The following is a 288,358-nucleotide window of genomic DNA, read 5'->3' as shown; positions in this document are numbered from 1 at the left end:
AGGAACCTCGGCTCTGGCACCTGGAGCACCTCCTCCTCCTCCTTCTGCACCGACCTTGGTGTCGCCGTGTTGTTTTCCCTCATGTGTTCTCACCTCCTCCTCTTCTCTGATGAGAAGCAAAACTGTGTGTACTTTGTTTCGATTTTCTTCTTAAATATGTAATCACAGAGGTACTACCAACCTCTCTCACTGGCCCAGTTTTGGCCAGCAGCATGTCCATCTTTCAGAGCCATCAGAGACCGGCTCTGCTGGACATGGTGGAAGCTTCAGGAGGTTCTCACAGGAGCCACCTCTGTGGCCTCTCCCGCTACCAGAAACCAGGCTGTGCCAAACCAATACACACACAAATATACACAAACTGATAAATTTATTTCTCTCTTTGAGGGACTTACTGCCAGCTTTCCCTCTGGCTTTCATCTTTTCCCCCATACTGCTGATTTCTGTCATCCTTCCCACTTCTTCCCTGCCCTCTGTTCATGTCAGCAAGGCTGATGCCAAAACTTCTCTCAGACAGACACCGGATGAGGGAGTCTCACCCAAGAGGGTAAATGTTCCCATCATGCTCCCAAGAGCAGTGGGAAATTAAATGTTCCACCAAACCTGGTGGAACAGCACAAGTTGTCTCATTAAGACTCAAGTGTTAACTCTGACCCTTAAATATTGGCGATCTGACTGCTACCATTTATCAGTGTCTTATTTAGTTGATATATACTGTACTGAGCTAGGTGAGCTGTTCTGAGCTCCAGAAGGTGATCGCAGCTGTGAAGTTCCCACCTTCTTGTGGCTTTACTCACCCACACATGTCCTGTTGACAGGCCAGGAAACCAGAGGTGTACCCCATTCCTTAGGCTTCAGAACCTCAAAAGAATGAATAATGTCCTGAAAGCATGAGTGCAATGGCTTTAAAGAAAATCACACCAAAACCCCTCCTCTGATTTATACCAAGGATGCATTATATATACCAAGAGCATTATTATTTTAGAGCAATGGTTGAAATTCAGCACTACTTAAATAAAGTATCCACTTCAGTGTGCATGGCTTTCCACGTATTTCTGAGCCTAGCAGAAAAATTCATGCTTTTTCTCTGTGGAGGTATCCTCTCTCAGGACCAAAGGCCTCCACCTGGATGGACATTTTATAATCCTTAGGCTATTTTATATTCCTGGAGGGCCTCTTTATCTCCTCCAGGAGAGCTGTTTTATCTGTCCACAGAGTTTATTTTTCTTCCCATAGAATGCTGTCCTCCTCCAGAAGGGCCCTGTCTTTCTCCCAGAGGAGCAGATCTTCTTTCCAGAAATCCTTGTCCTGGGATTTCTCTAAGTCATTTCCCACCATGCTTCCAGGTGCTGCTGGTTTGGAGAGGGGTGAGGAGCTGTGCCAGGACCAGCCTTTTGCGTTGCAGTGCTCCCCGCATCCCAGATGAGCAGGTTCCCAACTGAGGGACAGACACCTCTGCCCTTTTCCCTCTGGTGCTGGAGGTACTCTCGTCTCTCTGACCCTTGGCAGTCTCCTGCCCCTTCACAGACCCCAAAATATTTACAGCCTCCAAAATCACATGGAACTTGAACAATGAAGAGAAAAAAAAAAATCTAATTTTCCATTCACTATTCTACCTCATAATTCTACAGCTAGGATTCAAGGGGCTTACTTATTTATCCTGTTTCATAAGATTTATTATGACTTTTTGCACAGTGCCTCCAGCTCCACAGATGGAGTAGGTTGTGTTATAAATAAAAATCTACCCTTTGCAGCAATTTCAGCCTGGTTTCTTTGCAAAAAAAGACTTGCTCATGAACACATGGCAGAGGAGCAGCAACCCAAGGCCAAGAGAGTAATTTCTTCTTCCTTCCTGCCCTTTCAGGGTTCAGCTGGAAAATTTCTTAGGAAAACAAATTTGACTCTGACATGGAGGAAGAGACCCAGGTGCCTAAACAGAAGCATCCAGTGCCATTTTTAACACTGAACCCCTCTGCAGGTGGTCTGTTAAAAGATAACACATAGAGACCTATGTCCTTTGGGAGCTGCAGGTGAAAGCTGAGGGAGATATCCCAACACATACTGGGCATGGGACACCCAGGTGTATGAGTGAGTCCCACCTCAGAGTCTGCCTCTAATTCATGTGGCTGAAGTTTCCTTTGGATCAGAGAAAATCAGGAAATAATTTTGCTTTTATGAGGCTTCCATCTCTTGAACATGCATGAAATGATACAAATAAGACTTAGAGAGCCTTTTCTCATGTGGTACACTAAAAATATTGCCATTTGTTCTTTTACTGTGCTCCTGAGGCAGGCTTATAAAGATGTAATTATATCAGACTACATTTTTCAATTAAAATGTCATTATTATCTTACAGAAAATGAGTAAATGATATCATTTTGTTCCACAAGTCTGCCAACACTCTTTTGGTTGCTATCAAAATAATTTTCTGCAGACAAATTTAAGAGTGCAGAACTAATGGCTAACAAGTCTGATGCTAGCTTAGGTCTGTTCTCTGACTAGAGAGAGGCCTTATGTGAACTGATGTAAAATGAATTTGAAGAAAATTATGTCTTTACTTGTTAAGACTCTTGTTATTCTTCTCTGCTACCATCTCTTACCATCAAAAGAAATAAAGCCCCAAAGAACTGTATCATGCTGCTGGAAAACGTAGCATTTTGAAAAGTCTAGAACAGAGACACGCAACACTTAGAGAAGTGCAGTCCTAAAGGCAGCTGGGTCTCTGGTACCCACTGGTGACTGTGATCCATTGTTCACCTACAGTGACAGAATTTCACCAAGTTTGGAACCATTGGTTTAAAGTCTAGGGATGGTGGGTGGAGCTGGAAGGAGTCACTAGGCTCCTGGCAGGCTACGAGCCAAAATGAGTACTTTGCTCCATATTCATGCTGGTTGCTTGTGAAGCATCACTAGCTCCCCTACCTAGGAAAACTGTCTGGAAGACACAAACATACACTAAATGTTAGACACATTCTCAGATTGTGTCATTATGGTTGTATGACTAAATCTGGCAGCCAAGGGAAGTGCTACTGTATATTGTGTTACTTGAACTAAAACAAGTGATGGAGCTAAAGTTGAGCGCGGATACACCAAGACCAGATGGTTTTCAAAAGAAAACCTGTGATCCTAAATCTACCTGAAAGCATGCTCTAGGAGAGTAGCCTGACTTTTAAATGGGTTGATTCCACTAAAGTCATTGGGAAGAAGTGGTGGATGAGTGGATTAGAAAAATCAGGTCTGTCTTTAAGGTAGGTATTTTAACCTGGGTTTATGTTTCTAGTTTTTGAAATTTTGGTCATTTGAACACCTTCTCTGTGGAAATGTACAATATTTTAATTACTAATTATGTACATTTTAAATGCATTTAGTGCAGTTCAGCCCCTGATCCTGCAGGATCCTGCATTTTACTGACAGAAGTTGTCTCTATTTTTCTACTGAAATTGTCTTAAAATTTAGACAAGAGTATTCAGTTTCTATTTGGCTGTAGAATGTTTCACTGAGTCACAGTGACCTCTTTGTGAGACCTTGAGCCAAATTCACTTCACTAACCCAGATTCTTTGATGATAAAATCAACCATCCAGTGAGTAACTGCGGACAGGCAGGAAGAATGAGATGTTTCAAGAGGACTGTAGGAGAAACCAAGATGAAGAACCATCATGACTGCTAGGAGATAACCCCTGGAAATCTGTTCCAGCTTTTTCTGTTTCAAGGTGTTTTCAAATGTCCCAGTACTTCAGTGAAAAGCAGCTTCTAGTAAAATACTTCCTTGTCTGAACTTCCAAAAACACTTTTTTTACATGGGAATAGACACAATTCTGTCCATTAAGAAAGTCTTGCTCTCTGGGACAGCCTCTCAGTCTTCTTTCCAGGTGAGATATTTTCTTCTTTCTAAATGGTAGTAGAAAAGTTTTTCCTTCTTCTCTCAGTTTGCTTCATCCATTCCTCCAGGAGCTGTTTGATGGAAAGAATACTCTTTAGTCAAATACTTTCTGAATTTTTAGCAAAACATTGTTTTTCTAGACAAGTGGTTCTGGTGATGCAGAAAACAAGACACTAAACACTGTGTGCAGTGGTGACGTGGTGAATGAAACCTTTGGGTATAAATTTTTGACATTTGAGCACCTGCCATGAATATGTGAAGTTGCAGCAGCAGGATATAATATTTCTTTCTCTTCTGATTTTCTTCCATCCTCCTCACAAAGTAAATTCTGTTACCAAAGAGGACAAATACCCAAAGTATTTCAGCTTTCAACTCCTCAACCTTTGCCATTTCAACACAAATTTCCTGGTAATATATGGAGATGAATTTCACTCCAAAGTGCTTTCAACATCACTGCTACCAGTAACATCCTTCCTGGGAAGGACTAGATGGATAAAACTTTGCTCTATGGCACATCAGTAAAAAACTCCATGCTTTTCTTTTCAAAGATGAGGAGTGGGAAGCAGCTCAAGGATGAGGAGTGGGAAGCTTTCTTGTGAGGGAAACATAACTGGAACTTGGATATTTGGATGGATTCTGTGTATGGAGCATGTCTAGGACCCTTTTCACCTCTTGAATCCCACCACAGACCCCACTGGCTGTGTACAGAGCAGGTCTCCACTGTCCTTAATGTCAGCTGGGACATCCCAACAGCAACATTTCAGTGTCTGAAATTTGGATCTGATTCCCAGAGAGGATCCCAGTAGCAGTGGACACGAGTGCATGTCATACCTAGATTATTAGATACCACCCATTAGACGGCAACAGTTAAATTTGTCTTCATTTGCTGCTGTCCCAGAGAGAGCTCTGTGCAGGGAGGAGCTCTTTGGTGACACTGCCACTTCCAGCACGTACCAGTGAGCAGGGACCTCAAAGTGGGTGGGTGACTGCTCTGTCTCAGTGGTCCTTCATCCATCACTAAAACGGCAGCAGTCACTTTCTGACCAACATATGGAGCTGTCTGGAAAAACTTCCTCACCTGTCCCAAGGCTTTGATTTCTACCCATGTGGAGGTAAATTGTTCAAGGGAGCGTCTGTGTTCCTGGAAAAGTTACTGTGCACAGGAGGGACCACCTGTTGTTGTTGCAAGTGCTCAGGTATCTTTGGATTTGGGAAGTAGGTATTTTTAGAGAGAAAATGAGATGGCAGGAGTTACAGAATCCCAAAGTATCTTCACTGACTTTAGGCAAAATTCTGTATATGCCATATGTTTTGTGGAAGGAACTTCAGGCAGCTTCCGGTGGTGAATCAAGCCAAGTTTTGGTTACAAATCCATTTTTTAAGACTCAGGTTTAGCAAAAAGACCTCTTGAGTTCTCAGGTTCAGTGTCCTTCTTTCACAGTTGCTCCATCACTTCATCACCTTACAAAAGCAGTAATATGATGCAGAGAGGCCTTTCCATGGCAGTTTTCTGACCCCTGCACACAACCTCTACACACACAGAGCTCCAGAAATAATGAGAAATCATCTAAACAAACCTACCCCAAACACATCAATGCCAGAAAAAAAACTCCCAACAACCAAACAACAAAAACAAACCAAAAGACAAGCCCCAAAGTAAGATCTTCAGTTGGTTAATTTAATGAATTTAAAGTTAAAGCAACTGTAGATGATCTGAAGTTTCAGAGCACTTTGTTTGAGATCAAATAAAGAGCTTTTGCATCTGGTAGCCCTCTCAGCCTAGTAAAAGACATTTTCTATAGGTAATGGGAAGCTTTTTCGTACCCTTGCTTCTCTGATGGTTTAGAAATCAGATTCTATTTAATGGCAAATTTACACTCACTTGATCTAAATTTTTAAAATTATTATTTTGCATAAGCAATTCTTTATCCTTGGTATATTTACATTGATTAAGTCTATGCCCTTAGCCTTTGTTTTAGTACCCTAAGTTAGCTGAACACTGTAGATTGAGCTGAAAAAACAGATTCACCATACCACTCTTTTTAAAATAATCTTTCTTTCTTTCTTTCTTTCTTTCTTTCTTTCTTTCTTTCTTTCTTTCTTTCTTTCTTTCTTTCTTTCTTTCTTTCTTTCTTTCTTTCTTTCTTTCTTTCTTTCTTTCTTTCTTTTTCTTTCTTTCTTTCCTTCTTCCTTCCTTCCTTCCTTCCTTCTTTCCTTCCTTCCTTCCTTCCCTACTGCTGCTATAATTTTTAGCAAAATATGCTAACATTTTTAGCAAATATAAATATTGGCATTTTCCTAATGCTAATCATATTAAAGACATCAGTGTCAATTAAAATGACTCACCATATGTTTTCATTAATATTATTATTCATGAAATTAATCCACAGTGGTTCCACCAGCCTTGGCGCTCAGGCTTCATGTTGCTTGTACAAAACAAGACAGTTATCATGCTGGAGAATTTAGCCAAAACAGAAGTTCAATAGAGGGAAAAAGCACATCATCACCTCTATTTCACAGTTCAAAACCAAAGATCAGATAAGAAGTGCCTTCACAACTACCAAATTACCAATATGTGCTCATGCAAGGCTGAGCAGCAAAGCCTCAGGTGCATTAAGGAAAAGCTGAATATATATTATAATTCATGTGTATCTGATGTTCTTGAATAGTAGATTTGCCAGGTCAGGTAAAGCATGGGCAAGATTTCCTGGAAATTAAGTATTAAATCTTAGGCTGTAAGTAACCTGAACTAATCAGTGAACTGAGAGAAGAGATCACTAAAATTACCTGACCAGAGGGGACTGTCTTTGTGGAAGTCTTCCAAAGCAGTGGTTTGGCTCTTAACCCCTCACAGGGGAACACACAGAATGGCAAGATTAAAAAAATTAAACACCAAAAAACTAACATAATTTTTTTTCTGTGCGGTCATACATACCTGTTACACAGAGGCAGGATTTGAGCCAAGCAGACTCTGAAAAGAACACAGAGCAGCCCGTGGGACACAGCTGTGAGGAGAGCTCTGTGGCAGGCTCTGCTCTGGCAGCACTAATCCTTTGCTCCTCATGCTACCTCTGTGAGTCTTACAGCTCGTTTCAGTCGAAGAGGACTTAGGGAAGTGCTGCCCCAGGGAGATGTTATGAAAACAAAAGCCACCTTGTGAACGGTGTTGCTGTCTGGTGTGCTCAATGCACGGGACACGGTGCTTCCCTGCTTCCCCCAAGGGCTGTGCTGGAGGCACTCGGAGCCCACCAACGTGCAAGGGAACATGACTTAGTTTCAACATTGTCCCCACTTTTAAGTGGAGTTGGGGAATGCTAAGGTTGTGGACCGGGAGCTGCAGCCCCCCAGTCAGGTCTGGGAACTTGCTTGTGTATCTACACGCCACATGAACACCTCCACACCTCCTGCTTGGACACTTGGCCTCCCGGTTCTGTCCTGAGCCTGTGAGCACAGTGCCATCTGGTGAGACATGTCTGTAGCCCAGCCAGCCTCGCCTCTCATTCACAAATCCCTTTGGATGGGGAAACCTAAAACTGAGCTTAAATGCCGGCACACCTCTGAGACATAATTTCATCAGGAGAAGCAACGATATGCCTGAATTTCACCAAAAATGGCTCATTTGCACGAGTCTGCTTGCTCAGGTATCAGCCTGGATTTACTATAGGCCCAAGCTGAGTTGGCTCCTAATCCTGCCTTCATCCACTGCAACTAGGTTTAAAATGGAATCCTTTGGGACCTGAAGCCCAGAGTATGAAGAGCCCTTGAACACACCCAAAGGGACCCCAAAACATTGGATGTGATATGCCGTTGTATTTGTTTTATTGTATCAGCTGCCTGGAGAACTGCTCCCACAAAGCTCTCCTTGGCAGAGGAAGAGCAAAGGGAATCCCCTTTGGCTCTTGCTCAAGTAGAAACTGGCCTGGAGGGAAATGCTGCTGTTGAATAAGGTGACTTCTTCACAAAATGCTTAGAGCCTGCTCCAGATGCCCTCTTGTCCAGCCATGAGATGTTCTGTACATGGCAACACATGGCTGTGAGAAGTCATGGACTTGGCTGCCACCAAAAGATCCTTCTCACAAGCATCCCGTGAGCACAAACTCCCACCTTGGACCTCTCAGCTGCAGCCTGAGACCAGGCCTTGTGGGCAGGCAATGATGATCAGGAATCAATGGGGTAATTTCTAGTTTATGGAACTTGGAGGGGCTGCATAAAGCAATATTTTATCTTTCAAAGCAGAGATTTTAATGCATTACCTAAATATACACACATATAGAGGGGAGGGTTGATTCTCCCTTGTCTTAGGGACAGCACACCCCACCTCCCACCCCCATCACAGCCCTACAGAAGAAAGAAACGCAAACTTAACCAACTCTTGTCATTCCTGTCTACACAGATCACAGGGATGACTTTAGGATCCATACTGCAGATAACTAAATGAGGCTGTCAGCAATATGGGCATTTACACGCACTGCAGGTGTCCAGCCCCATATCACAGTGCAGATGGAGCCAGTGCAGGAACAGATAAATAAAGACTTCCAGGACTGTTTGAGGTGCCCTCAATTACCCACCTATCCAGGGCGAGCAGATATGAGACAAGACCTACATCCTTCTGCATAGGCCAGGTGGGATGCACTTAGGGAACTAGATTGGACCATCCCTCTCTGCAGACCTTAATGGGAACTCCTGGGTACACACCTCTATTTGACTCTCAGCTGATCCATTAGTGAGAGTGAACAAAATCCTGCTTCTCAGTTCAGCTGCACAGCAAGCAGTTTTTGTTTCTCTTCCAGAAATCACATATTCAGATAACTGCAGTGAAGACTCCTCTCTCCTCACATGTCCATACTGCACTGAGCTCCATCCTACCTCATTTGTGGTCACTTGACTGTTCTGTGGCATTCCCATTTTTTCTCGTTACCATTCACCATAATCACTCTACAACAAACACACAGTTCTGTTTCCCATGAGTTAAGGCTACAAGTAGGGGTTGTGCTCCTCCCTTTTGGAAGGATGTTTCAGTTCTGTTGAGCAGATACTGTGTTAGATATGGTTTACTATCCTCCAGCTGAGGAGGACAAATGCACTGAAAGGTGGCAAAAGGCGTATTTCACGAGTGAGAAATGAAATTAAAAAAATGAAAATGCACAATGTTATCTTCTGTTGTCAACGGAACAGCATTTTTTATTATGTCTGTATGCAATGGGAATATTAACTCTGATATGCAGAAGTGCAAATTAAACTGCTGATTTAGATTATCGTATTTCAGGAATAGTAACCTTACAGGGGTTTTTTTTGTTTGTTTGTTTTTCATTCCATGTAAAACCTCTGTGAGTTATAAGCCTTTTTTAACTATATCTTATAAGTGAGAGGTTTATGTTCCTGCTGTTATATTAAAGGAGGCATTTTGCTGCTAGGAGAGTTCAGCATTTTATTCAGCTGTGGTAACTTTCCCTTATACTCTAGCACGAAGCGCAATTAAGACAGAAATGTTCAGTAGCTTTATTATGCCCTTGTGTGAGGAGCTAATCTTCTTTTCCCCCACTTCATTTTTCAGGGATTCCCAAAGGGTTTTGCAAACTCTACACATATGTCTAGCACACTCTGTAGTAGCATAACCAAAGAATACATGGACCTCAATAGGGGCTTTGGCTTTTATATTTATAGTAATTCCACTTTGTCTTATTGCACGTTTCAAGAGTACTGGAATTTCCCAGTTAATACTCTGGGCTTGTGGGTAAATTTTGCTCACATTAATTTGGGCAATTCGTTACTTTGGTGGATAAGCAAGGGAACAGAGGACTGTAACTTTTAAAGAAACACATTTATTATTTAAAGAAAAATTTTCTTTACGCAGAACAACACACAGGTTCACATCCTGAACTACCAGTGGGAGACAGTCTCTGATGAATGCCATCCAATAAAAATGAAATAAAGCTTTTTTTTCTTTTTTTTTTTTTTTCTTTTTTTTTTTTTCTTTTAAAATTTTCCTTGTAGGAAACCAGCAAACATTCCTAAGGAAGTAATTTCATTACTAACTTTTCAAGCACTGGAGTTTTGGTTTAGCCTGGCTTTCTATGGAAACACACCATGTGCATTCGTTGCCGTGTGTTCTGCTGTCTGGTTGTTCCCTCTAAAAACTTGCAAATCTATTTGCCAGTTTTGATTGAATTTTATAGAGTAAGTGATGACTCAGTGATAAGTGATACAAGCAAATGAGGTGAGGACAGCTGGCCAATTACCCTGCCTTGGATGGACAATGGCTATGGAGCCAGGGAACATCTCTTGTTATTTTCCCAGAATTATCCCCCAGCATCTAGGGCTGGAGGTTCACAGGTATCCCAAGCCACAACTGCTACTTGTGTGTCTTGTAATCTTTCCTCCAAACACAAGGCAAATCTCATCCTATTCTGCTTGTGTGATGCGTACTTAAAGTAGAAAAAGAGACCCTCTGAATAACCTGACTGAGTGAAAGCTGCGACACGAGCAGTTACCCCTTACTAGACTTTATATTAAAGTTACATTCCCTGGAGGTTATCCAGCACACTTTGTCTTTTGCCTCTCTGTTCCTTAGCCCTCAATTACATTGTGATAAATGATCCTGAGTAAGGGAAAGTATGAAGTAGACAGTCTGATATTTTCTCATTTTCTGCCTTACCTCCTGGGCATTGCCAAGTAAACTGCCATGGAGACCGGCACATAAACATCCCTTCCCCAAGACAGTCTTGTGGGAAGAAGCCAAAGAACTGAAACACCCACAGCAGCAGGCTTCACCTGGTGCTGTAATTTATAGTGACAGCCACACAAAACATTTTCTCAGTGATGCACGTGAGAGGAAAGTGCCTGGTCTGATCTTGTGTGTGTCAGCAGGCTGAAGCATTTCACAGCTTCTGCTCTGCACTGAGCTCTGCAGCTTCCAGATCATCCCAGGGGATGGAGATGGTCACCTCCTGGCTCTCAGAGCCCAGGGGACTTTGGGCTGGGCACACAGTGACTCACTACATTGATAGCACTTCTAGTCTCAGTATCTTCCTAAGGCTGCCTTAAAATTTTCCTTCAAAAACACTGGAATCAAGCAATTTAATCGTATTACTCAGTGTCACTGTCAACACTGGCTGCACTTGCCATAGGAACTCTTGGTCCCTATTATTTTTTTCTATGATCTTCTTGTGATGATTGAATGTTACAATTCCCACGATTCCCACAGGTGATCATTAAAATGCTGGTAAGTTGGTATTGATGATTGGTTTCCACTGCAAAAGCAGAGTATTTCTCAGCAGATAAGTACACAATTTTTTGCCTTGAACAGTGAAAGAAATGTACACTGAATTTCTTTCCCACTGGCTGTTTATATTTCAATACACAAGGATCATTTATACAAGAAAATATAGCATTTTTGATTGCATCCAGCATTTACGAAAACAGTCAGACTCTTCCGATTTGAAAAGAAAAAAATATGTAGGAGATGGAGGACTATTTCCCTGTTGATTTTGAGTTCTGATTCATCAAGTTAGGAGAAGGCCCTGTGGCAAAAGTGCTCACCCTATATGTAGGGTGAAAATAAACTGAACATGGATACAAGCTGGAAAGGAGAGAGCATCTCTACATGGCCCTTTCCCTCTCCATGTTAACCATTAAGTACCCAGGAAAATTCATGGTGAGGTGCAACCACTTCCAAAAAGGCACCTGGTGAAAAAACCAAAATGTGTATTATGTGGGCATGTAAAAGTCCCTCCTGGTCTGAGAGGGGGCTGTGTTTGAGGAGAGCAGGCTCTCTTGTGCCTTCAGTGGCAGCATTACAGTCCCTTTGTTCAGCTCAGCCCAGGACCTCAGCAGTCACAAGGAGAGCAGCACACAAGCTGGAGAGCCCTGGGTTAGGATGTGTGACCGTGTGGCATCACCTCAGCAGGCACAGGCAACCCACACTTGTCTTCATGGAGCGTGAGAAAAAGCACGCCAAAAGTGGGCAGTGATGTTGGACATGATTGAAATCCTTGCTGATATCTCATGCCAGGTGCTGTCCTAGGAATAATCTCTGGAAGAGCAGCTTTCTCTGCCGGAATAAGAAGCTTTATTTCATTGAAGGAAAGAAGAACCAGGAGCACAGAAAGCCAGGCTGTCCAGTTTGGCCACTTGGACAGTGTGTCTCAGTCTCTTCCTGCTGTGCCTCTTCCAGCACAGGTGGAGAGAACCTCAGTCTTCCAGAATTGTCTCCCTGCTCCCTTCCCTGTCTATACAGAGTGCATGGCTGCCTTGTCTAAGTGCTCCAATAAACCCCTGCTCAGTGCTAAGGATAAAGGCCACAGCCTCACTTTCTGCTTCACTGCCAAACTTCCCCGACCAAAATTTTCACCCTGCAAGGCTATGGCAGTCAGGCAGTCACACCCCCATGAAGTCAGGGCTTTTTCCAGCATATTGGACCTTGCTGCAGGGAAAAGCACAAAGAGTATAAGAACCAGCCTGTGGCTGTGTTTGTGCACGTGCTGACCCAGCAGCATGCAAAGTTACCCATCAAACACCATCATTTTCCTTACCTTAGCTGACCCAGTGTGGACATTTTCTTAATGCAAAACATGTAGCAGTGGGAGTTGTGTTGGTGATGAACTGTGCAAGCCTGGCAGCTGAAGGCAGGATTGTTCCTTCTGAGCTGGAGCAGGCACTTTGGCAGCTCCCTGCTGATGACTAATGCAGCAGGTAACCTTTTCTTTCTTGTGGGGCCTTTCTGAACGGACTCCAAGTACAAATCAATCTTTATTAATGCTGTCAGTCCTCCTGCAGAGGTGCTCTCCCTCAAACCCACTTTTTCTTGTACAGGAACAAGGGCTTTCCAGAAGATTATCCATACCTATAATTACACCTGAGATGCCAGATTGTCACCTGCTGATGGGAAGGTGACCTAGCAAGTAACCACCTAACAAATAGACCTCTGCCAGGGTGACACAAGACATATAAACGAGCCAACAGCTAAGGTGATATATGTGGCACTTTGCAAAGAGCTCTATCAGCTGCATTGATGGGAGGGGGGGAATTTCATGAAGAATGAACCAAGTACTTACCACTCTCTACTGCTTTCTCAATAAATATTTTTTTTCTCTAAAATAAAAGACTTAGCGAAATAAATTTGTCGTTTTTGTTTTTTTTTCTCCCCTCCTGTACAGTCACAGTTGTGTGGGGTCCTTTGCTTCCCCCTGCTGTCACCCTGAAACGGCACAGGGTGGGCTGTGGCTCCAGCTAGCCGTGGGAGTGGGGGAACTAATGAGGATGGGCTCCGCCGGCAAGCGCTCCGGCATCCCACAGCTCCCACGGTGCTGCCGTCGAGAGCTGTGAGAGCGGGAGGCCAGGAGGAGTAAAAGCCACCAAGCTCCCCCCGCTCCGTGCCTCACCGCCCACGGGCAGCGTCCCAGGGAGCCGAGCAGAGCTCTGGGGTCCCAGCGGAGAGAGCTCTCCCAGCTGGCTTCCACTGAAGGCTGGATTTTGCCATTCCTCTGCCCCATCTCCCACACGTGCAGGTGAAAGGATTTGGCACGCACAGCACTCTCAGGTAAGAGGGGTTCGCTGGGAAGTGGACAATGTGCTGGCATAAAAGCCGGTGTGGGGCTTTGTGGCTTGTTAGGAGCCGGATGTGGAAGAGGACTTTGCTCTGAATATTTCAGAAAAAGAAAAAGAAACCATTCCCTCTAGCAGTCCTTAGCGAAGAGCCCTTGCTCCAGAGGGGTTTGCTGGCCCATGTACACGTCCCATGTCCCAGCAGGGACCCCCTGGCAGTCAGAAGCCATCGAGTGGGAACTGAGGTCTTAGGAAGCCCCAGCAATTCTGCCTGCTATGTCCACCAGCGCAGAGTGGGGCACCTGCATCTGGAAGAGAGAAGGGCTCTGTTTAAAAAGTCTGAGCACCATAGCACAAGTGTGGACATGGCTCTCGTTTGGACTGATACATGGTGGGGCCAGCCTGACCTGTCTTTTGGCTTTGCTGCAGGTCAGGCAAGCACTAGTCAGTCAGTGCTCACCTTCTCTTGACTCCTATTAACCTAAACATTTAGGATGAGAATTAATGACCAGAAAAATAGTTTAAAGCTAAAACTAGCTGAAATAACCAGGGAAACAGGGTGGAGGGTCTGTGCTATAGAGACTTATCACTGCTGCTTGTAAGGGACAAGGAACTGAGTTACAACAGGAGGCAGCAATGTGGGACACAGCTGTGTTCCGGGTGGGCAAACCTGGCTGCCAACCACCAGCAGTGAGGGCACTCACTGAGGAGTATTGGACAGCCTGGAAGAGGCACAGGGGTGCTGTGGCTCTACTGTGGCTCAGTTGCAACCTGCCACCCTGAAAAGCAGCTGTATGGAGAGGCTCCAGCTGCCTGCAAGGGGCTCAGAGGCTTGTCCTCACTGCTTGCTGGCCCTCCTAACCCAAGGGCAGGTCCCTTTACACTGGGGAAACAAACTCAGGGAAGGACTGATGGGAGGAGGTCCAGAAGTTGGCTTTGGTCTTTACCTTTTTTTCCTAGTTGTGGCTGAGTTTTATGTTTTGCATATGACTTTCCCAACTCACTATCAAACTGGGAGCCGGCACAGTGGGGCAGGACACCTTCCTGCCCTTGCATGCCACCAGTCTTCATGCTGCACCAATTTCAGCTTCCAGTGAGTTTCAGCGACAATTTCCCCGTTTCAGCTGGGAAACAAAACTGTTCTGCAGCTGCCTGGCTGCTGAATTGCACTTTAGCACCCTCATGCATTGGCGCAAAAGAAAATAATTCATCCTTAACACCCACAGCGGCTTCTGCAGAATCACCAAAGGTCTGGGGGAAGGGGGGCAACACTTCTTTATCTGGGAAATATAATGACTTGTCTGAGGGATTTGTCAGTCCTGAAGAAGTCCAAGCCAACGTCTGAGGAAGGACTGAAACCATTACCTGGTAGTTATGTGTGTTGTGTTCTTGTGTGAACACGCTTTGTGCGCAGCCATCATGAAATTGCTTTCTTATCTCACCTGTTCGAACTGCACACACAGAGCTCTGATTCACGGTCACTTCTGGGCTCCGTCACTAGGTGGTGACACGCTTCCAGATACCGAGTCCTCCTTCAGTTTGTCTCTTTCAGCGTAAAAGAGCAGTAAATAAAGACAAAACGTCTGTTTTCCCCTCTGCTTATGCAAATACAGCATTCCCAGCCACAATAAATTCTGCTTAAGATAATTTTACATTCAAGTGATTTTTAATATGGCATTGGATTGATTAATGTTGTTTCTGTAAGAATTACTGCTATAAAAGTAATTTTAGTCATAAACATTCACATAAAAACTAACATTCCTGATCTCTGCATAATTTAGAACATCTTTGCCAGCAGCCATTGCCATATTCAAAATGAATGCCTGTTTTTTGCACTTTCTAGGAATAAACTGGCACTGAAAGTTTTAAAGTTAATGTATCATTTGGTTGTGAAAATGACCACTTTCCTTTCCTCCTTTCTGTTTTCCCTGAACATACAACAGTGCTTATTTTTTGCCTTAAAATTCTCATCAATAGCTGTAGCCCAAAAGTACAATATTTATTCTGCTGAAGAAGGTTTGGTGGCTGGTACGAGACACATGCACTCACCAGAGGTCTGACACTTATATGTAATTTCCATTCCAGTCCATCGTTCAGTACTGATGGAGATGTCCTCTGGGATATGAAGATGAGGGCTGGAAAAGGAGAGTTAATTTCATGAGATGTCTGATGTGTGAGGCACACTAGAAACTTGGATGTATATGTTGGTGGCTGGCTGCTACCTGCAAGGGTTACTGACCTGGTGGGATGTCTGTGAATGCCTCAGTCCCTGACCCTTTCTTGGTCACTCACCCACAGGTAAAATCACACCTGCCTCTCTTACTGCCAGGAGATAGAATCTGCAATGCCATTGTGCAAGGAGAAAACCCCCTCCCTTTCCCCATGGCAGCAGAGGGTCCTGTCTGGGCTTGGAGACAGCCACCTCTGCTCAGCCATGACTAGTAGGGCTTGGACAGGCTTTGGAGGGAGTTATGGCCATGTACCAGCTGGTTGAACAAGTCTGTCTTTATCTTCAACACATGCCTGGGACCCTTTTGTCCCTAGAAGGCTCTGGGCCAAGCTGGACACATCATTGCACAAGAAAGCCCTAGGGTGGATTCCATGTCAACTCAGAACATGATGAGGCTAAGCTTAAAATACTGCTCTTTAACCATTAGGAAATCTAGAGGCTATTTTGAGGTACATGCAGGAATGCAGCTTCCCTTATCCTGGCCTTTTCCACACACACCTTCTTCTGTCACACAGCTGCTGGTGGTGGCACACTTGTAGTGACCCTGGCCAGAAGCTGAGGCTTGGAGCATGTGTGTGTGCATGTGTGTGAGAGCTTTCCACACTCCCATTGATGCTGGATGCTACTTAACTGTCTGGTGCTGTCTGAGGCCCGACCTTGGATGCCTGGCTGCTTGCTCATCACTCACCCCACCTCATAAAAATTCTTCTTTGCAAGGAGCTACTTTCTAATCCAGCTGCTTTGCTGTCAAAGGCATGTGTTTCTGGGCTCCCTGTGGTTTGCAGTTTTTAATCTATATCCTTCTTCAGAATCCTTCTTGATCTTAAAACTATTTTCACCCTCTCTCCTCCTTTTCTTCTTTAATTCATTTTTGCTCACTAGTTAATTCTTGCTGAGATTTGTGTAGCGAACCCCACCTGTTTCACTGGGTTTTCTCATAACAGTTAAATACACTTTGTTCTGCCCCAACCCCAATCAAAGTCAAGATAGAACCTTTCATAGTTTTTTCAGGAAGATGGCGTTAATACTTCTCCCCCAGCCTCCCTGTGACCCAAGAGCTCGAGCATCATCACCAGCAGGCAAGCCTGGAGCTGCTGGAAGGCATACCTTCCTCTGGGTATGCCACGCTGCTAGCTGCTGGCTGCGTTTGTGCATGCTTGGAGTTTTTGAGGGTAGTGAAAGGCTGCCAGCGTGTGTGAGTACTCTGAGTCAAGATACTTAGTAAGGTAAAGACACTTCTCATAGCCATATGAATTTCTCTGTCTCCACAGACACCCCCCAAAGGCTCATCACAATGGCTGCCGGCCTGGAGAAAGCCTGCCACCGGTGCATATCTAAAATTGCCAGCAATGGTAAGGCAGTTCTGGTAGCAATCACCTTATGTATTTAAGCAGCCCTGTTGCTAAGCCAGGTATATAAAGGAGTCACAATGGTGCCAAGTCCCACCTGAATCTTCCAGTGAAGTTTCCTTTCCTAGACAATTTACAGTGCTGATGGAGTGTGCAATAGTAACTCTACCCGAACAGCAGCTGCCTGCTGCAGTATTTGATGTTTAGCAACCAGTACAAAACTTCAAACAAATACAAACACCACCATGTACCTAAATATGGGCTGCAAGACATAGCCTAAGCAAAATAATGTGTTTGCCTCCTCTTTGAAGTGTTACCTTACACATAGTGCAGCAGAAGCATCCACAGGGAAAATCACCTGGTAAAGAGCAGCACAGCCAACCTGGGAACAAACTCTCCTAGGAGCAATTCCTGCCAAGAAAAACTGCTGCCAGCCTGTGTGGTGGCACAGGAACACAAGTCTGGGGATGGAATATGGTCAGGAATATCACCCCTTTCACCCAGTGAGATTTGGGACAGGGTATTCTTCCCTCTGCTTCCCTGCTGCCTGGAACAAGGGCCACTGCAGGCAGGGGTATCCCCCATTAAAAGCCCCTTGCTGTGGGTTGGAAGCACCAGTTCTCTGTACAGAGGTTCTTTTGCATGACAGCCTGGGCTAGCTCAGGTTTTAAAGCAACTGGTTCTTCCCACCCAGGGTGGAGGACACAGAGGGCTGTAAAGAGCTGACAGCTGGTTGAACAGGCTGGTTCTTGCTCTCTGAGGAGCAACGCAGCAGAAAGTTGACCTGGGCTGAGGCTGTGCAAGCTCCACAGAGGCACAGGAGAAATCCACTTCAGAGGTGGGGTTTTGTAAGATCAGGGAAGTAGTGTCCTCGGCAGGAGGTTAAAATCCATGGATTCTAAAGCAGCTTACTCCCACTGACTGCATCTCCTTTTCCCTCTGAGTTGCAAGTGCATTTTGCTTTCACTTCTAGGCAGTTGCAATTGCTAATTCCACTCAAACACAAGAAATGGCAAACCCCTTGACCACTCATCATAATTGATACTTTACCCACACTAATTCCTGCACTTGCCAGTCTAGGGTGTTGCCTTGGGGTCTTCTACATCCCTGATCTTTGCTTTGCTTGAAAGGCTCTCAAAGTTCAGAATGAACTTTTATTTATGATTAAACCTCTCAAGTCCTTGCTCCCTTATAACCTAGCAGAGAAAATCAGGCCAAAGAGACAGGAAGCTCTGTCCAGGCCTCCCTGCAGAAACCTGGCACAGGTAAGGAAGGAGAGGACATTTTCTGTCCCACTTTTTCATGCTCATCATTGCTCCAGGAGAAAGGAGGGCTGGAGTGATGGAAAACAAAGGGTGAAGAGCATGTGGCACCCTCATTACACCCTGACAAGTGTCTGGGAGTGGAATTGGGACCCAGCTGGTCCCTGTGGGATCCCTCACATCCTGCAGAAAGGACATGCAGGGGGGATCTAGACTCATTAGTGAATATTGCAATTTAAAAAGTGGTGTTTTCTCTGATTTTTGTTCCTAGTCGTTACAAGCAAATGTCACTGTATATATTTTTCAAAGAGCTTTTCAGCACAAACCCACACTTGTACCTATGGTCTTCTGGTATTTAAATAACTCCCAAGAGCCAACCCACCTGTGGAGCATGCTTTCATTCTTGGTGTAGCAATTTAAGTTCAGTCTTCAATTAACTGACCAAAATAAAAAAGGCTAATCCCTGGGTCTACTGCAAAGCAAACTGAATGGCTCTATATGTAATGCCTAAATATTGTTTTTTAAGTACATCTGGAAATTATTCACAAGGGGCCAAATCCTGAATCTAGACCATGGCATAATTGTAGTTTAGTATCCAGAGGCATAATATAAAATTCAGAAAAGACCCTCTGCAATATTGCTCAACCTCCAAAGCACCTACATCTAGGACTTAAATTTTAGGTGATGTGATGCTGATATCTGGGTACCAAACTTCTATTTCACAGTAATTCAACCTTGCCTAAGCAAAGAGTGATGGAACACAGCAAACAGCTAGTGGCCCTGAGCTTGGATTTGGTCAGTTTTCTCACATTTCCCCTGCCTCGTATGGTGGCTTTGCACTGGAACTAGAGACCTCCATGGGAATGGCAGTTCCTTACCCTGAATCCTGCATCTTCTGAGTATCCACTTTGGTCAAGGGATTAAATCACCCCAGGGATGGGATTCCTGCCAATTACTCCCAGAGTATATTCCATCAATATATTTCCTTGCTATGGCATTTAGCCTCATAAACAGACCAGTTTTTGGTTTTGCTCAAGTTCATCTCATGTCTGTACTCTTTGGATGACTCACAGGTCTGTTTTTGAGTGCTCAAACCTTGCTGTTATTTTCTCTCATTTTGTGATGGCTGGCCAAGCTAAACGGATTTAATTCATTTCCATCATGTTATTTCCTTCAAGTCTTTTCTGCATATCCCACCAGAGTCAGTGACATTTTCCTGTGACTCGAAAGCACAGGACAACCAGTATCCACAGCTGCCAAAACCATGGGCAGACTCATCCCTGGTCTGTAAAACACATGATCTTACTGGTTGCTCAGAAAGATCCATCGAGACTTTCTTTGCCACCATGACACCCCCACAGGCTGCATTCTTTCTTTTCTCCAAGTGCCTATCAGTACTGCAGGGGATGCCTGCAGATACCATGAAGGAATAAAACATGGGTGAAAATACCTGCTCCCCATCTGCACTCCAGCCTGTTACACCACCCAGGCTGCAATGCAGCACACAGTGACACTGCTTGCTAAGCTACTGCTCTACCATCTGCATCTGCCTCAGGGCATCAGCAGGCCAGAGGCCCTGCCAACTGAATTTGACCCAAATTTCCTAACACCCAGACTGCTGGGAGTTAGTCCTCTTTAGAGCAGCATTCCCACAGGGTGTCCAAAGGGCATACTGTGAGTTTACACCAGAGTTTTGCTCCTCAGCTTGTTCATGCAGATAAATCCTGGGGTAAGTGCAGAATTTGTTTGGAAGTTGGTAGCATCTCATTTAAAAGAAAAAAAATTCCTTTTTTATCCAGAACCTGACAAGCTACAGAACAAATAGCACTTGGGAGTGATAGTAATGTAACCAACACTTATTTTATTACTCTATTTATTATCAGAGAGCTTGTCACTCTACTAAGAAGCTTGCACTGTAGCTGTATTAGCACACTACTAAGACAAGTAGGTAGGTTGAGAGTTATATTCATAAATCACTTCTGAAAATTCTGTGAAGACTCTTACCTGAAAAGAAAGACACTTTTCTCTCTCTTCAAAGTAAATAGGGACAGCCTGAGCTGATCTGAAACTTCCAAGTGCTTGGAAAACTCGTGGCAGCAAAATAAAGTCTTTGAGGAGCCCACAGGTGAATTGGTGTCCCTCCAATACTGCCTCCAGATCCCAAGGAAATGCCAGAGGACATCAGGCTGTGTGCCCTGAGGCCAGGCACGTTAGTGGGGACAGTCAACAAGGGAGTGGCAGAGGACTGGGAGGAGAGCTGCAGTGCAGGGGCTGGCTGTGGAGGATGCAAAGGCTCAGGCATCAGACAGAAGAGAGACCATGACATACAGCCAAAATGTCAACAGTGATTTCAAGTGCATTTACTTCTGTGGGGAGACCCTGGCAAGAGGAACTCAGCTAACCAGCAGATTTATATCAGCTGACTGTACTGCTGGGCAGGAGACAAAAAACCTGCACCCATTGATCTGATTTTTGTGACCACAGATTTCAAGGAATGTGCAAGATATTCAGCCACTTGTTCTCTTCTTCCTCTGTTGTGATCCCAGACATGAGCTCTTCCCTTCATCCATTTCCCGGCACATTAGGATTCCCACAGCAGGACTCCACCAGTGCCGCAGCAGGCGCTGCCCTGCTGATACAGAGCAGTGACTTCTCCTGCCTGATGCCCTGGCACCAGCTTGACGGAGCAGATATTCTTTCGAGCCGTGTCTGGAAACACTTCCCTCACTGTGTTGTGTTTTTAGAGACTACCGGCCCTTTTTTGCTACTTGTTCCAGGAATGGAGCCAGGGGCTTCTCTGACCAGCCTGTGAGGCGATATCGCTGACATAAAAATACCACAGGCCCCACATGTGGACCTGCCTACACAGCAGCGTCCTCTCTGCCGAGCTGTGCTACCCTGCGGCAAATACCATTTTCTGGAGCAATTTGTCTTCGGACCAGAACGGGGCAGCACAGCCCAGACAAACCCAGGCAGAGAATGCGTGTATCCCAGATGAGCAGCATTTCTGTGAAACCCCCACACATTTAGGGAAAATCAGTCTTTAGTGCTGCTAGCGACACTGAGAGTGGCTGCAGAGCCCTGCCAGTTGTGTAGGCAATTGTTGAAGAGTCTCACTTTGTTAAACATGGATCTGGAAGCCTTCCCAGACTACGCATCTGCCCCTCCAATTCGAGACCTAAGAGTCTGTAGCTGAATGGGGAGATAATGAGTAAATACATTCCCAGCGACTGCCTTGGGAGCAGAATTAATGAACCATTATCTTTTTCTCTTGAGCTCTGAGTGGTCTCTACCTCCCATTTCTCCCCTCCAAAATCGGGCCATTGGGTAGATGTCAGACACAAACAAATACGGACACCTGTGTGCCAGATGTGCAGCCTCACAGGCACACGAGCCCCCTGAGCCTTTTCTAGAGCTTACTGCAGCATCCCTCCCCGGGGTCAGGCAGAACACGCGCTGCACAATTAACAAATGACATGATGCCTCCTCCTGCTGGGCTCCTGAGCACTTCCCGTGCAGCAAGGGCAGGGACAGGAGACAGCTACGAACCACAGGCAGAGGGGTGACGTCGCTCCGAGGGCTGCGCTGCAATGACAGGACTCGTGGCAACACCAGGCAATGCCTGCAGGCCTGAACTGCACCCCTTTGGGCACCAGATAAATGAGTTACCCAGTCTGTGGGCACTGTTTGCCCACAAATGATGTTGGAAGCCCAACTCAGCTACAGTACCATCGCTTCTTAATGTGAAAGAATAGCCTAGATAACATAACAGCAACAGGAGCTAGCACAAAATGTGACGTGTGGTGAAAAGGGAGGCTCTAGGGTGAGTTGCTCTAATGAGAGGCTGTCAGTGGTTGAAAGAGCTTAGTCAAGTGTAGGACACTATTCAAACAGAGGAAGAATTTCTGTACTGTGCAGCATTCAAGAGACAGGAGTCTGAGCAAAAACGACAGAGAGAGAGAGAGGGGGAAAGAGAGAGAGAGGGGGAAAGAGAGAGAGAGAGAGGGGGAAAGAGAGAGAGAGAGAGGGGGAAAGAGAGAGAGAGAGAGGGGGAAAGAGAGAGAGAGAGAGAGGGGGAAAGAGAGAGAGAGAGAGAGGGGGAAAGAGAGAGAGAGAGAGAGGGGGAAAGAGAGAGAGAGAGAGGGGGAAAGAGAGAGAGAGAGAGGGGGAAAGAGAGAGAGAGAGAGAGGGGGAAAGAGAGAGAGAGAGAGAGGGGGAAAGAGAGAGAGAGAGGGGGAAAGAGAGAGAGAGAGAGAGAGGGGGAAAGAGAGAGAGAGAGAGGGGGGGAAAGAGAGAGAGAGAGGGGGGGAAAGAGAGAGAGAGAGAGGGGGGGAAAGAGAGAGAGAGAGAGGGGGGGAAAGAGAGAGAGAGAGAGAGGGGGGGAAAGAGAGAGAGAGAGGGGGGGGAAAGAGAGAGAGAGAGAGAGGGGGAAAGAGAGAGAGAGAGAGAGGGGGAAAGAGAGAGAGAGAGAGAGGGGGAAAGAGAGAGAGAGAGAGAGGGGGAAAGAGAGAGAGAGAGAGAGGGGGAAAGAGAGAGAGAGAGAGAGGGGGAAAGAGAGAGAGAGAGGGGGGGAAAGAGAGAGAGAGAGAGAGGGGGAAAGAGAGAGAGAGAGAGAGGGGGAAAGAGAGAGAGAGAGAGAGGGGGAAAGAGAGAGAGAGAGAGAGGGGGAAAGAGAGAGAGAGAGAGAGGGGGAAAGAGAGAGAGAGAGAGAGGGGGGGAAAGAGAGAGAGAGAGAGAGGGGGAAAGAGAGAGAGAGGGGGAAAGAGAGAGAGAGGGGGAAAGAGAGAGAGAGAGAGGGGGAAAGAGAGAGAGAGAGGGGGGGGGAAAGAGAGAGAGAGAGAGAGGGGGAAAGAGAGAGAGAGAGGGGGGGGGAAAGAGAGAGAGAGAGGGGGGGAAAGAGAGAGAGAGAGAGGGGGGGAAAGAGAGAGAGAGAGAGGGGGAAAGAGAGAGAGAGAGAGGGGGAAAGAGAGAGAGAGAGAGAAAGAGAGACTGGCCGACAGGGAAAGGAGGAGGGGGCTACACAAAGGAACACAAGTGCTTTCTTCAGCTCAAAATAGCCTCAATCTCTCCCAATTCATAGAGATAACAAACATGGTACTTCTGAGAAAGATGTCTCTCAAGTGCTGAAGTGTAAGATCCTGGTCCTTTGCGGAGAAAACACGAGCAGCCTGTGGGGGATGGTGTGTTCCCATGAAAAGTGTCTGCGAGTCAGAAAGCCTGGTGGATCTGCTCTGAATTTTGATGCTGCTGCTATGTCCTCTCTCTGTTTCTCCTTCTGTAAAGTGGAGGCAATGATGCTGCTCTTTTTCTCTCAGGCAGCCCGAGGGTGATATTTTGGCAGTGCTGCAGAGTTTCCCAGAGTGGCACTGTCCGCAGGGTGCTGGCAGTGTCCCTGCTCCTGCATGGCCAGGAGGACACCATGCGCCTTGCAGAGGTTGCAGTTCTCTGGCATGGGGAACTGTGTGACACAGTTTGCCCAGCGAAAGGGCAGCTCCCAAACCAATTCCAAATACTTGCTCCAAGATGTTTTTCACAAGCCTCCACGGAGACATCCTACTGCCTTTCATATCCATGCTCTTCTCAGCCCCTCTGCAATCTATGCCCAGCTGCCCTTTGGCATCTTTAGGCACCCACTTGCAGCCTGAGACATTTCTGGAGGGGCTCTGCAGGGATACTTGCCACAGAATGTCCTCATTATATTTTACTCTCATTTGGCAATGCAGCATTTCACTTTAATGTTGCCAAGCGTTCATGATCAGGCACACAAGTGACAGCTCTTGTAAGACAGGCTGCCCACACTGTTCTTGACACTGGTGTCCCTCACCTTCCGTGAAGGTAAGCATTCATCCTCTGCAGCACCAGGCTGTGCTGGGAAAATATCTGGGCTCAGATACACCAGCAGCTCTCTAAGGGAGTAAGCAAGCACCTCAGGTTCACTCACCTGCAGGGACAGTCTATGTGCATCCCTAAGAACATCCTTCCATGCAGCTTAAGCTGATTTATCCCAAAGACAAATCCCATTTCTTGCAGCCAGGCTGCCACCTCTGTGCTCATGAGCTAAGTCGGGTCAGGGAGTTAGACGAGCCAGAAGCCATTCATATCTGTAATAAAGACAGTGAATTTAGCTATCAGTGAAAACTAAGTGGAATGGCATTAAAACAGCTATTTGCTTAGCAAACAGATATAGCTCATCAGTTGCCATGGATTAACTGATGCAAAATTACTTGTTACTGCACAGACGCCTGGCAGTGCCTCTGAAGAGGATGCAGGATAAGGCAGCAGTGACTGACTCCTTCCTCTTGCAATAGGACAAGCTGCAAGTAGTAGCTGCAAAAGCAGTTTGTGTCTCTGTACTAGTTTGAAAATAAACCAGTGAGAGGCACCAAGTCAGAATAACAATTTAATGGAAATTAAAGAAAAGGAAAAGAAAGTAAAAGAAAACACTGACAGAGTCAAGATACAACCTGAGTCCCTATTAGGCAGGGTAGTGGTAGCAGTCTGGTGGAATGGTGGCTGCAATCCTCTGAAGTGGTGATCCTGTAGTAGAAGGGGTCTGCTCTTCCTCAGAAAATCCAGCGGTGGCTGTGTAGCTCCTGTCCTCTGGAAATCCAGAGGAGCCAGTGTCTTTGGTGCTCAGAGTCCCAGATTATATCCACGATGGGATGCTTGGTTCCTCCCTCTGGGTGGAGCATCTCACAATGGGGTAATGAGTCATGAGGCCAAGTGTTGATTAGGCTCATTAACAGAAGATAGTCCGGAGGGAGTTATCTCTGAGTCATGCAGCAGGACAATGATGGGCCATTAACAGAAAGATAGTCTGGGGGGAGGAGGCAAGGAAACACTGCCCCACCTGATTTCAACAGCTCATGAGGATGGTAATAGAATACACCTCAACCCAGGACAGTCTCTCACTGCATCCTGGAAGTGATAAAACATGCTTGTCCCATCACCACAAATGCTGCTGATGGGGTGATATTCCCACCCCATCAAATGCACTGCATTTCTTCCTACACAATTGTTTGAAAACAGAGCATCTGTAAAGAACTGGATGAAAATGCTGGTCTCTAAATTTAAACTAGCCCAAATAACTCTGCCTTTCTTTTCTCCTTCACAGCATGCTTTATATTTGGGCTTCTTACTTTCCTTGCCTTACCACTGTCCATGACTTTTATAGGTAAGTTGACAACTAAAGCAATTTGAAAACAGGAACTTCCTGGCACTGTGTGGCAGGCTAACACATCTGGTGGAAGAAAGGAGCTGTAAAATTCAGAGTTTCCAGCTGTTAAACCTCTGTCTTCGTACAGAATCCCGGCCCGCACTCTATATGAGGGAGGAAGGAGTACTTGAATTCTGACCCTGTTTATCTTAAGAGCCCCTCCAATGTGTTTTACCTCAAAACTCAGCTTAGTCTGGAGGAGGAAGTTCAGAATCTGACACGTGAGAAGATTTCATTAATCAGGATCCCTCTGTATTAACTACACTGCAAAAATTTGTAGAAGCATAGTGCTGGAAAGGAAAAAGAGATGCTGTAGGCTGCTATTTCTCCATCTTTTTGAAAGTCAGACCTGGTTTTTGGCTGATCCGTCTCTGTATAACCCCTTGAAAGCTGGATTTGTGAGTAGCATTTCAAGATCAAATATTTAAGAAAGGAAAATCCTTTGAGCTGCAGAATTTTATACATTTTTAAACTGCATAAGGCCCCTCTTTTCTTAAGCATCACTTTTCCATTAACATAGATTTTTATTTTTTCTTTAACATTTCATTGCTCCCTTTGGGCCTTTCAAATCCTCCATATGGGTTGTGAACCCCACTTGAGAAACATCAGTAGAGACACCAGTCCACCTCTGCTTTCAGACAGGCTTGCATGCTCACAGCATCCCTGACAGATGTCTGACTTGCCCTTGCTCAAGGAAATTCCATGGCTTCCCAAGGAGGCTATTTCAACATTTTATTGCTCTCAAAGTATTTTTCCCCATATCCAACCTAAATCTTCCCTATGGCAAATTAAACAGATTACAGCCTGTCCTGCCCACTGTGGTCACAAAACAGATTGGTCACTGTCCTACTCAAGAGATCCTTTGAACTGTTTGAAGGCTGCTATTATAACCCTGCTTCATCTTCTCTTTTTTTTCCTCAGAGGTCTTAAAAACCTAATTCTTTCATCCTGACCTCACAGGTCACTGTTTCTGTAGCTTTTTTTTTTTTTTTTTTCCCCCCACCTTTGGCCTCTGGCCAATCTAAGTATTTTTCCTTATAAAAAAAAAAGAAAGATGTAACACAGGCCTCCAGCTGAGACCTGAGGAATGAGCAGCACAGAGTAATTAGCTCCTCTGTTTAACATGCAGGATTTCTGCAAACACACCTCAAAATGAAACATGGTCTCCCTGCACCAACCCATTTTGTCCAATTTAGTTTGTGGTGCAGTGTAAGCCCAGATGGTTTTTGGTAGTGCTGCTCCCTATCAGACATATCTCGTTTTTTATTTACATTGAAGTTTCCTCCCCTACATGCAGTGTTCAGCTCTATGAGTTTTCATCTGTAGGGTTGGAATGCCTTTTTCCAGTGTATCCAGATCACTTTGAATTCAAAGTCCTCAACAGCCCTTGTCTTTGAGAAGCTGCTTATCTTGTGCCTCATTATTCATGAAAGATGATCCAAATGAACTCTACATGCAGATGCTGTGGGCAAGATGCATCCCACTTAGACTTGGACTGTGTGCATCCGCAGCCAGGCTGAGCACTGTGTGTTGTCCTTGCAGGCTGTTAAGGGAAATGGTGTTCCTGACAGTGAAAGTCCCACATCCTCTCTTAGGTGTCTGCCTTGAGATTAGGTGACTTTTAAGGCAGCTGGGACACCTGGCCCATTGGCATGGATGGTTATCCCAACCCACATAAGTGTTCAGCTAAAGGTTGGTGCTATTCCCTTTATCTGGGGCCTTCAAAGCACCACTGATGACTATCGTGGGATTCTGATTAGGATGTCCTAATTAGGAATTAGGGGGTTCTAATAAGGGATTAAGGAACACTTAGGAAGTAGGGAAATGGACCAAACTGTTACATCTCAACACTTCAGCTCTTATGCTTATCCATGACTTAAGATTGCTATTATCCCTTAAGAAGATTCTAGCTTTAGCTTTTCCCCAGGCTGAAGATGCCTGAACTGTGAAATAGGGATGGGAAGGTATAATTCAAAATGTGGCTTCCATGCATATTGACATCCTGCCTCCTGGAAATGAATCCAGGGCTGGAATCTGACCACTTATAAATATAATTTCCCAGGAATATACCATAATACCTTTAAGATCAGTAGACAGTGGAAAGTATAGGGTAAGATATTAGCCTGGAGCTCTGGATATCTCCTCCATCAGATACAGAGCTCTTTTTTTCCCCACAACTTACTGAAATTAAGAGATAATGTCACTGTAATATAGTGTTGTCAGAGGATATTGGTTTCCTGCAGCTCCATATCAGCAAAGGCATTTTTAGGAAAATGAAATGTCAAGGAAAATGCTGATATTTATTATCCAAGAAAAACCCCGTGATTTTCTGATAATATTCTGTTACCATGATCTCAGAAAAAAACTTGCTGATGTGCCTCCAGTCATTTTGGCTCTTGCTTCCTGCAGAGGAAAACTGTGAGATATAATACTTGTTAAAACTCAGAGATGAGTAACAGGCAGCCCTGGTAATAATTACACGCTAACATTATACACTTTTAAAATTTGATAATGCTGTAAATCACAGTATAATTCAAGATACATGAAAAGGACTCAGCATATTTTCCAAGCTGCAGACTTGTGACATCATTTAAGCCATAGATTGTTTAGCAGCTTTTTCACTTTTACTGGCAGAGATGATCTCTTTTTTTCACTTAACACTCCAAAGACATAGAGATTTATTTTAATTTTTTTTAGTTTCCGGGACAGTGAAGGATTACTCTCAATAATGCATTCTTGTATGTTGTCCAGAGTACCTTTATATACAGAATTCCCCAAGGGTAGCTAAATCACATTTGAAAGCTGATGACATGGTTTTCTCAATAAGCAGTCTAAATTGCCCCCTGTTCAAATTTAACCCAGTACTACTTCTCACACTCATAACTACACCAAATATTTCCTCAAATCTCAAATGCTCCCGAGCGTTGTCTGAAGCCTATTCTCATACTCCGTGCCTTTATGTAGGAACCAGTCTTGTTCTTTAGCACTTGTTTAACACAATCTTTCCTTGTATTTCAGTCCTTCAGCCAGTCCTCTGATTTGCTGATAAGCTTTCTGATAAAATGGTGCCCAAAAGCAATTACTTTGAGATAAATTCTCTGCAGCACCTAGATCCAAGTGTAAGGCCCACAGTCAGGGCTTGACTGAGGTCTGTGCTAAGTGATGATAGCTGCAGCCATCCACAAGGAACACCTGAAAATGGCCTGGCATGTTGTGTTCTCCACCGCCCATTAGAATAAAAGTCATGGAGAGGGCACCAAACACCAGATCAGCCTTGCTGTACAGCAGCCCTCCTTTCCTATGGGGTGCACTTCAGCTGTTTTCAGCTGAGAAGAATAAAGCAGATAAAAAGAGGCCAATGCTGTACCAATTTTCTTTTGTCCTGGCCTCTCATCTCATGGATAATCATGTCACAAGGACACTTGGTTGGTAGCAATCCATTGTGGGCCATGCCAGAGCACTGCCCCAAATGGTGCCTGTAGAGATGCTCATGTCCTGTTTGCTCACAAGTGCTCTCTCCACTTGCTGGACTCTGTGTCCTGGATCACGCTGGAGTGTTGTTCTGTGGTAGCCAAGAGGTAAAATGTGCAAGTACCTCTGCTTTCCCAAGCCTCCCACCTCCTTTTTTCCCTTTGGACACTGTGCAGGCTATGTGTGATCTTGCAAAGATCTTTGGTCCATTCATTTGGACTCCTGTGCTGGTCTGTGCTGTGGTCAGGTTCAATTGCTTTTCACTCTGAACCACAGATGGCTCTGGCTTGCAGGCAGCACTACAGTAGAAGCAGAGCTTTGATCTCTCATGGTCCATATATCTCACCTCTAGCAGCAGAAGGAGAACATATCTGTTGCTTATGGGAAAGAAGAGCTAGCACTGATGCTTTCCTACTAGTTTTGGTGTTCCCAGATAAATCAAACACACGCTGTGTGAGAACTGATTGGCACATTCACTGATTTCACTGTAACAAATACCAGTGCCCATCTGTCAACTGTGGGTCCATATTTCCTATTCACACCTGGGGGTGTATTTTTAAAGTTACTACTGTATCCCCCGCTTTGACCTACTCTTTTGCTGTTGTATCTGTCTGCAGTGTTCTTCCAAAACCTACAGAGTGCCACTGTCTGTCATTCAAATCCTTCCCAAGACAGACTGATGTCGTGTCATATATATGAAAGGACTCCATAATAGATTTGTCTGGGAAAGAGAATCATAGCTCCATGAGAAAAAAAGAAAGGCATTTTTTCCTTGATTTTTTTTTATTCCCTCAAATAGAAATCTCAGTAACACATTGGAAATAGAAATTGCCTAGGTTCCTAAACTGAAATATATTCCCAGTGATCCCTGGCCAGCTGCTTTTGTGGCAGGCTATTAGATGGCCAAGGACTCTGGAAGCCCAGGCAGCAGTTTTCTGATGATGATGTAATTTGTGACAATTTCCCTGCTGCCCACCCCTGTAAAGCTGGGAGTCTGAGCAGGTCTCAGCATTATATAGTGGCAAAATGGACAACAACTTACAGCTTTGTAATAGGAACGAAAGAGGAGAGAGTCAAAATCCGTTTAAGTGCAGCCTTTTTCATTTCTATAGAGGTTGGTAATATACAGTTAATATAGAAGAGGGCGCTGAACTCCACAGACCTGACACACAGGGGATTACAAAACTGCAGATCACAAAACCCTGCCCCGTGTCCTATGACTAAAGTCAGACCTGTAGCAAGCAACCACAATCCAGAACACCTGTACTATGCTAGGCAGGACAGGTTCAGGCCATCAGCAAAGTTCTGGACCAGCAATAGCAGTGGACTCGGTGGGCAAATTGATGAGCTGAAGAGGATTACAGCTATAGAAAAGGAAAAACAAAACACCACCCAAAAAACCCCAAAGCAACAAAAAACCACCAAACCAAAACCCACTGGTACTTCTTTCCTAATTCCTCCTATTCGGTGTAGTTTTGAAAATGGAGGCACGACATTCCACCTGAGATGTTTAGCACTAAGACCAGCACATTCCTTTCAGTATCCTGCAACTAGGTAACCCAAATTTTTCAGAGAAAAGTCAGAATATCTCCTTGAAAACTATTTATACAGCAAGAAGAAAACAGAAAATCCTTTCTACCCTCTGCAACTGATCAGCCAAAGCTCTGAAATATGGGATCAATACCAATAAAATTACAGTGTAATGAGCTGTTTAAAATTTCTGAAGATGCCATTGGGTAAGAGCCTTGGGCGGGGGATTCATCCCAGCCAACTTATAGGTATCTACAGCTGGCTCTCTAGATTCCTTGTGTGGCCATGGAGAGACAGAAGCACTTTCAGGGACCACCTCACCCCACCAATTTCAAGTGCCTATCTTGGGATAAATGAATTTTACAAGTGCCTATTTCTCCCTATTGACAGAGTCAATACAGAGTCTAGAAAACTAGTTCACATATGGATGCCTGCATTGCAGACATCTATATTTGGACAGATGAGTTTCACTGCCACAGACCTGTATCACAAGCTTCAGTCTCTATTGCCAGCAACATCCTCACACAGCCTCTTCCTTAAAACTTATCCAGCTTTCCCTTCCTTGCAGTAGATTTGAGGGTTGCCAGGATCCCCAGCTCCATAACAACCAATGCTTTTATCCTCCAGCAACCCAAACAGCTTGGAAACTTGAGTTTTGACAGTTCCCTACCAGCTGCCTGGAAAGCTAAAATGGTTCCAGGTGCTCCCACGGGTATTGGCTCCCAAGCTTCCAGGCATCTGACTCAGGAACATGCCACATTCATAGGAACTAATGAGCAGGAAAATCCTGGGGAAGCTTACCAGAATTCCTTCTTTTCATAGTTTTGATTTTCAGTGAATTTTCTACCACTGATGAAAATTTCCTGTCCAGCTCAGTCAATGGTTCATTTAACAAAGAGCTGTGGCTGAAGCTAATGACCTCTATATGTGGCTCCAAACAGTAATGCCAGAAAACAGTAATGTTGTTTTTGACTTTGCTCTCTCTCTTCCTTCTCCTGCCTTTTGCTTGTTCATGGCCCTCACTCCTGTAGTGGAAGGTGCAAACCCCTTTTAATTCAGCCCCCATTTCAACAGACACTGGATACAAGTCTTGGGTGTAAGCACTACACTTCACTTACAGCATCTATAGTTTTCACTGTACAGCTTGTTGCAAAATCTGATCACTTGAGATAACATTCATTTTTGCCATTCAGGAATGAAGTTTTTGGAAGATTGCCCAGTTCAGCCACTGATTCCCTTATATCTGTTGGTGGGTGGCGTGATTGGCAGCTTAAAGGTAATGTGCCTTCTGTGTGTGAAAAATATTTTGTGTGACTTGACTTTGACTTGCTAGTTAAGACATAGTGACAGCTCCAGACAGCCACATGCACCCAGTACTGGAGAGCTAGCAGGATTGGACTGTGCTTGTTCCAGCACCAAAAGCACCCATCAGTCAAGTGAGATGCTAATGAGCTCAGCATTGTCCCACACACTGTGGTGTGACTTTCTCCTGCATCACAGCATCTGTGCTACCATCCCTACCAAGCAAAATGACTACTTAACATGAATGCCTGTGGTAAATGGGGTCCTTTTTTCCACAAGAAATCCTCCCAGCATGTAAAATCTTCCTCCATTATTTTCATACAGACAGGACAAAAAGTTAAGTTATTCTCCATGCTTTGAGAATACTACAAAACTACTTGTGTTTGTACATAGTCCTTCACAAGTTCAATTTACTCCCACTCTGACCTGGCCAGACGTAAATGACTGCAGCAGAATCACTTCCTTCCAGAGTAAATATATCCCTGCAACACAGAAGCGCTTATTAATCTAGATGCAGTATTTTCTAACCACAACTACCTGTCTTCTAGTGGACTGTGCTCACTTATATCTTTGCTGAGGCAGAGTCTGGCAGCTTGACAAGTAGACACACCCTCATACCTGTTATAAACCCTGGTCACTATCAAGATATAACTCTACATAACTCTAAAGGATCACCCTGTTCTGACAGTCCCTTTGCAGATGGTGTTAACTGGCTGCTAGGGAGCATGCAGAGCCTTGCCACAACATTTCTAGCCTCTTTTCTTTGCCAGGACCGAAAGAAAGGGGAAAAAATACTCCTCTGAAGGTCTCTGCATCCACTGCATTCTTTCACAGTGGTAACCCAAGCAAACCACAGTACATCACTGGCATATGAATCATGCCCTCCGAGGACCTTTGGTCAGTAAATAAGAAAATGGGAAAAAAAAGAAAGTGCTTAATCTTGTTACAAGGAATTTGCTATGTTGTGAGTTCTACTGGCAAGTGCTTAGTCATTCGATCACACCAGTGGACTTATCTGTATAATCAAAGGTTCATTTAATAATAGTTTAGAAAAGATTATAACATAACTGAAAGGAAATTTTGAGGCTAGTGGATTGAAGCTTTCATTAAAAATGTTGACTGGTTCTTAGCTATTTCTGGTTTAAAGTCAGTTTTTCTCACTATAAATAAAATGGCAAATGGATCAGTTAATATTCATGCTGACATCAAATAATGGTTTGAATTTTACTTCAGTTGACAGCAGGACTGCTTATTTTGCAATTTGGCAATGCATTTGGTTAGAACTTGATTAGCTTCACTCACGGGTCATCTCAGCCCTTGGTCTCTAGCCATTTTCAAGTCTCTTGCCCATGTGAACTCTGCCCTCTGTTATGTTCACTGGGCTGCACTGACTTCATCAAGCAGTGCACTCACTTGAGCTCTGAAAGTTAAAAGGTCAGAGAATGGGTTCAGGATGAAGTCTGAATGGATGCTGTCCTGTGATGGACATCATCTAACGGCAAGTCATTCTAGCCCAGATCTGTGCAGTCTGTAGTCTCCTCATCTATTTCTTTACCACCTCCAATCTTTTAAAAAGCAATGGTGACTGTTCACCGAGGCAACTGAACCATTCTAGAGCACCCAGAGAGGCCTGTTGAATTCATGCCATGCTGCTCCATAAATGTCTATTCAGCAGCTCATAACAATGTGAGTGACTGCCAGCAATTTCTTCAATCACAGCTTGGCAAGGCAATATCCATAAGAATTAAATGCACTTTCCGTGAACTACTTAGATGCAGTTGAGATTCATAAATCTCCCTGGGAGGTTTCTCTGACTGCCTCAAACCCAATACTCATCTGCCATTTAACCCCATTCCCATTGCTGAGCTTGATGGAACGTGAGTGAGTACAGGCAGCTGCCTGTGTGCTGAGCTGAAAGCTAAATGGGCTGCAGCAGGCTTCAGGTCCAGCAACAGGTACCCCCATGCAGAAACCTCAGACCCACTGACCAGGTAGGTTTATCCTTCCTGTGTCTCATGAGTTCTCATTTGAGAAGGTGGTTTGAGCAAGCCTGTCAGTTTGAGTGCTCAGCTGCATGTGAGACATCAGTGGAAACACCATTTTTTTGCCTATGTTGGTGCTGGGACTTTAAACTGTGTTTCTCAAAAACTGGTAACAGCATCTGGGCTAAAAAACCAGTTGGTTTTGTGAATAAATATTTAATCATTTATATATAATCAAACAGTTTTAGAGGGAAGAGTAAGAGAAAACTCTGGATTCTCTTGCTGAGCTTTTCCTATTGAAAATGGGGCACATGGACTAAAATCTGAACCAGGCAAAACATGTACCCAAGCAGGTTTTCCTTGGCCAATGTTCTGGAGAAAGAAGAGTGTAGAATGAGGGGTGCTCTCCTCTTTCACTTCAAGCAGAAAAATGAGCCCAGAATATATAACTCTGTGAAAGAGAACATGACTGAGAAGCCCAGTCAATCTACCTGTGTTCTTTGTATTGCCAAGACTAAATGAGAAATCCAAGCACCACTGATGACTCTTTCTGCATTTGCTTGTATACCAGACCTTCCTAACCACCTGGCATCATGGTATTCCACCTATTTCTCTGCTAGTTTTGACTGAAGGCAGGAATGGAACTATCTGAGAAAATGACACTTAATTGAAGAAAATTTGACAACAGTACACTGCAAGCATCTAAAGCAATTTCTTTGAGGTGTAAGTCATAGTCTATATGCTTCATAATTTGATATAAGCTGATTCAACTTTATAACCATGGAAAAATAGAGTTAGAAGAGACAAATCTACCCACTACAAGGCAGGAACTACACTACTTAAGTCATTTAGCAGTTACTCTAATCTGTTCTTAAAAGTCTCCAGTGTGGGAGCTGCTGCCTCTCCCTACACAATCTGTTCTCATGCCTTTCCATCAGCAATTTTTTTCCAGAGTATGGCCTCACTGGTGAATAAACAATAAGGAAAAAATGCATTATTGTCCAGCAGTACCTGCCTCATTTGTGCTCCTTAGCTTTCTCTTACACCATTTTCCCACACCAAATTTTATTTGGCCCAAAGACTGGCCGTGGCCAGAAGGTGCTCAGACTCTCTGCAGCTGCTTTACTTACTCCCTTTTCTCCCCCAATGCCTCCAGGTGACTCTCCTGCTGTACGACTCAACCAAGATGAGGCAGCTGCTTTCCAAGTCTGTTGTGATTGATGATGATGATGACGACGAGTATCCCTGGAGGCAGAATGCTCACAAGTACTACATCCATCTAACCCTCAGCCTTTTCCTCTTTCTCTGGTTCATTCTTGGGAACTACTGGGTTTTTTCTGTGTATCTGCCAAATTTCATCCCCCCTTTTCATCAGCCTCAGGATTACTGTGACAAAACCCTGTATATTTTTGCTGTTGGTGTTCTCATTATTAGCCACACTGTTCTGTTTCTCCTTATCTTCTGTAGCTGCTGCATATACTGTTTTTCCAGGCAAAGATTCTCTTCTGAGGAAGACTAAATGCTACATAAAGAAATCCCCAGATGTTTGGGAAAGTGTGTACAACAAAGAACAGGCAATAATTCACCCTTGTGTACATCTTTGTTGTATGATATACATATGTGTGATAGCAGTCAACTTGAAGAGGGAATTATAAAATACAGTGCCGTCTGGAAATAGCTCTGCTGGAATACAGCATAGTCTACATAAAAATGCTGCTGCAGGTGCCAGGGTGTACTCCTGCTAACTTTTACATCCCTTTTTCAACTCTGGATGTTTTATCAGGAGCGAGCTCTCGCAGATGGCAAACTCCTCTAAAACCAGCTCCCCCTTAAGTTGTATATAGCACAGTATATCTTTGCCTACAAAAGTAGCCATGCTGTCCTCTCCACTGGGATCTGACCATCTCCCCATAGTCTTGCTGAGGTTTGTTATTGTCCCTGCATTATAGATGAGGGAGCTGAGACAAAGGGTTTTATTCAGACCACTTTGCATAGTGCATGGACTCTGACAGTAACTGAGATGCTCACCAGAGAGCTATTCAGGCCACTGTCAGACTGGCCAGTAAGTAGCTATGATAGCAATACAAGCATGTATAAAAGGCAGCCTGAATATGGCCCTTGGGTCTCTTCTGAACTTGGACTAGGAAGCATCTGTATCTAACTTTGTGGCTTAACCAGACAGTATGAATACATCCATATATGTCTAATACATCCAAACTGAGCCAAGGCTGCTTTGCAAGTCTTTGGCAGAACAAGGAACTGAGCTACTGAGTGTCAGATCGGTGCTTCAGCCAGGGCTCAGCATTCCCCAGTCAGGGGACACACTTTTTCTATAGCAGTAATTTGTCAGTACCACACTAACACAAAGATGACTGTCAAACCATTGTGATCAACTTCATAGAAAAACTGATGATGGTACTTTGTTATTTTAAATATAAAACACAACTATAAGACATGGGAAGGGATGTGAGGATTTCAGGTGAACGTGTTCATTACAGCAGTTCTCTCATTATGGTGTGAGTGTACATTTGATTTGTTCACTTTGGTGCTGTACCTGTGGAAATCTGTACTTAATGAACAGGTGTCATGCAAACAGCTTTTCAGTCAGCAGCAGCAGCAGCTTTAAAAGCAGCAGCATGCACAGAGACAATTCTTTTGGTGACATGTAATGGAACAAGCCCAGAAGTGGTACTGGTAGATTGTTTTTTCATGTGTTGATGAATGCAGTGTAAAAGTGCTCTTTCTGCTTTTGCATTATTATTTTGCATTTCTGTTAATGTGGTCAAAATGGAGGGGCTCCCCTCTAGATGAGCATGAGGGTGGCCCAAGGCACAGGAAAAAGATGTGTGTTTTGTGTATTTTGTCTGTTAAAACCCATGCAGATAAATTCTGTGTTTTAGAGAAACCCAAAAGGGTTATAAAATGCCTGTGAAAGGGTGAGATATGTAAAAGAGCTCAACAATATGCCACAGCTGAACAGGGTCTGCTCAACCATCCTTCCTGGGACTGAGGCTGAAAGCAGTGTAACATCTGTGGGAACCACCTGTCTTCAAACATGAACATTTATCTCACCAGCTATTGTATAGACAACTAAGCCTGCATTTGGTGCACGAGGATTTTAATTCAGCCCCCAGATTTAAGAACTATTTATTTCCAGAAAACTAATCTTAGAAAGAAGGATAGGATAAAGGTAGGACAGGATAGGATAGGGGAAATGTAGGATAAAGGTGAAACAATCTGACATGATGGCAGCATCAGTGTAGCATTCCCCTGCTCTGCAACATCCATTCAGGAGAGGTCACAGCTAGGCTGCTCCTGTTCAGAAATCCCTGGAACAGGTATTACTAACACTGCTGGCTGACTTAGGCCATGCACAGTTGTATGTAGGGAAATGTGACCAGTGGAAATCCTTCCTTTTATTTGTGGGCCTCAGACTGGATCTGGGAGAAATCACTGGCTCTGTTTCCCAAAGGGCTGCTCCACCACATGCTCTCCACTGCCTCTCTAATGATACCTCACTTTTCTGAAACATAACTGCTGCCAATGGTGAAATACTAGAATTCCTCTTTCCCACCCCAAACACTTCGGTAGCTCAGCACTTGGGCTCCTGGATTTCAGGGTTCAGTTCTGAATGGATCTATAGGATTTTACATTCACTGGAGAGCATCTTTCATTTGTTAAGAATCCAAAGTGTTTAAGAAATTGCCTTTCAGAAGGCATAATTCCATCCATCACTCAAATACAACAAAGCAGCTGTTTGTCATTACACAGGAACTTGACCCAGAAGCTTGGAACAGGCATAAACCCAGAAAATTATACTCAGTTGATAATGCAAAAGAAATTTAACAAGAAAGTAGCTCCACCCACAAGACTCCAGTACAAACTTCCCTGTTCTTGCAAAATGCTGCTAGAATAATTCTTAATCACCAAGAATTAAGGGCTAATACTCCTGATTTAAGTCTGAATTGATTCCAGTGACCTCACAGCAAGTGATGATGTGCTCCTATCGGAGCAAATAGGAGGTGATTTTAGCTCAGAACAGAGGAGAAGAGACATATCTAAGTGATGTTGCCTTGTGTTTGCTATGTGCTTTCAAGAGCATGGTTACAGCAGCTCAGCAGATGTGCAATGATTTGCCAAACTTCAGCCACACAACAGTAAACCTGAAGCCTATGCCTCATTCACAGGAGGCTAGGACGGACTGATTCTCTAGTCTGACATGGAGGATTAATTCTTCAGATTTGATAACCCATTGACATTTTGGGAAAGTGCTGCCCAGTCACTGTGCTGGTATTCAGTACCTGGTTGGTACAAACACAAAATTATAGAGGAGGTATTAACAAGGCAAAAGACATTTGTGAAATATTTTGAAGTTATACAAAGTAAACAAAATACTTTGCTATCACCAAGAACGAAAAATTCTGCATTGATAGTATTAACCTTTACCTTGTGTACATCAATATGCTATGGCACATGCAAGTGAGAATATCAACACCTCAAAAACTGTTGGAGCCATCAATTCTGTGCCCAGAGGGATCTAAGCATGCCTTCTTTCACTGCTAATGCCTGCTCCAGCAGACGGGACTCTTGCAGGGGTGGAGCAGGGACACCAGGTTTGGGGCATGTGATTAGATACACCAAAGTCACAGTGGCTCTTCTGACCCACCAGCAGCTGCATAGTTCCTCTCAATTTGCCCCAGTGGCTAAATGAAGCACTCAAACCTAAATTAAAGCAGTTTAATTGAAGGCACTTTATGTCACTTAGGGGTAAGCTAGGAACATGTGCACAGACCACAGCACCTTAACTTGCCAGCAGCAACTGTTTGAACTGCCACAAACTGATGGTGTCCCGAACATATGCTCAGTCTCTGCACAAGTAGGTGTGCCTCCTCAGCAAACAGCTGTGGGGGAATTAAGTCATTACAGCCCAAAGGTCAAGAAGCTGAAAATACAGTCTACACCTTAAAATGTTTAATTTGAATTTTCCCACCAGGCAAAAATTACAAATTGAAAATATTCATTTTTTTTTCCCACAGTAATATAAATGTCTTCTGAAAAATTGAACAAAATACACCCTTAAGCTAAGTATTATGAACTCAGAATGTTGACCACAATGCAGGAAACCAGCTCAGTTTCAGTTAAATCATCTCCCCTTCTTGAGAAGGCAAGGTCTATTTCCAGTATTTAAAGGAAAAAATACACATTATTTCAAAGGATTAGATAGCCTCCTCACTGCTAGTTGTGAGTACTGCAGAAATCTAATAATATGAAGAGCCAAAGACAATTCTGTACGCACACACTGACTTACACACACATACATATAAGTGCACTGACAGTAGCCATGAAATAAGTTACACTTATTACAGCTTATTGCCCACGGTGTATTTGTCCTCCCACTACTCCACCTTCTTCAGCAATGGGCATAAGATTCCAAAGCTCTAGAGAGTAGCTTTCCACAGCTATTTTAGAAGCAGCAGACAGACAAGCAATGTTTTGTTCCTTCACTCTGAATGTTGAACACAGACAGCTCCTACCTGCTGGCTCAAAGAAGAGAGAAAAAAAAGAGCATCAGACATATCACAGACCTCATCTTCTCAGGACTGGAAACCGGAACGCTGTGCTGTCAGAGAAGATGATCTCTCTCACAGAGCACTTGCTCTGAGCTTTATGAGGTCCCAAGACGTCAGACTTTAAAACTATAAGGTAACTGTGCAGAAAAAAATGACCTAGAATAGCTTCTGCTTCTTTATGCCAAGAGCTGTTTCAAATGTCCCAGATCCTGAAATAGGAACAGTTGGTGTAAAAGATCCTAAATGCTTTGACTTTACAGGCAAAGGGCTACAAAGATTAAACCAGTGATAACTCATATATTTTACAACATTCTAAAGTAGACCAGTTTCTGTAAGTTATCTTGAATTTAATCTCAGATAATTAATCTTCCCCAAATTCTAGTTGATAGGACTTTGCATCACAATAAGGACCCTTGCATGTTCTACATATAATACAGAAAGGATTGTTACATCAGGACTGCAATTTGAAACTGTTACTTCTTGGCATAGGTTTCTTCAGGTTCCTGTTCACTACTGGATAGATGAAGTCCCACAGGTATTAGTCACAGGAGGAAACAGAAAATATTTTTAGAAAGTATAGTATTGAGGGAAAATAAAAAAGGCTGGCAAGTGCCATCTGATGTTGCACAGTACCAGGAAACTGCTGAAAAGAACAATGTCATATTGCAAGGTTTCTGAACAAATTGTATGAAATTCTGAGAAATCATGTATGTGTTTGTAACACTGAATTTCTACCAAATGTCTCATTTGAATAAAAATGAGTGTAAGTGCACAAGCCTATGTGACTGCAGTCTAAAATTGAGGTACTTTACATTTACCAGTCACGCTAATTATAATCAACCCTGCTGCAGTTTCACTGAGATGAATAGTTATATCAGAATCTGATTTCGCCCACAGATTTGAATCTCAGCCATACTGACTCTTCTGTATGATTAGTAATACTCAAGCAAAGGAAGAACCCATGATTCCCTTCCCCATGCTACAGTACAGCCGCTCAAATGTGAGACATGCAAACTGTGGGCCTGTAAATCAACACACAAGAAAGCTTTCCTTTTACAAGGTCCTCTTGATGCCCAGGTGAGTTAGGTACCTGCATGTGGAAGGGAGCCTACAAAAAAGATGGAGAGGGACTTTTTACAAGAACATGTAGTAACAGGACAACGAGGAATGGCTTCAAACTGAAAGAGAGTAGGTTTAGGTTGGAGATTATGAGAAAATTCCTTACTGTAAGGGTAGTGAGGCACTGGAACAGGTTGCCCAGAGAAGCTGTGGGTGCCCCACCCCTGGAAGTGTTAAGGGCAAGTTGCAAAGAATATTGAACAACCTGGTCTAATGAAATGTGTCCCTGCCCACACCCCAGGGGTGCTTGAAGTATGTGATCTTTAAGGTCCCTTGCAATCATATCTTACGGATTTGATTCTCAGTCCTTTGGAAAAAAAATTTAGCCTTTCAGTGCCAATATGAAATAAGTACACAGGATGCAAACAGCAGAGGAAAAAAATCCACTATGCACTCTTATTCACAAGCTGCTGTAGACAACACCTTTTTATTATCACTGTTTACTTTTGCTCTTTTTATTGCTAATGCAGCTTTGCATTAGCCAACATGTGAAATAAGACTTTAAGTAAACAGGTCTGATGCTTATTTGCACGGGAAGGTTTGGCTCCATAGCTTTGCATGGATAAGTTTCACGTATCTGTGTAGGTTCTGTTACACAGCACAGAGACTGCTTGAAGACACAAAACTTCAGACTATTCCTTTGGCATTTGAACAAAACAGACAGCAACCATGTAGGCAGGTGTGTTTGTTTCTCTGTTTGTAGACAGCTCTTGGAGGATACATTCTATTACATAACATCAGCAATTTGGTAACAACTGGGCTGGAATAAAACGCTAATAAGCAGTAAGATTTGCAGAAGAATAAAAAAAGTCAGACAAAAGAATGGAGTGTAGCAGGACTCACCTGAGTCAATAAGCCTGTGAGCACTCCTGCCCAACAGCTGGTAGGAAGAACAGTAAGATCTGGTAGGAAGAACAGTATGATCCAGTAGAAGAGCAGTAAGAAGAAAAATAAGTAGCTGAAGAAAATGTTAGTATCGATAACTCTGTTACTGCCACAGCCTAGCAACAAACATGTATGCATTCAATTACGTCTTTAGGCATCATAAAGACATAAAGAATTTTTCAGTCATGGGAATCACAGAATTATCTTTTACTGACTAAAAAATTTATTCTCTAGGATGCATATCAACTAAAATGTTTTGGTTTTATTATTTTTAAAATATCCTAAGCCATGCTATTATTTTAAAAATAATCATATACACTTAAGATTGCATAAGATATTTGATATATATGAGATTAACTAGGTTAGCAGCAGGTTTGGCTGCTGCTCCCAGCCAATTTTTTTCACTTTGGGAGGACACTCAGCAGCCCCTCTCCTTGCCAGGACATGCGCGACCCTGGGAAGCCCTGGAGGCTACCAGAGCCCAGGGCCCTCAGCTGTTGATAAAGCAAACCTATACTTCTGATAAGGCACAGCACGAGATTCCTTTTACTGGCCCCTGAGCAATGAGTGATAGAGCTGATGACATATCGCCACACTTGTTCCTCAATAATATAAGGCTATTTGGTCTGGGGAAAGCCTGACTCTTCACTGGAAACAACACCGCTGATGACAGCAGTTGACCAACTTGGTGATGACTTGGGTACACAACAAAGAAAGCACCCTACTGTTCACCAAAACACAACACAGGCCAGAACTTCAACCCCTCCCTGCATTCAGGATGAGCAGCTTTTGCTTCTCTCACCCTGCTACTACCACGAGCACTTCAGACATGTCCCTGAGACCTCAGAGACTTGATGTTCCCCTTCAACCACTCACCAAATCCTCTGCTTTGTCCACACAAGAGGACAAGTATCAACCGCCTCTCCCCAAGCTGCTGACAGCTCTTGATTGCTGTTACACTGACTGGGGCAGTGCGAGTTTCTAAAGCAGAGTTTTCAAGTGTTCTGCATCCAGAGCTGAGGCCAGCATGGTAAAAACAGGGTTAGGAGCAGCTCCCACAGTAGTGGCTTGCACACAGTTGCCACTTCCTTTGGAAACCTGGCCCCAATTATAGATGCTGAGCTTTCCTGCAAACCTGGCCCTAAAGCCTGTGCCTGTTCCCACTGCAATCAGTGGCGACTGAATCAGTTCTGATTGATTTAAGTCTCTGAGCAGGCATAGAGACTTAATTAGAAAATTAGTAACTGAAAGGAAAGGAGAGAATGCACAACAGCCTGCCAGATCTCTGGAAGGAAGCAAGCAAAGGAGCCACTTGTCCTTAAGACTGAGATTTTAGCCTCTCATAAAAAAAAAAAAAAAAGATAATAAAAGAGATTGGCAAAATGGCCTTGAAGCTGTTTTAACATCTTGTATAATATACAATTGCTTTTCAGCTCTTGAGTACTCTACTTTTAGATCTGTCCCCTGGGAAGAAAATATGAAACATGCTGAAACACACAGCCCTTAACAGCAATCAGCATTTTCAACTTTTCTTTGTGCTGGAAGTAATTAAAACTTTGCCTAAAACTCCTTGCTATTTGACAGGTACAAAGTTAGATCAAGTCTAAGGTGTGTTTTTCATGTTAGTCCAGCTGAGTGCCAGAGAGTTATTTTTCACTAGCTCTTGTGTTTTAAGAAAATTGAGATTCTCAACTCATTACTTCATGAAAAATCCTAATGTCTGGAGGCTCACAGCCACAACATTCCAGAATTTTTATGTGCTTGGAGGACTACCTGCAGTCGTGGAGGGCCTGCATAACAGGCTTGGAGGCTATTTGTACTCTGGTAAATGCACGCACCAGGATGCAGGACCACCAGTGCCAAGCCAAGCTGTGAAGTGTTAACCCTGGTGCAGCCTCATCTGCTGTGTTTGGGAATAAATTACCCTTTGAGCAAACTATTCCCCTAATGATATTTGAGCTTGTTTTGGACAGAAGTATCTGCATAATACCTACTGGGAGCCTGGGCATCAACAATTATTTGCCTAGTATGGGCATTAAGAGGATCAGGGCCTGGGAATATGCAATGGAGTATTTGATAGCATAGACATAGGGTAGGAATTAACTTGGGTATGTTTTAACAGGGAGATGTGTTTATTAGCCTGGGTGAAGCCATCTTGTTCTGTGCTCAGATGAGGGAAATACTAGGAGCTCAAGAGGCTCTGGCTCTCCCACTTTCAGCTATATATGACACAAATATACCAGTTGCTGGCTGTGATAGGGGTCTGAGATGTAGGATGCCAATCCATGAGAAGAATTCTTTGTCTAAAAAAATCTCTTATGTTCAGAGCAGTGTCCTGTTGGAGTTAATTGCTAAGATACTAGCAGTCAAGAAAGAAACCAGAAGCCATAACTTTCTGAATTTTCAAAGCTCCAGAATGGGTTCTAATTCAGCTAACAAGATGTATCAACCTAGAATTCAGAACAAAAGGCAAGATATGCAGTCAGATCTTTTGAAGTGGGCAGAAATTTTGTGTGTGAGAATACTGAGATGCAGGCCCTCCATCAGCACCACCCAGCTCTTGGCAAAAGTACATCTTGCCCTTCTCTTGCACACAACCCTTCATCACTATGATGGCTGAGTTACCAGAGAGCACTTACACAATCTCTACAGCCTCCTGCCTCTGGAACAACAGCACAAAAGCAAAACACCACAGGGGATGAAACGAGGCAACACAAACATCCAGGTGGTGCTAGGACAGTGTGCAACAGCTTGCTTTTGCTGTGACAGTTGGACTTAGTGATCTTGGCGGTCTTTCCCAACCTTAATGATTGATTCTATGAAGCTGCTCAGACAGAATGCTGTGACACTTCCTTTCTGAATGCAAGCTTAACCCCTCAGTACAGAAAAAAGCAAGTGTTTCTAAGCAGAAATCTCTCAACTGAATGTGCTCAGGGACTGGTGCACTCTGGCAAGGGCATAATTTCTGGGCATTTACAAAATCTCCTTAAAATGCCATTTGTTAGAAGAGTACAGCTAATATCACAGTAGGGGTGTTGCAGTATTTGCATAATATTCTCTGAGAAAATTGTGTATGTACCAGGATGATACTGGTAGGCAACACTAAATTCAGACATCTTCTGTAATATGAGTAATATGCTGTAATTGCCCATTACTGCTTAACCCCCAAAATATTATGAGCTGGTCCCATTCTCTGCCTGCCAAAATCTATTTTTGTGTTTGACTCACAGACAGCTTCTGCCAGGCATACTCACAGTGGTTAGCACCTCAGGGCTGCACCATGCAGCATCATGCTGATCACAGTCCAAATGGTTTAGCCTGTGAGGAATTCTGTGTCTCTGCATGCACCCCATTTATTTTCAGAGGTTGACAGACTGCAGGGACAAACTTCCCAATTTATGAGAACACAGGCTGAAACTACAAACAAAACACATCAGACCCATCATCCCATTTTGCCTGTACTAAGCCATAATCTCAGTTCCTAAGAAATAAATAGGGTAAACACAGAAATGACCAGGCAATAAAGCACGATCTGGATTACTGCATTTACATTTTTTAATAGTCTTTCAATTGTTTTAAGAACAAGCATTTTTAAATTTCATGCAAAGGTATAACATGTAGTTGGATGGCCTCTGCATGGAAGAAAATATCACAGTGAAAATGTGTCTCTTTGCCCTCTGAATACTCTTACTTCACACGTAATATACAGTACAAGCAGACAGGGCCGAATTCAGAAGTTGTAACTTCATGGTAGGCAGTGCCTTTTGTATGAGCCTAATACTCACACATCGTGCTGAGAAAGTGGAAGACTTTAGTACAAGGCCTTTGCCAGGGAGAAGAGATTTAGAGATTTAGAAAAGGAAGTATCAGGCTATAATACAGCATCCAAAAAAGAGAGAGTATTCCCATTTCTCCCCTATCTGTGTTTTTGAAATCAGGTAACTTAAGCTCTTGAAAACTTACATAGGGTTTGCAAAGGAGCTTCTCTGCATGTGGCCTTGCATACCCCATAAAATGCATGAATTTATCCAACTTGCACACTGAACTCTCTAAGCGCATAGTCCTTTTGTGTACTTAAAGGTATAATTATGCCTATGATGACAACTTCCTTATGGCTAACATGGGCTGTCCAGATGTGCAAGTCCAAGTGCTTCTGTTGGGCTTTATAGGTCCAAAGAACATACCAGAGGAACTGAAAACATTTTGAATTTCACTCCTCTTACTGCAACAGCCACTCATGTACCATTTTCCTTACTGGAATACTTCATCAGTAGGAGCTGGGTATTTAATGGATTTGCTATGCAAAATGATACTTCATGTGGCACATCGTTGTTTATGTTTCTGTGGGAGCATCCTTTTGACAGCTTTCCAGGGCACAGGATGCAGCCCCAGGTCATGTAGCACTGTTCCCTGTTCCCAAAACACAACACCCCATTTGCAGCCCCAGCTTAGCTGGCAACCACATCTGTCCCGAGCTGGTGTTCTGGGAAATTCTCCATCCTTCCTCTGCCACCACCGTCGCCAGGCCCAGCCGTCTGCAGCGAGGTAGGGGCTCGTTGCAGCCGTCCTTCATGGCTAATGAAGAAGGGGAGAAAACAGAAGGGATGAAGAAGAACCAGCCCACGAACTGCTGCTAGGGAGGAAGTCGGCACCACTGCCCCCGCTCTGTCACACTCGCCGCGCTGCCTCGCACCCTCCCTTAGCGCGGCCGGCCCACGGCGGTCACCGCGGCCCTCTCAGCCCTTACCTAACGCGGGCACGGCCGCCTTATGTAAGGGCAGAGGCGGGGCCGGCACCGCTGCGGGGCGGCGGCGGCGGCGGCAGCGCCATGTCCTGGTACCGTAACACCGTGTGGTTCGTGAAGGGGCTGCGGGAGTACACGAGGTACGGGCGGCGGCCGCCCGGGGCCCGGGAGGCGGCGTGGGGCGGGCGCAGCGCCCGAGCTGAGGCGCTCCTGTCTGTCGGCGGCCCTTTACCCGCGGCGAGGCCGTGTCCATCTGGTGTTTTATGGACGGCTGCCCGCCCCCGCCAGGGCGGGCAGATTCCCACCCCGCTCGGTGAGGGCTGCCCGGCCCGCCCGGGGGCTCTGGCCGGGCCGGTCCCCGAGGGTCGAGGTGAGGGCTGGGTGGCTTGGGGCGGCCAAACGCCACCGCGAGTTGTGGCTTTCATTGCAAAACGTGGGGACAGCCTGCCCAGGGAGGTGATGCAGACACCATCCCTGGAAGTGTTCAAAAAACCATCTGGATACGACACTTGAGGACATGGGTGTACGTGGTGGTGGTGCTGAGTTGATGGTTGGACTTGATCTTAAAAGCCTTTTGCCAACCTTAATGATTCTATGATACATTGCTGACTGCAGTGTCACTGGTGTTCATGGCCTGTCCCATGAGTACAGAGAGTAAACAGGGCAATTACTGTATGCTGAGCTGTGAGAGGAAAGTGCTTTTCAACCCACACATGTGTTTATTTTGGAAGGTTTCTCTTCTAGTTTCTCACAGGTGTCTCTTGCTTTTTTCAGAGCTGGCTACGAGTCTGCTTCCAGGCACTTCAACTCAGCTGATGTGGAGGTGGATGTGGCTGGAAGATCCTTCCTGGTCACTGGTGCAAACAGTGGCATTGGCAAGGCCACAGCCAAGGAGATAGCGAGGAGAGGTGAGCTGGGCTGCCATGGAGCTCCCAGGAGGCTTACAGAGAAGATGGAAGGAAGCGGGTTTGGCCTTCCAGCACACACACACCCCCTGGGATGTGGGGTCATTTTACAGGGCTCTGAGTATGGGTCAGAGGTTTAAACACAATCAGTGCGGTGAAAAGTGGAATAAGGAAACCAAATTAGCAGAGAGGATCTGCAAATTGTTTTTCAAGTGCATGTTTACCAAAACTGTCTGTGTTATAGTGGCATCTAAGGATGTTGGTGATGGATCAGTGTCTGTTTAAGGCTAATTCAGTACCAGTAGCAGCTGGGCTGAATTTGAACTGAGGAATTTGCAAATGTATCATATGATGAAAGAAAACAATTGTCTTTGCAAAAATGAGATGGGAGAGCATAAAAAAAAGCAATGTAGGTGTTCTTGATCTTAATGATAACACCCTGGAGTTTGTGCCCTTTGACTGATTACGTGTAGTTGTTTTTTTTATGTTGTTGTCTGTACGCAAGGACATGGTATGAACTGGACCTAGCTGCTGCTGAAGGATAAACTTAATCCCTTACAGAGTTGACAAAATAATTCCTGTTGTGCAAGAGTGACAGGAGTTTTGGCACGTAGAGAAAGGGAGGAGCTTGTGGCTCTATGCTCTCTTTGTGTGCTTAGGTTTCGTAACTATGTTATGAAGGAAAGTGGCGACTCAGTTAAATTAAACTAATTCAAAACTGTTAGCATCAAAGACTCTTTGGGTTAAAGATCTACATCAGTGCCAGCACGTGATTGATTTCAGGTTCCCGCTACTGCTAATGTATATAATCACTTTATGTAAGTAGTGCTTTGTCAGATGACTGGTTTGCTCACAAATGGATATCTCTACCAGGTTTTGCAAACTGGACAGCTGGCTGGATCTGTATGGGATTTGGTCACTATGTTTAGCAGAACAACCTTGAGCTCAGACTGCATGTCTGATATGTTGTATGGGCATTGCTGTTCATATGAAGTTAAATGACTTCCTGGTCCCATCCTTGAACATCTCACTTTGAAACTCCGTGTCAGCTGTTGGCGCTCAGGCTTCTAGTTGAATCTCTTCAAGTACACCACAACAAGGAAATAAGGAATTCATACTCAGCAGAAGAATAATCAAGCTATGTTGGCTTTACCTCCAAGCACTTGGATCTTTCTAACTAATGATGATCTTTCTGACAATTTCTGTGTTCTGAGTTCAGCTTTTCTCTGAATTGGTGTTTTATGGGTATGCAGATTTGGGATTTCCTCTGTGTCTTGTGAACTGTACTTCCAACTTGATAGAGTCTTCTCCCAACTACTCTGACTACTCCCATGTGTTAAGTTCAAATAGTTTCAATCCTTACCATGTAAAATACATTTAAATTCCTTTCCTAGTGTATCTGTCACACCAAAACTTCCCCCCTGTCCTGGTGCTCAGTGGAAAAGCCTCTCTTGTAGACAAAAGATTTCATTATCAGACCCCAGACTGGGCTGTGCAGTGTGGGACTGTATCACCTCAAGGTAGACTTGGTGTTTTGCATTTGGGTTCTGGGCACTAGAAGTGTGACCCAGCACAACTGGTTATTCTATCAGTGATTAATTATGTTTCTATTAGGGGTTAATTCCTTGAGCTTGCTAGTGGTGAACTGCTAGCAATCCCTAGAACACCTTTAAAAACAGGCAAAGGTAAAGAGTATAGGTATTCCTATGTTCCTATGACTGAAATTAACACATGACTTGTAACAATCAGAGAATATGAAGCAAAAAAAAAAGTTTGCCTAGCTCTACTGTAGTCTTGTTTTTGAAGGCTTTCTTTAATATGGCTAAGTGATGAGATTGTGTTACGTATCCAGGTCTCTGAGAAGAGCCTTGCCTTGTGTATTCCTTTCATGGAAAAGTTGGTTGACTCTAGAGGTCACCTTGTCCAGCATCTCATTTGGAGCAGGACTGTTGGCAACAGTAGATCAAACCAGTCACTGCTGAGTCTTGCTGCTTGATACCCACAAGGATGCAAATTATGCATCCTCTTGGGACAGCCTGGTCTATTCAGAAGAAAACTACTGAAAATTATTTTTCTTAATAGATGACCTTAGCCTCCCAAGCTGCAATTCGAGGCTATAGTCCTTGTCATATCTCCACTGCTGAGAATTCTGGTATCTGGCACTTTTATTTCCTTTTCACAGAGTGATTCTAGTCACTTGTGTTGTTCAAGCCCTTTACTGAACTTCCTAAGACATTTATCAAAAAACTGTCTATGATACAGATGCCTTAGGTTCAATTTCCAGTGTAGCTCTGGTATGTCACCCACTAAACATGATGTACAGACTTGACAGAAATGGTTTGAGCACAGTACTTAAGAGTGCAGTGGCCTTTTCCATACGTGCAGCCTTGCATGATGACCCTGCCTGCCTTCACAGGAACCAGAGCCAAGCAAAAATATTCCATCTTTTTTCTGATATCTAGTATCTCACCTAGTTAAAATGCTGATGTCTCCCCCAAATGCGGGCAGTAATTAAGTATCAAATGCTTTTCTTGTCTCAATCCACCAGGTGGCACGGTTCATCTGGTTTGCCGAAATAAGGAACGGGCTGAAGTTGCCAAAGAGGAAATAGTGACAGAAACGGGCAATCAGGTGAGCTGTTTTTCAGTCTTTTGTTTACTCTTAGAAAGGCTGTTAATATTAAAGCCCCCAGGGGCCTTGAGATACTCTTCCAACATCTTGCTGTTGTGTTTTTAATAATATTTTCATACAGACATGGAAACATCTAGTAGTTTATAATTCAAATGGTTTGAAGTGATTTAACTTCATTAGGTGATGTATTCTGTGATTAATAACATCATCAGCAGCATGCTGTTTTATTTAACGTTTGTTGTTGATTTGCTTTCTGATGTCCTACTTACTTACTATTCCTAACTACATGGCTGAGGCTTTTAAAAGTTAATGCATTGCAACACTTGCAACAACATTTATGAGTCTACAGCATTGGAGCTGAAGGTTTTATGTGTCGGAATAACATGCTCTTGATTTGCTAAGGTTGGCTGCTCTGTGAAGTGCTGTGTGTGGTCCTAATTCTGTGCTCTACATGCCTTTTCATCTCCTTTTCTTATAATATCTGTTCCTTCCCTCCTTTCCTCTGTTACACAGTCTTTTCGTTTCTGTATGTATCACTCTACAGTACCCCTCTGTATCTGTCACTGTTGCTTTTCCTAATTGTTCAGGAGGGTGTGCTTACGGAGAAATTCACTAGTCATTATCTTTCTATCTTGGTGCCCTGGTTTTGGCTGGGATAGAGTTAATTTTCTTCATAGCAGTTCCTCTGGTGCTATGCTTTGGATTTGTGACCAAACCAGTGTTGACAACTCACGTTTTAGTTATTGCTGAATAGTGCTCACACAGCATCAAAGCCTTTTCTCATTCTCACACTGCTCCACCAGTGAGCAGGCTGGGGTGCACAAGAAGATGGGAGGGGTCACACTGGGACAGCTGACCAAAGGGACACCCCAGACCATATGACATTGTGCTCAGCAGTAAAGGCTGTGAGGAAGAAGGAGTAAAGAGGGACATTCACAGTTATGGTGTTTGGCTTTCCAAATTACTGTTGCATGGGATGAAATCCTGCTTTCCTGGGGATTGCTAGATGCCTGCCTGACAATGGGAAGTAGTGAATTAATTCTTTGTTTTACTTTGTTTGCACACACAGTTGTGCTTCACTTATTAATGGCTTTATCTCATCCCATAAGTTGCGCTGGTTTTGTCCTTGTGATTTTCTCCCCATTCCCACTGGAAGTGGAGTGAGTAAATAGGGTTGTATGGGGCTGAACTACCTACCATGGTTAACCCACAGCACTTGGATGGAGACCTATCTTCATTTTACATAATGACTTGACTCTTGTACACAGTATTTTGACTCCAGTAATGCTTTTTAATGTGGATCAAAAATTTTGAAGACTTTTTTATGGTTAGAGATGTCATATTGACTAAATTTCTGCTCTTTGATTTCAGCTCCCTAGTGTGGCACAACCAGCATTACTCTTCAGTTCTTTAATGAAGGTGAATTAGAGCAGTCCTTATGTAGAAATAAATACTTTCCAGCTGTCTATAGCTGTGTAATCCCATGGCTATAGTAAGACTGGTGATTATCTGTGTTACCTCCTTCTCTAACTGCAGTCAGACAGCCTGGGAAGAGAGGTGAGTTTGACCTCTGAAGCTTCCTTCATGTTCTGTTTTCTGTCACCTGGTGAAAAAAACTTGAGGCAAATAATATTCTTCCTCTAAAGGCAGCATAATTACTGCGTTCCCACTTTTTGGCAGGCTGCAAACCCATCGTTTCTGTAGCCATGAGAGAGTGCGAGGGCACTGCAGAACTTGTTTGTGGCCCTGGGGACAGGGCACTCATGCAGAGAGCAGCTCTCAGGGAAGTGTTAGATGAGCTGTACAAGAGGCCCTGTGGGACACGTGACTGCACTGGGAAGAGCATTTTAATAAGGAGTCCATAAGAACATCCTTCTTTATAAGTGCTCATTCAGAAGCAATCCAGAGGGATAATAAAATGCTTTATCTGCAACTTGACAAGCTGTATCCAGACTGAACTTGCTCTTCCTGATAATTTGGATGGAGATCCTGTTATAGTATACACCAAAGATTTTTTCCATCTTCCACAGTACATGCTGGAGTTCAGTGCTGAAATGGAATTATTTGGCAGTCACCTGCCCCTAGATCTGGGAACTGGAAAGTTCTCCTAATCTGTTAAAATAGATCCAGTCACGGAGATTAGGTTTCACTTTGAAAATGGCTTTGCTACCTTCGAGGACCTTTATAGGTAACAGGCCTGAATATTCTTTTCCGGAGTCAGTGTGACAGTCTTCAGCAGATAAGCGTTGATTTGGATCTTTTTCAGTCTCTGAAATCCCGTGTAACATTGAACATCTGCCCAAAAAACTTTACCTCTTCTGTACCAGTAGATAATGGTATTAGCTTTAGAAGTAGAAAGTTTTAAAGAGGTATCCAGCTTGAACCAGTAGAGCAGTGTTAAGTTTTTTGGTCAGAAATAATTCACAGAGTGGGTATGGTTGGAAGGGACCACGGTGGGTGGGTCATCTGGGCCAATCTCCTTGATCAGGCAGAGTTATCCTAGAGCACGTTATTACAGTGAGAAAATTCTGACCCAAAGTCAACTAAGGAGCTGAAATCAAATGGCTAGAGAGAAAGTCATGTGCTTTTTATCTTCAGGGAAGCAGAATTACAGGCAGGCAATAATGCCATATCATTTCTTCAGCTTCTTCACTTATCTCATTTGCTTGTATAATGAGTATTTAAAGAAACAACTTGGAAAGAGAGGAGGCCCTTTAATGATTGTTTGTTGTTTTGCAAGAGAACACATCCTCTGCATAATTATTTTAAAACTGTCTTTTCCTGGCATACGTCATAAGACAATCTGTGGAGTGTCTTTGAGACTAAGTGCTATCTAGGAGAAGAGTAGGAGTTGATGTGCCTTTGTATGCTGATAAATGCCACTGTGCTTGTACTATGTAGAACACAAATCGGCAGAAAGCAGAAGAATTGTCTGTAACAAACAGCAAAAGGTTTTTGATGTTTTGGAGGGAGGAATTATTTCTAGCTTTAGTGGTTTAGAAAATTATAACTTTGTTCAATGTTAAGCCTTTTTTTTAAATTCTATTGCATCCACATTGCTGGCCATAGTATTGCAAAACATTGCAAGAGTGTTGTGACATGGAGTGACTGACAAGGATGTAGGAGTTAATGCAGCAGTTAGCATGGAAGGGGATGCAAAAGGCACCCAGCACTCTGAGACAGCTGGAGTGGGTGCAGTGATGCTCCTGAAAGCATGCTCTCCCACCCTGGCTGGAGCCACATGGGAGTGGCACATGGGGGACTAGTCCAGACAGAGCTCCAGAGGGATAATGTGGCAGATGTTGGGTTGCAGGGAGTGACTGGTACTTTTCCCTGAGTCTGGGGCAGCGGATGATGGTGGCTTCATCTGTTGGGTTCTGCTGTCCTCAGGGTGCTGAGCTGCCAGGTGAAGTGACAGCAGGAGGTGAGCAGGCTGCAGAACCACAGGGAATAGAACAGGAGATTGGCAAGGTCTCTACAGAGAGTAGAAGAGCACATTGCATGGAAGGAGGGACAGCTGGAAGCTGCACTTGAATAAGTGGTGGATAGAGTCTCCTAAGATGGGGAGGAATGGAAGCTTGTGAATGCTGGCAACAGAAGGCAGCTCCTTCTCTGCCGGCAGATGTGCATTTATAGGATAGGTATAGTGCCATGGTAACAGATGAGGAAGAGCAAGCTCTGTCAGGGGAGGTGTTGGAGATAGATGATCCTGAACAGTTGTTGACAGTGGGAGGAAGCTGTGGGTGATGATGGCTGAAGACTCCTTCCTGTGGGGGATGGAGACACCCATCTGCAGTCTTGGCTTGATGACTTGAGAGGTTTGTCACTTGCTGGGGACTCAGATGTAAGGTATTGCAGAGAGTCTGCTGAGGCTGGTCTGGACCTTGGACTAGTACCTCTTGTTGCCCAACGACATGGGCACCCATGACATTGTGAGGGGTGACCTGGAATTCATCAAGAGTGTTTACAGAGAGTCAAGGGCAAGTCGTGGTCTCCTAAATCCATACAGTGAAAGGGAAGGGCTTGGGTAGGAGCTTATATGTCCTGCAGGTCAACACCTGAATGTTCAGCTGGTGTCACTTTGGCCTTTGTCACTTTGGCCTTTATGGCTTCTTGTACCTTCTCTGTTAGATGAGCTGAGCAGCAATGACAAATTGGAGCAAGAGTGTCTTTGCCAACAGGTTTGCTAAGCCTAGTGAGGAGGCTTTAAAGTGGTTTCATTGGTTGGTAGTGACCAAACCCGGGAGTCATGGGAACAGTGAGTATGTGTCATGGGGACAGCAAAAGGGAGGAAGCTCTCACAGTTTTCATGAGAAAGCAGCATGTCTGGGAGCCCATGTCAGATGCCTGTTCATGAGTACACATGGCATAGGAAACACGGGAATCCATGCATGACTGCAGAGCTGTCATCTCACTGGGATTAGAGAGAAATGGTTGGCATGACTCAAGCGCTGGAGTGGATCTGTACCTTTGCTTGTTGTACTGGTTTTGGCTGGAGTGGGGGTAATTTTCTTCACAGTGGCTGGTATGGGACTGTGTTTTGGATTTGTGCTGAACACAGGGTTGATAATTCAGAGATGCTTTTGTAGTTGCTGAACAGGGCTTGTATAGAGCCAAGGCCTTTTCTACTTTTTGTGCTGCCACATTGGAGAAGAAGTTGGGGTTGCATGGGAGGTTGTGGGGAGACACAGCCAGGACAGGTTGACAAACTGACCAAAGGGTTATTTCAGACCATATGACAACACACTCCATTTATGAAGCTGGGGGAAAGAAAAAGGAATGGGGAGATGTTTGGGGTGGTGGCTTCCCAAGTAACCATTATGTGTGATGGGGCCTTGCTCTCTAGGAGATGGCTGAACACCTGCCTGTCTGTGGGAAGCAGTCAATTAATTTCTTGTAAAAAGCCTAAAGGAGCTGGTATTCCCAGGCAGTTTCCCATCCAAGTACTAGCCAGGCCCAACTCTGATTAGTTTCTGAGATCAGACAAGATTGGGTCTTCTCAGGGGGGTATGGCCATGGGCTTGGGGTTTTTTGCTTTTGTGTGTGGCTTTTGCTTTCCCTATTAATCTGTCTTTATCTCAACCCACATGTTCTCTATCTTTTACCCTTCTGATTCTCTCCCTGATCCCTTTGGTGAAATGACTCTGCCTATGGACAAGAGGGGAGCAGTGCTCTCCTTAACTTTGACAAGGCCTTTTACATGGTTTGCCATGATATCCTTGTAGCCAATTTGAAGAGATGTGGTTTGAACTGGTGGATGAAAAGGTAGATGGAAAACTCTGGAACATGTGGCTCCAAAAGTAACAATCAACAGTACAAAGCTGATCTGTTAATGATTTTTAGTGGCATCCCCCAGGAGTCAATACAGGGGCAAAACCTGATGACATCTTTTTAACAGCACAGGTGACAGAATGAAGTGCAGCCTTTGCCTAGCTGGCTGGAAAGCAGATTGCAGAAAGGGACCTGGGAGTGACAAGTTGTCCCTCTGTGAGCAGTGCCCTGGGGCAGGGAAAGCCAATCATACCCCGGGGTGTATGAACATGAGTCTAGCCAGCAGGCTGAGGGAAGTGCATCTTCCTCTCTATTAAGCCTTTGTGAAACCACAGCAGGAGTCCTGTGCCTGGATTTGCACTCCCCAGGAGGAGGAAGTCATCCATGTCCTGGAGTGAGTCCAGCAGGGGGTGACTAGGGAGATGGGACATGTGATGTGCAAGGTGGCTCTGAGAAGGCTGATTCTGCTCAGTGTTGAGAAGGCTGAGATGGGTCTGGCTGTATTCTACAGCCACATGATGGGAGTGTGTAGGGAAGGCACTGCCATGCTTCTCTTGGAGGTCTGCAGTGGGAGGACAAGAGGCAGCTGACACAGATTGGAACAGGGACAAAATTCTGAGTAGATAGTAGGAAAAACGTTTTCACCATGAGGGTGATCAAACGCTGGAGGCTCAGACAGGCTGGTGAATCTCCATGTTTGCCAAACAGCCTCCAGAGGTCTCTTCCAATCTAGATTATTCTCTAATGCTGGGACTTTGAGCATTTCCGTGGAAAGTTCAGCCAAAAAGAGAGCTGCTAAATTGTTTAAACTGAAATTTTGCAAGGTTTGCAATATTTTTCTAGTTCTCTGCTATGCCTGGCGGTCTGTCACATATATTTATCTAAGTAGGACTCTCTCTTAATAACTTTGGCATTAAAAATCTGTGTCTCAGAAGCAGCTGAAGCAATGACTAAGCATGTTTTAAGGACTAGAGTTAAATATTGCAGTTGTGCATGTTAACCTGTATTTGTTGCGTTCTGGAGACAATATTTTTTCATACTGCTTAAGTACCTTTTCACCTAGACAGGCCTAAACAGGGTCTCTCTTCACTTTCCCTGTTGATTGTGACTTACTTTCTTTTCCTTTAGAATATCTTCTTGCATATTGTGGATGTATCTAATCCCAAGGAAATATGGAAGTTTGCTGAAAAATTCCAAAATGAACATAAATTAGATGTGTTGGTAAGTTTGTATACTTAAATCATGTGTGTCTGTCTTGGGAGTGTGTAGCCTATGAATTTATCTGACAGGTCATGTAGACCTCACAGTTTGGCCCACAATTCTCCCCTTAATTTTCTCTAAATGTTTTTTTTTCAGGAGTCTCCATGGTTTGCTTGCTCTTGTCCTTTCTCAGTTCACGCAGATGTGCTACAAAAAAAGAAAAGCAGTAATTTTATAGCTGCATCTTTGGAGACACCATACATTTTCTCTTTGACTTCCATTACTAATAACATTGTCCTTCTTAAAGCCAGACCTTCTGAAAGACTAAACTTTTGCAAGAAGTCCAAAGACTAAAACAGAGCCAGGGGAGAGGAAACAGTTAATCATCATGGTTGGCAAGGGGCTCAGTTTCCTCTTACTTAGCAGTGAAAATTTGCTCGGGGGGCTGTACTACAGCTGAGGCACCTGGAGCAGTTCCTTTGGTGCTTACTAGATGAGGAAAGTCTGATAAAAATGTGGAAATAAGTTTTGAGGAGTGGCAGTGAACACGCAGGAAGGTGTGTAGGGGCAGATCTTTTTTTTTTGAAGTGGGAAAGAAAAGCCTGAGCTCCTTCTGGAAGGTAAGGCAGAGAAAGAAATGTGTCAGAGACTATGCTAGCTGCACACAGCTTGCAAGCATGTTTTATTGAACAAATAAAAGCTACAGTGTGTAGCTTTGTGTTGCAGTGTCAGGAAACAGCAGATTAACATGGACTGCTCATATGTGTGGATTTCCTTGTAGATACTTGTGTAGATTGTTTTCATTTAAAGGAGTTGTTTTGCAGATCAACAATGCGGGATGTATGGTGAATAGCAGAGAATTAACTGAAGATGGACTTGAAAAAAACTTTGCAACAAACACTTTGGGTGAGTATTGAAGGCTTGGTTCTGGAACATACTTATTTTGCTTACAGAAGTGTGTTTTTATAGCTGGGTTTGTGAGGTATGTATTCCTGCTCAAAGAGCGATCATAGCATTGCTATGCTAGGGAAGAAGCTGGGAAGGAAAAGGAGAAATATTACAGCTGTTTGGAGTGTCATTTTTAAAATTTGTCTGTGTTTTTCAGTTGTTCTGATATCAGCACCTTTATTTATCATAGCAGAAGTGGACAGTTGCAGGTTGATTCTGAAATTTGCCAGGGAACTTTGTTCCAAGCATTGCTGCTGCTGATGTTCTTTGAAATAATTGTGTTTCTGGGGTTTGGATGGAGCTTGGAGCACGTTCAGATGTTTATAGAGACGTTCAAATGTTTGAGTGGGCTTGCACAGCCCTGTTTGATGTGCCAGAGGCACTGTGTAGGAAACCTGTGCCACATATGGTGCCCTGGATGCTCTCAAACATGCAATCTCTAGTCAAGGGATTGAGCAGTAGTGGGCAAGTCTTGGGCACTCCATGTGAAAGGGGCATTTTGTGTGAACTGTGGCAGTGGTGTAAGAGGGACAAATGATGGGAAACAAGTCAAGAGGGAAAGTGGAGATGTGGAAGGGCAGGGAAAATGGTGAGCAAAGTGGAAGGTTCCCCACAGAAGTCATGGAAAAGAGGTGAGCAAACAGCCAGCCAGCAGAGAGAAGAGCTGTCTGACACTGCTGATGTCTGTAAGGCTGGAAGCTGCACCTTTTGCAGAGAGACATGGTGCTTGCATCCACCCAACAGTCCTGCTACTCTTCCCCCTTTGCTTCCCTGCAGGGTAGGTGGATTTCTCAAGAGACTGTCTTTAATATATTCAAAAGTGACACATTAAGGAAGAACTGTGGTGCTTTGTTTCTGTATTTTCCTCCTGTTCATCAGTAACTGGAATGAGGAAGGGGAAAACCTAGTCTGTAAAGATAAGGCATTTATAGAACTAGCATAATCTGGAAACAATTGTTGGTTTTTATTCTTAGCCTTTTTCCTGTGTTGATTCCTTAAATGCTATTTATGTTTGAAAACTAACATTTTAGTATAAATGTCTTTTGCTTCACTACTGTACATACAGCTCATTTTTTCTGCAAGTCTGAATAGATTAAATTGACAATTAAATCAAGTATAAAGGCATAGATTCATTTGCTTCTGACTAATCTTTTGCTAACATACTTCTATTTCTTATGGCCAAAAAATTCAAAAAGAGTTTTATTTTGCCATGACATTTCCCCTGGCTGCACAAGTACAAGAACTTCTACCTTGAGGAATCTATTCACCATAAATTAGTTTAAATCCTCTTTTGGTTGTTCAGACTAAAACCCAGCAATCTGCAAAGGTACAGTTCTTCCAGGGAGAAGCAGAGTGAAACAAACACAACAGTCTGAATGTAAATGCATGTTTTGGTTTAGTTTTAGACATTGAGGATATTAACTGCTGAGGAACTGTACTAGTGCATCACTTGAATTATATTTTATCTCACAAGTAGAAGCAGCAAATTCTGCTTTTCCAGATGTAAATCAGCCTTACTAGCGGTATACAACTGCACAGAGGAAGCTGAATTATGGTTGTAGCAAACTAGGAAAATGCCTGTATTATCTTTTGTGGGTGTTACTTATAGATCTCCTTTATTCATTCGTGTATCACTTGCTGCATGATTGCATAAGAAGTTTAGGGAGGTAAATCATCCTCTGTTGTCCGACTTTTTCAGAGTTCAGGCAAGGACTGGGTTGTTTGCTTAGACTGCTTCTCTCTAGATAAAAAATAAGGATTAGATTTTGGATCTTTTAGAACAGAGTGGGACTTGGTTGAGCTGGAAGAAGCTGGCAGTGCAACAGGAAGCTTCTGTGCTTGCAGGCCAGACGCACATGAAGGACCTAGGCTACAAACCACAGGCTTTTTTCTTCAAAGTCAGGGATAGGGTAATAAATCATAACATCTGGAGTTTTAGTAGGAGAAAGCTGTGTGGAGAAATACCTGTCAGAGTAGATGCTATGTTATTTCCCTGAGTACTAGGTACCTTTGGGTGTGTTTTACTTGGGAGAAGTAATTTCTGTTTTAGTAACTCTCTGTGGTTATAGAGAGGAAAGCCTGGCTAAATTAGATATGGCTGGTACATAAGTTGGCTATAAACTGGAATGTGGTCTGAAAGAACAAACCAAGTTCTGCTCTCTGCCCCAGTAATGGTAAAGCCTGAGGGGTGACATGGGCTCAAGGCCCTTGTTTGGAAAATGTGCAGTTGTTCCTCGCTTAACTGACAAGATAGAATAATACCAATATCTTTTGCAGATCTTTACATGTAGGGTGCTCCTTCCATGTTTCTTTCACTATTTTTTCCTACCCTGGCTCTTAGCTCTGGTCTAGTAAAGGAGTGTGTAGGTTGTAACTATCTAAGAAAGCAAGACTGAAATATAGCATGCTTTAAATGCGCGACAGAGTTTTTGAATTCTGTACCTGATATCTGATTAACATTTACATAAGCTGTAAAGTTGCTCATTTAGGTGTCTGAAATGCTGTGGAGCTTTTAAATCTGGTCTAGGAATATTTTCCTCTCGACTGATCTCTTACTCCATTTTTGAGCATAATGGATGTCAGTGTTCAGTTCTAATTGATGATCTAACTTGTGGAACATACTTTATAGCCTGAACTTTTCTTGGGCATACATGGGACAGAAATGACTGCATAAGTCCTCTCGTATGATTATGTACAAAAATAACACTGGTTAGAACAGAAAGAAAAATTCTCTTAATGTAAAACACAGCTGACTGGCTAATTGAAGATAGCAACTGAAATAAGAGGTGCATAGTCCTCTCTGTTGCTGTCAGAATATGCAGGTGGATGAAGTTCATGAAAATGTAAAATGCAGGTTGATAGTTAAGGCTTTGTGTGGTTTGTTTAATATTCAAGTTCAAACAGTAAAGTGCTTTGAGCAGGTGGTGGCAGCTGCATCTGTGCTGGTGCCTGTAGCACGCTTAAAATGAGTCTGAGGCAAAAACGCTGTATGGCTTGTTGTGGTTCTGTTGTTGCTGTCAAATGAAACACCTTGCCTTTTTTCCCTGCTAGAGCCTCAAGAATTGTTGCCTGATTGCTGGAGCTCAGTGAATGTAGAGAGCAGAATAGCTGTGGAACACTGTAATGTGGGAGCAGTGGCCAGGTACAAGTCTGAAGTAGCACTTTGCTGATTGAAACACACTTTCAGTACCAAATTGAGTGACTCGCTTGGGATAATGTGGGCAGATTGCCTGCAGACCTGCCAATCCCGATGGGCAGATTTTTTCTCTGTCCTCTAGTTTGTGTGATGTTGCCCTTATATTTCTTCCTGTTGGCTGACCATGTACTCAGAGTTGTACCCAGGAGCTGGGCAGCAACAAGCAATCATTTCCTCTGATGAGACTTGCAGACTTCTGAGTCAAAACTTTTTAAATTTAATTTTATTTTACTTGTTTTGGTTTAACTCCCAGCAAAGACTATTAAAGGTGGTTGTATTCAGTCCTTTTGGAAAAAAACTTCAGCATTGATAAGCAAGTGGAGGCAAAAGCATCATGTTCTTATTGAAGCACTAGACACTTAGCTGAAGCATTCCTTTTTCCTCTATTTTATCACCTGCCTCACTTTACTTCACTCAAAGTATCTTCCTGCTTGACATGGAAAAATGGCATATATGTTACTTTTTTATTGCTACTTACCAGCCAAGGGGATGCTAAAACACACTGAGCGATAAATAAGTGATGCTCCCAGTATGCATCTTTTCCTCAATCTAATGTGCTCTCATGTTTTAGTAATATATAGACGTATACTTCTACTCTCTGTGCAGACTGGTTAGAGCCAGAGGAAATAAGGTGTTTATCTGTCATAGTAACGCTATAGCCCATCTATGGCAAACTGCCTAACCTGGATAGGTGTTTGTCAGTCTCTTCCCTACATGTGACCTGTGTCTAACTGGTGCTTCACAGAAGCCAGTGTAGCCTGGTGTGTTCTGAATTACTTGGAAGTCAAACAACTTGAATATCAGCTGTCAGTTTGCCATAAATTCAATGCCTGATCTTTGGCAAGACAACCTCATCTGTGAAAAGAAGGCTGTGGTTCCAATTTTGTTTTCTAAAGAGCTTTGAGACTTATGGATGAGAGGTGGTATGTGAAAGGATAAAGTTGAATGTAATTGCACATGCAGTAATGGTACTGAAGCCTAGTTCCCAGGAGACAGAGGAACCCTTATTGAGATGAGCTTTGTTGTTTGAGGGAAATGTAAACCTTTGTTTTGTGTTTCATGTTCGTCAACTCTTCCCATACACTCTCAGTTATTGCTAGTGCAGTGGAATTGGCCCTCAGAGACAGCACACTAAAATCTTCATTCCTGATCTCTTACTCAGGAAAAGAGACTCAGGGATGTCTCTTACTAGGAACTACATAAACTCCAGGCTTGAAAAGATAATCAGGCCAAGGAAGATTGTCACTTTGTTTGTTGGGTGGTTTTGTTTGTTTGTTTCTGTGGTTTGTTTTTACTTGGACTCAAGAAAAGCAAGCCAGTTTAACCTATTTCTACCAGATGAGTGAGCCATTGAAATCTGCGCAATAAAAGGGTGGTGTTTCATTTTTGGGGGTTTTTTTTGTTCCCACTTTTTTCACAGTCGAAATAACACTGTTCCTAATAATACTGCAGAGCTCAGACAGAGGAAAAACTTCACTGAGTATGGTGCTGGCTGCCTGCCCTTATCTGAATGTTAGCAGGGTAAAAACCTTAGCAGCAATGTGCCACTAATTGCTAGATAGAACATCAAGCAAAAAACATTCTGGACTCCACCAAGATGCTTGGGTCCACAGTAATTGTATCATCAATTAATTTGATGTTATAAGCAGGTAGTGGCTTTACAATGGTACTTCTGCTGAAACCATAATTTTCTTAAAAATGTATTTATAAAATACAGATTTTAGGGTCACATTAAATCTTAAAGCAAGTCAGAGTATGTGCTTGTGTACTTTTATTTTATGTGATACCCTGTTGATTTTCAATCTGAAATATGTGAATCCTAAGGAATCTTCCAGGTTCTGGCAGAGTGATCTACACCAGTTCTGAAATCTGTGTGCACAGTGTTTGTTTATATTTCCTGTTAGGGCTATCCTGTGTTTTGCTCCGTTTCATGTTTTAGTACAGAACGACTTGCAATGTTCTGTGGGAAAGACCGTGTCTAATACATGGTAGACTGCTGTCCCTTGCACTAGGACAGCTTTCATTTTGTTCATGTCGTGAGACCCACAGTGGAATAACTGTTGCAAGAACGTTCAGAGCTACCTTTCCACAAGACCTAGTAATAGTGTCTTCCATGGAGTCCCCTCAGCTTCTGCATCAGGTCATGGGGAAAGGTAACATAACTTGATTTAGGAGTTTATGAGGCAGACAGGCTGATTTTTGTAGGTTTTGGGCTTTTTTTTAATAAACAACTTACTATATGAATCAAATGTTTATCTCTGCAATGGTGCCTTATTTTCTACACTGGTGTCATTAATATTTCACTCTGTGATTGTGAAACCACTGAATTAGTGTTTATCCAGGTTGACAGAGGAGTTCACTATACGGAGTCAAAAATTGGAGTTGTTAGTTAGAGCACAATATCAGATTACTCGACTAAACTGAGGAGATCTCTCAGCAAGTGGAGCAATTACCAAACAGGGAATGCGTAGTGATTCAATATTTTTGGCGGGTTTTGTTTTTATATTTATCAAGGAAACACGAAACTTAAATATTAATGTGATCCACACTTGGGAGGGAGTGTGCATGGACAAAGTGTGTTCTCATTAAATGCCATGTTCATTACTTTCACTGGAATGACCGTGTTTAATGCATAGATTGGCGACCCACCCTGTGTACTTTACCATATGATACAGTTGGTTTAATGGTGTGTAATGGTGGAGTTGCTCTATATGAAAGTTTTAATTACTCTCTATTATATGTGATCATATTATGTGAGATCGCCTTCAAGATATAAAAGCTACAGAAGTTTTTCCAGAGAAAGCTAATGTTAAGAGACTGGTTATCTTTAAAATAAATTGTACATCTATCCCAGGAGCCTTTTTAAGTAGAGAAAACATGGCCAGCCAGTACTGTGTCAAATGTCATTCCACAGAACAGGGCTGTAGCTTGTCCAGTAGGTTTTGCAAGTCAACTCTTCACCTTGGCAGAGTTCAGTGAGGGCAAGATGAAATCCTTTATATGGGTGTGACAGACTGGACTCACCTTTTTCTGCATTCCTGCTGCTTCTGAGCAAACTCCCAAATTCATCTTGCTGGACTCCTTTGTATCACAGCAAGTACTTCTCTTCAAAGGGAAATGTTGTATACCATTTATTTCACTGATTTTTTTTCCCCCCATTACACCAGTGGGAGACAAGCTTTTGGGCCGTGTGGACAATGTACTTTCCAGTGACAGGAATGGTAATGCACCAATCTGGCCCCTGTCACACAGTCCTGAATGAAGGTAGTGCCAGCTGTATATCCAGCAGATACCCAATACTTACTGCTTTCAGTGCAAGGCACAGCACTCTCAAACTTTGCCTTTCATGTACTTTTGTGTTAAACTATTAAATAAAAAAAAAAAGCTCAAAAAATCTGTACAGTTTGAACAGTGATAATTAAGCATTAATCACATTTGGTATGTTTTATCTTTTTAAACTAACCTCTGTGGGAGGAAGTTTCTCCTTTAACAGACAAAAATGTTTTTGCATCAAGTAAATGTGTTAGAATGCTCAAGTACTCGTTTTGGAAAGGCTGGTATCCAGTACATTGGATAATCAAGTATTGGCAAAAGGATATACAATTTGAATGTTGCCTTGATTTCCTTAAGTAGGGGCAGAGATGAATGTAGTTTCTTCTACCAAACCAGTCTTGGTTTTCCTAGCAAAGTTTTTTGTGTTAGTGCCTGCTGCAATACAGCTGTGCTGGACAAGGTACCTGCTGTGAGGTACACGGCTGTGCCAGGCCCTGCAGTGACCACATTGAGCATTCTCCCAAGCTGTTTGAATGTCACCATCAAACCATGGGCCAGCTTTTGGACTGATAAAAATGGGGAGGTTTCAATTGATGATGATGTATTCTAACCAGCAATAAACCTTGTTAACAAAGTGTATCTGTTCTACAATTAGTGATCTAAATTTCTTTTCCAGGCTGTTTTGCCTGACAGACCAGCCCAGGCAAATAAGAATGGATAATATCCAAGTATTTTTGTCAAAGGAATGAGGAGTTTGTGTTCAGACACCTATAATGGGGACAGTAGTTGGTGAAATATTTAGCAGTGGGAGAAATTAAATGCTTCAGCCTTACTGCCTGATGCGTCGTGTCTGTGTATGTTTTCAGATACTGTTGCTTACCATAGGAAGCTGTGATCAGAACTGCTCTGTTTGTGCTCTGTCTCAAAGCAAATGAGCAAGTGGTTTTGCAGGGTAAAAATGTGGAATGCTCTGGCTTTATGGGATTTACTGAATTCTTAATAAACTTGAGGAAGAAAGGAGATGTAGGCTTTGCAGTTAGTCTGTGGTTCTAAATAAGCCCATAAACTTCTGACAAGCTGCAATTGCTCTAAGCAGAATTTTTGGCATTGAACATTTCTCTTTTCCAGCTGGAAGACAAAACAAAACTCAGTTGTTAATGAGGCAACATTAGTGCATTCATCTTTGCAGCTCTTTAGAATTAACAAATCAACATGAAGTCCCTTAAAAGTGAAAATTAATCTGCAGGACGGTAAAATGGAGCATCTTCAGAGCTGGTGCATTGCAGCTCTGCCTTTAGGAGATGCAGCTTATTTAACCAAGACATGATGTTACTTTGCATTTTGAAGAATCCACAGCCAAACAACATTTAAACCAGGCTCTCAGCTTGTACTGAAGTGCTTTTTTTTTTTTTTGGATTATTTTTCCCACATCGCAGCAGTCTCCCCTGACAGTCAGCGAGAGTTCTTGTACCGATGATGTCATTGCTCAGTCTCCCCGCCACTACCAGGGGACACAGCCGGGCTCTCGTTATTCACTGGAAACTGCCTTTGCTCACATTTTCTGCTGGAGACAGGCTGCTTTTACTCATCTGCTGTGCATTTGCTTTGTTTGATTTGCCAAGGTTTTAAATATATTGTGTGTGTATGGACATAACCTCTGATTATATAGAGAAAGTGAAGACTGCTGTGACTGACGGGGGAACTGAACAGCTTGTTCACCAAGCATGTAACACGATTGATTTTGGTACCATATTTATAAACATGCTGTATTTTAACTGGGTGATCTCATTGCCTGTGTGGAAGAGAGGTTGTAAAGACATGCTGAAGTCTTCATGCCTAGTGAAAAACATGGCCTCGGTGTCTAAAGGAAAAAAATGTGTTTAGCACCGATAGAATTGTTGAACTAGAGACATTTGTGGAGACATGAGAGGGAAGTAGATGCAGAAACACTAGATTAGATGGGGCTAGATTCATTTCGAATTAAATGGAAGTTTTTAAAAATACATTTTAAGCAGAAAAAAAAATCTCTGAAGAGATAAAACCAAAAAAAATCTCTGTGTTGCACTCAGTTGGGTGAAACATCATTAGGTGTGTCTGTGTGTCTGAATCAAATACACTGACAGTTGAGCAGTGTTTGGAATAACAAACTTTGCTGGTCATGGTAACAGCTGTAATGGAATACGTTTGTGTGGTGTGTACCAATCCTTGCTAAGCGAACCCGATTAAAGCAGGGAAAGACACAATTAAGTTTCCCCAAGTAATCTTAGCTCAGCCTTGGGCAAGCAACATTAATACTTCTTCCTGCAAGGATTCCTTATCTTCCATAATGGTCATACTGGGGATTTAACGGGTAGGTTTTGTGTGCAACACAAATCAAAATGTCAGGGTACTCTGAGTGATTTCATAGTGAGAAGGCAAAAATGAACAAGTCTTAAGTGCATATGCAGTGCCCTAAGAACTGCAAGTATGAAGCACAGTTTCCTTCTCTTGTTCATGACCTGGCTTCTGTGTGTATATGCCTCACTTGGAGGGAAGTGGATTCCTGTTTCTTCACTGGTATCATCGTCCCCCACCCAAGGAATTCCATACCTGAGCCATTTTGCCTTCAGTTTTGTGGCTGAAGGTAGTGAGCTGTTTTCTCTATAAGTACAAGAAACGTAAAAGTCTGTAAAATAACCTATGCCTTTTGCTAAGTATATGGCAATGTGAACCACTACAAGTTGAGTTGGCACATTGCAGGTGAAGCAGCAACAAAATCATTGTCAAATTCAGGTCAGGTTTCAGAGATAAAGAAACTTAGGGTTTTGGGTTGTTATAGAGGGTGGAGAGAAAAAAAAAGCTTTTTTTTAAAAGGAAAAGTTAATGTTGGTGCCTGTGTTTTAGGTACATATATCATGACAACTGCCCTGCTGCCCCTCCTGGAAAAAGCAACTGATGCCAGAGTGGTGAGTCTGTGATGCTGTTTAAAAAGGGTGTTTTACTGTTTTTACCTTCAGGTTTGTGGCAGCAGTTCTCTGACTGTGTTAGCAATGCAGGATTACTTATAATGCTGTAAGGATCTCTAGAATCCTCTTGGATTTTGCTAACAACAACCTCCTCCTCTAAGGCAAAGCTCCTGCCTGCTGCTCTCAACCCTTCATTGGAAATTAGAGTAAAACACTTCATTTGGGAACTTACCCTCTTAGTTTCCTTAGGGCAAGTTAGCTCCTGCAGCAGAGTGCAAAATACCTACAACAGGAGTATAGTCTTAAAAGAGCTTTACAGATCTTGGTGTGAAATTAGACAGCAGGTACATTTTTAAAAATGAAATTTCCCAAGTTTTGTATGGCTTCTGACTAGCTTCTGTAAATGCTAAACATACAAACTGCAAATAGTGCTATACTGCTATTTTCTTTCTCTCCATTACTTTTCAAAAGGAGGAAGCACAAAATTCCTGAAATGAATTAACATCACTTTGAATGAAAATCACTTCTTAAAAAAACTTACGTATCTTCCACCTCATCTCCAGGTATGCTCTACTCAGGAGCATAGCAAAGAGTATGCAGGGGAATCCTGCTCCATAGGGACTTCCATCTATGGCCTGAAGACTACATTGCATGCATGAGTGCATCTGTGGGGAGTTCCTGGTTTTGCTTTTCATTAATTTGTTTTTCATTCATTTCATTACAGATAACTGTCTCTTCTGGGGGCATGCTAGTTCAAAAATTAAACATATCTGACTTGCAGTCGGGAAATGGGCCATTTGATGGAACTATGGTGTATGCACAGAACAAGGTACAGTCCATGGGATTGAGAACAAATCCCAGCTCTTCCTTGCTAGGCAGCTCATACCATCTGCTTTGCAAAAAGCCTGTTGTTCACTGTTGCTTTCTCATTGCATCCAACCCATATGGAGATGCACAGGCAATAACCTTCAGGAGTATGATGGCATGCCCTTAGGGGTGCATACATCTTGCATGGAGGAGAGCATGGCTAGACTTTCATTTGATATGAGAGAAGTCCCAAGGGGGAGCACTGTCTTTAGTTGATGAACGCTGTCTGTCTCCTTAGTTCTTGCCCACAGTCTGCAGCAAGTTGACGTGGTCAGTAAAAGCACTGCAGCTGCTTTAAAAGTAAACTTGTGGCCAGGGTATGGATTGCAATGACTGTGGAAGTCTCTGATGAAATTATCCAATAAATCCAGTCAGGATGAGAAGGGTATATTTCTGCTGTACATGAAATACTCCGGTATTTATGGCACATTTGATGCAGTTTATTTCCCTGGGAACTAATTTGGTGGACAGGCTGTTGAACTCGGTGCTAGTGTGGCTCTTACTGCTCTATCCTAGAGACAGCAAGTTGTCCTGACGGAACAGTGGGCAAAGGCTCACAGAAACATCCATTTCTCCGTAATGCACCCCGGCTGGGCAGACACTCCAGGTAACATCTGCCTCACACTGACAATATTTTTTTCTTTTCAGGATTAGTCTAAAAGCAAAGAGGAATGAAACTTCCTACTATATTTTTCCAACAGGTGCAGTAATTTCTTTTCTCCAAACTGCTGCTTGAAGTAGTTTTATATCCCCTTGGTGGCTCTATTCTGCACAGTGTCTGCTAGCTGTGTATATCTAGAGAATAATAATGGGCAGTGAACCCTTCCAGCCCTGCACAAATGTACAGCAGAGACACATAGTTCTTTAAGGTAACCTCCAAGTTACATTTGTAGTGGGACTGTTAAACACACAGATGGAGCTTCTGCCTCTGTAAGTACCAGCCTGCAGACATTGGGAATTTGTGAGGGCGTGTAGGAGAATGCACCACTGTGCAAGCCCTGTTCCTGTACTCTCCCTCTAAACGTTTACTGCTGTTGAGCAGCAGTTTGGCCATTCAGCCCTTTGTCAGAGCTGCAGCTGTTCTTCAGTGACTGTGCCTCAGCAGGTGGGCCTGCATCAGTCATGCAGTATGCATGTTGCATTCCCCAGTGTTACCAGCCACCAGTGCCCAAGCTTGGGATGCAGAATAGCAGTTCCATCTCTAGGTCTCTTATGGGAATGCAGTTTCCAACATTTGCTTCTGGTGACAGAAGCATTTACCCTGTCTACTTTATGCTTGAAAATAGCCCTTTCCAACTTAAAATCCTGGTATTTCTTTTTCTTTAAAATAAATTTATTTTTGCACTTCCTGTGTGGGTTTCAAACCTAATGAACCATAAAGTTATCCCACCTACAAGTTCAAAGACTCTCCAACCCCCAAAAATAAACACCTGTAGTAGAAGGGCCTACAGTCATCACCTATTGGACAAAATTAAATGAAACCAGAGTTTAGACAGGATGTGTGCAGTTTATAAATACAGTGCTGAAACTGGTTTCCTAAAACTGGTGAGAAAATAGGAGCTAAAAATCCCATTAAATATCTGTTTTTTGGAATTGGTGTTTCCCCTGAGTTTGTCATCTTTACAGTTTAGAATGGAATTGGCATGAGAAGCTCTTACAGATCCTGTCGTCAGTTTTGTCCCTCTAATTTGACCCAAACAAACAAGTGGTGGATCATCTGGCAGCTTAGTGCTATTCTCCCACAAGCCATCCTACTCCCAGATAGGGGGAAATACTCATTTTCTTCCATAAGCTCCAGAGATGCCTTCTCTCCTTCCTACACACAAAATGGCAATTTGAAGCTGTTCTGGTTTTTGGGGTTTTTTTGTATCAAAAAAGCCTTGCATGGCAGGCACCATTCCACTGTTATCCTTTCCAGCCGTGAGGTCATCCATGCCCGATTTCTACGAGAGGATGAAGAACTCGCTGCGCACGGAGGCCCAGGGAGCTGACACCGTCCTGTGGCTGGCAGTGTCAGCTGAAGCAACAAAGCTGCCCAGTGGCTTGTTCTTCCAGGGTAAGGAGGCAGTGTCTCTCACTGGAGATCCCTAGCCTGCCTGAGCTTAGGATCCCTGTCTGGCCTGGAAGGGGATGAAGGCTGCACCAGGCAGCTTGTTCAAAGGATAAAGCATTTCTCAAAGTCGTTTCAAGTCTAAAGGCTCGACTGAACGCTGTGCTTTTGTCCTCTAAAGTGGCTGATAAAGACTTCAAAGCATTTCTTTAGGGAGGGTTGGGGATTTTTGTAATGAAAATGGCTGCATGTGGGACTGTGCCAAGGGAAGGTGAATCACAGCAGTCAAACAGCATCTTTTATGATGCCAGAAAACGAGCATCTTTCTCACAGAGTGCTGGGAGTTGGCTTTGCTATGACAGGTTCTTCTTCCTACTGTTCCATGCTAGCTAAAACTGTCAATTCCCCCTTTCTCTAACACTGGGCAGACACTTGAGCACAGTGGCATTTTTGGCACTGTGAGCTTAGGGAATGGAAAAGTAGGACAGAGCCTTCCTTTTCTCCCAAGCAAATGACAGGCATCTTTGTAGGAGCAGCTGGAAGCAGGGATGCCTCGGTGGTGATGCAGGTCAGTCCAGAAAGAGAAAGCTCAGGGTAAATGCTTACAGAAGCTCAGTACTTCTGTTGGATGTGGCACTCAAATCCTGATCCACTGAATTTCTTATATGCAGAATGCAGGAAGCTCAGACTTTTCCACATTTGGGTTGACTTTGTCCCTTCTGTCCCACAGACAGTCACACAGGGTTGGCTGACAAATACTTAAATGGACATTTTTCATGTCAGCACGTGGTCCGTGTGGAAACCCCACATCCCAGCTGGAGCTGTCTTTGTAGAACCAGGCTTTGCCTTTCTCTTACTCTGATCACTTTATTCTAGTCCTAAGGCTTCTGCTCAGTCATTCTTTCTGTTTCTTTCATAATTCCACCAGGCTCTTGCCTTTGGCCTTTGCCTACCCCCAGCTTTGGTAAACAGAGAACATGCCCTGGCTCTTTAGCTAAAGCTATTGACTTTTGAGAGCTTTGGTCCTGGCATGACTGCTCTTAAAGCTGCAGGAGAAGTTCTGTGTCCTGTGCTTATCAAGTAGTGGTGAGGTAATTTATTTCTTGCTCCTACTGCCTTTTGGAAGCCACAGCTTAACATGGGCACTCTTCAGGCCCTTTCAGTAAAGGGTTTGGGGTGCAGGAGCACTTCACCACAAACCCCATGCTTCTGGTCCTGGGCAGCCATTCCAAATCAGTCACAGTTTCCCTCCATTCTCTTTTACTGTTCCTTCTGAGAACAAACCAAAGTCAGCTTTTTTTTTTTCTAAGAAAGAAATAAAGGGAAGTGAGAACATGACTAGTACTACCAGAATTCTCTGCATCTGCTAAAATATATAAAAAATGTTTAACAGAGACCTGCTTTCCAAAGACTGGAAGCATTTTCTCTGCAATGCTGAACTTGGCTTTCACACCTAGTTCCCAAACTTTAGCACAGGCTACTGGAAGCACTATGGCTAGGTGGGAAACAGTTCATAATCAATGATGGAGAAGGGAATGTTCCTCTTCATGTTTCTCTCTCCTCAGTTTTCCATGAGCAGAAGCTACGTGGTGTGTGCAGTCAATTAAACATTTGCTCTTAAGAGAGCAAGTATCTCTGCTCTCCTGGGAAGCCTTGTGGCAGCCTGATAGGTTTTCAGGGAAATCTGCTGCCCAGGGTTGCAACAACTTGCTCTTTTTGTCTCAGCTGGCTGCTGTGGAAGTTGGGCTCACTGAACAGACTTAACAGTGCTGCACCAGTGCTCTGACTGTTGTTCCACACACTTCTGACAGCATTGTCATAAGGCTCCCGGGCTCTAGATACCATGTTTTTGGAGGGGAAAATCCCTTAGAGTGGATGGTGGTAACAGCTGTATTTACAAAGTGAGTGACAGGCATGAGATTTGGAAAACCAAGCAAATCATCAAACTGAGCAAACTTGGTTGGATATGTGTCGCTTACAGCAATTGAGCAATAAGCCCAAATTCCTTTGCATTTAGAATTTAACCATTGTTTCTAAGGATGAAAGTAAGCATTTTAAGATTTGCACAGTACTAGAAACATTATCCAGGAGGCAAGGAAAAATATTGTTTCAAGTGCAAAAGCATCCTCTGCCTGCAGCAACAAACTCTGGCTATTGCTCTTTGCCTGCAGGTGTTGCACTAGTGACAGGCATAACCCCACAAGGAAGCCTTCCTTTTCCTATACTGTCCCTAGCTGCAAATGGGGGGCTTGCTCTACAGTCCAGGTCATGTTGTGCTACAGTAAAATCACTCTAGTTCCAAAATACAAATTGAATTAGTTTAATTTTTGGTTTAGAAGATATGCTTAACTAGCCTTATTTACAGGTACCTAACAGGTAAGTTTCCTGGCTTGAAGACCATGAGGTGTGTTTGAGCAGTATAGAACCCATCAGAAAAACCTCTTTTCTGCAAGAAGAGAGTTAAATGTACCCATAAGGGTTGGTGTTTTTTTTTCTTTTCTTCCAGACAGGCAACCAGTCCCTACACACTTACCGCTGGCATACACCCACAGTCCCCCAGAGGATGAAGAGAAACTAATGCAGATGCTGGAAGAGTTCTCCCAGAAGTTTAAATCTGTTTCTCCAGGAACTTAGTGTCTCTGCTGACACAGTGTCACCACAAATCTTCTAATTACACAGTAACCTTCTGTTGAGGGGAAATAGGATTCCATAGGCCTGCTAAAAATGAATTGGGTTCAGGTGTTCCCATAATGAGGCGGTAGAGTGGCACCTGTGTCATTTTTATTCTGCTGTCGAGTCTCTCCCATTGTGAATATGCAGCTGCTGCCTCAAGACACACTAAGGTTGTATTCTTTGGACTGGAAGAAAAATTGAGAGGCATTAAAATAAACCCCAAGACTTTGTAAAGTTACCTAGAAAAATTTAAAACACTTGGCATAGAGAAATGTAGAGTGTACCTTCAGTAGCCTTTGTGAAGGACTTCAGGAAAGAAGTGGGAATGCTTTAAACAACTTTTAACTGCTGTATTTGACAGGTTGGTGGCTTCCTTCACTGCATGAAGGTGATTTGGCTCACACATGGTAACTGGGAATGCAGAAACTCTCACAGAGCCTGCTTAGTTCAAAGGGAATGATTCCTCACATCCTTCAGTTTCTATAAATTAGTGCTGGTATGCAGAAGTGATCTGCTTCCTCATGTTTAAACAGCAAGAATTTAGGAACACTGCCAAATGCCTTCCACATTACTTTATGGAGCCAGGACTAAATATTATCCCATTTATGTCAAAATACCATGAAGTAGGAGATTTCAACACAACACACCCAGACATGGCTGGATTCAGTGGAGAAATGGCTGCATGACTGTAGGCATGAAAAGAAACAACAACATGCTAAGCTGTACCTGCCTGCCATTTCTGTGAGAGATTAAAGGGAAGTGCTTTATCGTTATGAATGGATTAAGAGGGGAAGGGAACACTGGCAGGGCACAGGTTTTAGAGGAGAATCCACCTCCTGATGAGAGGGTTGTATTTTGTCTGCATCTGTTTACTTCCAGACACAGAGGACAGGATTCATCTTACCTGATCTGTGGACATTTGAATTACTCACTGAGTTTCTCACTGTAAATCGGTAGAGGAAAAAACGGGCTTTTTCACAGCAATTTACTGGATCTAGTTTAAGAAACACCACCTACAGTGCTGCATCTTTCTAATAGTGCTGAAGACAACCAGCTCAGATTAAGATATTTTGGTGGGATTCATTCATCTTAATTATTTCAGATTTACTGCAAAGCCAAGACTATTGTTAACAAAGGTAACACCTTTTCTCCTGAACCGAGTGTGTTTATTAACCAACTGCCTCCAGAACCCGGCTGAGCTGCTGCACTGTTTCACATGTGGCTCACACCAGTGTGGTAGGACAAAGGACCTAAACACAAATGTAACACAGATGTTCTTGAGCTCTGCAGTGACTGGGGGCTAAAGGCTGCTGATGGACAGAGGAGAACTCCTTATGTCTGCTTTATGTAATTTAGTTTCCTCCTGGCTGATGCTATTTCCTCATCATTCAAAGGCCTCCTATTAAATATCAGTTTAAGAAAAAACTGCTTTTTTCAGCCTATTGTCAATCTCCTTGGAAATAAAGACTTTACTGTCAGAGGGGCCCTGAGAAAAATTTTCCTGTGATAAGCAGTGCTGAGACAAGTCAAGCTGTCACAGCTCCTCCTGAAGAGGCTGGGTCAGCATTCAAACTATTGCCTCATTTATAAACTTAACTCCTTCTTGCACTCCAGTGAAAGAAAACAACAGCAAGGCTTGTACAGAGGTTTATTTCCTGCAAGTCTGGTGTTAACATTTTCTATGGTTCCAACTGTTAAATACAGTTACCCAAAACAAGAGCATGGCTGGAAGCCTATATAGTAACTACATTTCTTATAGCAATAGCTGCAAGGCTAATAAAAATATATGCATTATTTAATATTTACGTCAATTTGCTTCTCAGCTCTGCAGTACAGAAGAAAAGTTTGATGACTGGTATTTAAATAGTTCATAAAAGTAAAAAAAGTGCACTATCTATATATATTTAACACATTTTAGTCCACATTCTGCACTAGTGTATTTGAATAGCCTATATTTTTCATTTTGCATCACAGCTTAAAAATGAAGCCAAAGTTAAGAAAACTGCTTTAATCAAAGTTTGGTCACAGTGTCAAAGAGCAACATGCTATGGTTTAAGAGCACTTGTGATTTAAAAAGAATTAAACCATGGGAAAAGCAATTAGAAACAAAGTCCAGAGTCACACACTTTGGTATTATGGTCCTGCTGACGCTTTATTTCAGCCCGATTCCATGACAGCAAACATGGCATGTGGCTGCAAGCCAGCGAGAGGATTTGCGTTCATGCAGCTCAGAATGACTCGTACCTTCATGTAAGGGAATACATTTACAGAATCACAGATTATGCTGTGTCAGAAGGGACCCACAAGGATCATCAAGTCCATCTCCTGGCCCTGCACAGGACACCCCAAGAGTCACACCCTGTGCCTGAGAGCACTGTCCAAACACTTCTTGGACTCTGTCAGGCTTGGTGCTGTGACCACTTCCCTGGGGAGCCTGTTCCAGTGCCCAAACACCCTCTGGGTGAAGAACCTTTTTCTAGTATCCAACTTAAACCTCCCCTGACACAATCTCAGGCCATTCCCTGGGGTTCTGTCACTGGTCACCACAGGCAAGAGATCAGTGCCTGCCCCTCCTCTTCCCCTCACAAGGAAGTTGTAACTGCAATGAGGTCTCCCCTCAGTCTCCTTTTCCACTTTTAAAAAAGCAAAATAAAAACGGCATCCAGTCACAGATGACCAGAAAATGGAGGTGGCACAGGTCCTTGCTAAGCAGTGCACGCTGGGAACTTGAGAGCACACCTGGTTCCTGGGAATGGAATGACAAGCACAGCAGCTGCTCTTGCCACCCTTTCCTTCCATGCCCTGCCCAACACTTCTTGTGGCAGCTTTGAGGTTTCTATGACTCTGACCTCATTCTGATGGCTTCACATTTTTCTTCATTTTGTGAAGTCACCTAGTTGGGAAGTTTTTGTTCTCATGGATTTTGCACAGGAGTGTAGCACCACAGAGCTCATGTGGAGTCGGTCATTTCCCTACATCCTAATGGAAAGGCACAGCCCATCGTCAGTGCAGTGGGACTGACTGCAGTGATGCAGAGGCCACTGCTACTTCTCATCTTGGATGAAAATTTTAGGAGTTCAATGTAACAAGTATCAAACAATTTTGTAAACTGCATTTCCTCTTTTCTGGGTCATCTTTATTCATTGTTTAAAAAAACTCCAACAAACTAAATCAACCTGCTATTGATTAAAGGTGTAAAAAATTACTTGTTGTTTGCCTTTCAATGGGGGCATTCCCATACCTCACTATTACCTCACTATTTTGGAGTAAACTACAAATACCAACTGTTGGCATTTGCAGTAACACATGCTCCAGCTTCTGTGTTCCACTTACTGGGAATAAGGTGTGAGCAGGGCCACTCCTTCCTGTTAAATAAGGCTCAGGTGGGATGTTGAACATGCACTGCCTGGCTCAAAGAAGGGAGTTCTGCTATATCCTTCATTGAGCCTGGTAAGTCAGTCCTGCAAACCTCAATGTAAATAAATTTATTTGGTGGGGGACAGTCCCAGCCATTTCAATTGTGAGTACAAGCACTAATTTGTGTTTTTGTAATTACAGAGCCTTTCTAAAAGCCATGGCACTTGGAGCAGTACTAGTTTTCATTAAATAGGGGTGAACTTGGGGAGTGGAGAGTGAACATGGAGTTATTCTTTCAGGGAACAACCTGATGGAACAGAGGAGGAGGGCAGCTATGAAGGAGTTTAATCTGTAAGTTCCTCTGTAGCACCTTTCTTACCCTCCCTGCAAAAATAAAGCCCCCCATCTCGTGACACTGGATCATACTTATCTAAAATTAGTGCTGGTCAACATCCACCCACTGCCATTTTAAACAGGCAGTTTCCACTCTGGCAGCACAAAGGTTCGCATCTTCCCTGGCTCAGCTCACAGTACTTCCCTTTATCCTCAGGCTTCCATCTCTTGCTTTGTTGGGAGAGGTAGTTCCAGGCACATTCAGGCAGAGCCAGCAACTGATTACAGGAGATAATTTTGAAATGCAACTAAGATGACTCAAAAACTCTGTATTCCTGCAGTCACCCAAAAAGTGCTGATCTAGACAATGAGAGAAAGAAGTCTTTGAAAAGGCACCGAGTCTGATGGGGAGCAAGTGCAACAAAACCACTTCTGAGACTAAAAGTGATCAAATCCAAGAACTTCAATTTGTGAAGTAGGTCAGTATTTATGTTCCTCTCTCTAGAGGGAGCCATCAGATAAACTTAAGGAAAAATGATGTATTCCTCTGAAGGAAGTTTGTTCTCTCTCAAAACAAAAGCTAATGCTCAGCTTTATCAAGAGACACAGTGTCAGTTTGGCCAAAGGTCAAAGCAGGACAGGTTCCTACCCTGCTGCCAGGAGAAACAACTCAAACCTTTGCTGTACCAGCACTGCCAGTGCCATTTCACAGATAAAAATATTGTCCAAACAGAGGAAGAGTGGCAAAACCTGCACTTGTGCAAACTTCAGGGAGAGAGGTCCCAGGAACTGCCATTTTCTTTGATGGTTAAAAATCTTGAGCATCTTCTCTTTACTTTTCAGTTCAGAATCCACAATCCACAGGAAGCCTTAGAGTGATGCACAAAATTGTGCAATTCCCCCACTGCTTGAACACCATTTCCTTTGGGCTGCTCACCCATTGCCAAGGCACTCAGGGCAAGAATTTGTCCTGGCAAAGGACGTGTCTATACAACAGTTGTCAGTTTTATGACCATTCACAGAACAGGGAGGTGAATGAGTCCAGTCAAAACTCAATAAACCAAATTCCTCATTACACACATAGAGAAGGAAAAGAAATAGCCAAAAGCTGATAGAAATTAATTCAGTGGGGTTAAGATACCACAATTTATTCTGCTACATCAGAGACACTTATTTACATAATGGAACAGTACTGGGAAGTTTTACAATGAAAGTTAGAAAAGATGGTCAAATTGCTGAGCAGCATTCCTACAAAACACTGACCTGAACAAAAGCCAGTAAGATTATTTTTTCATATAAAATCCCTCTAATCAAAAAGACAGCAAAGCCCACAAGATACTGGTCAGTATGACGAACTTAACTTACCAAGCAGAGTCAGAAGCAATGCTCAGCCTTTGGAAAGCTAAACCACAGCTAAAACTAGTGCTAATGACAAAGATGTAGCAAGTAAGTTTGTGTACTTGTTTATTTGTGAAAATTTCTTAATTACTTGGCCATGGCAACCCCACAGAATTTTCTTCAGACAGGACAAAATAGGGGTGTTAGCAATGGGTCTTTTGCATCTGAAAAAGGCCCTGACCTGTTATAAAATATAAGTATAAAGGTGGTAAACCCTTGAATAAATTGAGATTATTTAATGTCCAAAGAACCAATAACTGGAGAGAGGCAAAGCTATCTTCATAAGGCCTGATACCTCTTCTACACCATCTCAGTAGTGATGTGTCTCTTCCCCATCCTCTTAATGTCAAAGTGCTGATGCATTTAGTGCAGTTCTGAAAAAACTATTTGAGGTAGATAAATATTATTTGGCAATTAAACCAAAGAACAACAAATGGAAGTCAAATCTTCATAGACTGGAACAATTCTATATTCCTTGTGGCTTCTGGGTCTGGACCATGGCTGCTGGCTGGCTTACAATGCTGGGATGGGGGATTGTTTGGCTTTATACAGTTCTGATGAATATTCATTTCTGTACTGTAGGTGCTTTTTGGGGGGGGGGGGTGTTAGGGTGGTTTTTTGTTTGTTTATTTTTGTTTGTATGGTGTTAACATTCTTTCTAGGTATCCCCTCTTTGCAAAGACTTTGTCAGGACTCTGATCTCTTGTTTTTATTTTGGTTTGAGTTCAATGTCCCTACTTGGCAGCAGTTTCAATTGAACTCAGTCTTTCTCTTCTGAGCTGTACAACGTGTCCTGCAGCAAACAAAATTTCAGTCATGGCCAAAGACTGGTCACAAGGGAAAATCCCCAAACTGGGAAAATGCAATTCAAAGTCACATTTGATCACACAAAGTTAATCTCAAATCCCCGAACTTCAGGTTATTGGCAAATTACGGACCACTGCTTTTCTTCTGAGGAGCAAAGATTTCCTGCCAACATTCACAAGATGCAATTTTGAAGAGAAAAATCTCTGTCTTCCTCAATATTACATAAGAGGTCATCACTGAAGGGACTCAGCACATCAATGCATCCTGAAAAAAGGATCAAGTTTGTTGTTACTGTTGCATACTTTTGCCACACATAGAAAAGTCTTCTAAGTCCTAATTGAAAACATCCCATAGGCTCAGTGTGGTCTCTTGGAAAGGACATGGCCTGTAAAACCACACATTGTAGCCCTATTTCCTATGTGCTACAAAACAGAATTTTGGTCGCTGCTACGCAAATCCTGTTTGAAACAGTGAGGATAGATGTAGGTAATATTTGCTAATTTGTTAGTAACTAATTTGGTAGTAGTTTAGATTTTTCCTTCTCTAAGCAATAGAGTAGACACAGACATTAAGTGGATTTTGAATCACAGAATGGCTGCAGTGGCAAAGAACCTCCAAAGGTCATCTGATCCTGCTGAAGCAGGGTCACCTAGAGCTGGTTGCCTGGGGTCATATCCAGTTGGGTTTTGAATATCTCCAAGGATGGAGAATGCACAAACTACCTGCCTGGCCAGTCTGTGCCCAGACTCAGTCACCCTCACAGTAAAAATTGTTTCCTGATGTTCAGAGGAAATCTCCTGTGTTTCAGTTTTTGCCCATTGCCTCTGGCCCTGTCACTGGACACCAGTGCATTCTCTGTGCACCCTTCCTTCAGGCATTTACACACACTGATGAGATCCCTCTGAGCCTTCTTTTCTCCAGGGAGAACAGTCCCAGCTCTCCCAGATATGCTCCAGTACCTTCACCATCTCAGCAGCCCTTTGCTGGACTCCCTCCAGCAGTTTCATTTCTCTCTTGTACTGAGAAACACAGAACCGGACTCAGGAAAAAAAAGTTGAATATTCCTTTCTAACAATGATTTCCTCAGCAGGCATAAGGCAAATTTTTTCCCCATACAACTGTTTTGGATCATCCTTTTTGCACATCCATCTGTCTACCTTCTTATCAGCAACTAACCCCATTGAAAGGGAACACATCCCTCCCTTCCCAGTACTGGAGATACTCATGGCACCCTCTCAGGCAAAGTGCCCTAACCACTCCTGATGTACTAAGAGCCCACGTGCTGACATTCGGGTGATGGCCTCAAGTTCAGGAGGACAGAGTAGGGAGGTCACCTGGGCTTGGATGCAAAAAGCAGCTGTAGACAAGGGTGCTCACAGCTGAGCACACCAATGGCACTGTTCTGGATTATCCTCTGCCAGACTGGCTGACTTTTAGCCCTATCACTACCCTGTTTCAACATCTAACCGTGACATTAAGTCTTCTTGTAGATGGGAGGACCATCAATGCTACATTGCAAGCAGATGCCCACATTCTTTTCCCTTCACTTAAATATTTTCAGCTTTAAAAGACTGAAGTTTGGGGCTCAGATTGCCCCACCCAGGACACAAGTGGCTCTAGCAAGCTGCTCAGGCACTGCGTATGTGACCGGCGCCTGCCCCATCACCTGCCTAAGCCCTACAGATAACTGCTCATTTAAAAAGTCAAGAATAGCACCAGATGCTCTGGAGAACACTGCCTCTTCCCACAGGAAACACCAGCTAAGGGAGAAATGACAGTCACCTTTTCTGATGTAAAGAGCAGAGGGAGGCCACCACTGTTGATGTGCCCCTTGTCACAGCAGGAGATACCACTAAAAGCTACCGCCCTTCAGCAGCCCCAGGGAAAGTGGGCTGGGCTTTGAGTGTGTGTGTGTGGCACTGCAGTTTGCACCTGTATCAAAACACACCCTCACCCCATCCTCCAATAATGCAATTAATGAAAATAGCTCAAATTTGTTATTCAGTAAGTAAAATGGAAACAAAAAGGACCAGGCAACAGGGATCCCTTTTCATATAGATCTAGTAGACAGAAGAAACTGAGATTGTTACTCTAACAACAGAAGAGGAAGGCAGGCATTTTAACTCTCCCAGTGTCAAATCTTTCTTGTTTCATTTGGAAGGTAAAAGAATTACTGAATTAGAAACATCTATTTTCTCTTCATATCTCTACATTATAGGTCTTAAGGGCATTGAAAAGGGACAAATTTCCCTTCCCCCGCAGCTTCACTTTCAGCTTATATAATTTTCTAAGCCCAGACCAGTTTGTCCTGAGACTGCAAGATAAGGAGATGTTTAGCTTAAATCCAGATAATCCTGCAGGTTGTTCAGTCAGAAAGAACAGCCAGGAAAATTTTGCAAAATGGTTTTGCATACCCCACATCCACACATAAGCAACATTGAAACCATGACTCCTTGGAAGACAATGGGGGAGTGGCCAAGAGTTTATTGCAGAACAGTCCAAACAAGTCATTCTCAAATTTAGCCTCCTTTGGAATCAGTTCTTCACCTGTTTGCACATTACATGTTCAGGACTAGGCGTTGGCCCAGAGGCAGATACTCAGCTCGCTGACTCCACCACTCCATCAGTGTGAGCAGTCCCAGACTTGGTGCCACTGCTGTCTCCTCAGGAACCAAGCACTTAACAGCAATTTAAATTCATTTCGGTGCGCCCGTGTTTCTGTCACCATGAGATGCTCTCCCTGCACAGCACAAGTCAGGTCTTTGGCCCAAAGGCCCTGAGCCCAAGGGAACATGGAACACCATAGTCCAGCAAAGCTTTGTACATATTCTCCAGCTGGAATGAAATACTGGCAGGCCACTTGCTCATCTTGCATAGCTTTGACAGCCAAGAACACTTCAGTCATCAGAAAACATGCACAAGGTGTAATGAAAAGCATTCCAAGAGGAAACAAGCATCTAGTTTCCAGGAGAGAAAGTGAGAGGACTGAGAAAACAACTTTCCAGCTGGAAACATAATAGTGCTGTGTGAACTATGTTTGAAAATATGCTTTAAAATATGCTGTCTAGAGGGGAACCAATAACAGGCTGTATGACTAGGAAACCCAATGTGGCATCATTTCAGAGAACATGACTGCAAAATGCTTCATCACAGTTTATAGAATGCTTAAAAAGAGAATTTTCCCTGAAAATACATAGCAGTCCTGTGACTTGCACACAGAAGTCCAGTCACCCTTTACTGCAGCAGCTCACTGGACCAAAATTAATGCCATGGATTGAGTTAACCTTTTTTTTTTCCCACTCAAAAGTGAGTTGCTGCTGGGCAAACAAAGGAGAGGCTTTATTTTCTTTTGGCATTCTCACTCAAGAGAGAACACAAGGCTTCTCCAGGTAGCAATGTGTTCTGTAGTGGCAAACATCATGGCCTCCCCACTACAGAGGGAAAAAGGTAAGTCCAAAACAGGGCAAGACTGAGCACCACCAGTGTGCTGTGTCACAGCAGCTACAACCACAAGGCCTGCTGAAACAGGAGGTACAGGAAAGCCTTTGGTCTGGTCTGCAGTTCTATTCTCTACAACAGTTTCTTTGAAGTGTATGAGTAATACCATGCTAAAATGCAACATGGATTAATGGAATGGAGAGTTGGCTCTTCAGAGAAGGTCCCTTTGGAAAAAAGGGCTTTTTTGTTTATTCACCTTGACAATGTCATTCTAAAAAGGTAATTTTGGTCAATCCAGGTTTTTAAATACTGTTTATTTTTAAGAGAAACTGTGAAATATGACAACAGGACAATGGGCATCATTCAGCAATATCACTTTCGGGTCTATAGAGGAAATTAATAAAAATCATCAACGTTTTAAAAAATAAATATGACTAACGGAAAACGGGAAAAACAAAATTCATCTTCAACAACACAGACAGGTATAAATGCTGAAATGTTGCTGTGCAAGGTAGAGGTAGAGGTAGAGATAAACCAGACTTCTCAGATCTAGGCCAGTTTTAGATCTGCCCCCCTCCATGCACACACTCCCAAAAGTTCCTGTTGCCAATGATTTCATTTGAATCAGCCTGCCAGCCTCATCAAACTCAAACAAGTCTGTGTGCTCCTTGTAATGCTGAGCTGGAAAACTATTTCAGTTTTCTGTAGAAATCAGTTGCTGAGTAACCTGACCCCTGGTTCTGTGACTTGTGCAGCAAAGGAAGAGGCAGGAAGATTATACAGAACAATGAATGCTCTCTGGATGATGCCCACTAGGACAAGTAGAGCCCTTTTAGGAATTGCAATAGTCCATCAGCTCCTCAGTGATGCAACCAGAGACCGTGCCTGGAGTTCCTCCTCTGGAGAGAGCATGGTCCGCAGAAATATCCCAAACCAACAGGTACTGGCTGCAGGGAGAGCCGATGGCCTTACACAGTCTGTTGACACTGAAACTCACAGAGGAGGACACAACCCAAGAACCCTCTGTACAAAGCAGCAAGTATCTGGACATAGTGAAGTATAAAAACTAAAAATTGCACTGCACACAGATTTTTCCAAACAAACTCAAGACAACCGAAGTCAGATCGTACAAACCGTTAGTTAAAAAAATACCTTCTTGTATATTTTGAGAAGAAGTGGAAAGAGTCTTCGTGCAAATGTTCAGCCTGGATCAAGCAGAGGACATAAAGTTGTTGTAAACACATTAGTTCCTTTCTCATCTGCTGTATGCCCCCAGTGTTATCTATCTTCTGCAGTATAATTAGAGTTAGGAAATCCGTTTCTTCTGTAAGTATCACCTTTCAAGTTCCACTGATGTAACATCAAGACACTACTGGTGTCATATCCCACAGCTGTTAAATACAATAAAATATAACAACATAATGAATAATGGTAGAAGACAGTAAGATACAGTAAAAATAGAATCTTCAAATATTTTACCCCTTTTTTCTTCAGTTAAGAGGGGCTGCATGGTTAGAGGTGGATGCAACAAGTCTGAAGAAGTTTGATTTCATTTTCCAGCAGAGTGTCAGCGTGGTAGAGGTTGACCAAATGACATTCTGTATGTCACTAGGTTTCACCTGTATGAGCCAGGTTCATAGCTGGCCTTAAACCAAAAAAACTCCCACTACATTACTAACTTCAGTGATCAGCACAGTCATAACACATTGTGAGGGTTTTGGTTTTTTAAGTTACTCAAGCTGTTACAACTTAGTCATTATTTTAGCTATTTCTATATCTAGCCACACTGAGATTTGGCATGCTGAAAATCAGTTGGTCTTCCTCAAGGGAAAGCTACAGTGAGCACTTGTCGCAGCCCCTTCAGGCAATAACTCCATAGACCCAGACCTCCTTGCTCCTTATTGGGCTGAAATCCATCAGTGAGAAGTCTCTGGATGGAAGAAGCCAGGTATGACATCCCTGCAGCCACACGGGAGAGGGAAAGGAAATGAAATATGGGAGCTAGAGCACATTTCTTGCTCTTACCTTAATAACCTTGTCTGTCCCCGAGGTCAGCAGCCATCCCCTGGTGGCATCGAAGTGTACGTGAACAATGTTGTGCTTACTGTCATGGAAAGTAGCTGTAGGCGCCCGCCTGAAGAAAGAAATCCAAAAATCAGCAACAACTCTAACTGCAGGATTTTCCTCCAAAATGTTTGCTATTGAGGAAAAAAGTATCTGACTGCTGCTGTAAGCCATTAATTCAGCAACCACTCTGTAAACCTGCACTGAGACCTTTCTGGCATGAAAGGAACAGGGATGGGGGGCTCTCTATCCCTCCTGGCTCGAACTCCTCCTTATCTTGCTGAGAAAGCCCAGGGACCACCATGCCAGGCTGCTCCCTCCTAGAGCCTTGCACCCACCCAGGCCCTTCCAGATGTAGGAGTTTCTCCCCATTCCAGTGCAAGCTGGCTCAGTGTCCACACTTACTCCTCATCTGTTATGGACTCATGGCAGCTGTCGCAGACCCTCACTTCAAACTCAAACCCCATCAGTGGGATGGAGGAGCGCTTGGAGCTGCATTTCCCGCACACGGCTTTCCCACACTTCCGGCAGTGATGCTGTAGGAGACAACATGCAGAAAGACATCTCAGGCCACAAACCCAGACCAGGTCACTGCTCAGGTCCACTGGCTTTACCATCTCACTCCAGCAAGACACAATGCAGCTCAGCTCTGTCCCAGACACCTCATTTCTCAGGTTCCATGAGCACATGCAGCATTTTTACACCCCTTTAGTAAAAGTCTGCAATCTGCAGCCCTCTCCTGATAGGCAGGAAAACACAGCAGCATGTTTCAAGCAGACCAGTAAGCCTTTCCCAGTACAGCCTGAGCAGTTACAGATGTTTATCCAATCTCATTGAAAACAGCTTTGGTTCCAGTACAATCTCCAAAAATCAGCTGTAGATTTCTTTCTGTAACATATTTGACTAACAGTGAGCAAAGTCCCACATGGCTAAAATCATGAAAGGCCCCAATCTACTCAGCCCAAGGCCTATTACATGCATTTCCTATTGGGATTGATTGGAAAAAAACCAGTCTGTTCCTTTCAGTCACAAAATCAAGCCTCAGAGGCAAACCCACTGTCCTACCCTGAGCACTTAGTGGAAGAACAAAGTGCAAGTTCTCAAAGCTTTAGGGGGAAAAGATTGCCAGAATCTGTTATGAGAGAAAAGCCTAATGGCACCATGTTAACACACCAAGGGACATATACAAACCTGCCTGAGGCCTATTTTCTTACTGTCCCACATTTGCTTGAAGTTCCAGAAGAAAGGCTGGTCACATTTTTGACAGGAGTCACTATCCAGCCACTCCGGGGTCTGCAACACACACACATAGACACAAAATGGAAGTGAGCAACAAGCAGAAAAATTTCCAGTGGAGCCTAGAGGCAGGACAAAAAAGATGTGTTGTGGTGTGGCAACATAGCCAGTTAAGTTTGATTTAATATCTCCATTTTCACAAGATGCCATTTTGACTGTTGATGATGATGACAAGATGACATTTGTTCCCTGGGATGTCTTTTTTGGCTTAGCTTTGAAGGACATGGGAGGAACAGCTCTCACCCAAATCAGGAAGAAGAGTTTGATAATAAGACCACAGAAACAGCCCAATTCTGGAATGAAACATATAAAAATATTTTGTTCTGTCCTGTCTGGACAGCATTTACCACCTGCTATTGCCTCTGGTGAGAGCTGGGGTCAATTAGTATTTCTAATAGCCAAGCAATTTCCCTTCATTCATATGAAGGGAAAGGGAAATTATGGGAAATGCTGATGTTTCATATTCTTTCTTTCTTCAGCACCCTAAGAGGAGTTCCTGCTGTCAGAGGTGCCTGTGCTACAAATCACACACAGGGATGAGAAAGATGGGATTCACCTGAACAACCCAAACCAAACCCAAACTCTTTTCCCTCATCAACCTGTGAGTTTAAATAAACACTAAATATTGTTTAATACTTTGTGAGGAAGTGCTATTAGCAAACTGCAGTTGTCTTATCAGAGCCACTGGTTTCTCACATGCTGCAAATTAAAATGGCAAGAAACACAGCCAAGATTAAGAACTAAAAACAGCAGAAAAGCCAGGCAAAGGTAAGTTAAGGGCAGATGGAGACCCTCAGCTCCCAGGATAGCTTTGACCCCCAGCAATAAAGCAACCACCTGTTTCATATTCTTCTGCCAGTTATTCTGAAAGCAGTTCATTCTGCTGGGAAAAATCCTTGTCTTTTCTACCCACAACAGTCTTTCTTTTTAATGCCTACAGATTTATATCTCTGTGTATAACTTTCCATCTCTTGGGCATTTGAACACTATAGATGAAGAAGACATTTTGCTTGTGACAAGTAACCACTTTGTAGTCAAACAGAAACACAGCTTATAGCATCATTTGGATGTCTTCTTACAGCTTTTTAAAAATTGAGTTGAAAATAAAGAATCAAGAGCTAAAATGGCTTAATTGACTCTAACACAATCTCAGTGATGTAGGAAAATCTGATAGCAACAAAATGAGTACTGAGCACACATCACATGGAGAAAATCCTTAAATAAGGGCAACGATATGAAAGCCAAAATCCAAAAAAAGTAACCTAGGACCCAAACCCAAGGTTTGATATCTCAAAGATTTGTGTTTTGTGGGTGGTTTAGCACCAAGAACACCCTATTGTGCTGCTGATAACAAGAACAAGCCCACATAGCCATAGTCTGGGAAAGCTGTGCACCATTAGCACCTGCTGCTTGGCCTTTATTTAGCTAATAATATTTCTCCTCTGTTTTTCAAACCAGCCTTCTCACAGCATTGCTGCCTATTTTGTGACAAGCCAATCTTAACCCTTACTGTAGCCTTTTGAAGGCAGCAAATAAAGGTTTTCATTTCTGGATGTTCGAGTTGCAGCAAAAAGGAAACATCTCTTGGGAAGGAGGAAACCACTCTGCTTTCGTTTCACTTTAGGAGCTGGTGACATTCTTGGCCCCTGGACTAGCAATTAAAGAGGATCAATTGAAATGCTAAATCACATTAAAAGGGGAGCTCAGTTTCTGCCTATGCCTACTTCAGTCAGTTTTTAAAATCAAGTTTTCCACTTAGCGTTTCTCCTTCCTCAAGGGAGACACACTCAACCCATTCAGGCCACAACTCCTGAGAGCCAGCAAAGCTGGTGAAAGCCCATGCTGCCAAAAGCCTTGCTCTGACCTACTCCCTGCCAGGAAGAGGGCAGAGGTTTGCTGTGACTCATGGCACCAGGATTTGCCAGGCTGCTGAGCAGGGCTGGTGCCTGACTCAGCCAGCACAGAGCTCGCTCCCCCTCTCTGAGTCAGGACTCAGAAATTGCCAAGCGGGGGCTGCTCCCATAGTGCCAAAGACCCGGGGAGCGTTTTTGCACCCGCTCACATTCGTTGGCCATGAAGCACAAAAGCAATTAGGAATTGTGGGTGAAATCTTACTGTCTGGATAAGCAAAGCCATCATTTACCCCACTTCTACATGGTTACACCAGAGGGAAGCAAGACTGAGTAGCAAGTGAGACTGAAGCCCTTGTCAAGGGCTTCTTATCAAGGAAGAAAAATGCTGGGTTGTGTTTTTCCAGAGATGACCAAGAGCCTTCTTGTTTTACTTTTTAAAAACCAAAATTAATTAATCAGTCCATCCATTTACATCTGAACTGATATTTCTCATGATATGCTGGAAAACACAGCAGAGCATCTCAATACCCTCCTTACAGGGTATCTTTCAGAGCAGTAATGTAAAGAGCAAGAGCCATTTAGCAGCCAATTTAATGCGAATTTTCTGCCAGGCAATTTCCCCTGTACCATATTATCAAAGGCACAGCATAATTGCTGTATAACAACTGGAGCATGTCCAGAAACATTTTTAAAGCTTGGAATGATCTTGTTTAGGTTGAAAGCTGCACAATTTAGACAGGCCCCTTCTTCCCAGGACTGCTTCAGACCAAATTGACAAGAACTAAGCATCTTACCTCCTGCCTCTCAACATCCATGTTCCAGACGACGATTCCTCCATCTGCACCACAGGAGATGAGCTGCCGGGTGTGGTGAGCATAGGAGAGAGACTGAACTTTATCACTGAAAAAGAAACAAGACAGTTAGCAATCAACCACCTGTGGCTACTGCACAAGTGAGCACAGAATATCCATACAGCAATACAAACCATTTATTTGCTCATATGTTTCCCTCCCCCACTCATGGCACATGGCATCTATCACATGCAATCAGTCTTTGCTGTCAGGCTGGGACCAGAATGAGAGTGTTGCTCATCTGGGCAGCATCCACAAAAGCAAAGACCTGTTCTGATAACTGTTTTTGCTGCTCCTGGGATAGGAGGTCCCAGCTGCACTGGGAAGCCTCAACAGGGTTGCAGCTTCTGAAGGCACATCTGGATGCATAAATGCAGCCCCTGGTAAGATACCTTCTTGTCAGAATGTCAGCAACAACTTTGTTTTGTAAATCTCTGCAACATCTAGAAGTGAATCACGGAGAAACTACTGAAGACTTTCTTTTGACACTAAGCATAAAGAGTTTCAAAAATAATATAGGAATCACTAAATTGTTCCTAAGCCTTCTCACAGTAAGGTGGAAAGTTTAGGTGCTCCTGTTTCCTCTTTTAATGAAAATCAACATGGGAGAAACAATTCAACTTAAACCCCCAAAGGTGGGCTCAGTCCTTCATAAAAGAAAGAAAGTCAGGCCTCATCTCAGGCTATTTACAACCTGGGAAACAAAGACTGTACAACACTGTTATGGAAAAAGCAAGGTTGTGAAGGCACAGTAACCGATCATACTGTGACTGGAAATCATCTACAACATTTGGTTTCCTTTGCTACCACCACTGGTCTTGTCTGCCAAAAGGACTTGCATGCTAACACATTTATTTGTGCCTATGGCTGCACCTGCATATGGGAATGCATTCACGGGAGAGTTTGGGACAACACCACCACCCTTCACAGTGCCTGCCTGCCAACACCAGAGGCACCATCAGGATTCGTAGGACGCTGTGTTGTACAGTTCCAGCTGACAGCTGCCACACTGATTAAGATCCAGAGGCTAACTTCATAATAGAACTAATTTCCTCAGCAGTAAAACAAGCAGTGATGCATTAGCAAGCACCACTGGTAGGGTATGAGGGTGATCTGGGAATTTCAGCTAGAGCTCTGCAGTGCTCTGAAATCCCAGAGGCATCCCAATCACTCAGCAGAGTGCAGCATCACTCAGAAGAAATGCATGAATATGTAAGAAACTGTTAGCCCAAAACCACCACAGGATTTTGTCTCTCCAGACCTGAGCCTGGCATGCAAGTCCCACATATATGCAGTCCCAGTACTCTGAAACCAACTTGTTGCATTGCCAAAAGGTGAGGAGTCACGGCCTCTAGAGCCATTCTGATGTATAATCAGTGCCCAGCACGGGCTTACCCGCCTTCAAAGACGTCTCTGGCTATGCAAATGTACTTGCAAAGACGATGCCTCTTTGCACTGAGGAGATGTGAAGGCTCCTATGGTTAAAGGTTAAAGCACATCACTTAAAATTCAGGCTGTAGTGGGAGCATGGAGGAAAAAGGGATTAATTGTCCAAGCCCGATGCTCCCTCTAGGGGAAGGAAAGACCTTGACACCTAAAACCCGAGAATTTCCCTGCAGCTGTTCTCATTTGAGGAGCCTCCTCTTTCCAGCAAAGGCACAGGCTCTGGCATAACACATTCAGGACTACAGACGTTGTGCTTTCCTTCACCACCCTCTGCAGACTCTTAAAACAGCCTGTGGGCCCAACACTGAAAAACTTACTATAAGCAAATTATTCCTGTTGTATACGGACCACAGGGTGTCACACATACAAGCTTGAGGCTTGTGAAGACTGTAACCTTTGGGCTGTTTGTTTCCAGATGTGGCTTCTGCCTTTAGCTTTTCTCCCATAAAAGCAGGAGGAAGGGCTTTGAACATACTTATGTCCTTGCAGCTCGATGGCTGTTCCTTTTCTTCCTCCAATATCCCACATTATAATGGAATGATCAGAACTGCCTGAGAATAAAACTCGCTGTATTGGGTCCCAACAGAGAGCAGTGACACCACCTGCAACAGGAGCACACACAACAGCCATTTTATTACAGGAAGTGGAAGACTGGAATGTAGCTAAATATAAAGATACAACAAAAAATATGGAGTGATTAAAATGCAGATCTCTTTAGCAAAGACTATGCAACCATGTACCTTTCATTGGAAAAATAACAGTCTAGAAAAACTACTGAAGCCCCATCCTGATCTTCTGTGGGCAGATGGCTCCACTGCTGCTTGCATGGATGAATCCACTGAGCAGTAGAACAATGGTCACAGTGGGAGCTACACAACTTTCCATCTCTATAATTTCCGGAAGATTAAAAGAGAAGCAAGTGTGGAATGCTATGGGCACCTTCTCAGTATCCTAGCTCAAGGATTGAACTACCTTGTGCTACCTTGAGCTATTAGCATTTCGTTGGAGAGGAGGGATATGAATAAAAATGCTGAGGAATGACAGCATTTCTTCTGTCAGAAGGTAGCATCATATCCAGGGTTGTTCTTTTCAAAGGGTGATGGGGCACAAGTCCCAGCAGGGAAACAAGCATTTAGTGCCTCCAAGTTGTGCCTATTCCACTTGGGATAAAGTGTCTACCAATACAGATCTTGCCTTTAGCAGCATCCTTTCTCCCTCCCAGAACTACCACAACTTGTTCAAGTCTCACTCTGCTTTAATTAGCAGCTACTGATTGTGGCATTTTCTGCCACAGATGTGTTCTGCTCAGAGCTCTGATCACTCTTGTTTTTACCAATACAGCTTCCCTGAACTGCTGGGACAGTTTAAGGCCTATGTCCCTTCCATGCTATACACTGACACAAGCCATCCTAGTGTATCACAGGACAGTCAAATCATCATGATGCTGAGCACAGATGAAGACCCTCCTGAGCACCTTCCTGGGTCTCCTCCTGAGGCCTTACCTGTGTGTCCCTTAAATGTGGTAACAAGACTGCAGGACTCTTGCTCTAATTTGAGTATGGTCACTTGCCCAGAATGGTCACCAACAAACACATGCCGGGTTTCCACATCAAATCTGAAGGATAAATGCTGAGGAAAACATGTTATTTACACAAGCTTTGCATTCCTTTCATGACTCACTAATTCTTTTAACATGAGTATACTGCAATCTTGTGAATAGTGCTCCAGTCTCAAGGAGGTATTCAGAGTGTACTTTTAGGCACCTGTTCATATCAGTAAGGCCTGTTCATACCTGTTCATACTAATATGCAGTATCCCTGAGTGAGAAAAAAAGAGACTGTTCCTGAGGACGCAATTTGTGCTTTTGTTATGAAACACCATTTAAGTAGCTCTTTGCCATGAACATACAAGTTGTCTCCTCAGGCTCTGTAACTTGAGTGCTAGACTTGGATGGTATCTACTCTCTCCCTTCCCAAAATTATGCAAAATATTCATTACTAGTTTTCTGCTTGTATTGGGTTTGTGTGGCAAGGCTTTGGTAGTGGAGGGTATATGGGGTGGCTTCTGTGAGAAGCTGCCAGAAGCTTCCCCTATGTCCAACAGAGCCAATGACAGCTGGCTCCAAAATGGACTTCCCAATGGGCTGACCCCAGCAGTAACAGTGGCAGTGCCTCTGGGAGAACAGAATTAATAAGGGGATGAAAAATGCCCCAGCAACTTCACCGGGCAAAAGAGTGAGACTATGTGAGAGAAATGCAGATGCCAAGGTCAGTGAAGGAGGAGTGGGAGAAGGTGCTCCAGGTACTGGAGCTGAGATTCTCTTGCAGCCATGGTGCAGACCATGGTGAGGCAGGTTGTCCCCCTGCAGCCCTTCAAGATCCACAGTGGATCAGGTATTAACCTGCAGCCCATGGAGGAGCCCCACACTGGAGCAGGTTTGGTGGCAGGACTTGTGACTCTGTGGGTACCCATGCTGGAGCCATCTGTTCCTAAAGAGCTGCATGCCATGGAAGGAACCCACACTGGACTAGGGGAAGAGTGTGAGAAGTCCTCCCTCTGAGGAAGAAGGATCAGCAGAGACAACATGCAGTGAAACAGCTGCAACCCCCAGGAGACAGAGCAAATCAGGCACAAAATTGAGGCCACACAGGAAGAAGAAAGGAGTGGGGGGAAGGTGCTTTTAAGATTTGGTTGTATTTTTCCTTACCCCATTGTGATTTCATTGGCCATTCAACCACCTACAGAAATCACCTAACTGGACAGATTCTGACCTCTTCATCCAATTTAATTCCACATTCAGAATCCATACTGGATGTTTAAGGAGTAACTGTTTTTAGTACTCTGTAAGAGCAGTGCTATTTAAGGAGTACTGATCTTAAGCACACAGGACACTGGAGAACAAAAAAACCCAAACCTGTTCCTGGTTATGCCAAATATTTTTGCAGTATTTGCCAGTGATTCTCCCTCCCACTGCTTCCACTGCCCTCCACCACCATAGTCAGATGACCCAAATTAAATTGTCCTCCAAAAATTTTAATCAGTCAAAATTGGCTGTTCTCTAGAGAGATTTAGGGAACACAGGGAAAATTCTTGCATCATGCTTTCAAAAATATTTATCAATGAATTAAAAAGTAGGTTCAGTCTTTATGCCATTTAGATTGGCTGAATTACCAGATAATATAAAGCAAGTCCATCTTCAAACAATAATTTTGGGTCAGTATCACTTCTCAGGAACTAGCAAAACACGCATCTATACCGCCTACCCTGCGGGGCATTAAAAAGTCTGTTTATGCTAACCCCTGTTTTCAGCCTAAGAGCTCATCCTTTTCCATTTCCTTTTCCATTTCAATAAACCTGAATTAATGTTTTTTTTATTGTCAGGCAGGTGGGGCAGCTCTAGGTGAATAAGCCACCTGAGTGCCATTTCTGGATCATTTACTCCTTAGTTAACCCAAATTCCCAATACATAGTGAGCAGTTCCAGAGTGAAGGACAAGTGCTTATTATTTTATATTAAAGTAATTTAATTTTTACCATGCTTACACACAGGCACTCTGACCTGATCACCAACCTACTTTCGCTACCATTAATTCTCTGAAGAAAGCATGCACTGCATGTTTAAATGAAGGCCCTATCCATATTTATTACAATAGCAGACCACAATAGGTTGCAGATTGCCCATTGTGGTGCTCAAAAATGCTCAGACCTAAATATGCCACTACGCATTAAGGAGACAAAGCAAGGAGAACTGACAGGTTTTTAAATTGGCTTTAAATAACAGTTTCTCTCACAAAGCACTGAATCCATACAGGGCACAAAATTTGGAGGACAACTAGACAAATAAACTAAAAGGGCTGTTTGAGTGCCAAAGAGCAGAAATAAAACTGAGAGCTCAGCAAAGGATACTGCAGGCCGCAGGCGCCTGCGCTGGTGCGGTACCCCCCCAGCCGCTGGCCACTCTCTGAACAGTGCCATGTGAAGTGTTTGTCTTGTCCAGTGCTCAACACCCACTCCATCTCCAGAACAAACAGTATCATGATGACCCTGCTTTGATGAGCTGAAAGTTAAGCAGACAGACATGTAAGCACATTGCAGAGAAGAACATGGGGGCAGACAACCATTGCAAATACCACCTACACCCAGCGCCTCCACTCGTGCTTCCCTACAGAAGCAGCTGGTGTTTAATAATCCTGTTGACATCAGCTTCCATGGAAGCTTCTAAGGTCCCTGCTCTGCATGTTCAGTGTTTGCATGAGAAAGAGTGGAAGCAAGACTTAATTCTTTCCATGCCTATTGCAGTAATCTATCTTCTACAGCAGCACAAGTCTTCCCTCCATCATTGTATCATCACTAACAAAGCTGCCACTGTGGAATGGACTTGGGGTTCCATTTAAACCTCTTTTGAGCTGTTGTTTTTGACAGCAGTGAAGATGCCTACACTGCTGCTCCTCTCACTGTGAAGTTTTGGTGCATCTGGGCTGTGGTAGCCCAGCAGAATGATGAGTTACAGCACAGGCACATTGCTGCAACAAAGGGAAGTTTCAGCATTAAAAGGTTACTGGAATAAAATTTAAAAAAAAAGAAAAATATCACAGCTGCAGTAGATGAATAAAACAGCTGAAGGAATAAATTTCTACTGCTACCAAAATAAAGCCATCAAAAGCTTTTCATTAAAACAAGGGAATACATGCTTGTACAGACATTTTTTTTGTATGAATGACCAGTGAGCTTGGTCATGAAGTGCTGATTGAACTGATATTCTAATAAAACAAGTGGCTGGAAAGACATACAGAACTATTCCCAGTGGTAACTTAATGGTGAACGCCACACTCCTCAATCTACCACCATACTGCTTTATTACAATTCTAAGACCCAGCAATATGTGTCACATAAAACAGACTGCTTTTATTTGTTTGTGGAAAAGCTGACACAAAAAAGATTGAATATGTTTAGAAGCTTAAACACCGCCCCCAAGGTCCATCTGAAATGCAGAGAATCTCCTCAGAACAGTACGGGAAAATTGCTGTCTGCCCCATACAAATGTACAGCACAGATGAGAGCTGTGTTCAAACCCTACAAGGGGGAACTACCTGTAGGAAAGAAGAGGAAGCTTCCAAGAGCCAACACTGGCCCTGATCCACTTTTTCAGACTGAGATTCCCTGAGCAGAAAAGTCAATAGATATATTGACACAACTTGCCATAACTGTGACTGGTAGCTAAACCAGTTTGCAGTATCAGGCATGAACTGTGCCCAGATGCTTTCACTCTTGCCAATAGAAGAGCTCAGATTTTGGCTGTCATTTCCACACACTTTTACATTCCAGATAAAAGGACGAGGACCATCCAGGAGTCACTTGAGCTCTTTCAAGTAGATCCCATTTCCTCTCCACCCTTGCTCTCTCTTTCTGGGAAGAAATTCAGCCACCCCCTGGCTGGCTCATGCTTATCTTTACCGGTCCATTGGTCTCTCTGGGAACATCTCCACTACCTGGTGGAGTGCTGCACTTAGAGAGTGACACAACTGCTGCCACAAGCATCTCATGGGCTCACATACATGTCCCAGGAGCTTGTGTGAACCATCGAGGCCACAGACACACCCACGCCCTTCCACAGGACGTGCAAAGCTGGCTGAGATCAGACTGCTCAAGGCCTATCCAGGAATGTTTTCTCAGCACATGACAAATGCTGCTGCTAGTGACAGCTTCTTATGGTTTCAGCTAGTTCTGAGGATAGCTGGCATGACCCAACTTTCCTAAATTGTCTTCTACCTCCTAAAACTTCTAGAAGATAGCGCTTGTAAATTGTGGTAGAAGTACTCCCTGTGGATGCTGAGGCAGCTCTTCCTGGCAAGTAAGGAGTAGACATTAAAAAAGGGTACTTGCCAAGAGGTGGATGGGGTGTACATGACAGCTTTGCTTATCCTCTCTCCCCAAAAAGAGCTTTCAATTCAGCACTCTGCTGTCCACCTGCACATGTTACCTGGTGCCACCACACACACACTGATGGCAGAAATATCTGAAACAAGTGAAAGTGTACAGTGTAGATCACCTAAGTAAAGAAGCAAAGAGAAAACAAATGCAAATAGAAAGTCACCTGTCGTTAAGAGGGAATTTGACTCATGTAAGGCTTAAAGAAGCAAAGTATCAGAAGATTGGAAGCTGATAGCAGAGCAAGGAAGTGGTCTGGGCCTTAGGATTAACATAGGTTCAGCATCTTGAAGCCTCAAACAAAAAGCTGGTCCTTCATCTACTGAAGACTTGATCACCATTTGTATGCAGAAAAAATGTGGAGCAAACAATTCCAAAGCTGCTCATTTGCAACAGCAGCAGGATGGAGATGGGGGGAGGGAGTGTGAATGTGGTCTCAGCAGAGGAAAACTCTCAACAAGCACCAGGCAAGAGCAGATCTGTGTAAGCCAGAATGAGAACAGAGGCATTTGTGGGGAAAGATCATGATGTACAGAAGGGAGAGAAGCAGCAGAGAGGAGAAGGGCACAGGTCCATGTGCAGCTGGAGGATGGGAGGGAGCAGGATGGCTGCTCTGCTCTATGAGAAAGCAGCAACGAGCACTGTGCAAAGAGCAGGCTGGAGAGAGGATGGAAAGGCTGTGCCCAGAGAAAAGAAGCTGCAGCCAGGAGGTGCACAGCAAGATGTCAGCACAGGAAATGGAGGGTCAGTCCTGTGTGTAAAGGCAAAGATCTGAGAAGCATGACCAGTGCACGGCCACACAGTGCTGGGCAAGAAGCTGTGCTGAGGGGTTACAACAGTAAAAAGTATCAGCAAACACCAAAACAGAGGTAGAAATTGCCAGGAAGAAAAAAAAGCTTAGCATGAGCAAGAAAAGCACAAGTGAAGAGGCTGTGCTTAAGGGAAAGCAGAAGTAAGGGCATGACATGAGCAGGCCAGGTTGACACCCTTGAAAAAGGCAGGCTGCACAAAGCATGGGGCAGAAGCAGGTCTACAAATCTGGCTAGGCAGAAAAAGCATGTGTCAAATAAATAAATAAATAAAACAAAACTCGAATACAGGAGCTGTTATCCAGAGGGAGCACAGCAAGATGGTACAAGGTCCAGGTACAAGAAGCAGGGTGTGGAGAAGGCCATGTGGAATGGGAAGCAGCAACAGCCATATGGCTGGACCGGGCTGGAGGGGGCTGAAAGCCAAGGCTGCTGAGGGGAGGGAAGGGTTTCTTGCAGGCATGTGGGAGGAATTGCCCAGGGAGAGAGCAGAGGTTGTCTACACCATCAGCTGGTGGTGAGACTGAAGAAGAGGGGATGGTGATATGAAAATTAATTACCCAGAGCATCCCAAATGGCACTGTCCAAATGTTGCACTACTCCTCCTTATGCAGGGAATGAGTCAGTGCCCACAGGAGGCCAATGCCACAAGACCCACCCCAGAGTCCTGACTAATCCTGAGTCACATCCCCCATCTCTGTTTTCAGATCCCTTTCCAGAAATAAGATTCCACAATTCCAGACACAGTGTTGCAGCAAAACCTTCACAGAGCACCTCCAGCCATGTACACTGCCAATGCCAGGCTCCATACACCACCAGACCCAGCTGCACACCCCTACCAAGACCACAGCACAGCCTATCCACGTGCTGTCATTCTCTGTCCTCAGAGGATCATTTGACCAACATATTCATGGCCTTTCAAGGCACAATTAATGTTCTTTAATCACTACAGCAGCCTCAGTTATTTGTAATACCTTGTTGTGGGAGATGATCAATAGCCCACCAGTGGGCAAGAGCACTGCTGACCATTTACGAAGCTAGCACACACAAAACCAGCCAGCATGACTCAGCTAAAGCCCCTTAGTAGGCTAAATAAAATTATTTACTCCCCCAAAAATACTTTAGAAGAATATAAAGGTCTTGAAAACTTTAAGCATAACCTTTTAAAAGCAAGACTTTTAACAAATGAACCGCTAGAAGGCCACCATACCCAACAAACCCACCTGTTCCTTTTAAATTATATTTTTATATTATATATTATATAATTACATATTGTATTATTATTATTGTTATTACTATTATTATTATTATTACTATTACTACTACTACTACTACTATATTTTTCCTTGCCCAGGGTTTTACCAAGATCCTTATGCCAACCCCAAAACTCAGTATAGGAACTGTGAGGAAGGTGCACTGCAGGGATGAGACTGTGGAGGGAGTCCTACTGGACCATCTGAGGAAGGTTCATCTCTGTTGCACCATGATATACCTACCCAAGGGACTACAATGCCCTTCCCTGCATATTCTCCCAGAAAACATGGTGAAAGCATGGCTCTTTCTTCCTTGCTGTGTCCCAGTTGGACTTTGGACCCAGTGAGGCCACCAGTAAGCCCAGATCCAGTGCTCTGCTTGGAGGCAAATGGAGCAAGAGGAGCATGAAAGTGCCTAACACTGTGTGGACTGATGGAACTACAGGACCCTGTGACTGACAGCAGCTCACAGAGCACCTCACTTTTGCAATGTTTCCCCAGCACTCTAGACCTCCAGCATGGGTCCAGCCAAGCCCAGGCACCAGGCAGAGGGGGTGCTATATTCCTTCACCAACACCTGGTGTGAAGAATGGAGAATCCAGGAGCATGTCTCTTTGGAGGGGGTGGTGGGAGGCACTGTGGTGTGGAGCAGCAGGCAGCCCCAGGTCATTGGTGCCCTGAAAACAGTGGGAAATCTCTTTGGTTTTCTTTTTTTTCTTTTTCCAGCCTTGCACTGTCAGAAAACTGTTCACTGCAATTGTGCAGGTGTGTGCAGTGAGACACTGGCACAAGCTGTCCAGAGAAGCTGTGGATGCCCCATTTCTGGAAGTGTTCAAGGCCAGGTTGGATGGGACTTTGAGAACCCGGTCTAGTGGAACGTGTCCCTGCCCACGGCAGGGAGGTTGGAAGTTAATGATCTTCACGGCCCCTTTCAACACAATACATTCTATGATCCTATGAAAAACCTTCCCATGGTGAGACAGGTAGTCTAGGAAGAAGGTGACTAGTTAGGAGTGTGGTCAGTTGCACCACCTCTCCATTGATGTTAGTGAACACTCATTAGAATCCTTTGCTCTCTAATATTTGGGGAATCTGAGCTCTTGGGTTTCCCCCCAGGACAACCCATGGAGGTTCTCCATGGCATCTTCCTATCCAAAGGCCTCCTCTAATGTTTGCAGCACATCTAGCATAGTGCAGAAGGCCGTGAGAACAGCTTTCATTTTCCTTCTTTTCTTTTCTTTTTTAATTTTATGAGAGTTTTTCCCCAGACCTTCAGTGGGCTGCCACAGCCAACTGGCTTTTCTGAAATACTGCCAAGAAATCCATTCCACTCTTCCAAAATTTTCAGCGTTTTCCCTGAAGAACTCATCAAGAAAGTTGTTCTCATGCATATGTTGTTCTGCATATACAGAAGAAAAGACCTCAGCTCACCCTCTTTAGTGCCACAATATTTAAATATGAAACTTGGCTGCATTAAACTTTGGTGACTGCAGAACAATCACAAATTTGGATACTTAACACCGGTACAGTCAGACTTCAACAATCTTATTTAAGATTCAGATATATATATATTATCATCATTGGATATTTTTTCTTCCATTTTTACAAGCTAAGAAAAAATTCAGGCATTCTAGCTTAATTTTACAACACACCAGACATTCATGAAACAGCTGAAGTGAAACATTCACATGTTAGCCATGCTCTGCAAAAATGAAGATTCTCTTCATACCTTAAAATTTAAATGTTACAAAGTGATCTCCAGAGCCTCCATTTAGAGATTTAAATTACCCTCTCAATCTTTCAAGGTATAAAATTCAAAATATATATATATGAGTAAGTACATATTTTAAACTGTATGTGAGAAATCTCAAGCTAACATGTCAGAGGCTTCTGTACAGAAACATAATGCTTAGTATATAATATGATATGATACTATATAATATCATACCACCTCTTAGTCTAACAGCAAAAAAGCCCCTATAACAATAAATTGTCACATGTATTTGTTACTTTTATAAGAATACCTGTCCAAAACAGTGTCCTTTAGAGGTCTTAAAAGGATAAACAGCTAGGTTTCTGAAAACATCACATTAGTGATGCCCAGACTCTAATTAGAAAAGGTATGGGCTAGCATTTCTTGACCTTTTACTAGGAGAGATATTCACTGATAATCTTGTGGTTATTGGAACCGACAGTTACTGAAATATAACCAGACTAACCCCAAAAGTTTCAGCCTTAAAAGATGGGTTAGTTTCCTAAGTTGTTTCAGTAGATACACTGGATTACTGAAGACTGAAAACTAAAACTCCTATTCCCCAAACGTGGACAGATTGCTGTCTACTGTGATATTCCAAAGGAACAATTAAAAGGTGAAACAGAACATGAAACAGCTCTTTTAAAAACAAAGCACATTATAGATCTATTAATAAAACCAGCATTTATATTAGTTAAAAAAAAAAAAAGTCTATCATTGCAAGGGAAACTTTTCCACTCACACTCCTTAAGAGAATATTAACAAAAATTAATGACAATACAAGCCAATTAACACATATTGTGGTTCTTACCCTGGTAACTTTTCACTAGTGTCATCTTGTTGTAATCTTCTGATAAAATGAATTCCTGAGGGAGGGAAAGAAAAATCAAAAGAAACATGGCTTAGAGATGTAAAGTGTTTGAGACTGTTTACATTTGAATACCTAGGTAAGCTCTCCCTTCTTCACAAACACAGCCCTATCTATACTTTCAATAACTTTGAATACCTAAAAACCTAATTTTTTTTGCTTTTTAAAGCTGCCTAAGAAACAATATTATGAGTGCTTCTGAACAGAAAGGATATAAGAGGAACCTTTAAAAAAGAAGTCAAAAAAGCTGACAGAAATGACTGGCTGTGAGCTGAGGTGCCACAAAATGAGGAACCTGAGACCTGGCAAACACCTGCTGCTCAGGACTGCCTGGGCAGAACCCACATGTGTGCACAGCTATGTGTGCACACGTGTACATTTGTGTATACACACGTATCCATGTGTGTGCATACACTACACCCCAACCTGAACACTCAGAAAACTCAATATATATATGTACAAGACCCTCCAAGTTGCTCAGTCCAGGCTAGATACCAACAATACGTGATGGGAATGGAATGCATTTCAGGTTTCTGTTAAACAGCCTCTCAGTGCTTCAGGCAAACAGAAACCCAAACTTTTCTGTGTCCAGGCAAGAGCACACCTATGGGACAGGCTCTGCTGCCTTCGTGCTGCTGTTCAATTTCCAATATGGCTTTTGCATGATAAAATGATGAGAATGGCAGCTAAGGGTCTGCGTGGCAGCCTCGGTTCCTGGAAAAATCCCAGGTGGGTAAACTGACTGACCACCCGGCTATTCCTGCAGATTGTTTTGAAGAGGACAGTTGCTCAAAACTGGGGAATCAGAATGGCCACAACCAAACTCCTGCAACATCTCTCTGGAGGAAACACCCAAGCAAAGGTTAGGCTCTGCGGCCACATCACATGAATTAGCTTTCACAGAGCTGTCAGGTATCTATGTGCATACATCACATACTCAGAGAAACACAAAGTAAAAAAAGAAGGAGTGTAAAAACACATCATATTAATAATTTATAGCAAGCTACACAGAAACTCCCTGTGCTAATCTGCCTAGAGGACAGAAGAAGTAAAACCTAACTCATTTAACCTGAAATAGGATGGAAAACTAAAATAAACATTACAAATGCAAGATAAGCGAATTTGATAAACATATAGTTGTGAAATGTTCTTGTGCACATGCCAAAAGCACTGGAGAAGACTGGACTTCAGGGGCCTACAGACTATGTTTAAGGCAAACCAATGTTTAATGCAAAAGAGCAAAAGACATTCTAAGCTAGTATTTCCCCCCAGTTTCCAAACCACAACTAAAAAAGAAGTCACTCTGCATTTTCTGTTGGGTCACTGCAGGTAATCTGCCTGGCCTTCAGCACCAGAATTACCCAAACACATCATATCTTCTGCTTGTGGAGAGGTTACAGTACTCATCTGTGGAACATCTACAGATCCCAGCTTCCAGAAAAACAACTATGAGGCAGCTATGTATTCTGCTCCCTCTAGGTTTCTGTTCATAAATTTGTAATAAATATGTTCTCTTAAATTGCTCTACTTCATCTTCCTTTCCTTAATCTGCACCACCTCCCATTAGGTTTCCCTGGCAGCTAAGGACTACAGTGGGAGTGTTACTTAAACAGCAGTAAGAAATAAGTTAAGTCAGCTGGATTTCTATACCAGGGTCACCTTAACTCTACAAACCACAGGAAGTTAAAAATCTGCTATAGCTTTCCAGCTACCTAGAGGGGAACCTGGTTTCGTCAACCACTGTCTGAAGAATACTAAATCACCACATGAAATGCTTTACTACAAAGCCTATTTGAAGCAGGACCCTTTGCTAGAATGCTTTCTGCTGTTGTTACCCAAAGAGAAATTGCTTTAATTGCTGCAACACATGATGGGAAGATATGTCTGCCTTTCCCACCAATTTGGCTGTCCTTGTCTTTGACTGCAGTGGCACACAGATGCTGGTGACTTCAGGTGGGATGTAGAGAGAGGAGTGCATTCTCACTTCTATTTGCATTTTTCTCTTAACAAATTTGATGTGGTCATTATGTTCTGAGATCCAAAGAGTCCCACAGTTTCAGTGGAAGACTGAAAAGGCTTTTGAATCTCTCCATTATAATACAATAAATCAAACATGTGCAGTTTGTAAGATGTATCCAAATATTGATTACTACTGTATGCTTTAATACAAACCACAGCTATGTACTATCAATACTCTGCTCCATCCAAAATAAAAACAAATATATTACAAGATAAACACAGTTTCAGATAACCTGGATATTGGATATAATTTTCTTCCCGAAGACTTCTTGCATATAATTTTCTTCTTTGAAAGTAGCTGATAACTTGTGATGCATTTTCTAATCTTTCTGCAGGTCTCCCCGCTCCCCTTTACACTCTCAAATGTTCTTCCATTGCACTTATTGCCCTCTCCCTCTTCAGGCCGAATGCGTTAGTTGCGTCACTAGACAGGTATGTTAGCACAGGGCACCTTGCTCAAGAAATTCATGCCCTATTGCACATACATTGTGTCATCTGCACTACAAAAACACCGACTACATCTCTTTAACATTGTACCAGCAGAAGCTGGCTTTTTGTCCTTGCCTACGTAGATGTTTTGCTCCTCTCAGAGCTGCTGACACTCAATTCTCATTAGGCAGCTTCTTGCTCTTCTTAATGAGCTGGAAAAGCTGGGGTCACCTACACAGCTCAGTCAGTGCTTGTTAACAGAACAGAGAAAGATTTCTGAGTCCTCTCTGAGCCCTTTTGCACAGGAAGGGCTGGGACATATCAGAGCACTCAAGATGACAAAACCAAACAGCCTCCTTGCAGGGATTAAAAACAACTCTTCTGGCAAGATCACTCTTTATCCTTCAGAGGTTTTGGAGCTACTTTACTACCTTTTTTATCATACTTAAAATGTTAATGCTCAGTCTTGCCTATTTCAGGTAAGCTTATTATTACAACAGTGACTTGGTACCATGAAAGTCTTCACAAGGCACAAAGGAGAATTCTTGAAGACTGTCAAAATCTAGATGTCCACTGATGTACAAAGACTTGCAACTATTTCTTTGTGTAGCACACCTCCCTCACACTGAAACACATACACCCACCTGGAACTTCTCTTGAGCAAAAGACTTCTCTAAAACCTCATCCTAGAAATAGTATCAGCATCTTGTTCAAATAATTTGGAGTCCTTGGCCATGGGTCTGGGTGACATGGTCCAGGAACTAAGGAAGATCCATGCCTTCCCAGAGCTTCAGGTATATGTCAATGGATGTATCACAAAATGGAGAACTCTCCTTAAGCAACTGAATCAATTTCTGAGTTAATAATCTTTATATATTAGTTATGCGTTACCCATTCACAGCCTAGTTCCCACCCCAGGGAATTTACAGTCTGTTCTTTGATAGATGATGCCATTTTAACAACACACTACAAATCTCCTTATAGGCTTGACTTTATCCTGTTAACACAAGTGACCGACTGCACTCTCAGGTCTTCCAGAGAACAACAAACATGCTGCAGAAATGGAAGAGAATGAAAACTCTTAAATCTTCTGTCAGACATTACATCTTTATCTGTCAGGGGAAAAAAAATGTCATAAATTATGACAGCATTTTCACTTTATTTATTATATAATTTCATTTCATTTCTTGAGGGGAAAAAATACTAAACTCCCCATAACAGCAGAAGGGAAGGCTGTACATCAGCAGGTAGAGCCTGTCTCAGTCTCAGGAATTCAAAGTACTGTTTATGGTCAAACCTGTAGACAGCACTAAGATCAGATGAGGTGGAAGATGAATTTATCTTAATAAGTACCATCCCCCCCAAGGAAGAATTCTGAAGGGGTTATAATTCTGAAGGGGTTATTCTGGTGCCCTGTTGTCCTCGTGGCTCTGCTTAAAGTATGTAACAGCTTCATACAGACATAGGCATGGTCAACAAAAAAAAGATCAATTTAATTCATCTTCAGCTACCTAAAAACTAAATCGCTAATTTCAATCTCCCCAGAACTGAAGAGAGAAATTTATGCCACTTCATAACAGTTTCTAGGAAAAGTAACATGGGCACATCCAAAGGCAATTCATCTCTCCTCTACTGGTTGCAGAACCTAATGATTAACTTTATCTAGGCAATGAGTTTTCACATGGGTGAAATAAGGTGAGGAGACTCATCTTGGCAATGGCTGTCTCCTGTTTATTGCAAGTGGAAGACATTTATTCTGCTTCTTGTGGTATCTTGAGAGTCTTGCACCCAGAGCTTTTTTCTCTACTTCAGAGCAAGGAATTAACGTCCAGGGTAAAGTCTTCTGGCTTCCAGAACGGACCTCAAGCACTCCCTAGGATGCCATTTCTTTTCAAAAAAAGGTTTGCAAAGTGTAACAAAAGCAGATCACAGACTTTTTTTTTTTTTACATTAGGTGCCACCACTCTTCAAGCAAGATGCTAGACAATCTTTATTCAAGATAATGGTGTGCTGTGCTGCACAGATGTTTGTGCAGCCCTCATGTTGAGAAGTGACAAAAGGTTAAAAACAATCTCTTCCTCTCTGTAGAAGCAAAAGTTATTGCCTTGTTTCACAAAGAGAGGTGGCCATACAAGCTCACCTCAGGTGGCTTTGCTGGAACTTCTTTCTGTGCCAGGAGTGTTGCTGCCCATCCTTCTCAAAATGCAGCATACACATTCCTGAGGTGCCACACTTATAACCAAAATCCAAACAACTTAAAAAAAATTCACATAGAATAAAAAAAGGCACTTTCTTATCTCCATTTACACCTGAAAGTACTTCCTTGCACTGCAAAAAAAAATCATTTGAGATTATGTGTCACTCTCATGACTATGAGCTCACAGCCCTTACCAGGAATCCTTTCTTTCTACCCAAAGTGAAGGTGCAGAATAATTTTCAGGGTTTTATTGGTTTGGTTGGTTGGTTTTTTGTTTGGGTTTTTTTTTAGCCCTGCACCCACCATACACAAGTGTGCTGGGCATTACAGAAGTGTTAATGTGGAGCAGCTGACTAATTCCCAAATACTTCAAGCTGCTCAAGCAAATTGCCTGTACTTTCCCTTTGAGGAAATTAAAATAAGGGTACTAAGGTCACCTTGCTGAGTAAGTTCTGTTATTTTGTGGCCAATGTGCCCTGCTTATGTATTCCTGTGGTAAACTAATCATCATAGCTGGGCCCAGGAAAGAAAATTTACCCCGTCCTCCAGAGGGTGGTTGTAATTCACGTTCAAGTACCTGGGGATGTTCTCTACACCCCAGTATTGCTGGGATTTGAAAATGGGGCTCCCCTTGCTCTTCCATTCCCACTTCCACCACTTCTTGCAGCACATTACAGTAGTGGCTTCTCTTACAAGTATTAGGTTTACTACAGACGAAAACATGTCATCCTTTGTACAAGTTTGTGGCATGCATTTCCCTCCACCACACAAATGCTTGCAGCTACAGAGGACTAAAGCAACACAGACAAGCACTTCCCCCTTACTATATACTTGTATCCAGAAGACTGGGAAACGAAAAACCCAGCTTAGCAAAAAATAGAATCTGCCTTAGAAGTGGCAATATATGCCTATAAATACCCGAAGTCACATGTAGGTTTATCACCTGCATATCTCATTTACCTTTTTTAGCTTCAGAATGGAAAATATTTGACCCCATTTACTCTGAAGCATCCTCTGACTCTTCAAAATAAAATGCCCCCAAGACAAAGGACACATCTCCCATCATGCCAGAGTATTTAAATACCTTATTTACAGTTGCCTTCACATTCCTCAAAGGCCCAGTGAAAACAGTGAAAACAAAAGTGCCTAGTAGGACCGGCAAATTTCAGCTACTTCAGAGAGTGGGAAGGAGAGAATTTCAGAGGTGCAGAGAATTCTCTGGAATCTGTCCCATCTCCTAGATACAAAAGGAAAAATCTCCTACAGGCACACAAAAAAAATCTCTGCTACTAGCCATTAATAGCTTTATAGGTCAAAACCTTCACATCTTTAATGGAGCTTACCGCAACAGCTAAAAGGGTCACACCCCCTTTCCCAAACACCACACTGGCTTTAGTGCAGAGAGCTGCCCTCATGCCAGCCTGAAAACACTCATTCAGTTATAAGGCCCATAAGGCAGAGACAACAGCAGCAAAAATTGAAGTGAGGTAAAATGATCTTTAACTGGAAGAGGAATCTATTGATGAAGCATAGGTGAAAAACACCTCTGACCCATGACTCTTCCACTCTTCCAAAGTGATACAGCTTTTTATTCATCATCCCACAAGAAAAATCCAATTAATAAGGTCATCTGCTACACTCTGTCACAGATCTAACAGACACACTCTTCTTTTAATATCCTACTTCCTTTCCACACATCTACCTCAGATGTTAATGAACCAAATCTCTAAGCAACTCCACTGCCAATTAGAAGCAACTCCTCTGAAGGGAGAGGAAAACAAAATGTGAACTCTGAAGTTTGGAAAAGCAGATAGATATGGAGCAGAAATCCACCTTCTGCCTCTGAAGATGATTTTTCCTCCTCTTAATTGCTGCTTTCAGAAAACTTTGGTATCATGTAATTAACAAGTCACTTAAATTTAATAAAACAACAGCTGTTTTTCTGTGTTATTTTTTAAGACATATGCAAATTAAGACAGTTTGTTGACTTGCCTAATAAATACTGTAAACCCCACTCAATCTCTTTGTGGCAGCTGGAATAACATTTTTAATCATCTAACATTTTCTACACTACAGATTCAGTTCCACTAGCATTAAAAAGTCTGTCTCCCAAACACTAGCAAAAATATTCTCAACACATCATCACACACATACTTCTCAAAAAGGAAGCATTTCAACTAGAAATCTTTGGATGTACTTACTGAGATTGTACCATTGTCTAGACCTATGGACAGCCTTCTGGTTTCCGGGTTAAAAGACATGCATGAACATGGAGCTGAAAAAAATGAACATGTTGATGAAGTTAACAAAACTGTGATTCTCATTTTCTTGAAGTTCTGGAAAGCCTAAAACTAGCTAACATGCTTTGTGATACTGTGCAGCATTTTGAGCTTTCCAATAGACAAGCATTAAAATAAAACTGTTCTTGCAATTCATTCAACCCTATCCTATTAGGACATGGAACAATAGCTATTTCTTGCTCCAGTTCCTTCATTATGTTTCTTACTAGTTACATATAAACAGACTTTTCATATAAGAGCAATAGTGCTGCTTTGATATAAGAGGCACCTGACATTTCAGTGTAAGTCAGAGATTACTTAGCTGAATAATTTAGTTTTTTACATTTGCCTGAACTGTGCTGACAATAAAACAAAACACTACATTATGTCAGAGGCTTGCATCCTGTACCTGCAGTAAGAAAATTCCCCAGTATGAATCAACATATCAGCTAATATTAAGGACTGAGTTTAACTGCCCCCTACTCCAATTTAATCACAGGCAGCACTATGACAGTATCACATACTATGACTGAAATAAAACTTTGTATCTATAACTACCCATTGCTTGATTACATTGACATTACTCTAATAAACATCAGGATTTATCCTTAAATTGCACACAAGACATTCACAGTATGCTCCCTCAAGGATCTGGCAGGGTTTGTATCAAGGCTAAAACCAGATTTCCTTGCAAGAATTCAAGAGCTATGCTTGGTTTAACTGAAAAATTGTGAAATTACATTCAGAAAGCAGGAATTGTTTTTACTGCCCAACACAGCAGCATGCAGCTGGGAATCCTGCTGTCCCAACAGAAACCTTCAGGAATTATTTTTCAGGATCAATTGCCAACTGCAGCTAGGATAACAGTAAGAGTGCTTTATAAACCATATTCTTATGATAAATATAGAGTACAGTCAGATACACTTTTAGTTCAGCTTTTTCCCCCCTCTTGGTTTCTACTCTCCTTTGTGATTGGTCACATGTTTGTGTTACTAACAAGCTTGGAGTCCTCTCTTTTGCAGTACTGTAATCCAGTACATTCTCAATTTGAGTAATGTCTCACTTAGGACTAAACAGCCCATACCTTAGCAAATCTTCCTGCATAGTTTAGTTGGCAGCAAAGGTATATGAAGAAGAAGAGAAGAGTCAATATTGACTGTTTAATAAAACTTGTTGCACCTTCAGTACTGACTCCCTCCTGAAATGTTTCCTGAAGGACAAGTAACCATAAACAGAAAGCCCATCAGATCCACATCGAGGCAGGCACCTCAGTTTATTTCTTTCCTGGCAGGGTTGACTGAATTGAAATAAAGAAAAGGCTTCAGTTCAAGGAAACTGACAGAAAGGAAACAACTAAATCAGGCCTAGTAACAGTGACAAAATTGCTCCTTCCTGTACCTTTCCCTTAGAAAAGGCAAACTGGAATCATGCCTTTCAAAGGTGGTGCATTACTATTATATTGAGGCTTCTATGCCTGTAGCAGAATAAGAGCTGTAGAAACAAATGGACAGAACCTCCCCCCAATTCTAAACAGAATAAACATCAAAGAATTTTAAAGGCACTTAATGCCACAACAGGCACATTCTACGCAGCAGCTTTTAAATGCTGGACACTGTGCACACATTGAAAGAGCTACCAGTATCTCTGAAGGCAATGAGCAACTCACAGAGAAGAAGTCTCAGGTAAATTAACTATTTGAAGTATGCTTTTCCCAAACACTTCTGAAGCAAATGATGCAAGCAATTGCTTGACACAATCTGATTACAAAAGAAGTAACTTCTGAATTCAAGACCTGTGTGTTCACAATCATAGCAGTGTAAAGATACTTATTTTGCTATAATCATTTTCCCAAGAGAACTCTTCAGTAACATGTGCACTTAGAAAAATCATTATGTCAGCACTAAAACTATGTCCATACCAGCTACACTGATGTAGTCAGTGGTGCCAGTTGCAACAACACTGTAGCAGCTTACTCTGGTAAAATTAAAATGATATTCAGGTACTTAAGCACTTCGGCTCATTAAAAAGAGGGGAAGGAAAAAAAAAAGGAAAAATAAAACAAAACAAAAACCTGAAACCTTAAGCTTCTAAGATATTTAAGACCCTTTTAAAAACATATCCAGGAAAAATAACAGCACTCTGAAGGCTCTCTACTTCAGTACCTAGCTATGATTTGGATTTCAGACTGGAAAAAGATTGATCTGAACTACTATAGAGGACAAGCAGGATATTCCTGACGCAGAAGTCTGGCTGCAGTCTTTGTCTTAAATACAGGGCAAATACACATTGATTTTTGCCTTTAGAAAATGAAATGTGGAGAAAAAACCCAATTACACACTTCATGCTCTCAAGAGTGTGTTACTTTTATTAGAGGCTGAGAGAACCAGAAGAGAAATACAGACTTTGTACCTGCAGTTTCAGGGACCCCCCCCCCTTTGAAGTGCCTAAATGTGACACAGTTCAAGACCAAAGGAGAATGTTTTGCTTTGCAGTTTTTTTACCTTCCTGTTCAAAGCAAAGTGCTAGTTATGAAAACCATCATAACACAAGCAGTGTATTATCTGCACCAAAGACTGGATACTCCACTGCTCCCCAGTACAATAAATCCTTTACTCCATTCTACACCTGTAATAGGGTTTTTGGTTGCATTTGGGTCTTTTTGTGTTTTAGTTTTGATGGTTTTTTCAATTGGAAAAGTTTACTTCACTCTTGGCTACAATTTCTTTACCTTTCATAAATTTGTGTCTGATAAGTTGTTTTTTTAATTAATTCTGTGCCCAAAGTGACAAATCTAACCATGGTCACACCTGTAATCAAGAGCACACATCTAACCAGGGTTACACGTTCACAGAGGTCTGTTCTAATCAGCTGTTGAGACAACACTGGTGTGAAGGAAATGTATCAGCAAGGTTTCAGCTATAGCTCTTTCCTTTCTCATGGGCTAGAGATGATGATCAAAAATGTGGCCACTGTGTTGTCCAGAATCTTTTGACCATAGAATCACCCATAGGCAGGATGTAAAACTTTCCCAGTTAGGGGAAATCCTACCTCTAAACTCAGAAGATATTTATAATCTTGACCTTTTTTCCAAATATTTAATGATTTTTACATTCAGAATGCACTGATAACCCTGTTTGGGTGCAGAACTTGACCAAAGTACATCACTGAATCAACCCAACTCCTCATCCTTCTCATTTCCCAGAGGACCTAAGCTGCAAACTCAGTTATTAAGGCTACCTGATATCAAATCATAAAATAGATTGGGTCACACATCACCACATTTAAAGTCACAAGTCATGTTAATGGGGTATCTATAGGTAGGACTGCCACTTACAGTTTGCTAACCAGCACAAAGGCACCATTGTGCCTACTACATTTTTACATAGAGAACCTCTCAGCAGTCATTGTTCTTTAAACAACAGAACCCAGTATGAACCTAAAGCAGAGCACCATCAGAATGGTGATCAACACAGAAACAGACAAAACCATCATTTCCAGTTAAGCGCAGACTTGTACAGATCCTGACTCAGAGCCCTTTCTATGATTTCCAAGCTTAAAGGCATGGCTGATAATGTAATTCATTAATTACATGTAATGTCATTGCTTCAGTTGTTAATTATACCTGATCATTCTTGAAATTGTTGAATAACACAGTATAATTTTAGTATCTCATGCCTCAAAAGCTTACCAGCCTTCAAAGTGAAGGAGCACTGTCAAGTGTTCAAATTTATGAAGGAGCTTTGAAACAGACCCCCTTCAGTGGAACTGGATCTACTCCATCATTTCCACTGAAGCTGTTATTACTGACAATAACATAGCTTTGCTAAGACCAGAGAAGAACCTAATGAGATTCAAGAATGCAAATATATGCAAAAACACCAAATGGAAAAAGAGAAGTATCGATGCCAAATAGCTAGAAAAGCCATTTCATAACAGTTTGGCTGGGGAAAGCAAACCTCTTAGGACAGGTTAAGGGAACTCAGGCCACTGCTAGTGATCATGACAGAGCTCCACAGACTGACACATCATTAGCTAGCTCCCAATAACTTCTTGTGCAAAATCTTGAACAGAAAGTACCTTTGGGGACTGACACATTCTTATGAGCTAGTCCATCACCAAAGGAAGATGAGGGGTCCTCCTCTCTACCAAATAATTGTTTTCTTAAAGCAGGCAAACACCATGGCTGCCCTAGGGTCCTAAATTTATGTTTTTGTACTAAAACTTGCACCGATTAAATGTTTTACATATCATGGAGACAGATGTCTCTTCCAAATCTACCTATCTTAGCTTAAAATAATTCTTTCTCCAGACAGTATGAATACCTCCATGAGACCTGAAACGTGCTTCCCAATCTGGATTTAAGGTCAGCTTTACAAGATTTCCAAAGACAGGCTAACCTAGCACATCTGATTGAAGCTGACTGAAGAGTATTAGCATATGCTTGCCTCTGACGACCTACAAAGTTATATTCCTGCACTCAATACAGGGGTTACAGCAAACAGCAAGGGCTGTCATTTCTTTAACTCTCTCTTGGAAAAATGGACATTGATCTGCAGTTTCTCAAAGAATGAACACTCTCTTTGGGAGAGGAGACATAATGGAGGGATCCATCAGGGAAATTTGGTTTTCCACATTTAATTGCAGAGGTAAAATGATTCTGCTTCTAAACTGGAAGAGCTGCCTTCCCTGTCTAGTATCCTCTCTATCATATTAGCTGCCATGGAATATTAAGTTCTTACCAAACAAAACCATTTACCACTGCACTCTAATGGACTGAGCACATACAGTAGGAAGGGCAGAGTGATTTATGCAGAAGATTTACAAAGCTTTATGGACTCCATTAGAGGCAGAATACAAGAACACATATTGAGCTCCCACATTTTAAAATCTATGTTTGCATTAAATGCTCATCCCTTGCTAACATGTCTGTATCCTTTTACTGCTGTAATCTCTGATGCCTCTCAGAAGCATTAGCATGTAACTTGGTAAAGCTTCACCAATACCAAGAGGATTGTTCAAGAATAACATCTGAAACAAAGACGTAAGCTTGCAAATGGTCATAAGCATGAAGCTTCATCAAAACCAGATGTAGTGGTTTGGTCTAAAATACTCATTACTGTTTATCTTCTGTGAGAAAAGCCATTTTGCAAATCCACTGTAGATATTGAACATCTCCTTATACTTACACGGCATTGCATGGTATATGCTGGGCCAGTACTGCCCACTGTCTCTCTTCAGCCAGACACGAACTGTTCTGTAAAAGAAAAAAACACAACATACATGTGAGGAAGAATTAAAAAAATAACCATGACTGAACGAAAGCAAAGCGGTCATGATGAATGTACAAGATGTTCTTCAAAATTAAATTATTTTGCTAAGAGGGAAAATAAACCTGTGAACTCCTACACCAGCCTGATACATCAGCCTCAGTTCAACCCCTGTAAGGTGATGAGAGTAGACCACTCCTTGGTTCCATGTAGTATTCAACACCTTGGCTGAACATATCTCAACAGTATTTGGGAACAGCTATAGCTTTTAGTCCTTTGCCTTTACAAAGACTTGAACATGACTGCTCATTCAACACTTCACGTGAGGATTTGGGACACCACAGGTAGCCCAGTAGAGCATTCCTGTATCAGCACTTCCAGTCTCTGCAGGAGCCTTGCCCCTGCTCTCAGGGTAAGCCTTGGCCCACCTGCTGCCTGTTGTTTCATTGTTCTGCTTCAGGAAAACCTCTAAGAAAAAGAAGGAGGTTCTGAGATTTTCAGCTGCTAATTACTAAGATTACATCCTTTTGTGCCAACAATGAGCTCTTCAGCTTCAGGACCTTTCCCTCTCCTCAGTGCACGCAGAGGGCTACCAGAAGAAGCCATGAGCATGAAGAAGCCGAACTCTCATTCTTCTCTGAAGGGGATGACCAAGGTGACAAGCAGCCTTGCAGGTCTCCTCTGCTCCATCAGTTAGGAGTTGCTGTCCTTGAACAGGCACTTAGCAACCCACGGTGCTCCCCACAAACTCATCAGCAGTTTCCTCTCTACTAGAAGATCTTCCTAATGTATCTCAGGATTACTTTTTCTTTCTCATGATCATATTATACTGTCAGATCCCTGTTACTCAATCCATGGCCTTCAGACACTTGAGACATTTGTTGCTTATTTCCAGAGCAGAGGATCTGGACTGATGTACCATCTGGGTCATTAAATATTTATTATTTCACCTTTCATTGCTGTTTTCTTGTTTTGGTCCAGTCTGAAGCCTCTTTGTAATTGAAGTTCTCTCTTAATTTCAGTTCATCAGTTAATTTCATCAAAACATGTCTAGTAACAGTGTCAACAGTTAAAGCAGCATTAACGTCTTGCTTGTTCCTGCATAGCCCACTGTCACCTCAATTACAGCCACCTGTTACCTGCCTTATTGTTCCTCTAATCCTTATGACACCCAACGTTAACTAGAAAATTCTCCATATAATACTGTATTCCACTCTTTATTGATTTATACTGAATGTATTAACTTTCTCTAGAAAACATAGTTATCCAAGACAGCACCATGTTAGCATAGCACAATAGATTTCGACCCATCACCCACTTCTATTTAGCCTTTTCCACCAAAGTTACTATGCAACAGCAGATACAGGAGGGATCTAAAAAAGTATTGTTTCTATAACTTGTACTTGATACTACTAAGGAAAAAGAAACAAGCAAGAATGGCTCTTTCTAGTACATGAAACATGGAAATACAGCTTATGGAAAAGACTATATGATCATTTCTACTGTTACCTCATTTTATTAAAAAAGCAGATTGCAGCCCTCTTTAGTCGGTACAAGTTCAGAGCAATACCATAATATAATAAGCATAATATAAATATAATAAATATAATGAATTAATTATTATTATATAATATAAATTGATCGAAGGCATTACATACACAAATACAGTCTGAATTGAGATGCCATGCATAATAAAGCAATTCCAAAACTAGGAATCTGTCCTTCAAACCAAAGGCTGCAACATCATGTCTTCCTGTATTGCATCTATCCAAAATCAGGTTTCTGATCATCTTACCTTGCATTCAAACTCCTTTTGCAGCAAATAATTCAGAGACCTTGGGTATTTGGGCACTACACAAGCTGAATCATTGTAGAAATATCTCAAGCATACACTTTGACACAGTATGTTGCTCTAAGAACTAACACTTCACTGGGTTAACAAGTCCCAAGGCTAGAAAGCTCTCACAAATTACTGAAAACATGTAACATTCACTATAATTATCTCCTAAGTCTAGTGGCCTTTTTGTGTTGAACACAGCAGCAGCTCTGAAGCAAAGCCACCAAAACTTTTTATAAGGCACAATTCAGCAGCCAATAACAATGCTGACGTATCTTTGATTGTGAGAGGGACAGACAAATCCTTCTGTCATTTCCCCCCATAGCTGACCCCAGCTGTTGACTAGAAGCTCCAGAAGCACATCAACCACTCTGTTCCCCAAATGGATGAGCTCTTACAAATGTGTTTGTCCTTGACAAGTGAGGTTACTGTGGGAATGAATGAGCGTGCCCAAAAAAATAATGGGATGAATCACAGGGAGCTGAAATAATTCAGTATGAAACTGCCCTGAGGAGGCCCACTTGTGAGAGACCTGTCTTTCTTGACCATCCCAATCTATGTATTTGAGTGCTATCAATTTCAAAATCCCCAGGTTTCAACAATGCCTCTCCTCTCCACTCTGAGGCTCTGGCAAATAATAAATCCGGTATAACATCTTACAGATAATTCAGCTTGCTAGGAAAGGACTATGTAGAAGAACAGATCTTTCAAAAGCTGGAAGAAATAAAAAATGAATTTTATTTCCAAAAATGGCAATAATTTGGACGCTTTGGGTAGGTTTTTTTATTGTTTATTAAACTGTACCCACTGCAGAATTACTAATTAATTTGACAATTACATCAATGTTAAGACTTTCAGATGAATAATAATGAAACAAAACATATTTTCTATGTTTGTAAAAAGAAAAACAAACTGCTGCAGGTTGTGTTAAGAGTGAAACTACTTTTACTAATATATGCCTTTTCTATAGGTACACAGTATGCTCATTTCTTAGTGTAGTCAAATATATTTCCATTCAAGGACTAAATCATGGGACTAAATGAGAACTAAATGAGAAACAAAGCATTCTAAGAATAAAAATACTATGAAAAGGTGTCATCTAACTGTAAGGTGTGCAAAAGGGAACATAACCAGCACGTCAGTACATGTCAGTGTAACTCTTTAGAGAAATAACTATCTCCCCACTAAATGATTTTAAATAAAGGAAAATAAAAGATCTTGTAAACAATTTATTTTATAATTAAGGATGATTACTCTGCATGTCTTTAAAGCAGACATTTAAAATTTATATTAAGCATTATAATGGAATTCCAATATCTGTATAAGCTCATGTAAAAGCATGAAAATTATTCCTTATGTCAGGAAATGACAATTCAGAGTTTTCTTCTCTTAAGATCACTGAAACAGATAAAACATTTTATTGAAAGAAGGAAAACTGACCTCAGTTCAGTAACCTTTTCTAGCTAACTTTTTCTCAAAGTAGATTTGGGCTAAAGAACAAACCACACCAACTACTCAGTCTGGGAGAAGCCAAATGTTCTTGGAAGAGCATGTCCTTTTTCAGCTGCAGTTCTACACGTTTCTGTATACTTCTTTACAGAATACTACCCACTAGATGTAAAACTCAGAGCTTTTGGAGCTTCTAAAGAATGCAAAGAAAAAAAAACAAGCATGAAAATAAGCTTTTTTATGGATATCCAGCACAAGGACTACTTGCTGCTTACATGGTTACTGGACTTAAACAGCACCCACCCAGGTCAGCATTCATTCTTCAGCTGCTCTGAAGTGATTCGGTCAGCATCACCATGGAAATTAGTTGTCCCTTCATTTTGTTGCCAGTGAATTGACTTGGAAAGATTTTTAGAAGCTGTCAAATCGATGGATATTCTTCTAGTCTTTTCATAACAGAGATGATTCATTTTTAAATGAGACAGGCCATACAGAAATAATTTTGCCATACAAAAGACAGGCTATGTCTTCATATATTAAGGGGATGTGAAAATTGCGTATTTTAAAAGAAAAATTGCTTCTCTCTGTTATGATGAAGAGAATGTGCCTCAAGTCCAGGTGGCTGTGGATGTACCAGCAGGTCTCAAGCACACTGCCAGGCTGTGCAGGTGTGCAGGAGGTGGGCTTCACCTGAGCACCTACTACTCATGGAGGTGCCCATGTCAACAGCAGCATGTCTGCCTCAGCATGGCAGCTCTGTGCATCACCATCTACAGAAACTTATTCAGGCACTGGTATCTCATTTATGATAAAAACAATTTGTTCTTACAAGCTAAACTTGGTGCATCTAGGCTGCACTGTGCCCCATGAAAATCGGCACAATGTCGCCAGGTTGGATGCGAGATTCTCTACTCTATCCCTACTCTGGTCTGAGCAATCACCTCACTGCTGGAAAACTCAGTGTCACTTGGAGTGCTGGAGTTGAGTTTCTGTGAGTGACTCATAGGCAGGGCTCCTTTGTGCCCTGCATGAAATTAAGGCAAAAGACAAACACTGGTGTTGCATACAGTACAGACATATTGATGCATCAAAGCACTGGCCCAAGACGTTTGTATGTTGCAATACTGTGAAATCTGTGGTAGGGAGATTCATTACCCCAAGAACCCAGAACCCTATAACACTCCACTTCTCCAGAATATCCATACACCCACCAGTTCTAGTTGCACAGTTTGAGTGAGAAAATCAAATATATCAGTTTCCCATAACAGATCCTTCCTCTCCTGTTCATTTTTTTTTCTTCTTTTCCTTTCTCACTCCTGTCTTTTTAAAAGTTTCTCTTTGCTGAGATGCACTTCTCTAACATTATCACCTTCATGCCCCAGACAGACACCAGAGTATAACAGAGCAGAGGTAACCCTCAACACATACAATTTACTATATTATTTTGTAGGTATTCTTGGGCTTCATGAAATTATTTTAAATGGCATTTTAATGTATTCCTTATTGTTTATACCTTGGACCATATACTGCGGGATTATTTTCTCTCATCTTGCTGAGTGACCAAGACCAGTAAGCATCAAATGAGATGTGAAATTATTTTTAAGTTTTTATGTTATTATTTTATCATTTTATTCTTATTTGTAGTGAGGACAGAAATTACAGAGGTATAGAAACTTTCATCTGTCACTTTCTTAAGTCATCAGGCTTATTCAGATACCCTTTGCACGTTATAGCTCCTTGGGAAAGGAGGGTATGTGAACAGTGCAAATGACATAGTTAAAAATAAACATTTCCTACTGTCCGCTGTTCTAACTACAGAACTGATTTAACACAGTTTCAGAACAATTTTGAAAAAGGAAAAGCAACACACCAAACTATTCTGGAAGGTCCTTTAAAACACTCCTCCAGCTATTTATTGACAGAAGAAACAAAAAGATATTAGGATAATATTATATAAGGTGTAGTGCAATCTGTCAGGCATACCTAATGGAGTATTAGCACATATTCTTACCATCAATACACTGAAGACTTCTTTAGTGTTGAAAAGAAACTCCATCTATTCCTAAACATCCAATAACAGACACTTCAGAAGTATTCAAAAGACATGTCTCTCTAGAAACTAAACATCTGCATTTGTGACATCAAAAGCTCTACCTGATACCAATAAATAAATGTGACAATAGTAGCATTTGAAGTCCACATACACCACTGACAGCTTTATTGCCTTTAGCAGAGACACACTGTCATTAGAAGTAGGATAAGGAAAATTATTTAACAGCTGCGTTAAACTGAATTATACAGTACTAAAAATCCCCCACCATCTCCAGGGACTTTTGCAGGCAAGAGATGTGAAGAGATTCTGACTTCCACCAGTTAGTGACATGGAACCCTACGGTGAATAAAGGATCTTTCATGCTTAGTGGCAGCTCATGAACCACTGCCAGTGTACTGGAACCAGAGACGAGGAGTTTCATCGCTCCAATAAATTTTGAAAGAAAGTATATGAAAGCAAAAGTCATAACCAGAACCAGTTTCTGGGTCGGCTTGTGTTTCGGGGAAAACAAATAAAAATGCAATAGTAGAGTGCCAAAGCCTCAGGCAACAAGAGGACTTTATCTAACAGTCCTTATCCTATGTCCACCTAAATAAAAAGCAAAAGAAAATCAAGACAAAACCCCAGTATTTCCACACCACCCCCACCAAACCCAACACCAAAGGCCCAGGGAAGTGAATGACTGTCTCTCACTCAGAATCACCCATATTAATTCCCACAAAACCTATCACACAACTGTGATGGAGGATTCTGCATATACCCTGAAATTTTGGGGCACATTCCAGGTGCTACCTTGTTTTCACCAGTTTTGATGAACAAATGTGTGATTTAAGCTGAACTAATTAAAGATTAACTCACTGGACCTTTTCTGAGACTGTGTACAGCTATACAGTCACAATATATGAAGGATATAAAGCTATTTAGAGAGCATGCAATGGAGGTCCATAAGGATGGTGAAGGGTCTGGAGGGGAAGACATATAAGGAGTGGCTGAGGTCCTGTTCAGCCTGGAGGAGACTGAGTGGGGACCCCAGAGCAGTCTACAGCTTCCTCCCAAGGGGAAGTGGAAGGGCAGGTACTGATGATCTCTTGTCTCAGGTAGCCAGCAATAGAACCTAAGGGAATGGCATGAAGCTGAGTGAGGGGAAGTTGGATATTAGGAAAAGGTTTTTCACGGGAACAGGCTCCCCAGGGAATTGGTCACAGCACCAAGCCTGCTGAAGTTCAAAAAGCATTTAGACAAAGCTCTCAGGCATGTGGTGTGATTCTTGGAGTGTCCTGTGCAGGTCCAGGAGTTGGACTTGATGATCCTTGTGGGTCCCTTCCAACCCAGGATACCCTATGATTCTATGATCACTGTAGATCTGGTCTAGGTTCTTTTGTATTACAAAAGGGCAGGTTCAGTTTCTAAAATAAAGTGCAAGAGCTACAAGTTCAGTAAAAGGGGAAAATGTGTGAGGAAAAGATTAGAGAGTTCTGAAGAATGGACTTTATTTCAGGGCTGTTTTAGAGAGGTTCTCTCAGCAGCAATTTCACAAAGGCATTTCTAGAGGATACAATATCCTCACTGTAACCTTAGTCTGTAACTCATCATTGGGCTTCCTATAAAATAAAAGCCTTTTGAATAATAACTGCACTCTGTAGCTCTCAAGCCCTGCTATGAAACCATAGGAGCAGTAAGATCTGACTTCAAGAGGAACCTGGGCCAGCTCCAAACAGCCAGCATCTTTGACATCCTGCTGTTGTATCCAAAACACTGCTGCCATTGTCACCAATCCAGCAACCCTCATGCACAAAGCTCAGAAGCACCAGAGAAACAGGATCACGGAAAGGGAGGTGAATCAAGCAAGGCTTGCACACAGTCCTGGATGTGAATAGCACAGGGAGCACACCAAAACACACATGGTGGTTGCTGGATCTGGTAGCAGTACCTCAGGCACCAGCTGTGTGGGAGGGAGGAAGGAGTCTCATGAGCACTTGAACATTCAAGTGCACTGTCAATCCCACCCAGTGATATGAAAAAACATTGCACTAAACAGAGTGCCAAACAAGCAGGCAGATGGACTGAAAGGCAGGATTTTTTTCACACAAAGCTTACTAAGCAGTCAAACCATGCTTTATAAGATGTTTCCCCATTTAATTCATGCTGCTGTAACTAAATGCAGATGCACATTGCATAATAGGGAAAATGTCAAAGTTTTGGTAGGTTATATGCAGCTAGAGGATTGCATAGGTTTCTCAGGGTGTTTTATCCATCAGTTATACTTGGACCTTAGAGAAAGTGACACCATTTTATTTAACACAGTTTTGGTTTACATAGAAGGCTTTTTGAGTATTTTGTGGGAAGTGACTAGAAAACAAAGATTCATAGGAGACAATCTCAGGAGAAATGAATTTTTATGACTCAAAAAAAAAATATAGTGACATGACAGCTTTACTACTCAGCTGTGAAACAGTTTCCACCAATTTTTCAGTTTTCTGGACAATGAGAAATGCAGTTCAGTGATTTTTCCAGTTGCCTGAGTACACATGCCTGGGAGCAGTGCAAGCTCTGCTCTTCAGGCACTGGACGAAAACCAGATTCCGACCAGTTTCCACTTCAGAAACTCTGGTCAAGTAGACACCCAAAAAATGAACCATAAGTCACAACCACAGAGAAATACTCCGTTATGTTGAGGTTACTAGAACAAGGTTCAGAGAGCTGGGCTGCCGCAGGTGTTCAGCAGCTCCACAAAAGCAGTTGTCATCATGCGTCATAAGAAGCAGTGCAGTGACTACGTCACATTCCAGCAAAAATGCTGTAGGGAAGCTAACTTATTCTGCAAATGCAGGTAAATGCCGGGCTGGAGTTCCCAGTAAGCATCAACCTTCAGCTTTGGAAAGTATTAAGCAGCAAGTGTTACATCACACTGGGACTTTTTTCCAAGCAAACTTTCCAAATTAAATACGTCATTAAAAACTGTGCACCAGTCTTCCTTACAGATCTTTGGGGTAACAAAATGATTTTCATCTCCCCCTTACCCACAGATCTCCTTCACCCATACCCCACCAAAGGATTTTACTTCCAGAACAGATGCAGCTTTGGTGCTGCCTGTACTGATCAATTCCTGTTTGCATTCAGGAAGCATAAACACACAACCTTTTGAAGGTAATTGCATTGGATAATTTAATTATTGCAATCCAATTACTTTCACCTCCTTCCCACATTCAAATGTTTCAGTAATGGAAGTTATTAGAAAGATTCTCATTAGATTAAAATGCAGGCCTGCTATGCAATAAGTGACTCAGTGGAACCATGCTAAAAATACCTAGTGGATCCAGAATTTGAAAGAAAGAAACCCTCCTATGACCCTATAAATTGCCCATATAGCAAAGGTGAAGAACTAGAACCCACCGGGTCACTGTCCTACTTCCAGCTGCCTGTTAGGAACATCTGTCCAGCAGAACACAACACTTTTTTTTTTTCTCCAAAGCTCTAATTTAGTGATAATTAAGTTACACATGCTTCACTCTGCATAAAAATGAATGCATTAGTCAACCGATAAAAAGTGGCTCTGTGAAGTCAAAGCTGAACATACTCATTTTCAATATACATACCACCAGTATGGCATTTCTAATAAATTATAGTCACATATAGGGTAATTTACAGGAAAAGATTGATATTTGATCCCAAGCACTAAATTAAGTCATACCCTTAGACCTCAACTTAGTTTTCATATAAGTGTTTGGTTAACTATCCAGTGTAACATCTAGTAAAGTATGCCTTTACTGCAGAGAAAGGAAGCCACACTTCCACACATATAGAATGATGCCCTCTCTCAGCATTTTAATTTCTGGACCTAAGTCATCTACATCACTCATTGCAGGAGACTAAATTAAATCATTAACTACTTCACTGCTTCTTGCAAGGTATTTGAAGTATTAAACAGAGTATAGCCATTCATTGAAGATATTTCAGAATCGTGGTGTAAGGAAAACAGGCTCCCAGATGCAAAGAGGAAAGACCATGCACAACCTCTAAAAGTGTTATTTTGCCTTGACAGTTTATTTACCACTTTCAGTCAGAAAGTACTCAACATTTAATTCATGTAACATAAAGTTGTAGGGGAAACCCTGTGTTTCGTGGATTTTGAGAAGAGCATCATATCCCAGTGCAAATAAACCCTTTTTGAAGCATGCAGCTATTAAGGCCCAACACCCACAGATTTCCCATAAAGTCATTAACCCTCAATGCAAACACTTCTTTCTGTTACTATGTAAACTATCACTTTAATAAATTGTTTCTCTGATTTTATTCTTTGTGAAAAAGAATTCTTTGTGCTGGTTTTTGCTGGATAGTGTTAATTTTCTTCACAGTGGCTGGTACGGGACTGTGATTTGAGTTGTGCTGAAAACAGTGTTGATAATATAGAGATGTTTTTGTTATTGCTGAGCAGGGCTTACACAGAGCCAAGGCCTTTTCTGCCTCTCATCCAACCCCATCAACGAGTGAGCTGGGAGAGAACAAGAAGATGGGAGGGGACACAGTTGGGACAGCTGACCCCAACTTACCAAAGGGATATTCCATATTATATGGTGTTGTGCTCAGCATGTAAAGCTGGGGAAGGAGGAAGGAAGTGGGGGATGTTTGGAGTGATGACATTTTGTCCTTCCAAGTAATAGTTACATATGATGGAACCCTACTTTCCTGGAAATGGCTGAACACCTGCCTGCTGATGGGAAGTAGTGACTGAATTCCTTGTTTATCTTTGCTTGTGTGCCTGTCTTTTGCTTTGCCTATTAAACTGTCTTTATCTCAAGCCCTGAGTTTTCTCACTTTTACTCTCCCGATTCCCTCCTCCATCCCACCATGAGGGGACTGAGTGTGCAGCTGTCTGGTGCCTAGTTGCTGCCTGAAATTTAACCATGACAAAATCCCAAACCAAAATCCAACCCCCATACCTGTACTGCATAGGTAAATTCCTTAGACAGTAAATAGGACAATCAGCTGGTCACATGCAGCTGAAGGTGCTGAAAGCTTATTGAAACACCCTCTATAAGAAGAGATAGGCTTTTGGTTTTTAAATACTGCTGAACAATTACAGCACTGTTTTTTCAGAGACAACAAACATATCTACTTGGAATGCATTTGTGTGCTCTAGGCCACAAAGTGCCTCTGGAAATGCTCTCCTTGAGGCCTCAAGGACTTTCTGCAGAGGAATCACATTTCCAGTTCCTCCAGCTGAACTTGAACAATTATTCATGAGTGATAAAATATTCCCTCAGCTTTTCTGCTCATTGCTGTTTTCCTCTCAGGGCAGCCTGACTCAGAGGTATTTTCACTGTCCTCACACAAACACAACTCCTGCAGGCTTTGCTCTTCTAGAGGAGGTAAGAAGCCTCTGACCCAGCAGAACAACTTTGGCTGGGGAGTTTCAGTACTTTGGGAAGGAAACCAGAAAGGCCAACAGAAGTAATGCAAGCAAAAAAGGACAAAGAAAGCAGGGCAAAGGTATGCAAATACAACCCTGTCCTGAAAGGTTTGTACAAAAGCTGCAAAGGAACTGCAGCCCTGAAGTGCTTTACCAAGGGCTCTCAGATTTCTTCTTATCATGCATATTGCAGAGTGTGTTGTGAGGTGCCAGCAAAGCCCAAACCTCTGACTCCGTAACTTAGAGATGATCTGGCATTTCAAGGGCTTAAATGACAGTCAGTTTGTCATCTCTGCATTCCTGTGGGGGTTGCATGGGGAGATGTAAATCAACAGAGTTGAACAGAAACCATCTTCAAACCGGTACTGTGAGACTGAATATTCCATCCTAAACTTTAGGTTTTATTACTTACAAAATTTATTTTTACAAAAATCTATCTCAAACATGCAGTGCCTCTTTATATCCAGCTACTTCTTTCATGTGGCCTAGTTGTAGCTTTTCAATTTTTCAGCATTCAACTTCATACTGTAGTAATTTTATTCTATCATGTTTACAATAGTTAATAGCAAATTTCAGTGAACATCCTCTTGCTCTCCTATTACAAGACTAGATTTTCTGTTGTCTCTACCTTCTCTTAGTTGCTGGGTATACTTGTATCATTTTTTACATGCCTCTTCTTTAAGGTAATCAATCTTTCCAGTCTCTTGGAAGAGCTGTTCTTGTATTTTGTTCCCCTTACCTGCTTTCCAATCCCTCTAATGAGGCAATATCCTGTCTTAACTGGCATCTTCTGTACTAAATGCAGCAATCCAGACACAGACAAACCTGCTATATTATAAGAGCATTATCTTTCTTTTCTTTATGCATCTTCTTCCCGTATGTACCCTAGCAGCATTTATTTGCAGCAGTTGTATACGGTTTTTATTTGCGCTGGCAGGATTTAGAAACTTACAGACTATGGATGAAAGAGAAAAAAATATATTTATCAATACTAGATTCTCTTTGCAATACACTGCTATCCGCTTCGTAAGTTCTCCTGCACTTCACATCTCTCCAGACCCAATCAGCTTATCTGCTAATTTGGGTTAGGCATCTAGTCCAAATCATTAGGGGAGGGAACAAAGGATTTGTCAGCCACAGCTCTCAGGAGCAATCCCAGAACCATGTATTTCTGGCAAGAGAGGTGGAAAGAAAATTATAAAGGAGAGCAATAGGCAGAGGCTATCAAATAACAGGATAAACCTTGACCATTTGCATCAAACTTTCTCCCTGTGAAGACAGGACAGGAAAGCCATGTCTATTGCAGAAGCACAGGGAGGACAGAAGACTGACTCTCCTCAGGTACAAAAAAATGCATTATTTAAATATGTGAAATGGTGCAACATATTGCAGTGCAGCCCTGTAAAGATGCCTGGTGGAACTGTGTCCCGATAGGAGACCACTGCTTAGGTGACTGACCAAACCAATAAAGCCTGTAGCAACTTCAGTTCAGTTACCTAGTTGTTGTCTCACTGGTAGCTTCCTCTTTGCTATAAGGGACAGAGATTCTGGTTCATGGCAAAAGCAGCAAATATTATAAAAACCTCTTTGCTGGCACCTTATTACTACATTACTTTACTGGCATTTTTCTTTAGAGGGTTACAAGAAGAGTCCTTTGCAATTCCTGTCCAGATGCTGTCTCAGCTTGCATCCTCCAGATTTTTACTGCTGCCATTCATAGGGAAAATATCAGTATTATCATGGAAGAAATAGATTTGAGGTTGTCAGATAAAGCAATCTCTAAAGATCTGCTTCTCTGCTTGGCAGCATCCCACATGTAAATCTTATTTCAAGCTAATAAAAAAGGTAACATCCTCAAGTTCAAAAGTATTAAGTACTCACTAGATCATGCTACTGAACATGGTGATTACAATAGAGGTGTCAGTATTTATATATTTACAGGAATCAGGGATTCAAGAGAGAATATTTTCAAAGCAAGGATTGTCAAAGTCACTGCTGATTTAAATAGTGGGCAACTATACATGAACACTGGAAAAAGCTAACCAACTTTCCCCATCCTGAATAAAGATGAAGTTCCTTACCAGAGAGCTAAAGACCACCTACTTCCAAACCCACTGCCAAGGGCAGGGACACTTTTGACTAGATCAGGCTGCTCAGGGCCCCATCCGACCTGGCCTAGAATGCTTTCAGGAGTGGGGCATTTGCATCAATGGATGTTGCCTTCCAACACAAGACTACTAGTTAGCATAGGCATAGGAAGTGCAAAGAAAGGTGCCTGAAGTAATGACTTGGCCTATTCAAGGGCCATTGCAAGCAGAGTGGTAGCAGATTGAAGCAGACCAGATCTGCTGCTGACCTTGGCAGAGGACACCAGATTTTAAGTGATAATACAAGGTAAAAGACAGCTAGAGACAACCCACTGGGCCAGTAAATCCTTGTGCTATTAGTTAAAGCATAAAATCTGCTCACAGCATCTGCTGGGGAAAAAGATGAGCTGAGATGGGGTAAAGACAGTAAATAAGAGAAAGGTCCTTTTCGATCTTGTGGCCTTGCAGGCTCAGCACTATCTGAAAAATAAAATCATGTTTGTAATTCTGGCTCGACTTTTTTGCAGGTCAGACAGGATTACTTCTTACACAGAGGGCAGGGAGGGGAGGAATAGCTTTCCTTACAGACAGTTAAATTACCATGCAAAGAGACGACGTGTCCAGTTACCTCAAGCCACAAGATGCATGTCCCACAGACTAAAACCCACTCTGTTGCTTTCACAATCCATGTGTGTTCTGCTGTACTAAGCAGTTCCTCCTCCCACTCTCCTGTCCTGGTATCGGAGACATCCTGAAAACATCCAGGTGGAATGACCTGACAGTCTACTAAGTCTCTTCCACATGTCATATCTAATAGAAGTAAATTGTGTCTTCTTGTCAGGCACACACGGTGAACTTTGGAGGGATGTATGTAGTTTGTGAGCAGTTATCAAGAAATGTAAATTATTAAGAGCCTGCAGCAGGTTAAGCAGTTTACTTAATTGAGAGATGTCCCAACTACTGAGCATCAGAGGGAGGCAGTGCACATGGAGGGCATTATTTAGAATCAATTTTTATTCCAGTTGGAGGGGAGGAGGCAGAAAATATTAGACAGAGCTGTTCTGTGGATAGGATCTGACCCTGAAAACAGATCAGATGGACAGTTTGCTCTAAATAACACCAATAAACAGGAACAGCAAGTTTACAAGACTGAGAACAGTTACAACCTCAAACACTGTAGTGAACAAATGGGTTGCTTTGGAAGTACACACGTTTTCATCATCTGCACTGCTCAGTGTAAATAAATACAAGCTAACAAAGGCTGTTAGAAATGCACAACCCTATCATTTCACAAATGCATCCTTTCCCCCTAGCACCGTACCTTTAAAATACTCACTTCACACTCTTAAGTCTGAAAGGTCAAGGCTGGACTTTGCTTTTCCTACTCACTTTTTCTTTTTTTCAGAGTATTTAATGGTTTTGTTTGATCAATTTTTGGAAGGAAAATATTTCTGTAGAAGGAAACAAAGGTTCATGGTATGGCAGCTGCATGCTAATTAAAAAGCCACTGAATGCTGAGGGTCTATGTCATACCTTTCCCAGTGGTCAACCATTAATTCTATTTAGGACATAGGAACCACAGAAGACAGTCCAGTAGCCTACTTCCAAGCCACGCACTTAAAAGCTTAGAGACATCTTTCTGTACTCCCAACAGTTCTCCCAGTCATCCCACACTGTCTCTTCCTCTGGCACCCTTTATTTTTACACACATTTCAACCACACTATTTCTCTCCCCAGAGTTTTGGCTCCAGCATCTGGTTCAACAAGCACTGACAGCGATTTACAAGACCTGCTAGACTTAGCCTTTTAAAATTACTCATGCTATTGGCAAGAATATAAGCTTGAGATGTGTATGTGTTTGTGGGAAAGGTGCATCCCTTTGCATCCCTGTACTTCTGTTTTCAGGAACACCCTTTAACCAGCAGGTAACAGGCTACCAAGGTCACCTCTCCTTGTCAGTAGCACGCCTTCAGCATTTTCACCCCCCACAAGCAACTGCAGAGGTAGCCCACGTTCCTCCTCAAGCAGCTGATGTTCCCTTCCTCACCAAGCCAGCTTTGAAACATCAAGGCAAAGGCAAATATTGCCATTCTCCCCATCCACTGCAAATGAAAGAAACTCTACCCATTTGATTTTCATTTCTCTACTGCTTCTATCTTCCCATCCCACTCCCTCATGCCTGGGAGGCATTACACATTCACTGTCTCTCAATTACTCATAACAATTCAATGCATTTTAATAATATTTAAACAGGTTTAAAAAACCCTAGTAATAAACTGGGAATTATTGTGGACTGCTGCTGGGCCACAAAAGGATAGAGTGGGTACTTCAGGTTTTTAGAAGGCAACATCTTGCAGATAAAACCAGCTAAACACAGTAAAGGCTTTTTCACATCACCAATGCACAAGGTGGTTTTTACCAGTTTCTGGTGTCAGTGATTTTCCTGATCCAGGCTGCCTCATTTCATTTTCATATAAGGTTACTTGGATATTGATATTTAACAGTATTAGCAAGGATGTGCAGCTGCTCCAAGTTCATGCAGGAAGGAGACAGCCTGCCTTTTTTGAATTCCAAATTGATAAGAGGAGGGTCACTGAGAGAATTAACAAGCAGAAAGGTGAGGAAATGAGAGACTGAGTTGAGAGGAGTTAGAACACAAATGGGAAGAACAAGCAGTAGGGAACAGGATATTAAGTACAAATGATACAAAGCCAGCAGTAAGGATGGCAATGAATGTCTGGTTCAGTAACGCTCAGACAAGGAAACTGAAAGAACACAGTGTTTTGGTAATAACAGGTCTATCCAAATGGAAGTAACAGGCTGAAGACAAACCATTAAACCCCAAGACTCTCCCACCACTCCGATTACAGTGGTATCAGGGCAGCTTTGTGCATGTGCACTGTCCCTCACAAGAAGGAAGGGGAGAAGTCCAGCTCCACATTTTGCATTTACGAAGCAGCCTGGTGACAGACAGGGCAATGAAAACCTTACAGCTGCACTCAACAGCTACCCTCCAAATTTGTAAATTGGAAAGTATTTCCCACATTAAGGCTTCTCCCCAAAGTGCAGTTGCACTTACCTTGATACCTCACAATTACGAAGTTCTTGCTCTGTCACTTGGGACACTAAATCCTTTAGGCTCTGTTTTCTTTTAACAGACAGGAATTGTTTTTGGCATTTAAGACAAACAAAGGTTCATTATCTATTGCTGTGAAATAAGAATAGAGAAAAATAAGCAACAGTTTGAAAAAGGAAGTTATGACCATTGCAGGCTATCTGAATTCAATGTCAAGTGATCTTTTCCCAACTGCATACTACAAAATTTGTACATATTTTAAGGAAGAGAAAAAGCTCCACTTCTGTTGTCTTCCTCTTCAGTGTTCATGGAAAGTTTCAAGTCTCAGCTCTGGCTCTTAAATTCCTACTCTCTTTTCTTCCCCAACTTGAGTCAAGTTATTACTGGGTCTCAAGAATGAAATATTTTTCCATCAAAAGCAGCTTAGTTTTTGAATAAACAAACACACAGAATCAAACTTGGTCCTGTTTAGGAAATATTTACAAAAACGACTACTAGCCAAAGATAAAAAACATTTGTTTGAGATGCTTCTAAATCAGTCCTGGACATATAGAGAAATCAGCACCACAATCCAGCTGCACAAGAGAACTTAAGGACAGTGGTACCAAACACCAGGAGGTCTGAGGTAAGAGCACAGGACTAGGAGTTCTGCTTCCACTGATGCCTTTTCCTGGTCTTAAAATCAAGAGTCAAACATGTTTAGAAGGGAAAAAGGGATTTGACCTTGGTATTTATTTTAAGGATCCTTAGGTGCACACGTCCGGGTCAAATGCACCGAAATGCACACCGCAATTCCCCCAAAGGATCTGGTATAACATTGTAGGTTTTACTGATTAGCATATCTATCAAAAATTCCCCAATGAGAGGCTTGAATGAGCCCCCCTCCCCAAGGAGCCTTCCCCTGCATGGTTCTATCTTAGTTTACAGAATGTGTTCTGGAGAGGACCTTGGGGTCTGGGGCACACTATACTCTACCTACAAAGCTTCTAAAATGTTGAGTCTCTCAGCTTGACAAACAAGTCCAAGAATGTAGGCAAAAAGCACTAAGGATACAGAAATTGTAAAAAAGGTATAACAGAGGTATAAAAGAAAAGGCAAAAAATCTTAATGGCATCACCACTACAGAGGTAGGTACTGAAAAATGGGACTCTCATGAAACACCACAGTGCAAGCCACTCCACACTATACAAGCTAATCAAAAATGTAGCAGCTACATTTTTCCATAGCATCAAGATTGGATATGCACTGACTGAACAAGAACTGAACTTCTCTGCAAGGCAGGATGGATAATCGCACATTCATCCCATTCTTTCTCTCTACAATGAAACCTTTCCATTTCAACTTTCAGCTTTAGCAGATGATTTCTCCTTATTTTCTCAGACAATATGTAACCATATCATCTTGCCAAATAGCAACAGCAGTGTCACCCTGATCTGGTTTCAGAAAAGAATATCAATTTAGTTTCATAGGAAGGAGAGAGCTAAGTTAGACATCTTGTTCTGTTTATTTTTGTTACTTCTGCATAATTGATAGCTACCTGTTATTTATTTTATTTGGCTCCAAATATGCTTCTCTCTCTTAGTCTATGGTTAAAATTGTTGTTTCTACAAGATTTTATGCAATGGAGGCCAAGTAGAATTTCTATTTGTGTCCAAAGTAAGACAGTGCAATCTTGTGGTACAGCAAAAGCAGCAGATTTTGTAGAAAAATACTATAAAGATTGCTGTACAAATCTTATGTCCCGGGTATTCCGGGCATACAAGATTTAAAGGAAATTTTGTTGCTTTCTTGATCCTCTGATGCTTTGAAAAGGTAATCAATCTTATAACAACTCGGGGCTGGGATAAAATACTCTGACACCTTTTCCTCAGTATCAGAGGACCTGTACCAGAGGATAATTTCAGATCAACCATCCTGAGAACAGCTAAAGTAATATTAAAAACGAAACAAGAAACTTTTCATAGGAAACACAAAAGGCTCCTACAACAAGACACTCCACACAAGAAACAAACTAGAATATATAAATTACCTCACAATCCAAGAGGGAACAACAACATACTGTAGAAGACACGGCAAGTCCAACAATCCTTGCCACTGGAAAGCCTGGCTCCAAGACACAAAACCCAGCTTAGCAACTTGGGCCAAGCTCAGGAACAGGAGGAGAACACAACTGTCACAGGGCAGCACCACGCCAAAGAGTCTCAGAACAATGATGCTACATCCAACACGTATTTTCTGACTCCATCGCTGCCCCATCCCAGTTACTGTGGCTGTGACAGCTAAGGGATATCTATCACCCTTGTGCAGCTGTACCTGCACTTCTCCAGCAACGCAAATACCACCCGTCCTTTTGAAACGCTCAGCTGGTCCCACTCATGAGGCCAGCAGCAAAACTCTCAAGTGACACTGGAGCAGGATGAAAACAGCCATGACAATTTTGGTGTTTGTTTGCATGTTGAAACAAAAGGAAATTACTATTTCTTCCTGACAGGAGACACATCACTGTCCCCAAAACAGTGGGTAAAGGAGCAGAAAAAAGAGAAAGACTGAAATACTGTGTGAATCATCCACCAGATACCCAAACGGAAACAGCTTGTACAAAAACGGTAAGATTATGGAAGAGACTCTCTCCACAAGACTTTGCCCAAACAACACCTGTAACTTCCTGCTAAATTAACACCTGTTACATTATCAGTAGGTAAACTGGACAAGGCAGAAAGACCTATTTGACAGTTATAGAACAAGCATCTCTAGCTATAAAGTACTTTCTATTGAAAATGTGCTTTGAAGACTAATTTAATCACTGTACCTGAAGTTTCCTTGCTTTTCTTAGGTAGAGGAGCTCACAACCTGTTGAGGCCACCCACTTCCCCTTCATAGTTCTTTGTGGCATCACCAGTTTTACTAGGAAATGGAAGTTTCTTATTTTCTGTCCTCCTTGAAGTTTTAATACAACCTACAAAACCTATTAGAGTTTTCTATAATCATTTGGCAGCAACACCAAATGCACGGGCAGAAAACTGCTTGGGGTAAGGTCTGTGACAACTGTATGTCCAGCTTATTTCAAGTATTTTAGGAATTGAAAGGAGCACAAATGTAATTTTTATGACTGAAGGTCTTTTCGAAGATGAAATGTTTCAGTAAAACTTCACAGCAGAGGGTCTCTGGACTTCTTGATCTTCAAGCTATGTTCTTGATTTGGATGAGGAATTCTCTCTTCAGCACCTAACATCCAGCTGTCTGTGTTTCAGATGCAGATGACTGGTGACTTGTATTTCCAAACTGGTCATTACTACAGCTTAGCACTGTTCTATGACTTTAAAAATACAGGACCAAAGCTCTCACCTGGCCTGAAACAGTGAAGGGACTGCCACACTTATTAGAACAAACCTGGGTACTTCTACTGGCAGGCACAGTGCAGCTGCAATGACATCAAGCCCACTGGAAGGATGCCACCCCAGGATGGTGTAAGCAGGGAAGGAGCTGGCATATAAGGAAGCATTCATGTCCCACCTCCCAGACCTACAGGACATGCAACGCTCTGCTCAAACTTGCCAAAGATACATCCCTGGGTGTCAGAAACAGAGGCTCATGGAGAAAACATATCTTGACAGCTATTGAGGAATGCCAGAAGATGTATTCACATCGGTTACAGGTCCAATGTTTGGGCCTCCTGTGGTGCAGGAAGCGAGCAAAGAGGTCTGACTAGAGAATTTGGCCACAGAGGCAATGAATGCAACTTCAGTGCTTCAGCTGGGTTCCAGCCCTGGCTGCAGCCCTGCGGGTCATTGGCCAATGTCACACACAGGAATTTGGCAGGCACACGAACTTCTGCTCAGTGCAGGGGCCCTGGGAGATCTGTCCTCCTCTAGACGTCTGGTTGAAGTTATCTTAAGAATCTCAAACTATTTTGGTCTCAAATTCAGGGTTATTAAACTTACTGTTACAGATCTCCAACCAACAGAAGTGCTTAGAGGCATAACAGTTTCAAGGGCTGTGTCTTGTTTAAACCAGTGGCTTAGTTGGTTTAGGTTTTTTTTTTTAAATCTCAGAACCAATTTCCTGTAGGCAATCTGATACCCCACCAGGAGGAACAACCACATGACCTGGGTGCTTCGGAGACATAAAACACACCTACCTTAATAAGTGACACAGGCCTGGGAGCAGCCTCTGGCAGTGAGGCCACCTGGCATAGAAACCAGCAGCTGCATCCAAGCTATGTACTGGGAACAGTCCCTGGTAGAAGCCGACTCCCAAACCCTGTATGGGGACTGCCTGTACAAATTGGCTCACGGCAAGAACAGTGCCTGATACCAACAACCAGACACCACAGCCAGCCAGATCCCCGTGCTTGAAATATACTCTCACACTATTTAATTTATTAGAAATACAGTCACTATAGCAACTGGCCATGGGTTCAGCTGCCCATTTCTCCCAGCTGATTCATGGAGCCATTAAAAAAGGAAACAGTATTGATCCCTGTATACACCAACCATCTTGTGCAATACTGGGCTTGTCTAAAAGAACAGGAAAGTGAGAAGAAGGGGTTGGCTGTTCACCCTGACAAGAACTCTTCTTTCTTGTTACATTGTACACAACAATAATATCTCAAGGTGGTCCATATTTTCCCACTTTCCCGCCCTCATTTTTATTAGCCCGAGGTCGGTGTAACGGCATTGGTCAATAATTGAATAAAACCCATTTTTTGGCTTAGAGTTATCATACACAGCAGTAAAGGGAAATGAAACTCAAAGCAAAAAGATGACCATTGCCAGGATAATGCTTCAGAATATCACAACAACCAGCTTGCAAGCTAGGACCCTGCCTTCAACACAGGCAGTATCATTTATTTCTGGAAAAATACCATTGAATCTGAGGTGTCAACACATGCACATGCACCACTTTTTGAAACCACTGTTGGCACTTTTTAATCCACGTGCTAAACACGAACACAGATCACTAAGCAATTTCCCACGTCATTTGCTTTTCCTGTCTCCAGAATTTTTGTCAAAGTGGTTATTTATCTACTTCTCCCATATCATTTTGTATACAAAATACTTGCCTACACATTTAATAGTTCAGGTTTTGTGCTTAACAGCTGAATAACAGTTACACTTGTTTCTAAAAGAATTTGACTCTTAAAAATGTGTGTTTGCGTCAAAAAGGGCATGTGAACACAAGTTCAGTTTTAGAGCACAGGAAAGACCACAGGAGACTGACTGAGGCAGACCAAGCTGTTGGTGAGGTTTATCCATGCTTCCTGCTGGTGACCTCAACATTAGCAGTCCTTGGGCCATCTATTCAGGTATGTTCACACCTCATAAAAGCCAGACAACAACGTTCATGCCTGCTTCCTCGAAGACAAGGTTTTAGGTCATCAGGTTTTTAGAGAACGAATGTAAGCTGTGATCGAAAGGATGCTGTGGATGAAACCAGTTGGGGATGACAACTTTTTGGCTTGGTTTCCCGGTCACACAAACTTATTAAGGAAATCCTCACCAAGCTTCTCTCTCATCTACTAAAGAATAAAGGAAGGAGGGAAAGTAGGAGTAAAAGCATCTGAAATCACAGAAGAGCTTTCAGAATTCAGATGAAAGTAATGCATTTTTCAGCCACTACGGCAAGTAATTATTTTTTTAAACAATCAGTACATTCATAGCTCCCTTTCCCTACTGCTTTCTCCAGCATAATAGTACGGGTTAGCAACAGTATTTGTGGAAAAGCTTACTGCTGGAAACTGAAGGGCTGTGACCAACAGCATTTATAGCATTTCTTGTTTAACAAAAAATTCCCATCTCTTACTTTTAATCCTCCACTCCAAAATCAACACTTGAATTAGTGGTACAAGCTACTGTGGGATTTCTTCCCTTCCCCCTAGTCTTGTGCTCCCCAACTGTATCAGGAACCATAAAGAACATGCAAAGGGGAAGATGAAATGGCAAACAACAGAGATCCCAAATGTTCCCCCAGAGAAAAGCCTGCAGCTGGGCAGCCTGTAGAAATCCTGCCTGCAGCAGGGCTGAGAGGTCTCTGCAACAGCCCATCCAACAGGGCTGCTCATCTGCTGGCGCTTCACAGCTCAGCCTGCCATGGTGCTCCAAGCACCATAGCAGGCTCTCCGAAATTTTATGTGCTTTGGCCTTTTAGCTACAAATAAACTTGGCAGCAACAGGGATCAGAGTGTAAAGCTGGAAGTTCAGTGTTTGTATGGGTCTGAGCTGATGTCCCTGCTGGAAATCTGGCAGGATCATTTATCAGTTGATATTTTCAAAGCATGATGATGGATTCATTTATTCCCACTCATTTACTGGCACTTGCAGAAGGTACTGAGAAGAGATTAGTTTATAAAGTCTGATTCATTTCCTGAAGGGAAGAGACTGAACTCTTTGGAAATGGATTAGTGCCTATACATTGTGTAACCAACCCCTGTATGTAACACACTGTCCCAAATGCAGTGGTCCACCACCCATTACAGCTGACACTCTTAAACGAGCTGCTTTCCCCTCTTGCTCCTGCCTGAGGAAATCCAGCATACATCCATTCTTTGCATTAGCTGGCACTGGCAGCTGTCTCAAAAAATTGAGATGTAACAGAACTTAGAAAACTTGAGGTAATATCAGACAGGCTTTTGCTCATCAGACAGCACTAACAGTCTCAGCTGCTAGGGCAGCCCAGGCAAGGCTTTGGTAGACCCAAAGTGCTCTTTTTGGGCTTAATTATAGTTGTTCTGACTGAATGGGACATAGGACTCAGTGGAACAGAATAAAACACGTTGCTTGACTGCCACAAAAAGTATTAACTTCTTAATTCCAGTAATTACATATCATCAGTCCAGGCCTAGGGGACAATAAAGCCAAAGGTGTCAATTTTGATTTGACAGATACATTATCTTTCCACCCTCTCTCCTCAGCACAATTAATGTTGAGACTCCTTTTGTCCTCTTTTTCCCGTGTTAGCACTACTACACTGCCCTACTTAGATCTCTAGCATTTATCAGTATTTGTTTCTGCCTATGTTAAAGTAAATTGTTCCCACGGCATAATAAAAGCACAGAGAACATTTATGTCTAGAAGACAAACACAGGACTATTCAGCACTATTAAGCTCCTGGCCAGGAGAAAGCAGACTATGCTGAGGCTCTGCCTGATCAAAGAGTCCTGTGCCACAGGAGTCTGAATCAACAGGACCAACAGGACAAGAACAGGCACAAGGACTGTATGCCTGATGTTGGAGAACAGCACAGGCATGACCCTTCCTGCTGGATTTCCAGTAACTACAGAAGGGCAATCATCCTTTGACAACTGCTTATTGTTGGTGGAGCTCCTGAAAAAGCCAGTGAAGCCAAGGCATGATTCCTAAATCCAGTCAAGACACGCATAGAGGACTTCTATTGCCATCAGAATGCTGCAGCTGTCTTTAGCCAACCCTGCATGCAGCAAAAGCTAGGCTGGACCACAGGCTATGCCCTTGCCATCAAAGCTGAAAGCACCTCCTTGGAAATCCTACTTTCATTCTATCTGATGGAATGCACATAGTGCTACCAAACATGAAGCCCTTGAAATGTCCATTTGAACCACTCATTGGATGACTCCACAGCCCACATTTGCTCTAGTAAAACATAGAGCTGAGAGGAAGGGCAGAGTTTCTCCGTATTGGATGGGAAAAAAAGAACGGACTATGGGAATGAGAAGATACAGCTTAGTAACAGTTAGGATCAAGAAGAAAATATATAAAGTAAGGATAATTCAGCCCATAAGCAAAATGAGTGCAAACTAGTTACAAGCAAAATGCAGGCCATCATTTCCAGTTTCACAGCACAGATTCCTAAAGTTTATGTATGTTGGAAATTGGGCAAAATACTTTATGAGGACCTGTCTCTTAAAAGGGATTACATTACAAGTTTTTTTGAGATAAGGGGCAATTCTTTAATTGAAAAGGCAATCCCTTCTGTATCTTTGTGTACTAAACTGGCGTAGAAACATACATATAGAGAAATACCTTACAGAATAGTGAGTTCATCACTTGACCTTGCAGTGCCAGCTGGCACCTGTAAGAAAAGAAACCCCACTGTACATGTTCTTGGAAAAGCATCCAAATCAGAGGAGACATCTAGAAGATAAGCTTTGCTGTATTGCCACAGAAAGCCTAAACAGTGACAAGAAAAGCAACAGAACAGACTAATTTTCAGTGCTCTCCTACTTCCTCTTATCCTTGCATCACAATAAACCTACTGGACTTCTTTTTTCAGTCCCTATTTATATGGGGCTTTTTTTATTTCAAGCCACAGATCAGTTAACAGTGTGGAAGACAAAGACTGTTGGTACTTAAATATCTAAATCTTGAAACCATTGCACCAGGAGGATACGTACCACTGCTCTTTACCAACACCAAAAGCCTCTGATCTCCCATCTTCTAGCATGCATTACCTTGCATAAATGTAATTATGTTTTCACTATAACTTACTGTATTTTAAGCTGAAGTAAAAGCTTTAGCACCAACTCATGACTAGACCTTATCATAGCTTTAAAGGAGAAAAAAAAAAACCTGTTTACTTTAAGGCCTCAAATTATTCCACAAAGCAGATGCACCTCCTGCTTAAGAATACAATTAAGCCTTTATTTGCTATTATAAGTGAATTTGAAGCCAAAGGTAAATTTACTACATTTGCACTCACTGCTGGAGGTGTAAAATCTCATTATTTGTCACATTCTAAACACGGATCATGGATCTTCTCTCCATATCCCTTCAAGACAAAGAACTGTACTTGTTCTATCACCTGAATTCAGAAAATTCAACCTGTGGCAAAATAGGCCACTTCACATTAGGACAGCCTTTTCTCAGATTTCTCTCCACAGGACTCAACGCCTAAGGAAACCATGATTACAGTCCTGTAAAGGTCAAAAGCATTGTTTTCTGGGGCTGATCGATCACTACTGTTATTGCAAAAACCTGCTAAGTACATTGATCTTTCACCTCACAGTAGGAGGGAATGGTACAGGACTTGGAGAATAAAAGACAACATTAGACAAAACTTTGCAGTAAACTTGGCAGAAAAACAGCCGTGCTTTTCTACCCAGAACTGTGCTTTGGCATCGCCTTTGATTCAGTGCTCAAAACCTTAAGAGTTCCCTGAAAAACTTAATTTAAGTGGTGAATACACATGGTGTGACAAGCAAAGCCCATATGTTCAAAGTCTGGCCAAGGTTAGTTACACAACTCTATTTCCTGCAGCCTGACTAAGAGAAAAATTAAAACACCACGGTTTTTAGCCCAGCCTACACAACTGTTCTCCTTCTCATGAGGATGAAGCCAGTACTGTCCATCTAAAAAAATCCACTTTGTCCATCTAAAATTTTGGCACAGTCTAATTTGTAAAATTCATTAGTTGTTTTCTGATAAATAATGACCAAAATGGATATTTGGCTATGTGCAGTTTCAAGCCATCAGGCATGCAGACTGGCATATGAAGACCCCCAAGAGATGCATATGGCTTTGTGATTATGTAAAGGTCCCTCCCTGGAGGGTTGCCTGGTAAACTTGCCCTCTCCTGCTTCTCCTTTCACAAAATTGTGCCTTTCCTTCTCCAGGCTTGCTCCAGCCACTCACCCAAACTGCTTGCAGGGGTACTTGCCATTCCTGTGTGGATGTTTGTTTTATAGTTTTCCCATTTACATAATTTCTTTACCTCACAAAAGTAAAAAAAAAGGAAGTTTTGTTTTCTCTTTCCGAAAATGCCCCATGCAGGACAAGGCTCTGCTGAACAGGATGTGCCTCGCTGTGTGTGGCTATTCTCAGAACTCCATGGCTGCTGTTCCTATTCCATCCCATGGTGCCCCATCCCCCCCTGCCACAACCAGCAGTGCATGGCTGTGTCCATCACTCCTCACACTGCATGCAGAAGGGAAACAGCTGTGTTTTTTCTTGCTTCTGGCCTTGAAACAGACTGCATTAGGGACTACTGCAATTCTTATCAAATCCCTGGGCAAATACATGCCAATACCAGAAGTTTTGTACAAACCCACTCATATTTCGCCAGAGCGTGAGGAAGGAACAAGGGCAAAGCAGTGTTTTTATGCGAATAGTCTTTCAGTGTCTGAGAGGTTACAGTGCACACAACACAGTGATGCACAGAAGACACTTGTGCAAAAGCCAGTTGCTCTCCTCAGGGCATTGCTTATGATTTAAGAAGCTTTTAGAGCTCCTGACCACAGAAGCACCAACGCAGTGCCTGCATTTTGCCCTCCTGCTCTCTCCTTTCCGTTTGATCTCTGAGCTGCCAAGTACTTTCTGACTTCTCTCTGGGCTGTTACAAACACCATTTTATAAAACTCGTGCCACTTTTGAGCAATTCTCTTCCATGTAGTACCACACAGCTAAAAGATGTTGCTAGGAAACCTGTGCACAGATCACGGTTGGCAGATACCATGCAGGCACCAGAGCAGCTGGAGAGAGAGAAAGAAAAGAGTCTGTCTCAGTAAACAAAATGCTATAAAGTAGCTCAAACAAGCTACTGACATATTTCTATTGTGTTACAATGGTCACATGCTATTTGAGACCTTCAGTTTGCTAAGTGACCCACAATGAAAGGTCAGCCTTGCTTAAATAGCTCGGTAGCTTCAAACTGTTGCAATTCCTTTAGTTTTACGTATTGCAGCGATTTCATGTTGCAGCATCACTGCCTCCTCTAGACATCTTTATCTTGAGGAGAAAAACCAACAAGTTTCCTTCAACAGCACATTTTTAGTTATATGTCATCTCTGTACTGCATGTGCTCCATAACTGGCACTTGTTTTTCTTTCAGGGTCCACAGGCCACACACAGAGGTGGCATTGTGCAGTCCCCTCTTGGCAAGAAGCACTGTTCAGCTGCAGAACTGGAAAGACTGCAGGGGAAGGTCACCAAGCCTGACAGACATGAGACACACTGATGAGATCCAGTCTCTGTGTAAGCAGATGCCAGGGAAATTAAGATGGGGCTAGGGAAGACAAGAAGAGAAATGAGAACTGGTTAGTATGGGAAGCAGATGCATCATCCCAAAACCTGCTGCAACTCAAGAACACTGTTCAGCAACAGGCAGAAAAAGAGGCTACCAGGAGGCAAACAGAAGGTGCATTAAGTAGCTCTTCTTATTCCAGCTAAAGCTTGTAAGTTAAGATATATTCACTCACATCTTTTACAGAAAGAATAATCTCTAAAACAGAGAGGGGAGTAAAAACCATTGCACCTCTAACTCAGAAGGCTCAAGCACCTAAGGTTCCACTCTATTCTGCTGCCCAACTGTGCTGCTAAAGTTGGGTTTGTACAAGCTGTGGCCCAAGTCAGGTCAGAGCATATTTCTGCAGCTCTCGTCTTGCAGTTAAGACATGAACTTAATGCACCTGCAGGAGTTCCACCAATCTGTGCATTGACCTACATGAGCTAGTAGTCAGAGGGATGAGACTAAATGCTTGTGCTTTAAATCTTTAGCTGACACAGAGGGGGAGAGCATCTTAAGGCAAGGGATACACAAGTTCAGACAAACTTCAACAAGTGGTGGCACAAAGCAGCACAGAGGGTTAAAAAAGCACAATATTGGAAGGTCTCCCACAAGTTACTAAGTGGAGTTAATCTCTCCCAACAAGCACTCAGCAAGACATTTTACGTGCTAGTCTCAGATTTTGGCATCTCAACAGGATACATGTTAGTCAAATCAGGAACAGTTACTGTTCAACATCTGCAACAATGTCTGATTCCAAGAGCTTTTGGACCTCCTGTCTTCTCTCTTAAGCCTCTCGCCAGCATCCGCTTCTTCCTCACAAACAGCCAGCACTAACCTCCACCCTGACATTTATTCCAAACACACAGTCATCAAATTACGACATATCCAAAAAATTTAGTTAAAAAAAATAGCAACCAAATTGCATCTACAGCACTAGGTCTCTTCAATTCCTATCAGCAATTTTATTGGTGACTGATGTTTTTATCAAAATTTAAAGAACCTCCAGGCAGGGACAAGTCTTTTTACACCTGTGAAAAGCATCCACACCTCCTGCACTGCTTGAGCTACTGCTCATGCTGCAATCACCTGGATGTGAAACCTCCAGGCTTAGACTGATAAATATACACAAACAGCATCAAAATCAGTTCTCACAGCACCTTCACTTCTGCTGCTAACCAACAGCCACACGCAAGGCGGAGAAGACATTGGTGATGTAACCCTGTGCTTAGACAAGAATTACAGACCTGTACTGCAACCACACTGCTGGGCAAAGCAATCACTTTCTACCACTCCACCACAGGAGAAAGGAAACTCAGAGAGTTTACCAAGGGTCTGTGGTTCCTTGCACCCTGCCTGAACACAGTCGAGCTTTTTCACACACATGAACTATAATGCTACATCCTTAATGTTCTGGATCTGGACAGGAAAACCACAAGGAGAACAAGATTGCTTTTCATATACTTAAGGGTAGAAAGATCACAGTTCTCTATGTTAGAGGTCAGGTCAGCACAAACCCAAAGACAACTCCCACATTTCTTGTCACATACACATATTCCCATTCCTAGTTCACTGTTAGTTTAGCAAAGAGATTTTCATTTACACAAGATGGACATTAAGTTTTCGTGCCCCCTAAAAATCTTGCTAGTTAGCATACCCAGAATACAAGCCTTGGACAACAGCTGAAGTGAATATCTGTATTTAAAACCCCCGAACTGTAAACCAAACCTAGCAATACAAGCTCTGCAGAGTTTTCTCTATGTCAGATGAAGACACTAATAAGATAAGCAGTCTGGGCTCACTGTTTGTACAGTGATCCATATGAAGAAGCTGAGACATCTGAGTTCAAAAAGAACTTAAGATAATACATGGTAATGGAGAAGACAAAGGTCTCTACTCCTTTAATAATAATAAAAAAAACTAAATAGAAATTTGAAAGCTGTAGGATAAAGGGATAAATATTTTCCTCCTAGGTCTTGTGACCTTCTAAGAGACTAGAATGCCCATTTTTTAAAAAGAAAGGATTTTGACAATTTTCCGTTGACTGTGAAATTTTTTACTTCTTGTGAATACTTCCAGGAGGACAGTTCTTGACTGCAATACCTACATTTCCAAGGTCCACAGCATGGAAGTGAGCACAGAACTCCCACCCACAAGAGGGCATAGACCAGAGGTCACAATTACCAGGAAAGCTGCTTACACCAGCCTCCGAGAAAGTTTTCCTCACTTACAATCCAGCTGGTGGTAAAAAGAGGGCTATTGGCAAAGTGCAGGTTTACCACGATGACACCCAGCCCCCTCCTGCCAGTCTCACACGGTAACACATGATCAGCACATCGGAGGCCCAGCTGAATGAGCACTCACATCGCTGGCAGGCTCTTGAGAAACACTCAAGTGTGCCAGCACTGAGCAGAACTGCTTGCACTGAAAGCTGGGTGAGTCAGTGCACTCGTCCCACCGTATCCCATGCTCAGGTAAGATTAATGACACTAAATCTTCTCCGGAGCACAGAGTTAGATATGTCTGAACTTGACATGCCAGTGACCTACTTTTCAGACATGCCCAACACCCACGTCTCCCTCCAAAGGCAACAAAAGACAAGGATGCTCAGCAATTTTGAAACGGTAGCACATGCTTTTAATACTGAGGAAGCTGATGACAACTTAGAGTCAGCTGTGCATATTAGGAAAATCCCACTTCAGCTTCACATGAGCATACAATGCTATGGATCACTCAAGACTCTCCATGTTTGGCTATATATGTCTGTTGATTTCACATGTTTGCTGGCGGGGAAGAAAGAGCATGGATGAAAGCTAGTAACTTCTTAGGGCCATCCTGCATTAGATTTATACATTCCTGGATAACAAATGTTGCCACTACCTTAACTCTCACCTGTCTAAACAGGTGCATCCCTTTCCTTAGAAAAAAACCACAAAATATCTTATCCCTCCCATACACACCAGCTGTACTGTAGAGATAGAGGCTCAGTCTGTTTTGCCCAGATAAAAAATCAGAAAACCCGCTAAGATTAGGACACAATGAACATCACTCAATTAACATGAGTGACCAGGATTCAGAAGAGAAAAATCTGTGTGCATCAGCTGTACAAGTGACACACACTAAAAAAGGTACATAAAGTAGGGTACATAAAGTTTTCAGAATTTAGTTAAATACATAACCCTCCCCCCACCCCCTGCCCAAGATTCCTTCTTTCCCCTCCTCTGTCTTTCTTTATGAGGAATAACCACACTCTCTATTATTACATAGTTTTCATTTTATTTCTTAATAAATATGCATGTATGTGCTACAAACATGATTCAGAGCTATATAATGCATGACTATGTCCGCAAGCTATAGCTAAAACCACGTTTGTGTCTTTTAAAACCAGATAACACCATTTGTACCATACTGAGACCAGAGACCAAGCTAGCTCCTGTTTTTAAAGATTTAGGTGTACAGGGCCACATCATACAGCAAAGAAAACCTTTAAAGTGGTACCTAGCTGTTGTGTATGCTAAGACTACTGGCAACTTCAATAATGATGTGTTCAGCCATTCACCCACAAAACAATTCCTTCTTCACCTACAGAAGATGTCCCAGCCTGAAGCAAGTGCTCGAGGTGGCAAGTCATTCCAGCTGAAGTTCTCTACAGAAGCTTCAGAACATTTTCCTCATATGAGCAGTGCATATTGCAAGCTGGGAAACATGAACAAAACTCACTTACTTGCTAACAAGTAAAGGGACAGATAACATCTCCATAACCATCCCTAACAGTTTCCAGGAAGCTCTAAAAGCCTTCCACATTCCAAGGCCATTAAACAACCATGTCAACACTAACATGAGAGGGCAGGCCTAAACAGGAAAAGGTGCCATAAGGATCTGCACAAGCCTAATCATAATACATAGGTATTGGAAGTCTGGCAAATTATGCTTTCACCCCAGGTATCCTAAAACCTCCAAGTTAGACTCCCTGCTATTCCTTCCAAGGCAGTTTTACACTCTTAACCTTTTAACTACAATAAAATTGCTAATGCAAGCACAAAATGAAAGAGCCATCAAGCAACATCTTCACGCTTAGAGAAGTAAAAGGCAGGATCATAGCTTGTAGCATGTCAAGGACGCTGCAAACAAGCCCCGCAAGCAGGCACATTACCTGGTTAATTCCTTTAAACAGAAAATAGCCTGGGAACCTCCAGACTTTCCTAGTGTGAAACTCCTGGCTTCTTCTTCACTGCTCGTTTCTTGAAGCTGACATCTCAGTTACTAGTGAAAACAAAGATGTCTTATCAATCCCTTTCTCTATGCAGAAATATCAACCTGGAGCACAAACTTGCTATCAACAACTAAAGCTATGGTTTTTTTTTTCTAAGGTGAGGGAAAATGCAGAGATTGAGAGAGGCATCTATATGAGAGGAAATAAATTTCAGGAATACCTTCTTACAGGGAAAAAGAACGGGCTGAGTAAGCCTAACAAGCTACTGTGAACCAAAACAAGCTCAAGCTTTATTCAACACCTCATCAAATACATAAAAAAAGTAAAGACAATAAAATTGTGAGCACATAACAATGTAAAACTCTGCTTAAAGTTCCTTTGACAGAGTACTTGTTTCAAGTAGCTCAGCTCCTCTTGCTACCAGGCATATGAGAGTTCACTTGGAGACCTCAGCCTGGGTGAACTTAAATGATCTTAAATTTGTACATATTTGACAACAGAAAACTAAGTTACACAAAGGACAAAGATGAAAGAAAATACAGTCAGTTTTTCAGAAAGCTTGCAGAAACATAAAAACAGACACTCAACAGAACAGCAGGCAGAACATCCATGAGAAACAGTCCACCCAAATACCCTCGAGCATCAAAACATATTGACACACTGGTCAACCTGTGTCTTTCAATCTTAGGACACAGGTTACACCATACACCTGAGCTGCAAAGAAACCCTGCCTAGAATAACTATTTATGGACACTGCAAGAAAAATAAGCACTTATTTTCAAATAAAAGATCTTCAAGTTAGAATTTTGAAGCTCCAGCTGCAGGGCTGAATTAAGCTTGAGCTCTTTCAAAAGAGACAGAGTTGCCTCTGGGCAGCCTCAGCCACTTTGAAGCCCTGCTAAAGGGCCTGAAAGCATTCTCCTCCTTGGCAGCTTTTCAACACGGGATTTAACTCCAAGATCTTATCACTGATACATGGTATTTTTAAACAATTACTAAGAAACGTTTGGAGAGGGGAAACGGGAACCAAAACTACTGTTTCAGCCACTGCCACCACAATCTTCAGGCAAGGTCAAAGATCTCCACAGACTCGCCGGCAATCCTTGTGATGAAGAGAATCTCAGAGCCCATTGTACCCTACGCTAAGAAAAGTCACTCAAGTCCTGCAAGTTTCAGCGGCGCCCCAGATCAGTCACTGCCCTGACCTACACAGCAGTGGAGGAGGAGAGGGACACTCAGCTGGAGACCCCTGCTCTAGGTTCCTTCTCCTCCAGAACGTGATGTGTCTGCCTAAAGCAATGTCCCCATGCTGGGCCACCGCCACCTTGACGCTTGCCCGAGCTCCGGGTGGTGGAATCTACAGTCCCACAGGGATGCTGGAGGTCTGCCTCCACCATCCCTCGCCGGCGGGACCCGCCACCTCCCGCCGCCGCTCGCCGGTGATGATGGCGATGGGGCACCACCACCCAGGACACCGCGCTGCGGGCCCACCACCGCCACCATCACCGGCAGCAGTGGTGGGAGATGACAGACCACCGCCACGGCCCCGCTGAACACCCGCTGCCCGGTACCTGTCTTCGGAGACGCTGATGACCCCGTCCTCCTTGGGCACTATCGCTGCCATGTTCACCACCTCCTGCGAGCCCTCCACTTTGTTGAGCAGGAGGGGCTTGCGAGTCAGCGCCTTGGGCTGGGGCTCCGCCGCCATGGGGCCGGCGAGCACCGCCGCTGCCGCCGGAGGAGGCTACGGCCGGGGGAGGGAGGGAGGGAGGGAGGCGGCCCGCACTACCGAGGCGGAGGAGGGACTTGCCGAAGCCGGGCGCTCCCTGGGAAGCAGGAACAGGGCGGTGGCGGTGGCGGCGGCGGCACCGCCCCCGGGTGGGCCGGGCGGGGCGGGGCGCGTTGCTCCGAGGGGTCGGAAATGGCGGCCTCCCGCCGCCATCTCGCTGAGCGGGGTTGTGGTGCTGCGCCTTCGCAAAGGAAACCTGCGGCCTGGCGCAGGTGTAAGCACACCTCTCCTGCCAGGGCCGCCCTCCCACGGCGCGGGCTCGCCTCAGGGGCAGCCCGGGGAGTGTGTCCCTCTCCTGACCCGTGCCCGGTTATGGACTGTCGGCACCGTGCGGCTCCGTGCGGTCCGTCCCACGCTGCTGTGGCCGCTGGGCGAAAAAAAAACCCAAAAACAAACGAGTGAAGATTGAACTTTTAAGCGGCTGCTTCCCTCTGTTTACATTTCCTTGTCTGAATTTTTCCTGGGACTGACGGAAAACATGGGATTGCTGCTGCTGCATTAGACAGAGACGCGGGCAGGCAGGGTTGCAGCGCGGCGCCAGCAGAAATTCTCTTTCAGGAAGTTTCTTCCTAAGAGAAACGCAGCACACTTCCAGCAGCTCGTTTTCATCAAGCGGCTTCTTTTCACTTACTTTTCCTGACAAATTCATTGAACTCCAAAAAAGTCAGATCACTTGCCCAGAGCTCTGTGCTGAAGCCAGTGAAAAGGCAACTTCCTCCCGAGGCATATGCCAAACTTTCATAATCTGTCTCGAAAGATTCTGGAAAATCATGCTCAATGTCTGAAGTGTTGTCCTACATTGCAGAAGTTGTCAGCAGATTGGAAAGCGCTATTTCAGCTGCAACTTTAAATTTACCCACACTAAGCCAATGAACAGCAGTTCTCCATAGAAAAAAATCAGGTATGAAAAAATCCAAGATGAGGAGTTTTAATTTTTCTCCAGGAGTAGCACACAGCAATGTCTGCAACATAACAAATCCTGATTGCCCACTCACACTTCTGTTGCCTATGTAGTAGAGGCAACAGAGGAAAGATAAAGTCAATTCCTTGTGACAGAAACTTAAATTTCACCATGTTTAGTAATCTCTTTTCTGCCAAACAAGCAAGCAGTGTCTGCAGGAGCACAGTGAGACATTTAAGCCTTCTCAACTAAACATGACAGGTCCGCAAGTGTACTGTAGCAGGAAAGGTCTGGTCAGCAACAGCTGGATTACAGGAAATGAATCTGCAGTCTCAAACAATTTCCCCAAGGATGTGTAACTGGACTAGATAATATCTCTTACTCATAATTCTTAAAAGGGAGCTACTACTGAAGAGTCAAAGACCCACCTTCTTACCGCTATGGATGATCCTGCAGTCCTAGGCTAGACCTACAGATAGAAATGCTTGTCTCACTACTTGGTGAGGTCTGAGGTATTCTTTGAAGATTGGTATACTTGATAGTTTTCAGAATATATCTAAAAATGTCTTTTAAACTGAAGTCTGGTAAGGTCTGCCAAGCTTGCAATTGTTTGCACTCAAGATCAGGCACTGTGGATCACTGACAGATAAACAGGGACTTGACCGTATGCTGGAGATAGCAGGCTGCAGGCTTGTGGGAGACCCAGAATACATTTTCCAAAAAGGCTTTTAAAGAAGAAAGTAGTTGAGAAAATGAGTGTCTTGATAGGCAAAGGTGTGGGTCACAGGATTGGAAGCAGGTCCTACGTATCTCCCAAATCAGCTGGGGTATCCTCAATTGCCTGTTGAAACATCACTCTCCCTTATTAATCTTGTCTCTCTTATATCCTTAAAGAGTTCCAGGTCCAGCTACTCCTTCAAGATTTAAGACACTGTTTGGAGGAAAACACTGAAAGGCGGGCATACATTTTGGACTGAAGTGAAATAAAAATATGATGAAATCAAATATATGCTTTATATAAATGGTTGGTTTTGGAAATAAGTTACCCTTTCTGGAGAAATGAAGGAAAAAAAAAAGACAACACAATGCAAGAGGGATTCCAGTGGCTATTCAAGATAAAATTCTTAAGGGCATTTTTTTTGAAGCTTATCTGTAATGGGGATTTCCTCTGCAAGACCAGGAAAGTATGTGAATAATAGAAAGGTGTCCTGAAGTCTGGTACATCATTTTGTCAGGTGTGCAAACTTGAGGTCAATGCTCTACTCTCCCTGATGAGAAGGGGAAATATGGTTGGGAAATTATTGAACACAAAACCAATTTTGCTATGACTGCAGGAAGAAAAATTATTATATGGAAACCTGAGGAGAGGAGGAAGGGAGACAGTGAACAAATAGAAATATTTCAAAGTGAGAATCTGGACCTTCCTCTTGCATTCTCCCCTTACAAGCTTAGAGAGTATTGTGGTGATGGAAAAGACATGGAAATTACCAACAAGACCTGAGTGTTCTCCCAGATCTACCACTGTCACACAAAACAATCAAAAACTTTTTATAAACAATTTTCCTACAATGACAGAAGTCAGTAATCATGTCTTGTGTGACAGTTCAGACAAAGTTAGAATTGCTGTAGACATCAAGTTTAATGAGAACTTACAGAAGCAAAATTAGGGTACTTTAGAAAAGTGTTTCCCCATATAACTGAAAAGAAAAATCAAGGAAATAAATCTCATAAATACTTCCTAGAATATCTTTTTTCATTTTCTGTCACAGCTTTCAGGTCAGATTGCATGGATTAAAAATATTGCTAGGACTGAAAGCAGGACAACTTAGCATCTGAATGTGATGCCAAGGAAAGCAAGCTTATTCAGTTATTTTTCTGCATTAAATTTTTTTTGTAGGGTTAAGAATTATAAGATGCTCCTCTAGTATTTGCTTTTTTTCAGGAAATTGCAAAAGTTGCATGATGACATCATTTAAAGGTTCTACTTCTTGTCTACAAGGTACACTTGGATTATGTGAACTTTCTTGGAAGAGTGTATCCACCAGTAACACAGAACGAAAAACAAGCTGAAAAATGCAGCTTACTTTATATCAAATTAGTATTACCTCATCTTTGGTTCTTAGCATCATTTCTCTTACTCTGTGTTCTGGGCTGACACCTCGGTAAATGAAACATCCATCCCTCTGTTAGTTTTTGCCTTTATATTCTTGAGGCAGGCTGCCTTTCCCTCTTTTGATTGGGGTAGAGCAGAATTAGGCTGCCTGCCTGTAAGCAGCAGTAGTGGCTCATGATATTCATGTGCAGGGTGAGGACAGAAGACCCCGGGGAAGGAGCTGTGCTGGTCTGGACTGATGCATTCACACAGAGTGGAGCCTCTTTCCATGCTTTCATACTGCGCCAGAATCTTGAAGGACTTTCTCCAATTCCTTATCTGCAGTCTTGTTTGGAGTTTAGGAGTTGGAGCAAACCGCATTCCCCATCTTCTCTGGCAAATTGCTTTAAAAGCTGCTCTCTGGCTCCATCTTCTGTTTGGTTGGTTGGGTTTGGGATTGGGTTTTTATGTCTTTAGTTTTAGACATACAGGGGTGAGATTCTTCTAAGTTTTACATACTAAATTTGTTTTTAAAAGTAGGTAACCACATCTTGTGTGACAGTCTAGACAAGCAGGAGAGAACCCCGACCTGCAGATGGAAAGAGTGGCCCAGAGAGGAGGGAACTGAAGGACCCAGCTCTGCTGTCAGCCCTGTGTTTATAGATTCTCCTCTTCTGCAAAGTTGTTACGCCTATTACAAGATGAGGTGAAATCCTTCGACCAAAAAGCACAGCAGCATGTTCTGTTTTGGTGTAATTGTAGTTTTCTGCATAATTATGACCATTACATGATCTGGCAGTGTAAGTGACATCTCTCATACATTTCAGCTAAAACTGTCAAGCACTGGGCCACTGAGTAGCCATAGGACAATTTAATAAACAGATTGGTCTTTTTGTGGATGCTAGGAAAACCAGACCTTTTACAAAGTGCTCAACAATAGTAAGAGTAAAAGTCCCCAAAAGGGGCCTCTAATAAAGAAAAACTGGTTTATGGTGATTAATTTTTAGGCCCAAACTCTTCATGCCCTTTTGAGCCATTAAGTAATCTGATTCCAGTTGCTCTCACTCTGCAAGAAGAGAGCTAGTGTGGGAGCAAGACTGCACTTTGACTGATTCAGTGCTTAAATTTAAAACTGCTCTATTGACAGAAAGCCATACTTTGTCTTCTGAGGCCTCCTTCTTAATGACCCATGCAAAATCAAAGAACTTGTATACACAAAAGATAACCACATTAAAAAAAAGGTAAAAAACACTTGGCAACAAGTAGAGCTGCCTCTCAATAATCATTGAATATGGTGTTTTACTCTCTCTCATGCTTTTCTTCTCTGCTTGTTTGTAAACCAAATGTTTTCCAGCTTTACAATATATGGGATTTACAATTTCTTCTATACCTGCACTTCTATGCAACTGCAAAAATGCATGTTTAAAATTCTGTCCTTCTCCTATTTTGTCATCAGTGGCAGCCTTCATAAGATAGTTACTGAAAAGTATTTTTAATTTCAGATGCTACATCATTCTTGGAAGAATGTGGGAAACAAATATAGATGAGCTCTTTATATAGGAAGGCAAACTTCATGAAGTGTCAAAATGTTCTGTGGAAAATTTGCTTGTCCATCTTGCTTAAAATATGAAACCTGTTACAAAAATGCACCCTCACATTTAATCACTGTTCCTTATTTTGCTCCAGGTATTTATCAGTCACACAATGAATAGTATACAACCTATCATATTTCTATTAATGAGCCCTACATGCTCATTGTGACAGTTTTCTTCTATATTTTATTAGTTTTGATTTATGTGGGCATAAAGAAAATGAGGACCTATCAGAAACAGGGCTTGAATCTGCTCTGGGTCAAAGTTATGGAGAGAAAGATTAGCATTAAAAAATAAACACGGCAGTACCTCTGTGTAGCGCCTTATCGAGAAAATATATACTCATTTTTAGCTGCCATGCAAGTGCTGTTGGCTTTGTAACTGACTGAACATGTGAGAACAAAAAAAAGTGATGCTGTGTCAGTGTGTGGGCTGCAAATGAGAACTCCTGGCTCATACATTTTGCCCCATAAGCAGTTCTAGCATTGTATGCAGTCTTATTGCTGTTTCCTTTGTCCTCATTGATCCTGCTGTAGTATTACTCACATTTTGGGCTCCAACTTTCTGTAAAAAAAACTCTGTAATTTAATGCACTGACTTTTTTGTAGAACTTTCTGACCACTGATTCATCTAAGCTCATTATTCTCATATTTTTCTAGGCCTCAGAACTTAAGACCTTCTTCTTCTTCCCTAAATCTTCCCTCTGTGATATTGAAGAATCATAAAATATCATCAACAAACACAATTTTGTATCTGGAAAATGCATTAACATCACCTATGTAACCTGCATGAAAGGTAAATAAATTTGTCATATGTAATGCATGAACTATATAAAAGCTTTGAAGTATTTCTTTTTCTTTCATCTAGAGTGTGCAATTAAGAACATATCCAGGGAATGTCAAGGAACAAATTCTTACAATAACTTTTGTACATTTGGCTTGGGTTTTTTTTTTCTTCACATGTATTACACATGGGCCTACAGTAGATGTTGTTAGATTGACAAAACGCTTTCAACCATCTGAAACCTCACAAATTCAAGAAGGCCAAGTGCAAGGTCCTGCACCTGGGTCAGTGTATTACCAATACAAGCCAGGGGATAATTGGACTGAGAACAGCCCTGCAGAGGAGGTCTTGGGAATACTGGTGGATGAAAACTTGGATATGACTCAGAAATGTGCACTCACAGCCCAGAAAACCAGTCACACCCTGGGCTACAACAAGAGCAGTGTGGCCAGCAGTTTCAGGGAGGTGATTCTAGCCCTCTACTCTGCCCTTGTGAGACCCTACCTGGAGTCCTGCATCCAGCTTTGCCATCCCCAGCACAGGAAGGACATGGACCTCTTAAAGCTGGTCCAGAGGAGAACCACAAAAATGGTCAGAGGGCTTGAACACCTCTCCTATGAGAAAAGGCAGAGAGAGTTGGGGGTTGTTCAACCTGGAGAAGAGTAGGTGCCAGGGAAACCTTATTGCAGTCTTTCAATATATAAAGGGAGCCTGTAAGAAAGACAGAGAAACTTTTTACCAAGGCTCGTGGTGACAGAACAAGTGAAAAGGGTTTTGAAATGAAGGAAGGTAGGTTTAGATTAGGCATATGAAGACATTTTTTACAAGGAAGGTGGTGAGACACTAACACATTGTTCAGAGAAGTTGGGGATGCTCCATTCCTGAAAGTGTTGAAGGTCAGGTTGGATGGGGCTCTGAGCAATCTGGTGTAGTGGAAGGTGTCCCTGCCCATGGCAGGGGGGTTGGAACTCAATGATCCTTAAGGTCCCTTCAAATCCAAACCATTCTGTGATGATCTGAGTGCACAAAGAGAAAAATCAAACAAGAAAACTACTATTAAAATATAAACTACAGTTAAAAATATAAAAATGTTTATTGCTTGTTAATATTGAAAGAGCCTTTGAAGAAGAAATGAAGGAATATTTAAAAATACAAAAAGTCTGATACAACTTATGCCCAAAAGATCTTAGCAGTTCTACTGCTAACAAAGCTCTGACATCATTTTAATACGCACTTTTCAATAGAAAGTTTTTGGAGCTGAGCAGTTTTCCTGCAGTCAAGCCATTTTCACCCTTACTGCAATTACATAGAAAGCTCCATATTGTACAAATGAAGCATCTGAGTCCTTAATAGGTGGAATCCTTGCTAAAGCTGCCAGTTTTTGTCAACTCAAACCTGTGACAAAGGATTGCTTTAAAAGCTTGTGGTTCCTGAAGCAGGGCAGCTGAACTCATCCCTCCTGTAGAAAATGATTTCTGCAAAGAAGTCCCAAGAAGCAGCTTGAGAGCAAAATTGCAGAAGTTTCAGTGTATACAGGGATTTATGACTCACAGCCACAGGACCATTTGGAGTTAAAAAAGAATCCCAGGTTGTCTAATCAAACTTTTGCATGTCTTACTCTGTGCAAATGTTATGTACCACCTTCTCTTTAGCAGGCAAGTCACCATTTCTGATCATCATTGTGGTAAGAGGTTCTTCAGCCTGTGACCACATATATACATCCCATTAATGCCACATTTAGATGGGCATTATCACAGATGGTGTTATAGATCATTTGGTTCTGATTACCTCAAGGCCACTCCTGATAATTTTTATTCCAGATAGATTGCAGCCAGAATGTCTGATTGCTTTGAACATCTTGCACAGTAGTAGGCCCATATGTTTATTGTCACAACCTACAGAGCACCCTTTGATTTTGAAGAGAGAACCATATCTGAGTCACGTTTAGCTGCTTTAGGAAGACTTCCTTTGGGACAAGAGTGGGTGTGAAAGCACTGGCCCACTGTAGGACATCCACCAAATGTGAAAATTCATGAAAGGGGGAGAAATACTCTTTATTGTAAAATAGGAAGTGCTCTAGAGACAAGAGGCCACATGTTTGGACGGCAAAACCAATTATTCAGTCATGTCCTCATCTGTAACTCAGTGACCTCCTTGTATAAAAATATCATCTGACAAGATAGTAGAAATACCTCTGTGAAGACTGAGGAACTGACGAGTGTACAGCTTGTACCTCTGAAAGTGCACGAGGAATCTCCAAATAGGAAAACAAAGCAAACCTGTGAGTCAGTCCATCTGGGAGAGAGGAGAAAAAAAAATTACATTCTAAGTAGTTTTCACCAGCCCCCAAAATTCAAGCTAACTAGCCCCAGAATAGCATCTGTATTGTATGTTTAATATGAGCACAGGACAATTTTCACACAAAGGCTCTAAACCAGGTATCAGTATAAAAAGGTAAAGGTGCTCAAAAGACTCCATAGAAGGCCAAGCGATGCTCTTGAAACCAAAAGAACTTGTCTGGCGGGCTAGTTCAGCTCCCAGTAACAAGACGGGACTAGGGCGATAGTTATTTGCCATTGAACCATGACAGGAAACTCTTAAGAATTGGCCATGTCTCCCAAAGTGTTGAAGTGAGAAGACACTGGAGAAGGGGATAGGTAGTAATTAAGAACATGTAAAGACCCTCAAATTGTACTGAATGAGTGTTGGAAACAGGTTTCTCCATCTGAAGAAAACCAAAAGTAGATATTCATGCATATTTAAACACATGAAACTAACTAACTAACTAAATCCTCAATCTCCCTCCCCGCAAAAAAAAAAAAACAACCCAAACAACCCACCCCTCCATCCCCCCACCTAACAGAAAAAGAAACCTTTTGCCAAAGCTAGAGAGGCCAAGACCAAAATTGTAGCAAGAAATTCAGGTACCTGCTCCAGCTCTGCTAGCTCATAAAACAAACCAGAGATTGTTCTTTGGGTTCTGAGGCAAAACAGTGTGTCCTAGCTTGCATTGCAGAACTACATTTTCTTCTTCACCCAAAAGTGATGATGTAAAATTGCTTTTGAGGAAATGGCTCCTGCTCCATGCTGTCCTCCAAGCCATATCCACATACCATCTGAGAGGTTGCCAGGAGTTTCATGCCAAAATTGCCAAGTAATCTGCCTATTCCTCAATTGTAAGAGCTCTGCATAGAATGCCAGAGCATTGGCTTCTGAACCTTACCAGTGTAGATGCAGCTGATGAACATTTCTCCAGGGTTTGGGTACCTTCCTATCCAGCAGTTTGGCCACACTGACCCTTCCTCTGCAGAAGCAGGTACCGATGAGACATCTAGCAAACTTCCTGGCTTTCAGGAGCTATGTGGTTAGAGTTCCAGGCAGCTGCTGGGACCTTGACTGCTAGAGGAGCACTTGTATGCAGGCAGCCTAATTTCTCTCCTTCACAGTGGCACACATTGAAGTACAAGCCATCCTCTCAAGCACTTCACTGTGCAGATTTATGTTCTGGGAACTTCAGCACCTGGCTTGCAGAATATCTCCACAGGGACGTCTGACTGGACCTGTATCAATCCGCATTCAATTCCCTGACTCTCTCCTCTGGCAGATGAGTGCCAGATGTTAGAGACTCTCTTACCTCCTCTTTGATACAATCCTGCCTGACAATTTTCCTCTCACAAGTGCCGATAACCGAACAGAAAAAAAAAACCCAGAAGAGAAACTAGGACAACTTTCTTATGCAGGGATGGGCTACAGCTTGATCTGAATGGGGGGGGAGGAAAGAGGGAATGGTTGTGCAGCTGCAGCATGATTTCATACTGTGAACACATCACTCCAGTGCCTTCAAATCCCCTTCAAATGTAAGACTACATTTCCTATATGTGTAAAAGTGACAGTCAAAGAGGCTTTGCTACCATAGACCATTTTTAGGCATCTACCCTTTCCCCAATTTGAAGGCATGCAGTGTGAGTTCTGACTTGTGTTTATGGGAGTAATCTTTCTCTGAAACTGTATTTTGATTAATTTCAGGGGTTTTCATTCATGTTCTTTGGTTTTGGCCAAGGAAAAATATGGAGCTATGTGCATGTGTGCATGGTATGTACACATACATGAACAAAGATTCAGAAGAAAATGAGGGAAAAATACCACTTCTGACTAGGCATAACAATTCTGAAAAGAAAATTTATACAAATTTTATGCTTTTGTTTTATAATAAGAGGTAACATGCTGCTCAAGTGCTGACTTGTAGCAGAATAGATTAAAAATTCTTGGACCATCAGTAGCAAGAAATCACAGGGCTGTACTTACAGAGGTCATTAACTGTCCAGACATCTGTTGGGTAACAAATTCTGCCAAACATAGATCATGAAGCGGTTCTTGAATTATGCAGAGGACAATTTCACAATCCAGAAAACAGAGAATTCAAGCAGAGAAAGAGCTGTGTAAGACCTTCTTATTGCCAGTTGGGAAGGAATTCACTACAGTGTCAGAATTACAGGAAAGTGTGATGCTAGTGGCAGTGGTCTGCTGCACTGCTACCAGTGCAATAAGGAACAGATTTAGATGATGGTCACAGTTATATACTCCACAAAGTAATTGACATTATAGCAAAATTGGCTGTATTAATTAGAGGGACACTGTAACAAAAGTAAAAACTCCAAATGTCTCAGTGAAAACTCCTGTAAAGCATGTTAACACAGAAACAATAGATTTCAGTATAATAAAAAGGAATTAGGAAATAATGAGCAGATGCAGAAATGGAAAAATTGGTGCTAAGGTATAAACAGTCTGGAGAATTCTAAACAATGTATAAATTAAAGCATAATAGACTCTAATTCCCCTTGAAAAAAAGAATACTGTCCCATTTCCCATAAATTAACTGTAGTAGCCAGTTGGTAAAGGATCACAAATGAGTCCAATTATGCCACACTGGACTATAATTGGGTTAAAGGGCTGTCATTTACCTCTGAAATGAGAGCTCAAATGGTATCTGTCAACCTTTGGAATCAGGAGTTACTCTGCCATCAGGAGTTACTAATTAGCTGCTGCAGAAGTCCAGCACACAGCACAACCAATCATCGAAAACACAAAGAGTGAAAGCACTTGTCAGAGCAAATTAGTAGTTTTGGCTTTTTTTTTCCTCAGCCAGCTGAGGAGAGCCATATCTAAGTAGATAAGCCATATCTAAGTAGAAATGTCAAGAAAAACACATTGTAACTTCTTCTGAAAGAGGAGATAAAAAGGACATGAAATGGAAGACATGAAGAAAAATAAGAATTGATCAAGGAAAATAAAATTTTAAAAAACCAACTTGCAATACCCTGAGATGTAATGGAATGCATATAATAGTTAAAAGCCTGTTTTTTGCCTTCTTTGCATTGTTAAGTTTCATCATCCTTTGAGACCCCAGTTATATAAATCACTGCAATCTTTATTCACAACTCACACAAACCAGCAAACAGAAATGCATGTATCAGTGTCAAGTTCCTAGGAAAACAGACTAACAGAACATAGAAATACCTTAAAAGAGGAAAAGACCAGGAGAAACTCAGAGAAAACGTTACACTTATCACACGACTGGTGTACACACACACTCTGCTAAACCTGGAGAAGCATACACTTACTGTCAATGTGAATTATGGGATGGGCTTTCTTGGACTTTTTACTTTGGCCCCATGTTTGGAAAATAACCATAAATGGTAGGTTGCCTTAAAAATGGCTTACCAACAGGAAAATATTAGAACTGATTCTGAAACGTTTAAGGCTTTCCGATTGCAACATCATGAAATTGAAAGCCATCTCCAGCAACAAAGGAACTCATCACTGACAAAAATAGCACTGCTTGGTGAAGTCTTGTTATGAAAAAAGGTTACACTTCTAATTCAGGTTTTGCTATAAGCTGGTCTCAAGTCAATTTTAAAATTTTCCTAATGAGAAATGTTTTTGTAGTCTTTAAGTCAGTAAGAATTATCCTTTTTTGTTTTCCAAAGCTGTGTTTTAAGTGTCCTTCCTTCTCATTTGAAATATTTAGAAAACAAGACACTATTTTTCTGCATATTGGTGCAAGACAGATTTGCCCCCTGTGGCACCCATTTAAGTTTTCTATGACAAATAGGCCTTACATCAGAGCTTCAATGGGTGTGTAAAAATAGAAAAGAAAAAAAATCCTCTCACTTCATTTTAATTGCATCTTTTGAATAACATGTTCAGCAAACAGTCCCAAACACCTTGATATAGGTCCTTGAAGGCATGGAATACAGATGACAGATTCCTTCTCTGGATGAGAGGCTTTATCAGGTTAATTGTATTCTGGAATACCTAAGTCTGTGCTTTATAGATGGCTTTTGTAGAGATTTCCGATTAGCTACTAGTTGAGATTTAAGTTTTCATTAACTGCTAAGTGGAAAAAGATCACCTGGTCCATATTCCATTCAACATCAGTCATCAGCCAGCTGCTTTGCGTAGCAACTGAGTGCATCTTTATTTTAGAGTGTATTTTGATTTTGGGCAAAAGATGACAATGCATAATAATCACATTCAGAGTAAAAGTTGGACAATAAACCTCTACAGTGTGGCAATACTTTAAAGAAAGAACTCCCAGCTCTCAAATATCACATGCAGGTGCGATACCTCAGCGGGAAGCAGCTTACGGATGAATGAATAATTCTGTCTGTTTACCAAGACTATGCACATCACATATGCCATTAAAAAAACCCAAACAAAACAAACCACAAACAAAACCCCCCCACCTCATTGCTTTTCCTCCCTGGGAGGTGCTTGTAGGCTACCTTTTAGCTGTAAGTGCTTTATAATCCAAGCTGACTATAGCTGAAATTGGTGTCCCTTAGCTGCTTGATTAGTTAGATAAATTCTGCACGCTTGTGTCTGGGATCCATGGTAATGGAGTTACGTTGCTATGCTATGAAATGTGCGGGAGGGTCCAGCACTTCAGGAAGGATATGATTTCCAGGGCTAATGAAACTTGGTAGTGAAGGCAAGAAGGAATGCTTGGAGGAATGAACAAAAGCAATCACTGGAACAGTGACAGGGGATTGCTCAGGTCACTGGGTACAGGCAAGGCATCCATGCCCCAGGGAGGCTTCCCTGGGAGGGCTGTAACAACCACCCCAAAGATCATTTAAAAGTGGTGTTGTGGAGGAAGAGTAGCATAGTTCTGTTCCTGTCACAGGAAAGCCTGCATGGCAACATTTTTACAGGTATTTGTGTGGAGGATGCATTAACCCCGAAAACCAGGCAGATTGCTACAAATGATCTTTTTCAAACTTTCAATGGACCTAACTATTACCTTTGGCCATTCTGGCAAGAGATGATTTTTTCCTCCCCTGAAATAACAAGCAAAAGTCTCCTCAAACCTGTTGTTTTAGTGAATGCAGAAGACTCCTCCTGTGTTCATGACCTGGGGGGACTGCTGGGAATCTGAGAAGTCTGTACTGATATTTTCTTGGGCATTCTGGTGGTATCAATAATCAAATGGGCTGCTGCTGCCACCAGCATCTCAAGGATGGAAAATGAGGAGAGAGAAGGACGGGATGAAGGGAGGGAGGGAGGGAGGGAGGGAGGGAGGGAGGGAGGGAGGAAGGAAGGAAGGAAGGAAGGAAGGAAGGAAGGAAGGAAGGAAGGAAGGAAGGAAGGAAGGAAGGAAGGAAGGAAGGAAGGAAGGAAGGAAGGAAGGAAGGAAGGAAGGAAGGAAGGAAGGAAGGAAGGAAGGAAGGAAGGAAGGAAGGAAGGAAGGAAGGAAGGAAGGAAGGAAGGAAGGAAGGAAGGAAGGAAGGAAGGAAGGAAGGAAGGAAGGAAGGAAGGAAGGAAGGAAGGAAGGAAGGAAGGAAGGAAGGAAGGAAGGAAGGAAAACCTTATTGTATGCTAGAGGGTGTTTTCTGTTCCCTTTGGATCTTGATGCACCAGCTTAGATACTCAGGATATGGAATAAATTTAAAGGCCCAGAGATGAGACAGGTTTTTGTTCTTGACCAGAACCCTAACTTAAGTGAAAGGAGCAATATAACACATCAGAAAGGATAAATAAGAACTGTATGTAAATCTATTTGATTTCTTATGTGTACTACCTTATCACAACTGTAATTTTGAAAAGTTTAAGTAGCTTTTTCCATGTTATATTTAATACTCCCCCACAGTACCAAATAGGAGAGGTCTTGCTCTGTTAAACACTGTTAAATACACATGAAGACAGCACATAGCCTAGAAGACCTTTCAATCTATGCCCAGTAAGAGTAAAAGAAAAGTATGTATCACAGTTTATTTAATGACAAAATCCTCCTTATCTTCTATTCAGGTGCCTTGCAACCTCCCCATCATTAAGTGACTGAACTCTGCTGTCACAGCCAGAGGACCTTGAAGAGATCAGGTTTTTTCCTCTGAAAATAATCTCACAGTGCACTTCCATCATAACTTTATTTGGAAGTACCTAAGTACTTCACAAATACTCACGAACTCAGTCTCCCAGTACCCACATTCAGGCTGCACAGTTAGAAAACAAGCTATATCAAACTCCTATCGTACCCATTTCCTTGCATTTCTACATTAACTGTTCTTCCCCTGGATGGTACACTGCTGTTCACTGTGGTTCCAACTCCCAAGCCAGGAAACAGCAAGGGATTTGGATGACTGGAGGGGTGGTGGGGAATACAAAAATCCCTAGGAAACTTCAAAGGCTATCCTCTGGGTTTCCCAATGGATGGACAATGAAAAAGAGGCTGTCTTTGAAGATGGGCCAAGAGAAGCCAGAATGCCACTTCTTTTAGAGGTCATTGTTCTGCAGAGGGATGTAGTTTCACTGTGTTCTGGTGCTAGGGAACCCAAAGTACATGCTTCTAAAAGATGCTAGTTTCAAAGGAAGGCAGCTGCCTCTGCAAATCTTGGAAAAATAGGCACCCTCATTCGTGTCCTAGAATATACATTAAAAAAGTTTTCTGTTTACCTAGGCTACCTGAATTATAAGATTAACTCAGTTTCTCTTTGATAAGAATTTTGGGAAGAGGAAAAAAAATCGGGGTCCAACCCCACTGCATTGAAACTAGTTAAAAAACCCAACAAGACAAGAACAAAACCCCCCAACAATATAAGCTGCCATGTATGAAAGACAAGTAAAAAAAAAATTATTTATAGAAAAAAGCAAGTGAGTTGAATACACAGAACTTGGCTAAAGGAAGATTAAAAGAAAGAGGACACAAGTATTAAAAGATAAATTGAAACCCAGAATGCTGTATAAAGAGATATATTTTAATGATATAAGAATAAAATTAGGAAATAGAAAACATAACTGTTAAATAGGCGGGGAAACCATAATGATAATCTAAAAGGCTACAGAACTGTACTTTAAAGGAAGCTCTGAAAAATTTCCCTGTGTCATTAGGACCTGGACTGACTAGGACCTGGAAATCTACTTTGTGAAAACAATTCCATATTGAGGAGAAAGACAATTACAAAAAAAAAAAAAAAAAGTTATTCTGTCAATTTTAGTTCTCAGACCTGCTTGAAGGTCATTAACACAGCATCTTCCATTTAAGCCTGCAGTTTAGGACAAAATAAGGCCAACACTATGTGATAATACAACAAAAATTTCACAAACATCAACTTGGAGAAGAAGCTTTTTAAGGAAAACACAGTAACAGCAAATGATAGAAAAATGCTCTTCAGCTTTTTTCATATGATGAGGTTTTCTTAGGTATATTTTCACACTTTTATTTGATTTTTGGTTTACTGACTTAGCATTCAAATGTAAAGTAAATCTGCATTTTCAATACTACCTTATTTGTCCCCAAATGGACAACACCTATTCTATGAAGATGAGAAAACAAATATTCTTAGACATACATATATATTCATGCTTCCTCATGGATGTACAAGAAGTACAAACCTGTATGGAAGCAGGTGGAATCTTTTCCATCATCAGGACAGCAAGAGTATTCCTCCAGCCAGAAGCTTGCTGAAATAATTCATCTTGACTCAGGAGAAAAGGTAGAACTGGCTCATTTGGACTGTGCATGGGGTGTCACTTTGCCCACCATACAAAAAAAAAGCAAAAGAAAGATGCATCTGTTTTCAGTGACAGTCTCACTCTCTCTCCCTGCTCAGCTGTGTCAGCTCTGCCAGTAATGAGCATAAGCACTAATATCACTGGGGTTTGTTCCTTTGCAGCCAATCTCCCACACAGATTTATAAATGTGACTCTGATGGCAGTACCAGCCATTATGACTCTCACATCAAGAGGCTGATGCACACTTAAGGCTTGGGTTGATTACCTGTCTTTGAAAGAATCTTTCTCAATATTAATCAAATTGGCCAGCTCCCAGCAGCAAAGTACCAATGCCTACCACAGACAACACACACCCAGCCATGATTCTGCCCTATAGCAGATCTAATACAGATCTAATAGAAGATGCACAGGAGTGGGAAGGACTGAATGCTCCAAATGGCCTCCAAGATAACAGCAAATAGCAAGTGCATACAGAAGAGTACAGTAAATTAGTTTCGTTGCATAAATCCCATTGGAACTGTGTACAAGTTTTGTCTGTGGGATGCTTCCATCAGTGTTACCAGGGCTGAGGGAACTAGGGATAGAGTGGGGCCAGATGCTTCAGTCTCACCTTCCTCTTGCATTGGCAAGAAAGTTACAGCATGCATACAGCTTGCAATTTTCAAAGTTGATTCAGAATTCATGCTGGTTTATAACTGATTCTATCACCATGAATTAACATAACTTTTTCCCTGATCTCTCTTCATTTATTGGCAACAAAACATAAACATTCCAAATGACCTTCCAGGATTCATGCAAAGTCTTCATGGCCCAGGCTGCCTTTCATCATGACATTTTCTTGGTATAGCAAGGACTCTAAAATGCCTCTTTTCCAGCACTTTGGAGAAGGAACCATTCCAGAAGTTTCCCATTTTTCAGATGTTCCCCAAGAAGATGCATGATGTTTTACACACAAAAGTGATTCTGGTTTTATTAGAATGGTCAATGGAATATCAGCAACATACAAATAGGAGAGAATATGGCATGTCTGAAGAATGTGCCTATCTCAGAAATTTAAAAGGAAGCCAGTTAAAGGCCATCATCATACACTTAGTCAACATTACTCCCAAATGACATTACTATCCCAAGGTGTGATTTGCTACAGCAGCACAGCAGCCTACAGCTTGAATCTCACCACTTTAGGGAGACAATTACTGCTCTTCCAGCAGCCAGTCTTGCTGACCTTAGGAGCTGCAGAAGATACCTGTAACTTTCTGCGGGGACCTGAGGGGAAGGAAGGTGTCCCAAAATACCTCAGTGGAGAGAAAATGACTGTGAATCAAGCCCCTCTGATAGTCCAAATGATTTACTGTGTAACAGGGACTGGCATGCAGCTGGATTCCAGGGTAACCCAGCAATGTGGCCTCTGCGGCCCCTGCTGGTTTTCTCCCTCTGACAGGAGGGATTCAGATTATACAGTAGAACCTGTACCAGAACAGCCTTGCTGCAGGTCATGAGACCCAGCACCATTGTTAGAGCTCTAATACTGAACTGCTGGAAAGATACAAGTAGCTGAAGAGCCACTGGGTGCACATGAGCTTGGCCACTCACACCACCAGCAGCAAGACCCACAGTGAGAAATAATTCACAGTAAAAGATGTTACTTCCAAAGTTGCTGTACTTTAGTCTGCACTGACTCCAAAGATTCCTTCCCAGCTCTCACAGGGTCCTTAAGATTGGAGATACTTTAATGGCCTTGAATGGTAAACTGGGCTGAAAGGAAGTGCCCTTGATTTCACCCCAAAGCCTGAGAAAGGATGGCACAGGTCACAGGTGCAGCACCAACAGGAAAACCAAAATAAGCTCCTCGAAGGCATAAGAATGCATACCAGTTTGCAATGGAGATGCGATTCTATCCCTCCCTCTTCCTAGAAATGCTAATTTTCCATTAGTCTGAAAAAAAAAAATATATATAATAAAAAAGCCCAAACAAGCTCTTGCCTAACAAGACAGAAATCTTGCCTGGAACATCAAGATGAATCAAGCCAGAACACTGCTAATTTTATCTTGGGAGAAGGAAGGAGCACAGTGGCTTCAAACCTTCTAGAGCAGTAGCTGTGGGTGCACATCAGCTGGATCGGGAAAAAAACCCAAAAAACAGTCAGATAGGAAGCAGAGCATTCTCCTGAACAGATTATGCTAAGAAATGGCTCTGGAGTTACTGCTCCAAGGCTATGAGCAGAAACAGCAGACTGAATTGCTGGGAAAAAAAAAAACCCAAACCTTAACAAATCGCCAAAAAACTGAGAACAGGGATCTTCATCGTTAATTGGTTGGGAACACTCCATAATTACATGATTTATAAGAAGTAAATCTGGAGTGCCTTAGCGTGGATGAAAGAAACCTTAGTGTTAATCACTGCCCGTATGGAGGGAAAAAGGTCACAGCTAAGGCTAGCCAGTATTTTTTTTTCCTAAGGATCGAGTGAAAGGCCAGACCATGTCTGTAGGAATTCATCATCAAAATGGTACCGGACTGTTTTCTCCATCCTAAACCCAGTGGATACGACAGGCGACCCCTGTGCTGCCTGCCAGGAGCCGAAGTTCCCTTGAAGAGCGATCCCCCCGCTCCCTCGGCACCGGGACCGGCGCGGCTCCCTGGACGCCCCCCGGGCCTGAGCGGCTGCGCTGGCATCTGGCCGCAGCACAGGCCACCCAGAGCCCCAAAAGCACTCCCTTCCTCCCGGTGAGGGGGCAGGACCCGCTGCGAGGGCAGGTGGGGACCTTCCCGCAGCCTCAAGGAGAGCGGCAGCACCCGGAGACGGGGCGGGGGGTAGCGCCCGCCCTCTTCCCTCCCTCCTCCCTTCCCACCCCCGTGACTCACCCGCCGCTCCCGGCGGCGACAAACCGCCAGCGCCGGAGTCACCGCCCCGGCCCGACCCGACCCGGCCCGGCCCGGCCCGCCCGGCGCTCCCCAGGGGCCACCCCGCCGCCCTCCCCGAGCGGGCGGGTCGGGCAGGGCGCTGCCCCCGAGGGACGCGTCACCCCGCAGCTCTCGAAATAGCTCAGCGAGAGGGGCGGCGGCGACAGATCCCTCTCCCCGTCCGTCCCTCCCGTCCCGCCCGCGCTGTCCCTCCACATCCCCGGCGCCTGGAGCGCGTCCACGGAGCGCCTCCCTGTGAGGGCCGGCGCTCCCCGCCCTGCCCCGTGTCCCCCGGCCGGCCGCCCCCCCCGCCCGCGGCTGCGCCGGCGCGCCCCCGCCGCCCGCGCCCCCGGCGGCTGCGGCCGCCCCGCCCCGCCGATTTGAATATGCTAATGAGGGGTTCCGGGGTCCTATGGTGGAGCCGGGAGACCATCACGTGGGATGGGGACGTGTCCTTGAGGGGTGGGCCCGACCTACCCAGGCTGCCTTAAAAGCGGGCGGCGAGCGAGGAAGCGCCTCAGTCAGAGCGAGAAAGTGCTGGGGCGGCGGGGCCGCGGCTGCTCCGCCTGAAACTTCTGAGTAACATCAACAGGGGGAGGGGAGGGCGGGCGGCGGTGGAGGAGGAGGAGGAAGGTGGTGGTGGGGGGAAGGTTAGCCAGCAGCGCAGCCCTATCCGCCTCTCCCTCATAAACCAGCCTGTGTTGGGCTGAGCAGGCCCCTCACACAAAGGAGGGCAGGGCAGGCAGGGCTGCCCCCCCTTCCCCCCCGCCTCGGCAGAGGGGCAGCGGGGAGGCGCCCTTCCCCGTGCACAGCACTCACAGCCACTTACTCCTCTCCCGTCCCCCGTCTTCTCTTCTCTCTCTCCCCTCCTTCCCCTCACCTCCCCCCCACGGTTCTCCCCTCAGCCCCCCGCCCGCTGTCCATGTAGCCGCCCGGCCGCCGGCCCCTCCGCACTATGCCCATCTTACTCTTCCTGATAGACACGTCCGCCTCCATGAACCAGCGCACCCATCTGGGCACCACCTATCTGGACATAGCCAAAGGCGCTGTAGAGACTTTCATGAAGGTACCGGGCTCTGCCTTGCGAGAGGAGGCGAGAGAGAGCGAGCGAGAGTGACTGCGCGGGGAGGGGAGGGGGCGGCAGGGAGCGGGGGGCTGCCTGGGCCGGGGGCGCGGGGCGAGGGCGGGCGGGAGAGAGCGAGAGAGTGCGTGTATGTGCGGGGAGGGAGGGAGGGGAGGGCCGGGCCGAGCCGGGGGGCTCCGGCGGCGGCGCCGCCTCTCGGCTCACCCTTTGCTTTGTCCCCCGCGCCGCAGCTCCGAGCCCGGGACCCGGCCAGCAGGGGAGACAGGTACATGCTGGTCACTTTCGAGGAGCCTCCCTACGCTATCAAGGTAACCCCCGCTCACCCCCCCCTCCTCCCCGGCCTCCTTCCGGCCCGTCCGCCCCCCGCCCGCCTCGCCCCGGCTGCCGGCGGTCCGGGGGAGCGCGGCACACTCGGGCTCCGGCGGCGGCGGCGCTGACATCAACATGGCCGACGCTTTTCCCCTGTGCGGTGTGTGCGAGCAGCAATGAACTGTGGGGGATATTTATTCAAGTTGGGAGAAGTGACAGCAACTCCAAGGAGAGTTCGGCTTGGCAGGGGCGAGCCAGGGGAAGGACCGACTTCAACCCGGAGAGCCCCGGACTCGGAAGGGGACGGCACTTCCCTGGCCCCGCCGTGGCGGGGGCGGGACGCACCGCGCGGGGGAAGGGGGCGGTGGGTCCACATGACACAGGACGGTGAACCTGTTGGAGGTCGCTTCACAAGCGCAGTTGGCTTCCATCTGGGAGGGTGATGTAAATAGTTCTGAGGTTTGGGCACCGGTGTCCTCAAAGAAATTTGTCCTGGGGGACAAAGCAAAAATGCTCGTTTGATAAATGGGGAGTTCTATGGTTTAAGAGAAGTGCATCATTTCAGGCTCTTTGGAGCAACATCAAATACAACTAACTTCTGAGGTGTTTTGTTAGCATTTGTAGTGAGCTGCATGCAGCAGGGAAGGCTCTTTGTAGCCTAACAGGAAAGCAAAACTCGTATCTGCAGAATAAATCTTCTCATGTTTCTCTTTGCAGGCTGGCTGGAAGGAAAATCATGCAACGTTTATGAATGAACTGAAAAACCTTCAAGCTGAAGGACTTACGACTCTTGGCCAGTCCCTAAGGACAGCTTTTGATTTATTAAACTTAAATAGATTAGTAACTGGCATAGACAACTATGGGCAGGTAGGTTGACTGTTACTAGGTGGAAAAATCTTAAGACACAAACTTCCCAGAGACAGCAATTAGTTAGTTGTCCAAAAGTGGAATCTTCATGGAATATTCAATATGGGGGCTTCTTCAAAAGTAAGCAGAGCTCAGCTAGCTTGAAGAAATACAGTCAGTGACTATAGTTTTGTACCAAACTTACTTTTTTTGTTTGTTTTCATTTCAGTCATTCCTCAGTTTTTAAGCTGTGATGTAGCCTCCAAGTTGACCTTCTCAGTTCAATTTTTTTATTTTTGTCAAGTTCTATGTTCAGTACCTTAGCTGGCAGGCCTGATAGGGTTATGAAAACTTTGCTTTCTCTATCCAGTGCTGAACAATTTGGGAGATGAGCCATTTTTCTAACAACACTGCATGTCCAAAAGTACTGGAAGGAGCACAACTTTTTCAAAACACTTTCTTTCCAGTGAGTTTACCGCAACATTTCTCTGCATAAGTGTATTTTTATAAACCTGCCTCTTGTATCAGAACCTTGAGAAGCTGTGCTTTTTTAATCTCTATTGCAACTATCCCTTTAAAACAGGACTTCTTTTTTGGTGTGGGCCAGCCTTCTCATGCTCCTTAGTATGAGCTGCTAAAATACAGAAGTTGTAGGTTAAATGTGTGCATTAGGACTCAGTTCTTTCTGGTGCTGGATCAAAGCCTGGATTTGTTTTACTTGAAGGATGGTACTAGTGTTGGGCAAAGTATATAATGTACTTTTCATGTGGGACATACTAACTTGAATCTCCCCTTTTTGTTTGTTATTCTCATGTAATGCTTTGTCCACTATCTGAGGATTAGTACATAGCACCACTCTGGTATTTAACTTGGGAATATGGTTGTGAACATAAGTCCCTGTTCCTCCCCCCAACTCTTTCCAGTGTGAGTTTGTGATAACATGCCCTATTTGTTTGCGAAGGAAGTTTCATGCTGCATTGTATGGCTTTGCCATGAGATGATCAAGTTAGCCTAAACATTTTTAAAATGCCTGTTTAGTGATGAAACTTAAAAAAGTGCTAGTTCCACACATGGGGTTTTTTTTCTATTGCCATCTGCTGTCCTCATACATCTGTGTATAAGTTTCCCATTTTTCTGGTGTTTTTGTTTAGTTACAGGAGCTGTATGAATCTTTCTTGAACACTTAACCCCTGTAGGCACATACACAAACTATTTGCTCTTTCCCATTGCTATTGATAATTATTCTAATTAAACCCATGTCAAATAATTTGCTCTAAGTGAACCAACTGTGCTCAACTACTCAAGTGGGCAGTTGAGTTGTCATGACTATTTTGACTCACTAGTAGTGTTCATTACTGCAATAGCTTTTCTTTTGTCTGTGAAGCAATGACTTTTTCTTTGTCTGATCTGTTTTGGTTGTAAGTCTCTGGGCTTGAACCCATCCTCATTTATGCACGTTTTTGCTCCATCCCACATGTGGAGCTGGCTGTTGAAGAGGTATTTGCATGGGCAGTCAGGTGACTAAACAGAAATTCTAACCCTTTTTAGCATCTGCAAAAATAGATGGATGTATTGCAAGTGGTAGGTCATCTGCTGCTGAAGTCAAAGATTCCCATTTTGTCTATTCTAATCAAAATAGCAATTTTTAAAAATAAATCAAATTCCACAACATTTAACTGGCCCTTTGGCATTTGCAGGATGAGATCTGGGACAGCTAATTGTCCTCAACTTCACACTGGTCTTTAAAACCATGTCTTGTTATCCTCATCTTCCTGTTGTTCTTGTCTACCACCTAAAATATACTCCAGACAAACAGATATTTAACTGTACATGGTATGAGCAACTTAAAAAATCAGGAAAATAAAAGTGGTCAGAATGCTCAGTTGCATTTGAAATAGTTTTCACTCAGAACATAAATTGCTGATTAACTTTTTTCTAAAGCAACTGCAAATATTAAGACCATAAAATAGTAGTTAACTGAAATTTAAGGGGCAGATATTTGAAGACTGAGTATGTCAGAGTAAGAGAAGATAATTTTACAAAAAAGCAACCATCTTAGGTGTGGTATTATGTAATAAAATCCAAACTGTTATTAATCTTCTTTTGTGGGGAAATTTCTCTGGCTAAAAATCTTTTGACTGTTGTGCTTGTATTTTGATGTATTGACAAGCTTCTAAGATACTTGCTGAGATCCACTTGTTACACAAAAATGACTTGTAAAGCATATTTTTCTCACACATGCAAATGACAAGACATGATACAAGCCTGATGGGATTGTCTGGTTATGTCTCCACCAGCATGATATCCTGTGCCCCTGCTGAGTATGAACTGTTTAAATGGCAGAGTGACTCGCTATACTTGATTTCTTTCAAAGTTGACCAGAGTTCTCCATCAGCTGACCTTCTGAACAAGAATGATGGCTGAATGGTCATTCTGGAGTTGGGGAAAATCTCCAACAAAGTCTCGTATTTTATTGCAACTTTAATGTTTGGATTTTTCCTATGAGTGTTTATCATACTACTCTTTAAGCAAATAAGTACTGACTTAGTTACTCATAAAGATTGAGTTACTGTGGGATCAGCTGATCTCAGGATCTCACATTTAGATCATAAAGGACACTGTCAACATACTTAGATTGTCAAGGGCCTGGAAGATTTCTTCATAAGCTATTTCTGATGTAAATGCTATGCTATGGCTTTATAAATTCTGTATCTTACTGAGAGGTTGCTAGGTCCAATTGTTTTGAAGGCTTTTGCCAAGAAAAAATGTTTTTGGAAAGTACACGTTTTAAGGTGACATTTTAAGCAGCACTTTTAGATTGATAAATTCAGTATTATGCTGCTTGAATCCAATAATAGTTTTTTTCCCCCCTTAGTATGCTTTTTGTGATGATTATGATAGCAGAAGAATAAACCTTCAAATAAGGTGTCAGCTTTTAGCATTCACTAAAAATAGTGATCCTTTTCACCTTCTGCATTTTTATGGAGAGCTTAGGAAAAAATACAGGATTTGGATGTCTCCAGGAACAAAGCAGTTTAAATACACCAAGTTCAGTAAGGGCTTACTGTCACATCACACAAAATGTTGTACTTCATTAGCCCAGTTTACACTTAGATAATTGACTTTTTATTTTCTCCAGTTCAGCTTCTCCATTGTTTGAGATAGTCAGAAATACCAAGCCTTTTACTGGCAGGTTTTTTGTCCTCTTGAAATACACTCTTAGGTCTTGTAACTGTGGCTTGTTCTGCAGGATGTGAGTAGTCACAATTTAACCAAACAGTTTAGAGTGTAGCAAATGTGCAGCTTGTTGTAGTTGATACAGGGGTTAAAAACTGATAGATGTGTTTCTGTGGAAACAGAAAACATTGAAAATGTAGCTGCTGTTACAACAGAGTGAAAATGTAAACAAATGGTTGAAATGAACCATCAACCTCAGTTATTTGAGGTTTGTAGTGAGGTTTCTAAGACTAAGCACTGAATCTGAGGTAGGTAAAATATCAGTGGTGTTTTGATATTCATATACAAAGGACCAACGTAGCACCACCAAAACTGGAATCTGATGGATGCTTGAAATTGCTAAAACTCAGATTTATTGATACCCCATGTGTTTCACGTTGCTTGTTATTTGTGTAATGATGGTCTCTTACTGTTTTTTCAGCACTATTGCATAGAATAACGTTTGAGAGGATAAAATACACTTAACTGAGTGGATTTCAAAGTGGTTGAGTTGATATCTAAAAGTATTTTTACAAATTTTTTCAGGGTGAAATTGCTTTAATCCTGCATGTAGAAAGAGCACTTTTCAATATTATAAGCTTTTTATGAGTTTTTTTAAACTTGCTGGAATATCTTGCACATATTTTTCTGCACCATAATTATTACTGCTATGGTAAAACTGGCTTAGAGGTGAGTTTGACTTTTAAACAAATCTGATGTAACAAAAGCATGCTAACTTCGTTGTTTTGAAACAGAAAAGTCAACTATAATTTGTCTAATACGAGCGGACTTAGAATAGGTATTTTTCATTCACAGTGATGAATAAGGTGCTGCCTGGATTTAGATTAGTACAAGAAACATTGTTTGGGTGACTTACCAGGCTGTGTGCAGTCTTGCTGAAAGCCTTTTATTCTGTAGTGTTTCACATATGAACAGAAGCATAACTAAGAAATTTTGAGGAAAAACTAAAATTCAAATTGAATTCAACTGATAAAGAATATGTTGGGAACTTAAAAATACGCTCAGAGCTGGAATGACCGATTTCTGACCTGGAAGTTGGAGGGTATCCTGCATATGATAGCATTGTTTTTAAGTAACTTTTTTCTGAGTGATATTTCATGCTGTGTGTGACCATCAAACAATACAATTTTAGGTTAACTGCCACTTTATAGTTCTCTCTGAATATATGTTTAGACCCATTTATAGCTGCAGTAGCAGAATTGCTGATGTGTTCCCACAGTAAAAATTGGCATTGGTCTGTGGAGTTCAATGTACTTTGCCATAATGGCTTAAATACTCTGGTATTCCAAATACAAGTAAATAGCATACCTAGGAGATAATGTCTAATCATACTTGATCGGCATAAGACAGCTTTAAGTCACACATTCTAGGCTGACTACTTGCTTATATGCTTGTCTAGGTTCTCCTGAGCTTATAAAAACCACAACGATCACAGATGTGAAGTACTGTTCCCTGACATGGACTACAGTATGCTTTTGCAGTGATATGTTCTGTTTTCTTTAAATTGTTGAGCAGTTTTATTTTCCCAAGAGGCTTTTGAGGATTGTTACTGGATTTTTTTGCTCTCAAAAGTCAAAATCCTTTGAGTATGGCTTGTCTTGGCATTGTGAGATCATAACACACTGCACTGAAATGGCCTGTGCTGCATGTGCCTCCAAATTTGGAACCAAAGTTTAGGTTAGCATTTCCTGCTTTGTCATGCTGGCACAGCTGCACATGCAGTTTGCGTCTCATGTTGGTAGAGGCAGAGGTTTGCACTTCTAGAGTAGCTCTCCTGGCCTTTTTTTTTTTTTTTTTTTTTTTTTGCCCCCCTTCCCCAAGAAAACCAAATGGGAGAATTTCAGACAGCAGTAAACAACATCACCATTGTAAGCACAATAATGGCAGAAATATGAGTGGCTTTCTCACAGTCTCCTGTTTTCTGTGAAATAGCAATGGATTTAACATAAACCTATATGCCTGCTAATGTCAAAGATCTGTATATGAAGTGCTGGTAAAAATGAATCATTCCCATCTGCTGTGTGATGAAATTAAGCATACTGGTTTGAATTTATACCTTTTAGGCCATAACCTTTAAACATGCCATCTTTTGAAACTTTTAGTTAGTTTTGTTTTAAAATACCCTCTAGTGAGAGCTACAGCAGGCACTGTTGAAGTGGTTTTTTACATTATGAGGTGGAACTGCTTGCCCTTCAGCCCTCCCAGCACAACAAAGTTCAGCAAAAGTCTTAAATGTTTTGAAAATCACTTGTCTAGTTCCATTCCAGTATATTTTTAAAGAATTTGAAACAACCTTACATGAAGCACTTTATTTTTTCCAATGAAAACAATCTCAGTAGTCTGTTCCAATAGCAGAAAAAAGATACTTCATCATGTTCTGAACTTGCTTTGACTACTTTGAATCTTGAAGTGCTCAGTATTTAAACAAATTTGATTTGGAAGGGGCAGTGCCATAACATATTCATTCATAAATTGTCTGAATACACTGCATTTTGTCAAGCTACACTGAAGAAATACAGAATATGTCATTGGACTCATAGGGCACTGATACTGTTTCCTGATGCTCGGTATACAGAATGAGTGAAAAGTGGCCATCACTTGCAATGATTCTGCCCTCCCAGCTTTGAATCCCAGAATCCCAACCTGATTGTATGCATCTGTATGTAAGGTGAGCTCAGCCTAGATCCTTGCTCTGGAACTTGTGGCCTCTTGTGTGTTCATAGTTGTGCCAACCTTGCTTCAGGTTGTGTGACTCCATGTAGTAAAATAAATCAGTGATTGATCAGTGATTGACCACTGAGATTAATAAACTGGCCTGTGACCTGTAGTGGTTCAAAATTGGTTTAAAACAGCTAAGTTGTTCCTGCTGTTATGATAAACTCCAGGAGGGAATTGTGGGGGAGTCTTGGGGAAATTATTTTGAGGAATTGCTCTGTGTTCATAGGTCAATCAGCTGCTTTTAGTCAGCTCGTCAGTACTCTGGATTATTAACCCCCTAAAATGTGAGGAGATTTTTTTGTATACAAGCCTGTCTTTTCTTCTTGGTGTTGTGTTTTTTCGTTAGGTTTTTTTTCCTCTACTTAGTGTGCTGGAAACTGTAGGACTCGTTACCCTTCTCCAGCATGTGGAGAACAGAGGCCTGGCTTAGCACTGTGAATTGCACTGACTGAGCCAGAAACAGCTATGTAAAGTCATTGCTGTGAAGCAGAAAGGCTGCTGTAATTAGGGACTTGATCCAGGGCTTGGCAAGGTCAGTTATTTTTGGAATAAAGCATTTAGAAATTTGAGGAAATATAACCAAAATAATCTTAAACTCAGAGTCTTTGGACCTGACTTTAAAGTTATGTTTGGTATGGATTGTTACTTTATTTTTCTTAGAAAAAGTTTATAAAGGCTCAAATACAACCTGTTTTTAGCAGCTCCCATGTACTATTGTTCATGCAAATAACTTTGACAACTCCTCTAACTTATTGGCTGATTATCCAATTTCAGATGATTCCAATAGTGATTCATTTATTAATCTGCAAGTAACTAATAAGGTGTGTCTTTTTCTGTAACTTACAATTTCCATTAACTTAAAAACAATATACAAGTTGCAATCAGAGTTGGTTTTGCTGCTTAGGTAGTTAATTTAATTTAAGAAAAAGATTCTTCCCTTTCTGGGATTATAATATATTTCTCACATCAGTACTTAAATGGTTCAAATGTTAGTGGCCTTTTGCTATTCATTTCAATGCAGTTTGTCACTGTTTAGTTACTTGCTGAATTTTATTACATATAAAATTTCTGTTCTGTGCATGTTTTGCTTTTTTTTTTTAAACTGTCACATAATTGTGAAAGATTGAAGGACTGAATTGTTTTTGAAACATACCAAGGACCTCACCTAAATTGGAGCACTTACAAGTTAATCAAGAAGTTATCACTTACATAATATGATATTTAAAACTCAATTAAATTTGTTCTTAAGTGAAAGAAACAGGACAAGCCTATATACTAACCTGTGGTTTTTGAAACTGTGACTTACTAATGTTGGGACCACCTCTCTGATTTAGGCATATGAAGACATGAAAGTATCTTGAGGTTTTAAGTTTGATGTCTTAGTAAATCTGCTATGTATTCATCATTCCTTTAAACTGCTTCCTTGACACATGCCTTCTGTTGTCACATGTGTACTACTCAATATGGAGATTTTGTATTCCAAAATGAACCATTCTTGCATTGAAACTCATTTTCAGGCTCCTTTGAGTTGCCTTTTTTGTTTTCTTGCTGTTAGTTTTGGTTTTGTTCTTGGCACAAACTTTTTGAGAGAATTCCAAAATGACTGAAGTTGCGCAATTAAATAATCTTTAAGCAGTACATTCAGTGCCAGACTTGGAAACCCAGAATGTGTAAAGTTATGAGCATCTATAAAAATGATACTAAGCACAGTGAATTTTCTTGTGGTATGTTTCAGGATGGATGTGCAATGAAATCACTGCCTATAGAACACAAACTTGCAAGCTTTAGCAAAGCAAGCAGCTGATATGCTTAGATATATGTCTGTGACTTTGTTTTTGAAAATGGGTTTGATGTCTCTTGTGCAATTCAGATAGCTGTTTTGTCTCTAGCATTTCTAATTATAGAAGTGATATCTAACTGGATCTTTGATTTTTGCTGTACAGGTTTGACTGGACACAGCTAGTTTAAGATGACATATGTTTGGAGGTTCAGTAGTTAATTGAAGTTGTAAATGCCTCTTTTAAAAAAGATTTTTGGAGATAATACTTAGGTCCAAAATACCAAGGAACAAATTACTTGCTTCCATCCCATTTATTTTCCTCAATACCTTAAATTTCCTTTTCTTAAATGGAACTTAGGTAGCTTGTGTTATGGACATAATGGTTGTTTCAAGAATTCTCCCTTAGTTCTGTAACTGATGTGCTGAGGAGTTTGATCTCTGGCTCAGCTTTAGGAAAAGTCTGCTGTTACAATTGTGTTCTGCTTTGAAAGCCTTTTGCTAAAGGATTTTGTTTAATTTCTTTTTTTATTTAAGTCTACAACTTAATTTGTTCCAGGTTGCCTGAAATACAGAAAGCTTCATACCACCAAACCAATGTGTGTACAAATACTGTGTGTGCAAAAATTATTTCATGTATTGCTAATCTGTAGTGCCAGTAAGGAATGAAGCAAAAACCATGTAATCCTACATAGGTGTTTCAAATAAGAAGCTGTGCCTAGCCCATGTCTTAGGCATTGTAGTCACTCTTAGGTATTTATGTAGCTAACTAAAGAATTGTCTAGAACATGGGAAATTAATTTGCCTACAATAACCTTGCTGTAGTCTATAGAGGAGGACAGCTGAATTTAGGTTTTGTAATCCTGCCTCATGGAGGAAAGATATTTTTTGGTAGCCATCCTTACTGTAAAATCGTTGCCATTATGTTGACTTTCAGAGTGCAGGAGAAATCATTACTGCTTGAACAGCATTTTCCATTTTATAGGTAGGGGGAAAGATGTTGAGTTAATGGAAGCATGGATTCTGACCTTGATAAATTCTAGTGGGCCTTCTTAAAACTCTGTTTTTAAGGTCTTCTCCAAAAGACAACATAATTTGAGATAACTTCTCTCTCTCCCCCCTCCAGTATTCTAACTTCAAAAGCAAAGGGAATGTGTCTGTAATACAGTTTAATTCTTGTGGCTGAGCCTCCCAAAGATGGGCAGTCTCCAGCAAATAAAGGGAGTAGTGGAATGATAGTATGTGCTTCCATGGTGTCTAGAAACCATGAATCAACTGTTGGATTAAACATGCTTTAAGAGATTAGAGTTCACTGATGGATTACTTCTTATTTGTACTTATACAAGTACATCTAGAGTATTTAGGTATATAGTTTTAAAAGGGAGGTATTAACCTATTCCTGTGTGTTTTCAGGTAGTATGCAACAGAACATGCCTCAGGTTTATCTTGTCACTCTAATCACCTCATATGAGGATAGATTCTATTAGCTTGTGCCCCCTCTGCTGGCTGGTGTTCCAATTGCAAAGTGAAGTACAAGTTTACCTAGGTGAGGTACTCTCTGATAGGCTAGTTTGGCCAAATACCGGTTTATAAATGTTGCTTTTATGCAGCTGAAACTACAGCAAAATCCATGGGAGTTGTAATTTGGGAGGATCACTGGTGGTGTTGAGAGTTGGTGTTTTCATATTACAGTTACTGTCATGGGCTCAGTCAAGACTCGTTAAGCATTTGCTAAACTTGTTTCTTTCCCTCATCCCTTGGTTGAAGAGATGTGATGTTTTTACTCACTCTGTTATATATACAGAGGAACTAGATCTTTATAGTTCTTGGGGCCACACTTTGGGCTTCTAAAATGTGCTATTATCACCTGCATTTCTGATAGCAGTTGTTTTCCCCTTAAGACATAGGGTTCTCTTCTTTTGGTTGTAGTAAGGGGATCTCACAAATTATCTTTAGCAGGTGATTAATGTACCTGTGTTCTTTCTGAAACCTGTCTGTGGGTGAGGTAGTATTCCCAACTGCCTAGTGTGAAGGAAAGAGCACAAGTCCTCCCATCTTGGGTACTGGAAGGAGAGCTAAAAGATTATAGTATTATGACACAAGATGCTTATCCATACTGCAGGTGTGTGTGGACTAGCTCTAATAGTAAGAATCATCCTGCTGTCTTGCAGTCCTTTCAGAAAAACACTGGGTGTTTTTCTTGGAGATAGAGAAATCTTATGAAACAACCTAATGAAAGCCCCATTCCAGAAATTACACTTTGTGACTGATGTTATCTTTGTCATTAATCAAGCATCAAAGGAGATTTCTGGTTTTTATTAAAATTTCTTTTATGGCTTGAAATCTTATATTTCAGAACACATCCTGTCTGAAACTCAAACTGGTTGGTGTAGCTGTCACTGAACTTTCTTCTGTGACTTCTGAAAGTGATCTTGAAATACATATGCTTTACAAATACATGATCGTCTCCTATTAAGACAGAATTGCTACCACTGCAAAACTGTATTATGTATTGAATAACCAACAGTATCAAGGGAACATATTGAAATCTTTATGGACAGCAAGACAGACGAGTTAGCAACTTTCCTTGTCTGTGAAGTCCATCTTGTCAGATCTTACGCCTGTACAGAATTCCAGTATGTTCTTCAGCTCTTGCTCATGCGGGCCAAAACCAGAAGTTTCTCTGAGACTGACGTGCTTCCACTTCAAGGAATCAATTTCACTTCTAAAACAGCTATAGTAAATAAATACAATTTCAAAGTTATTTTTATCATGCAGGTTCAGTCACTTAGATAACACTGTGGTGGAGTTTAGATGCTGTATTTTTCAGTCTGGCCACGGAATTATGGTGCTCTGGTGGCATATCCTGTGAGAAGTCAGATTTATCAAAGCACATGTTGTAGTAGAATTGGGATACCCTTCTTGCTTTCCCCCACCGTCAGCATATTCTTCACTGTGTTCTAATAGATCAAAGTTTCATAGTGTGTTTGTGCTAAATATTAATTAGGTGATATGCAGAGTAGCTTCATCTGGGAAAACTTCCATTTAAAGACATTTTGCTTCTTATCAAGTAATAGGAAAGAACTTACTAATCTACCAAAGTTGAAAGCATATTAATTCCCTAGTCCTATAGTGCATTGCATGTATGTGCAGGATCATGGTGTGTCTACATTCATTTGAAAATCCTTAAAGGCAAAGCAATTTTTGTAAAGTTTAATTGCTAGGTATAAATTGACTAAAATACTGTTGTAATGCCAGTGTATTCAGCTGTGTTTGTGACTTGGGAAACAATTGTGTGAAAGCATGAGACAGTTGGTTCTGTAGGACTTGCCAACTATATTGATTAGTTCTGTGGGGATAATAGAAAATGTGAGTGGGAGAAGTAAGTTGAACAGCATGCTGCAGTTCTTATGTAACTGATGATCAGAACAGTTGTTAAATACCTCTGTGTACTTGACTGTGTTCTGCCTTGAGCAATGAAGGGGAAAGTCTCTAATAAATGTTAATGTCTTAGACATTTCCTGATTTTACTGAAGCGTAACTGAAGTTTCTAAGAAACAGAAAGTGAAAACCATGATGGATTTGGACCGTCTGTTTTAGTTTGAAATTCAAGCTCAATATTTCAGTATTTTAAAAGCTGTTTATCAGTTTAAAAATAGCTTTAAAGCTAATAATTTTTGTCATTCTGACTTTTAGATTTCATTTTAAGCAGTTGTTTTTGGACAATGGTTGCTCACAGATTCTCATGAGCATTTGTGAGACTCTTGACCTAAATTGTAAAAAACCAAGATTGAATTCAAAAATTGATATTGCAGTTTTGTATTTCCTGGTCAGATGTCTAAATTTACTGACAGTTAGGGCTGATACTTCTGAAAATGAAAAGGCTCTGCTGTGATAATGGGAGATAGATGTGCAATACAGCTTGCCAAGTTTTGTGATTTACTGAAATGAAAGTGTACCTTTTAGACATTTGTCGTGATCTCAAAATGCATTTTTTCCAGTTCCTAGTGATATGTTCTGTTAAAAAATATGCACTTCAGTTCATGTCTATTTTCAGCTTCCAGCCTTTCTTGGGCATGAAGTTCCTGTACTACTAAATACTTTTGTAATAGTTGCTTGTTGTGTCATATATAGTCTCTGATTTGATGTGTTTTGGTCACATTTCTACCTCATCTATTTCTTCAGGTTTTCAACACTTCTGACTCTGAAATTAATATTTAAATGTGTTCTTTGAGATAACAGTAGTATTAAATTCATCTTTTCTTCCTGCATGTGTAATATTGTATACTTGCATATGTAAAGATCACAATAGCTCTTGAACTGCTTTACCTGTACACTTGGAAGAAGGAAAAAAATCATGCGTGTATTAATTAGCCATGCTGAAACTTGATGCTAAGCTTGCTTGCTAGTGGAAGTGAGCTCTTAGTTGTGAGAGCCTTAACCAGGCAATAATGTGTCTTGATAATTTGATACACTCTTGACTTGATGCGAGGCTCCCTCGGAGAGCACAAGCTGGGTACACAAGCTGGGATGGCATGGGATGCCTCTTACTGTGACCTGCTGTGAGTGGCGTGTAGCTTAGTGGTGCTCTGTATTTATGTGTTATTTGAGCACAGAGCTGCTTCAGCTGAAGACTAAGGAAAAGGCAACACACGCAACTGAGTTGCTTTGTGTTTTGGAACAGTCATGAAGCTGTCAAATTGTTCCAATGGAAGTGTTGTGTAACATAAGTTACTTTAAGGCTTTGAATCTCTTGCTTGTCCCTTTTTAGCCAAGCAAGCTTTCCCTGGTATTGATGCTGAGTTTTAAGTAACTTTGTTTCCAAAATAAGTCTGTGGTGTTTTTTTTTTTTTTTCCTTGGCACATATCTGTCCCTGAAAAGGCAGATTGCAGGTGAATGAAAAAATCCTCCTTGTACCTTGTTACAGGGTGGTCAGCCATTAAAACCTTAGGTGCTTCTTTTTTTTTTTTGCCTCTGCTACAAACTTTCAGAAGGAAAAGAAGTGTTGAAAAGATTTTGCTTCTGAAATAAATAAAACCTCATGCTGGTTAGCTAGTTATTGGAGTAAGTTGTAAACCGGCTTATTTTTATTTATACCTTGTTATCCTGAGATGCTTTCCAGTGTATTGCAGCATACCTGTAAGTTGCCAAAGAGCTGGTAGTGTGCTCTGTCACTCATTGTTTCTCTGCATATCCAAAATAATTGGGCTGGACTGAATTAATTACCTATGCCTTTACGCTCAATGGTGTTGCTAAGATGTGTAAATATGAAGTGGTTTTTTTAAGTGTATTTCTAGGGGAAGAGAAATAGAAAGTAATTTGATTACTGTGGAATTAGATTATTTAGATTGAAATGAAGTTCTCAACCAATGTTGACAAAACTGCTGCAGTTTAGTTAAAAGAATTGGTAAGTCTTCTGGAATTTAATTTTGTCACATCTCACTGTTCAGAGCTTACATAAATAAGCGGGGGTTTTCTTAGAGGAATACTTGACTTAATACTGGTTTTGAATGCCTTTGTATAACTAAGGTGATGAGCAGGGTCAGAAGAGTCAGTGGTGGTCTTTAAAAATTAATGACATGGAAATTTTTAGTAGAAAACAGTAAATCTCAGTAATAGGCATTTTTACTGAAATTCTTCCTTGATACATTTTAATTATGTTTCTAAACACAAGTTGATTCTTAGTATGTCAGTGACTGTCCTTTGTATAGGTAAAATGCTTGTGAAATTATAAAAAGTAGACTGAGGATGAAGACATTTCTCCCTCAGACGTGTTTTGTAGGGAGCTCAAGCTTAGCAACTCTTGTTTCCTTCCTTATAATTTCATAATCATTCTGAGACCAAACTGTTTAAGGCTTAAACTTCAGATGGGTAAAATTGAGACAAAGTATAGTTAAGGAATTAAAAAAAAGTTTTTCAAGACAATGAGTATATCCAGGTAAAAGGTGTTGTCAGAGATGAAAATTTTAATACTCAAATTGCACCAGAATATTAACTTAAAGAGCATCGCTTATGACATTCTAAAACTAAATTTTTTTTTTAACAGCTGTCAATTCCTTTTTACAATAATTTATTAGCAATAGGGTTCAAGTATTTTTATGGTCAGTGTTCATGAGAAGAATATCTATTTACAAACCCTGCTTTCTATATTATTTCAGTGCAATGTAATTAGCTTTCAGCTGATGTTTTGCAGTTGTGGTAAACTCTTAGTTGGCAGAAAAACATAACTGTAACTGTTAAGAATTAAATAAGGCTAAATATTCTTAGGAAATTAGTTTAATTAAAATTGAGTGTTTTGAGAGTCCTTAAATCTTTTGAGTAATTTTTAAAATTAAATTACAAAGTAGCTTGGCTTTTATGGGAGAGATTGATCTTTGTTTTAATGAGTTTTGCTTATTATTTGTAGTAATAGTATGTAATAGTATGCTATTTGAAAAGAAATTTAAAACATTTTTTTTCACTAAGAAATAGTTTGAGAATATATTGACCACTATAAATGTAGTGGTGCCACAGTAATCAAACTGGATACCCTTCATCAAATATATTTCAGATTAAGTAATAGTTCTGTATAAAGCACAAAAACCAGTAGATGATCTTTTATATTGAATGGGTTCTAAAACTGGGTTTAAAAGATCTTCTAAAACCTATTGATTCTCTCCCCTTATTTTTAGAGTAAATCATAAGCATTCATGAGATAGTTTGTCTTTATAAGCAGAACTAGACTCTGGGTTTAGTTACATTTTTCTTAGTTTCCTGAAGAAGAAAAAAAGGCCTTGAGATTAACAAGAGAAGGAAAATAGGACCTACTAAAAAAAAAATTATTTTGGTGACTTTTATTCAGTCCTTTATTAACCCTAGGTAGAGTTAAATGTGGTACCTGAGCTTGGAGTTGACATGTCCATGGAATTCTTTGGAATTCTGTTTCAGGAGGCACAGAAAGCTCCTAGAATACTGGCAGTAGATAAAGGAAATACCAATAACTGACCTCAAGTTTTTGCTACAGCTAGGCTAGGTGCATGTCTTGGTGGGATCCTAGAATATCTTACCTTGTATATGTTTTTGTCTTAAATGATACATATGGAAAGTTTTTTTTTCAGGTATTTGTTTCTGAAGTAGATTTTGCATGCATGTCAAAGCACTTTGATCAGAATGGAACTGCTGCTATTTATATCAGTCTTAATACACAGAGTATTAATTTTTAACCCAGGGGTCATGATCACAAGATACTATGCAAATACTTTACTTGGAGACACAGTAATTGAATCACACAAAACCCTGGAATAGGGGGAATTGGAAGTACCTTTTGAGGAGATGGTTGTTTCTCTAAACAGCTGCTAGTTAGTCAGACTACTTCAGCAAGCATTATTCTTGAAGTCCTGTTAACCATTGTTGCTGTGTTTCTGTATGCATTCATTGAATACAGACAAGCTAAGTGTCTAGTTTTCCATGTTCTGACTGTAAAAAGGCTCAGAAACCCATTGTGCTGTACTATGTAGTACATGAGAATAAATACCTCAAGCTTTGTGTTTTGTTGGTGGATATCAGTGGCTATTTAATGACTGAACAGAGTTTGTTACATCATTTTAAGTAAAACTACTTTTTTTTCCCTTAGGGACGAAACCCTTTTTTTCTGGAGCCAGCAATAATTATAACAGTTACTGATGGAAGTAAATTAACTACTACCAGTGGGATACAGGAAGAGGTAAGATCTAACCTCTGATTACAGTGATGTGTACTAAACATTATTTAAACATTGATATTGTTTACAGTAGGAGTGTATTCCTCAGAATAATGCTCATCAATAGCTTAAACTTGCTTGTGTTTTGAAGTAATTTTATGCAATAGCACTACAGAAAAACAAATAACTTTTTCCTTACCTCATGCAACAGAAACCTGTGGTACAACTGTTGATCTGTTTAGTAGAATGAGTTTGTTATTTCTGTCTAGGGAATTCATGGCTCTTCAAATATGCTAGCAGAAGGAATTGATTTCTGTAAAGTATGTATGTCTTTAATTGGTTTTGATATAAGTTCTTTATGTACAGACCCAAGTTAGTGATTTCCCAAAGGATGTGGCCACTAGGGAGTATGTGAAACGTGTACTACTCTCACACTGAGTTCTTAAAAAGATTATAATCAAATCAGTAGTCCTTATAATTCAAGATAAGAACTGAAGAAATATATTCCAAATTAAATCTGTAGAGCAGTTTAAAATTGAGATCTGAATATACTGGAGTACCCACTCAGACATCTGGCTAACTCAGAGGTATAGCAAATGTTGAGGCACTGAACTATTTTAACTTACTGGCCGTTTTGAATTCTTTCCTTAAAAAGATGAAAGTGGTCACAAGGGATAGGATTGGTCTGGCCAGCCCAGTGCCCATAGTAAAAAAAAACCCAACCAAAACAAACTACAACAAATGCCTAAGCTCATTCCCTTTTCAGGGAAAAGGTTAATATCCAAAACTCCATTTTAAAACTTAAGGGGAGAATTTAGACTTTTGCCTGTGCTGTGCCACGTTTGACTGTACAGATTAACTTGTACTTTGCTGTTCATTAGTGACTCAGATTTCTCCTAATAATGTATTATATTGCATTCTTACAGCACTAACAGAATTTGTCTGTATGAAAAGTGGTATTTGAGTAGTTTTTGTAATATATCTGACTTAAAGGAAGAGAGTTGAATAATTGCATAATTCTGTGTGGACTCCCAACAAGCATAGCTAGTAACTGAAAGGGAATTCCTGGATCATGGTAACAAGTAGGTTATCTGTATGAAACCTCACTTCCATCATACTTTTTTTTAACCAATAAGCTATTTTCAGATTAATTTGATTGAATGGGTGCAGTACAAAATACTGAGTAGACTAGAGTAGTGTGACACTTTTAGAATCTCTTGCAACATACAGTGCTGTTAGCAGCAGAATACTATTTTGGGTAATCTCTTAGCTGTGTAAGTCCTTCCTTGAGGAGAATAATCTCTGTTGTCAGATGACAAGTAAAATCTGACACTGACATACTGGAGTGAAGGATGCCAAGGTGCTCCGAGGGTGAGGCAAATGACCTCTGGGTAGAGGCTGAGAACTGAGTTTGTTCAGTCTTCAGAAGAGAGGACTGGGGAGTCCTTTGCAACACCCTGTTGCAACCACCCTTTGCAACAGCTTAATGGGGCAGGGAGCCTGTCTTTTCCTGGAGGTACCCAGGGCTGAGATGAGAGGCAACAGCTGCAAGTTGTCCCATGGGAAATTCTGATTGGATATCAAGAAAATCTTTAACTGTGTGGGTGATCAAACACTGGGCATGTTGTCCAGTGGTTGTGGACATGGGAAAAGCTGCATTGGACAAGGTCCTGAGCAGTCAAAAGCATCTGGTCTGTATAACTGTCATGTGTCCCTTCTAGTGTACGCAGTGCTATGATTCTATGTTACATTTCCTTTCATCTTCATTATTCAAAATGATTTAGGTAAGAAAGCTGCATGCATGATTTAGGTAAGTTAAGCTCTTTCTCTAACAAGAGTCAGGTCTTTTTTATAGCCAGCCAGGGTTTTTTTGTTCCTTTTCCTTTTAATGTGGGTACAACTTTTTCATGTTAGTCTTCACAAGAAGACATTTTCCTAGAGTCAGGCAACCATTTGGTCATATATTCACATCTTTAAACTGTTGTAACTTAGGTTGAGAAAGAGTTTTCTGGTGACTGCATTAATCTACTAAATTTAGACTTGGCTTATGAGCAGTGCTGACTGATAAGTGTGTGCTACACCCAGAGTTTGTGTTGTGATCGTGTCAAATTGAGCCCAGTGTTACAATTTTGTGATTATTAAATTACATTCTAGAAATGCAGAACTTGCTCTAATAATAGTGAATTAATGTGGGTTTTTTTTTTTGTTATAAATAAGCCAATGTAAAGGTGTTCCATTCCTCCAGAAGGCAGAGTAATCACTTTTCTTCCTGCAAGACAAAATGCAAATTTGCTTGTATGCTTTTTCATATGTATGCACTGGGTATATGTTTCACAACCCAGCAAAGAATGCGATTTTTTTCCCCCTTTTTTTTGCCATAGGTGTATTGGTAGGAACATTCTTAACACTATCAAAGAGGAACAAAGCATTTGAAGGGTGCTAATGTCTTTCAGGGATGATCTTTTGCTGTTATCAGTGTGTGTCCTATTGATCAGAAATTTTCTTTGTCTCCCTTGAGTGTCCTTTGCAGTTACCTCTCAAGTTGGACATGCAGAAATGAACTAGAATTAGTACAGGAACACCACCCTGGAGATACAGAGGTTCATTGCTCCTCTTTGGTTACTAACAAAGCTTTTTCAGTCACTTTCAAATGTCTGTTCTGTTCTTTGGGTTTGACTTTGGGGAGGCTTTTCAGAGTTGGTGTTGGAAGTGATCATATCCCACTGGCTATCACAACGTTTTTATGTCCTAGCATCAACTGAGGCAGTATATTTTTAGTTCTTTTAAGACATGTGTACAAGAGAACCAACAATGTTGAGCTTTGGTGTTTTGTTGGGGTTTTTTTGGAAAGCCTGTGAAGCCAGCATGGAACCTGGAGGCAAGTTTTCTCAAAGCTTTGTCATTCAGATGAACATTTGCATTCTTACCAATGCAATCAGTTTATCACTATGGGAACACTGTCATTTGCCCTAGTGTGAAGCAGTCAAGCTTAAACCCTGTTCCAGAGCTCTTGCTGAATTCTTCAGATGTCCTGTTCCTTTGTGGATTTTAAAATGTTTGTTGCACGTAGAGCCTTACCCTTCAGTGAGTGCTTCCTTGTCTCTCACGGGTGTGGTTACTCAGACTGAAGACAGAAATTATATTGTCTATGCAATTTTCTCCACCTGCACAAGTCAGTAACATTTTCGGTTCTGTCCCTTCTGGCACTGATTTTTAATGCACCAGTGCCAATGTACAGAAAATTACCAGCATCAGTTCTATGTGTTCTGCATGGCCTGTTGACCAGACCCTTCCCTGGACTCACTAGTTCCAGTCAGAACTTGAGGAGGGGATGGACTCATACTATTGGCAAACTATCATTAATTAGTAGGTCTTGTGTTATGGATTCCTTATGGAGTGGCTTTTGCTTCTGGCCTGATCCTCCAAATTCAGTCTTAGCCCTTTCTTCATCTTTTGTTAAGCAAATGTTTAAATGCTTGAAGGGATTTTTTATTCCTCTTTATATTATGAAATAACGTACTTTTCCAGTTTTACAACTGCTGAGCTATGTTCCCTTGTCCTCCCTCTACATACCCTCTAAGTAGCATTTAACTTGTCTGCAAGACTGAAATGGAGTTATTAGCATATTGATACATTCTGATGATTATACAAGCAAAAAGCATAAGCAATGCTGCTTGGCTTCTGTTTGTTGCCATTCTTTGGATCTTCCAGTTATGAGAGACTAACAGGAGGAATCTGTGATTTTCATGAGACTTCATCCTGCAGCTGTTTGGCATTGGCACATTGATCCTTCCCAGAGCTGATCACCTTGCATTGCAGTTGTAACAACTGTGACAAGTGTCAAGGTTCTGCTTACTTTCAAGAATAATCAGGAGCTCTAAATGCTCCATTGTTTTTTATTATAGTTCCTCCAGTTAAAAATTTTGATTTCTAAACAAATTCTGCAAGAAATGTGTAAATATCATTATATTATTATATTATTGCATATTATTAAGAAATATGCAAATATCATTAAATGTATGTTCCCATTCTTTCTCATCCTTATTATTCCTGGTAGCAGGAGTGTTTGGGTTCACAGCACTTGACACTGAGCTCCAGAGCTCTTGATGTGTAACTATATCAGCTCAGTGAGTACTTGGTCATGGTTAATGCTGGCTTTGGAATGGCCAAGTACATCATGACATTGACATGGTGTCAGTTGACCTTGATGTCTTTGGGAATCTCCTTGAGTTATCTCCCATGGAAGAACAATTTGTGCTTGTGTTATAACTGCATAGGATTGGATGGAAAAAGATGTGAAAACGATGTTTTTGATAACTAAGTAGAGTTTATCACTCTGTCAAGAGCTGATGTTCTCAGCTGGGCTTGAATAGTTACCTGTCCTTAGTTCTGTAAGGATGAAAGTCTGCATTTGCTTGGAATGTGAGATGTTTGTCCTTTTTCTGGGTACCAGAAGAACATGCAAGGAAGGTTACTTGCAGATAGATTTCTTTTTTCTAAGATTTTTCTTTTTTATAGTACAAAAAGAGAAGTTGACTGTAGGCATATTTTTGTTTAGTGCCTAGTCTTCTAACAACCTTTTATGGGATTTCCTGAGATGGAGCTGCCTGCTATTACTTGGGTACTAAAGCTTAAGCAGTGCTATTGCTGCCCCTTCTAATGGATGAGCCCATATGTGCAGCCATTGCCAGAAGGTCATTACTGTCTTTCTCACACTGCCCTGCTGGTGCAGAGTGCTCTAATGCTTATGTAGCTTTTTTCATCCCATGGTCTCTAGGATCCCCCTTTTTTTTTTTTCTCTTCAGGATTTTAGACTGTGCTGCTTCTTATGATTGCATTAATGTAGGTAGAAACAAGGACTGAGAATAAACAAACCTGCTCACCAATAGCCTTGTACTGAAGAGATCTTCTAGAACATTCTTATCTTCCACCCCCTCTTAGTTCTGGAATATTTTAGTTGTCTTAAAGGCAGGAAGAGTGGCATAAGGCACGCACTGGTATCTCATTGTAGCATTGTGGCATTTGGGGATGGTAGGGCTTCTGTGTGCTCCTACAAACAAGTGATGAGACAAAACAGCTGGTTTCTAGTACACTTGTTTCTAGGACACTTGTTGTCTTTCTACAGTCATATGTTGAAGACCATAGCTGATAAATAACCTTCCTTAATTAGTTCAGCCTACCTTTATCTTTCATACTGGTTGTTGAGAAAGAGGAAAATGTGTGCATGCCTTCATATTAAAATATGCGTGGGGATAGAAATGAAATGCAAGATGTAGAATTCTAGGCTCATCTTAGTTTCTGCTAGGTATGCAGTTGCTATGGTAATACAATACCAGTTAAAAAAAAGTAACTGGAGGTGACAAGACCACACTGCTAATATTGGTGAATGAGGTGGTTTGAATCTATGACTTTGCCAGTGTAAGTGTAAAAGGATATTAACTGGAATTAAATTGTGGGAAGGTGAGGACATTTGATTTGATGATTGCTTTGCATTTTGTCCGTACAGTTTGAAAACGTTTCTGATAGCAATATGTACGTAATGCAACAGCCAGCTTCTGACTACTCTTTGGTTTTGCAGTTCTCTCCATAAATCCAGCTGAGCCAAAGAAATGTTTTGGAGCTTGAGGTAAACTGAACTCGGGATAGTCTTGGTGCAGGATCTAGTGGGATACTTTATATATAAAAATATATATAGTAAAAACCAAGTATATGTGCTGTCCGAAGAAAAACAATGCTGTTATAGGTGTGTTTTGCAGATCAAATATACTCTTTGGAGATAGTATATCTTCAGTTAGATCTAAGTAGGAAAGCTTGAATGGCATTCCTTAATAGCCCCAAGTGAAGATGGAGTGCTTGCAATTCAGTCTCCTTACAGTCAGGATTCCAGGCTGTTTACTAAGAATGTGGCTCTTCTTTTAACTTCTTTTAACTGAGTTTCCATTGTCAGGCAGTCTTTGTGGCTCTTTGTGTAGAGGAGAAAGACATGCATGTCAATCAGTACTAAACCAGCTGAGTTCCCTTTGACCAATTTCGTGTAAAACATGAAACATCTGGGGAAAATAGTTCAGTTTTTACTTGTACTACTCTGTGCTTGCATAAGCAAAAAGAAATTCAGGAGGAATCATCGGGTGTGCTGAAAAGTGCAAAATATTCTGGTACTTGGCCACATGTTATGAGTAGGCTTGTTGTGGTTGTTCATAGCTTTGAGACTGTATCAATAAATTGATTGCTTTTCAACCATTAAGGCATGTATTTTTCCCAGTATGAGATGCTGTAATTATGTAAATAGAAATAGCTGAGGTATCTGGTTTTGGAAATCAGGTTTTAATACTTTCAAGCTATCTCTTTGAAATAAGCAAACAAAAGACCTTTTTTAACAGCTTTCTGTAAATTCTCTAACACTATGAACTAGAAATGAAGGCAATATGTGATGAGTGCTTATGTGGATTTGCATCAAGTTTTGGAACATCCTAGTACTTTCTTGCTAGGATTGAGCTGGGCTTGAGAATTTGAATGCTGCATGAGAGAAAATGTTTGAGGATGTGTTGAGTTTGCTTCAGCATGTGGGCTTAACCCCCTTGTATTTGGTGTGGTAATGGAACTGTTTGCACCACTTGAGTCATTGCTTTGGGGATTTTTTTTTTCCCTTTTGTTGCTGCAGTGCTCCAGGTGAAATGAGAATTTTGCTTGTGCTGACAATGGTATCATCAGCCAGGGATGTATAAAATTATCTGAAACTTGCAATTACTTGTTGCAAAGCTGTCTGCTCAGGGCTTCTGTAGCTGGATGTCTGGATAAGCTTTCTTTTTACCACTAGTCTGTGTGAAGTATCTGCATGCAAAAAGAGCATCTAGGATCTTGTGAATGCCTTCTGCTGTCCTTTAGAAGCTTTTCTCATTTGGGTTAACTAGGTGTAAAACTGCTGCTATCCCACGACTTTTAGATGTTGTTAGTCTGTCGGGCTATTGCTGTTAGTGGTTAATAAATAATATCCTGACCATTGCTGTATCTTTACTGCGGCATGTTTGAAGCCTGACACTTGAATCTCTTTACTGTCTTTTCTGTGAATTAAAGTAAAAAGAAATGCTTCCATGTGTTTGGTATCTTCAATATTCTGAACTAAAACTTTTGAGTAGTTCTTCCCGGAGGCAACACAACAGCACATGGCAAGCAATTCTTCCTTGTATGTGTAGCTGTGGCTACTGTTAACACCTGCTTTTCACTTAAAGCACAGGCATGAGTTAATTCTGGGATATACCCAAATTATCTAAAATCTTTCTGATTCTGTAACATAACTACTGCATTAGTTCACTTGAAGCTGTTATTTGGAGTAGGTAATCCTGCCTGATATACACTTAATTTTTTTAGCAGCTATACCCAAGCTATATTTCTTCCATGAGAGTCTTGGATTAACATTGCTTTTTTGTTCAGTGGTGCTTATCTTGAAGAATTGAGGAAAAGTACTAAGCTAAGAGTGGGCCTGTTCTGCAGAAAATTGAACAAAAGAACACAACAGTGAAGCTGTTTTTATTGCTGAAATTCTAAAGAAAATACTGATTCTGAGTTTGGATCAGTTTTTAAAAGTGGTTATCACTTGATTTGAGGTTCTCAACATGCATTATATTGCTCTGAAATGGCCAAGTCTTGATTAAATGATGGATGTCTTGGTGGTAATGTACAGTACCGGAATGAAATTATTAAATGTGCGTGGAGAGAGAAGTATGCTTATATAGAGTGAATTGCCACTGCTATGCAACCTGAATTTGTTTCTTTTAAAAGCTGTGTATTCACTGATTTAAATTCCTTTCCAGCTCCATTTACCTCTCAATTCCCCTTTACCTGGGAGTGAGTTGACTAAGGAACCCTTTCGATGGGATCAGAGGTTATTTGCTTTGGTTCTTCGTTTGCCTGGTATTACAGCCCCAGAATCAGAGCAGATGACAGGCGTACCTGTGGATGACTCTGCAATCACGCCTATGTGTGAAGTCACAGGAGGTGAGTGCCCTTGTTTCCTTTGACAAGTCATTACTTTCCAAAGTGCAAATTAATTCAGTTTATTTCAATTAATTGTGTGATTCCATGTCATGGGATAAGGATTTCTAAGTTCTTCCAGTACTTGTAAAAAATCTCGAGACTGATATAATGCAGCTAAAGACACTTACAGCATTAAAGCTACAGACAATTTAAATGTAACTTGTCTTGGAAGAGTGAATCTACTTCAGAAGTTTTTTTGTAAGAGAACTTACTTTTTTACTACACCTCGGCATAGCAATTAGAAATTGTAATAGAGTCTGTTCTGCAGTACAGTTTTGGTAAATTCCTGTCACACTCTGGTCTAAAGAAGCCAGAAGTGAAGGAAATGGGTTTCAGGTTTTTTCCCTCCAGAGCATGCAGAATGCCTTTCAGAATGCATAATAATTCTGCAGAATTGATACTTGTCTCAGTTATAGATCATATGGTTAATATCTTAGAACATATTCCAGATCAAACTCAGGCATTGAGTTTATTACATTTTAAAAATGTACTTATTCTTCCGGTGCCTCAGAGGGGACATGATAGAGAGGAAACAAAGGGCTTTGAAAAGTATTCCAAAAGGATTTGATTCCACTGCTTTCTGGCTGTATGTAGGCTGTACTGGCAAGTTCTTTGACTGAAATTTGTGGGCAGTTTAAGTGTTGATGTCTGTCACAAGGGGGAGCCCATTATCCATGAATGCAACCAAGAATTTGAGTTAGTCATTAAGGGTCTAAAATACAAACATTTCCAATGAGGCATTTGTCAGTGCTTTATGAGGCTGCCTTGCTGCTTAAACAAAGAGGGAGTGTTCAGGAAAAGCATTAAATCAGTGATCCATACATAAATCAATGTGTATGGTGGTTGAACAGTTTTAAATGATCCAAGTTAAAGTAAGGGCAGAAGCACTGAAGAGCTTTAACCCTGACTGTTTTGTTCCAGGTCGATCATATTGTGTGTGCTCTCCAAGAATGCTGAATCAATGTCTTGAGTCATTGGTGCAAAAAGTACAAAGTGGAGTGGTAATAAATTTTGAAAAAGCTGGACCAGATCCCTCACCAATTGATGGTACTTGAAATTTTTTACACTATAGTATCAAATAGCAGGGATGACTGTCAATATAACTTAGTGAACTTAATGTAGTAGTTGTCAAGTCAAAAGGGAAACTATTGCAATTTGAAAGACTTTACTACCAAAAGGACCTGCTAATTCTGAAACTCTTTGTAGTGTTTCAAAATACTGGCTGTAGCTGCCAGACACCTCTGCATTTGGTCATACCACTCAGGTAGTCTTCAATGCATTTGTTCATGTCAGGCATAGTTAAAGGGGTTTATGAGTTTTAAGCAGTTTTCAACCAGCTAGAAATGAAAATAACATGATATGGAAAGACCTGGTCCTATCCTTTTTTCCTCAATGTAGTAGAGTGGCTGTGTTAAGAGTCAAAGTAGCAAATACCCGTGTGGCATTAATTTCTCATTCTAAATGGCTTAGCTAGGTCCCTGTCTAGGATGTTACTGAGAAATTTGTGGGATTTTTAAAAAAAATTTTACTTCACTGCAATAAAAAGTCCAGCAGTACTAGTCATGTATATCTCTTTTTTAATGCTTGGATTTGAAGGTTATCTGTTAATGACAATGGAGGAAAAAGAAACTGATTATTATGAAGGGCTCCAGAAAACTGGTTTTCTGGGCTCATATCTGGTAAACATTTAATACTTATTTGGTTTCTTACTCTGTGTTTTTGCAGAAATGCTTACTGATAACTGTTATAGAAATAATATTAACTGCATGAAGGGCTTCCCTGGGATTATAGTTCCTTAAGTCTTCACAGAAGTTATTTAATACTCTTCTTGAGTTTTAACATTATTTTGACTCAAAGCCTTTTTCTTCTGTAGATGGGCAGGTGGAGATATCCAGACCCTTTGGACCCCAACCCTGGCACAGCTGTCACAAACTTATCTATGTCAGACCAAACCCTAAAACTGGGGTTCCTATAGGTCATTGGCCTGTTCCTGAATCCTTTTGGCCAGATCAAAATTCTCCAACACTGGTATGTACTGAAGATAAAGGGTTTCTGCATGCAGGAATATTCCAGGATTTCCTATTGACAGATTTTTTTGAAGTCTTGAAATATGTATTGCTTTGTAGCAACAGTGGGAGCAGTGTGATCCAAGGAGTCACACATGCAAACCTGTGTTGCAGTTATCCCTATAAATTACTGATGAACAAATAATATGGGGTTTGCTTTTCAGTAACTTCGAAGCATTAAGAAACTGCCTGTAACAGATTTGACCCAGTACATGCAATTGAGTGTTTGCTTGAACCCTGTTAAGTATCAAATGGTGGCACTTGGTAAAAGCCTATCAGATTCTATTGCCTCATAGAGGGTATTAATAAAATATAGTATGATCTTGACAATTTGAATCCTTGTGGTAGTTCTGCTTTCATTTGAGCAAGTGAATATAATTTCATCTGCTGTTGTGCAGTGTAGCCACGCCTTCAATTTATCCAAACCAAGAAAACCTCAGCTTTCTAATTACTGCCCACAGAACTAATTTATTTCTTTTTCACAAAAGAATGTGTGCCACTGCCTTTTGGTCTGACATCTAATCATTAGTATAGTACAATGCATTTTTGTTTCTGCTAATATTTTAAATAATTAAAGTAGAAATCCTGCAGTTGTGTAATGGTTATCTAGATTTAATTATGATTTTTATTGAATTTTTGTGGCTTTTTTCATATGAAACAGATGTGCTGACTAACACACTCACTGAACTTCTAATAAATTTTATCTCTTGGTTAAAAACAGATGAAGTCCTTTGAGATACAGGTTGTTGAGGAATGATGCGAGTATGAAATTTTAGTCATATTTACAGGTTTGATATTTTTTGGCATCTGTGGCCACATTCATTAGGATGTAGATGTCCTTCTGAACTACAAGCAAGCTAGCATATATGAATAAAAGTAAATTTTCTGTAGTCATTAAAAAAAGATGTCATTGTGTACTGGAAATTTAAAGGTTTTTTTGTAGAAAAGCTGGTCATGTAGAGTCAGTACAGTTTGCTACTCCAGATCTTAATCAAGATTGGTAAAATAGATCTTACCAAGTGAAGAGTTGTTGAATTAAATCTTCTAAAAGCCTGAAGTTGACTTACTCAAATGGCAAAAAGATAAGATTTTTTCTCTTGTAGTGTGTATAGCTTTCATAACTATAAAGCACTGTCATGTACAGCTAAATTCTTGTTGATATCAATTGAAATTTTGCATTGAACCTTCCTCATGCAGTGTTGGGGAGCTAAGTTTGCTGATAGTGTTTCAGGACCTGTATTTCAGTACTGTTCTAACAGTAGTGTTAAAACGTAGCATATGTTGTAATCAGTATGTATGTATGTAGCATATCTTGTCTGCTTAAGAGTTCATAGTTAAATACTTGACTTTTCCTCCCTGTTACCTGATCCACAGTGGAGTTGTCTTAAACAGTTCTGTCCTAAGAACTTAAGTCTGCTGTGGCTAATGACACCATCAAGGCTTTCTTAAATGTATGAAAGTCTGTTGGCAGATCAACATGTAAATGGCTGCTTCAACAGCTCAGAGGTAAAAATAGTTCTGCTATCCAGCAAAGGATTATTGGACTTCCCAAGTCTGAGTAGTCAATTTCTTTTGCGGCCTTTTTATTCCTGGTATAACTTTGGTGGCTTGGTCAAAATCTCCACCACAACTATTTATTAGTCATATCCTTTGAAGAGAATTGCTCTTCCCCCACTTGGTTGGGCCTCCTGTTTGGTGTGCAGTTGGACAGCACACCTTCCTCAGGGTGGAGACACTCAAGGCAAGATCAGCTCTCTTGACAGAACTTGTTTGGGTGGCTTGTCCTAAAGTGAAGAGCCTAGAGCTTACACATAAAAGAATTGCTTTCAAGGTGAAGTGGTAAGACAGTCCAAGGAACCTTGTGTTTCTCTACTTCATCTTGTGTATTTGTTAGTTACCTTTTTGTAAAGAGAGTAAATGGAAGAAGGCTTCCCAATTAAGCTCTCCCTCAGATCCTAGTGGCCTTGAGGGGAGGCTCAGGGTAAGTATAAGAGCTTGCATTCCTCCCTTCGGTGGAAAGTGTACAGCTCCAATTTTCATCCCACTAGTAATTGGCTTTCCCTTCTGGCAAAACAAATTTCAAGTTGTTAACTTTCAGTTGAAACTCGAGACACAAAGGCCTTTTCCCTATGATTAATGACAAGATTAAAAAATCCAAACACTGAAATTCCTTGAATTGAAATAACTTTTTTCTCAGGCCTAGTTAAAATGTGAGTTTTTAAAGTTTGGTTTTTTCTGAATTCATGCTGCTCTTGATCTTTATAATTGCTGAATTTGTAACTGTTGAATTTGCCAAGAAGGAAAAGCGCCTGGGGAAGTCGGCAAATGCGAAAGTACAGCACCTCTTTCTATAGGGAATGAAAATGGACATGCCCCAGAGAAGCATTGAAGGTGTTTTTTTGTCCCCACTAGAACTTACTTCCATTTGCACAGCTTTTGTGTAAATGCAAGAAGTCTTAGTTGCATATTGCTCTAGACTTACCATGTAAAGTAATAGGCATTTATTTAGAAAACAAGATTCCTTCAGAATAAAACAAGTGCTAACATCATACATTGCTTAGGACTCCTCAACTAAATGAATCCTGTATTGAATAGTTTCCTTAAGTACATGTGTTTTCCAAGAAGCTGTATTACTTTAGTTGTCATAGCACAAATGCATTTAAATTGTTGTGTGGCTGTATTAACAGTGGAATACTTTGTTTAGCCACCTCGCACATCTCATCCTGTGGTGAAATTTTCCTGTACTGACTGTGAACCGATGGTCATTGACAAACTGCCTTTTGATAAATATGAATTAGAACCTTCACCACTGACCCAGTTTATCCTGGAAAGAAAATCCCCTCAGACCTGCTGGCAGGCAAGTAGAGTGCATGCTGGATTGAAGTTTTTTATGGAATGTTGTTTTTCATATATCTTATTCTATAATCAAAATAGGATGTACAATTTCAGAGCACAATACTTGGCATGTGAATCCACTGTAATGTGTTTTATTGCAGGTGTATGTGAGCAATAGTGCAAAATACAGTGAACTTGGTCATCCTTTTGGTTACTTGAAAGCTAGCACAGCGCTGAATTGTGTGAATTTATTTGTGATGCCTTACAATTACCCGGTCCTGCTTCCACTGCTAGGTAAATAACACTTCATACAAATTTTCTTCTGTGGTACATAATTGAAACATTGATGTCATCTACATAGATTACTGTAATTAATACCAATATTAATACCTGGATAAGGGTAGAATCAGTGATTTGTTCCACTTGTCTCCAGTTGTCTGGCCTTCATGACTCAGACTCAGTGTGTGAGATGATTTACTCGATCATCATTTTCAGATACATTTTGGTCTCACTTTAATTGTTTTAAGAGCCATTTTTCCTAATCTGTTACCTCAATACCAATTCAATTAGATGATTTATCAGGTTCCATTTTTGGCTGCAGCGTTAATCTTGTGTGTGTATGTTTGGTTTAGTTGTATATATGTTGAATTGTAGATACTAATTTAATCATTGAGAAATTTGCATTTCTTCAAGAGTTCATTTTACTAGAATCTTCTTTTTTAGAAAAAAAAGCTGTCTAGACGTCTTTCATTTTGTCACTTTGCTTTTTTAAAACCTTTAGATGACTTGTTTAAAGTGCACAAAGCAAAGCCTACATTGAAATGGCGTCAGTCGTTTGAAAGCTATTTGAAGACAATGCCTCCTTATTATCTTGGGGTAAGATGACTGTGTTAAAATTTCTGGTTTCTAGTTGTCTTTCCACTGGGGATGTAGTCTCTATTTCAAGTAGAATATGTATTAATTTAAGAGAGAATAGCTCAACTTCATACATAATGATAGTGTTTTCACTGGAGTCCTGTGGAAGGCTTGAGACCTTGATGTTATGGAATTTTCTTAATTTCCTAATACACTGGGACTTGTTTATAAATGTTATTTATGTTAACTGATTCTGTATGAATGGAACTATTTTAAAACAACAAAAAATGCTGCCCTGAGAGTATTTTTTTCTTTTCAAACTTTCAGAACCTCAGGTTCTATTTGAAATGGGTACAATTAGTTGAAGTATGTATAAAGTTAAATATGACCATGCAATATATTCCATGTTTCAGCCTTTGAAGAAAGCTGTGAGAATGATGGGAGCACCAAACCTTATAGCTGACAATGTGGAATATGGACTTAGTTACAGTGTCATTTCATATCTCAAAAAGTTGAGTCAGCAGGTAATGTTGAAGCAAAAGAGCAGTAAAAACTTACTCTAATAGAAGGATAATCTTTAAATACTCAAGTTCAGTGTCTTTGAAGGAAAAAAGAGCAGAAAGATCAAGTTTATACTTTCCCATAAGCAATTAGTAAAAAATAATTTTGTTTCTTGAAGGAAAATATAACATTTAAATACAGACTGTATAAGCTGAACTATAGAGACAGATACAGAAGTACAAATTGAGGGGTTTTTCTATTTAAGGAGCATATTCACTTGTGCAGAGAGTAACATACTTTTATCCAAAAAAACCCAATGTTGTCTTTAAAGATGTTTTAGCATTTTTTCAGAAAATAGGGATTTGTGCTTGATGCATCAGAATCAAAGTGTTCTTTCTTTGGCTTGTGACATGAAGTGGAAAGTGTTCAGTAAATAAGATAACTGACATAATTGAGAATCTCAGATAGGGCTATAGATATAGACATGACAAGTGACCATTTGAACTTGTTGACCGTGTTCAGAATAGCGCCTGAATCTTTGACTAGGCTCAAACATTTCTGCCCTGCTACCTCCAGTTTTGAACTGTGCATGTTAAGCTTTCTGTTCAAGATAAAAAAAAAGTAGGCTTGAAACTTCAAGAAACAGTAGTGCCAAGGACTTGTAACTTAGCAAATGAGTTTTTATGGACCAGCTTTTTCTTAAAACATTAATATAAATGATTATTTGAGGAAGCAAATATCTTTAAGTCTAGAGCATATCCTGTTAAATCACAGTCATATTGCTCAGTAGTCTATGAGCTGACGTCTCAACCTAGACATCTTGGACTCCTCTAAGATGTAGTGACATGCACTGCAAATTGTACTTACAGCTTTTCTAACTTCTGAAAGGCCCTGCCAGTAAAGAGTCAGCATTCTCAATACATATTCAAATTTTTGAGTAGTCTGTAAATTTATGTGAAATTGCAAAACCAAAACTGGCAGTTGTGTTGCTAAATTCCTTTTGGCTCTTTTCACTGTATTCTACCAAAAAGCTGGCATTTATGAACATGGTTAATTTGGGTACAAATCTAACGTAATATTGGGGGTTAGGTCTGTCTGGTCAACCAGTTGGTTATTATCATATATTTCACATTTATTAATGTTATGACTATCTGTATTGAGCTTTAAAAAAGTTGACACCACTGGGTGACTGATCGCAACTACAGTTGTGGGAGAATCAGTCTTGTGAGAGTTTGACTGTTCTCTACAGTAACAGCTGAACATTATACAAGTACAGATAGATCTGCAGAGAGTTACTAGTCAAATTATGGCATTTTATGAAAATAAAAGCATTGCATGCATATTGGTGCTTAGATACTGTAATGGGCAGCAGAGGAGAAATATGCAGAAGACCTAGGCAGAAAACTGTTCACTATATTTAAAACTGTAGTAGGCATTAAGTAGTTATGTATTAAGCACTCCTTAAGCGCTCAGCCTGGTTATGGTCATCATAGTGTGTTAGGACATTGTTGAATCTTGTAGGTAGGAATTTAAAATGAATAAGTCTGACTAATCCTTTTAAGAGCATATTGTCAATTTTATTTATTTATTTATTTCAAATTAAGGCCAAAATAGAGTCCGATAGAGTCATTGGCTCTGTAGGCAAAAAGGTAGCGCAAGAGACTGGAATTAAGGTCAGAAGCAGATCACACAACCTGTCTATGGCACATAGGAACGATTTTCAACATCTGCTACAGGGGATTACTGGGGAAATTCCTCATAGACCTCTAGACCTCAATATGAAGGAGTATGCTGGGTTCCAAATAGCTTTGCTGAATAAGGTAAGCACCACTGTGTGTAATGTTGTTATTTTCAATATACTTCCATTGAAATGCTAGATATTGTTTCTTACTTGGCATTAATTGGAATTTCATTTTACTGGAACCATAGGATTTGAAACCTCAGACATTTAGAAATGCTTATGACATACCCAGAAGAAATCTTTTGGATCAGTTAACACGAATGAGATCTAATTTACTGAAGAGTACTCGCAAGTTCCTCAAAGGACAAGATGAAGGTCAGATAACAGTTTATATTTTGTCTGCCTGTGATATGATCATTGCTAAAAAACAATGTAACAAATAATGTAGTTCTTTAAAACTTGGTGGATGCCTGATACTGCCATTCAACTGAATGATTTTTTTAGATGCTTTTTCCTTACCTTATTGGAGGAAAAAATGGTGAGGATAGAGAAGATTGCTAATTCACTGCTCTCCCCTTAACTCCACATGAGGAGACTTGGGCTTTTACACAAGATTCTTTGTTCACTGTTTTTCCTAACTTTCATGGATGTATCTGACAAAAGAGCAATCACAGGGCAGTTCTGAACATTATGATCTCTCTCAGTAGAAGTGGACTATGACCAGTGGAAAAGTAAGCTAGCTCCCTGGGTGCTGCCACTGTGATTGTTTTGCCTGTTGAGCCAACAGCAAATGGTTCAGTAGTCTAATTTATTCCTTTACCTTTTTTCCCATGTCTTCTGGCACTGCTTTGTGGCATCTAACTGAAGATGTTGAAATAAGTAGAGTGAGAAGGGCAATGCAAGTGAAAGTTTGTGTTACATTAGTGCTGTGAATACTTAGGTCAGATTAACATCTGTACACTTCACATTACATTATTGCTTTGTCAGAGTAGTTGCTCTTCAGAGAGGAGGATTAACTCATGTTAGGGTTTTTTTCTGCAGTTTCTTCTAGTGTATATTTTTCTGGATCAAAGGCTTGGCAACTTTAAAACTAGAACAAGTTAAAAATCAGCTCCTATGGGTTTTTAAGAATTTGTTTATTTACAGTGGTCAAAAGTCACCCTTGCTCTGGGAAAATGCTAGTCTTGACAATTAAGTTTTGGGTGGCTAAAATTAGGCAAAGTTATGTCAAAGCTGTGTGCAACATGGCATTTCTACTTTTTTGTAGTAATGTTTTAGTTCTGATTTGTTCCTAGTGTTTTTTCATCCATTGCTCTGTTGTAAATTTGGGACACATTGGAAAACTTAACATTCATGCATGACAACTATTGCTTATTTCCTGTCATAATGATAAATCCACAAGACATGTACTGATTCATTTAAGCAAGTCTCCTGAAGTCAAAAGTGTTATAAATACCAGTTTAGGCAAGAAAAATGGTGAGCTTTGCACAGCTGTTTTGTTAATGCATATGATAAAAGTCTGAACACTGCAGATATGAAATGGATATAGACTAAATTCTCATAATGTGAGCAGTCCTGGATATTAATTAACTCCTCTCTTATGATAGATCAAGTTCACAGTGTACCTATAGCACAAATGGGAAACTACCAGGAGTATCTAAAACAAATACCTTCTCCACTCCGAGAACTTGATCCTGATCAACCACGAAGGCTTCATACATTTGGCAATCCATTCAAATTGGACAAAAAGGTGACTTCTGTAAAGCTTTTTAAAAAATGTGTTGTGTGCACTACTGCCTACATTGTTCTTTGAGTAGTCTATTGGAGAAACCCTTTCAAATACTTGTAAAAATGATGGTTACAAGAAAGTGTCTCAGCTGTTCTTCCTTCAGTAGTATGCTATGGAGGGCAGTCTTTATTGGAAAACCAGTATTATGTCTCTAAATTGTATTATAAATTAAATACTTGTCTCTGTAGTATAGCTAATACATCATTGCCTTTACCTTTAGCTAATACCTAGAAATCCTTCACCAAGCTTCCATCATAAAAAGCTTCCCATAACTTTGAGAATCTTGACTGTCCCTTTTATCCAAATCTGTCTTAGAATTGACCAAACTGTCAATATCGTTTAGAGCTCTTGTATTAAATATGAGTCCCTTTGCAATTACTGAAAAGGAAGTTTGATGGCCCCATTCATTTAACTTACTTGGCAGACTGTTGGATGAGGGCCTTAAGCACATTTATCTGGTCTTGGTTAACAATTTAGAATTCCAAACATAATGACATGTTATATGTAACTCTTATACATGCTAAACATTATCATAATGCCAGAGCATTAATTGTAACTTATATTACATGGTGTGAAGCTTAAGAATTCTTCCTGTTAAATTAATTACAGGGAATGATGATAGATGAAGCAGACGAATTTGTGTCAGGACCTCAAAATAAACATAAAAGACCTGGAGAACCAAATATGCAAGGGATTCCGAAAAGGCGACGTTGTATGTCCCCCCTGCTCAGAGGGCGACCACAAACTCCTCTGGTTGTGAATAACCACATTGGAGGAAAAGGGCCACCCACACCAATTGCACAAGCACAGCCTGACCTTGTTAAACCCATTGCTATTCACAAAAGTAAGTGAATCTTCAGAATCTTTAAAGTTTTTTAATTTATGTGAAAACTTTTTTGTGTAAAAAATACTGCTGGCTTATTTGACAAATATGGCAATTTTATCCCTCCCTCTTGAAAATGAAGTATTTAAGTGTGCATCTGGGGTTAATTACAGAGTTCATATAGTCCTTCAGATGGAAATCTTCCATATAAATTCCAAGTATAAATGATGTATTTCCTCTCTCCTGAGCAGACAGCATAGACAGTGAGAAGGGTGTTCTTCCTTTGCCTGGAAATCCACATACTCTAGAAGTATCACAGCATGAAGTTAATTTGAATTTTGCTCTAGTGCAGTGAAATCATTTCCCTGGGTGTGAAGCTGAGGGGCTGTATAACTCTCTTGATCGCTGTTTAGTACTAAAGTAAACTTGGTCAGTTTGATTTAAAGGGGGAAAGATAGCATGTCACAAAATCACACTTTACAGGTATTTTTTCTTTTGTTGGTAGTCCACATAGTAACTTCATTTTTCATGGAATATATCTGTGATTTTTTTTAAAAGTCATTAATTGCCAGGAGATAGTGATGGGCTCAGTGTTACAATCCACAAACAGGTTTTCTTTTGCCTGCCATGTATAGTAGACTGTTTTAAGAGTCTAATAGTGATCTGACTCATTGACTTGTATCAGATGATAAAGAATTTGAACCTGGCAAGTGTAATCTCTATTTTTTCAGCATCAGAAACAAACAATGAAGCTGGAGTTGATGATGTCATTGAGAATCACGTTACAGACCCCCTTTCATCAGATGTTTTTCCAAATACTGTGGATTCAGAGTTTTCACTGTCCTCTTCACCATTCAATTCATTGGATCGACCGACAACTCATACAGAGGATGTAGGCCATGAACATTTAGGGAATAATTTGAATGTTGATGGGTTTTTGGAGAATCACGAGGAATCAGGTAGTAAAGAGCAAAGTACTGAAGAGAACATGACAATGTCTTCACCTAGCAAAGGGAAAAAAACAGTGCATTGCAGAAGTTCCAGAGAGATTAATATAGAGCTAAGAGCACAAATTATGAAAGAGATCCGAAAACCAGGAAGGAGTAAGTATACCAAATTTTTCAGAAAACTGGCATTAGAATTAAACAAAGAATTCATGTTGGATCACTATTTTAGAAATGTACTGGACCATGAGACTGAAGCAAAATGAATTTAAAGCTGAAAAGATTTGTTTTGAAACATCTGCTAAAAACTCACTGTAGGAGTGATTAAAACATTTCTATACCTATCAGTGTTCATGAAAGTCATGTTTTTTATATCAGTACTAGAATTAATTTGCTGGGTGCTAGTAATATCCTAAGCTGCAATATCCTGTGTTTTTTTTATGTTTCTTCTCATTAAATAAGATGTTATTGCTGCAATTGATAGGAGGTACAAGTTTACAAAAACTGAATGAAGTCAGTTGCATTTCACTCAAAGCTATTGTAACAGATATCTGTATAGGCATCTTTTAAATAACTTATGTTTCTTTTCTCTTGACCTTTAAGAATATGAAAGAATCTTCTTTTTACTGAAGCATGTACAAGGAAGCTTACAAACCCGACTGATATTTTTACAGAATGTTATTAAAGAAGCTTCAAGGTAGGTAACAGAACTGTGTTATTCTTACAAAGCTGCACCATGTAGTGCCATGTATAACTGCTGGACAATCATGTGGTTGTTTGAAAACAATGCTTTGCATGACAAGTAAATAATTCCCTATGAAAGAGCAGAAATGCATAAGCTTCTTGAGGTGTTGTTTGTAAAAGCTTACCTTTTTCCCTCAGATTTTGGCTTAAAGATGTTAGTAACTGTAACTGCCAAGTCCCTGTAAATGTGATGGACAATGGTATAGAAAGAGAAGGTAACTTTAAAAAAATCATTCAAATTAAAAAGTCCATGTGTGAGTGTACTGCTAATTTGAAAATGTATTGGAGCTGCTGATTACTGAGAATTAGGCTTTTTCAGAAACAGCATCTGCTCAAAATCTTGTCTTAAAAATAGTTTTTAAATTCAGATATGCTCATAAAGATATGTCTCTACTCTTCAGCATACTTCATTCAGAGATAGTGTAGTCCTGTCTGAGAGTTTGGAAATGGAGGTAGCTTTTCACTGGAGAAGAGTGAGTTGATAAGGATTTAAGCCCTGTGTTTCTGATCCTGATAGAAATTGTTCTTTACAGTATCTGTAGACTGTCCATACTTAGCTTTCTACGTGCTTACTGAGAGGAAAAAAGCAGAAAGGTATTAGAACCAATAGTGTTTGAGTTGCAGGGAGCTAGTAATTCCAGGATCTTGCATGGATTGTAAATATAGCCAGAACTTTGAGGCTTACTTCAGAAACCTCAAAGAATAGTTGCTTCTTATTCTCTAATCTGTTTTGTAGTAGTCAGCTCTTTTCCTGTGGCATTAGGCAAATTTCATTATTAAAAAACAAAGTAATTTTAGGAGAAAACCATGCTGAGAGATTAAGGTATGCTGGATGTTGGACATTCATACAGATCCTCTAGCTTTCTATTGCCAGCTTGGTGGGGCATGTAAATTTATATAGATCATGCTCTTCCTATAGCCACAATTGCTTTATTGTGCTTTTGCTTGTTACATTGCCTGTAAGAATTGTCTATAGCTTGTGGATTATATACTTCCTCATTCACATACAAAACCATGCTGTTGCTCTTGGAGATTGTGGCAGCCCTTAGTGGGGCTGGAGTTTTTGTGCCTGTAAAATTAGGCTTTTAAGAGCACCTGTAACTCTCATTTCTCTTGCATAATCTCTTTATTCCAGCTATCTTTAGTTGACATTTCTACAAAATTTGGCAGTGGTTGAGTGTTGCTCTTGGATGCATCAGAATTAAATCCCATTTTCTACCATAACCAATAGTTTTCTGTACCTACTGGTGGAAAAGACTGGCAACTCTATTTGTTGACTGTTGCTAAACTTCAGTTTTTATTGGTTTGAGTATAGGAACAGCTTAATCTTTGTCCTGCTCTTTTCTCCTTTGTTAGATTTTTATAGTGTAAATATTTTATCCACCTGGGTAACACTGCCTACAAACACTATGCAGTTCTCTGCCTCTTTCCTTATCCAGGCAAGCTATCACATTTAATCCAGGTTCCCTGCTCCCTGCAGGAAACATCTCTAGGCCTTCCAGAGTTGTCAACATAGTTTTGTTTTGGTAACTGGTAGCTGACTTTGCAATGCCATGGATTGCAATTCAAACTTGGAACACTTTCTTTCCCTGCTGCAAGGAGTGCCATCTCTGAACATGGGCTTAGGAAAGCTCTTGATCATTTCAGCAACAAAGTTGATGTTTATAAAGAATTCCCATTTAAATCTGGGAGTTAATCCACTATAGTTGTAAGAGGAGAGGAAGATTTCTGAAAGATCCACAGCTTTCAGCTTCCTTTGGAAGCTGCCTGGCCTGTAGTTCCTCTTTCAATAGCAGAGAAGCTATCATTTTTGAGAGACAATGAGGAGAAATGGAGGAGAAGCAGTACTTGAAGTGTGGTGTGTCTGTGGGATACTGTGAACCGGGATATGGGTGTGTAAGGGGCCAGAGCATGGGTATTCAATGACAGAGTGGTTGGGAATGGGACCTTGTTTTCCCCATAGTCAAGCTGGGGTTGTGGGGAGGCTTGTGATCTGGAAATTAGGGCAGGTACTATGTCTCTGTAAGTCAGACATGGACCAGGATGCCTGACTGGAGCTAGAGGCTTCTGCTGGGGTTTAGTGAAGTCATAGGACTGAACTTGATATGTAGTTCAAAATATTTTCATTGCTGCCTATCTTTGAGCACATGTATAGCTACCAAAGCATAGGTCAGAAGTGGCTTCTCAGAGGTGCAGAAATGTTGCAAGGGGGAGGGGTTAGCTGGAAATAGCAGGGAGTTGTACTTCCTAAAGTAGGGGTGTAAGCAGAGGTGACATAATGGCCTACTGGTCAAATCTATACAATTGATACAGAATAGAACTGCTGAGACTCCAGAGGTACGGAGTATGTATTTTCCTTTAATTTCTGTATTTTCCTTTAATTTCTTTCTTGAAGTTTCAGTTTGTATTGTTTGTCAGGAAATCTGCTTTGCACTGTGTAATGGCTGTTCCTTCACCAGTTGTTAACTTTGGTGAATGCGTCATGAAGGCATGCAAATAATCCCTAAAAGCTGTTCGCCAGCTTCAGCATTATAGTTCTTTTGATGTATATTTTATTTCTGTACTTCAGAACTTTAGTTCTGGAAGCAACAAACTCTTAACTCTTTTTCCTGGATTTCTGAGGGCTGAGTGAAATTCTGCAATGTGCTATAATAAACTGTAGTAAACATAGTTTTGCATTCAGTAGGTGGAAAGGCAAGTTAGTGGTTTACCAGAACGCTAGGAGACAGTGCATATATACATATGATGTATGTGTAGCCTCATCATGTACTGTTCCTGTAGTAATAACTGAAGTTTCCAGAGTTCAGCAAAAGTTTTGTCAATGATGTTTCATGTATTACTCTGTGCATCCATTATAATGCTTTGTTTTAAACCCAGGTTTAAAAAACGAATGCTGATAGAACAGCTTGAGGGTTTTCTGGAAGAAATCCATCGCAGATCCAATCAGGTCAACCATATCAACAGCAGCTAAGAAACTGCACACAAGAGAGAGTGACAGCAGGGCACTGCTGTTCTTACTTGCATTCATTTTTGACATGCACTCTTATCTCAAGTTCCTGTACCTGAAAGAATGAGAAGCTGCTCAATAAAATGATGAGAAGTATCCATCATCTGTTTTTTTTCTTCACTTCTGTTATTTTTGTAATGTGAAAAATACTACAAAAACATTTTTATTTAACTAAATTGAGAACTTCTTGCTTGTCATGGACATAAGTGTCACTTTCCCTCAGGTTCTATTTTTCTTAATCTAACCTTCAAAACTATCACCTCTTAAGGTTGAACTTTGCCAAAAAGTTGCTTTGTAATTTTCAAAAAAAAAAAGCACATACATTAAACAAGGTAATGTTTTGTATATACAGTTATTTTGGATATATTATTGTAAGTTGTATAAATGTATTTTGAAAAATATTTAAGAAAAGCACTTTTGTTATTCCATCAATAAAATCTCTATTTTAATCTTTGTGTAGGTTTGAGTACAGTTTTTATTGGAATGATTTGTTTTGCTTTCCCTTTCCAGTGCTTCTGTGTTCTGGTATCAATGTTAAAGAATGAAGAGTGGTTTTGTATCACTGGATATTTTGTTCTTAATCAGAGAATGAGTGAAAGAAAGCTAATGCTGAATTGCAGCTGTAGTAGGGTATCTTGTGTACTTTGCACTTTTGGTGACCAGCATAACAAAGTGATGTTCTGTATGCACATCTGCAGCCATGAAAAAACCTGCAGTTTTATTGAGGGATACAGCGCAGTAAAGCAGGGGTCAGCAGCCTTTGAGGAAAGCTGCACAGTGGTTTTCTGTGTCAGAAGATTTTACATGTTTACAAGTGCAGGAACAGCCAGAGGGTGCTTCTGCCTGGACACAAAATATTGCTGACTGCTTTACTGGCCATGTCTTTCAGCTGTGCTGGATGCTCTGACTATCTGGAAGGATTTGTTTGATTCAGTGGGAGTGAATAAAACAGTCCTCTGATACTTTTCATAGGAGTCAGTGGTTTACAGTCTTCACCCAAAATATTTATGGGCCTGGGTTTCTGATGTCTCTGTCATGAGTTGTTGAACACTTGCCATATCCCAGCTTTAGTCAGGATGCTGAACAAACTCCCCCATTTTTCTTGATGCCATTAGTTGCATTCAGTGTTCTTCAGGAATGTCTGTGCTATGTTATGTACAATTCAAAGGTAGTAAAGGTAGTACTGCTACCTTTTTTGGCAATAATATTTGTTTGGTCATTGAGTGGGCATTTCTGCTTCTTACTTGCTTTGTCTGGAACAGGCTGCCCTGGGAACTGGTGGAATTGACATCCCTGGAAGTGTTCAAAAAATGTGTGGATGTGGTGTTTAGAGACTTGGCTTAGTGGTGGACTTGGCAGTGCTGGACTAATGGTTGGACTTGATCATCTGAGAGGTATTTTCCAGCCTTAATGACTGATTCTGTGTCAGTTTTGAAACAGCCTTTCAACTTCATTTTCTTTTCACAGTATTTTGCTGCTTGCTTGTTACCTTGCTATATCAGCTGGATTATAACTGTCTGAAGTCAGACTGAATTTCAATTTTATTCTTAAGCTTTTGACTTCAGGACAGGGAAATAAAATCATGTTTGAAAAATAATGTATTACAAGGCTTTCTTGTGGGTTGCTTTCATTCAGATGACCTACATACTCAGCAACAGTCAAGCTAACTTTAGCCATGATGAAATTGAAGAGAAGCTGTTGGCTCATATTGTTGAACACTTAGGAGGCTAAACCCATTCAATTTTTTTGTAAATGTTTATTTGGGTACTGTCTTTGCTGTAGTTGTGGTGCTCATGATTCCTAGACAGCTGTAACTTTCCACAGTGTCTACAATGGAATAAGGTAGTGGAGGGCTTAGCGCTTGCTTATTCTTGGAAAAGTGAGATGCTTAAAACTCTGTTTTAATAAATACATACAATGTAGCCTTTAATTTCATTGGAGGAAAGCTCATTATAGGAGGAACAGAAGTCAGAGTATGTGTTTAATGCTTATGAAGGATTTGTAACTCTTCCTATAAAGAGTACTGAACCTGTAAATGAAAACAACATTAACATTATTTTGTTTGGGACCACATTTTCAAAGTGTAGTACAGTTTTAATACATAAGTTAGGCATGGAATTAGCAGATCATAGAATCATTCATTGCTTATATGGAAAAACTGACTGCAATTGTATGCTTGTCTTAAAATAACTTAAGCATTTCTGTATTAAAACACACCTTTGCTAATAATTGGTAGCCCAAACCAGAAACCTGACAAAATCTGAAACTTAACACTGAGCAAAACAGAACCTCAGTTCATTGCTTTGTGTTTGGTTGTTTGTGTTGCTGTTACCTTGCCTGCCCTCCAAAGGGAATGTGCTCAAACCTGAAATTCAGATTAAAAACTCTAAACTTTTTCAATTATTTTGAGCAGGACTATGCTATTTTAAGTCTTAGAAAAGATATTTCTGCTATTACTAGAAAATTGATGCAATAAACACTTTTGGTCTGCATAAAGATTCATTATGAACTTTACAGGCATAGAAGTTTTAAGCACTTCTAGACAGGTGGATGAAAAATAGATCTTGTTCACCCTTTCAAGTTTTCCATACCTCAAAAACTTGAGTCACTAAGTCTGAGCCAACAAAATGACTGAATATTTTCACTTTTTCCATTAAAAAGCTTGAATTACAGAAATATATTTTTGATTTTGAGTTGATTTGAAGGTACGTATTTTATGCTTCACATAAAAATCCAATTTTACAATCTGATTTCCTTCCTCTTTATATAAATTATATGTGTATATATATAGTAAACCGACCATTTTATTCACCAAAATAAGTTTGTTCTTAATCCCGAAGAGTCTGTGGCTCAGGTTTCATAGGTGAGCTTATTAATGCCTTTTTATTTTAAAGTTCTGCATTTGCCAAGTAAAATACTTTTATTCATTGACTGGTAATTATTGCCAAAGCATATTTAAAACAAAGGCCCCACCAAGCTAGTAATTTTCTCTTTGGGTGCTTGCACTGTGGTAAAAATCTAAGATAGGGGTTTTTAGAGCAAAACATTACATATACAGGTATTCACTGACTAAGAGAACAGTGTATGTTCCTTGGAAGCCGATAAGGAAAATGATTCCTGTCTTTGTGCTAGGCCCCAGTGTTTTACTGAAGCCTATAAATGTTCCTTGAAAATCTAAATGGCTGTGACCCCAGTTATGAGAGAAATTTGGTGGTTTGAACGATTTTTAGGAAAATGCTTCAGATGCAAAATTACTGCATTGTTAAGGATGGTAAGAGTTCTTGGAGAGCCTGATGCTTCAGAGTAGCAAGTACCTGCTAAATGGTGCATAATGCAGTTCTTTATTACTGCCAACAAGCTGTGGGGTGTTTTCTTTTGGCAGAGATTCTGCAGTAACTTAATGCGAGTGGACGTCTGAAATGAGACATATGATCCACTGCTGAAGCTAAAGGAGCGCTGTGATGCTTCACTCTAAGACATGCTCTGCAGTTCTGTTTGGGATTTTTGTGTGGTTTTTGTTTGGGGGCTAGGGAAGGCCATTTGGAAGAAAAGAGTTAACAGTTGCAAAGAAACATGCATATTGTGGCAGAAGTCTGTTTGCTATCAGTGTAGGCACAAATAAGTTTCCTTTATAGGGAAATTTCTATTTTAACTACTTCAGATGTTAATCCAGCTGATCCAGCCCATTTGCAATTTGAATTGCCTGTGGAGATCAGTTCCTGATGCTGGAATGTTCAGCATCTCTGAGATCTTTCTATTGCCTGTAATTTTCATAGAAAATTTTTGAGCACATACTGCTCATCCAAAGAAGAGGCTAACCTGGCTTCCTTGACTTCTATGACTATTACACATTCTTTTTAAGGAAATTATGCTTTAAAACCCCAAACCCCACTGTCTCCATGGCTGTTGAAGTTTCCTGAACTAAAGAACAGTGTGCTGTTTGTATTGATTTCAGTGCTGCTTGTGAGGGATTCTCTTCCTGAAAGGAAGAGTATGCATACCTGTATTAGCTTGTCTCAGGAAAAATGTGAAAGGTCGGTCTGCTTTGAAAATAGGTGTTCGAGATCTTTTTAGTAAGACCATTGCTGTAATGCAACAACAACAAAAAAAATCAGTCAAATGCATCTGTTTTCTTTCTATCTTCGGTACAGTGCCCTCAAGGTCTGATGGTTAGTACCTTGACTTTTGAGTTGCTCCTCTGCTTTAAGACTAAAAACAACAATTTTATCCAATAGTGAAGTCAGTCTGGCAGAATTAACAAGTCAAGAGTTGTGAGACTACATGCTGGTGATTTGTGCATATTTCAATGCTGAAGGGAGTCTGCCCAGAGTTGGATATCAAAAGTAATTTTTGTTGTCATTACATCCCTAACTGCTGAAGTCATACCATGCTATTGCCTCACCTATTAGCCAACTCCTAGCTATGCTGTTCTGGTGGAAAAGATAAGCAAGGCACAAAGGTAGTTCCTTATCCAAATGGGAGCCAAGCAGCAAATACCTATGTCATCCTGGAATTTCTCTTGTCAGAGCTCTCAAAAAAACCTTAAGTATCCTCAACTCAGTTTATGACTGTCTTTCCTCTCTCTGGTTGTGGGTTAATTGTTAGACTAAATAAAGAATTTTCAAGAATTATGATGGTTCAGCTATTATTAAAGTACATCTTGTTTAAATGAATTCTTCTTTGTAGCTATATAGTGTTAAGAATACATTATCAAAACCCCCCCAAAACTAAATCCACCAGATCTGGATTATTTTTTGTACAGTTAAAACAATGAAATTAGTCTGAATATTAAAGTGAGACACAGTAAAATTAGTTCGAGAGGCACTGTTTTAGTGCTTGTAAAAAAACTGTGCCTAGTTTCAAGTCATCATGTCATCTGGACTAGATCCAGAACTTTTAAAGTAAACAATAAATGTAATTATGCTTTTAAAAATCTGCTTGTTAACTTGGTCCAACTGCAGTTAAGGGATGTTTTGGCATTGGTTTCAAGGGGATAAAGGTCTATTCCCCTTAGTCTTTGGTACATAATTGAAGTCACCTAAAAGCTTTTATTTTGTATGAGGCTTTCTACAAAGTAATTAAAAATATTACTGCCCTGATAGAGATTAAAATTGTTACAAAAGTTAAAACTGTACAGCTCTGCAGAAAGGTTGACTTAGTTATGTCAGATGTTCTCTGTACACCCACATATGTACATGTGTGTCTTATTCAGAGTTGTTTCTAGAGGAATACTGAATACACCAATTCAGGTGTGCTCAGGTTCCTTTTGGCATTGCAGCTGTGGGATGTTGGAGTGAGGGGATATGCAACAGGTTGGGCACCACAGTGAGGTGCACTGCCATGCTCTCTACATGCCTCTTGAATTCCTTCCTGGGAGCAAGGAGAAGTGGTAGAGTATCCTGGTCCCCAGCCAAGGACCACCAGCATTTGTGATTCGAAGTACATCTGTCATTGGCACAGTGCCAGATTTTCTCTGGACTGGCAAAGTTGGTTTTTTTTCATTTGAGCCATTACACCTTAGTTGGACATCAAAAATTAAAAGTTTTTATGAATAACTAGAAAGGTAAAATGCAAGTATGTTAAATACAAAAGTTTGTTAGGCATACATATAAATGCTACAGTGGTTGGTTTTTTTTGTTTTAAATAAAAGACTAGTAGTTGGTTTTGTAGTGATAAACTCCAGAAGTGAGAAGTTTGAATATTTGTTTTACCTGTAGCTCCCGATGCCTTTGTACCATCTTCTGTTACTTCAATCTCTGCTTTGTGAATAGCTTCTGAAATATAAAGGCTATCTTGCTCTGCAAAACCCCAAAAATTAGTAAGTTATTTTCTGATTTCATTGTGAGCATCTTTTTTAAAAATAATCAGAATGCTTTAACCTTTTTTTCTCCTGCAGAATCTAAGGATCATATAACTATTAGGTATTTCAGCCATCTTTGACAATTTTCCCACTATGTGCGTGACAGTGGATTAAATGCTGAATGGGAGTTAGTAGTTTGAGAGGTCTCCAGGTTGTGGTGGAAGGCAAGGTTACATGGTGAAAATAGAAACTTTGATTAACAGTGTGAGAGCAATGAGAGAACCGAAGAACCTTTGGAAGGGAAGTTGTAGAAAAACTGCTCTTCAGGAAGAAACAATGGGACTGTGACATAAAATGAATCTTGGAAAAGAATTAATTTCAGAAAGATACTGAGGAGAGTGTTACAAGTCTGCTTCTCTCCAGCTGAGTGCAGAGGGCAGAAAATGGGAAAGGTTGAGAAGTTTTTTCTTTCTTGTCTGAGCTCAAGGTTCAAGTCCAACATGTAGGTAAAATCAAAGAAATGTTAAAAGAGCATTTTGTCTACTTGTCTTAATTGTTTTTTGTCAGAAAAACTGGGATGGAAGCAAGCAGGACAAAACTACGGAGAGGCAGAATTTTAAAAAGTAGATAAATCTTACACATTTTTGAGGAAAAAAATAGATGCTTTCAGGTATAAAAAAGCTATTCCAGGTCTGAAATGAAGTAACACATCTGTTTGCTAAACATGATCTGAGAGTAAATATTCTGAAGATTATGCTTCTGCTTCATACAGAAGAGGAAATGAAAACTTACCTATTTTTTTTTCAACTGTATCTATTGGTTAAGATCCATTTTTCCTTGTAAACTCTGCCTTACACAACTCTTAGACCACCTAGAACTCTACTCCTATGACATAGTGGTGTAAGAATAGAACCGAGAAGGGTCTCAACGTATCCTTTGTTCCATAACCCTGCCAGGGCAGGATCAAATACTTCTACAAGCTTTATCCTGTATGCCAAAAGCCACAGAGTTGTGAACATAGGAAGGAAGCTGCTAAATGTTATTGTTTATGGAATTAATTTCCCAAAAGTATTTATCTTATTTAAATAGATATTAACTTTATAAAATACATCCTTGTGTAGTTTATCAGTACATTAACATTTCTTTGCAATAAGCAAAGCAGCAGTGACCAGTAACAAATTATTTTAATGTGCATCTATGTGCAGTCTGAGATCTATATTGCAACAGAACATTGCTATGTTCGCTTTTAAAAACAGCATAAAAGAACTCCATGAAAAATGTGCTTTCTGAGGTTCATCCCAGGAAAGTAACTTTTCTTTAAAAGCAGGTTTGTCTGAATTGGAGCAATTTCATTTATTCACTCACATGCACAAGAATGTGAGCTTCTTGCTGGGCAGCTACCACTCCAAGTCTTTACTGTGAGCAGAAATTACTAAGTTGAAATATTTTGTTGCTGGAAGGAGTCAAAAGAAAAAGAATAGATAATATGGGTTCTTTTTTTTTTTGTTTAATATTAAATGAGTACAAATTTTCCAAGGAGCAGAAGAATTTCAGTGTTCCAAACCCAAGAATTTAATCATGAGAGCAGTATTATAGCAAAGGGAAAGCATAACTTTGTATACTGATTACTGGATTAGCAAGACAATATAGCCTGGGCATAAACCAGTATTGTTTGCAGTGGCAGGAGTTGGAATATAGGCTTGTTGGACCAGTATCCCCTGCTGTTAAATAACTATTAAAAAACACAAATAGGAATGCAAGTTTTATTAAAGCATCCTAAATTTCTGAATAAATAGGCATTTTCCCAGGCCTATACTGTGTTGACAGTTTTAATCTTAAAGAGAAGAAAAAAATAAGTTCAAGACCAAAACCAAACCTGTCTCTTTCAGGTTCCTCTTTCCTACAGAACAACTCAAAATACAATTGCAGTTGAGTGTGAATTGTGCTTTAGTTTCACAGATAAAGAAGTACAATCACTTCAGAAGACCCAGGTCTAGCAAATCATTCAAATGTAAGAGTCTACAACTATTGGGTCAAGGATCATTTTGTATTCAGTCAAGCCTCTTACCTGAAATGCCTTTAAAATTAGCAGTGATGGGATCAAATGCATCTCTAATTCCCAAGGCAGAAAAAGCTGTCTTTAGGTCAAAAAGGCTTCGGATACTGAACCTGAAATTAATATGATAGACTTTATTTAAATGCAGGATTTGTAGAGTTTTGTAGAATTAAAAGGCGGTAACAGACACAATTTATTTCAAGCCTTTGCATTTCATCCATCTCTTCCTGTTTGAGCCCAGTGCATTGTCTGATTAAGTGTATTTGCAGAAAAGCAGCGCTCACCTACCCCTGAAGACATTAACAGAAGGAATCCCTCTGTTGCAATCAGATTGCTATTAAGTCTTCTTGACATGTGAATTCTGCTTTTTCCCAAAGTGTTCTCTTTCTAATTTTTTTTTTTTTTTTCTGTAACAAATGGCCCTTGGAAACATTTTCCAAAAATTAGCTTAAAGAAAACAAATACTAATGTACAAACTGGTTTTCAGTCCTTTGTTAATGTGATGAATGCATTGTAGGAGAGGTGTAATGAAGCCCTTCCTTGCTGATCTGTATAGTAGATACAGCCATACAAGGCCTTCTGCACCTCATTCCTCCTACTATGCAACGTCATAGGAGTAGATGGAAAATATCTCCAGCATAGGTGTTTGCTAAAACAACAACTGACTAAAGTGGAAAATGGATGACTGAAACCTGCTTTGTGCATGGAAAGGTGGTTATGGCTGCTAGAGGGAGGCCAAGCTCTTTGTCCAGTGCTTTTTTAGTATTCTGAAAAGTTTAAAAAGATAGAAATAGTATGTATTTATAAGGTTATGTGTTTATTCTTCCTTTAGCTAAGAGAAAAATGAGTGTGGGAAAGGTCCACCAACATTTGTCTGTTTTAGATCCTTAAAGGATTTATACCCCAAACAAATTGTAACTAAAAGCTGTAGGATCAACAGAAATACTTAGGCTTTTTTAAAACAGTACAGGGTATAACTAGAAAGTCTTGTCATTCCTGGCTCACCTCTTTGTGGTTTAAGAAAGGGTTAGAGCATCTCTGATCATGTGATGAATAATGAAACCAAAAGCATGTAATTTGATTTTGCTCACACACTGCTCATGTCAGCACTGTTGCATGGAATTCTGACAGCTGAAGTAGTGAATCCGTTCTGCTAACCTTGCTTACCTAGGCAGAAAAATGTCCATCTTTGTTCTCTTCAGGCTGTTGGCCCAGAGGGTTATGGTTTTGGCAGAAAGGTGAGACTCAATCTGGGACAAAGGTGTTCTTTTGTGGCTGGGAAGCACTAGGAACATGCTGAGTTTCTCCCCCAAGTAGGGTAACTCGACCACGCTGAAGGCCTCCAGAGCTGCAGTCTGGAACTGACCTTTGGGTGGGCAAAGAGAGATTTTATTTCATCATTCAAGTGGGAATAAAACCCCTAAACCCACAACCCTTGCTGTGGTCAGCAGACAGTTCAGAACAGCTGTGGTGGGGTGTAAGGAGTGGTGTCCAGCACCAGGGCTCCTGTAGCCAGCTCAGGTTGCTGCTAACTCAGAGCAGTCTCATCTGAACAGAGCTGAGTGTGTCAGAGACAGATATCTTGGCAGAGCAGTTCTAATGCCACTCATGGTACCTGAAGCACCACCTCAACAGAGCATGGATATTTTATTGCTTTTTCATATAACAGCTGTCAACCTTGCTCAGAGTTTGGGGACAAAAAAACTAAAAACTACCAAGGCAATGACAGCAACTGTGATGATTCTTCCCACAATGTATGTTCTTTGAATAAACTTACAATTTTATAATATTTTTCAGTAAAATTTTACTACAGTAGACAGGAATTACAAAAACAAAATGCAGAGTGTTCTACTTAATTAATTGAAACCTACTTTGGCTCATGTTTCCATCTTTACTACCTTTAAAAATCAATTTTAACCTTATTCCAAGAAACAAATAGTTCTATTACACAAGAGCTATTATATGCTTATTTAAACATGAACTATTTATTTCTTTTTTATTTAAGCACCAAATTTATAATTTTTGAAAATCTAGGCGCAGAGACCTCTCACAATCAGATGAAGGTTGCAAAAAGTAGTCTCAAAAGTAAAAGTTGGAGAGCTTCCAAACTTGCATTTAGTTTTATAGCCATTTGTAACAGCCATTTAAAAGTACCATTTTCATCCCACATTCCAAAGAGCAATTAATCCAGGCATTTCTAATGGACTCTGTTATACTGTAGAACAGATTCAGCTGTCACAGTTTTGCTTCCTTATTTTTTGATCTGAGTATCCAATAGGTAGCATTTCAGGAACACTCAGCAATAGCTAGTGGGCCAGGAGTTAAATGCAACTTGACTACAAGGCACAGATGAAAGCCTTACTGCCTTTGCTGCAGGCCATCCAAAATATTAAATCTACTTCTCCTTCACCCAGGTGTAGCAATTGTATCTTCAAGGGTAGATGCTCTCACTCTCTGGGTCGGGGGTTGTAAATAACTGTGTATAGACAGCTTGTGTTCATAATATCTGAATATTTGGCAATAAATGCGTAGCTCTAGGTTGTCTCAAATATTTAGTGTACAGTGTTTGTTAGTTTTGCAGATATGGACTAGATAGGATTCATTATGTGTTGATTGTTCTGCTAGATTAAATTTTAGACTCTTAGATGAGCCCTCCTGCCTTGCAACATGGAGAGAGAATTGCTCTGTTAAAACCAACTCCCAGCATGTGGATCATTTGCTGAAAAAGGATGTTCTGGTTTCTAATGGACAAGGAAGGAAGATTTATATTTGCAGTGCACTGGACATGAGTGGTTTAATTTGTGGGCATGCTGATATTTTGAAGTCAGCATGTTCTGCACAAAGGTTATACAGTCCTTTATCAATTAGAAAGAAAACCAAAGACTTTAGATAATTATTGAGTTAGAACATTTAGTGTTCCTTGCTTGAACTGATTTTGAGCATCCCATAAGGATTACACATATGCTAAATTAGAATTCAGACGTTCTTAACAAATTGCTTGGAAAAATGAATATGTAAAATAGTTGTGGTGTTTAAGAAGTGTGTGTGAACAGTAATGTTGACATTTTCTTAGAGCAATCTTACTTGTCCCCAGGCTGGTTTGTTCTGCATGGCAATCTTAAAAGGATAAACAATGTTGTAAATGCTGCAATTGATAACAGGCCACAGCTTATCTTTCTCACTCTGTGTTTTGGATCCTAGTGGGAGACAGCTGCTAGCATTTAATAATGAAGGAAAGTTATCTCAGTCCTCTGTTTAGTTGTACTGAACCAGTCTTTTGCATTAATTTTAAAGTGATTTGTTAGAAATGTTTCTGGATTTTTTAGTGACAGAGATTGAATTGGCCCAATCAAATCTGACAATCAGCAAATTTTAAATAATCCCTCTATTTTGGCTTTCCTCAAAAGTCTCTCCAGCTGCAGAGAGCTCACACATTTCAGGCTGGAGGAAAGGTGATCCAAATATTTTTTCTAATTTTCCTTTTCACTACAAAAATTTAGTGCTTTAGCTACCTACTTAAGGATAATAGGATGGAGTCTGTGTTTAGGCACGTGGTCAGAAGAGCACAAAAAATGATTTCACATCAAATTTGCAAGGACTCTGGGGCAAATATATGGTCAGACAATGCAGCTCAGCTGTGGAGTTCCTGGTCACTGGCTTTACCTGAGATCTCTACTTGCATAAGCACTGGTAGCCCCCTGCCTTCTCTCATTTAATAATCTGGGGCCTGAATCATCACCAGCCCAAGAATATGAAAAGGACTTGGATGTGAAATTGCAAATGAGTCAGCAAAGGTTTTTAATATCCTGAGGTTTCAGTTGTTTCCTGTGACTGGAAAACAGGAGTACATTTGTAAGAGAAAGAAGGCAATCTGGGAAACTTTAGGTCTGTCTCTGAGAAGTTTTAGGACTTACTCTGGAGGAAAGAATGATCAGGTCACAGAGGGAAATAGAAGGTGGGATCAGTTGAAATATCACGTAGACTAGCGAACAAAACTATAAACTTTTTTGACTTGATAACTACTTTGATAGAAAGGCATAGATCCAGCCATCTAGTTTTAACTAAAACATTAAACACAGTTTCACTGTGCCACTATTTATAGGTAGAAGTGGTGGCACTTAGAACAAGAAAAGCAAGGCAGCAAGCAGCCACTTGAAGGGAAAACCACAATGAGCAAAGGTAAAAGAGGGGCTCCCAGGTTGAAAAGGGTCACTAGCAGCTTTCCTAAGTGTTGTCAACACTCAAGACTTCTATAAAAGACAAACAGTGAGACTGCCATGACGATTGGAGTGGTGGACGTCAAATGGTGATTCAAAAACACACAAAAAAGTTATATACCTCTGGAGATTTCCCTCCCCTTGATTTATCTAGGAAAAAAGTGCCAAAAGGAAAAAGGTCCAGGTGGGGCCAATCTTGAGTAACCGCCCCGAGCTGGTTCTGCAATACACTATTGCAAGGTATTTTTAGCAAGACATAGAAATGGTGAAAGCATTTTATCAAGCATGTGTATGCCCTCATTAGAAGTTTTGTGTACATTTCTGGTCATTTATTTTCTAGAAAGACTGATTTAAATTGGAAAAGTGCAAAAAAGAACTAGTAGAGAATTTGGAGCATTTGGTTTTTGAATAGTTTAGAAGAGCCTGGCATCTTCATCTTAGCTAACAGGAAATTGAGAGAAAGCTTGGTGACTTGCAATTAATTTGGGAGTAAATATCAAAACTGAAGAGAAACTATTTAACTTAAAGGATAAAGCAGGCATGATGTTAAGATACAAATTTGTCTTGAAAAAATTTCGATTTGGAAATTGAAAGATTTTTACCCAAGTGCTGTTCTGAAATTTAGAGCAGGAGGGAAAGGAGCTTTTTATATTTTGGAAGAGATTGTATAGCTAGCTGGCATAATTCCTGGTGGCAGAAATTTAAGCCTTGCAACATGAGTCCTTCTGTCAGCAACCCACGTACACCAAGCCTTTTCAATGTAGCCTGCACTGTATTCATATATGATACAATAAAAGTTTGACCTATATTTACACTGTTTTAAGCCCGTGCTGAGATCATCCACTGATTTAGTACAAGTGACGTAAGAATTTCTCTCCTTTTTCTTGCAGAATTTGTCCCTGAAGATCTGCAGTTTTTCCCTAAAGCCTTGGAGATAGGCTGTGACCAGATCTACAGGTCTGCCATGCTGGTGCTCCTGGTTATACTCTGCTCCCTCTGGTGCTCACACATTCAAGGGACAGTGATTAGGCTGAGGGGCCAGGAAATTTCTTACTCACCCAACAAATCAAATTGGTAGGGGCTTAACATCATTTTAGTCTTAATTGCCCCTCTGTCATGGGGTCAGATGTGCTTCCTACAGTACCCCCTTCCTAGCCAGCTTTATTTAACCAGCTCCATGCTATTGTAAAGGACTTTGTATATTGCAGTACTCTCAGTCTCTCATCTCTCTTTCTCCTGGCACATTACATTGGTGCCTTTTGATACTTTCCTACAGCTTGCAAGTTTGTTATGGAGTACTGGGAGGTGTTGGTCTGTGAGAGATGGGACAAGGACAGTAGATATTTTAGGAACCATTTTGAACCCAGCATCTGTTTCATGATTGCCTGGGATTATGAGGAGTCAATTTGGTCACCTGGATGGTCTCTTCATTTGATGGGACTTCTTCTGTGACTTCTCCAAGTTGGGAAAATAACGCATCTTAGTGTGGTATCTGTGGAAATTAAATAAATCTGTTCCATGTTGTACAGTTGATCAAATATAGATCAAGGACAGTTACCATAGTTAACTTCAGCTGTGTGGTGCATGGTAGGCACTTTCAGGGTTGAGCCCTCTGGTGTGGTAAAAGGCAACATCTGGGTATCCATAAAGGAAAACTTCTTTTGCCACATGCTTCTGAAGTATAGGGTGCTCACCAGGGTGACCTGGCTGAGTGACGACCCAGCACTCTCCAATGTCATCCCACGCACATTCCCATCTGCATGGAAAAGAGAAAGGGAGGGGGACACAGGCAGGCAGTCCTACATGCCCAGGCCTAAAGGCCAGGCCCATGTGACTAAATAAAGCAAGTGGAGACCACTCTCCATCCCTAAGGCCCAGAGGTGCAGCTCACAAGGCACTGCTCACCCCCTACCTTCCCCTCCCCACCGGCACATGGACCTCACTGGGGTTGCCTTTTGGTCCATGTTCTCCCCAGAGCTGAGATTGAGCTGGTCAGTGTTGAGGACCAGAGTTGTGCCAGGACTCTGCAGATGACAGCAGCCCAGTGCCCAGCACCATGCTCTGGCCCTAACAGGTTTTCTAGCTTAAATATGCCCGGTATCTCAGAGTGGTTCATCCTTAGCACCAGAAATCCTTCATGGAAAGCGTTCATAATTGCAGACTATTTTATGAAGTACCTTAGTCAGCTGAAGCTTCTACTTCTCCCCCTCTCCTGTTTACTTGGCAGTTCAACTGATCCTGCTTTGGGTATCTCAAATATTCCTGAAAGAGTGATCTGCTTTTAACTCATTGATGTGTGTGTGAGCACTGCAGTAGGACCTCCCACTTCAGTACCTCCTTCTAGAGGAATACTTTTCTGTCGTGGACCTGGATCACTTCTTACTGTTCATTTGAGAGGGATGGAGTTGGGGTTTTTCAATAGTAGCTTTCATATGTGTATTTAACATCACCTCACATGCTGATGGCCAAATTAACATTCACATAACCTAGGCTGATGGGGCAAATCAGGGATTGATTTGCTCTATTGCTTCTAATGACTTTTTCAATTTTTTTTTTCATTAACACAGAATTTAGTTTCATTACTCTTCTTGCTTATGTGGAAGGTAAATTCTTTTTATTTTCCATTTTGACTTTTTAAGCTCAGAGTCTGACTGTTGAGCTTATGGCCCTGTGTGTTCCTCATAGCACCATGAAAGCATTCAGTGCCATGAATATGGTCCAAGGGGAATTTGGCTGTTCCTCATTAAAACTGAGAACAGGTAAAGGATTGCCTTTTTAAGATTATCGAACAAGGCTAAGTGGTTACCAGCTTGACACTGCTCACAGATTCAGACCTATTCCAGCTCATTCTTCACATTACAAATGAGTGTTAAGAATTAGGTTTCCTGGCTTTCAGCCTTTGTGGGATATGCCCAGCCCTTGCCCTGGAGGGATCTCTGCTGAGACAAGAGATTTTGCAATCATCCAGCAGGACTCCCTGGAAAGGCAGCCACTTCTTGGGTCATGGTGAGGAAAGGTGGACCCACAATCCTTTGAGAGACACTATGCAGATCTTTCTGTAACCCATTGGTCTGTCCCAGACCCTCTGTAACCCATTGGTCCCCCACTGATCCCCTGTATCCCTATAAAAGGAAGCCCCCTTTCTCTGTGGGGGGGAGAGCTCATCCCTGGCTTTCCCCTTCGCCGGAGGGGACCAACAATAAAGCTACCGCTGTGTGGAACCAGCCACACGGGCCTTCTCGTCTCTCTCTGGTCTGGTTTGGCCTGGAGGATGCCCTGCAGAGCTGAGCTGGAATCACGAGCTGACAATCACTAAAGAGCTGACAGCCTCTGCAAGGGCCCCTCTGCCAGCAGCTGAGGGAAGACACGAGGCCTCGGGAAGGCGATTCCTTTCGGGACCATCTCTCCGGACCAGTCACCTCTTCCTGGGTCAGAGCTACTGACCCCACCACCAGCTGTAATAAGCCTTGGTTTGGACAACACGGATTGTGGCAAAAAACTGTATGCTTGGTTAAATGGAATTTCTTCCATTACCCTTATTTTACATTTCATTCATGTGCAACCATTTTTGTGGGTCCCTATGTTACCTGCAGGGTCAGTGGTGACCCATTCCTGTATGTGGGTTGTGTTGGGGTCGGTGAGGTTGGTTTGCAGCAGGCTGCTGTTGGCCCAGTGTGCGGCACGCTCAGCAAAGTCGGGCAAGAGCTGCACACCCACGTCCACGAAGAGGGAACATCCCAGCTGCACCACTGTGCCTTGGATGGAGCCAGCCACTGCTTCATCCACCATGTGCAGGAAATCCTGCACACCTCCATCTGCCAGGCAAGAGAGAGAAACTGCGATAGTGAAGAAGGGGCAGTCAATAACTAACTCATGTAAGCACAAGTTAACTATTGGGAGACAGCAATGTTAGTTCAGACATAAGATGTTAATTACAAAGCCTGAGAAGCCAAATTCACCCTAATCTTGTCAAGATAGAGGGGACAAGGATCATCTCAGAGATTGCTGAATCATCCCTCAAAGGACTACGCATGCCCAGGGAGAAAGGTGAAAAGTTCACTGCGAGGATGACTACTGGCCTTCATCAGAAAGACCCCCGAGGAAGAGGAGAGGCCTTCCTCAGCGCGACCACCAGGACACACAGCACATGCGTGGCCCATATGCTAATGACTTCCGAGAAATAATTTGTGTAACCACACCTGTCCCAAGGAATGTGATGAATATTCATCATTTAACCCTTAATACTGTGCTGTAGAGAGCGCCAGGTGTGTGTGTTTGGAGGAGCGATCCCCACACACCCGGCGCGCCGAATAAAGCAAATACCCGCTTCTCTGACTCTGTCTCTGAAGTGTCTCCTGGCCCGGTTGTGGCACGATTCAATAGTTGTGCTGAGGCTAAGGATAGCAGAGATTGCCCCAGGGCTCTGCAGCTCTCAGTTCCAGTGCTGACACTGGTGTCCTCTGATTGTTCAAGCCCTGTAACCACTGGAGCATCCTTGACTTTATGGGGTATTACTGTCAAGCACTGCTGCCAAAGGTAGTGATGCACTGGGCCTTGGCAGCCTCTTTTCATGTGTCTGTAGAAATCACTGCAGTGCAGATGTGTCAAGTGGCTGATCTCACATCAGGCTCACAGCTCTGTGCAGACACAGTTCTTAACAGTGCATAGGTATTTATTCTTTCTTGAACACTCTCTGAATTCCCGTCAGTGAGGTCTAGTGCCTCTGGCCATGGCTGGCTGAGCTGCCAATGCCACAACACCTCTATCTCCTTCTCCTGATGTTATCCACCTATCCCAGGAAAGGCATTTCCCTGATGGCTCCTCTGCCACCCTTGGCCCTTAGATGTTTGATTTCTTGAAGAATGGTGTCTCAAACTGGCCCAGGACTGCTGACGAGCCCTGGCAATCCTGAGCCAAGCTGATAGGTTGCTTCATGTCTTACAAGTGACTCTTTTATTTATACAGCCTACAAGAGTGGGCTTTTGTTTTTTGAGTACAATTATATTTTCCATTCAATATTATTATTTTTTTTAATTCTTAAGATTCCTCAGATCCTTTCCTAAAACCCCTATTCTTTGATTCACGGTTCCCCAACTCGAATGACTGATTATTCCTTCTAAATGTAGAATTTTGCACTTCTCCTTACTGAATTGTATCCTATTCAGTTCACACATTAACCTGATTTTCCAGGATCCTATTAAATACCATTCTGGTCTTCCAAAATGCTTGTAGCAGTTACAAGCTGGATGTCATTCCAAAATTCAGTAATGTATTCTCTAGTTTGCTGTCTACTAATGAAAATAATTGAATGGTGCCCTGGTCTCCTGTTTCTGGAAAGCTCATTGTAGTTCAGCAGTGGTGGCTTCTGTGATGGATGTAGGGTTGAGGCGTGGGCCCAGAAGGAACCCGAGTCCTGCAAACTTAGAGAATCTCATGTTTTTAAAATCAAAAATTTCCCATGGACTCTCTTGAAGGGTAATTTAGCAGCCATTATTCTGCTCATTGCAGTGATTTCTGATGGAATGGTTCATACCAAAGTGACTTCCTGAGACCTGGGCCTCTCACCTCGTCTGAACAATGTTTATGGACTCTGAGTCAAATCTTCTTAAAATTCCTGTGTTTGTGGTTCAGCCCCTTTCACGTCTCTCTTGTTGTGTTTTGGAGGAGTCCTTCTTACATCTGCATAATAAAAGTCTTGTTGAGATTGCTACTTGCCTTTAAAGCATTTTCAGCAGGTTTCTCCTTCTATAACTAAGTTTTCCATGAGGACTGGGGAATGTCTGGAGCACTGCTTTTCTTCAGCAAGACATGTCTGTGGGACCACCAGGACCTTCCTGATTTCCCCAGCTGGTGCCCCGGTTTCTGTGTGAAACCTCAGTAGCTCACTGCTATATATGAATTGCTGGCCCCCATCTCAAAGGGAGGGCCAGTATGGTCTCCCTTGCTTCTCTACTTGGCTCAGGTGCTCCACTGCCTTGGCTGGAAGCCCTGGAGTGCCCTGGGCAGCTCACAGGTGTCAGTCGCCCCATGCTCACGGCTGAGCTCACCTTTATGGGCTGGTTGGAAATCTCTGTTTTAAGAATGGCAATGGGAGTGACCATTCAGTTTCTCTTGTCACCTGTGGGTGTAGGCAGAGATGGAGGGTGGTCAGACAGGACTGCCACCTGGGACAGGGGGGTTTTGGGGCTGAAAATCAGGGCAGTCAATGTCACCTGGACCAACCTGTCCCAGGCTGATCAAGTCAAGAGGCTTAAGTCAAGGGCAGGATTGCCATGAGCCCCCAGCTGCCAGACAGGTCAGCAGGAGACTTTTACTGCATTGGTTCATATTCTTCATGGGGTAAATGAGAGTTTCAATTTATCAGTTTCCACCCACCACCTGAGAATCCAGTGTGTGTTTTCTGACCTAATAGTGCTGCTTTAATAAGCTGCAGGAAGACTCATCACCTTTCGGAAGTTTGATATTAAAATTTAGTTTTATTCCTCTTCAAGGGATAAAAAATTGAACTCTTTGAACGGCTGTCTAGAAAACTGGAGTGGTCTGAGGGGTAAAGTATTGTTCTTGTGTGTTTTGCACGAGTATGGGAGCACTTGGTGAGCTCTCTGGAAGATGTGAGAAGTCAAAGATGGTAAATTGGAAGCAGATGTGAATGTGAGGAGTGGTATCCCAAGCTTGTAAATTCCCCAAAGTGCTTAGCTAACCAAAGCCCCAAATTCTTACCTGGACAACAGCTCAAAATTGCTTTAAAATACTATATTGTTGATTAAATAAAACAGCAAGAAGAAAGAATTATAAAGCATGTAATTTTGCCTGGGCTGTCTACAGATACATCCCATTATACATTGTTATACTGTTTTTGTTAGTACTAGAATAAAGGTGAACAAATTTTCCAAACATTGAAAGAAGATTATAAGTGCAAGTAAGAGCAGATTCTCTGGGAACAGTGAATGAGCCATCAATCTTTTCATTGTTTTCAGCCTGCTAAGGTTTTAACCATATCCTTTTTAGGGCAGACCAACAGCAACATTAATGCAAACATCTATTGGAAGAAAGAAAATTTGTCACATATGCCTACGTATACAATTTGGGTTTACTCATCTTATAGGAAATTTCATCTAAGTATTTAATGTATTTATTTGATTTAGACTATTTGAGGAAGTGGTTTCCTTCCCCATTACTGGAAATACACTGTTATAACCAATAACAATAGATCCCATACTACTTTATTATCGCATTCATGCATTAATATTACTGAAAGCCAAAGCTCATGTGGTTTGTGCCACAGACAGCTAAAATGGAGAAAAATGTCTGCTTGCCATGATGTGCCACATGAGAAGAAGAGAGCATAAAAGAGCTAGCAGGTCATTAACAAGCCCTGCACTTCTCTTTGTTATGTTTTCTGTGGAGATCTGTGCTTGAATTTCACTTTGAAATGTTACTCTGTAAGGTCCTTTCATAACAACTGAGCCCCTAATGACCAGAAGTGTCAAGCAAGGTATAATCCTTGTATGAACTAATGTTGTTTAGGAACTGAATTTGTAGAAATAGGAGTCCAATAGGCAAGACTTCATTTTATCAGCTGCTCATAATTTAGATGCACTGTCCTGTGTCAGTACATGCAGCTGCATCTGTATGGATCAGCCAGAGTTAGCTCTTACTGCTGTGGTGGTGTTGAATATCAATGCTGTACAGAACTGTGTGGTGGCTGAGGCAGGTTACACCACAGGACAATGAAATTACTGTGGGTTTCAGTCTTCATACCCTGAACGTAAATTTTGTGCTGAGAAACAGCAGTGTTATCTCTATACATAAGTATTGTATGTAAGCTGCAAATTTTGAGGATGAGGCAGTCATCTGCTTTTCATAAACATTCTGCCCATAATGTAAAATAGTTTTTGACATGTGATTCGAGATGGTAGGATAATCCAGAGCTAAAATGAATCCTTAAATTCAACTGACTTAATGCTGGGTTTAAAGACATCTGTCTTTCCCATACCCCTTCCAAATTCCCAGTGAGTTTTATATTTTAGCCTGCTTTCAGGGAAAGATGCAATTGCGCTATCCATCTGTCAATGTAAATCTCTGTCTACCAGTCTCCTTCTGATAACTTTTCATCTTTTTGGCCAGTTGTAATAACATTAGAAAAGTCTTAAAGATAATTCAACTTCTACAGGTTCCATAAAATTCGTTAGTGGGATAGGAGAGAAAACGACTGTTCTTTGCCTGGCACCTCTTTTCAGAACACACAAAGGAGACCAGGACACAGTGGACACGATGGACTTCTGGGAAACCTGGAGCAATTCTGCTATTCATGGAAGTAGCTTTTCTAGATGTAGCTGTATTTTGTGTCATAAGAGAGTAAGTACTGATTCAGAAAAAAACAGGAATAACAACCTGTGTATCAACTACCCCCTTGAGTTTCCTTTGTCCATCTGATACCTGGCTATCAAAGATGGAGAAAACATCTTGCAGTGAGACAGAAAGTAGAAGTTTAGTATGATGTGTACAATTCCTGTCACCTTAGTAAAACTGTGAATTTATTACAAAATGTAAAACAATAAGTATTTTTTAAAGTACATTACCATGAATGCTGTATCCTAGGGCATCTTGCAGCTCCATAAAGGTATTTCCTTGAGCTCCAAACTGCAGCAGCTCCAAAGAAACAGCCACGCTTGCTGGGGAGACTACCAGATTGGTTCTGTTCTCTGCTTCGGACACGTGCTGGTAGAGACTGATGGCAAATTCAGTCTTCAGCTCTTTCAGCTCATCATAGGAGATGCAGTTCCCTTTGGTTAAGCAGCAAGCAGACAGGATAAATGCAGAGAATAAAACGGGCAACATGAAGATGAGCTGGGAACAGTCTCCACCAGTTAATACCTGCAATTAATGACACAGATGTATTTAGAAAAGCAATAGTCTGAGCTGGCAGAGGAACTCTCCATCAGTGTTGAGATATCACTTGCAGTAGTAATGATCACTGTCAAAGTACTTGTCCAGGTCTACTCAGTATCTATTGTCATTTAAAAAAAAAAGAAAGAAAATAAATATGTATGGTCATGCTGATGACTCCATTGACTAAAAAGAATTGGATTTTCCAGAATGCTGTGGTTTATAAGATGGTTTGCCATTACAGAGCGTGGAGACACACAGCCCCTTGGTTAAAAATTAGCTACCTGCACACATGATGGGACACCTCAGTGCAGTCTCCATGCTGCTGAGCACCCACAGCTTTCTGTCTCTAGCAGAAAGGGGGTCACACCCAGCACTCCCAGAAGGAAGGCCACCCCTTGTGAGGTACAGAAATCTAATTGGAAGCTCCAAGCTAGGCTTTAGATCCGAGTTTACAAAAGGCTGGCTTCAAATTCCCCCCTCTGCCCCCCACCGATATTCCTTCCATGAAATTTATCCCAGCGAAAGAAAAGGTTGTATTTGCAAAAGGCTCCAGCGCTTGCAGCACAAAATCACAGCATCGGATTTTTATGGGAAATCAAGCATTGGTCAACGTTATATTAAGAGACACTTAGATTCGTATTTAAAGGAATAATGCTAAAATGACAGAATAGTTTTCCTTACAGAATTTCACCTTTTGAAGATTGTATGCAAGTGTATTTTAAAAATTACTGCACCTTCTTTCACCTCAGGATTTCCTACAAATCTTTCTCCATGCCCTTTGCTCTAGAGAGCACCTCTAATGCTTTGTATTTACTCACAGTTAGCTCTGTTAAATTGTCTTGCCTTTCTGTGTCCTTCTGGGTGCCTGAATGGAAGCTGCCTATGAGCGTCTTGTCTCCTTCTTTAATAGGTAGTGGAGCAAAGACTAAGTCATGAGACTGCATTTAAAGGGATAGTCAGTGATCAGAGTCTCTGTCGGCGATGTCTGTACCACTCTGTCCAAATTCCTGTAGGCTACAAGCTCTATGGAGAGCCAGGCAAAGCAGCATGCCACTGACCAGCAAATCCAAGGCAAGGAACAAAAAGGTACACATGGAGATAGGGTCAGCAACTTCCTTGCAAGCCCTGCTCGAGCCTCATGAGACTTGTGACCTGCTGGTACCGAGCAAGGCATCTCCTATCTCTCTTCCCACCCCCCTCCTCCTTTTATATGAATTCCATTGATTCCTCTGCCACAAAGGGGAAGAGAAAGGGCTCTCTGTGTACCAGGCACACAGCTACTTTTACCCCCACTTTGAAACCTTATTCAGAAATCCCATGCAATTAAAATGTCTTTATTTCCTTTTTTTTTTAATTAATGCCATCCAAAATAGCAAGGTTTTCTCTCACTCTTTAGTTTCCAGAAGGAAAGAAACATCCAAGTGCTGTACTTGAAGGAGAGTGAATGAGGAAGGAGCTGCTTTGAATGGACCAGAAGCAGAAGAGCTGTGGTTGTGACTGCTTTAAAAGCAGCTGCAGCTGTTCATGGCTTTCTTCATGTGATGGGATCAAATTCTGCCCATCGTATTCACAGGTTCAGCCTCACAGCTTCACAATGCCACCTAAAACAAGGAGGATTGGGCTAAAAAATTGGTGTAAAACTGCAGCTTATTGATTTTCCCAGAGTTTGATGTTTATGTATACACTTGGCTATTTCAAAACATACATTCTTGTTTCAAGTGGGAAAGAAGACATTGGGAAAAAGGTCATTACAATCAAGCAATAGTTTAGGTGCTACTGTTTTAGCAGGGAAGGAACAGCCACACAATGGAATTAGGGCCCAAGTGAGAATGAAGACATGGGCCTCTCTTATTCTGCTCTTGTGCTGTTTGTCTCTTCCTGCTGTTTGGAGAATATGCCAGAATAGATGCAGATATTGGGGTCTGTTTCAGCATCCTGGGATTTAGACCTCATTCCTGCCAGGACTGACAAAGCACAAGAGCTTGGTCAGTCACAGTCTGGTACAACAGGCAGAGATGTAGTTTTGACACAGATTTCAATGGCAGTGTTTTCATGCTGAAAATGGCATTTGGGCTTAGGGGTTTGGCTGAATGAGGACCTCTCTGCTGAAGTTATCACTAAAAGTTTCCACTGGAGTGGAGATGTATTCAGAGGGAATGGAACAGAGCCCAACAAGTGATTTCTTGAAGGGCTCAGAGCTGTTGATAGATAAACTAACTCTGATCACTGGTGAGGACTGTACAGCTGGATTTAATGTGGTGTTCCCAGAGGCTCTGGACCTGAAAAGACAGTTCCCCTGTGTCCTGCTTGATACTCTCCTGTGGATTTATTAAGATTTAAAAGAAAGATGGAAAGTCCCTGAAGGTTTTAGGCATTACTGTCAAAAAATAACATTCAGTTCCCACTTTGCAAAAATGTTGTTATTCAGATTTGGGGTATGTATTTACGGAAGACATAATTGAAAATTAGACCTGGTAAAAATGTTGTGGAAGACAACGTAATTTCAGTGGGAAAGGGAAAAAAGTGTTCTGGGTGCTGTCTCATCGCAAAGGAGACTTAGAAACTAGAGTGTTTGTTTCAAATCTTCTCTCTCTGCAAATGTTTTAGGAAAGGAAAGCTGTGGAGGAATCTTAGCAGCCAAAACAATGTTTGCAGACAGGCAGAAATGACTTAAGAAAACTAAAACTGGATCAACACCGTTCAAAGCATGGGAAATAAGAAATGTGTTTCACATATAATGAATAGAAAATAAATCCACTGGTGAATGATGATAAAGATAGGAGGCAGTGAAGTAAGAAAGAAGAAGAAGAAGAAGAAAGAAGAATCAGTGAAACTAGCTGTGGTTAAAAAATAAGTGTAGAATCCTGGGGGAAGGTTATGAACATTCATCACAGTCAAGTTCTGAACCAAAATTCTCATGCTTATTCAGTTTAGCAGCCTAAGTTTAAAGTTTCTCCACGTCAGACTGGGATCCACAATTGAGAACTGGGTGTCCAAGGAGAAGCCAGTGCCACATCAGGGTGAGTCTGAAAACTGAGGTTGCTAAGTGAGTCCAGGCAGCCAGGACCTGAGCTGTCCAAGTGAGGGTAGTTCGGGGGGGAGGCTGCAAATCAAATAGGCCAATTACAGAAATTCCACATCAGAAATAGCGGGGTGTTGGACCTACTGAAGTGTTAGAGTTGGGCTGCTGTGGAGAAAAGGAGTTTCTGTCTCCTTTAAGGAGATTTTTTTTTAGAGCCTTCATACCTGCCTGTGTCCTAGTTTAGGCATCACAGCCTTCTTTGAGTCTTAATCTGGCTCTGCATCACAAGGTACTGAGGAAAGTACTGATAAACTTCCTGGCAATCATTTTGTTTTTAAGATGCTGAAAATGCATTTTCAAAGGCTTGCAATTGACTGGTCCCCAAGATAACACTTCAAAGTCAGGAAGGGGCAGAGGTAGCATCTGTATTTTGAGAAGTGCTTCTTCACATTGAGATAACTTAGACTGGCTGTGAGGGAAGTGAGGAAAGACACAAACCGAGGCTGTCTGGAGAAAACACAGCACAGGAGTGTGTGGGTAGCATTCTGGAGCGCAGGAGTGCTGCGTCTCTGTGGAGCTCCTCTGAGCTTCTACAGGAGCAGCTCTGAGAGCTTCACAGGGAGCCCAACCTCTCTGTTCCATCACTGATCAGAGAAAATCACCACTCTTTGAGAAGGAAGACAGCAAAGAGCTTCCTGATGTGTGAACACCTCCCCAAACAGGGAGCCAGCTGGTGGAAAGCACTGGAAAGAAGCCATAAGTGGTGATTGCTTTCCATGATGGATTAGATCATGTCTGTGCCTGCTGTGTGCCAGTGCTGTCACTGCACAGCCCCTCAGTGTCCCCCTGTGTGACCATGGTGGTGGGCAAGGGGACAGAGTGCTGAAGCATCAGCATTGACAGGTGCCATCACAGGTGGCTCTGCAACATCTGGTGTGAAAAATGTGCAGAAGTGGAAAAGAATAATGAGGGGAAAATAAACAGAGACAGCTGCCTTCCAGAATTTCATCTTCAAGGTCTTCATGGGCCAGATTCTGCTCTGAGGTATAGGAGTGTAAGTGCATGCTCTCCAGGCATAAAAACCATCAACACAAACTTGGGTCCTCGAGCAAATGAAGAGCTGCTGGGGGACTATGGACTGGGAGACTCCTCTGGGGGACAGGGTGCTCCACGACAGCGGAAAACAGACTCAGGGTCGAGCCTCTGTGGTGGTGGCAATAGCGAGGAAGGTCAGGAACTTTTAGCCCTGGAAACAGCCAGAAGTCACAGGGCTGAAGTGAGAAACCAGAGGGAAAGGCATAGCCTGCGCAGGTACTATGTGCAAAGAAAGATCTCTTTGGAAATCTTACCCCACAACCATTTTTTTCTCACAGGAGACTGGAGTTTTCTCTGATTTTTCAGTGTTCTAAGAAAACGGAGCCCTAGTTTGGTGTGCTGCTGAGAGGAAAGGGAGAGCTTCTCTGCTTTGGTTCTGGCCAGTTGGTTCTTCTGCTTGCATGCACTTTACACAGTGATCTGGAGCAGAATATGGCCCAGCGAAAGGCTGGGAGAGAAAAGATGAGAGAACTAGTAGGAAGCAGGTTTTCCTCTTCAGAATCCTCCTGTTCGCTTTTCTATGTCAGCTCAGTCTCCTTCAGTCTTCCTTCCACTCTAGCACAACCCTCTAATCAGCAGGGCTACTGTACATCTACCCCTTCACCAAAGAGAACAGAATTTAACCTTCTACCTGCATCTGACTTTTGTGTGCTAGCTCTCTTTAACATATAGAATAACCCCGGGGAAATTAATTTGTATCCAAACCAGCTTCCTTCCTGCTTACATCTCTCCTCCAGGAGCGAGCCTGCGCTACAAGACTCCAGCACATATGCTCAGTCAGGAAGGTGGTTCTGCTGAATCTCAGGATAAGAAAAATTGGCATCATCATTTCATACAGAGCTTATTCTGTGGGGAGGCAGATGGCTGTGGAGCCACAAAACACCCAGCTGAGCAAATTCAAGTGAATTTGTTTACTGGTATCCACATGCCATGTAAAAACCAACACTGCCTCTGCCTTCCACCGGGGTGTGAGGACAAAATCTGACTCTTCAAAGGGTGACCACTTTAGAGGCTTGCTCCCAAAGAAGAAATTCATATGCTCAGCACGGTGTCATGGTTTGAGCAGATGAGCTTGATGCCAGCCTGGACCTGCTGGCCCATGCAGAACGGAGCTCCATTCTGCTGGAGCCCCCAAACCACTTCCCTCACACCTTCCTGGCCAGCTCGAGGTGGAAAGAAGTGCTGCTGGCAGCAATGAAGGCTTTTTGGCAGCTCAGCAGGAGGAAGTAGTCTCCCTGCCCATGGCTGCAGGCTGGGTAGCAGAGGAGCGGTGGCACATGCTGGCTGTGACCAAATGGTGCAGCACTTGGTTCCCAGTCCTCTTCAGTCCTGTGGATCTAAAACATTAATATAACACTTTGGTGGGTTCATTTTCCTCTCTCTCTAATACTCCAAGTGTAATAACAGAGCAGTGGTTCTACAGTGCCACTGGGAATCAGTGTTTCCCGCCCTGAGAGATGCCCCAAGGGCACTCTTGGAGGATGGATTGGTGATGGAGGACTGTGTGGGATCCAGGCTTGGGTCAGGCTCTGCCATGGGGGCTTTTGAGTTGAGTCCGGGAATAAAAGAGACCTGGACTTTTCCCAGGGGCAGTTTTGAAGACAGCTAGTGATAGCAACCAAAAACTGAGCCAGGCAGTAAGTTAATAAGTGGTGTGAGAAATTGGTGCTGGGGGTTAAGTTCAAGTTTGCAGGGTAGGTGTTTCCCACGTGTTCTGCAATGTCTTCTGCAGTGGGAAGAATGGTGCTTTCCTCTGGTGTGAAGCAAAGCAAAGCAAACAGGGGTTCCACTTCCACTGGATGAGCTTAATGTCATAACACTGATGAAGTGACAAGTGTTTCCACATGCAGGAGTGTAGGCTGAATAAGAGCCCAAATCAAGTAGTTTTCTAAGTGACAGTGACTGTTCTCATATAGTTTTAATGGACAAAATTCAAAAGGGCTGAGAAATAACAAGAACAAGATAATTTCTTTTTTTTCAGGTTGATGAAATTTATTTCAATTAAAAAAAAAAAAAGAAAGAAAAAAGGAAGAAAAGCTGATTGAGCTGATTTTGCACATCCTTCTTGTAATGCAACAGTTGTCCTATGCATGTCTCATAGGGAAGACAGCTTAAGGAACATCAGGAAAATGATGCATGAGGCTCAAAGAGATAATCTCACTGTGTACATATTTTCTGCAGTGTTATATGAAGATCTTAGCAGTAAACCTCTTCCCTGTGGACTCTGAATGTATGATAAGAGCTGACCTATGAGGGCTGCTGTCACAGATCAGCTGCTTAGCTGATTGCCGTGGCTCAGAGGTGCTGCATCAGCACACTCAGAGTTGACTTGCCAGTCTGTGAAATCACCCCTGCCCCTAAATGTCACCTTTTTGGTATCTGTGGATTTAAAATGCTTCTGAGACAGAGTCAGTACCCTGCATGGGGCCTGGTGGAGACTCAGGCTCAGACCAAACACGCCACGGAGCCAAAGCAGGAGTGGGGAGTAGCGCTGCAGCAGCATATTTTCTTCCCAGACGACTCCATGAACTGACAAATTAAATGCATTTGCTGTTGACATGGAATACAAAGTAAGTTAAAAGCTGATACCCCCAAATGCTTGTCTAACTGTCTATCACAGTCTCTTACAGTGCCAAGTGAATGATGCCAAGTAAATGACATAGGAAGAGGTCCTCATATGAGCACATTGCCAGCTGAAGTTTCTGCTGCTGATCTGACTGAAATGACAGGGAACCAAACAAAAGATGAAAACATAAAGATGTTTATGAAGCTGCAATGCTGACTTCCTATAAGAGGTCCAGTTTTCTGAAAGAGGGGTTTGGTTGACTAGGCAAGACAGTTGAGATCAAATGGGAACTTACAGAGTGAATAACATGGAAGAACATGGCTTTACTTAGGCCACCCCAGCTTGTGACGTGCCCCTGAACTGGGCAGAGAAGCGTGGCTGTGTTTGTACATGTTGCACATATTTTCTCCTGCATGCACTTCACTGCACACAAGTTCACCCAAACTAAGCACACCCTCCTACCCAGGCAGCCCCAGCCTTGCATTACCAGCTTGTGTGGTGAAATGGTCCCACTCCACCATGACAGGCAGCGGAGAAAGGGTGGGTGTGTGTTTCCATGTCCCTCTGCTAGCAGGGCAAAACAAAAAACCTTTATTCTTTGGGAGCTGATCTGCTCTCACAGCTTACTCCCCACTTCAGGTTATAATCCCTTTTGGTGACATCACAGGTACTGCTGAGGCCGCCAAGGTGATGTCACAATGAGAAGCTTATGACTGTCAATGGGGAGTAAGTCACAAGAACAGATGACCTCAAAATAAGCTCATATCCTGTTATTACATAAGTGTCCCCAATAATTATATAAATGTGCCAATAACAAAAAACAAGAAAGAAAAAAGGCCCAATGATCTATCAGGATATGTGAAGGTGTGTGTAAATTTGACATTTCTCAGACCTGTAGATCCTTTATTAATATGTCTTGTCTTTAAAACTCTCTCTACTATCAGCTCAGTTTTTTAAATCAACCTCAGGATCCTTCCTTATTAAAAGAGAAAAGCACAAATGTTCTCCATATTTTGACATGTCCTATAACCACACACACACCTAGGCATAGCAAAGCATCTCAACCAAATACAATCTACATTTTAGTGCCGCTAATGTGTTAAGTAAATTGATCATATAAGAACATGGAAATGTGTCTTTCCTGTGAAGCCCTCTGGGCTCCATGGGAAGTACCATAGAATGGGTGTATATATGAAACTATCTAATTATTACCTGCTGTATTCTTATGATAAATAGGAACTAATAAAATTGAAAACTATGTACAACTGTATCACAGAAAAGCTTTATTGCAGCTATAAAAATGATACTTTATATGCTGAACTAAATTCTTTGAAGTAGGAAATAATGTTCAGAATCTCTAGGGCACTTTTTTGTAGATGTCTTGTCTCCACTGTTGTACAGGTTTATTATTTTCCATGGTCAAGTATTTATTAGATTTTCTGCTGGAAAATTTTTAATGGATTAATTTGCTTTGATAGGATAAGAAGCACGTTTAAATGCCTCTAGGGGTAAATTATTTCACATCAACACTTTCAAGCACAAAGTCTGGATCTTCAGTAGGTTTTTACATTATGCAAGTAGACATTTAAGGTACTTAATACTTTCTAACCTCTAGTGCCCTTTTTACACAGAGACAGGCAGTCAGCAGGGATTAATCTGATCCTAATTAACCACAAACTCTTCTGATATTTGGTCAGTGCACAGTAGCGTGCTGCCAGGTACGCAGAGGTAAACTGATCTGGATTATCTGCCGGTGTATGTGCTTCACAGAGGGAGGTCTGTGCTCCCTGTTGCGGGTGAGCTGCGGGCAGATACAGCTTCAAACATGCAGTGGGGAGACTGCTGTGCAAAGCTGCAGCTGCAAGAAAAGGGGAAAGCACTAATTAGGAGGCCTCTTCTCAATGGCTTTCTGTCAAGATTCCATTCTCAGAGAAGCCTTTTCTTGGTGTGGCACCCCCCAGACCAGATCCCTGCTCTCCGCCCTCTCCTGATGCAGGTGTCAGAAGCTCCAGACAAAGTTTATTAGAGAAGAGCTCTCCTTGAGCCATGAGGTGCATAAAGGACCCCCTTGCTTTCTAAACTCCTCCTCAGAGAGGAATCTGGGTGCAGATGCATCCCATTTTTGCCCCAGACTTTATGTTTAAAGGATTATATATGTGAAATTGAATCTTTGTGTGACTTTGTACCACAGGATTAAGAAAGGAAAATGAAATTTATTTATATGAATAAAACAAATTATTTATTTTATTGATGGTGATAATTATAATGATTAGACTAAAATACCTTAATCAGAATGATTTACTACACAGCACAGATATAACTACTAGTGTAGTGCACTATTTATGGAAGCAATATTGAAACAGCAATATTAAAGCTAGCAAAACAATCATTAAGCAGAGATTGATGTTACTCACCCATACCAACAACTGTGGGCAAATCTCTTCTGCTCAGCCTTGAGGATTAACCTTGAAGGGAGTCCCCAGACAACAGACTCCTAGAAGGGGTATATTAGAAGTGCCTGCCATTAAAAAGTGGGATTTCAGTCCCATGGGAACAGTTGCACCCTCTGAGTTGCTGGTGTTGGGCGGTGATGGTGCTCCACTCCACCAGGGTTGATCCATCCTCTCCTAAGGCAACAGAGAAAACTGGGGACATGAGGTGGCAGGGAAACCTTGCTGCAGAGCCAAAAGAATTCCTACCCAGTGTTAGTGCTGGGGGCTAACAGCTCTGGCTCTCGATCTCTCTAACAGTGGCATGGCCAGTCCAGCACTTGAACACAGATCCAAGACACCAAAATAATTTTTTTCTGGGAAGGACAAAACAGGACTTGCTGCCTGCAGACTCTTCACAGACCCTCAGCTCTACGAGACCATGGCTTTTGAAATGTCACAAATTATTTGTGATGGTCACCCAGGCCTTAAGCATCAGATCAAGGCAGGCTGATAGGATCACCCTGATGGTTCAGGGAAACAACTTTAAAATTGAATTTTTTATTCTGTATTGTTACAAATATTCATACAGATGGAAAAAAGGAGGAAACAGCAGAACAAAAATCAGGGGAGAAGAATCTCCCAAAAACGGGATCCTGAAGTTAACTTGCTGATCTTGAAGTAACTAACACAAGACAAATTCACAAAGTAACTACATAGAATTTCTTTAGATAAAGTGGTGACCAGGGCAGCTGGAGTCCTCTGAGTGCAGTGGGATTCACTGTTTGGGGTTTAACTTTGTTCAGACTGTTCCAAAGAGTGGAGCTGAAAGCCAGCTCAGGCCATGGGAGTAGGCAAGCACGTACTCACATGAACAAGCGCTGGTTTCCAGTGCAGTTTGTTTGCTTTCCAAGTTCACTCTTCTCTTTTCCCCCTCAATTCTGAAACACTCCTCTCTGAGCCATTGTAGTTCTTGGAGATCAAGAGAGTTGAAATAATCCCCAGAGAGGCAGTAATTTTGGGAAGCTGCCCTCTCTTGTATCAGTGTGCAGGTTGCCTGATATCCAGCCATTAGCTCTTTCTAATGCAGCTGGAGACTGGCAGGAAAAGACAGCTGACTCCAAGATGAGCTTTCAGGGCTGTAATGTAGAGCCAGTTCCTACAGAAAAAAGCACTGCCTTCTCCTGCTTTAAACAGAAGTATGCTGGAATAGGCATCTAATAAAATAACATAGTTTTGTTTACATTTCTCTGTAGTCAGTGGGACTATATTAGAGCTATGCTTGGTGACACAAGGTTATTCTCAATTTTTCCTTGGGAAGACTGGGACACCACATGGTTGAGGGTCTCGTGTGAAGCCACACAGGAGGCATGTGCCATTCACTACAGGATGGCTGCTGATCTTTCATCTGGAGCTGTTCTCTGTCCACGTTTGTCCTGAGATGCCTTTCAAAGCTGGGACCCCTCGGCACTGTTGTATTTCCAGCCCCTGAGGTTGTGTGTTTGGAAACAGTAAATTTGTTTTCTGGAATAAAACAAAATTAAACTGTTAAACTATCTTTTTCATCAGACACACTACTAGTAACAGAAAAGAAAAAGTGTTAAAAAGCTAAATGCTCTGGTGAAGGTCGCTTCTTCAAGGGCATGACAATGCACTGATTCTGCCTGAGGTGTGGCACAGCACATATGATCTCTGCATGACTGTTGTAATCAAATGTAAAACATTTATTTCTCAATGCTTTTATTTTCCCATGCTTAATGTCTATTTGTTGCTGCTTGGTCTCATAACAACTCTATTAATTAGGAAAAAGTGTCAAGGGACCAGCTAATGAATGAATGAATGAATCCTGAATTATGAAGTTTTTCTTTTTCAATGTTTCCTTTCTTTTAGAAATAGAACAGCTACAGCTTTCTTTAAGTGCTCTTGTCAAATATGGGGACATTTAATGTTGCAGTTCCTTGGAAAATAATACTCTTTACTTCAGCATTTAAAGAAGAGAAAAAATATTCATAGATTGTTTGAGGGGAAAAAAGAAACTGCTAGCAGTTGTCACAGTGTCAAAATTAATTATTTTGGATTGATCCATTTGCCTTGATCTTTATGACCCTCAAGAATTTCAAATACTTCTCAGTCAATCATTTAAATTCCTCAGCTAAACCCCATACCTCATTAAATAAAGAAATAAGGGGGGGGTCTTGATATGCTTTTCTTTAGGCCTGTCACTGCACAGTCTGAAAATACAGATCATGGCATCTTAAAGTATTCTCAGGAGTTTTCTTTTCAAATAGCAAAAAAATGTTTCTCTGTACTGTTCGTCACATTCTCATCAGTGACTCTTGCTGGAACCTCTTAGGGCTAACTTTAAGTATCACTTTCAGTGGTGGAAAGAGACCCTGAGACACTAAATTTACTGGTGACCATGCTCATGTCACCAAAGAACAAAGGATTGCTTGGTGAAAGGCAAAGGGAAGAAAAGGAAGGGTATACTTAGAAGACATACATGGAAAGATTTAAGATGCGTGTGAACTTTTTTGGCTGTGTACTGACTTCTTAAAGATATTGAAGTCTAATGGAAATATTGCAGAATGGAAAGAGGACTCAAAATATCAGGCTATGGGAGAGTGTGCAGTATATATAGTGCACAGACACTGGCCTTTTTCAATGCCCAAACTATGCAAACAGATGCATTTCATAGGCATCATCTACTTCATCCCATCATATGTCCCCATGGATACATGAAAGTCGATTCTTGCCCTGATCTGTGTTTTCCCATGGTAGATCATTTCTCCTCTGAGAATTCAGCCTCCTTTAGCTCCTGCTTCTTTAAGATGGCATAGCTGATTAGTTTTCCATTTTCAGTTTTTCACCTTTCATCTGCTTTTCCCATTCTCTCATGATGTGACAAGCAATACAAACCAGTATCTGGACCTTGAATACTGTCACAGAGGAAGCTGAAATCAGAAGCAAATCAGAGCCATTTATAGATCAAACCTGAAAAGTATTTTGCTGCAATTTGTGTTTTGTGCACTGTGATAACTTAAAGGGGAAAGGCATCAAACACCCAGGCTGTAAAAAGGCTGAGTGCTGGCATTTAAACAGTCCCCAGAGAGAGCCCAGACCTCTCAAGTTTCTCTCCTCGTAGCAGGTTAAGACCTCAGGCAGCATGGTGGCCCTTGCCCAGATCTGATGAGTTGCCCCTGCCAATAGCCCTGCTTCCCCGAGACAGCAGGGCAGTGCTAACTCCTCTGGTGTGTGTCACATTGTGCGCTTCCATGTGGGCCACAGGGATGTCCCTGCCACATGCATGTATAGCTTGTGTGGAGATGTGCTACACCAAAGCTACAAAATTTGCCAATTTGCTTTCTTGTCATCCTACTCACCTCTCAGGCAGCACTTCCCAAGCTCTGGGATAAAAGTGTCCCCTTGGTGAACATCAGGGGAGACACTTTGCACTACCACAGCAATTCTCAACCTCAGCCAGAGCAGCTGATGCCCTTCAGCAGGACCTGCACTACCTGTGGTTTTTGTCCTGTGTAAAATCCAGATTGCATGTGGCATCTCCAGTGAAGCTTCCCAGAAAAACAATGACTATTTCAGTGGAAAGCTGTTGCTCAATCCCTGAGACTGCTGTTCCCCAGAGTCTAGTTCTGAAAACCAGCAATAAGAAATAGGATTGAGTGTTACTCCTATTATCTTTGGGAGAATTCTCTTAAGTAATTTAATTTAATTTGATATAATTTATATTAATTTTTTCTAGGTAAATTTTTTTTCATGTACCCAGAATCTTAACTCCTGTATCACAGATTGCAGTCCCCTGTCTGTACTTCTCATCCATCCATATCTTGTCCTCTTTTCTTTTTTTTTATGCCAGTCCTCACATGATTGCACATCATTTTCAGAAGATTTCACACTTCTGAAAGTCCATATGGTTGTCAAAATCTTTTCTGATGCCACTTGTTTATGACTTCAAAATAATCAACATAGATTCACGCATCCTGGGTTTTTTTCCCCCGTTCCTTCCCCCAGTCTCTTTTGTACACAACTCCAATAAGATTAATTCACTTTTTCTCCAAATGATGCTGCCAAAGTTAACACATCAGCGGAGAAGGCTTGGAGCAAAAATCTGTTCCATCTTGCTATGCTCTTCATTCATGTCAGGCTGCAAGCTAGCTGTCACTCCAGAGAGCAGCCAGTTTTTCTTTGGGCCATCTACCAAAAATGGCATCATCAGAAAATGTCCCGGTGACCTGGTATGTCTAAGAGACAACAAGCCTCCATTGCAGACAACAGAGCACACCAGCAGTTGCATCCCTGTGGTGTCACTGAGTGATGCTGAAAGCAGAGTTTTGTCCCCTACAGTCTGCTAGACACAAGGTAAGTACCAAATCCAATGGATTTAGTAAGGAGATGCTAAAGAGAGGAGAGGGCAGGAAAAGAGAGGAGCCCTGGGTCCTGTCCTGCTTCGTTTCTGGACATGGAGCTGCAAGTGCAGCCTCAGGCTTGAGACCTGTCCAAAGTGGTGAGATGAGGCCTGTATAGGAAGCTGGTGGAGCCGGCAGAGTGGGAGCACCTCCAGCCTCATGTCAAACAAGGAGATAGTGCTGTACTGAGTGGGATTTTTTGGGCCTGGAGTTTTGTGATGGAGTGGGATGAGCTGAATGGGAAGAGAAATAAAAGAAAAGGGAAGATAAAGGGAAGGAAAGAATTCGGAAGGAATTCGGAAGGAATTCAGAAGGAAGGAATTCGGAAGGAATTCGGAAGGAAGGAATTCGGAAGGAAGGAATTCGGAAGGAAGGAAGGAAGGAATTCGGGAGGAAGGAAGGAATTCGGGAGGAAGGAAGGAATTCGGGAGGAAGGAAGGAAGGAAGGAAGGAAAAGGAAGGAAAAGGAAGGAAAAGGAAGGAAAAGGAAGGAAAAGGAAGGAAAAGGAAGGAAAAGGAAGGAAAAGGAAGGAAAAGGAAGGAAAAGGAAGGAAGGAAGGAATTCGGAAGGAAGGAAGGAATTCGGAAGGAAGGAATTCGGAAGGAAGGAAGGAAGGAATTCGGAAGGAATTCGGAAGGAATTCGGAAGGAAGGAAGGAATTCGGAAGGAAGGAAGGAAGGAAGGAATTCGGAAGGAATTCGGAAGGAAGGAAGGAAGGAAGGAAGGAAGGAAGGAAGGAAGGAAGGAAGGAAGGAAGGAAGGAAGGAAGGAAGGAAGGAAAAGGAAGGAAGGAATTCGGAAGGAAGGAAGGAATTCGGAAGGAAGGAAGGAATTCGGAAGGAAGGAATTAGGAAGGAAGGAAGGAAGGAAGGAAGGAAGGGAGGAAGGAAGGGAGGAAGGAAGGGAGGGAGGAAGGGAGGGAGGAAGGGAGGGAGGAAGGGAGGGAGGAAGGGAGGGAGGAAGGGAGGGAGGGAGGAAGGGAGGGAAAGAGGAGCATCTGTGGGGACAGGCAGTATGAATTCAAAAGGACTCATTTGCAATGAAAGTGGTTGGAAAAGCAAACCAGCCCATCAGCTCACACCACAGATTATCCGGGAAACCTGGAAAACACTGTGCACTTGGGCCCTGCTGGCAACCTGACAGCTTCAGGATCTTATCCCCCAGGGCTGATGGCTTCCCCCCACATTCCCTATCTCATCCTAATTCCTCAAGAGCAGGCTATTGCACAGCCCCACATGCCTGAAGCTGGTACACTATCTGGGGCTAGAAAACAGGAGGAGGGTCACAGATGGTTCCCATCTTTCTGCTCCTCTCCTGCCCTCTGGCTTGTCCCAGCACTACCCTGACCTCATGGCCAGCTCTCCTACCCAGCTAAGTGGCAGTGGCAGACCTGGCAGTGGTTGTTTCTGTTGCTGCCTCAGACAGCCCTGAAAGTCCTTTCTTCAAAACTTCTGCAGAGTCTTTACACAAGTGGCAGGGTGGCAATGAGCATCCTCACCCATCCTGTGGGAAAACCACAGGGCCATCAGTTCTTGAAAGAAAGCAAGGCAGCAAAATGTCAGGGAGAGAAACTTGAAGAGCAGAGGCTGCATTTCTGTGGCTTTACATGGAACAATAGGGGCACACTGGCATCTAGTCAAATTCCATAAGCAGAGGCACAGAGTAATTAGCTGAAGCTTTGCTTTCTTGCGACAAAAAAAGCCCCTCCAAAAGTAGGAAAAAGTGGGACTCAACTATATCATGGTAAGCCATGTGAAAAAACCCTCTTACTCCTAATCACAGCCCAGTTTAAATAAAAATGTCCATGCAACAGTACACACGAGCTGCAAAAAATGGCTGTTAATTCATAGAAGCAGGAGGAATTATAAAATTGGTCTTATGTTTTGCATTCTTAAAGAGCAATGGGCAGCCCTGTCCCCAAGTTCATTACACCTAAGGAGCAGGAGCTCTCCAGTAGCACTGCTAACCTCACAAGAAGCATTGTCTTGGCAGGAGTTGGGTCATACTTAGCAGATTATCTCCGTACCAGGAGGGCTAAAATTTTCATCAAAGTAAACAGAGGAATTCGTGACAGGCAGCCGGCTTACCGCGCCGTGCTCGGGGGCTCGTTCTCAGCGGATGCTCGGCTCCATCCCAAGAGCAGCCCCGAGGTGTCGCCCCGTGGGCTGCGGCTGCTTCCTCGCCCTTGGCTCCGGCGCAGGGAAAGGACACGGCAGAGCCCTTGGAGTCACGGAGCCACTGGGTTATCCTGTTCCGCAGCTTCGCGGTGGAAGGGAGGGAGGGCGGAGAAGCAGAGCAGCGGGGCGGGAGAGCAGCACGGACGCTGCCAGCAGCTTAGGCTGAAATACAGGGCACGGAGGCTGCGGGGGCAGCAGGGCACTGAGCCAGAGCCTGAGGGTCCCCCCCGTGCCCCGTGGGTGTCACCGCCTGGGCTGGCAGCTCCGTGCGCTGCCACTCGTGTGCGCGGGGACCACGAGATGGCACTAGCAACTTGTGCAGGCTGGTGGCTTCCCGACGTGGCACACAAAGCCAGCACGCTGCATCGCTGTGATCCGCAGTCACGCAGCTGGGAACGGGGTAATTCTCCTACCGACCGGTCAGCTTTGGCTGAATCCATTTTTCCATCGCCATTTCAGCATGTGCCATTAAGTCGGCAGTTTTCACTTATGACAGGCAGATTGGATTAATGGCCTCCACCTACCAAGCTATTTTCCATTTTATGCCCCATATATTCAGGAGGAAAGTGATTAAAAGGGACAACTGATTCAGACGTCAGCCATGCTTCACCGCAGGAGGCTGAGCCACAGCAGGAGCAGGATGCACCTGTACATCTGCGAAGCCCTCTAAGACTCCCTTTCTGCAGCCAACTTGAAGCAACACTGCCTATCTGTAAATTGCTAAAAAATGAGCAGCAGTTTGAATACTGTTCTCGAGCTCCAAGGCCAGCCCAACACTGTTTGGGTTGTGCCCACACCCTTCAGAGATGCCCCGGAGGTCATCAGACACACCACAGAGCAGCTGGCCTGGCTTCCCTCCTGGGCTGCTGCAGGATCTGTACGGGTCTTGAACACAACCAGCCCGCGGTGCCTGGGGGCTGTTATCTGAACTCAACTGAGGACTGCACTGCAGCCCAACTGAGAGGTGTTTTTTACAGCATGACCCTGAGAGGCTGGGTTTCATGCTGTGGGATATCCAAGGAAACACGGGAGGACAGGAAGATGCAAAGTCTGGTGGGAGAGTGTTGGAGACAGAGGGGCCAAAGCTTGATGCAGCCTCTTCCATAATGGTAACAGTCCTAGGGGTGAAGGGCACCACCAGGAAGTGTCTTGGTGAAAGCTGTTTCAAGTGGTCCAAAACAGAGACAACAAGCAATCAAACAATCCAGTGTCTGAACCTGCTCCCTGTCCTACTTCCATTTACCACTGAAGATACATTCTGCCACACGATTTATGCCTTGGGAGGCTGCAAGGCTTTTCAAAACAAGCACTTGTATTCCTCCCCAGTTATCTCACAACCCGCTCAGGAGGACACAATCCTTCCCAGCTACTGAGGCAACATTGCCCAGAAGTCTGGATTGACTTCTGGAACAGAAAGTGCTCAGTGAAACTATCTGGGTGAAGGCTGCAAATAAATGTGTCTCTCTTCTTATGCAGGGAATGAATTCAGTGCTGCTCATTGCCCTGAGCTGCTGTGGAAACCCGAGGAATAAAGAGAGATTCAACAAGAAATCTGACAAATTGAGGGAGGATAAATCCATTGGCAGCACAATGTAGCAGTTGGTCACACAGTGATCTGAGCAGTTTTTGGCTCAGGCAGTCTGGACTCTTGTGTAAATTTAGCAATTTGCACTATGCCGAATCCTGGAAGCTGGGAAAGAATGCCACAGGGAGGATTGCTCTGTACTCAAATGACACTTGGGCTCAGATGAGAGACAAGTCATTATCCAAACAGAGGTAAGTTTGAGGATTTTTTTGGGGAGACTCAACATGGTTTTATAAAAGGAAATCACACCTCATAAACCTATTTGGGGCTTCAGAAGGCATCAACAAATACGTGTACAGCTAAGAACAGTTTTCCAAAGCCCTTCATCAAAGCCTTTACAGGAAACCCTACTGTAATGGTTTAAGAGGTAAGGTTATGTGAATAAAGGGCTGATTAAAAGGTGGTAAACAGAAGGTAGAAATAAATAGCCAGTTCTGACACTGGAAGGAGGTTGGCAGTGGAGTCATGCAGGGATTTGTACTCAAGCTTACATTGCTCAGCATGACTTAAATCTGGAAAAAGGGGGGCTTCGTGAGATGGGAGTTTGTTGAGGTTATTAAGCATCCAAGATAGTAAAAATGATGAATAACCGGGGAAGCTGAAGAAAAGTCTCACAATAGACAGCAATTGGGCAATAAAAAGGCAGATGAAATTCAATGTGGCTAATTTTAAAATTAATTACATATGAAAAATACCTAATTTTAAATACATGATAGTAGGGTCTCAGCTGAGCTTTTCTGCTTAGGAATTGGACCTTAGGGCTATGTAGATATCTATGAAAAGGGTAGCTCAGTGCTTGGCTTCAGCCAAAGCAGCAACTTCCATTACTAGGAGAGAAACAGAGAATAAAATGCAAAACACCTTCAGGCTGTTCTGTACATTCATACAGTGCATCTAAATCTCAAAAAACTATGCATATTTATGGACCCTCTAGCTCAAAAAGCACACAACAGAAAGGTAACAAGAATGAACAAAAGCATGGAATGGTTTTCCTATGAAGAATGAGTAACTGGATTAAGACTTCTCAGCTTGATAGGACAAACAATATTCTGATTTCTGCAGTAGTTAACACATGTAGTTTGAAAATGCTTCCTAAGCCCTTTGTGAGGTGGGACTGTCTCCCCAACACCTGGGTAGCTCCATTCTGGGGGGCAGATGGGATGGCCAGTGCCAAAGCTCAGGCTGCTGAACCTGAAAATCACTCTTGGAAGACCTCAGCACTCTCAGGATGTAAACCCAAATGATTTAGAGATCTGATGGGGCAGTTGGGTCCAGAGCTGTCATGGCTGGATACAGGTTCTTTAGTGAAGGGTGGAAGATGGTGATGAAGTTCGTGCTCTAAGCAACTGAGTGGCACGAATTCATGCATGTTTGTGAGGGAACAGAGGGTGAGACACTCAAGAGCTCATGGGTCAGGAGAAGCTAACAAAAGGGATATTGTTGTGGGCATCTCCTACAACCCAGTCAATCAAGAAGGGAAGACAGATAGAACCTTCTTTAAACAACTCGGGAGTTATTCAGGATAGACTAGAAAAACTCCTGTCTCCCATAACTGGAAAAATCTGCCAATTGGAAAAACCTCTGTCTTCAGTCACAAGAGTCACTCACAAGATGTCAGGCCTGCCATGTGTCTGTATGCAGCAGCAAAGTTTTGAGGGAAAAATTACTAATCACACTAGAAGACTGAGGCGGGGATGCAGAAAGCTGGACACACCAAGTCCGTGGGGCTGGATGGGCTACCACTGACAGTACAACAGAAAGGGCCAATGTGATGGCCATGACTGATACACTGAAGGGCAGGGCTGCCACTCACAGAGACCTCCACTGGCTGGAGAAAGGTGCCAGTGAGAACCCCACCAAGTTCAATACAAGCAAATGCGAGCCTTGCACATGGCACGGACTAACCTGGTATGACGGCACAGGGGAATGCACCTCCTGGCTAGGGAGCAGCTCTGAAGAAAGAGACCTTGGGGTCCCAAGAACAGCAAGCTGAACATGATTTAGCTGGGCATCCTTGCAGTGATAAGGCCAAGTGGTATAAACAAGGGAACTGCCATCAGATTGACAAATTATTTTTCCTGCCTACTGAGCACTCGTCATCCACATCCACAAATCTGTGCAGTTTTGGGATTGTCAGTACAAGAGTGATATTGACAAGCCTGAGAGGGATCAGATGATCAGGGAATGAGAGTGTATGATGTGGAAGGCCCTGGCTGTAGGAGCAACTGCAGTCTTCCAGCACCTAAAGCGGGATTACAGAGAAGACAGAGCTGGGATATCTCACAGGTGCTCAGTGAAACAAGAGGGAAAGATCACAGTTTTGGACATGGGCAATTCTGACTGCAGATTAGGAAGCAATTCTTCACCATTACAGTGGGTAAGCACTGGCACACATTGCCCAGAGACACTGTGAAATTGCTACCTTTAGATACTTTCAAATCTGACCAGACAAGGTCCTGAACAACTTGATTTAACTCCAAAGCTTGAAGCTTGAGCAGCTTTGGGCCTGCTTTCAGCAGATGCTTTGGACTAAACAACCTCCAAAGGCCTCTTCCAACTCCTGATGTTTCTACAGCTCTAAAAGTGCCATAAAATATATTTATTAACTCCACAATGTTAAACCATAAAACCATAAAAACCAAACAAGGCCAAACCTACACAGCTTTGCATATACAATGTAATGCTGACATGCAGACGTGTCCCATGGGGGAATAAAGAAATGCATAATAGGTACCACCGCCCACTGATGAAAATAAGAGGAAAGGATGATTATGAAAACCAATGTACATCAAACAAACCAAGATGGGATTTAAGCATGCAAGATTACCAATATGTGTCACATATTTTGTCATTCTGCTTTACTAGAAAAAATTATTTGCAACACCACAGTGAGAATCTAAAGACCCAGCCTGCAGAGGCAAAACTGAGCCCAACATAAAAATATTTTTGCTGTGTTTGCTTTGCAATTATCCCACCAACACACACTGGAAAAAGCTGTAGAGTTTGTGGAACTGCAGTCATTTTGGAAGCCTAGTTAAAGTACTCTGTAAGTCTGCAATACTTCATAAATGAATACGCAGAGGGTTAAGTACAACTGACTTTTCATCTCTATTTTATTTCATGGAAGCAGTGCATTCTGGGGTGAGAAGAAGAGAGTTCAGGAAAAACCTGCAGTTCTCAAAATACATTGTTCATAATTTAACTAAAACAATAAGTAAATGCCATGGAACTTTTGCATATTCAACTCTCGGAAAAGATAAGCCCCTTCTTAAATAATGGGAAGAGAATTAATGAAGCCTACCTTCAGTGAAACACACTTCATAATCTGGCTTTCTTTTTATAGACAAGAAGTTTTCTGTACACCATCACCTCTGTTTTTCCTGACAGTAGGATACTCAGTATTTTACAAGATTTGGTTACAAGCACCATCAGTGTAAACAATCAAAACTTTAATCTCTAGTTACATATCAGTAAACAGAACAGAAATACCTGGGAGACAGAATCAGTGGGGACAGTACAAATTCAGAGTCTGTGGACACTCATTTGGTTCTCTTCCCATCAGGATTAATGTGGCAAAATCTGGAGCTGAGATGTTTGTGGAGCTGCTGGTTAATAACACACCTGAACCTCATGATTGACACTTAAGCAGTCCTGTGCCTCCCTGTGGATCTCTATTACCAGTGCTTCCTGCAGCATCAGGTGACAGCTCCCAGATGTGATGGACTCCTTCTAGAAGCATGCCTTAGGTGGAAAGATGGTTCAGAGCCTCCTCTTCATTAAAAACCTCAATCAGCTTTTGTCAGGAGTTTCACTGTTGGCATGATGCCAGGATGAGACAGCTACATCAGCTCAAACAAGTTTTTTATTTCATGTTCAGATCAAACATTATCTGTACCATTAAAATATTGTGAAAATAGTGTGATTATGGACAGAAAATAAGGAAGCATAAATTTAAACCTGTGGATGCTGACTGTCCTAGGCATCACTGTTATGTGATGAAATGCAAAAAACAGATGGAAAAAGGGGTAGTCTGACTTCACAGTGCTTTATATATACTTTGGCAGGGTATAAACAATAACATGGGAGTACAACTTTAGATAAATCAGGTTCACGTGTTCCGGGGGGGGATTTGATCTAAAGGTCATGATAGTCAGAGGAAAGACTGCATGGGGTCTGAAGGAGCACAGAGCAGGTAAACACATGCACACCATGACAAATCCTTCATTAGGGCTATTTTTGGTCCCAGAAAGAGAACAGTTTACCCAAAACTGCAGTAAACCTAAACAGTTTTAGGGGGCAGGAGAAAGCTGAGACTCTTCTGTGCTCTTTACCTTGAATAGATTTTCCTATTTATTCATTGTGTTTAGCACAAAAGACGAAGTCTACCCCTGGTAAATACTATGACAGCATCTCACACAGAGGAGACTTGGACTTCAGTTTGATGCCTTTTTTCCTGTGTGGAGAAAACAACAGCAAAAGGAAAAGGCCTTGACTATCCCTCTGGCCTCTTCTGGACTTGGGCTGAAGGTTCCTCCCCTATAAACCTGTACTCATTTTCCCCTGGACTTTCTTCCAGAATAGTTTGTAAAAACCATGCACTTACCCAAATGGGCCAGGGGAGCTGTTCCACTTTTTGTAACTATTATTTACAGTATGTGTGTGCTTTTTCACCTTTTTTTTTTTTTCCCCTCCAAAGCAGCAGTTCTTTTGGTTAAAATTACCTGGTAATACAGCAAATATTTTTCTCCAAAAATGAGTTTTTATTCCACACACCACAATGCCATCATGGTAGGCCTTCAGCATCTACACCTGTATATAGCTTACATCCAGCATTATACATACACCTTTTAACATGGTCATTTCCCCAGTGGCTTGACCAGAGTTGTAATCAGTGACACTTGTCAGCCAAAAATTTCAGAACATGCACTATAAAATCTGTTTATATGACCCTGGTGAAGGTACTTAGCTGTCATATTAGCAGCTTTTCACTTACTTTTTTTTTTAACACCAAATGAATTAGAGCAAAACAGGTTACCAAGAATGCATATTTTAAAAACACCTTCTGAAAGCCAGTAACATTTGACTTGTTTTCCCTTTGGATAGAGGTATTCAAGAAGAAATATGTTTTACCCAGAAAGGAGTATGTTTGCACTGGAAATATGAAGAATAAATTTATGCATTAATTATTTCTAACAGAAAAATAACAACCCTTTAAAAAACAGGGAGCTGTCTTTTATTTGGATCTTATGGTATAGCAATACATAAAAATGCTGGGTTATCTCTGTTGGTTTGTATTCCAAAAAGGTAAGCTGTATTGCCTGAGTTAGAAACAGCAAACGTGGTTTACTTGGGTTATCACTGTCTGTACAAGTGGTTCAGACAACAGTCCAGATGGCTCTCTTCTAGCTGGAAGGGATGGGCTTTCTGGGTGGGGGGGGGCTGAAAATTTCTCTAAGGTTTCCCTTTTGGCACTTTCTGCATCCTGGTCTGTCAAAGTAAAAGGTACAGAGGAACTGCCTCTTCCCTGAGGAAGGAGTAAAACTTCTTCCAAAGAAGTTTCTATAAATATATTGGCAGCAAAAAGAGGGCTAAAGAGTCTCCATTCTCTGCTGGATGCAGAGGGCAGCACAGTGTCAAGAGGGGAGGAAAAGGCTGAGGTACTTAATGCCTTTTTTGCCTCGGTTTTTAACACCAAAACCAGTTGCCCCCAGGATACCCAGCAATGACAGCTGGAAGCTAGGGATGGGGAGCTGAGTGAAATCACTACAATCCATGAGGAAAGGGTTAATGACCTTCTGTCCCAATTAGACACAGCCTATGTGACCTGATGTGATGTACCTGAGAGTATTGAGGGAGCTGGCAAAAGATCTTGCCAAACTGGTTTCAACTCTTTTCCAGCAGTTCTGGTTTACCGGAGAAGTCCTGGTTGACTGTAAATTAGCAAATGAAACGCCCATCTACAAGAAGGGTTGAAAGGACAATCCAGGGAACTACAGGCCTCTCAGCCTGACCTTGGTACTGGGGAAGGTCATGGAGCAGATCATCATGTGGCATGTGTCATCATGTGGCACGTGCAGGACAACCAAGGGCTCAGGCCCAGCCAGTGATGCCATGAAGATTTTTTGCCTTTTCTTTTATACCTCTGTTTTACCTTTTTTACAACTTCTGTATTCTTAGTGCTTTTTGCCTACATTCTTGGACTTGTTTGTCAAGCTGAGAGACTCAACATTTTAGAAGCTTCGTAGGTAGGGATCAGTGTGCCCCAGACCCCAAGGTCCTCTCCAGAACACATTCTGTAAACTAAGATAGAACCATGCAGGGGAAGGCTCCTTGGGGAGGGGGGCTCATTCAAGCCTCTCATTGGGGAATTTTTGATAGATATGCTAATCAGTAAAACCTATAATGTTATACCAGATCTTCTGAGGTGTGCATCTGGCAGTGTGCATTTCGGTGCATTTCACCTGGACGTGTGCACCTAAGGATCCTTAAAATAAATACCAAGGTCAAATCCCTTTTCCCCTTCTAACCATGTTTGACTCTTGATTTTAAGACCAGGAAAAGGCATCACCAGCATGGGTTTATGAAAAGCAGGTCCTGCTTGACCAACCTGATCTCCTTTTATGACAATGTGATCCACTTAGTAAATGAGGGAAAATCTGGGGATGTTGTCTATCTGGACTTCAGGAAAGCATTTGAAACTGCCTCCCGCATCACTGTCCTGGAGAAACTGGCTGCTCATGGCTTGGATGGGTGGACTCTTCACTGAATAAAACTGTCTGGATGGTCAGGCCCAGAGAGTGTGGGTAAATAGAACTAAATCCCGTTGGTTGCTGGTGACTACTGGTGTTCCCCAGGGCTCAGTAGTGGTGCCAGTTCTGTTTCACATCTTCATTGATGATTTGGATGAGCAGATTGAGTGCATCCTCAGTAAATTCACAGATGACCCCAAGCTGGGTAGGAGTGTTGATCTGCTGGAGGGCAGGAAGGCCCTGTAGAGGGACTGTGACAGACTGGATTGATAGGCCGAGAACAGTCTTGTGGGGTCAAGTAAGGTGAACCAAGTGCTGGGTCTTTCTCTTGGGTCAAAACAATCCCATGCATTGCAACAGGCTGGGGGAAGAGTGGCTGGAAAAGGATCTGGAGGGGCTGTTCCACAGCCAGCTGAACATGATCCAGCAATGTGCCCAGGTGGCCAAGAAGGCCAATGGCATCCTGGCCTGTATCAGCAATAGTGTGGCCAGCAGGACCAGGGCAGTGAATGACCCCTGTACTTGGCACTGGTGATAGCTGCACCTTGAGTCCTGTGTCCAGTTCTGGGCCCCACAATTCAGGAAGGACACTGAGGTGCTGGAGCATGTCCAGAGAAGGGCAACAGAGCTGGTGAAGGGTTTGGAGCAAATGTCTGATAAGGAACAGCTGAGGGAACTGGGATTGTTTAGTTTGGAGCAAAGGAGGCTCAAGGGTTACCTCACTGATCTCTGCAACTACCAGAAAGGAGGCTGCAGTGAAGAGGGGGTTGGTCTCTTCTGACATGTCTTGAATGATAGGACGAGAGGAAACAGCCTTAACTTGCACCAGGGGAAAGTCAGATTAGATATTAGAAAAAAATTATTCACTGAAAGGGTGGTCAGACTTTAGAATAAATTGTCCAGTGAGGTGGTGGGGTCAGTCTCTGGAAGTGTTCAAGAGGTGTCTGGATGTGGCACTTGGGGATATGGTTTAGGGGTGATTATGGTAGTGCTAGGTTGACACCTGGACTCAGATGATCAGACTTCTTCCAACCTTGACGATTGTGTGATTCTGCCCCACCTCACCATGGCCAGCTCTCAAAGGTTGGAAGGAAAGTGTTTCCTCACAAGAAATTTCTTGCCGGACCCTACTGGAGCTGTGCTGCTGGGCCCTGCTGTGCTTAGAGCTGCCTTTGGAACCTGTGAAAAGGAAGTAATACCCTTTTCTTTTCCCATCTTTCTTAAAGGAATTTCTCAGAGAAGTTCAAGCAGTTTGGTGTCACAAATTAGTCTTCATTTCCTGCCAAATTAAAATGGAATTTTATGTGCCTCTTCCGGCATTTCCTTCACCACCAGTCCAAGGGTTGGTCAGAAAACCATCTTCTGCACTGCTGTGCAAAAGCCTCTGTGCTGATCATATCCTCCAGTACAAAGGTACAGGGTGCAATCTCAGACTTCTTTACTGTCCCCCATTTGAGAATGCCAGTCTCAGAGGGTGCTGAGTATTTTCTTCAAATACTTAACACACTCTTCTGCATCACCTTCTCCTCAGAAAGGAACCTTCTGTAAGCTCAAGGTGGACCCACTGCTGTCATTCACAAGTAGAACACGTTTGCTCTGGAAAGTATAAGATAGAGAAACCTCAGATGTAAAATTCTTCTTCATTAACTGGTGAAGCTGGGCAAACACCATCATCCAGAGAATATGAAGCTGCTCTCAATGCCTGTTTGTGCTGCTTGGAGAGAGATGCTGAGATGAAAGAGCTGGAAGACCATTCTGAAAGAGAAGGCAGAGAACCATCAACCGACTCAAAGGTATTGCACGTGGCTGATACAGGCCTTCCACTGGTGGCTGCCTGTTTAGCCCTACTGACAGTTTGTTTCTGTGATGGAAGAGAGTCTTCCAATTCACTGCAAAATCCATTAAGGGCAGAGTATGCAGACACCACAGACAGGTCTGAGAAGGACAGCTTCATCCCTGTGTCCACATCAGTCTCTTGGGCACCCTCCAAGTCATCAATGTTCAGCTTGGGGCTGCATTTCCATGTTTTTAACCTGGTTGCAGGTGACCCAGTATTTAAAAACTGAAATGGTTCACTGAAATGAAATGTCTCTGATGCTGAAGAGGAGTTCACTGTGGGCAAGCAGAACAGAGACTTGCTTCGTTGAAATGACCAAGAAATGCTGGAGGCACTCCTGGATCTGCGTGTGAAGTCTCCTTGATCACTGTGTCTCAAGTCCTGCTGGGAGAAACCAAGATAATGACCAAGGCCATTTGTGTGATGTACCTTTTTTTCACCCATTTCTTGTGGCTGTTCAGAGACAGATCGGTGGCTCTGAGGAAGAAAGGCTGGCAGAGTGGTGAAGTGGGAATCTGTTGACACAGATGGATACGGTTGCCTCTTCTGCTTTGCAGACTTCCTACACCAACTGTGCGCTTGCTGCAGCGGGGAGAGGGAGAAAAGAAGATCACATTAATACAGAATTGGCAGTTTTACAACCCTAAGTCTCCATTGCTGAGTTGCTACTGCAAATAATTATGAAGCAGACTTCAGTCAGTATGCCTGCAGCAAATGTTTCACTGCAATAACAAAGACAAACCACCCTGCCAAAATCCCAAATATTTACATAAGGAGCCTTGAAGACAACAAGAATAAATGGTAGAGAAGCCTTGCCTTGTGGGCTGAATTACACTAGCTTGAATTTCTCACTTCCTATTGACTTGTTCAGATTCATTCGTATTCTGTCTTCCAACATTACTACCTTAGTGGATAACTTAAGAACAAAAATAAAGAAATAGAAGAAATATATAATCATAATTTCTCATTTCTTCCTTACTTTTTTTTGTTTTGTCCTCTTTTGAAACATCAGAAAGCCCTCAGCAAGCAAGCTCATTCTGTCTTCTCAATGGGAATTTACTACTTCTTTCAACTCTTTCACACTCCCTTTCTTACCTAGTTAGCTCTATTAACTATCTCACAGTGACACTACAGACACACATTCAATTTGCTTGTAGACACCTAGACTGAAGACCTAAACTGATTATTATGATCCAAATCTGGACCTGAATCTCAGTCCTAGGGCAGGATTCAGTTGCTTACCCATCAGCTACTCAAGCATTTGAACAGGGAAAGCAGCAGTGACAAATGGTGAACCAACATCCTTCTCAAGAAGGAGCTGGAGCCAGGTGGCTTTCCTATGGAATTAGACATTGATGGCTGGGTAACCAAAACTGTGCTTGAGAAATCGTAAAGTTTTTCACCTTCCCACTTATTTCAGTGAGGCTTTTAGAAATTCCCCTTTCAAAAAGTTTAATTAAAAGCCTTCTTACAGGAGTTTCTCACATAATACAAAGCACTTGATCTCTGCCCCAAAAGGGACAGGAATAATGGGAAAAAGTGCAAGATCATAGTCTTGAGAATAAACAATTATCTCAGCTATGGGACTTGTCAGTTAGAAACAAGAGAGGAGAAAGAACTGGATAGCCTGATCTCTTTCTGCTATTAAAGCAACAAGGCTGTGACAACATGGTATTGGGCAGTCTAAAGTGAGTTATAAAAGCACTGTGGACAACTCTGCTACAGCCTCATCCAGAATGCTGCACATTATTCCAATCACACCTATGTGAAAAAGAATAAATGTAAAGTGAAAAAGATGGAGCCACAGGAAAAAAAAAAATAAGATGAACTATCTATTAAAAAAACAGAACCACAAACTAATAAAAGGTTTCTAATAACAAGAGGAGTCTTCTGGGGCACGTAATGGATAAATGGCTTGTTCATTTCACCAAAGAGATTATATGTATGACATGACAGAAAGAGCTGAGACTTGGCAACCAAGGAGGTTCTTTGTATCCAGTCTCTAAAAGAGCGCCATACATTGCTGCTTCTAACATCTTGCTAGTGCACATCACATTGTCTTAGTGACCCAGATCTGTCATAGCCATCTTCTGGTTTTTATTGAAGTGATTTTATGGGAAAAAAAAGGATTTTCACATCTGTAAAAAATGCTTTGCTCATTCATGATCTCTTACTAGAGATTATAGGACAGCCAAACCATAGAAGTTCATTTAGATGCTGTAGATGAGTAAATATACATATGTATACTATATATATATATGTAATGAGGTGTGTTAATTCATAACCTATTTCTGTGTAATATAGTAAGCTGTTTCCCTTAATGTCATAAAGAATTATATGAATGAAGAAACTGAGGACAAAAGAGTCAAATATAATGAGTCAGCTGTCAACAAATCATTAGCCAGAAATCACGTTAGACCTCTACACATAACGTTATTTTATTAGTGCAATATGTGAGCCAGTTTGTTTAAAAATTACTCTGCAAGATAAAAGGCTTGTCCATGAAGAAAATACCAGCTGTTTCTTAACAGAAGAATTTTTTGGATAATGCAGATAAAAGAATTTGACATGCTGAAAGTCCACAAACAGGTCACTGCACTCTTTTGATGTTTTTGACCAAGAAAACACTCCTCATAATATTTTGTCAGCATTAACCAAAGGTACAGTATTTTTTCTCAGCAGTAGCTCTGAGATACACTACATGAACTCAACCACCATGCTCAGTGAATCAATCAAAGCACCTTCAGAACATTTCTACTTCTCAGAAAGAAAACAATGGATTGCCTCACCATATCTTATTTTTATGCTATACTTGTGTTTTTGGAGATTTAAGTTGACAATTTGGCAGATCAAGCATCCACAGAAACCAAGGATCCAAGCAAGTGCAGTCTCCCTGTTTGTGAAAAGGATGGAACCACTGGTAGCAACTTGGACAAAACTGCAGCTGAAAACATAAGGCTTTTGGGAATAGATCTGTCCTTGCACTGCAGAGAGTTCTGGGGCCAGTACAAAAGCCTTGCCTTTACCTCGTGCAGGCCGTACCACCTGTCTACCACACCTTTGTCAGGCAGAGCCCAAAGACATTGTGAATAGGATTTAGCTGTCTAGTTAATACAGCCAGTGGGATCTGGAGAACAATTCAACTTTCCCTGAAAAAATTCTTGTGTCTGGTTGGTTAGCTGAATAGCTTTCTATGTCCTTGGGCTGTACTGAGTAGACGCCCATCAACTACAGTCAGAACACAGACTGTAGCTGACAATCTACTTTAGGTATGACATTACTTTTAGGGTTTTGCTATTTTAAACTTTTTTTTCCTAGTTCTTTTAATGTTCCTGTGGACAGACAGAGGCCTTTCATTTTATACAAGGTATTTGCTGTTAACCTTGCTCCTGGGTCACAGCTCCTGGTCAAGTCCAGTTGGCCTAGCAGGAGGTAACGGTGGATGGTGAGGAGAAGGGAGCAAGCACAGCCTGCCCCCAGAATGCCTGCCTGCAGGGCAGGTCAAGTGACATCTCTAATACAGCTTATTTCTGAACAGCTCTGTTTATAGGAGGAACTGCTCACTTTGATAATTTTTTTTTAGATGAGCTAAGATTTAGAAGACCTATTTTCCAATGCTGCTCTTCATTATATGGGCAGAAATGGGGAATAATGGGGAGATATTATTTTAATACTTTCATCTTAAAGCAATGTAACTGAAGACTTTCCTGGCTGTGAGAACACCAGACAGTACAAGCAGCAGTAGTGTACTACAGGTAGAAAGAACACTGTACTACAGGGATCATGTCAGAAGCTCCATCCCATGAAATACTAGTGAATAAAGATTACAGGCTAATCCTGTATTGTAGAGAACTGGATTATGTGGACTAATAAGACTTTTCTATATCTGCATTCTCTAACTTGCCAGAGATCACAGAGGGGATTCAATGATTCAGCCAGGATTAAAAGTCAGGCAAAACTAGCTCCTAGTCCCAGCCAAGGCCATTGACTGTGCTCTCCTGTGCCACCCCGGCACAGCACACCAAGTGCTGCACGCAGCCTGTGCGCTCATGTGACCGCTCCTCTTCAGTTTTTTGAGGAGGCTTCTCTGCCTCCTTAATCCTGCCATTGCCTTTGAAAACATCTTTTCTGAATTCTTTTCTCCAAGTCCTCATCATCGGCCTTCTCAGGGCTTGCTAACGCTCTCGGCATTGCCTGTTGCCTCCCTGCTGCCTGGCAGAGCTGCCTGGCACAGCCATGCTGCCTGCAACAGGCACAAGCACCAGAGAGATGCCAGAGAAGGCGTCAGTCATCTGAGAGGACAAAAACACGATCCAAAGTGACACGTTGATTTTGATCCAAACTCCAAATGCAGGGAGGTAGATTTGTCAGACCTTGCCACAAAGATGTGCAGCAAACCCGGCCACTGACTGAACAGATTAGCTCTCTCACAGAGCACATTTTTTCATCTGGCGCTAATCTGCTGCTCATTTATAATCTCTGCACAAATCTCTGTGAAGCCTGGAGGGATTTAGAGTCTTTGTGTTTTACAATGGGCTGCAGAAGAATTTCATGATGAATATCCGGGAATGCCATAAACAACTTGGGGCAAACCTTTCAGAAGTGCACTTTCAATTTGGGCTGTTGAGATCAAACACAAAAAATCCATGAGTGCTGCTGCAGTCTATTTTAAGTTATATGCTTTTTAAGCAAGCAGATAGAGATCTCCTTAAGCATTATCTGCATTAAGAACTGCCAGCAAGGCTTTGCTGAGGTCAGGACCCAGCCAGCACAGCAATGACATCACCATCTCGAGCCCAGATTTTGCCCGCCTTGCTCAACAGGAGTGTGATGGTGTTTGTTTAATTGTATTAAAACCAGCGGAATTGATCCAGGAAAAAAAAATCAACACAAGAAAAAGTGGCAGTGATTAGTCCTCAGTAGCATCATAATAACTCTTATTTGAAAGGCAAAATGTAGCCAGAAGCACAGCATACCAAAAAGGCAAAATGCACACATTTGATTTAAAATGGAACCTCTTTGAAAAAAGTGGCTTGTAGTGTGTTTACAAAACTAGAAAATTTGAGTGCTTTGTAGCACAAAACCTATTTATTCTCAAGAATTTTTGCTGGGTGTAAAGAGTCACAGGAGATCCTAGAATGCCATGGCATTTAACTGGACTAATAGAAAAGATAAAGTACCTTAGGTTGAAGAAAAACAAGTTAAAAATCTCTCATACGAGCTAGTGGCTGATTCTCTGTGCTCCCCCAAAACCCAGCCATTAGCATTAAGAACAACCAAACACCTATGTCACAAAAAGGAAAGAAAAAATAGACTAAAATACTTTGAAAAAAAGGAGACTAGTATTAGATTTGCAGATTAATTATATCAGCTTAAGGTACCTCCCTTGACTGAGTTGATTTTTGCTCCAAAAGCGTGTCCTCTCCACCAATTTCATAGGAAATTAATATAATTTTTGTAAACGTGCCCTGTATGCATCCTTGCTTGTTGTAAGATATAGAATGGTTTAGGTTGGAAGAGACTTTAAAGATCGTATAGCTCCAAACCCCTGCCATGGGCTGGGACACCTTCTACTAGACCAGGCTGCTCAAAGCCCAATCCAGCCTGGCCTTGAACACTTCGAGGGATGGGGCATTCACAATTTCTCTGGGCAATCTGTGCCAGTGGATGCTTTTATTTCCTTTCTTCCTCTTTGTACTCAATTCTGCTCTATCTGCACTATTAATTCAGCAAGCTTGAAGGTTTTTCTTACCTCCATTTTCCTTCCTGCAGACGAAACAGTTCTCTACAAAAGTGCCCTTTCTTTGCCTGTTTTTGTCCTTTTGCCTTCTCTGACTCTGCTTCAGTTGCCTTTCTTTCTCTTTTCCACTTGTACCTAGCTGTAGGTACCCCAGTCTGTGGGAGTGGGACTGTGTTTTCTTTCCTTTATCTCACAGAGTCTGTTCTTTGTGATGCTTTGAGTAACAGGGGTGAGATGATTTCACTGCATTTAAGACTACAGGTATACATTGTATCACCCAGTCTGACCTTTGTTAAACATTTTACAAATCATTTAAGCCATTTCTTTACAGAGCATGTTGACACTTTGGGCAGACTAAAGCATTTCCGTTTTCAGGATACTAAATAACTCTATGCTTCCATCAGGGGCATGACAAAGGTGCCACAAAGTCCAGGGCCTATAATGATATAGCTATATAATACCTATAATGATGGCAGATTGACTAAGGCTTCTAGAATATTTACACATTTGATCAAGGTCATATGAATGCTAGACGGCCATCAAGCATTGATGGCCAACTGGAAAACAGGGGAAGGAGAAGCAACACTGCCTTGTGGTGGACAGGAAAGGCAGAGCCAGGTGAAGTCTGGAATGATTTGGTGGGTCAGCTGAAGTACGTGCAACCATGATCACACTGATCCATGTCCTAAAGCTCTCAATGGAAAAACAACTAGACCCTGAGACTCCAAGATTTGCCTCTCCTTGGCCAAGATAAATTTGAGAGCAAACCGTTCTTCGTGCTGCACAGGAGAGTAAAATGTTTCTTTTAGTTTCAGCTGGGGCTGAGGAAGAAAAGCTTTCTCCAAACCTCATATCTTGTATTTATTTTGACCTCATCAGCTCAGTAACATCCACCCATGCCCATATATCTAAGACAAGGTATTTTCTGCATTGTCTAAGTCCTCTTGTCGCAGCTCCTTGCTTCAGTTGTGCCACTACCTCTGCTCCTAAAACATGATACCACTTCTCAACTCAAGATTACAGTTGCCCTGTACAGATAAGAACATTGGCCGATTAATTCAGCAAATCAGCTAAAAAAAGAATCCCTCTACCTCCTCATAAGCTGTGATCTGCTAACATTTACAGTGTTATTTCAAGGATGCCTTATAAAGCAACACTAGGCAGAAAACAGCCACCTCATAAACTGCACAGAACCCCTCTGGCATGTAAAACAGCAGCAAGTCCTATGCTTAAGTGCTGAGTCTCTACCTAGGCAAGATACTAATTTTGCTGCTGTCCATCTTCCTCCTGGTTATGTCTGCAGGTTCCATCTCAGGCAAAGTGGCTAGGAAATCCTGCTAAAATATTATTTTACTTTTCCTACCCAATCCAGAGATGTTCTCATAATTTAAAGAAGCCATCTGTGCACTTTGTACTCTCTGCTCACTATCCTTGCTTCACAAACGTGCATGGCCAAGCCAGTCCAATCAGTAATTAACCTTTCCTGCTTCCCACATTGCACTGCCAGGAGTGCAAGTTCATTAGCACTTCGTCTGTCTCTGTGTGGATTATGCCCAGAGGCAGCCAAGAATCTGGACAAGACCTACAAATCCGGCGGTATATTCAGTATACCAGTACATGGTAAATTCTTAGCTACGTTATTTACATATTCTTCCCACTGCTCTGGTAAGCGCTCCCCAGAGCTCCTGCTTCTGGGCTTAGCTCTGGTGAAGCACTGTGGGTGTCTTCCCACAGGATGCAATCGTGTTCCTAAGCCTTGCTCCTGCTCCAGTGAACCCTTTGCCTCAGCTGTTACATAGCTGCACCCTTGGAGCAATTTGCCAACATGTAAAAGCTACTGTGACAAAATAATTCTGAAAGGCTTGCCTGCAAATGAAGGAATAGTTTCTTGGCATTAAACAGATTTATCTTACCCATGAATAACTTTGTTTTCTCTTGAACTGACTTTATTTAAGCCCCTTGATAATTGCATTTGCAAAATGGATTAAGAACATGGATCAATCTGTCTGGCAAGTATCCAAGTCCCTGTCAGGACAAGCAAGAGGTCACATCTCGTTAGCCTAAACATGGAAGTATACTCAAACCTCAAGCTCTGCCTGCAATTTAATAGGGATGTCAATCTACCATTTTTGGTACCATTATAATTTTAAAAAGGTGCAATATCTGTATAAAGTAAACAAAAACATTCTGATGATTACTAAGTACCAACTGATATGATATGCAGGCTGAAAAATACTGAGAGGTCATTGTTTAAGCGTATATAACTGGAAAGACAAAAGTTACAATCAATGCTGTGGCATGGATAATATTGCTAATAGCAATTCTCTGTGAGAAGTCAAAATGTAGTCCTGTTACTTTCAGGGGTTAGATACTATAATTGCTTTGAAATTAGAATGAATGAAAAGAATACAAGGAGTCTGTGGATCACCAAATCTGGTGTTTCCTATAACCCATGCTCCACCATCTCCTCTCCCTAAGTGACCATCCTGCCTTAAATTAAGGTATTAACCTGCTTGCACCTGCTGGGTGGCTGTTATGTAATTAGCTATCAATATGTACTAAAATCTATTTATTGGTAAGTTCTTGTTCCTGTGTCAGAACAGTCATTTAGTGAAACAGCCTTTTCCTGTTCCTGCTGTTTACCTTGTGGTCTGTCTTCCAGTCAGAGCTCCCTTCAGACTTATTTTGGTTGGGCTCAGGTGACCCTACTCTACCAGCTTCCCACTGTAAGACAGTCTCTTCATTCCTCTGCACAGGGTGAGAGCCCTTCCCGGTCCTTGCACCTTTCTGAGGTTGCCCTTCTGGAGTCCAGAGCCGAAGACAGGTGAGGCCCTTGGGACCCTGTGCAATGGCACAAACACTTCCCATGTTTCTTACAGAATAGTAACTCTGACACACCAGAGATTGAAATTTTCTTTTCATCATCATGTTGCACTGGTGTGGCTGTAGGTATCTGAGTAACAAGATATCTTCCCAGTGATTTAGCTGTACAGCTCCACTTCTGATTGTGCAGACTTGCTTAAAACCCATATACCAGGACCCAGTTTTATGACTTTACAATGGCGTAAGTTAGATCCAAAGTTTCTGTTTCCCTCCACTTTGCATATACTAAACTTCTTTTGCTTCACCACATTTCCAAAGTGATGAATTCCGTTTCTGTAACTTCATTCTCATTTGCCATTTTGTCCTCCTGTTCAGAACCATCATCCTCACAGAAAACAGAAATGAAGATCAATTGTACTTGCAGGCCATACTTAGGCAGTTTCTGCTCTTCTCTTTTTGTAAATCTTACTCCGATTTCCTTTGCTCAGAAGTCTCACTTTACCTCTGTACTGCCTAGCACTTGTTACTTCTGAAAATTTTCTGGGTTTAAACCAGAAGCCCTATTTAAAAGCCCTATTTTTTGTTTTTACCCTTCCCTTCAATTTACTTGAAAACAGTGTAAGGTCCTATAAACCAAAGTTATATCACATAGCAGAAACCTTCTGAGAAAGAACAGGGAAAAGAGGACATAGGTGACAGTGGTTGCTGTGTATAAGTTTGGTGATGACTCCTGTCAGCTTCATTTTGTAACTTATCTCAGGCTAACACAGAAATTACTGAAGCGCAATCTGTAACCCTGACAAATTGGTGACTCTCTTGCCAGATGGGCAAGGGAGCTGCCCTTCTCAGCTCTTTACATGTGTTATTTAGCTCCGGCATGTGATTTCTCTGAGGGTGGCATCTGCAAAGCAGCATCAAAAGGTTCCACTACCTCCTGGATGTGACTCACCAGAGCAGAGATGTCCTGTGTACCTGGATTTTCAGTCTGAGGAACTACAAACCCAGAGGCACTGTGCTACAGAGGGTTGTCCACACCCCTCTGCATGCTGGAAAGTCTGTACTGTGGAAGGATGGCACCCACAATGCTTCTTCCACAGCAACAAGGTCAGACAACTGGACAAGCCACATGAATGAAATCCACTCCAAAAGAAAACCCTTTGAAATCTGAACAACAGCCTCGTAAAGGTGAGGGACTGTGCTTCTTGATTTGAATGTAAGCAGCAATAAATAACTCTGCAGTGCAAAAATGCACATTAACCTGGCTCTGGATTGCCACATATACCCCTGTGCAGGGCAGGCAGCTATTAAGAGCTTGCTGCTTATCCTTTAATCTCCCTTGGATGTGGTGTGGTGGAGCAGAGCATGCTGATATATTGCCCAGATATGGTGCCTACAGATGTCCTAACAAACAAACTCTCAGCATTCGGATATGAGCACTTGAGATTAGTTCAAAAAGAGAGTCTGTGGGAATGTCTCTCAGTCTGCTCTTCAGGATGCATTTCTTTTCCTCCATCACCTCTCTCTTCATCCTGATAATCACTGTGCAAAAGAGAGATGCAGTTTGTCACCCAGTGATGCTAGAAAATAATGAGTACCATCAGGAGTTTTGCTTGTCATCCATAAAAGCCTCATAACTGAGGGCTATTTTAAAACTCCCTGTCAGTTCTGTGCCCATACTTCTTATAAAACTTACACTCACCAGCCATGATTTCTCCACTTGGGCTCGTAATTCCTTCTGTCTTCGTTTTTTTAAACAGCTATCTCATCTCACCTCACATCACTCTTAGCATAAACTGAGGTTGACTGATATCTGCATAACACCATTCACTGCTTTTGTGATCAGTTACATAACACAGCAAGGGGTTTCAAGTTCTTTCTTCAGCTGTATTGTCCTGTCTCTTTCTCCAAGGACAGAACAAAAAAACCAACCAACCAACAACAAAAAAGGCAACTGTCAATGCAGGTTAAGCTTTCCTGCACAAAATCAAGAAATGTGCTTCTATTTCCCTCTGTACTGAGCTTACCTGCAAAAGGATCCTATTTCCATCGTGGTCTTCTGTCTGCCACCTGCCTTCGCTGATGGGGCTGCAAGGGTTGGGCAAGAGAGGCACAAGCTGTCCCACATCTTTTACTCTGAACTCCAGCACGGCTGACTCTGTCCTCACTGGCACCTGGCCCTTTGGGAGTTTTTTTAAAGAAAATTGAATGTCTATTTCCATGTTAGAATAGACAGGAAAAACACAAAAGTCCGCTTTTTTCTGACACATTGGTCTTTTCAATATTAACTCATACAATTTCAAGATGTCCACAAAATTTTCATTCCTACAGTATATGGTGAAGCGGATCATTTCCTTCCCGTAGTGCACTGGACGAATGGCCCACAGAGGAGTCTCTGGAGCCAAAGTGTAGAAGTCTTGGCTGCATGGCATGTAAGGGAGGAATTTCCCATGCATTAGCTCTGTGTGGTGGTAATGCCACGGTGGCCGCTGAAAAGTTTCATGGAGCTGCAAGATCGGTTCTTCTCCATACTCCTCCTGCAGGAACAGAATGACAGCAAGGGCTGGCTGAGAAACACCAGCCTTCACCGGCTTCCTGCGCTTCCTGGGCACTCGTCTTTCTGAGACCCGAAACAGCTGCAGGTCTGGATGGATCCAGGCTAGAAGCTTATCGATGGCCTGCTGAAGAGACTTGGATTCACCTGGGTCTGTGATAATATGTACACTAACAAGGAATGGGTCCTGTATGCCTTCCACAGAAAGTTCACCTGAAATATTAAAAAAAAGTCCTTTAAGATTTGCAACCAAGTTGACAACACTTAGGTGATTCTTAAAGGAGAAACAGTCTACTCAGCCACAGTGGGCTTTTTTGTTTTCCATCTCTCTGAAGCTCCCTTGTAGTAAACAAACAAAAAGAAAGTACAGTGATATAGCAACCAGGAAAATAATCAGAAGCCAGAGAAAAGTTTCATCAAGCATACCGTAAGAGCTGCTGTCTCTCTGAGATAGCATCCAAAAGATGTTACTTGACGTGCATTTCTGTGTAAGAAAAGAGCTGTTCCATAGAGTTGAGAGGTAGGAAAGACAAAAATACTGACCAACAGTGGGGTTATAAGGGACAATAATGATGTGCAGAATGATAAGGGTGGAGAGTCTTCATCCCACCTTGTTTCCATTTTTGCCAGTTGGCTCAGGGCATGGAAATCACATCACTGAACTCCACTCTATCATCCTGACACTGGAGTTTTACACACAGTTAAGTGTTTTGTATCCTGGAGGCAACTGTTCTAATAAGTAAGGCAATGTTTGTAGGGAAAGGTAATATCTTTTATTAGACCAACTGATATAGCAGGTAAAAAAAAAGCAGACAAGCAAGCCTCCAGGCACACAGGTCCTTCTTTAGGAAAATATATTACTTGTCCCTACAAATCCTGCACTGCTTGCATCTTCAGACTATCAAGACTGTAATACTACTGCTTCAAGTAGTATTTCTTAAGATTAAGGAAGACTTTTAAAGGGAGGAGGCACAAAAAATTACACTTACTTGGGGGAAAAAAGAAACCTTTACTTAGCCTTGGCAATGTTCACAGGGGCTCTATCTGTGTCCCTGAAACTTCTCTGATAGCCCAGCAGAGCAATGGCTGGTTGGAGGTCTGGGGAGAAATTGTTACTTCTGTTCTGCTGGAGTTACATGCCAATAAAGAGGCATGGTGATCCAAGATAGTTTAATAAATTAATCATGTAACCTTGATATTTTTGCTGAAACGGTTCCCCCTGTGTGGTATTCTGAAACCACCTCCATGTCTGAGACCCTGAACTTGGGCACAAAGCCTAAATGTGAGAAGCCTTAGAAAGGCTTCCCAAGCTTTTCATTGTGCAGACCACATTTAATACAGGGATTGTCTCAAAGGCTATTTCCCCTCCTATTAGCAATCAGTACAAACCTCTCCCTTCTCCCTCCTGGCATTGGAACAACATTCTTGTGATACTTCACCAGTTGCTTTAATGGAAAAGCAGCTTTATAAGAGTAGTGTGTTTTAGTTGTCTTTCAATATAGAATAACTGCAAGACCCAAAGAAAATTTAGATGCAGCTGCATAGCTCTGCAGACAGAGATGACTGGTAAACATAACATCGGCCTCAATTTAGAAGATGCAGAAAGACACGGTATGCAGAGCAAATAGCAAGAGTGCATCTTGCCCAGGGGAGATAAAGAAAAATCAAGTAAGTAATCAAAAACACAATTACAGCAGAGTTCTTGTATCTCTGCATGAAATGGGTGATGTGGAGTGACTTTGTCAGATGGCTAATGGAAGGAAAAAAAATTGAAGCAAAAAGAAAAACGGTGCCTCATGTGGCAAGAGGCTTTGCTGTGGCAATCATTACTGGTAGGTAATTCTTTGAGATACCCCCTGTGGGTAGTCACAATGTGGGAGAAAGACAAAAGGGGTGTGGGGAGAGGTCCTCTCATGGTCCTCTACATTGGACAGCAGAACAGGAAAGAAAACAAATTGCAGAGGACAGTGATCTAATAAAACCTGAAAGAAAGTAATCACCATAACTACGCAGTCATTCTTTTTCTAAGACTGGAATAGAAGATGTTCAGCTTTTTTCTCTCTCTGATTCCTTTGTTACACAAATACTATCAAAGCCTGCAACAAGTGACAGGCTTGATATTTATGCATATAAATGACTGCAGCTCTGAAAGAAGCCTGGGCACAACAATGTGAAGCAGAGAGCCATCGTTGCTGTCGGCTTCTTTCTCTGCATTAAAAAAAGAAAAATCCCCGAGCACGGCTTTTTTACCCTCTTGTTGCTCAGCATGGTGCATGGACACTGAACAGCTAAAGCATTTTTCAGAAGTGGAGCCTTGTGGGAGCCAGTGGCAGCATTAGTATTCTGCAGCCATCGCTGCCTGTGCCCATCAGCACCAGATGCTCGCAGAACCAGCCTCAGAGGCAGAGCACAAAGCCATCCTTAGGAGCCAGAGTTATAGAGAGCAGAGCAAATTATCTCTTCTTTTTGAGCTAGCAGCAACTGTGAGTGTAACAGATCAGTACAGAAAGAGCTTCAGTTCTATTTTATGTTAGCAAAGATGCTTTTACTGCACCACTTTTACATGTTTTGTTATGTGGCTTCTGTGCTTCTAAAATGGCAGCCCTTTCTGTCTGGAGAAGAAAAAGAGAAACTTAAGCAGAAGTATGAGGCAAGGAGAAACTTTCCCCGAAATAAGTTGCAAATTGTTTCTATGTTGCTAACAAGTCTTTTTCCTTCATCTGACAAAGAAGGAGGGGAAACAACACCATTTCTCATGACACAGAACAATTTGCCCCAGGGGAAATTGTTACAGAAGCAAATGAAAGCTCTGCATATGTATTAGCCTTCCTGTGCTACTAGTTAATCCCATGGAAAATATCAAAATGCTGAGACATCTATTTGAAAATAAGCTTCACAGTTCTCACAGCTATTACATTTTTTCTCTTCCTATGACAGAAGAGGATTAGGTCTCTTTGAGTTGGCAAAGCACTAACTTTGCTAAAAGGTAATTACTACCAGGACTGAAAGAGTATTTTACAATTCTAAACGTTTTACTCCTCTGCCAGGTAGCATTAACCACCTATGAGATGTTAAAGCAGCCAGCCCAAATGCTGTGGAGCTGCTACACTTGACCTCTTAAAGCTGGGAGTGGAAGGTGGCCCTGATATTTTAGGATTGTATGGGTCCCTCTCTACATACTATTTTTATTTTGTTGCTGATGCAGTATTGCTGAGCAGAGATAAAAGAAAGACCTACAAAGCAGAATGGCAGTCCAGCCCTGTAATTCTTCCTGCCCTCCTTTCCCTGCCTTCCTTTCCCTGCCCAGAAACAGGACATTTTCATCAGCAAAACAGTATGAAAGAAAGCAGTGGGTCCTGTCAAGTCTGCCTGTGCCAGCTACCTCATTTTGGTATGACTTCTCTGAAACTGAAGCTGCCTGGGCCTGGGGACAGACAGGACAGGTACCTACCTGTCTATCCCAGTTGTCCACATCCCCTGCTGTGTGCATGGAGAGATGCAGCCTCTGAAAAACCTGTGGAGGATGATCTTGCCTTCCTCACTGTTTTCCTCCACTCTCACTCTGTAGGGAACAGCAGCACCTGCACAGGACAACCCTCTTGGCATCCAGAGCTGCCTGGCTGGATGGCTATGAGCTGGTGAAACATGTAGAGAAGAGATCTGATGAGGAGCAGCTGACGGAGCTGGTGGTGTACAGCCTAGAGAAAAGGAGGCTCATCGGAGACCTTATTACTCTCTACAGCTGCCTGAATGAGGGTGTAGCCAGGTGGGGGTGAGTCCCTCCAAAACGGCCTCAAGTTGATCCAGTGGAGGCTTAGACTGCATAGTAGGAACAATCTTTTCACCAAAAGGGTTGTCAAGCTTCGTAACAGGCTGTCCATGGAAGTGGTGGAGTTCCCATCCCTGGAGGTAATTAAAGGACATGTAGATGTGGCATATGGGGACAAGGTTTAGTGGTGGACTTGACAGTGCTGGGTTAATGGCTGGACTCGATGATCTTAAGAGGGCTTTTCCAACCTAAATGACTTCATGATTCTCTGATCTAGTGACACAAATATCCATGGGTGAAGTGAGAAGCAATGGGTTAAGTGGCTGGGGGGGCAGCCACCACCCCTGAGAGGTGCCAAAAGGACTCAGGTATCTGGTAACACCATTCTTGCTGCCTGGGAAGGCAGGGCTCTGGCCCAAGGCAGCTTCCTCTTTTATACCATGACATACCCAGGCTGCATTCCCTCTGGAGGTGCCCTGAGCAAAGACCTATTCCTTCTCATGGCAGTGTTCCAAGTACTTTTTTATTTCAGGAGAAGTCACCACCTTCAGCAGTCTTGATGAGATCTGATTTTTCAGGCTTCTCCAGTGGACTAAACTCATCCCATAGTAAAGCTTAGGAAGGATATAAGTACCTGTCTCCCTGAAATGTCTCTCCTAAGCCTGTGTTGGTGAAACAAACCTAAAGACCTCTCAGACTTACCAGGAGATATTTAATGAAGAGTTACCTACAGAGTTAAGTAAACCTGGTAAGTATTGTAAGATAGGACTGAATTTGTAACAAAGTGAGATTTTAGGCAGACTGGCTCTGGTCCCAGTTTGTGCATGTGAAAGAGCATTTCCGAACTGTGGCAGACATTTTCAATTTTCTAGCCACATACATTTGCAATCTTCTATCCAGGAAACTCAGAGGAAATATCAAACCAAAAATACTTGACAATACTTTTTTTTTTCCTGACCAGCAATATTTCATTGAGAATCTGAACACTGGAACACCAATTTCCATTTTTACCACTGCAGCATGCTGCTTCATGGGAACCAACATCTGAACCTGTCTTATGCCATACAGACCAGATTCCTCTATTGCTACATCAGGCAGTAAGACTTCAAATTTCATTTGACCAAATTGCATGATGCAGTACCAGAGATGTAAATTGGGCAACAGGAGAGGTTCAGAGTGAATTTGCCAAGCCTCTGAACTGCAACTCCCATCAAGCAGTACTTCATTATCAAGAAATAACTGCTATTAGGAAGTAATGAAATAATTCAAAACCAAATGCTACAAAGCAGCATATTTTTTCACTGTTAATCAATCAGAATATTTCAACTGTGGGAATGTAAAATAATCCCAAACACTGTATAAATAATGTCAAAAAAAAAAGGCACTATAATATTTCCAACCAAATTTTCCCAGGATTTCTGTTACACAGAAAGTATGAGTATTTCCCTACTTCAATCACACTGCAAAACACAATGAAATGTCAAAACAATAGCATTTCTCAGTGAACAGGACCTTCAGATTTTATCTGAGTCCAAGGCCAGAGTGATCCTTTTAGGTGTACTAATTGAAAGGCTCATTGGCCAACACAAAATCAGAGGCTATTTCCATAAACAAGGAGCATCACTTTATGGGCAGCTGCAACAGAAGCAGTAACTGGACACCTCTGGCAGCAGAACCCACCGGGTTGGTCATGCTTTGATGAATTATGCAGCATCAATAATCTTTTGAACAAGCAGGATGTGACAGATTCACCAGCTCCTCCATTCTCTTTCCCTGCTGTTTAATAGCATCTGACAAATGCAATGCTGCTGGATAATGTGCTTCTCAGCCTGCCCTGCTTTGCACACCACCTTGAACTCAGAAACAATGTTCAGAAACAAGAAGAAAGGGGATATTCTGCACAGCACAGCGCCAAGAGGAGAAACCTCTTTCATGCTCCCCTCAGAGCAGCATTTTCTTGAGGAGCTGCAGTTGAATGTTCTCAATGCTCACTCTTCCATCCATGCTAAGAAACTACAGACAACGCACAGAAGACCAGCATACAGACAAGCACAGCAAAATGGTCAATCTGCTCCTCCAGTCACTGTAGAATAACAACAAAAAAAAAAAACCTGAGCAAAAATAAAGCTCAAACTTAAGCCCATTATCTGTCTGATGGAGATAAAAAGCCTCCTCTGGTACATTAATATGAACAGTCTTAGGAGGAGTCATTGCTCCTAGTGTACAGCAGTGCAGCCAATCCTGAGGGAACCAATCTTGTCAACAACTGACACTTAATGCCCACAGAGGCTCTGCATGATCAAGCAAAGGCAATGGCAGATCTAAACGTGGTACCTTTGCTTCTGCAAATGCTCTGATCTTCTCCATGAGCTCTTTATTTTGGCTGCCTGGTGTTCTCCTCCCTCAAAATACACCGCTCAAACATGACATTACACTGTTAAAAATAATCCAAATTTCAATTAAAAAACCCAATGACCTTATCATCTACTTAACCTCTGGAGAGCACTGAAGTCTTCCATAGTCTCCTCAAGCACAGATAAAGCCACTAATTTGCTGAAAAGGAAGAACCCCGGAATGTTGGTGTACTCATGCACCTTTATGGATATTCTTCTGGATGTAAACTGCTATAACTTCCCCTCTTCCCTCCCACACAGATCACCACAATTTGAGAGCTGTCTTGGTGTTTAAATCTGCACATGTATCCATTCCACAAAACAGATTCACACGATTTGGCATCTCCAAGCTGCCTTCATTGCTACAGCTGTCTCCTCTCAAAAGCCACAATCTACCTCCATTTGCCCACGTACGGCCTAAGTGGCTTCATCACACAGATATTAACTCCCACAGGAGACCCAAAACCAAGCAGAGAAACAGCAAGGTAATTTTATTTTGATATCCTCAAAAGCATTCCTGATCTGGGGCAAACAGGTGGTGATTGCCATTCTGTGCCTTTCACAAGAAGAAACAGCAATCCCTGAGTGGGGAACTGGAGCACAACAGTGAGCTGCAGCTCGCAGGGAGTGCCAGTGAGTTTGGTGGTGTTGGCACCCATGGGCCACCAGGGCAAGACGGGGGACCTCATGTAACAGCCCATATTGATGCTAAATTCAGCCCAGTGGAGAAATACAGGGAAGGTGCGTTAATTATAAATGCCCAAGTATTACACTGATTTGTTTTATTGCTATTTTATATTGTATGTAGAATGAAAAAAAAAAAGGTTGCCTTGCTTTTTAGGAGGGGGAGGGGAAGGAAGAGGGCCTGACATGCAAACAGAGAAAGCAGTATTCAGAATGGCTGCAGATTTCCTCTTCAGCAGAGTTAAGTTCTGCGAAGATATACATCCTTCCCAATCATGAAATCTTCCTACAGAAAGATAAGGATCATAGTTCTTGGCAAGAACCCAGACACTGATATTTGGTATAAATACCAGATTCTGTAGAGAGTTGCAATGTGTAATTCAGTTACAAGTTGCATGTATAATTCAATTACTAGGTAAATAAATTACTACACAATAAAACTCCCATCAGCAACCACGAGTAAATCAAAAGCTGTAAAAACTGCATCCAACACCATGCTTTCTGAAGTCCTCTGATTATAGGCATTGTGTTTTCTTAAAATTCAACTCCTGTGAAAAGCTGAGATTCTCAAAAACATGGTTTTTATAAAAGGGCAGAAAGAACTTTGCCTTAAGGAAAAAAGCCAACCTAGAAATGCTGCACACTTGAGCAGCTAACAAATTCAGTCCAACAATAAGCTGAATGCCGCACACAATGTACTCTAGTTAACTGAAAGTGTGATTTTATGATGGGCTTAAGACAATTTAAGTCTTTACTGCTGGCACTCTTCCCTCTACTATTCTCAGCTAAGTGTTTCCAGTGCTTCCCATGTGTCAGGTCTAGATGCAAGTTGAAAGAGCTTGCTGAACATACTGAAAAGAAGCTCTCAGACTTCAGGAATAATAAGGACTGTGTCTTCTGGTGGCAGTCAGAAAACTAGTTTGGCTAAAAATGTTATTTTTCAGACAGGCCTCTTTTAATCAGTCTGTGCTGTTGCACAAATCCTCCTGGTATCACAAAGATGTGGCAGGGAAAGCCAGCCAGACAGGAGGCAGAAGTCACACCAAAATATCTACACTCAAGACACAACCAAAGACATTATGGGATCAAACCCTGAGGCATGGCCAAGCATTGCCATGTTTGTGTCTCTGTAGACAATGAACAGCATCAGCATTACAGCAAAGGACCCGTTTGGACTTGGCAGTAGTGGAAAATTAGTTTGAATCTCATAATCCTTTCAGCTGACAGCAGCCTGTGGCTCAAAAGATCTACCCCTACCAGCTGATGGAAAGGGGAAACAGGAATAGAAAGCATGCTTTGCTGTCCGTGCTCCATCCTGGTCCCCTACGATGGCAGCCAGGAGTCACCTAGTAAAAATTTCATGAAGGTTTTATAAACTATAGATACAATTTTTTTTCCTAAACTACTAACCAACAAATGTTGTACCAACAAAAACAAGGCAGGCAGAGGACATCTACTGCTCTAGAATGCACGCACTATTACCAAATGCCCCAGTTTCCACTGAGTGTGCATAAATAAATGGTATTTATTTATTTTTAAAAGTTCAGATTAAAGAAAGTACCCCACGATAATGTACTATGGCCATGAGGAAACTAACTGTTGGCATTGGCAACATTTAGTAGAAACTGCCTTAATAGCTTCAGCCTTCACAAGTGTTTTGTTATTTGACTCGGTGACTCAGATGGCTTTTCCTGTTCTACCCCAACCAGTGCCTCTGAGTCAAGAGTTGCCATGGGACAGATTTATTTTTTTAGCTTCCCTCTTTGGGCTTTAACAATTCAGACAGACAGAGCAACAATTTCCAGATCATTCTCATCACTGTACCAGCTGAACTTACAGGGCCAAGATCTTTCCTGCAACCCATTTCTCAGGGTTAAAACACCCACTAAATGGCTGCCTAGCTCCTTGTGGTTTTCTGGGACAGCAGTATAATACTTCCACAGGGGGAGATTTAACCCACATCACCAAATAATCCAATTTAACTTTCTCTGACATATTTCCTGTAAGTTTTTACTAGAACTGTATGGCACTCGATAGCTCAGTGTCTAGCAAAGACTTCCTATGCTTCTGAAATATGCTTGGATTATTAAAAATGAGGATGTGTTTTGTTACTTGGTTTTGGTTATGACTATGTGGGCTTAAAAAAAAGGAGCTAGAAAAACATTTACATTGTCATCCATACACATTACTCTTTCTTAATAACTAGTCCAGTTTTCATCTGCTGTATCTGTATGACAAGAAAAAAAAACCTGGATATGGTCAGAAAAGAGTATACAAAACAACTACAAACAGTGTTTTGGTAACTCTGGTCCAGTAACTGTTTAGGGTACACCTGCTCACCCTTGATACAGAGATCCCAAGCTAGTACTAAGCCAGTAGAAAGTAATTTAGCCATGGGACACACAGCTTGGTGCATGCTAAATGATCCCAGAGTGAAACACTGACTCTTACAAAAAACAGAGATATACATGCTACTCCAAGCCAGACAAATTTGAACAGGAACTTCAGTCTTTACAAGGTCAATGCCACTTGGAAAGCAAAAATCAAATCTAGGTTTGATTTCAAGTTACACATCCTTTTGTGCATGTCCTTACACATGACTCTGCCTCATCTCTAGAGGGGCTTTCCAACCTCAACTCCCTGTGGATCAGTACTGTACTTTTCTATTCTGTATGCAAGCATTTGGTCCTTCATCACAGTGGAATCTGACAACAAGCAGCTACAGAAACCTTTTGCACAGCCAAAAGCTTCTAGGTGGCACACAACAGTGACATTTTTCTTCTTCACTCTGCCACAGTAGGAAGCAGCATTGCATTTTATGCCTGGCATCCTAACATGAGCCAGGCAAGATATGTAGAAGATGTATCATATTTTCCACAGCTTTATTTTCCACAGGAGCTGACACTTCAGATTTCATTACTCTATAAAACACCTGAATTTGCAACACTGACAGATGCTGCAGGCTAAGACTCTACATGATTTGGGTCCAATTTCCTCTTGCATTTTTCCTCATACTTTAATTAGTCTGCCTTTTATAATAACACCTTCTGGAAATGCAGTATGATGCTAGCAAGCCTGCTGTAGATTGTTTTTATAATTCTATTTAATACAGCTCATTGCCAGCCATTGAAAAAGCATCTCTGTTCTCTATGGAAATAAGAAACAATATACTACAGTGTATCTTTGTATAGCAATAGAAGAATATAATTATATCCTTACACTCATTAAATTATGTTGTTTGGAGAAACAGACTTAGAAGATACCCAGTCCAGCAGTGCCTGGGTCAGAATCAGTCAGAACTAACCTAAAGTAGGCAACTATATTATGAAATTCAAGCTTCTTGTGACAGATGTTTCAAAGCCAAAATCAGACCCACTCCCCTTCCTGCTGCTGGTTAGTTTTCATTGCCTTTAACAGTTCATTGAAGACAGATTTTGAAATTACACAAGTAACAGGAAGCCATTTCCCCATGTGCTTTTGTTACAAGGCATCTTGTGGTGGATTGGCCCTGGCTGGACACCAGGCGCCCACCAAAGCCACTCTATTGCTCCCCTCCTCAGCTGGGCAGGGGAGAGAAAATTTAATGAAAGGTTCATGAATTAAAGACAGGGAGAGATCACTCACCAATTACTGTCATGAGAAAAACAGATTTGATTTTGGGAAATTAGTTGAATTTATTATCAATTAGAACCAAAGTAGGATAATGAGAAGTAAAACAAGTCTTAAAAACACCTTCCCCCCACCTGTCCCTCCTTTCTGGGCTTATGTTTACTCCCAATACTCCAACTCCCTCCCTGCAGTGGCACATAGGGATGGGAAATGGGGGTTGCAGTCAGTTAATCACATTGTTTCTGCTGCTTCCTCCTCAGGGAGAGGAGTCCTTCCCTGGCTCCAGGGTGGGGTCCCTCCCATGGGAGAGAGTCCTCCACGAACTTCTCCAACAGGAGTCCTTCCCACAGGCTGCAGTTCTTCACAAACTGCTCCAGCGTGGGTTCCTTTTCTGGGGTGCAGACTTTTAGGAATGGGCTCCAGCGTGGGCCCCCCATGGGGTCACAAGTCCTGCCAGCAAACCTGCTCCAGCATGGGCTCCTCTCTTCAAGGGTCTGCAGGTTCTGGCAGGAGCCTGCTCCAGTGTGGACTTCCCACAAGGTCACAAGCCTGGGGAGCTGATGCAGATGACACTGACAAAACGTTGACCAAACATTGACTAAATCCCCAAACAAAGACCTGAATTTATACCAGCATAGGAACAGAATATCAAACAGAAAATTTATTAAAAAGAAACATCTGCAGTAACCCACATATTTTGTATCTGCCAAAACAAACTTTCTGGTGTTCAATTTCTAGAACCAGAAAGTGGGTGAAATTCCATGGGCTAGGAACATGGGTATGTGCAACATGGAAATAAAACTTTAATATCCCAGCTCTCAGGTTTACCACAAAAGAATATGAACACCCTACAAGGACTTGATTGTTTCCTAGCTGCTAAAGGAAAGGCAGAGGAGCAGGGGAAGGTGAATTATCAGCTTTCCAACTGCAAAGCAGGTGAGTGACAAGCCCTTCACCTCACTGAGAAGCACAACATGAACGACTGCATGCTACAGGGTCCTACAATTTCAAATGCTCTAAACTCTTCCACGAACTTGCATCTTATCCCATAGGACCCTGTTTATGTTTCATTTACCAACTTAGCTGGACCAGTACAAATGTGTATCCAAGCAGTTACCATTTTACCAAGCTAAAAATGGCTAAGGGAAAAAAAAAATCATTCACTTCCACAGTTATTTCTAAGACAACCTAGTTATACTGGCTCCAGGGTGAACTATGTATGGAATATTTCAAATCACAGAATCACTAAGGTTGGAAAATACCCCTAAGATCATCTAACCAGCTGTTAACCCAGCACAGCACTGCCCTGTTCACCACTAAACCACACCCTCAAGTACCACATCCACATAGTTCCAGGGATGATGACCCCACCACTCCCCACCACTCCACTGGGCAGCCTGTTCCAATACCTGACCACACTTTCAGTGAAGAAATTTTTCCTAATATCGAATATAAACTTCCCCTGGTGCAATTTAAGGCCATTTCCTCTCATCCTTTGTGAATTTTACAAATGACAAAAGTCTTGTTTCAAAACATCTATTTCTGGTTTGGGTCTTTCTGAAGAGCCATTATCATCAATGCAAAGATTAAGCAGAGGAGGCAATAAGCAGCCCCCATCAAAACTCCTCCTCCCTAGTTGAAAATCATCCCTGAAACACATAGCTCAAAGCAATCTGAAGATAATTAAAATTATGATGTACAGAGACTGTTGCTTATTGTGCCAACCAACACTAATTAATTACTTCTTTGTGATTCTGACTGTCTGTATCCATATGCCACTTATGGTCTTTATATTTTGGCATTATGTACCTTGGGTAAAGGTCTCCTCTGTCAGCATTAAGTGCCTAGCACAATTCTCTCTCATACAGAATTAGGGAGCCCTAATGGTAATTAAAAACCGTAATTGAAAAGGTAATTGAAAATATGAGGAAAAAGAAGGTTAATACACTTCCTAAATTAATGAAGAGTACACCAATAGGCAAAACATCCCAACAAGACAAAGCACTCTTCCTCCTAAAGAACAAAGGAAAAAGTAACTACACACACCAGCATTCAGGTTAAAAAAAAAAAGGCATTTCTCTTCACTGAAATCACACTGCTGAACCTTTGAAAGCTGTAATACCTTCAAATGCATCATCCAGCAGACAGGTTTGCATGACCCCTTTACTCAATTCAGTAAGACAAGACAAAGTGGCACACAGTCACCCTGACAACAGCCAGAGCCTGCACGGCAGACACCCGCTGCATTTTCTTGCAGGAACACACACACTCTGCAAACTTTGGTACTCTTTCCCACATTACTTGCTGTACAAAACCAGAAACGTTAGATGAATGGAGCCAATAAAAAGCATTTCTGGTTATCTGAAGCTGGGACACAAGGACAAAGAGGAAAAGAAGTGAGAGGCTGCCTAAAACCCAAGGTCCAACCAATCCAGCAGGCAGGGCTTTGAACTGCTGAAGCAGTACACTGACCACAACAGCTGCTGCCATGTGCTCTGGGAAAAAAAAGTACTAGAAATAAACACATGCACAGAATGATCCTGCCACTGCCATTTAGCAGCCAGTGAGGTTTTACTCCCGTAAAGGGAGGGCTCTGGAATTCCTGTACAACTTTGTGTTGGGGCAAAATCCTGCAGTTTGCTTGGTTGCTGCAAGAGAAGAAGCTGTAGCTGATTCACCTGCTAAGTCTTTTTTAACCTTTTCTTGGCATGTCTGTGGAAAACCATTGGCCAGTGGAGTTCATCCAGAAAGTGAAAAGATTATTCATTTGTTAAATACTGAAATCGGAGCCTCACTGGTACCACCAAATAGGACCCCTGTAAAACAAATTAGCCTGTAATCCTTCTGATTTAGATAAACTCCATTAGAACAGGAGCTTCAGGTGAAGTAGCTGCAGGTAATGGAGATTCTTTCCTTCTTAATTTACAGCAGCTTATTTTGTGTTACACTGGGGCCTAACAGCATCATTCTCTACACTGCTTTCTGTACTGTGAAAGATACCACTTATTGAATCTTTTCCCCAAAGAAATTACAAGGTCCAGATCAATCTGTCTTCTCCAATAACCTTTTTTTTCAAATGCATTACGTACCCACTGACTACCAGCCTCTGACACAAAAGTATTTCTATTTTATCAAAATTCTTTTATGTAACTGTTTCTGTTACTATTGCACTGTCTGACCAAACCAGCCACACAAACCTCTCAAAAGGCAAAGTTAAATACTGCTACTTGTGAAGCTGTATGACTGTAATTTGCCTTGGAAGCAGAAAAGAGAAAGAAGGAGACTGTTCTGTCTCCTGAACTTGTGTGTCTTTGCTGGAATGATAATACCTCCTTGTACTGACAAATTATTGGTGTTGAAACCCAACTGCAGTTGCCACATACACTGGACAGCAGTGGCCAGCAAGACACTGAGGAGATCACAGTTAACATGACACATTGTAGCTGCCACGTAACAAAAGATTCATTCCTCGTATAAAACCCTCATTTAATAAAAACCAAGACTTAGAAATGTAATTTGTTACCTTTATTTGTAAAATGTGCAGCACTCATCCAAAGTTTTTAAGGGATTCAAACCAAATTTTAAAAGGAGAAATACTTTACTTGCACCTTGTCTTTTGAACTATTCTGCCTCCTTTAAGCAAGTAAGTATGAGTCACCATCCAAAAAGTGGAGGAAGTTGGCAGCATATTCCCCAAGCCATCATCCAAAATTGTGAGCTGAGAGGGCAGTGTGCCACACATCTGGTGTAACCAGGCAAATCCAATATGCTTTCACTATCACAGAGAAGCTGATTGCCTGGGTTTTGCCACCCAATCATTTCAAAAATTATGCCTGACAGTGAGAATCCAGAAATCTATTTAAACAACAGAATTTAGGAAAAAGCTTCACTAAATTCTCTCTTTCTCAGACACACACACACCGAGCAGATGAAGGAAAGACAGCAAGTTCCTTGCTAGTCACATCAGCTCAGGAGTCAGACATTACGAATGCTGTCTCATCCAGCTCCTGTTGAAATCAATAAAAGCCCTTCAGCGAAGACCATGGGAGATGGAAAATAACCCTCTCCACACTTCAGCCAGAATGTGTGAAAGAAAAACTGACAGCTTTCTTCCCCTCTGATTTTCATGGTGTTTAAAGATCCAGATTATAAAACACAACTTGTCATCTAGGAATTTTCGATGTGCTTGCTTGGCATAAATAAAGCTCATGTCAATGTGTGAATGAGGGAGACAGACATCACTTTGCACTTGGACAAGGAGCGATACTAGCAATCATGCATGAATAAGCATTATTGCATTTCAAAGTGATGCAGATGCAGTGTGTTCTACAAATAAGCAAGTGGTTGGAGTGACGAAGTGTTCCATGTTGCTTAAAAAAATCATCATTTTGCATTGCTGAAAAATAAAGAAAAAGTAATCCAAACATAGGAATCTGTCTTTTGTCAGTTGGATAATCTAAAAATCAACTGGCATTGTAAATATCTAGAAAACTGTGGCACTTTCTAGAGCATCTGCCATCTCTGAGATAAAAAAAAACTTCACCAGAGTTGCTCTGAAGGGCTTTGTTGGCATCAGCTTACAATAAACATTCAATTATTCCTGTATTCCCCAGCTCTAATGACATTCATCACTGTAAACTCCTTTGGCCTGAGGGCCCATTCACACTGGCCCCCATAGTGTCTATAGATTTTGTTCTAATTTTGCCTTGCATCCTTGTGAGCTCCAATATTTAGGACTTTACACATGGTTGGTATTTTGGTCATAAATATTCAAACAGTTAAATTTTCTATACTGTTTCTAGACATAGATCCACGAAGAGAAGGAATGGGGGCTTTACTGTGTCAAAGCGAACTCTGTTGATAACACCAGGTTGATGTTAATAAATATTAGCAAGCTGAAAAAAAGAAAATATAAGAATCCATTAAAAAAAATCTCAAAGTTATACTCACTGCTGGTAGAGGACATGCGGCTGTACTCAGACCTGTAAGACAAAGATTTTAATTAGAATGTATTAAATCTAAGAGAGAGAATGAAAAAATTACCAAAACTGATACACACTGTTTATTGGAATAGTTTAATGCTCATTTAGTGCTATTTTTGTGCTATGAGAATAACTGGAACAGGTTTTGAACACTGCTTCAGAAACACTGGCATCTCAAATGAATTTTGAAAATATGTAATGATAATGAGTAAAGCAACTATGGTTTTATCTAGGAGTTATTCATGCTGCCTAACTCTAGGTGTGAAAACTAAAGCTCAGAAGGCTCCCCATAAGGAAGAAACAATCTGCTCAGACACAGGTTAGAAGTCCACTAGACTTCAACTCAGCTCCTCTCCTTCCTCACTTTATGTCCTCTAAATGCATCTCTGCAGATTTTTTTGGAGTTCTTTTTAAGAGAACTCTATTTGAAGATCAGAATTTTTATAGTTCTATGGTCAAAACTGGCAGTGAAGGAAAAGAAAAAAGAATGCCAAGATGTAAACATTTCGATGACAAAGCTTTTTGCTTTAGTAGACTGTTTTCCTCTTGAAGACATCTCAATAAAACTGTACAGCCATTGGTTCTAGTTCAGTGCATACTGGATTATCTGTGAGAAAGTCAGAGCAGTTAAGTATTTTGAGCAACAGTGTAATTAATTTTTCAGCTGCATACAACCCCAAACTCCTGAAAACCCCATTCTGAGCTGATTAAAACTTAGCCCATTTATGTCCTGAAGATTCAGAAATAATAAGGTAAAAAAAATATGCCATCGCATAATACTTAAGGAAAAAAAAAATCATTTCCACTGCTGAGGCCCTACCTATGATGTTTGAATGCTTGGGTTTGGAGTTTATAGTCACACAGCCTCCTCTACCCTCACACTTGCTGGGTCCCCAAAACAGACCTCATGCACCAGAGCACCCTGCCACCATAAACATATGGCACGTGTGCCCTGCAGTGCCCTGAACACAACAGTTCAAAGTGTTCAGGGAGCCCTGACACAGTTCTTGGATTCAAACCTAAATGCTTGTTTTATATAATAGCTGCAGCAAGTTTGCAACATTGCTTTAAATTAAAGGAACCACATGAGCCTTGACTCCTGAGAGATGTGTGTGGAAGTAGATACCATCTAAGCATGTTCTCAGGATACCCTCATACTCCAGGCTCTCAAGCATCCCAGGGAATAAAGGACATCAACCCCACGTATCTATAGTACCTGCTTTTGATTTTAATATGGACATATCTCTGCAGAAGAAACAAAGCAATTACAGTTGTCCTCACATTTCACAGCCCTGTGCTTTGCACTCAGTACTCTGCAGATCAGATGCTAAAACTACTGCTTTAGGTGAGAAGACCATGAGGAACTACTCCCAACTCTTCTTGCCAATCCCACTGGACCAGTGAAAGATGACACAACCTGAATTTTTCACAAAACTCATGAAAAAAGATCCAACAATGCCATCAAGTGCCATGAGGTTTTCTTTGTTCTCGGAAAAGATCTGGGCAATGCTTGGGAAAGAGTTGCTGATGAGGGCTTGCAGCTCTCCCTTGCTTGCTCTCCTTTGCTAACCCTGTACCCCCAGCCATTTTGATAAGGCCAAGGAGCAAGGAAACATCTTTATCCCACTGGCAGAGACCACAGGATTAGGTCATTAGCAGCTGCTCTCAGTCACCCGATACAGAGCTGCTCCACAGCACTTCCTCCATGAATCAAGTGCTACCCCTCAACCAAACTCCCCCAGGACCCTTAGGTAGCTGGGAAGGGCAGAGGCAGCAGTGACACTGTTCTCCCGAATGTGGGCTCACTGCCCCGTGTGCAGCATCAATTTACACACCAAGACAAGGTATTCCCATTTCTTTCATCTAGTTTGTGCAAAGCAGGGAGCTGGTGTGGCCCACAACAGGCTGGCTCCCCAATCTTGACCCCACTCATATATTTTAGCAAGCAAAGAAGTCAGGGTTCATTGGCTACCAGTCATACAGCTCTCTTATTGATCAATATTCTGCCTTTGACTGGCTACATGATTCTCTCACTTCCCATGCCAACGATCAGTCTGTCTCTTGAGTCAGTGGGTTTCTTTAGTCAGTGGGCTGTGAGTCGATGGTCACACAATTGCTTTCTACCCAGTTAGAGCCGACTTCAGCACAGTTGCTGAAATTAGTTGGCTGTGTTAGTTTCTTCCTTATCTTGTCAGTTCTGCCAAATGTCCTTGTGGCCCGTGAATTCTGCGTTCTTTGTGCCCACTATCAGCAGCACATCCCTCTCCCCAAGCTTTGCTAACCTCCCCCTAGGTCTGAGACCACTGAAGCATGTCAAGCCCTAAAATTTAACCACGCAATTCTACTGACTGATAAATTCTAATTTATCTTTCTAACACCTGGACATCAACACCAGCAGAGAAGGAGACCTTCTTGTTCCTACTGCTGTACACATCACCGGTCTGGCTCTGGGCAGGGACCAAGGGGAAGTGATGCCAGCAGCTGGCTAAGGTGCTATGCAGGCCATAAAACCACATAGTATTTTCAGCAGCAAGTCACATCAGTGTCACTTGGCACCATGTATATTTGAAAGGGTGTGAAAACGGTGTAACATGTCACTCTTCATAAGCCTAGAGGCAAGCAATACACATCCAGCTGCCTCCAAGCACCCCAAGCAAGGATTCATGTAGTCTGCACTTCTGTTTGAAAACAGCCTGGGGCTGTCCTTCAATGTATCTGTGTTCAGCAGTTGGCAGCTAATTCAAAATGAATCTGCACTGCTTGTATTTCGGATGGAAGCGAGACAACATTTTGCCTTTTGCTTACTGGAAGTTGGAACAGCATTCTATTACTTCACACTGTTATTTTATTATCCAAAAGTGCTGCAGGCACATTATAGGACATGGAGAATTAATGAGTCCTGAACTGAGGGAGTAGCAGTCTACGTACATGCAAGACTTGAAAAATGAAACAGGAGGAAAAATAAAAAAGATGCGGAGTGAGAAAGGAGGAGACAAAAGTGCGCTTGGAGACTAATTGCACAGACACATTTTAATAGGCTTTAAAATTGTATCACAGGAGCTCTTTTGTAGTTGTAATATGGTTCAAGCTAATATTTAGTTCATGTTTGTTGCATAACTGACATCCACATAATTAAAAAAAAGGGGTAATTAAGCTCAAAGGCTTATGTCAACCTCAGATACCAAAATGAGGGATGTACCCTCCCTAAGCTCCCTCTATTGTCAATAAAAAGAGAGGTCTGAAGTATCTCTCCCTAGCTGTTGTGTAGACAAGAAGCCTACAGAAACCACACTTCTAATGTGGAACCCTGGACCACGTGTCTAAAACCAAATGGGATGAATATGAGTCTCTCTGTGTGCTCTCAGGGACAACCTGAATCACCTTTTGTCCTCCCTCCAGCTCCTTTCTTTGTCTTGAATCTCATCCTTGAGAACAAAAAACCCAGTGCTAGTAAAATCATTCTTATTCTCAAAATATTAGAAGAAACCATTCAGATTCCAAGCAAGCATTGGTAAGTGGCTTATAAATTAATTTTTTTTTCTTACAGTCAGCTATTTAGGACACTAAATTCTGAAGTTAATATAACTCTTAAGCTTTTTAGACTAGCACACACAACATACCCTTTGACAAAATCATGCATTAGAAGAACCAAGAACTGAAATAAACATCTCCTGGGGCATATAGGCTCTCTGGACATCAAGTAACTGTGGTCCTTTCTGTTCTTTTGATTCCTATTTTAAACATTCTGAGTATTGGCTTCTATCATTTCCCTTGGAAGAGGATTTTCCCAATAGGATAACTCAAGAGTAAAACACTCATGTGCTTTAATGGTGACACCTGGGACCACACTGGGGCTCAGAGGTTCCAGGCCTATTACATGGTCTTGCAGCAAGCCATTTCCTCTGACAGATGTTAGATTGTAGATAAAAGGTAAAAAACATCCACTAGAGAAAGTGAACAAATAGAAGACTGTTCCCTTTACAGGCACATAATGAGAAAAAAAATTATCAAAAAGTGTATTGAAACAGTGTGAGGTACTGAAAAGGAAAGCTTATAGCTCAGTCAAAAGACACATCAATCTGCAAAGAATGTGTGCTCAATGGGCAGCACAAAAGCAAAGAGGAGCTGTGAAGATGTCAAGAGATTAAAATAGGAATGCAGAAGCTTGTGATAAAGATGGGACCTCAGTTCCCACTGGAGGATCAGACTTGTGCATTATCAGAGATGGTAAGAGCATCAGGAGCACAAAAGATACTGAACAATCCTCTGAGATCTGTGTGTACCACCCACTGCTGATTAGTGATACAGAGCCTCAGAATATCCGAGATGGAAGTATTCCACTGAATACCAGTAAGCAACTGCTAGTGCAACTTGCACTTGCTGAGTGTGGTACATAAAAACTCTCTAAGCCTGTTTCTTTAGGTAAGAACATGGCTATTTCCCAGCTCTGGCTCACATAAGCAATGCAGCTACTCCAGCATCGCAGTGTGCTTGGGTTCCTTGGGCACACTGATCAGACATGGCACAGCACCACGTTAACACAGCTACAGCACCGACAGCTACAGCCATAAACAAACACTCCCAAGGGAACTGCCTGGGACTGAGGCCAAGTGCTGTGAAACAGTCTGCACCTGTACCAGTAAAACCTCTCACCTTCCAAAACATACTGGCAAGTGGTCTGCTGGGAAGGATCCCTGAACCATGGCAACATGCCAAAACAAGTCTCTGGCCCATGGTAAAACATACCCAGGAAAGACATGGGAGAGAGCTAGATGGTCCCATTCAAACTGATGCCATCAACCATTTTAAGTATTCAACAATATGGGCAACTTTGTCCTGTGCTCAGGGGCACCCCTACGTGCTGTTTAATGCACTGGCATTGCTGGAACTAAGGTCTCTGAGCTGTGCAGCATCTCCAGAGGCAGCCTGCTGTGTAAAACAAACACATCTCAAGTAATTCTAACATAATACTACACCCCAATATGCTCATGGTCTCCACTGACAGGGCTCCTTAACCCCACTCCTCAAAATGAAGTAGGGGAAAGTTTACAATCTCTTCTGCTCTCTGCATCCTTCACTTGCCTAGGACTGATGGAATGCCACCTGCTGGATTCATGTTGCCTACGCCTTCTCTATCTAGAGTTGTGGCGCATTTTACTGTTTCATATTAAGAACTGTATTCAACAGCTTCTTTGCCTTCCCTCCCTCAGAAAATGCTCCACATGGCACACAGGAATATTTTATATCAGATAAAGAAAGCCCCATGCATGAATTAGAAGATTTGGCTTTATAGCTCTGCCTTGGGTTTCTTCTCACCAAATTCCTGCAGGTCAGATTACAATATGCTTCCCTAATACCAGCCCAAATCTGTTACCCTCATTGTAGTTCTACTAGTGCAATCAAGATGACTGAAATGGAATTACTCAGAGCAACGGGCATCTAAACTCCTTGCTCTGGATTTCTAGTAGAGTGACAAAGTCAGATGAGGGATTTCCATTATGCAGCTCTAACCACTACCCTCAGGAGCTTATTACCTACAGCAGTGTTTGAGACCCCACATGAGACACCATCGTTGTATAAAGATGAAAGTCGTTTGTCATCTTCCAGAAAGCACCTGATGAGGCAGGACCACCCTGTGCTTTAGTGAGCACACCTGGCTGCACAGCCTGCTCACCACTCCCTCACAGAGCACTCCCAGAGGGACATATCAGGTGGCATGTATCTACCCATCCAAGACCAGGGCCCAACTTATCCCCCGAGCTCCCGGCTCTCTTAATTAACAACACAAGAAGCCTAAGCCATACCAAACATCAAACCTTCACACAGTCACACTTAGACGAGGTGAACCTCGCTGTGTGCTGGGACCTAAACATTACGGGTATCAGCACAGAGCTCATGGCCTCCAGAATGTGATCTAAAGTCTGTTTCAACCTTGCCTTCTGTGCCTCGCTCCAGCGCCCGGCACTCGCAGGTCTGCCTGCCCCGAGGTTCAACCAAACAGCTTCACTTCACCGGGTAAATCTGGTTAGAAATGGTACCTCAACCCCAATTTGTGACAAATAGCTCAACTTTACATTATTCGAATGTCAAATCAGAGACAACTTGAATACCATGACATATCTGGACTGATGGGTCTATATATGAAGTGAAAGCATCAGCAAAAAAACCCACAACAAAACAACCCCCAAAACCCCAAACCGAAACAAAAGAAGCCCCAAGGTAAAAATAAGCCTTACAATAGCTTTCAACATCAGTGGTTCATGTTCCTGAGAGTTTCTCATAGATGGATGAAACATGTGACAAAAGACAGACATGTCATTTTGAAGGACCGCCATACAAAGCTGTAAGTGTTGAATCCTTTAAAGCCAGAAACATGAGATAGAAAAGCAACCTCATCCCAATAAACCATTCAACTATCCATTTGATATTTTAAGTGACCCATTCTGACTGAGGACACACATGGATTACAGTATTCCTTATATTTTACCTCTAAGTGGGGTACAACTTTATATTTATTTATTTATTTATTTATCTATATTTATAGGCTGCCTTGTCTTCTATTAACAAGTATATTTTCTACTTAGAACCTCACACCTTTTACAGAGCTGCAACAAATAAAGAAAGGCTTTTTTGGTCTGTTTAAGAGAGAAGTTAACAGAAGCTCAAATAATTTGTGATTTGGCCAGGATCACACATGGAGCTAGGGAGAGCCATAAGGAAAACCAACAAACAAGCATAGCACAGTCAAAAAATGAACATAATCTCTGCAAAATTGATTTGAGGAATGAGAGACAGGAGAAAATGTAAAGGAGGGAACAAGCACTGTGAAAATCAACTGTAACCAAACAGCAATGGACTTTGCTAAATATATGTTAAAAATATATATTAAAAATATATGTTAAAAATAGCTGCTGCATGGTACATGTCATAAACTTCAAACATCTCATTTCTCTCTTTTGCAGTGGATTTCTCTAGATCTTCTTTCTTTGCTGTTACCTACTACCAAAAAACAGCAAAACCTTCCTTCCTAAAATTCATCAAATACTCAAGAATTAACTACTGTTTAATTCAGTTTGCATCATCAATATTTACATTCTAAACTTATTATACAAAAACCTCCCCACCCAGTACTTCAGCAATGTCTGCTCACTTTCTCTAAAAAGATTAATAATTTATTTGAAATACAAGTGGATAAATTGCAAATTCAAGTAAATTAAAAGTCATAATTTCTCAAAACTTTAAATGACTGTAAAGTGAGGAAAAAACCTATGTGTTTAGGCAAACTTTGAGACAATCAGTAAGCTAATGAATAAAGTGTGCATCTTTTAAGACATGGGCTCTTACAGTTGTCGAAGTGAAAAAGTAAACTTCTGCTAGGAACTGTCATGTATTTGAAATCTTCATTAATGCCAGCTATCTCATTTAAGTGTTATGCTCAGTTAATGCCTGCATGCTTGATAAACAGGAGAGAGCTTTCCTTGAGAATGACTCTAATAACATGACCGAATAAAAGTTCAGGAATAAAAAATTAAGGACTTTACAACTGAGAAACTACCTGGTTTTTCCACATTCACTTGGGATATCTGTCCTGGATGCAGTGAATTAAGCTGATGCTTTGTCCTTGATACCAGTGGTAGCCAATCTGTCTCGTTGCCTCAAAATTAGTCATGCCTAACAACTTCCAAAATTGTCTTAGTTTGTCGTCTTTGCTCTGCTATTCAAAGACAGTAAAATAACAGCATTTGCACGGCTTGTAAAATGAAGAAAACTTTAAAATTCATATTCCTAATTAATTTTAAGTAACTTAATATTGTTTTCCCTGGGTTTTTTTCTTTCTGTAAGAAAGTTCTGTAAACTTATACATTTCTCCTCCCTTCGATATCTTTCTTCCACTTGTTTTTCCTCCCTGCTTTCTAATAAAAGACCAAAGAAAGACTATTTTATTCTTCCTAAAATGACAGGTTTTAAAGTACAAATCCACTACTAAAACTATTACCAGGGAAAGCTCTGTGTCTCATACTTCTGGGCTAAAAGTTTTCAGTAGCACATGAAATCAGGTTTTTATACTAAAAACTCCCAAAATATGTTTCCTGAGAAGATACAACTTGTATAGGCAAAGTCTCTCAGATCAAGGATGGTCAAACTATTTCAAATCTCATTAATAAACAGCCAATATAAACTAATTGGCTTATATGTTCTACACCCTTTATTTAGGTTCTTGACAACACCAGCTCAATCCATTCTTATTGGATTCAGGAACTCCAAATATGCTATTTTTGTTCAGCAGACTCCTTGCCAACCCTATTTACTAAGGCAAATGCAGTAAGAGGAACATATTTTCCAAAGGATTAGGAAAATTAAGGCTTTGAATTGTAATTGATCTTGCCTTTAGCACAGAGTTTTGCCTGCTTTTGTAGCTGGCAGCCACAACAAAACCTTAAGCAACATATGCCCTGTGGAGTACTTGATGTGTTCAATTTGTTAGCTGCTCTAAGCAGCTTCAGCAGCCCAGGCTCTGTGAAGAGCTCACACATCATTACGTACAATCATTGAGATGACAAGGGCATGCAGTGCCTGGATTTACTACAGTCACTATCCACTATTGTTCCCTGAGTGACAGAAAGGGACCACTCCATGCAAAACTGTTACTGAATTATTCTGACAGTTGTTCCTCCTTATTCTTTCAGAGGATGATGGCTGAAGCTCAAAATAGTTAATTAATTTTTTCTTCTTTTTTTTTTTTCCATTGAGTAATTGGAGAAAAAGGAATACAGTTCTATTTAGCAATAGCTGTGATGGGACTGAGACAAAGCAAATAGCAGATCTTCTGGTAACAGGGAAAAGCAAGTGCTGGGAACAGGTGGTTTGGTGAGAAAGCTGAAATGTAAACATTGTGAAAGAGACATACGCAACATGTTTATCAGAATTAAATAGCTGCTAAACAAAACTTTAAATAATAATTGAAATGCAGAGACCCATTGCTTTTCAAAATAAACTTCAGTGCAAAGCACTGCAGTTATTAATTGCCATATGTAATTGTTCAAATTCCTCAGATGGACTCTTCCACCAACCTATACTTTCCAGTGTCACTCATGGGACAGAGATGCTTCATAAAATCATCAGCTTTAGCACCTCATCAACACCAGACACAAGCAGCTGTCACACTGGTCACCGAGGTCTAAAGGCTAATGTCACCAGCTGGGTAACATCTTTCCAAGTGCATGTCCCAAGGAAACCCAGGTCTTTCCATTCCAGATAAACACAGCAAATTAAGAGTGACTTGACCAATCAAGGGGTTTTTGAGCTTTGAACCAGCCATGAGTTCACTGATTACTTTGTCTTCCCTTTATCCACATTCCCTAATGGGGACTAACCTATATCTCGAAAAGAGGCCTGGATTTTTTCCTTTGAACTTATGTCATATAAAATATTTTAAAGTTTTCACTGTTGGGGGTGCCCACAATACAAGGGGATGGGAAAAGTCCTTAGCTTCTCAGACTACAGAAAAGATAAAAAATTATATGAATTACTAGCTGGATGTATGAAAAAGATTACCACATGCCATTTTCACCTTTTAGTTTTTTATTTTGTAATATTGCTACTTGAGTTTCGGTGTTGTGCACCTGACACCACTGTGCAAAGAATTAGCTTTACAGTTTTGCAAATGTCAGACTAGAGGCCAAAGGAGATTCACCAGGCAAGGAGCTTGGAGAGAAACAGCTGGAGGAGCAAGAAGGGAGGAGAAGGAAGACTCAGGAAAGAACAGCCTTAACAGGAGCATGTAACCTCCTTTTGCCCTTCCAGCGCCAGAGAAGGAGCAAAGGCTCACTGCCATTCCTGACAAGATGCCATGGCAGCAGCATGTAGGACGGGCTGGAAAGCACTTCCCTTTTTCTCCCGCAGAGATGGGCTGAAGGTGTGAGCTGAATGGGAAATCCCATGGATCATCCTTGCAGCTTCATTAGCTTAGGAGAAATCAATCATACAGCTAACAAACACAGCACACCTCTGGCAGTAGGGTCATGAAGTCAGGGGGGAAAAAAGTTTTTCTCCTTGACTCTGATATAACACTATCACCAAAGTTTATTGCAGGTCACAGGCTAGCACGATGAATATCATTACAAGAGCAACCCAATTTCAGGGTGCCTACAACTCTAACTTGCTTTCGTAGATGGCTCTTAATGGTCCTTCTGAGGAGCCAACTCCCTCTGCCTGATGCTGCCTGGGTGTCACTGCCAGAAGGAGAGGACAGTCCTGCTGGACATGCTTCCGGACTATCCTCAGCCGTACTATCCCTGAGATACAGGGCTGGCGCGGCACCAAGCCCCGACCAGCGCACCTACAGCCCACGGAGCCGAGCGCGGCCCGCACCGCCGAGCCATCACAACGCGCTTTGGAGCTCAAACTTAAAGCCCACAGCCACGATCTCTCCGCGTCTTCCTCCCGTGTGTAGCAGGAGGACGATGGGGACCTTTCCGCTGCTTCACAGAAGGGGAGCGCGAACTCCACGGGGCAGCCGGAGCAGGGTGGTGCCTCCCACCTCCCCGGGGGTCACCCCGGACCGAGCCCCAGGACGGCAGGAGGGAAGGCAAGGCAAGGAGACCCGGCGCTGAGCGGGACGCTTGCCGGGACGCCGGCCCCTGCTGTAGGGGAGAGGCTCTGCCCGGGACACGAACCCGCCGCCCCAGCCCAGCCCAGGCCCAGCCCTAGCCCCAGCCCCAGCCCCAGCGCGGCCGGGACGCGCTCGGCGGCGGCCGCCGGCAACAAGTGCAGCCCGGCGGGAGCTGCGCCGCGCCCCAGCCCGGGAGCCGCCCGCCACTCACCCGCCCGTCTCCGCTCCTGAATCCACGCACTCGTCCTCGCCGCCGGGCTGCTTCTCCATGGCGGCGGCGGCGGGGACGCTCCGCGCCCGCCCTGCCCCCGCTGGGAGCGGCGCTGCCGCCTCCGCCGCCCGCCGTGTGCAACAGCGAGGGCAGCGAGAGCGGGAGCAGCGCCCGCTCCGCCGGCCCGGCCCGGCCCCCGCCCCGCGCCGGGGGAGGCGCCGCCCGCCTCGCCCGCTCCCGCCCGGCCCGCCGGGAAAACCTGTCAGCCGCGCCGGGACACCGTGTGCCGGGGCTGCTGCCTCAGGAACGGCTTCAGCACCTTCACCGTGGCACTTCTGTGTTTCCAGGGCTAAAGG

General features: G+C 41.9%; 6 protein-coding genes and 1 long non-coding RNA gene across 20 annotated transcripts; 3 read left to right on the top strand and 4 right to left on the bottom strand.

Moving 5' to 3' along the window:
* The first annotated feature begins 16,945 nt into the window (after window positions 1-16,945).
* TMEM272 (transmembrane protein 272) lies at window positions 16,946-35,282 on the top strand. Its single transcript, XM_069030228.1, has 4 exons — window positions 16,946-17,003; window positions 25,377-25,436; window positions 31,673-31,755; window positions 34,920-35,282. Exons 1-4 carry the CDS (start codon window positions 16,946-16,948, stop codon window positions 35,280-35,282), a joined length of 564 nt encoding a protein of 187 aa, XP_068886329.1.
* Window positions 35,283-44,883: 9,601 nt separating this feature from the next.
* Window positions 44,884-75,245, top strand: DHRS12 (dehydrogenase/reductase 12). Of its 6 annotated transcripts, none has more exons than XM_069011332.1 (10): window positions 44,884-45,882; window positions 46,856-46,989; window positions 49,535-49,617; window positions 56,017-56,109; window positions 56,913-56,994; window positions 66,389-66,450; window positions 67,175-67,279; window positions 67,834-67,924; window positions 69,236-69,373; window positions 71,874-75,245. In XM_069011332.1, exons 1-10 carry the CDS (start codon window positions 45,575-45,577, stop codon window positions 71,999-72,001), a joined length of 1,224 nt encoding a protein of 407 aa, XP_068867433.1. In that variant the 5' UTR covers window positions 44,884-45,574; the 3' UTR covers window positions 72,002-75,245. The 6 variants fall into 6 exon arrangements, with proteins under 6 accessions (XP_068867433.1, XP_068867408.1, XP_068867399.1 ...); XM_069011307.1 differs by lacking the exon at window positions 44,884-45,882 and adding an exon at window positions 46,086-46,221 and having other exon boundaries at window positions 71,878-75,245; XM_069011298.1 differs by lacking the exon at window positions 44,884-45,882 and adding an exon at window positions 46,086-46,221.
* A 1,599-nt stretch (window positions 75,246-76,844) lies between these two features.
* On the bottom strand, window positions 76,845-144,531 carry WDFY2 (WD repeat and FYVE domain containing 2). Of its 2 annotated transcripts, none has more exons than XM_069011279.1 (12): window positions 144,355-144,531; window positions 111,604-111,671; window positions 106,340-106,413; window positions 99,437-99,491; window positions 92,789-92,939; window positions 90,386-90,498; window positions 89,359-89,485; window positions 87,381-87,486; window positions 84,629-84,730; window positions 83,843-83,973; window positions 83,399-83,507; window positions 76,845-82,764 (listed from the first exon to the last, which is right to left on the bottom strand). In XM_069011279.1, the coding sequence occupies exons 1-12, from the start codon at window positions 144,489-144,491 to the stop codon at window positions 82,735-82,737; spliced, it is 1,203 nt and encodes a 400-aa protein (XP_068867380.1). In that variant the 5' UTR covers window positions 144,492-144,531; the 3' UTR covers window positions 76,845-82,734. The 2 variants fall into 2 exon arrangements, with proteins under 2 accessions (XP_068867380.1, XP_068867386.1); XM_069011285.1 differs by lacking the exon at window positions 144,355-144,531 and adding an exon at window positions 141,120-141,166.
* A 138-nt stretch (window positions 144,532-144,669) lies between these two features.
* Window positions 144,670-164,226, bottom strand: LOC138108536 (uncharacterized). 4 transcript variants are annotated; one of them, XR_011149999.1, is made up of 4 exons: window positions 164,141-164,226; window positions 152,133-152,235; window positions 150,789-150,956; window positions 144,670-150,651 (listed from the first exon to the last, which is right to left on the bottom strand). It is a non-coding gene; the product is annotated as an uncharacterized lncRNA (long non-coding RNA). The 4 variants fall into 4 exon arrangements; XR_011149996.1 differs by lacking the exon at window positions 164,141-164,226 and adding an exon at window positions 162,814-162,981; XR_011150000.1 differs by lacking the exon at window positions 164,141-164,226 and adding an exon at window positions 161,820-162,760.
* Window positions 163,370-204,236, top strand: INTS6 (integrator complex subunit 6). Of its 5 annotated transcripts, none has more exons than XM_069011249.1 (19): window positions 163,370-163,431; window positions 163,758-163,918; window positions 164,167-164,244; window positions 164,963-165,112; window positions 180,437-180,526; window positions 188,314-188,497; window positions 189,458-189,583; window positions 190,410-190,564; window positions 193,307-193,459; window positions 193,599-193,731; window positions 194,219-194,313; window positions 194,706-194,816; window positions 196,530-196,613; window positions 196,723-196,849; window positions 198,082-198,224; window positions 198,873-199,107; window positions 199,818-200,189; window positions 200,634-200,727; window positions 203,652-204,236. In XM_069011249.1, the coding sequence occupies exons 2-19, from the start codon at window positions 163,808-163,810 to the stop codon at window positions 203,743-203,745; spliced, it is 2,535 nt and encodes an 844-aa protein (XP_068867350.1). In that variant the 5' UTR covers window positions 163,370-163,431; window positions 163,758-163,807; the 3' UTR covers window positions 203,746-204,236. The 5 variants fall into 5 exon arrangements, with proteins under 5 accessions (XP_068867350.1, XP_068867339.1, XP_068867359.1 ...); XM_069011238.1 differs by having other exon boundaries at window positions 196,398-196,613; XM_069011258.1 differs by lacking the exon at window positions 196,530-196,613.
* A 1,524-nt stretch (window positions 204,237-205,760) lies between these two features.
* On the bottom strand, window positions 205,761-225,690 carry SERPINE3 (serpin family E member 3). Its single transcript, XM_069030217.1, has 9 exons — window positions 225,565-225,690; window positions 224,437-224,731; window positions 219,442-219,669; window positions 217,413-217,610; window positions 212,805-213,003; window positions 211,650-211,750; window positions 209,493-209,579; window positions 207,783-207,866; window positions 205,761-205,810 (listed from the first exon to the last, which is right to left on the bottom strand). The coding sequence occupies exons 1-9, from the start codon at window positions 225,688-225,690 to the stop codon at window positions 205,770-205,772; spliced, it is 1,359 nt and encodes a 452-aa protein (XP_068886318.1). The 3' UTR covers window positions 205,761-205,769.
* A 19,477-nt stretch (window positions 225,691-245,167) lies between these two features.
* FAM124A (family with sequence similarity 124 member A) lies at window positions 245,168-288,135 on the bottom strand. Its single transcript, XM_069011224.1, has 4 exons — window positions 288,003-288,135; window positions 277,148-277,179; window positions 261,216-261,955; window positions 245,168-251,210 (listed from the first exon to the last, which is right to left on the bottom strand). The coding sequence occupies exons 1-4, from the start codon at window positions 288,059-288,061 to the stop codon at window positions 250,413-250,415; spliced, it is 1,629 nt and encodes a 542-aa protein (XP_068867325.1). The 5' UTR covers window positions 288,062-288,135; the 3' UTR covers window positions 245,168-250,412.
* Window positions 288,136-288,358: the final 223 nt, after the last annotated feature.

Source organism: Aphelocoma coerulescens, chromosome 1, assembly GCF_041296385.1.
Source record: "Aphelocoma coerulescens isolate FSJ_1873_10779 chromosome 1, UR_Acoe_1.0, whole genome shotgun sequence".
Taxonomy (NCBI): Eukaryota; Metazoa; Chordata; class Aves; order Passeriformes; family Corvidae; genus Aphelocoma; species Aphelocoma coerulescens.
This window is presented reverse-complemented; position numbering and strand designations above follow the sequence as displayed.

What these genes read in the sequence shown, in the direction of transcription:
- TMEM272 (XM_069030228.1), top strand. Translation starts at nt 16,946, where the DNA reads ATGGCTGCCGGCCTGGAGAAAGCCTGCCACCGGTGCATATCTAAAATT. An exon ending in ATCTAAAATTGCCAGCAATG is followed by an intron (nt 17,004 to 25,376) that starts GTAAGGCAGTTC and finishes TCTCCTTCACAG; the next exon opens with CATGCTTTATATTTGGGCTT. An exon ending in GCGTGATTGGCAGCTTAAAG is followed by an intron (nt 31,756 to 34,919) that starts GTAATGTGCCTT and finishes CAATGCCTCCAG; the next exon opens with GTGACTCTCCTGCTGTACGA.
- DHRS12 (XM_069011332.1), top strand. Translation starts at nt 45,575, where the DNA reads ATGTACCATTTTCCTTACTGGAATACTTCATCAGTAGGAGCTGGGTAT. An exon ending in CAAGGAGATAGCGAGGAGAG is followed by an intron (nt 46,990 to 49,534) that starts GTGAGCTGGGCT and finishes TCAATCCACCAG; the next exon opens with GTGGCACGGTTCATCTGGTT. An exon ending in CTTTGCAACAAACACTTTGG is followed by an intron (nt 56,995 to 66,388) that starts GTGAGTATTGAA and finishes CCTGTGTTTTAG; the next exon opens with GTACATATATCATGACAACT.
- WDFY2 (XM_069011279.1), bottom strand. Translation starts at nt 144,491, where the DNA reads ATGGCGGCGGAGCCCCAGCCCAAGGCGCTGACTCGCAAGCCCCTCCTG. An exon ending in ATCAGCGTCTCCGAAGACAG is followed by an intron (nt 111,672 to 144,354) that starts GTACCGGGCAGC and finishes TTTCTTTTACAG; the next exon opens with AACAGTTCGTGTCTGGCTGA. An exon ending in TGGATGTTGAGAGGCAGGAG is followed by an intron (nt 84,731 to 87,380) that starts GTAAGATGCTTA and finishes TGTGTGTTGCAG; the next exon opens with ACCCCGGAGTGGCTGGATAG.
- INTS6 (XM_069011238.1), top strand. Translation starts at nt 163,808, where the DNA reads ATGCCCATCTTACTCTTCCTGATAGACACGTCCGCCTCCATGAACCAG. An exon ending in AGATCCCTCACCAATTGATG is followed by an intron (nt 189,584 to 190,409) that starts GTACTTGAAATT and finishes TTTCTTCTGTAG; the next exon opens with ATGGGCAGGTGGAGATATCC. An exon ending in TGCCTCCTTATTATCTTGGG is followed by an intron (nt 194,314 to 194,705) that starts GTAAGATGACTG and finishes TCCATGTTTCAG; the next exon opens with CCTTTGAAGAAAGCTGTGAG.
- SERPINE3 (XM_069030217.1), bottom strand. Translation starts at nt 225,690, where the DNA reads ATGCAGTCTCATGACTTAGTCTTTGCTCCACTACCTATTAAAGAAGGA. An exon ending in AAAGGCATCGGGAGCTACAG is followed by an intron (nt 207,867 to 209,492) that starts GTAAAACAAATA and finishes GTTGCATTACAG; the next exon opens with CAATGGTCTTACTAAAAAGA. An exon ending in CCTGAGACAAGCTAATACAG is followed by an intron (nt 205,811 to 207,782) that starts GTATGCATACTC and finishes TTTCATTTACAG; the next exon opens with GTTCAGTACTCTTTATAGGA.
- FAM124A (XM_069011224.1), bottom strand. Translation starts at nt 288,061, where the DNA reads ATGGAGAAGCAGCCCGGCGGCGAGGACGAGTGCGTGGATTCAGGAGCG. An exon ending in TCAGGAGCGGAGACGGGCGG is followed by an intron (nt 277,180 to 288,002) that starts GTGAGTGGCGGG and finishes TTTGTCTTACAG; the next exon opens with GTCTGAGTACAGCCGCATGT. An exon ending in CCGCATGTCCTCTACCAGCA is followed by an intron (nt 261,956 to 277,147) that starts GTGAGTATAACT and finishes TTAATATTTCAG; the next exon opens with GTGAACTTTCTGTGGAAGGC.